We start from the raw sequence: 265,159 nt of genomic DNA, 5'->3' as shown, positions 1-265,159 counted from the left end.
CCAGACCCCCCCCCCTCACACGCACACACACTTTGATCTTCTACCCAGAATTCCCATTTCCTGTGTGAGCAGCTCCAGTCGCGGTGACGTGGAGCGGCTAAGATTTACAGAGTGCGAACAGCGTCGGAATATTTCCTAACGCAGGGGTAGCCGGGCGGCATTGGAGCGGCCTAATTAACTCTCGGGGGAGGTGTAGCGCAAGCAGAAATATATAATCCCTGTGTTGCGGCGCTTTGAGAGCCATTTCAAAACATGGCAACACTTTGGAGTTCCCCTAAGTGCGCGAGATGAGAAGTATTTAATGTGTCGGTAATCGGTCAAACCGTATTTTTAGAGCATCCTTAAAAAATTATAATTTTTTTTTTTTTTTGTTGGCTAAGTTGTTGGCATGAGGCGTTGGGTGCATTCATTATGGATGCCGCCGGTACCAGATGCCTGACCCTCACCCTTCAAAACATGCCAGAGCATTCCAGCACATGCATACGGACGTTCTGCCACAGCCGAACGTGGGGGTTGAGTCATTAGTGATTTTTATTAGCGGTTTACACAGAACCCACCCATCCACCCCCTTCAACACAATAGCACCGAGAACAGGGGCCTCCGACGGCAGCCGTCTGTGGTTTTGATTATTGCCAGATCCCTATTCAGCTCTGATCCAACGCAGAACACAGCAACAGACTTTTGTTTTTTTTTCTGACACGTTTACTGCAGGAAAAATTTTGATTCAGATTTTTGAAAAAATATGTAAATGCATATTTGTGGCAGAATGTTATTTTCTCTTCAGGCAGCATTCAGTCCTAGTTTCAGGCAGAATGGCATCTTCAGTATACGGTTTTTCTGTTTTACTGCCAAACTCTATAAAAAAAGAAATAATCTTTTGAGACCAAGGTTTGAATTTTTACATTTTGCCATGTTCAGATTTGTGCTCTTGGTCATATCCAACATTTGACTAATATGCACTGTGAAATCGACATTTATATGAGAATACGAAACCGTAACAGACAACCCCACATCAGGCCCCATGCGATGACGCATCAACCCATATGCCAGCCCCAATAAAATACGCGGCAGCAGAAAAGCTGTATTTCTTCACTCCAGGGCACATGCAGCCCAGAATGCGCTCATTCAAAAGCATTGTCTGCAGATAAATGTTCCTAAAAATGCCACTGAAATGCTGCCATTGAAACCTACCTTATTAATGAATATGTAATTACAGTGCGATCTTAGTGAATGTGCACAAGTATACACTGACCACTTCAAACACATCTATTCCATTTCCACTCCCCATACCCTGATACTACTATCAAATAGCAAACAGGTTAGACTTTAAAATACATATTTATCAGGAAGAACACTGCTTATGGACATTTACTCTGGTCACGTTTCATTTACAGCTGCCTATTACCCCTATGACTCAAAACACATCAGTGAAATTGTCTGGAAATTGGGCCTAATGTGTTTCCCCCTTTTAATAAAGAGGCCACTTCAGTGTAGGACACTGTCTTAAGTGCACCGTTCGTACACATCCTCAACCAGGCCGATGAAAACATCACAGTTGCAGAAAACCAACCTAATCGGCCAATTATCGATTTCGACTGAGCGTGTGTCCTTTTAGCGTGTAAAAGAAGCAAAACAGATAACGGCTTCATGACTTCCGGCACTCGAGACTCTGCTGTGTGGGACTAGGCTTAAGAACGTGCAATTAAAGGGAATGCAGATGGACATTAGTCCATTAATGACCACAGTAAACATGTGAAACAGGTCTAGTCATCTATCAGGGAAGCTCATCCATGCTACCCAGTTACCTTGACAAACAATATTACCGCTCCATTAGTCTATTAACATGGTGCATTAGTTTTTTTTTTTTTTTTGCACAAGTCACCTTTTAAACACTAAATGTGTCTTTGCTTGCCAGACCAGTGTAGGTGCACATGTGTTCTTTGTCTGTTGTGTTCATGTTAATGTGAAACATGCATTAAAAAAAAGTGAAGGGGGCTGTCTGCAGTACGCATATTTTTTTCTGATTGTACAGCGAAACTAATGATATGTTTTTGCTTTTCACCCAGAATACTGTAAGATGGAAGATTAATTTTGATCGTCTGTTTGTGTAAAGTAAGCCATGTTCATTTACACATGGATTTGTTTCCTTTAATATCTGAGATATTTCATCTATTAGTCTCTGATGGGCGCAGTGGCAGCAGGAAACTGTACCTGTAAACAAATGAGTACGCTGGTCAGAGGTCAGAGAAAAGTCTCAAGATATAGAGTTACCAAAAAATGAGCAAGTCCTTCACACCACAAACTGGCAGAGACACAAGAACGAAGATACTATGTGGACTATTGCAAGCATGTCGTCGCCGCAGAACAATTTTATTAATCACTTACATTAGGAGAAAAAATAAAAGATGAACGCTGGGTTCTAAGACAGAATTTGCACACATATATAGTTAGAAAACAATCAAAGTATTGTTCTTTAGGAGCCTTTCCCTAGTGCTATTTTTGTGGTTAAAACGTCTGTATCGGCAAATGTAAAAGGTGCCACACTTAAGCATAGACAATACTTATAAAAGTACTCTAAATGTGGGGCAGTGGAGGCCGTAATCAGAAGGTTGCAGTGTCCGCACACACTGCTCCCCGGGCGCTTGTCATGGCTGCCCACTGCTCACCAAGGGTGATGGGTTAAAAGCAGAAGGACACATTTCATTGTGTCACCGTGTGCTGTGCTGCAGTGTTTCACAATGACAATCACTTCACTTTCAAAATATTAAAACATGTATAATGCATGCATTTCTGTAATAATTCTATCTAAAAAAATCCAAACAAAAAGTACTTACGCTAACAAACCTGTGTTGAGAGGATTTCAAGAACACACATTTGACAATTTAGGTTGACAGTGTGTGTTACATATATACTTGATTAGGAATTTAAACTAGTCTCGTAGAACTGATGAACCGATGTTGCTCTTTACAAATATTATAAATAATATAAAATCGAATCAATTTTAAGTAAGACCTCCTATCCTGGTCAAGTCTACAGGGTGCTGGAGCCCGTCCCACCAATCAGAAACAACCCCTGGACAGAGCAGCTGTTAACACGCACAAAAACAAACGTCTCGGGTTAACTTTGCAAAAGTGTATAGAAAAGCACCAATCCTGTCAAGTGTTTATTCTGCGTCTGGGATGCGAGCTGCGTCAGCCACTGATTGATGTGACGTCAAATTAGGGCCCATTAACCCCGAACCGTTACTTTTATTTTATTTCCCTCACGGATCATTAAAGAGCACAAACCAAAAATTAACAACTGGTTATGGCGCTGACGAGAGAAAACAAGGCTGCCACACAGCAGCATTCATAAAGCGGTGAAAAATGATGAGAGGTACCAGCCGACTGCTCATTCGTCAAGGCTGAGAGACGAGTGCAGCAGCTTTTCTCATTAGCGCCATTAATCCAGACTGCCTGATCACTTCAGCAACATTTCAGACAGGCCTCACCTGCAGATGTTTACTGGTGCAGAGTCCCGTCTGAGTTGTTCGACTTCGTATCCCTAGTAGCTTCTCAGCAGATCCAGAGAGGATAAATGAAACACCGCTTTGGGTTTTTTCGGTGCATGGATTTCAAACTTCAACCTACCTCATCTGCACAGAATAACAGCCAGATATTTATACTACACAATTCACAAACCAATAGTGACACTATTACTGCCGCTAAGCATTGGCCTTGTTTGCTAGTGTGAGGCGTTTGCATGGTTTACATTAATACAGAAATTGGTAAAATAAGAAAGTAACATGTTCTTTAATGATGTCTGAGCCTGTATTGATGGGCGCTGGTTTCAATTGTCCAGAATGAGAGCTGTCAGTAATTCAGGCTCCTCCCACTTTAAACTCTCTAATCATCTTCTGGGTGACACCAACAGTAAACATAGTTTGGTTCTCTCCTTCAAGATACAGATTACAAGATACAGGTCTATTTACTGACCTTAAATGAGCAAACAACGCTTTTCCCCCATGCTTAGCATGCTGCACTTTGCACCAGTTTGAGAGAAGCACCCTCCAAACGTCAGAGAAAACTATAATCTAACATCATTGTTCATAGTTGCCTTCAGAATAAAACACTCAACACCCCAATCAGCTCAGATCTAAATTAAGCACATTCCGACTGGAATTACACTCAGACATGAAGCCACTATGTTTGATTACTTTCCCAACCAGACTTCCTGCCGTGAATGCAGTGTGAAGCTGGGTTTGGAGATTAATGCTTGAATTGGTCATAACAGGTTCACCTAAATGCTCGGCTTTGGTGATCTCAACACATCTCCGGTGCTTTCTCGCAGTTGTACATTTGGCGTCCTTCGTGGCCAAGTCTGTGCACAAGACAGAGGTAACATCTCACAAAAGATTTCCATAAGGGATCATCTTTAGTGATTTTCTTTGGAGAGAAGATGACTGTCACATTTCATCTCAAAAAACGATTTGATGATGGTTATTAAACTAAAATCACACATGCCGTTAGGGGAAGAAAGAGGATTATGAAGTTATCAATGATGTTGATTGGTTAAGCATTTTTTTGTTGTTGTCTCCTTTTGGCCATAAAGAGGGAAGAGATCTTTGCGTGAGTGTCTGTAATTGGCTACAGAGGGGAGCTGTAAGCTGACATCTGCAGCTGATTTTTGGTGATAATAAATCAGGTTTGTTTCTCAACTGGCGCACTTCCACTGAACACCCCCGCCTCCCCTTCCACACATACACGCATTCACTCCCTTCCTCATCTTCCAGAAAGTCCAGGAGTATGGGTGGAGGTCTGGAGTCCTCTCGCATCCTTTTTGCTTATTGGGTGGCCAGACAATGAGAATGAAAAAAAAAATACTTGACAGATGAACAGATGAATCAACATGGCTCATATCTAGAACCAGTATTCATATTCAAATGTCACTAATACTGATCTTGTCTCGACTTTTGTGGACAGTGAATGAAACAGGAGTGAAAGCTAAACTTCTGTTTATCTTTTCATTTCATGCCAACAAGACAAGATACCTGGTTACCACTTATTAGACAATAATTTAGACTAGTCTTATACTGTAATAATTACATAATCATGCTACTTGGTGGACTTCTACAAGGTATGAGGACACCTTTAAGCATGGGCACTGATGACATGTTTCATTTTGCCTACTGTCCATGATTAGCTACAGAAAAAAACTAATAGAAATCCAATGTTTTGCAAGTAAGTTTTTGTCTTGTTTTCTACATTTATATGGGTAAAAGCAACTCAGGACTCCTCAACTGGCCTCACTAAAAACTAACAAAACAAAAAAAAACACTGCGCCCCCTATTGTTGTGGGGTCACCTGAAATGAACAAAGTAGTGACATTATCTGACATGACTTTGAGTAGGGTGACTAGACATCCTCTTTTCCTCAGACATGGAAATGCATCCGGCCAGGTTTTTAGAATTCTATGGGTTTTCGATTCGTCACATCATGGGCATCCTACACGCCTATTCACTCCCATCCGCGCTAGTGGTTCGGTGACTAGTGGTTCCCGCCGGCTTGTGCAAACCGAATCATCACCAACGCCCCCCACTTCCAAAAGCGCAAGTATGGTCACCCCATCTTAAGCAATGTTTAGTAAGGATAGGCTTTCCCAACAAATTGTTACAATATGCATGCTGCTATGCATTCTATATGTTGCCAAAATGCTTTCAAGCCAACGCACAAAGAATTTCATTAGAAGGCTATATTCCCAATCAAAATGCATGAAGCCTCGCTTTTTTCATAAACAGATTTAGGTCAGGTCACCAGCTCCAGCTCCCCTCAAACTGACAATACTGATTTAAAATGCGATCCAGACTGATCGAGAGTGTGGATGGGAGGAAAATCATGGAAATCAATTTGATTTTCGTCCCCAGGACGCCTTTCCACAGTTCCTTGACTCTGAGCGTTTCCAGCCATCTTTGGCAGAATGATGCCGCAGCAGTCAAATAAGCTTTTAGACAGGCAGCAATCCGGAAAAAAAAAACCCGAGAGTGAGAGCGACCGGGGTGCTCCGAAGTGATAAAATCTGCTGTCTTGCATGACAGCGAGGCGGGCCAAGGTGTCTCTTTTCATAAACGCGGCTGCGTTGTAAAGGCTCACTGAACAACCGCCGCTGCTTTATGGGCTGGGAGAGCTGCGAGCGAGACCTCTGCACTAGAAAAGGGAGCGCTCTTTATTCGCTTTCTTTCCCTCGCTCGTTCCCTGGCCGGGCAGCAAGTTTTGACTCATGTCTGCGGAGGGTTACAGCCGCCGAAAAAATACGAGTGCCGCGACCAGCGGCGTAAATCAGTGCCTTAATAACAATGCTACATGGCGTGGGTACAAAAGCAATGATACAGTAAATGGGGTTTACGGTTTTGATTTATTAGAATTTGCCCGGGTTCGTTTCAACGCGGCACTTCTGGCGCTGTCAACGGGAGCCAGACGTTATTCCGAGCGTTTCTAACGGCACACAGGGATCCCAAGATGCTCGCCCCCCAATTTCATCCTCACGCCACAGTTGTCAGGAGGCCACGTGGCCAAGGCTTCTGCGGGCTGAAGGTTGATGCACTCGCCATCGATTTTATCTCGAAGTGCAACGTCGTCGCCTTTAGTCATTCGTTTTTTTTTTCTTCTTTTTTTTTTTTTTTGGTCTCGGCAGGGAGACAAAACACATGTTGAGCGGATGGCGGTAGTGGGGCGGCTTCCACGCTGCCGCAATTAGAGAGCACGCTCTGTAGAAATGAAAAGCAAGCCAGAGAGCAAAAAGCGCGGCACCAGCGCCAAGAAAAATATGGGGAAGGGAGATGCTGCACCGGGCGAGCGTTGCAGTTTTTCGACATGATGCAGGCCATAAAAAAAAAAAAAAAAAAAATCTGCCTACAGGCCGGAGACACGGTGAGGAAATGAAGAGCCCCCGTCGCACGTGCCAGACCGACCCGCCGGGAGAACCCACGGCGGGTCCAACCGGGTCTGTAATCGAAGCCCCCTTCTCCACTGGTGTCAGACAGCTGAATCCCCCCAATCCGCCTCTGGGGGGGGGCGGGGGGGTGGAGGCACTGGGCCCCTGCTTTCAACATCGCCTTGTTTAGAGAACTGCACTAACCACATCTTCTTTGTTCATCAGGACCTTTTTTTTTTTTTTTGTTGTTGTTGTATTTGGGATCCTATCAAAAACCGATGAGGGGAAACATGTGCACACCAAATCCTTGGACGAACGGGCCCAGAAATCTGCTTTGCTTTAAAGCCGGCATTCAGGCTTAAAGGAGAAGCCGCTCATTATCTTATTCCGGCACTCTCTCCGACAATGGTGCCGAAATGTAAGCGCAGCCGCGGAGCAGATGGTTCATGGTTACTTCAGACAGGAGTAGCTGTCATTACGGATGTGCCGCGGACATAAGTCGGTCTCCTTCTACATGACAAGTGTCGTAAACATCACACATCATGTCCTCACACAGGAGAGGAAAAAGACAAAAAACCCTCGGCGAGATCTCCATTGACCTTGTGTAACAGAAATATGGAACTGGTTGTGGCAGCAGTCAACATTTTTTGGGCAACATTATCTACATGTACTCTGTGTTTCACATTCTGCTTGTCCAAATAAATTCCACGGCGTAGATTTCTTCCTGTTTCTGATTTAAAGGAACCGACAGTGCTGTCCAAGCACTTTTGTTTTACATTTTAATCGAACGTGCACACATGGAAAGCCAGATGATAGAGATGAAGACTGAAGGTACAGCTGCATATCTACTCTATCTATATCTACTGATTGAATTGTTCCGTTCATTTGCATGGAATATGCGAAACGTAAGAGTTTGTTTTTATCCGTGGTGCCATGAGACATGAAGGACCAGAGGGTGGGAAAACTAAAGCTAAAAAAATGAATCTTCATGTGAATCACACATAAGAGAAATGCTTTAAAATATATGGCCTAGTCCAGCGTATCATTAAAGTATATGGAGCATTACCCACACCGCACATATGGCCTGTGCCAATTTTATTACACATTTACTGTGTGCTGGTGGAATAACACTAGTGTCTTGGATTAGGAGGCGGGGGTCAAATCGGTCTGCAGGTGGGGACTCTGTCCCACACGGGCCAGACAGAGAGAATAAACAGCTCCAAAACGGCAGCGTTCTTTCCTCGCCAAGAGGATGGAACTGTTGCATGTTGCACTGCCCTTTTTCAGAAAAAAGCAACCACCTGCTGGATGTTAACTGGTGCCTATATACACGGTTAAAGGAGCATAAAGAATAAAGGTTGCCAGATTCATCGTTCTCGAAGAACGTCTAACACCACCTGTCTGGAACTAAACTTTTTCTTCAACAAAAGTACTTGGAGATCAAACCAGACCCCCCCCCCGCCTTTAATGTCTTGCTCATTTCACTTTGTCATGAATCCAAGATGAGCGTGAAAACAGCTTGATGTGAACTGAAAATGATCACAACATCTCCATGGCGAGGGTTTCAATTGCCGCTAAAGCCACGCTAATCCCCGGTCAGTGCCGTTCCCCGGGTGACCGAGCCCCGCCGCGGCTCCCTGAGAAAAACGACCAGGGCCCGCATGTGTTTTCCCCATTAGCACAGGGTTAGCCTAGCGGTGTAGCGCTCATTTAGCAGTTATAACACTAAACGTCTCGCTCTGATCACACCTTCGAGCATCAGGAAAGACCATAAAGCGCAGGAGCGAGCCAGAAGGCATGCACCAGGCTCACAAAACATGGCAGCTTTGTTCTCTGCGGCTCAGGTTACCCCCGCTACAGTGTCACTGAATCCTGCAACTGTAAATTTTACATAAAGCGTGTGAAATCACAGATGCATGTGCCGTCCTGGTGTCGTAAAGTTAATTTATTCATTATGTTCTTCATCCTAATTCACCTGTGTGAAAGTGTGTATGTATATTAAACTTACTATGTTATGTTCATTAGTAATGATATGAAAATATCAGTTACAAGGCCCAATAGTTTAATGTTTAATGCATTGAAACATAACCCCAAATACTATTTATTAAAACTGAAATAAATTGGTATTTAACAGCTTTTTTGATCAATATACAACTATTTTAATTATAGGCAAGGCAAATATATTTATATACCATGTCTCATACACAATAGTAAAATAATTGACATTGTCACTTTAGTTTGGCTAAAGACGTTTTATTGTCAAAATTAGGTAGAATATTTAAACTCAAGTATGATCAACCTTCCATGTTGCTCTCCTCAGTATTATTTAAATGTTCTACCCTAGGAACTCTATGCTAATATGCACTGTGTTAATTCACTCCGTCATTGCATCAACAATTGTACATTTTAAATGTTGCTAATTATGGTATGGCTAGAAAGCCATTATAACGCGGTTAATCAGGGGTGTAATGAAGCTGGGGTCAACATGGATGCAGTCAAGCCTTTTGAAGAGCACGAGGTGAGCAACTTCTGCTTTTGCTTTACCGCACATTTACAGATCGCTGCCACTGTAAACACTGGCACTGGTAGAACAGTTGCACCGCAAAGGCGGCTTTTGATGTTCCTAACCAAAGAGGCATGTCCGCGTTTATTCACATATACAATACGTCAAATGAAAAACAACAACAAACGGTCAAAACGTATGGCTTGGCGAATGGACGGGCTGAGACGTAACCCAACACCAGCTGGTCATTCTAAACGCCCGCAGTGCTCGCTCTGAAAATGACTAATTCATGCATTTCCTCCTCTGCAGTTCGTTTGGCAACACCGCAATAAATTCTGGCTGCCTGCGAGGAGATCCCCCCCCATGAGCGTCCCTGCGCCCAGAGAGGAGGGAAACATTAGGAATGGTGGCTTGTAAAGTGAGGAAGGAAGTTTAATTGATCTAAAAGAATTTTATGTGGCGTAGTGAATTGAAGCCGACAGCATGGATTTATCTTGCAGCCACCATGAGAACATAATATTGTGGACTATTTTAACACACAGACTATTTTTAATTATGGCCACAAAAGTGATTTACTCAGTGTTGACTTAAATTACAACACTGACTGGGCACTGAGAGATTGGTTTTAACATTTCTTGGAATGGTAAAAAAAATAGATTACTATACTGAAAATTAAGGATAAATTCTTTGGGACTTTTAAATCATTTTTTTACAATATTAAAAATATATAATATTTCATCCAAATGTTTCATTTCAAATGCTTTTACAAAATCAATTAAAAGTTTGTTTAACTATGTAATTCAATAAAACAGTCTGTTTCTGCTAATAAAAAATCCCAGTTGTGCTAATTCCTGTGAAAATCTCGAGGCAGATAATCAAGTCAATAATATCAAAATTCTAAAACAATAAAATAAAAAAAAATGTAAAAAAAAAACAGAAATCAGATTTCTGTAGGGCACATTGTTGTGACAATGGAATAAATTCATATTCAATGCTACAATAGAATCCAACTAGTTATTGCCTAATTACATGCTGTGTATAATTTATGATGTGAATGACAATATTGCATTATGGAAATACTGGCCCAACCCCAGATAACACTGTCTGAATTGCACCTGGGCCTGTTGCCTGAATTTTTTATTTTTTATTTTTTGGCAGTTAAAATCAATATTCACATTTTAGATTTAAGATTAAATTTAAAAAGTCTTCTTGTTTTAAGAATGGAAAGGAAACGTCACATTAAACTCAGTGCTGTGATGGTGGTTCGCTGTTAGACATGAATGACTGATTCCAGGAAATAACCTGGCTACCATTTTGCTTCCTGTGTCACCATGCTGCGTCCCAGACAGGCAGAGGGCAGGACTCTGACACCCGGAGCACGCACTCACAGAGTAAATGTGACGTCCATGACAACCTCAAAGGGAAATATATCTGTCTGAGACCTTTAACGACTCCCCTCTGCAATTCAACGGGGCTCCGGTTCATCCGACGGAGGGTATCTGACATTACGCACATGGGGGGAGGGACAAAATAACATACTGCCACCTTGGAAAGAGACACCTACACAGTTAGACACTACAAAGGACGGGGCTGCCACATGAATTTAGCATGCCCACGTGTATTGGGGCGCTCAAGGCCGTGGTTATGGCCATCCAGACAGGGGCACCCCAGATCCCGAACCTGCCTGGCCAAATGAATCCTCATTCATTATTTTTATGGCTGCTTCGCTGAGAGGGACATTCACTGATGTTTTTTTTTAGGGGGGACCTACACCTGCAAAGGGCCCCCGGTGACCGGATGCTGGTGAAATACTGACGGCATGGTGCACGTTTATTATGGGAGAGTTATTCTTGACTCATTACGAGGTGAGTTATCATAATAATGTGTGTCATTTATCCCAAATGCATTTGGTCTCATGGGTTTCAACCAGGTTCCCACCCAACTTAATAATAAAAAAACAGCTGAGGCTGCTGGTTTTGCCGGTACCAGCATGTTTGTTGTTGGTCTTTGAGGTCACTCTTAGGATCACATGCTTTAGTCCAGTATCTATGGCCCAGAATCCCAAATGTGCTTCTTGTTGTTAACTTTCCCAACAATACCATGGTCACACGATTCCTTTTCCTTTTTATGGTTGTTGGTCATTGTTTTCGAAGTTTAAAATGTTTTGAGAAACAGTCTGATGATTGACAGCTCTCATGCAAGCTACTTCTTTATTCTGGATTATTTAAACATGTCCCATCAATACTTTAGATATGCATTAGAAAGACAATAAAGATTGTGCTTCTTTCTTGATATATCTATTTAAATATGTAAATCCTGACAATGTCTTTGACCTCACCGTAGCAAACAAGCCCCATGCTTAGCTTAAATACTGTCCTTAGAATGTTATTAATCATTACTAATATTATCATATTTTCCAAATCAAGACTCCTTTTTATGGGTGATCATGAAAACATCATCCAAAAGCAGCTCTGTGTCTTCCCAGTTTTCCTTGAGGGACAAGCGTGTGTGACTGTTTTTTGGATTGCATGCTGATCATCTCCCGTAACTTTCACAACTCTGAGAGAGATGAAAATAATCACGAAGCTCAGATTAGAGCATTGTGGATGTGGGGAAATAGGCGGTTGCTACTGGCCCACAGCCCAGTCAAGCAGAAAAACGGCAAGATGTGCAATTAAATTAAGATCTCTCCGTCCTTTCAACAACAAAAAAAGAAGAGGAAACGCGTATTAAGGGGAGGATTGGGAGGGGGGTTGGATGAGTGGATGGATTACGGGAATGCACCAGACACTGGCTTCAAACCAAGCCTCCGAGCGCTTTTGCATTTCTTTCTTTTCTTCTCCATTCCTCTGGTTCTGTTCCCCTTAACTTTCCAGACCCGTGTATGTGAGAGGCAGTGACCCGAGTGAGCAGATTAGGAGAGCCAGTGACATTAAGGGAGTGATAGATAAACTATTCAGCCTACTGGGAAGTCTCTTAAGGCCATTGTCACCAGTAGCGTGGAATGGCCCGGCCTTTGATGTTCGCGCCCTTATTGACTCTAGTTTAAGAAATGCACACGTCTTGATCCACACCAGTAGTCCCGATCACTCATTCCTCAGATAAATACTCAACCGGCACCCCTCCAGTGTGCAGTGGGGGGCAGTGAAAACAAGACAAGAGGACATTTATGCAAATTGAACGGCAAAAGCGGCCATTTGAAGTCCCATCCCCGGCCGAAGGCCCGACCATGGAAATTTAGGGCTTCGGATGGAAAGATGTTTGGCCAGCCCTTCAGGCGGCTGTCACTTGACCGAATCGATGCTATCTGGGCTGCATAGGTGAAGCGTTCCAGTGGTTACCTAACCGGCGTTTCACAACCACCACGTACGTGCGTACAGACAGCCGGTAGAGTCTGGAGTTGAGGGGTCGGGGTGGGGGAGCGCCACGGCCAAACACGTCTCTGTCAGTTCCACCTGAGGCGTACCTTCCCACTCCTAATCACTAACACATGCTGCTCCTCCTAAAAACCCACCCTCCAACAGACACACACACACACACACACACACACACTTTTCAGTAATAATCACCAATTACTCCAGAAAAGGTTCCTTTGTCTTCGGCCTAGAGCACAGGGCGGCAGAGGTGTCTGCTAACCAATAATAATGAGCTGGATGTAACACAAGTGAAGAGCTCCTCGCTCGGCTGCCACAAGCCGCGGCCAAAAAAACAGCTAAAAATGTACACAAGTGGCTGGTGTGTGGACGCGCGTTTTTACAACGCTAGCATGGGAATGGGCCGCACGGAGCGAATGCAACGCGCAGCGCTCCGACCTGTGCACTTTTAAAGACACGCTCGCCAACCCACAACCACACTGCAAACCCTTAAATCTCTGCGAACGCTTCTGAGAGACCTGAACCTACTAATATAAAACTCGGTGAGGCAAAACCCAAGCCACAAAGTCCCATTAAACAACAGAGAAACGCAGTATAACGTGCACGGACCCATTAATCGAGGAGGGTTTACCAAAATAGGTTCATTAACATTGACTTTGTAATAAATAACTATAAATATGGTTATATAAAACATTTCAAACATTAGTCTGGCCTCCAGGAACCCCTTTTCCCGCTAGGAAAACAGTGGGCATAATTAACTCAATCTAAAGACTTTCGATAAGAAGTCTGTCTGAATTTAGACAATGCTTCTTTCACAATTCCGCCTAAGACTTTTACAGTTATAAGGACTCACAGATGGCTTTAATCTTGTGTATAGTGCATTAGAGATATAAATTAGACTATTAAGCACTGGCACCTTGTTTGGTATTACCAATAAAAATCCCATTGCAGAGATCGTGGTAGCATTAGCACCAATACATTGCATTTTAAGTTCTGAATTATACTGTTATATGCCAATTTGTTTGGCAATTTATATGCCAAACAAATATAATAACTTTAGGTGCAATCTTCAGTAGTGAGGGTGAATATTCTAAAATGAAATGTGGACATCAATGAATTAATAATTCTTAAGGTCTTCATAACTGTATATCAAAATATTAATATATAGAACACATTCCTGCTGAGAGGACTAAAGGCATATTTTTACAAATAATAGTACATTTGATATCATTTTAGTCTCATATAAAGGTCCATTGTAATGATGAGTACATTTCAGTAAACTTTCTAATCAAATAATTTTTTTGTCTGTAAGTGAAAAGTAACCTCACAAATTCAGTGCTTCAACCTCCCAACCATTTTCATTGTCCGCACATATTAGGGCCGCAGAAAACCCCATTAGCAATAGCTGTGTTTGTATGGCCTATTAGCCGAAAATAACTGTGGTTAGTGTTGGGGAGGAGAAGTCTTTACTCTAAATGTGTGTTTCCCAGGAACCCACACATGCCCTTGGTCAGCGTTCCTCTGGCATGGCTCTTATTGTGGACTGGCGCCCCCTAGTGATGGATCACTTCTCTACAGACTGGCCATTTACAGGTTGGAGGGCATTGCAACATGCTCAAGTGCACAGGTATTGAAAGAAAAAATGTCTTCGGGATTTCATATTTTGGTTAATGGTTAATTCTTTCTGTCTGCTTTACAGAGTTGTTGAGTGCATCACACTGATGTACAGTCGGTGCCGGTGATTGGACACGCTTTTCTGCTTCCACGCTTTTCCTGCATAAACATTTGTGCCACTGCTGTAGCTGCTCTAGCTGAGCTTACGGCCGTCATAGCCACCTCTCAGCAGATAAATCCACAGCCGTGACCGGCTTTACGAACTGCCACTAGAACGTGTGGAAAGCTTTCGACCTTTATTTGCTTGTTTATGAACAGCTCTGTGAACTCTGGTGCCCCCGATGCCACCCAGTACATTAAAATACAGATGCCTGCATGAGGTCATAATTCTCTCGCTTGCCAAGACACACAGAAACGAATCAGTGCCCGTCGAACCACGGAGCAGAGCTCTCCCCCTGGGCAGCTCTGAATTTTCATGATGCTATGGCCTGGTAATGCTTAACCGGACTAGGACAGAGCGATGACCAGGCTAAAGTCACGAGATTTAGTGTTTGCATTAGTAAAATTAGCATTACCGCATTGAGAAAACTAGAGAGCAAGACATTAGGTTTACCTGATGCACTCTCTCTAAAATACTCTGCACATGCAACATTCCTGGTTTACATGCATGCATGATAAAAGATGCATTTTTTACGCATTAAAAAAAAAAAACAAAAAAACATATCAATCATGCATTGGAAACCGGGTAAAGGGACAGAATGACAAGGAAATCCCTAGTAAGCAAATCTGTCATCTGTTTAGTGAAACATTTATTCAAACTCCGCCCGGGCTTGGGCAGGCAGTGTAGCACTGGTTGCATTGTTGTTGTTTTTTATGCCCTTAAGTCACACACTTCCATGTCTTGTTTTAATATTCACAATATGTATGTGGATGTAAAACATGCACGTCTAATCTATTATTTAGCTCTATTTCCCAAAACTACCTCCTGAACACCCTTTTTATTTTATTCATAACTTTTTTTTTTTTTTTTGCATTTTTGGACATTGAATTTCCATTATTTTCTCTTTAAACATTAACTATGGCTTTTGTTTGGGAAATACGCTCCTCTTCTGCTTAAAGATTTAAGTGACCAGGCGAAGGGGCCTGGGTTCCTGTGCTTTGACCGAGCTCAGACAGGCAAGAGCGAAAATCTGCTGAATTTAATTTTTTTTTTCTAGCTGCCATTAATCCAGGGTGCTGGGGCTGCATTATGGGGCTGGGCGCTGCTGAATGTGAGGCGGTGTGCACACGGCGCTGATAATAGGAGGGGCAAGAACTTCCACTGCCTTCCTCACACAATACACAAAACACACACTCGTGGGCACACATTTGCACGAACACAAAGGCCGCACATTCGATAGCATTCAGTCCTTCCGAGCTCCTTCGGGCTTCCTGACATGAATAATTGTGCGGTGTGTGTGGAAAGGGTGTATAGTCTCAACTTGTCAAAAAAGCAGAACATCTGCTAACAATTAGTATTAATTGTTATTTTTTTTTACAAAGAACAGGTCATTTGAGTCTCACACAATCCAGACCCTTCTGCATCTCAGCGGTTTTAACGAGACATTGCGACTGCTCCAGAGATCTTTAATGAGTGCTAATGACGTTCAGCCTCCGCCCGGACGACCACATCTGCCCGCCGCGCCCGCAGAAGACGGTAATCGTCGGCCAACACTTCCAGTTCCTCTTCGTACGTAAAGCGTTCGCTTTCCTCTGACCCAGATACCAGACACCCCCAAACCCCTTTCAAATGTCTTTATTATGGCTAGTGTAGCATGATTAAGTTAAGCCTCTTTGCCATGGCGAGGTGCATGCCAGGGGCTAAATAAGAAACCACATCAGTGCGAAGCGGGTGTAAAGGAAATATCCACTTTAGAAGAGTCCCTCTGCCGACAGGAACTCTCCAATTGGTTCCATGTACATTAGTGCGTTATTTGCCTGCGTCCCCTACAGAGCTCTCGCACGCAGAAGTCGACCTGCACTGAGATGCACACGCGTCCTGAGCTTCGCATATTTTCCAAGCGCGTCGGAGCTGAAATAGCCGGCGCTGTTGCTCTTTCTTTAAATACATGTGCGGTGTTAGGCACTGATCCCCCTGAGAGACACCGGACACTGCACCCCGACTGCAGTGCATATAATTAATGCTGCGTCTCGATGACAATAATAAAAACAATCTGCATGGCAACACAAAAAAAAAGCTATATTAAGATGTATGGGCCTGCCCTGTGTCATCTGGGTAAGCAATGGAAGCTTAGCTGGGGGGGAGAGGCTTGGCACGTCCAGGCCGAATGAAGTCATTAGTCCGGCCTGCACCGGCAGCCTCCATTACCCCTGCGCTGAAACACACTTTCACCTTTCTGAGTTAAGGCCACATTACCTGGGAAGAAGGCGGGAGGGAGGGGACAGAGCATAAAGTCAAAGATACGGCCAGGGGGAGCGGAGATTATGAAGTTATTGAGGCTGGAGTGTTGGCCTATTGTTTGGTCACAAAGCATTTCCTGAGCCATGTGTCTTCATGTTCGGTTGTGGACAAACAGCGCCATTTTTCTGATTTGTTGCACGGCGATACACACAACCACTCGGTGGCTCACGGCAGGATTACCATGGCCTAATGGAAAAGTAAAAAACGCACACCCTCTCAAGGGGGGGGTCACTGTAATCAATACAACTCAATGTAAAGTCAATGGAGCTCAATGGGGGCCAAAACTGCTTTCATGCCCCATTCATTTCCAAAAGTGTGCTTGCAGCAACGGTTTCTTTATGACAGATGACGAATCTCAGCGACTCGATCACCACACAGTTGGTGTTTGATTCATATAGATGTCCATCTTATGAAAGCTTATATACTTGTCTTGGTTAATACTAGAAAGCACGATGCTGTGATGCTATATACACACTATTCCTTTATTTTTACTTTTACTGTACAGCAATAATAAATACTAGGCATAAAAAAAATCATTATCTGATCTAGGCTATAAGAGCAGATATTTGTACAATATACCATGACAGACCAAAAACAACAAACTGCCAAATGAAATATGCCTTCGCTCAATCTCAATTTCCTCAGTCTCTTACTTTTTTTTGTAAGTCAAGGTGTTGCTAGTTACAGGTCATAGAATTATGCATAGAAATACATAGTATTTAACTGATAATGTGTACCCCCATGTTTTCAATGCTTTTTTTTTTTCATTTTAACAGAACTACACACCTCTGTTAAGGCGATTTAAAAATGAAGAACTTCACCTTATTAGGCAGAGTTTATGCCTTCGTACGTGCTTTGTAAATTCGTCTTCAAGTTCACGTTTTTCTTTTTTTTTTTTTCTTGTTCGTCAGTTGTGTCCTTGCTCTACACCAATCGGCCATCTCGGGGCATTGCTCTCAGGATGGGCTCGGCAGAGATGACAGAGCTGTCCGGTGAGCGGCCTAATTGCCTGCTCCTCCGCAAAGATGGAGGTGAGGGGCCAGTGTGCCCAGAGCGCTCGGAACTGAATTAACTCTCATTAAAGTTATTACCGCGCCCGCCTCATTACGGGCTGAGGGGACAGGGGGGTAATGAATACGCACGCCGGCTTCTGTCCGCCTGACAGGCGGGAGAGGAGAGCGTCTCCTTGAGGTATAGCCGAGAGGAAAGGAGGGATCAGAGCGGCCAGGAGAGGGAAGGAGAGAGGGAGGAGGAGAGGAAAGGAGAGAAAAGAAAATCATCATCATTAGGGTATAATAATGGTGACGAGCAGCACGGCGGAGGGGGGGGAAAAAAATGATCCACCACCGAGAGCGAGAAAAAGCGAGAGGGGGAGAAAAAGAGATATCAATTCTGGAAACAGCGAGAGCGGCGGAATGCGAGATATCGATCAATAACTCTTTTATGAGGGCGAGGGTGAAATGGAGGGATCATTTGCCTGATAAGTACGGCTCTGACAGAGCCAGACAAACGACGGCGAGTCCCTCCCTCAAGAGCCTGATGATATGCCTGCAGTTCGGAGGTCCTGGTGAACTCATACCGCCACTGGCAGGCAAAATAAAAATCAACAACTCGCCACGCTCTGATAGCAACCATCCATTATGGGCAAATTGAACTGTCACCTTCGCTGTCATTTCCTGCAGTGCCGGCTCGGCTGATCACGTGGCGGTAATGTTCTGCAAAATTAATCCCCGGTGGAGAAGGAGACGTCGTGGCCATCAAACAGATAGTGGTGGCGGATAAACGGGTCACGGCGGTGAAAATGCGTGCGCAAGGTGTTGCGACGCCTGTTTACTCGAGTGTTAATGAATCCTCCTCCTGTACACAATCTTTACACAATCCTATAAAGCACTTACAGCGGGGCGCTGTCAGCTCTACATGACGCCGCTTCACAGGCCACTAACTTTTTTTGCTTGACATAGTTATCGAGTTAATGTTAAAATGTTGTGTTATGTGTTCTTTTTCCGGACGATGCACAGACACTGGGCAGATAAGGACAGGAAGGGAAGAAGAAGGGCATGACAACTGAAATTGAAAGCATGAGATATTTCCTTGGTTTGATTTTCTCACAGGTCTAGGTATAACCTTGCAATAGAGAGACTCCTGGCTGATAAAAGTTTTGTTGTTCCATGTGTCAGAGCTATGGCACCCAGGAAGCTGGCTGGTTTCAAAAATAATAAAGAGCCTCTCATTCTTAAATGTAACATGTTAATAAAAAAGGAATAAAATAAAAATGGAGCTTGCCATTGAATTTAATTCCTTATAATAGAATTCTCCCGTATGTCAATGTCCTAGATTAAGTTGGAAGTGAGGAATTCATCCATGATCCTGCTGTTACCACATTTTGAAAACACTGTAACAAGGGTGATTTCTTTATTAAGAAATTATTATTTTCTGGGAATATGTATTATGTAGTTTGTCCCATTCCCTACAATCTTGTTTTAAAGGTGAAAGATCAGAATTAAAAAGAACGCATGGACGATCAATCATAAGATATATAGCCCATAATACACATACAATAAGGTAATACGAAATCAGAAAAAAAAATTATAACACATGTAACATTATCACTTTCATGTTTTTTCGTCCAAGTACATTAATTGTGTAATTTAGCAGCAAAACTGGGATAAAGACACTACATTGCCTTGTTAACACTAACAAAAAAAAGTGTTTGTGTTGTACTACAGTGCAAATTATGATATTAAATCATCTGGCAACAATAACTAATCTTTATGATGTAGTGCCACGCCATCTGTTATAATAATAGGGTGACCAGAGTACACCACTGGCGACTTTTAAACTCTTAAACACACACACCTGCACTAAATAATTTAAAGTCCTGTTTTTATAATGAAGTTTAAATAGAATATAATTATATACAAGTGTTTTTGCCAAAAAGTTCCCATCAACCTCAAGTTGTGACTCAAGGCAATAGTTTCTTGTTATATTTCTAATTACTAATTAGTAATTTTCAAAGCTAATAATGCCTGTGATACAGCCTTACAAATAAAGATTATGAGCTTCCCTGCGGCCCAAAAGTGGAGAAACATGCATACAAAACACACACACACACACACACGCAAACACGCTCAGTGATGGATGGTGCACAGTGTAGCAGAAGAGAGCCATTACAAAAGGCACTAGAATAACTCTGAGGCTGCTGCACAGAGTCTGTGTGTGTGTGTGTGTGTGTGTGTGTGTGTGTATGCACGCCTTGAAAGGAGAGAAAGATATTTTATCACAACACTCACACACATAAACACACCACTCTCTCCACCGGCCTACTTAACTATTTATAAAGATTCCTATTATTGTATTAACTATTTATTGATTTATAATTTAAAAGATTTACTCTGGTCCATTAAAAAAAATTCTGAAACGACTTTCACCTATAAGGGATGTCAGAGGCCATTTATTGTCTGCAAATGTCAAATCTGCCCACCTCAACCAAGGAATTCTGGGAAGGGGAATGAGTTGGCTGGCTTGTTCAATATTCATATTGTTTGGACTGCAGCGCTCGGTGAGGAGGGTCATGGCCTGCACTGGACGACCACAAGGAAAATGCATCGCCTCCGTTACACTTATTGATCCACATTAGAGATAAATTTCTGCCTCTCCTCCACATGAATCGTTTTCCTGATGCTTTCTGTCGCTCTCTCCCTCTTTTCCCCTTCCCTTCACTCCCCTCTGCTGTCGCCAGCACAGTGTGACTTGCGAGAGTGAGAAAGGTGGCCATTTTCTTTATACCTGCCCCCCACCCCTTTTCTTTTCTGGCTCTTCATCATTCGCTATTACCCTCTCAGTGGTCTCCCAAATCGAGAGGCCCTTGGCCTTTAACCTACTGCTGCACTAAATCCATTTTCAGATTACGGGACCAACTTTATTCAAGAGAGAGAGTGACAATGTCACATAATCCATGAAATATGACAATCCTATACCGTGGGTGCAGCAGTTACATCCACTCTAGGATATTGGATGGTCACTTTCCAATGCGAGGTTCCTTCATTGAGCAATGATTGCATCGAAAGAATGCAAACGTGTGTTTTGAAAACCGGGGTCAGCGGTTCAAAAGTATCTTCCAGACTTTAGGCAGTGCGGTGAACAAGAATGGGGCTGTGCATGCCACTTACTGTAGTTAATATGGATGAGGGAAGTGGCTAATTTGTTCTCTGGTTTGAAGCGCGCAGACCGACATCGTGCCAGATCGGGGCTGGATCCATCTTAAGTCCCTAGAGCGGACACAAGAACCAATGAAAGAGAAGGTCCTAATGGGGCAGAGGATGGCGGGGGAGGAGGCTAGTGGTGAGAAGGAAGGGGGGGGGGGGTCAAACAAGCGAGCGTGCGTTGGAGAAAGAGTCGAGGTTGAAAAGAAAACGCGTTTTTTTGTGTGTAACCCGATGAATGACAAGGAAACCATTAACACACGACTTCAATGAGGGGATTAAGTCCACAGCACATGCTTGGCTATTATTCAGCCTAATTAACTTGTTTGGCTTGATTTACCGGGAACAAAGCGAGTGGGAGCGAGGCTGGATTGAACAGAGTTGCCCAGACTGAATTCCAAGGAACCGGAATATTAATATGCATTTTTCTTTGCGTTCGTCATTTACCAATCCCTGATTGTTAACAGGCTTTTTCCTAGTACATCATTAGCTGTGCTATCACAGAGAGGAGATCACGAGATCAAGGATGATATCAGTGTTGTTAATGACAGTTGATGTAATGGTGATAATAGCGATGTCACCTGTAGTGTTGGTGATGACAAGCACAGTAGTAAAAGTGGATATGGTGATGATGATGATGATGACAGTGTTAATGACAATGTCAAAATGACACTGATTGTAATAAAACTTGACATGGTAAAAATTGAATAGTTGGGATAGAATTCCAAAGAAAGCAACAACACTAAAAATAGCTGAACGTGTTAGTTAGCTATGTTATATATTAACCATGAAATATATAAAATAAAATAAAAAGCTTTCTCATGAATTTACCCTGAAGTAACATTAATAATGTCTATTGTTTGTTTAGTAAATCTAATTGACTGGCACTGACATGCTATGTTCATTCAGCAATCCACAACTATTGGCATGACCACAAAATGGCCAGTGGTCTGAAAATGTACTGTACATCTGTGCAATCTCTCTAATATAAACGTGCTTGTTGTCTTTTGACCTTGATGGTGGTAAATGGGTACATATGCTTAACAGGCACTTGCAGAAATAATAGTGATGATTTTTATTTAACGTAATGATATTATTTTAGATAATAATTCATCAGTCACAGGGGTGGCAGTGATATGGCGATGATTCCGGGGAATTGCTGTAACTTGCTGTTTTGCCTGATGTGTGTGTGGCGACGTGGGACTGGTTCCTGAGTTGGACTACTGACGTAAGGTTGCACACTCTTGGCTTGCTGTAGAGTAAACATGCTCAGTAAATGTGTGCTGTCCCACCAACACAACAAATCCCGGAAAATCCCTGCTTTAAAGCCCGCTACTGACAAGTCTTGTTTGTGTCTGTGCAGGAAGAGCCTGACTTTATTGCCCTTGGGAGATAGATCTTGCTACTACACCCTAACCTGTCACATAACACTTTGGATTACACATGACACCAGAAGCGACACATGGCAGATGCAAAGACTCGAAGACGGGCAATGACTGACGACAGGCTGATGGGAAGAGACATGTCTAATGGAGCGCAAAGTAGAAGAGCTCAGGAGACGGCCCGAGTGAGAGAGAGAGAGAGAGAGAGAGAGAGAGAGAGAGAGTTTTGTCTATTCTAGTCCTTCTCCACTGACTCACACCATTCCAACACTGCAACCACATTTCAGACACACACGCAGAATCACAATTTGGCAAAGCATCCCAGCATTGAACCTAGACTGCAAAGAATTATGGACTTAAATGCCCAAAAACCGGCATTTTTTTATAGGTGTAAAACAGGCTTTAGGCAGAAACCAGCATCGCCAGGGCTGGAGATACATTTCTTCATCCCATTATGATTTTTTGATGGAAAGTAATAATTATATAAAATGTATACAAAGTTGTAAGGAATACATTATAAATTATTCATGCAACCCCAAAACATTTGGTTGGCATCCAAGCCTGATCATCAATTTCTGCATTTTGTTTAACCCTTACAGCACAGATCAAAGCAAGTGCAGACATTTAAAAAAAAGTCATTTATTTATTATGCACTTCTAAGCTGTAGTTTATACTGACATATAATAAATTGAAGTCAGACATTGTCCCACAAACAAACTCCAATCCTCCTCTACTCCTCTGTAGATATGAGATCCTACAAAAAGAAAATGGATGCAGGAACGATCCTTTCTTGTGAAAGGTGTTAAGATCATGCCAGGTTCTTTTGAACTTCTGAATCGCTCGTGAAATTTTCTGAAGCATGTAGTCCTACTCACTACATGATCAGATCAGACCCTTCACTGGGATCGAAGTGTAGATAATCCAAATGGGCGCAATCTAGTGTGACCAGTAAAACCTGCACATCTCACCTCAAGAGAGGCCAGGGACGAACCAGGAATGTGGTAAACTACAATTTTAAGGTCCACCCCTCTTGGGCTTCATTTTTCTCTTCTTTCCTTCAGTCCTTCTCTCATTCCTCCCAGGTCTCTGTTTAGGAACCTAATTATGCCAGGCCTTCTGTTTAGGCCTCTCTTACTCCTTGTGATAAAAAACAGTAACTTCCAAAGCAAACGGCTTCTTAATTTTCCCTGACAGGCTCCTTTAAACATGAGGGCCGAATCTGCGGCCTAATTGAAAGCACATTCCTATTCCAAACAAATTAAGCACAATTACAGCCCCTGAGTTATGGGTATCTATCACTATGAGATGTTTTTGTAAAAATCACCACATTTAGATCAAAGTCAGTCCACCCTTTGCTTAATTGCCTCATTAAGAGCCTTTGCAATGGGCTTCATAAATACAGGCCCTGCTAGTTACATTTGGGAATTACTCGAAAAGACGACCCTTAAACTAATCGGTTCCACATTTTCATAAAAGGGTCATCTGTTTTAGGTAGAGGCAAAATGAGACCCCCCCCCCCCTCCTTGTTTTATGGAGCATGATTCGGTAGTCTTTTTATCCTACAGTGTGATTTATCTTTTCATTAAAAGCCAAGCCAGCAGTATTGTAAAGAGGCCATCAAAAGTGTCGCTGCGACACCGCGCTGGCGTTCTCCGGCACTTGACAATAGTTTCCATCCCAGACCGAAATATAGCTAGAACTGAGGCTATGGTCTTTTATAAAAAAAAAATGTAAAAAAAAAAGAGGGAACTTTGGATGCATGACCTCTGGTAACAGGCAAGGTGTCTCGAACTATGATTTGGGAAGGTGGGGTCGGTTTTGCACCACTAAATGGTTGGGCTACGAAGGGAAACGCCAGTCGGGCTTAACTCTCATTTAACTCAAAGATCTAAATGAGGTGCACACTTCCACTCAAACATGCTTTTCCAATTTCGAGGGCGGCTTTATTGGTGGGAGCGGGAGGCAGGACGGGGGGAGGGAGAGGCCCTAAAACAGTGGAGCTGAAAGATAGTGGTCTGGAACATTTGTAACTAATCTTGCGCCATATGGCTCCATTGTCCCAATTTATCGTTTTACGAGTAATGCCTCGTTTTATAACGATGGCACAGAGAGACAATAAACCTGGAAAAAATAAAGGCAAAAAGAAGGCCTGACCGTCTTTAAGTCCCGTCCTGTTACTTCTCGGGAAGCCGTGTATTAAGGTGACCACCACGGCACTGTGGCGGTGTTTGCTTTCCCGGTGACTAATGCCGAGGAAGTGGCTAGAGTCATCGCTGGAAGGAATCTCGGAAGTACTCTCCACTGAGATGTGCGAATAACTGATAGCGGAGGAACAGCCGGACCCCTTGCTGAGTTTATTGCCCCCTAAGTGATCCTAACTGAATGTGTCCCTTATCCGGTGCTGACAGCATTAATAGAATATGCATAGCTCTATTAGCATACAAGGTAATAGCACCCCAGAGGGGTCCTGGTGACATAAAACTTTAAGTAGAAATCAAAACAGGAGAGGCAGAAGAGAATAAAGGACCCTTGTCACACAGAAAAAAACAGAGCCTGAGGCATGGAGACAAAACCGAGCGTGCATGCGCACACACACACACACACACACACACACAGCCACTGCACCAAGCTGGATCCAAGAGAAAATGAAATGGGAAGGCATCCAATGAACGTCCTAACGCCGCCGAAATGATCAGGAGAAATGTTGTAATTTTGGACACGATAGAGAGCCATTTGTCCACATCACAGGCATGCGGGAGATCACAGCGTGTGCTGCTGAACAGCTCCGTGGTTAGTCAGGGGTCAGGGGATGAGAAAATGAAAATGGGCTGGCTGTAAACACGAGCCGCTGGGATTTACGCAGAGCAAACTAATGAAGGCATTACATCATTTGTTAATGAGGAGGGGGGGGGGGGGATTAAAACGGTTCATTTTGTGTGAGGTCTGTGAAGAGTTTTAAAATCTAGACGTTACGTTCCTGGGCTCAAAAAAGGCACCCAGATTTGACCTTAAGATCTCTCAGCAAAACCGAGACCACCTTTGTCTTATAACTTCTGGATATCTATCAGGAAAAAGTTTCATAGATGTTTCTCCTGCCGACCCCTGAAAACAGCTTTCTACTGCGGCACATTTCCAGGCAAACACAAATCAGATAAATAACTCCAGTCAGGTTGGGATGAACGCGCCACATAAGAAAGCAATTTTGCCCAAATGTCTCAGAAATATGTAACGGTAATGAAAGGCTAATTTGGTCACGTCCAGGAACAAGGCGATGTAGATTATGCCAGGTCCGCATCCAGATCTGGAGAAACTGTGTTTCCAGTTATTAACATTTATTATGGATGTCTTAACCTTGGGAAGGAGGCAGAGGAAGTGTGTCAGAGAGGTGAAGAATTAACACCGGCAGCTGTGGTTAAGCGGCCAAAATTGTGCACTGCTCTTTACTCTACAAAAAGCAGGACACAAAATCAACTGGTAGAAAGTACAAAGATTAATATCCGGAATATTAGTTTACTTTTATAAAATTATTGCAGACCAATGAATGCATACCACTTAAACAAAGTGTAGCTGATATCAACCTATCAATGAGATATTTTTCTGTACAACATGCATTATTATTAATACCTTGCTTACCAGAAAATACTTATTGTAATAAGGTTTTCTAAAAAGATATTGATATATTGTTGATTATGTAGTATGAAATTAAATTAGACGCATAACTGTGTCTTTACCTCTTCAATCATTTGGCCTTCTTCAGTTTTGGAATACTGAATATTAATTTGCCAGACAACTTTTAGTGGATATTCCTTGCATGAAGCTGTTTAGGGTTTTTTCATATTTAATTACACCGACTTCTTTCTGTCCGTTTCATGCATTATCAATGCTTGAAAAACCAACACAAACCCCACTGATCCCATGTATGAATGACCCTGATAATCTTTTAGTCGTTCATCAGTGGTCAGTTTCTTATGACAAAACAGCAATGTTCAGGATACCATTAATGTGATTTGGTCGTTTTCTTCCTGATGGTGTACAGTTAAAGGAAACGGATCCATCATTATCCATCTGGTCTCAGTCATAATATAGGTGCCTAAATGTGTCTATGTGGCGTGTTTAACAGAGAACGTTTGCATTGTATATATTAGGGCTGCACGATTTGGGGAAAAAGACATATTGCGATTATTGAGATCAATATTGCGATATGCGATTGCGATATGATAAACATACAAACTACTTATAACCTGAAATGCCCAGTGCTTTCAAAATACAAAATTAAATAAATCACAAAAAACTATTTTACATTACTGTCGAACGACAAACCCTGGTAAGGCTAAACAACTGTTTTGATTATATTTGGCCATTATAAAATCCCATATTATAGTTCTTACATTTAACCAAAACGTTGTTTGGAGGCTGACTTGAACACAGGAATGCATAGCTTCGCTAGCTTAGCTAAGGTTAAGATTTGTAAACAGAGGTGAATTTCTTTAGGAAATTCAAAGTTTGAGAAAAGTTAACTAAACAGCTAAGAACAGTCTAAATAGTTAATGCCTACGTTTAGCCAAAACGCTGTTTGGAGGCTGACTTGAACACAGGAATGCATAGCTTCGCTAGCTTAGCCTATCTTAGCTAAGGTTAAGACTTATAAAATGGGGATTTTATAATGGCCAAATATATTAAAAACAATTGTCCAGCCTTACCTATGAAATGTAATCCCTGGTTTGGAGCGTACAGCGGTTTGTACAGCCCCGAGCAGCACAAGAGTGAGGCATTTTTATGCACTTCTCTCCATAGACATGTATATGCTTCACGCCACAGCAGAGCCTCTCGCAATATGGCGGCGACGTTGACGTACGATGCAGCGCGTCATGCGGCGTCTAACCATATGTCTCCGAATCGAAAGTCATGTGACCAAATACGTCACATCCGACTGAAGTGAGACTCGCAAACTTTGAGAGAATGAGAGAATGGATCGGATATGTTGCCGATCCAATCCATGTACTAATCATTTAAATCGCAGCTTTTTGCGTTCATGTAATCGCACAGACTGACATCGCGATTACGATTGCGATTAGATTAATCGTGTAGTATATATTAATCCAAAGGTCCATACACACACTCTGGACACTTTGCACAAAATCACTTTGCACAAATCTTTGTGCATTTTGTCTCTCTGCTCTTTCTACATTTTTTTTTATTTTTCTTATACATTGTCTTTCACTCATCTGCATACCTTCTCCCTACCTGTTTTTATGTTAAAGCCATAAAAGTGTAATATTTGGCCATATTGGTTTGCAATATTTGCATATTGGTCTCCATTTGTACTTGCAACATTTGCAATACTGTGGTCTGTAGCAGTCGCAAAAAGCATTTCACTGCATATCATACCGTGTATGACTATGTATGTGACAAATAAAATTTGAAAGAAAAAATTGAAAAATACTCAAGAACCCACAGTCAGCACTTCAGCAAAACAGATTATTTACCAACAACAACAACCTAAAGCCCTAAAAGGGCAGTCTGCATTCCATGTGGTTTATCCTGAGCCCCTAAAATTTTTAATCTGAGGCTGGCGCATAATTAAATCTGGCACATATTTTACAGGCCATTTTATACGTATTAGCGGCCCTGTTCTCCAGCTCAAATACACCTATAAAATAATATCAGTGTTGTGGCCAAGATCCTGATGAAAAAAAATTCAGACACCATTACAGCCATCCCCTAATTTAACTGCCTGTTGCTCATTAACCTAGCGGGTAAGGAAACGGACCGATAATCGGAAGGTTGCCGGTGCAAATCCTGAACTGTTCTAGTGCCACTGAGGTGCCACCAAGCAAAGCACCGACCCCACACACTGCTCCCCGGGCGCCTGTCATGGCTGCCCACTGCTCACCAAGGGTGATGGTTAAAAGCAGAGGACACATTTCGTTGTGCCACCGTGTGCTGTGCTGCAGTGTTTCGCAATGACAATCACTTCACTTTCACTTTCATCTAGGTCTGTGTGAAGGGGGACTGTTCCCCTGTTTTTCACAGGGGTGGCTGTCTCTGGTCAACCTGCACCAGCAACGGTGTTAAGTAGCCATGTTCTCGTGCCGCGTTGGCAATCAGCCGCCTATTTAAACAAAAGCAACATCTGACGCTATTCACATCTCATCTGTCCATCAAACGCTGCAAGGCCACACCAGCGCAGGTCGCACATGTAACAGAAGGCGGACAACGTTTAAAGTGGGGAGAAGAGAACAAAGAAGAAAAGAATGAGAGACTGTTGTACATCTGGAGACACTGGTGGGTCCTGAACTTTCAATTGAAAATTACTGACTTCCATATTCACAACATTAGCTTAAGATGGATTCAAGTAGTATAGCAGCCCTGTAAATGGTCGCGGATCCCCGAGGTCCACGCAGATGGTTTGGCAGCCTGACAAAGCAAACTGGGCCACGAACCAGACTCCAACCTCTATTTCATGGTGGCTTAGCACTTTTTCTTTCAGCAGATTACAGTTGCCGTTGCTGTAAGGTCCTGCTGCCTATTCCAGACAAACCGTGTATGCAGAAGTCACCATTCGCCCGAGAAATATTAATAAGAACAGACGGGTGGGAGCAGAAGTAGGAACAGCGTTTGGGGCTCGAGACCGCGGCATTTCAGAGGCCAACGCTTTCATCTGATGTGACTGCAGTTCGTTCGGCGACATGGTGTTAATACTGGGAATGATCTGGTGATTAGAGCCTTAAGAGCTACAAGAGTGTGAGTACGGCTTCTAGTGAAGAGAAGGAAATGTGATATGAGTCACGTGTGTGTCCCAAGACATGCGCACACACACGCACACACACACACACACATATATATGTATATATACATATACAGCACAGGCCAAAAGTTGACACACCTTCTCATTCAATGTGTTTTCTTTATTTTCATGACCATTTACATTGGTAGATTCTCACTGAAGGTATCAAAACTATGAATGAACACAAAAAGGTGAAATAACTGAAAACATGTTTTATATTCTAGTTTCAACAAAATAGCCGCCCTTTGCTCTGATTACTGCTTTACACACTCTTGGCGTTCTCTTGAATGGTCGTCACCCACATTGTTTGATGCCTTCAGTGAGAATCTACCAATGTAACCAATGTGGTCATCAAAATAAAGAAAACACATTGAATGTGAAGGTGTGTCCAAACTTTTGACCTGTACTGTATATGTGTGTATACATATATGTGTTATTCATTTTCAACACACCTCACTAACATACCACTATAACATCACATCAATATAAATATATACAGATATATTGTTATATAATGACGCACACACTATTTTTTTGGAGCAATTACTGCAACTGGAAAGGTTGTGGAGAGGGAAGCTGCAGCTGCCCGTGTTCTTCTGCAGAGAAAGAGAAGCTAAAAGCCAATGTCAATTTTCTGCATCGAATGTTTTCATAATTAAATGAAGCTGGTAGTGGGGGCAGCGCACGTGCACACACTTGCGAGCAAACAAACATGAGCATTAGTGTGTGTGTGTGTGTGTGTGAGAGAGACAGGAAAAGGAGAAGTAGGGGTGTCTTGGGGCCCTTTTCACCTTCCCCTGCACACCGGAGCGCTCAGGTGTCCAAAAGTGTACCCTGCAGAATCGGTGCAGACCCGAAGTCGGCTGTGCTTCAGTTAAGCATGAGATTGGGAGGAGGGGCAGCGCAGAAGGAGTCGCTGTTGATTACTCATTACTTAACCTGTAATGCGTTCCGCCCTTTTTGTCGGCAAGTTGTGCCTTCCCCCCCCCCCTTCGCTCCAGAACTCCTCCTAAATAAATGGAAAAATATTCCCTGCCCCGGGCAGCTGCTGAACTTCTCGCTCACTGCACCCAATTTGGAGCTTGCTGCCCGTGATGCAACCAGAGAATCCGAGTGTGGGGACGGTCCTACAACAAAGTTCGTAACTCTTGGCCCATCAGACCCCCCAAGGTTGCCACTCTTCACCCCGGTATTTAAAACCCAATAACACTTGGCAAAGCCTTTCATTAGTGGTAATTAATGCGGCCCGCCATCGGTGTCCCAAAGAATACGAATGGGGGAGCCTGTGTGTGCGCTGCTCCCCGCCCTGTGGACCACGTCCACCCCACTCATCCAGACCAATTTCTCCTGATTGCCGCAAAGCTGAATATTTAAACATCTGGCGCTTTGATGCACAGATTGTTCGGTGCTGTTTCCTTGGGCCAAGGCCCTTTTTTTCCACGCAGACCTTCTTTATCCGAGGAAAACTGAAACGACGGAGCCTTGCTGGACAACAAGGTGCATTTGCGGTAATGGCAGCCCCTTATCTTCACATTTACGGGGAGGTGTAAGGTTTTTAGTTTTTTTTTTTATAAATGCGTCAGCGCTCCGCAATGGCGTTTCGCATGCGGGGAAATGCGGCAGCTTTCTTTTCAGCCGCGCTGAAAGCCTGCGTCAAGGTCGGCTCGGGTATAAAATGTCAGCGGCATCCGACTGCAGTAGAGTCCCCGGCACACGTCGAAATCTCGAGCGCGACTTGATGTAAAGCCGTCACACACCAGTGCCAGCGTTCGCCTCGAATTGCCACAAGTCGGATAAAATGCAGATTAAGACAGAGCGCAGAATGCGGCCCAGAATGCAACGGCCCAGCTGTATTCCAGCATCGTAATACAAGGCTGAGTCTTTCCCTCGTCTTGGCATACCGGGCACTCATAAAGCAGCCGTGTGTGTAGTGATGATGATGATTGAGCGTGCGCAAATATGAAAAACAGGGCCGCTCTATTCGAGCTGAGGCTTATGGGAAAATAAAGATTCGCATGTTAGCTCCTGACCTTTTAAGTGTGACCCTGCGAAGGCGGGAATGGGCCGCCGGAGCCAGCCATGCCTGGCCAGTGTCACTCCTATTACGACCCGATAAAAACTCTGTTAGTCCTAGCAAGACGCCATCCATCACTGGGCCTCTCTAATCAGCATGTTTGTCACTGTAACTAAACAGTGGGCTGAGCCTCGCCGCCACGCTATTGGCTGTGACAGGCAGAAATAAATCTGCTTCTAGCCAATCGGTGGCAGGCAGCGGACCGTGACTGGGGAGGTGACAGCCGTCCAGGGGTCTCGCTGAACGGGAGATTAGGATTATGGGCTCCGGGCCCCAAAAGCCAAGGGGAAGCGTTCTAACGTTCGCGGTTCTCCTTCGTGCGGGCAGCGGTTCTGGTGGGGGGGATTCTGGACAGACAGCTCTATTTGTTCCTTTACTGGGACTGTGGTCAGAGTTTGTGTAAACCCCTCTACCACGGACAGGTCAAATCACTCGTAGTGGACATGTGTCTCGAGTGTTGCTCAAACGTAGCATGGCACCGAGCCTTTCTTTCCCATGAGGCCTTCTCCCCCCCAACTTCAATAGGTGTTCAAACCAGATAACCACTGGAGGTGAACACGAAAACATATCCTCTTTCAGCACGAAGCAAAACAACACAGTCTTTGGAAAGGAACAGAACAAGGTTGTGCTATTGTGCAGCAAGAAAAGAGTTATCCTGCGCCAGTAAGCTTCACTGGTTTTACGTTTTTCAGACTGGTTCTTATAAAGCTGTGTGTTTCCATTGTTTTCTATGTAACACTAGTTCCCACTACTATTCATCCCACTCGTATGCGACGGGCAAGGTTCTATAGTGTCACATAAAACACTGTTCTGAGAACTGGCTTATTAGTACCAGCATCACTTCTTAGGGTCTGGATTGTAGTCAGGATAGGGTCTAAGCCACTAGAATAAGAATTTCTATTACGGTGTGTCCACAACGAAATGTGTCCTCTGCTTTAACCCATCACCCTTGGTGAGCAGTGGGCAGCCTCAGTGGCACCTTGGCAGATTGGGATTCAAACAGTCAATCTTCTGATTACAGGGACGCTTCCTTAACCGCCAGGCCACCACTGCCCCACAAAGAAATAATTTGAAATTGGCCATCTGTCGCATTTTCATAAATTTAATTAAACGTCATTTTCGTAAAGGTAATTAAACATACGTATTTGTTTCTTCTGCATAATGGGACAAACTTTGTTAATTTACAGTGTTTTAAATTGGATCCATCACTGGCTGGCACTAACACAGGATCAACCCTTTAGTTTGCCGTTGTTTTTTTACCCCGCAAGCCGTTTGATTGCATTACGTCACTTCACAGTACCTACTTGTGGTGTGAATGCAACCAGAACAACGAACCTGGGGGGAAATTACTTCTTGGATGAGCTCCCCGGGTGGCATGGTCCTGTAACTGTGCTCTGAGAGCGTGAACGCAGTGCCTACGGATTGTGAAACCATATACAAAAAGTGACATGAACTGTCATCACAGCTCCCACTAGTTTTCTGCAAAGAAGGTTTCAAGTAGAACTACAGTTAGAAGCCAACATACTGCTGCTTCCAAGTCCTGTTAGTTACTGTTTTCAAGCAAGGGTGGGATAATGCCTACTGACTCCCCCCCCCTCCCCAAGCACATGCATTAAGTGGAGTCCACCACACCCGATTTATCAGCACATTCACTCAGCAGAAATTCTCCTCCACACAGTAAAAAAGACCCCAGTAAAACTTCAGGAAATCACAACTGGCACTGTTATTCTGCAGGTTTGATGGTCTACATCATAACAGCAGCTCCATTCCCCACTTTGGACCATCCTGCAACCAGAGTCCTGGATCCTGACCAAACACCCATCTCCTCTCCTACGGCGTTTTACAGCTGAGAACATGCACGTCGGGCCTTTCACATTCTGTCAAAACCTTATAACTCTGTCCCCTTCTCGAGCTTGCAGGGGAGCGGGCAAAGTCTTAAAGGAGCTCTGTGGACCTGTGGGGGGGCTGCAAGGCAGTGGGGGATAAACTGGCGAGAAGTACAGAGCTGCTACATTTGAGCACAGCTTTAAATGTGAGAAAGTGCAACGACTCAGGGATCACTGGCAATAATGTAGTGGGCCGCTCGACACAGACCTTACCGGCTACGACATTTGGTAGCTTTTCCCCCAGCCGGTTTAAGTGTTGGGGTTCTGCGGTATATCACCACTCAATTGTCGTGGTCTACCGCTGTACGAGAACAAAAAAAAATGCTCATGTAAATAGCCTGTACGTGTGTGCTGCACTTGGCAGCACGTACTTAATGGGCTAGCTCATCCAAATGCACTTAATTAAAAAGATGAACACACTAAGTAAAAGTTAGAGAATGACAAAAAAAATGGTAGCTAATCCTGTACCTGTGTTTTCAGGGGGAAAAAAAAAAGAGAACCAAAAACAGTAAATTTGTCTTAAATGTTAATGTACTTTCAGGGACATCGTGATTCTATCACCATGGGATTTGTATTGAAAAAACTAAATGCTCTATGCAAAATATCAATTTTGCCACCATCTGCTGGAACCATACTGGTACAGAGATTGTTTTTTGGATCAATTTGGCAACAGTAATGGGCCAATAAGCAAATCGCTAGTGTCACTACAAAAATAAGCGACCACTTTACCCTGTGACGACTCATGAGGGGAACGACGTCTTCCCACAAGAGCACAAATTACAACCTTGCATTTATAAAGATTATTCAAATAATTATTCAAATGTAAAGTTTTTAAATCTATGGCTTTAGCTTGCACTGCCACATTAGAACATTTTTTATCCCTTCACCAAAAGCCACCAAAAGAACTGCAGGGTGAAATGAATCTCAACCTACCTCAAGGGATTTTGACGAAACATATTAATATAATTTTTTTAGAAAGAAAGATGGTTGAAATTCAATCTGTTTAAAATATTTTATGCCCCACATGATAACTGAGCATGGTAACAGAAGGCAGCAGTCCCATAACTCGTTTTTTTTTTTTTTTTTTCAAGCTAAGGGTGAGGTGTATATTGGATCTAACTGGCCCCTGCAGACAAGCGCCTGGTATCAGCATGCCTCCGGCTCAGCCTTCAACTTCTACACCAGTAGCTCACATCTCACTTCCTCACATCCAGCACCAGGAGGAGCCGATTATAGGAAGGCCATAGGATGCGGTCTTCCAGACTCTCCTCTACACAGCTTGTGCTGGGAGATAATGGTTTAATAAGAGGTCTGCTTTTTATTTTTAACGCCGCTTGTAAGCCTGGATCGCATTTCCCACTCAGTGACTTTGGAGCTGTGCGCTGGGTAAGGTTTTGGTTTTGGGGAGGGGATTCAGAAAAAAAAAAAGGACATCCACTCATTTCTGCAATGTAAAATGACACTATATCAAATCAAACATTTCCATATGTTAGCTGCTGCTGCTGCTGCTGGGCTGCGCGACAGATGGACGCAGAGCTAAAGGGCATGGCGGCGTGCTCGGGTCCGACGATTGAGTGGGCTTTGGAGCCACCTACTGAGCTCACAATAGACACGACTAGATGCTCATCTGGTACGGGCTTCACTAAAATATTCTGTAAAGCACCTTTGATTTATGCATCATGTGGCACTGGTCAGTAATATGGAAATGCCTTTGGGATGACAAGAAATGTGTGATTTACTGATTTTATGTGGTACTTTTTGCTAACATGCGTAAGAAATTAATATGATATTCCTGTTAAACAAAGACAACTACAGGACCATATATAACTAACAATTCAATTGCAACTACTTGTGGACATTGACATTTAAAAAGAATTGTAGAGCACCTTGATAAATGTATGGCAATGAAAATGATGCCTTCCGTCTGAATAAATGAAATTAAATAAGCTTGTCCATTGCTGTATAGGTCAGTAACTGCAGAAGTGCCCTTCACACAAAGCTCCACTTGCCAAACTTACCTTTGCAAACATAAATTAGGCTGAGACTGCTTACCTAAAATGTCAGGACTAAAGGAAGATTGAGCGATGAAGTAGAACAGGAGAGACACAAGCCCAGGGGAGCCCCAGGAGCATGGACCCCTCTACCTTTTTTTTTTCTCCTGAAACCCTACATTTAAAGGGGAAAAAGCCCCAGTACATCAGCTGGCACGGGCTGGGAGTCAGGAAGTCCAGCAGACGACTCCCGCTTGCCCCGAAATATGTAACTCAAAACCAGTGACACAGCCAATACATGTCATATTCCCCCCGCTTCACGAGAGCAGTTTATTTTTCCTGGAGGAATTTTAACGTAAAACCTGTTCTTCATAATTACCCTGATTTGTTTGAAAATGAAGGTATATATAGTTAAAATCGCCAACAGGAGACCACTGTTTGACTAAAAAAAAAAAAAAAAAGAAATTGGGGAATTCTCTTCAGCACTTGATAAAACAATACACACAAAAATCTGTGCTTGTGAGACGTAAATATCTTTTCAACAGGCTCTTTAAAAACAAGGCGGGAGGAAGAAGCCTACAAATAGGTTAAATGATGGACAGTAATCCTTACTGCAGCCCCATATTCTTTTTCTGAGCCTAAGGGTGCTTGGAGCCACTCCAGGGTGCTTCTTTAGCCTAAATAAGTGCAGTCCCTCTGTCAGCGCGAGGGCCACAGAGACCCCTACAGTTCCCTGCCTCTGGAGGGGTTTTTATATGGGAACCACAGGAATTAGCTCCATTCTTAAAACTGGAGAATTTCCCAGAGCTGTGTTGAAATATATTGTAGGAAACACGTTCAAGCTGGTACAGCTGAAAGGTTTAAATTGTCTATAAAATCTGATTCCTTCTTTTAAGAGGCAAACAAAAATATGTCTTATTCAGCCAAACTGATATAATGTGCATAAAACATATAGCAGTAATGTTTCTATGCATGCATGTATAAACATTTGTCATATGGACGTACTTACAAGATTAAAATCTATAATACAGGTATTGTCATCAAACTGTACCTGAAATGTTCATACCAAAAGCTGTGCTGTGTACATTGCTACAGGCATGTTTCTGATCATCATTTTACCAATTATTAAAGGGTTGCTGTCATTTCAGACTAAAGTACCCAGAATATTACTCCTCAAAGCTCAAAATATCAAATCTAGAATAATGAAAACTAACCAAATCTAAATAAAAAAAAAAAACAGGACAGGAAAAATAATGAAAACAGGACAACTGTGCTTTTAAAGTTTGAGGACACCAACAACTGACAAGTTGACACCAACAACTGACACCAACTTGGTGAGGCTTTAAGGGACAAAAAAAAAAAGGAAGGGGTAAAAAAAAAAAAAAAAACATTTTTCAGTGTTTGTTCTGTTAAAAAAAACCCTGAGGTATTAGGGTGCACTAATCTTTAAAAGGTTAATTTATTCATAGAGATTTTGACAGAGATGTATGGCCCAGCCGTAGACTGAGGCACCTCTTCCCAGAGGGAGACAGCGTGAGTGAAGAACTGGTGGTGGGAAGTGGGGGGGGGAGAGAGAGCGAGAGAGAGAGATGGAGTGGGGAGTCAACATACTATAAACACAAAGACATAATTACCTCATAGGGGCTGCCAATGAGAATGGCCTTTCACCCGTTCCACTTCCAGCCCCCAGCCACCCCCATTTTGGCCAGGGCGAGGTAAGCACCCGACCGGTGCAGGCTCAACAAAATCCTCTGCTGCCAAATGTACCATGTGACATTAGCGTTTACCGGCAGACCAGGGGGGCGGACGAGCCCAGAGACGTTTCAAGGAGAGGAGAGCGGGTCTTAACTCTGTTTATATGTTTGAGGTGTAATTTCACGGGTTTAATAAACCAGCCATGTTGGGGACAAAAGGTAAGATCAACTCATTTAGGCTTTAAATAAATAGACCGTCGCCTCATTAAAGCTTTCATCCATCATAGCAAACGACGGATAGTGTGCACATACGGTCATTGGGGACGCTTTCGGGGGGATAGGAATCGGGGTGCACGTGTACATAAACCACACAGTTTAAAGTAAATGGTGCTGAAAAGAAAACTAGCATGTGCTGGGTGGAGGCACGGGGGCTTGCCTGACTAGCAATGAAGGTCATTTCAGTAATTTTCAGCAAATTTATGAACGTGAAAAGGGGACTTAAGGAAAATAAGCGCAGAAATCTAAACGAAAAAATAAATCTTTTTTTGTTTCAGGGGGGAGGTGGTCCCAATAGCAGCGAGCACAAAGGTGCCCAGGACATTGGCCTAGGCGGAATGAATGGCCACTTTTGTTGAAGCGCTATTCGCTTACATCCATAGGCGGGTTCCAATCGTATCAATCACATCTGTCAGACACCATAACTGTGGATCGGTGACAGGCGGCCGCCGCACCAGACGTGATTTGATTTGTTCCGGTTTTAATGAGCGTGCTTCAGCGGCCGCTGGAACAGCTTTATCGCCATGTTCGTGTTTTCGCCCCAACACCTGTATGTGTCCCGACGCGTTACCATTTCGCGCTGAGGGAGACCATTATGGAGGCCAAAGGTGGCGGCGGCCCAAGGAAAAGTGGCCCGGAGTAAACACCGCTGGACAACAGCCAGCGGGAGCGCTCCGTGGTCGCAGCCTCGGGGCTCTGAACGCATCCGTTCACGTACGAGGCCTAGAGTCGCACCAGGCCGTTCCCAGGTTACCGGGATATCCAGTAACTCCTCGTATTCCTATCCTAATCCTGACTGTCTCGTCTCCGCACAATCAAGCTACCGGTCCCATACCCCGGCTCAGCGCTCACTTCATTCAGGTCGGTCGCATTTAGGGGGTTATTCGCTGTGAAATGGTAATGTAAATAAAACACACGCCCAGTCGTGAGTATGACGTGAGCCGGAGCTGCTCCGGCCCTAATGCAACAAAGAGGCATAACAGAGACATGCCAGCCCGTGTCAAATTTACTCTCGTGTTTACGGGAGAGGCCTGACGAGAATGGCATGCAATGGGGGGAAAAAATAAGAACGTGCCATCGTTCATTACTTCCAGCCTTGGCAGGAACACAGATGGGTTAGGCCACCCCTTTGAAGGCAGCGACGTCCTCATTTCCATCCTCCAGCATCATTCAGCAGCCATTTGTGTTGTACGTTTGTTAGTCGAAAGCTACTTTGGCCTGACAGGGTTGGGGTTTATCGGTCACGGTGTACTCCGGTGCAACCCCGAAACACGTTGGCTTTCATTAACACCACTTAGTCCTGACCCCGGCCAAAGGAGGATGAGGGCCAGTGGAAATGCGCCGTGCCCTCTCTCTTTCTCGCTCTCTCTCTCCCAGTTTCAATCTTTCACCGGGTCGCTCTCACTTGCCCTGGGCGCATCTAATTGAAAGCGATCTCTGGCCCGGACGAGTTCCGTTCCTACTCTAATCCTCCGCTGGGAGAAGCTCACATGGTCCCAATTACTCAGCACACTGGCCCGCCATGCTCACTCGCTCCCTGCCTCTTCTGCCAGGTCCCCAGTCCTTTTTTTTTTTCTGGAGTTTATGTTATTAACCGTGCGCTGCTGAGTTCCTGTCTGTCACGGGGGCCTGGAGATGTTATCACCGCGGCCAACGTATACGGTTACCTTGAAAATATTCCATAAATTAGATTGGGATTGGCAATTCAGTATATGGAAGTGGAGACCTGGCTGAGGGGTTGAGGAGGGTCTCGGTGTAAGCAATAGCACAAGAGGATCTCCTGGTGTTTACATTGGACATGGAGTCACTTGGAGGTATGTCACTGGCAAGCGAACGGGGTATAACTTGAGAGGGAAAGTGCTTAAGGGCTTCAGAGATTTTTTGGGGGGCAAAAAAGGAGAATATTTTTGCAGAAATTCTTATGGTCAAGCACTGTATGTCTGGGTCCAGACAGGACAGCTTTGATTGCGGATTTTTTTTTTTTTTTTTCTTTAAGGCGATGGTACCCGTGCATCCCAAGTAATTAAATAAGGCTGTATTTGGACAAGCAACTCCTCAAATCTGAAACTCTTAAAGCCCCCTCCCCTTTTTCCAGCACAAAGGAGCGTGTCGAAAGGCCCTTTACAGACACATCTAACTCAAGCCTGATGAGTGATCACACACAGGACGGATGGAATAACAGTGAGGAGGCAGCGATGTCAATACTATGATAAAGTTTTACACCGAGTTACTCATATACAGACAAGACCATCAAACTAAATATTTACATTTTCCACACATATATATATATATATATATATATATATATATACATACATATATATATATACATACATATATATATACATATTTAAACATGTCAGAGGATAGCCCCCTAGCCCCCGGCACAATTCCATACACAACTACATGGGCATAAAGTAATCCCAGTAGTGCAATTTTGGCAGATTCCACTGCAAAAACTCTGCCAGGAAACACCAGCAGGTAAGAACACTGCACCTGCTTTCCTCCATTGTATGCATGTTTATGTGTCACTTGTTAATTATTCATCAATTGACACAAACATGTTGATGCCTTACACTGAATCTTTAAAATCGTCAAGTTGCCAGATGTATTATTTGACTAAGTGCATATTCCAAGCATGCGTCACTGTGCGACACATGTCTAAGCAGAGATGCAAGCTCCTGCCGGCCTAACAACATTCTCGTCAACATTTTAATAAATTTTTGAAGCTTGCTCGGACATAGTAAGTAAAATCGACCCCTGTCACTACTCGTCCCTCTCCAGAATGACTTCGCTCACTCTGTTGGCAGGTGGATTTAAGACCATGTTGCACAGGGGAATTTTGCCTTTCAACATATCCTATGTGCAATGATTTATAATGCTCTTTAAAAAATCTTCTCATTAAGAAGTCATACTGCAAAGGGCTAGTAGGGTGTTATCCTAAAACTATATGCATTTGCATTGAGCTTGCCTCCTTATCATGCACTGTATGAAAACACCAAAAATCCTTTGACATTAATGTCAAACATTCATTGCCAATTTGGCTGATTGGTACTAAACCTTTTTTGCAATATTTATTTAAAAAAGGTATGTATAGGTATGTATATGAACCCTGTAGCCCCTTAAAGCATTTAATCTGCAGGTCATCTTTAGCAAAAAGTCCATACAGCACATCTGCAGTGCAGGGTGATTTCTGATTATATCTTGCAGAAGCCACCACCATTCCACTCAATCAGCAGACATCCCTCTCCTGAAGACAAGCAACTTCAAAATTAATTGGTCATCTCTATTCCGGAAAAGGTCAGCTCGCCTTGTTCCCATCAGACTCTCACTGAGTGATCTTAAGACACATCATAAAATGTCTTGGTCCCTCTGTGCACCTCCTCTGGTGCACAACACTTTAGTCTTCTGCTCTTGCAATTAATCCAAATGCTAAAAGGGCTTTTTCTGACACCAATTAAGTTCCTTTATTACCAACAAGATTCCCTTTAAACTGAGGAGTCAGAGTAAGAATCACTTGGTTTCATCAAGTATGTTACACATACAAGTACAAAAACCACCCAGGGTGAATCCCCACCTTGCAACCAGTGTCCCAGGATGGGACCTGATTAGGAATAAGCTGTTATGGGAAGCGAGTAAGTGAGTTAGTTTTGTTCTAACATGAACATAGGTATTTACATTTCTTTTTTCATATTGACTCCTTTCAGTTGCTCCCGTAAGGGAGACGCACCAGATCAACTGGCCTGGCGAAGGTTTTACGTCGAATGCCCCTCCGGATGCAACCTCCTCCTGTTTACTCAGTCTTACTTTAAAGTGATTTTTGCTTTAGATGGGGTAGCTGCTTATTACAAAAAGAACAATGACAATAAATGAAAAATAAAAAGGCTTCTAATTCTGCCTGATCTTCAGGTTTCTACTACTTGTAAAGCAAATTTTATCAAGATATGAGTCTGCCTTTGCTGTATTTTATTATTATGCAAGTCATATGCTCCATAAATAGTAAAAAAACATTCTATATTCATGTCGTACTGCTTGCATCCAATTAAATATCTGTCTAAAGCCAAAATTGCAAAGGCACAAGTGATGGTCCTTCATTTGTTCATTTATTAATTTAGAGTTTAATACACCTATGATACATATCTCTATGATAGACACTTGAGGGTTTAACAAAGTTTCATACTTTTCTATTATTGCCACTCAATGGCCAGGGAAACAACGCACCTGACTTGCAGGTAAAGAGCAGGGTGAGAGGCAGGCATCCAGATGGACAGACGCCTGTACGCAACACTTAATGCTTCAGCAATGCAACATTGCTTCAGGCCAAATAAAGGCCGCGGCTCTTCCCCGGTGCAAGCTTTAAAAAGTCACATATGCAGTCAGTCAAGCAGCGTCTCCCAGGCCTCGTTCACACAGCCTTCCTGTGATTCAGAGCAATAAGCTCTAAATACAGCCGCCGTGACCGAACACTCCCAACGCAGCCCCGCTAAAACCACCATCTCTCACGGACAGCCGCGGTGCCCCAAACTGTGGAACATGTCCACCCTTCTCAAAACCTTTCCCTGCTCCGGGCTCTGTAATGAATGCAGGCACACTCACACTTCATCCGAAAGGAAGTGGGAGGGGGTAGGGGGGCACAAAGGCAAAGAGCGCAAAGAGCAGGATCCCTCGCTTCTCTGCTGAGAAAAGGACGAGTGCTTGAGGTGTTAATCCGCCTCTGCATTCAGCAGAGTAAAAGACACGAGCATTAAAGGGCATTCGACCCACCCCAAGCTTGCTAGGAGATATAAACACAACCAGGGGTCCGGGGGTCAGGGGTTCAGGTACGACCTCAGGCGCGGGGATCCTAAACTCTGTTGCCTGCTTGCCCGTTACGCCACGCGTGGCTAAACGAGCCCGCACTGTCCTCCTGTTAATTAGTTCGACCCCAGAGCCACCCAGTTTTAAGTGGAATTATCCCCCGCGCCCTCCAAAAACTCCAGACGTCTTTGCATCGACACACAGCGCCAGCGAACAAAGGCAGTAAAACCGCCCCGCCCCCCTGGCCAGGCTCGCTCCCTCGCCACCTCCCATCGCCCCAGTCCAATTTTCGTACCGTGGTTTAAATGACTATTAAAGGGGAAAAACACCATTGGCTGAGGTGGCTGGCTGTAAAACAGCTGGTATTAAGTAGGGCTGCGAAGGCAGTCGTCTCCGTGATGCCGCGCTTTCTAATAAAAGCCGAGCGCGGACCGCCACGGCAACTGGCAACTGTTTCCCAATGCAAAAAACACGCATTTAACTTTCGGGCTGAGAGGGGAACAGGTTTGGGGAGTGATAGAGAGAGAGAGAGAGAGAGAGAGGGAGAAAGAGAGAGAGAGAAAGGAAAGATTTGCATTTAATTGCCTGTGACCCTGTTCTGACACAGGAAGCGAAATGTGGCTGAACACCTCAACCTGGAGGGCATGAGCCAAAGCAGGCGACCTTCTCCCCGAGAGAGCTGCCCTGGGGAAACACACTCGTGCAACGACATATTTATTACTTTTACACATTTACCACGAAAGAACAGCGCACCTGATGCACCAGTCGTTCATTAATTGAATTAAGGGTTCCAAATTCGCCCATAAAATAGGAATTCGACATTTCGTGTTGAAGTTATTGCAAGGGGCCGGGTGAGGAGTTGGGAGGACACAAGCAGAGAGGGAACATTCTGGATCAACAATGCAAGGCTTTTAACACCCGTCAAAGCACAATAAGTCTTAAACTTGTCAGAACGTTCGGCAGAAATAGATGCGGCTGATTGTGCTTAAAACGTGCAGGGCTCCCTCCCTTTTCTCCTCTCCTGTTAGTCACAGAATCTGTTCTTCATTTCAGCTTCCTGAATCCTATGAAAATGCACAAACCAATGAGCACTGGTGTGGCACTGCAGCCCAAAATGCTCCAGACCCCAGCAGCAGGGCAACAGCTCCTCGCCGCAGTGTAAAAAAGGTGCGTTGCGCACTCGGGAACATGTGGTTTCGGTTACGGAATGTTTTACTGCTGAACACTGTTACAGGCTTGGAGAGCAGGGCGCCGCATAAAGAGCACTTTGTCCCCAGTGCCCACACACTGCCAGTGCCCTGTGACATCAACAGGGCAAACCTGGGCTCGGCAATGAAATCAGAGCGGCCGTCCTTCTCCCTGAGTCGCCCCTCTGAGTCGCCCCTTTTTTTTTTTAGACCCGTTAAAAGTTTCATCCCTCTGTGTCAGATGAGCCGCCATCTCTCAGCCTGGACTCTGCCAGGACTGAGTGGAATATCACATAAAATAATCTTCAATGAAAAATGGAAATGGAAATTACATCCAGTAAAAAAATAATAAATCGTGTTTTTTATGGGTTATTGTAGCTAAACATTCGACAGTTCATTCACTAAAGAAATGAAAAATGCTTACACACGAGTCCTGTTTCTCACATTAAGTACACCTTTTTGATTTAGGTGCTATATTAATCTGTTATTAAGATTTGGACTAAAGGTCTTTGGACTATTCCTTACTTTCTGCAATGTCTTGCAACAAAAAAAAAAATTGTCATGTATTGTGATGAATATCAATACGCTGGTATCCAATATATATTTTCATAGCAGAAAAGGTAGGGACCCAATAAAATACATTGTACACCTTGATTCACTTTTTCTACCTATCGGTCCATCCATCGATCCACCTGCCTGCTGAACAGGTATAGTTGGCCCTGAGACACCACACACTTTATATCCAGCAAACACTAATTCCCGTCATTTAGCACAGTCTAATTAAGGCTAACACACAATCTGTGCTATAGTTCTTCACAGCAGGATTTGTACCAGCAAACTGCTAGTGCTCCAGGGCACTACATCACCTTGCACCCTTGGGAGTTAAACTGGCACCTTTCTATCAGTAGCCAATTGCCCTAACCAATGAACCTTCACAGCACATATAAGCAGGAAAGAAATAGATAAAGATGCATCAGGGTCGGCTCTTTCAAACCGACTGAAACTATGACTCAACTAGCATATAACAACATTTATAAAGCCAGAAACTTAAAAAAAAGAAAAAAGAAAATCGGCATGGAAACATTAAGGTGCCACAGGAACTTCCCCATAAAACAGTTCCTTACAAGCATATTGAAATTCTCTCTCAACGCTCCGTTTTCAAGGAGGCAAATTATTTCATAACTTTCACATATTCACCCCTGCATACCCAGAAGTCTGTTTAGCATAGTTTGATCATTTGTTGTCAATAAGCAAAATAAATAATAAGAAATGTTTCTTATACTGGAGCGCAATTAATCCACAGACCCGTGCCCCGCCCCTTTCACCAGACCACGCCCACACCCAATTTTCGTATTTAATTGCACTTTTTTTCCCCGACAAGCACGGAAAATAGCAGACCTGACATGAGGTTTATCGAAAAAGTTTTATATTCTTAAAAATACAAAAATAATAACTATACCGTTTGTATCATCTTGGCCTGCATCTGTTTCTTTGAACGTGATTGTTACCTCATTCCACGAGACTTTCAGAATTCGGAACAACGCGAGCTTACGACGTTTATGCGAAATATGAACTTTTGCACGTTTAAAGGAAATGAAGATGTTAATTAGCTCGGTGCTCGTTTTGTAAATTGAATGCTGAAAGGACGAAACCGTGTCACAGTTGAGCAACAGACAAGACCAAAGAGCTTATAATAAAAGGGCGAACGAACTCTTTTCTTTTATAAAACACCACGGCCCCGGTGTTCAGGACAGGCGACCTGGCTGTGATTTATCGGCCTGCGAGGCTTTCCGTTTCGTTTTTTTTTCCAGGCGAGAACAGCACCGGCCATTTTAATTAGGCTGCGATTGCTCGTTCGATCTCCGACGAGCAGCAGCCGAAATGGGATTATCTTTCAATTAAACACCAACTGCTGGGCCAATAAATTCAATTAATGATTTAAATAAAAATCATTACTCACTGTCTCGGGCATGGCGGCTATGCGTCGCCGTCTGGTCGCGACTGGGGAGATATTTCTCATATTCTGGTCATCAACTAGTTTTAACTATTAGCACCTACTTGGCACTAAAATAATAATAAAACATAGATTTAAGTAAAAAACATTGTCTAAAAACGGCCAAATTGTGGTATGTGGGATGTCAGTTTTCGTATAAGAGTACAGTTACACGTTAAGAGTATAAAATAAGTACCCCCATTCCGATTCCAGTGAATTAAAACCCGGTATCGCTGCCGGTGAGGGTGAAATATCTCCGGCGGCGTGAGGAACGCTGTGCTCTGGCGCCCCCTGCTGGCCGCGGAAGCGACGTAACCGGGGGTCATTTCGCGTCAGACTCTGACCGAGGTCAAAGGTGAAAGGTTAAGAGTACGGACGTCCAGAAGCTCCCCCGAATCTGCTGCGGCCGCGGCTCGGGTTAAAGTCAACCTGAGAGGAATTTCGTGGGTGTGGGGAGGGAATGATTTAGTTGCTAATTTAGTCACCAAGGCTTGCTTCCCCCCCCCTCGCCGTTAATGATAATTAGTATGCAAATGAGGTCCGGGACGCGAGGGAGTCGCAGCGGTCCTCTGTTCATTACAGACTTAATTACTGTTTGAATACCACAACATGGCGCTTATAAATGGAAGCGTTTCAAGGAATGGGCAGGGCAATAATTAGGGTTGTGACACGCGGAGAAATTAGCCTTTGTTTTTTTGGCCATCAAGCGGTGTGTTTTATTTATATATATATGTTTACGAAATTGACGCAATGACGACATGTTTTAATATGCAGTTGGATAAATGAGGGCCAAATATGTCAACAACAACTTCCAAACTTTTCTACTGACCTGTGAACTCTCGAGTGATTCAGATGGAGCGTTCTTGATGAAAACGTGTGAGATTTCTAGCCACCAGGGGGCAGCATTTCGCCTGAAACTCGTTCCAGTGCCACAGATCTGGCCGTTTTTCGTTCCAGGCGGGCTTGTCGCGTCGATTTTTATTTTTTTGTTGTTGACGTTCTAGTTTATTTCACGTTCACGCCGCTCATCTTGACCCTCGTGGAGACACATTTCAACGTACCGTAGGCCAAATTAGGCCATACAGGGGCGTTCGGCAAAAAATCGTGAAAGGTGAAACGTGTGAGGCTTTTTTTAAAACAATTTGTCAATTCGTTCACTTTTAACCACTTTTGGAACATATTAGCCTCTGCCGTTTTTGGAACGCCCCATGACATTTAATGCTTTGAACCAGTTTTGATCCTAACACTTAATCCATTTTCCTCAAACTTTTACTGTTCCCTTACTTTACTAATTTACTTAATTAATTAAATGCATTAATATCATTCACTTGTTTTGGCTGACACTTTATTTTTTTTATAATTTTCAACAACGTCCTTTCTTGTTAGATTTGGTTAGACTTACAGTACAGGCAAATGTTTGGACACACCTTCTCATTCAATGTGTTTTCTTTATTTTCATGGCCATTTACGTTGGTAGATTCTCACTGAAGACACCAAAACTATGAATGAACACATGTGGAGTTGTGTACTTAACAAAAAAGGGTGAAATAACTAAAAACATGTTTTATATTCTAGTTTCTTCAAAATGTTTTAACAAAAAGTGGAGACCTGTCCTCCACAGTCACCGGACCTGAACCCAGTCGAGATGGTTTGGGGTGAGCTGGACCGCAGAGTGAAGGTAAAGGGGCCAACAAGTGCTAAACACCTCTGGGAACTCCTTCAAGACTGTTGGAAAACCATTTCAGGTGACGACCTCTTGAAGCTCATCCAGAGAATGGCAAGAGTGTGCAAAGCAGCAACCATAACTCATAAGTACATAACTCCACATGTGTTCAATCATAGTTTTGATGCCTTCAGTCTACCAATGTAAATGGTCATGAAAATAAAGAAAGGTGTGTCCAAAGTTTTGGCCTGTACTGTATATTAATAACAGGGACATTTTCAGCCAATAGTAAGAAATAGACAGTGGAAGTGCATGCATTTTATTACATATGGACGTGTTAAGTGACAGGTGCAGATTGAGGCGGCAACGGTTAAACCCAAGTTGCAACTGTAAATAAATAAAAACCTAGGCGTAATTAAGGACGTAAATAAAGTTTAAAGCCTGGGGCTGGAAGCTGACTCTTAGGTCCTCCTCCTAGTCACGGACATATGGACCCACAGGTGTTCGCCTTGCGGCAGCCGCTGACAAAGCGCGCCCTGCCCTGATGCTGGCCCGGTGCGTGAAAATGTCCTGCAGGTTACATGGCCTTAGTGATCCACTCAGCGGGGCTCTGAACTCCTGGGAGCTGCATTTGCCCACTCAGGCATTCAGGCTGTCTGAGGTGATGTCTGCTCTGCCTTCCCTTCAGCGGAGGTGTAATTATTCATGACAGCTTCTCAAAATTGTGAAGCTTGCATCGAATACAAACTTGTATCGAAGACCCATCCTAATGGGATTCAACTTTTCTCCTTCCTGGAAAGGCTTCTGTGACTGTTTCCAATTAACATAGTTCCTCACAGCATGAAGCCGAGCGAAAACCACAACCTTTTAATTGAAAAGGTAGTTTACTAAAGCCTGTTCTGTTAAGACATAACTGGTCAAGTAAACCATACATCAAACACTATAGACAAGAAAGCCTAGTAATTAAAACATAGAATTGCTAAAGGACTCTAAAAAAATGTCCAAAATATTTTAATTAAAACAAAGGTGCAGAGCATTATTCCATGTCATATTAGCTCCCACTTTAATTAGTTCATGTTAATTAAGCTTCCTCAATGAGTTTCACTGCCTGACAGGAGTCAAGGGTTGGAACTCATTTTCATAAATCACCAGCAAACATTCGACCAATTCTTTGTCAGACATAACTTCCGAACAAATGTCCTATCTGATTTTAATCAAGGCCTTTTAAATCATGTGACATTCAACACATTATTAGTCAAAAAATCTGTGCAACCAAGTGAAGATGGAAAATATCTTTATTATGTTCCTTCTAACATACAGAGATGACTGGACAGCAACTGCATGCACACTCACATTACACAGTCTACATCAAGCATGAATGTGTTTTAAGCAGCAAACATATAAAGTGCACAAACTCCCAGGTTTTTTTGTCAACAGCTTGGCAAAGTAAAGTTGTGAAAAGTGATTATGTGTTGAGACGGTGGTGGGTATATTGTTTTGTTATAATAATTTTGTTTCTGAAAACCCTGTTTTATACCAGTGGCTTGCTGCATGAAATTACATATGGATAGGCATTTGTGAAAACATAAATATAATTTCCATGAGCATCAAGTACTTTTAAAAGTACTTTTAAAAAGAAAGTAACTCCTCAACCCAAAAATATTTGCATATTTTGCTGTGATTTATGGACATTTGACCGGGTTTTAAGTGCACGTTGGAAAAAAATAAAGCCACTGGTTTCCACAGTATCCAGTGTCTTCATCCTCATAAATGTACCACCCTAAGCATGTAACAGGGTGAACTAATATATACTTCTGTCTATCACTTTCTTATTATGCAACAAGATGGCCTCTGCACACTAGCCATTCTGTACACGACTGCAGCGGACAGGGCTTCCTAACAAACAACAAGCTGCTTTTTAGTCAGTCAAAAATCCTACTTTGAGAATGAATATTCTTAGGTTATGACAGTAGAGTATGTCATCCGAGGGCCGACTGGAGGTTAATTAAGGGTATGTACACAAGGCATTAAGAGCACAAGTCTGTTTCAGGACTACGGTAGCATGATGGTAATCCCAGGACATGGTTCCTATGAAAGCCTGATAGACGTTTATTTATTTATTATTGTAAGTGAAGAAAAACATTAACAAGGAAATAAATTACTATACACTCCACATGTTACTGTGGATTCTCTGTAAATTACCAAAAAAAAAAAAAAAAGACAAACAATACCCTTCAGACCACACTGAAGTTTCTTGTTTACACCTATCCCTCTTTTAGAAGGCAGGTTGCGTCAAAAAACAAAATGTACAAAAGCAATGCATCTGGTACCAAATAAACTCGCCTTCTATAAAAGCACAGCTAAAAGGTGTCACTTTTAAATGAATAACAGGAGATTATTAAAAGCCCAGAAGAGGCATGGGTGAGAAGGCCCTCTCTGGTGAAGGTTGGTCTGGAAACAGACACATCAGCTCCTCTCTCTCTCTCGTTCCCTTTTTCCTCTATTGGCCCTGATGTAGGTACTGCTGGGTAAACATGTTCAGCTCGCTGTCCAGCCAGCCTGCTTTGTTCCTGCAGAGAAGTGGAGAAAGGAATATTCTTCTTAAAAAAAAATATCACAACCACCATGATTCCTCAAGGACATTGTCCTCCACAAAATGCATGGAAATGTGCAATATATTTAGCCGCTGGTTGCTTTTCAGTGTAATTACATGGTTATTAAATATTCTTATTTGATAATAAGACATGGCAGCACTGTATATGATAATGGTGTATTACCGCAGCAGTTTGGCTCTACTCTGCAGAGCGTCCAGCTGTTCTATCTTTCTGTTCATGTCCTTAATCTCATCCTCCAGGTTCTGTCTAGTCACGTCCACCTGCTGGCACAGCTGGGCAAAGGTTCCTGACAGCTCCCTGTTTCGCAGATAGACAGACACAGAGAAAGAGAGAGGGAGAAACATAAGTGCTCCTCTCCGCATCAATCGTTCAAAACTGTCTGGATAAAATAAGGCATCGATTTTGTAATATGAAAATTACATGGTCAGTGAGGTAAATTTTTTTAAGAGGATTCTCAACCACATGTGAGGCTCCTGCAGAGTGCTGTATGCAACATCTCAATCCCTCCACTAGATGGAGAAAGTCAGCTCTGTTGAAGACCTGTACTTATTTATACCAGCTCTTTACATAACCTGATGTGACTAAATTCAGTCACAGGGCTGTGAGCAACACAAAGGAACTGTATTAAAGGCAAATATGTAGTCAGAGGTTATCTGAAACATTTCCCCCCCAACCAAAATGAGGAAAATAAAATGGATATGACTAAATAAAACGGAATAATTCAATATTCCCCAGCTTGATGTCCATGACTTACAGTTTGCGTTGCCAGTATGGAAATCTGTTTCAATGTGTTTGTCCAAGACCCAAGTCCCCCTTCCCTATTTCTGATTGGCTAATAGGTTTATTGTTGTTGTGGTTGAGAGTGAAAACTGCGCTCTGGACTGCTACTCTCAGATCAGTGGCCGAAGTGTACACGACGTGTACGTACACACACGTACACACACACACACACACACACACGTTGGTATGCCGGATATTCAGCATGGCACCTGAATGCTATCAACCCTATATGGTTGTATAATATGTATAATATTGTTGGATTAATAGTGTATCCTTCCATGCCTTATGATGTTGATTTCATAATTTTGAAAAAATTCTTTATTGTTCTGCTTCAGCAAAATATATACTTTGTATTATGAATGAGGAATGTTTTGTGTCTTCGCATCAGGAGAAGAGCACATTCTGTTCCCTTGTCCCATCAGGAGAGATAACAGGACATTATACAATGAGAGCAGAGACATGAGACTCTGTCTTTTTGCTGGTTTGCTGGAAGGGCTCCCAAATGCATTTGTGGGTGCAATAAAATTTTCAGTACCGTCCTTTCTTGTCTCACAATTGTTGATCCATGAAAGGACATACCAAACAACGTAACTAACATGTATATCAAAAGAAGGAGTTCCAGATGACTCATTCAGCTGAGATTATGTGTTACTAAGCATTGCTGAGTGTGTGACATGATGCAACACCAGAAGGTGCAGGGTGTGTAGCCTCAGATACTAAGCTTTACACCTCCAGGAAACTACAGGATAGAATAGGTGAGACAGCTACTCACTTTGGTCTTCTAGAAAATCCAAACTATAAACTGCAGTCGCGCACCAATTATATTTCACGCCTGCTGACATCATGAAAATATTAGTGGACTTACTGCTGAACCTGGTGGCTACAGTTGGAACCAGTGTAGCTGACAATGAGCTGGAGCTTCTCGCTGGCGTATTCCACAAACTGCCTCTTGAAGGTGCGCTCCTTGGCCTTGGTGGTCCAAGTGAGGCGCTCGTAAACGTAAAGCAAGCCATAAAGTCCAACGGAGAGTGCGATGAGCCGCCAGCCCACAGCCTTCCAGACCTGGTGGAACAATGTAGTGTGAAAGCTGCTTCTGAAATCCACTCACTCACTTTCAATAACCACTTAGTCCACAGCAGGGTGGCTGGTGCGGGGGGGATCATGTACACCGCAGTGTATACGTTACATTTACGCAAACACTCAAAGTTGCCAATCCACAAAGCATGCATGCCTTTAGGGCAGTGGTGGCCTAGCGGTTAAGGAAGCGGCCCCGTAATCAGAAGGTTGCCGGTTCGAATCCCGATCCGCCAAGCTACCACTGAGGAGCCACTGAGCAAAGCACCGTCCCCACACACTGCTCCCCGGGCGCCGGTCATGGCTGCCCACTGCTCACTCAGGGTGATGGGTTAAATGCAGAGGACAAATTTCACTGTGTGCACCGTGTGCTGTGCTGCTGTGTATCACATGTGACAATCACTTCACTTTTTTTTTTTTTTTTTAGATGGTGGGTGGAAACTGAAGAAAAGAAGGTTTTGTTGTATGCTGTATATGCTATTAAAAGATAATGCAACCACTCACCACATTTGGCTTACAGTCTTATTTCAGTCGTTATGTGTCATGTAATATTAATTCCTCCCCATAATTTAATAAAACATATACTGTAGACACACAGGAGCTGCATATTGACACGTGTTGTTTTCATTTCAGAGGTGATCGTGTTACGTTTGTCTGGGATTAATGCTCTTACCACGCCCCCGACAACAATGATGCCCATGGAAGTGCGAGACGTCAGAGATGCCAGGCCGGTTACCATGGAGACCATGAGTTCTTCCTGGGTCACAGAGCTTTGGGGGAATGGTGGCATACTGGTGCTGACAGGGGTGATGGCCAGTGGTCGTGGAATCTGCAAGGCAAAAGCACACAGTGGTCACTATAGACATTGAAACTGTCTTTGTTTTTTAACAAAATAAAAACAATGTTTTTATGGGAAATACTATTATGTAACAGCAATGCACTTTCACCCTGAATCCTCTCCAAAAAACTACACAATGCATTTGATTTCAAATTTTTTCATTCATTTCTAGAATAATTTACAACAATCATTATCTAGCATATGATTATTATGTATTATTAGGTTTGTTAAAGAAACAATTTAAGAGATCACAAAGAGTTTTAAAATTAAACTTCATTTTTAAAACTGTGTTAGCATTGAATATTGTTCAGTTGCAATATTAGTACTCTACTTTAACTTAGAGTTAAGCAAAGGCATGTATGAGAAAGGCACATTGGGACAGCAAAATAAATCACAGACCTGGTCATTGTACCCCATGAGTGCCCGACGTGTATTCTTTGGCCCCAGGAATCGGTTGACCAGCATGGTCCAGCCCAGGGAGAAGTGGAAACCTACGTCCTCCTGGAAGTCACTGCAGAGCTTGTCACAGTTGAGGTCATAGCAGAGGCTGAAGCACTGTCGCGGCACCATCTTCTCCACCTGCTCACGCACTTGCACAGGTAGCAATGGTTTCAGTCCCTCTGTGGAGGACACAAACACACACAACTTTAAGGACTTGGCTTTTTCACAAGGGCCATTTGTATGAATTATGATTTTATATGGGTTACAGAACTGCTAATTCAAATAAAATTAAACAAACTCATGACACATATCAGATATGTGTTGAAGTGACCAATAGTCTGAGTCCCTACCAATCATCTCTGTCTGTGTGGTCTGCAGGGCAGTGGTGATGGCACTGGAGCATCTCTCCGACATGTTCCTGCCCAGGCCCTCCTCTATGTGCCTGTGAAGCTCCTGTGAACACACAAGCAGAAGTGGATCATGACCTCTCTAAAACAGAACACCCAAAATGTCTGGACTGGAGAAATAATCTCTTGTGACCTTATATGCCTCACAGAATAACTCACTAGAGCATTGCATGTCTTGTAAACCTAAGTGTTAGAATAATCCAGTTAGAGCAAGTAAAAATCCGGGGCTCATTTCTATTCTAACACCACTAAACCTAATAACACTGCTAAGAATCACTGCAATAATATGCAGTAAAAGTAACTTTCTTAGAATGGGTATTGCACATTTTGTCGAAATGGGGTTGAACCCATGTGAAGTATTATGGGGACTTGAAAAGTATTTTTTCACCATTCAAGAGCTCTCTGGTTTGGTGCTGTTATGATTAGTGACAACATCAAGGGGAAGGACGGTAAATGAAAAGTGCATGATTATGACTGAACTATTGACTTATGCGTGCATGATTATGACCATTTACTCTGCTTATCTGCATATATAACCCTCATTTGAACATACTACTTTTTGTTAATATTTAACAAGCTTGTGTTAATCCATGAAGCATTAAAATTAAATAGATTAAACATAAAACAACTGCCCTATGGCACTATGAATTTTTTTTTTTTTTTTTTTTTTTTTAAACTGTTGTAACTTTTCTGGTCAGACCTAAATAGCGAGTCTGAACACAATGAACCCATGGAAAGCTACAAGCCTGGTCTGGAAAAGACAGGGAGTTTCCACAAGTTCCCAAACAAAACCCAAACACAGTTATCTGATGAGATGTCAGGGAGATGTCCCTGGCATGGGCTGTTCAAGTAATCAGAAATGCATGTTTGAATTGTGATAATACATTGTAATAAAACAGTAAAAACAGCTAATCTCACTAAAATTTCACTTTGGCTTTAAATTAACAACACAATGAGACAAGAGAAATAGAACAGGCAACTCACATTCTTGTAGACTTTAAGAACCACAGATGAGGGGTGGAAGTCCATGTGAAATTCGTCCACCAACACATAGAGCCGCCGGATCTCCTCGGCCATTGCGTTGGAGACCTGAGCACAGCAGCACATTTAAATGAACCCTTTGAGGTTAAGTAAACCCACAAAAATATCCTCAGGCGTTTGAGAGGATACATTACCACAAATGCACAATGAAACGCACCCCTTTAAATCAAAGATAGTACAAATCTAGAGTCCCAGTCCCAGCAGAATTTTAAGTGTCAGGAACATCACCTGTTTTTCCACCTCCTCTGTAATTTTCCTGATTTTACTCTTGCAGTCTAGAGTGAGCAAATCCAGCTGCTTATCGATGAACTCCAGCCGATCCTCACGCTCCTCTTTGGTGTCCATGCAGTGTATTCTAATAAAGGGGAAATAAAGCAAATTTAGTGAGTTCTTTCATTGATAATAGGTGTTTTGTGTATTTATTGAGTATAGTTGCTCTAAACACTGCTCTAAACTTATTCAAAGTTCTGACTATTCCCAGATTTCTTTGTCTCTGGGCTCATAGGCTCACCTCTGCTCCTGAGCCGCCACATGAACTGAGTCCATTATCAGGCGCAGCGCCTCTGAGATCTGCTTTGCCCGCACTGTGTGCTGCTCAAACTTGGTCTTTACAGCTGACTGGGAAATACACTCCTACAGAGACACGCACATAGTGATGCACACTCTATAAACTCCAGGGTTTGTTTAGAATTTTTATCTTGTGTTAGGACACCCACCTCAAAACGCCTTTCAAAGTTCTGGAACTCAAACATTCTTGCTTGAAAACCTTCAGCCAGGGCACCTCCTACAGAATTGGAACATACCACTGAGATCATTCAGTGTGTGTAGCAGAAGTTAGTCTCAGTATCATATGTGTATTGCTTGGTACTGTTTGAAAAGAGGCCACCTAGAAAGCAAGGTTGTATGTGTAGGGCCTATTGGGTGTTACATATTGTGTGTGTGTGTGTGTGTGTGCTATTGGGCAATGTGTTGCCTGTCTATGTGCATATGTAGGCAAAGGGTGAAAATTGGCACAGAACACAGGGCAGGGTCTGGGTGTGTACCTGACTCAGGCATGCCCTGTGCTTTCTGGATGCGGGCCTGTAGCACTTCCTTAGCCGAGACAAAGAAGATCCGATCGCTGGCCTGAGCCCTGTCCACCACCTTCAGCTCGTCCACCAGGAAGCTGGTGCAGCGCTCCATGTGCTGCCTCCTCACCTAATTCACAAAACACACACAGACAGCCATTATATTGCATGCAATAACCAGCTTTCAATTTGGAAACATTTCCCGGTTCTCAATACCTGAATATTCTAGTTGTTACAAAGACAAATCTCACTTGAATAGCACATGCTACAGCCAGTTAAACCTCACTAATCTCCACAGCTATTCACAAAACAAATGTAAAATATGACAGAAGTATGAAAATGAAATATGACAGAAGTAATTTCAAAACTTTGATACATTTGTTTATCTTGTTTATTTACAAAACTAAAGTGAGTATTTAGTCTTAGGCTAAACTGGCCACATTTAGAAAAGCAATTCATTAAAAGTAAGTAATTAAAATAAGAATTGGACAAAAAAAAAAACAACAAAAAAAAAAAAACACCACATACTGTTCTATTTCAGATTCACTTATTAATCTGCTTTAGATTCACCAGTGACACCTTTACCAAGGACATGCAGACCTGGCACTGGTCACACAAAGCACAATTACTGGAAGGCTAGTTAACTGGAAATTACAAATCACTTTTCACAGGGTACTTCTCCACTTACACTAAAAACAGTTTCAGATCTGTAATCCAGTTATTAAGTAAAGGCAATTTATTCATAGGAAAACTTTTGGGGAATTCTGCTCCTCTTCCTGATTCTAAACTTCTACCAGTGCACTGACGCACACACACACACTTTCAAATACAAATGCATTAACAGGCAGAGAGAATGAGAGTGCATAAACACCAAGTATAAACAGAGTTCTTACACAAAGACCACATCTAATAAACACTTCCATGGCAGTGCTGGATGGCCACAGCCCTGTATACCCAGATTTTGCATTGAACCACAAGAGAATTCCAGGGATTTCCTGTATAGAGCAACGGTCTACAGCCCTCGTAACCTGCATGAGGATCATTCATGGACAACTGGAGACTACTGATTCCAGCAATAAGCAGCAATGATCTTTATATTGGTAGGATTAAAGTGTAGAGATAATTTCCCTCGGTAGGTCCTTACCTCTTCCATGTATTCTGGCTCTGAGGCTGAGGCATCCCAGCGGTTGTTCAGGATGAAGATGTTTGGACTAGAGAGACGCTCGTTCACCTTATGGAAGAAAGATTTCTCCTGCAGAGGAAAAGCATCTTCATAGCACAAAGATGACTTAGCCCCACAAATCTTCCCATCATTCTGTTCTCACAGCCACAGCTGGTTTCAGGTCACAGTTCACCTACGACACACAGACATCACTCTCCCATGCCCCTCACCGTCTGCATCAGCGTCGACTCGGAGTTGGCGACCAGGACAAAAACATCGGCATCCAGACAGAACTTGTCGATCCAACTGTCCAGCTCTGTAGTGACATCAATGCCAGGACTTCGGACAGAAATCAGAGTGAAGTTTCTTAGCACGCTGAACAACTACTGCTGACAACAAGATCAGCCTGCTATACTGATTTACAATGGATGAGTCTCAAGTCTCAAATGGGGGCATATTACACATTTACTAATAAACACATTCGTCAGATGAATTCAAATGAACGTTTGTTATTGAATACAAATGAACAAGAAATATGAAATGTTCATGCAAATTCTGGAAGGAATTGAGGGGGCTAATACATGAAGAAAGTACCCATCTTCTTGTGGTTCGGACCAGATCTCTCACCTGTCCACAAGCACCAGGTCGTCACGCAGCAAAGCACACTTTGCTTTTGGCCACATTACACACACCAAGCTGCCAGCGTCCAAATCCTCATCCTGATGCAGGGCGTGGGCCAGATGGTTTACTGTCTAACACACACACATTTTACATTTACATTTTACAGCATTTATCAGACGCCCTTATCCAGAGCGACTTACAAGCAGCAGTTACAGGGACAGTCCCCCTGGAGCAACTTAGGGTTATGTGTCTTGCTCAGGGACATAGGCGAGTGTGTTACTAGGCTACTACCACCCTACCACCACACACACGGACACAAAACTTTCAATCACCGGACCATCATAGATCTGAACTTTGTATCACTGCATCTCTGAAGACCCTTGACAGTTGCAAGCTGATATGCATAAATTAACAAATGCAAATTTTGCATTACAGATAAAACCATGAGGAAATAAACATTTGTACTTTAGGAATGACAAATGTCTTCATTCCAAAACAAGAACTAACATTGTGTGACGAGCGACAGGAAATGCCTTGGGTTTCCTATTAATTCACAGCTGGGAGGAAATGGCCTCACCGAGCCCAGTGGGAAAGACATAGGGATGCATCCTGTGAGACACGCATGTCCCACTTGCACATGCACTTTAGTCTCCACATTAAGGCTGTTTCCATTACTGAATAGGACAGCTGCAGTTGTACACTGTGTCCAATTTCAAAAAGCTTAAATGACTTTCAATAAGTTAAAACTATATTACTTACTGTGCGATAGTTGCGTACGGTTTGCTTTTTTCTTGCATTTTTGTTAAATAATTTATTGGGCTTTACTGAATTGATATCAGCAGCCACTTAGTGCCATGATTCAGAGTAAATATCACACAGGTTTTGCAAAAAAACTTAAAACCTTTCCCTCCTCCCCTCTAAATAGTATCACTGAGGCGGGGCTATACAGCTCAAATGAGAGAACGCGTGGCACAGCCACTTGGCAAGACCCACCGCTTGCCTCACGTTTAACTAATAATAGCTCACGGGGTGAACAGACACTACTGGACCACGAGACAAAGCGCACGAGGAGAACTCAGACACCCCCTCAGCCTGCTGAAAGCAGACTTTCGGGATAAATGCCAGAAAACAATGTGTAAATTTATTACAAACCAAAGAGAAACTCTTCAAACTCCAAATAAAACAAAACATAAGACGCTTTTGTGAAAGTGTTGCAGAAAGTTTCTGGGTGAGGAGTGCACCCTTTACTTAGCCCCATAAATACCCCCCCCCCTTCACACCTATAATGAACCTATCCAATTAACAAGTCCTATACTTGGGTGTTTCTTACACAAGACTGCAGAAATCTAATTCAGACTGGGATTAAAGGGCAGATAAAATGCTTATTAGTCTAGTCTTGTTTGACTATTGCTGCAGGATTTCAGAATCCGATTTGCAGCAGCAGTGTTATACTTGCGATGCAAGTATAAAAAGGCAAGCTTTGATTCTCCACCGTCACCGCAACAGCACAGTTTAATGTGCACAAAGCTCATGGGTCATGTTCAGGCACTCACTTTGACACTCTTTCTTTCTTCTGAGCCCTCTGTGAGCAGGAAGGCGTCGTTGCCATCTGTGCCCTCCACCCGCAAGAAACAGTTGGTGGTGTGGCCAATGCCAGAGGGCAGAACCTTATCCCATAGCATGGCATTTATCACAGAGCTTTTCCCATTGCTTGTCCTGTTATAGATATTAAATGACATTATAGTCAAAATAATCATGTAAATCATTTACATTTAATTAACACTTAAAACATTCTACATAAAGTAGGTAAATACACAACATACACACACTGTTCATGTTAACTGAATAAATACTACCATCTAGTCCTGGCTACAAGGGCCTCACCTTCCAAAAAAGGTAACCTTCATGTGCCTCCTGGCCAGAACTTCTCCAATCCCTGCCACCTTGGACAGATAACCACGCACCTCCCCCACCTGCTCCTCAGTAGTGACTGGATCCAGCTCCTCATTACTGTAGGTGTCTGTATAAACAGAGGCGAATCTGGAATCAAACTAAGATTTCAATGGTTCAAGAGAACAATTTTGCAACTCCAGCTTCAGTTTAATGCCAATGCCATGTGAGCCTATACGTTGCTGCTGGTGTATTTGGTGAAACCAAGTGTCACTTTCACTTTGAATGACAATCAGAGTGTCTCAGGTGGCTGGCATAGACAGGTAAAATGAGAGAATGACAGGATGAGAGTGCAGTGGGCAAATACGAGACTAGGGTGGTGTATTTGGGGCGACAACATCTAAAAATGACAGCATAAGGGCCACCTACCTTCCAGAAATGTGGAGCTCTCTTTTATGTAAGCTCCCAACTGCTCAAAAATGCCATTGATTTTCTTCTTAGCGGTGACAAAATGCTTGAGTGGCGATGCATTCACTTCTGCCATGAGTCTCTTGTCCTTCTTGGTGACAGCGTTGGTGTTCGGACGAGTGAAAACCAGAGACATTGCACTGCAATAAACAAGCAAGGAATAGAATAATTGGTCTTAACAAGTCTAACCACTTTTAATCAGTAAAACACTGATTTTAGTCCTTACAAAACCATAAAATGGCATCGATCTACTCACACACACCCTTAATTAAGAATACACACTCCACATACAAAAGGATAAAGATCTTTACAACGTCAAGGTGCATCTGTAGATTAAACGAATGCTACAAAGTCATACAATGACCTGTCCATTGGTGTGTGTCAGCATATATTTACGTGTACATATACTCGAGTGGCAAGCAAAAGTTCGTCGACAGTGCAGTTCTACCCATATTGTAAATCTTCCACAAAGCCCTTTGAAAACTCCTGTGCTGGGACAGTAGGGGGAATGAACACAAGCACGTTTCCAGATTCCTTTTGTTATCCTGCCCTGTCCAGTCCAAACGAATCACGCTTATGCCAGTGAATGCGATCGATTGCCTCCCGGAGGGTTAGACGGAAAAAAGATTTGTTGGAACAATCACCCAGACACGATTGAACTGTGCTGAAGACTTTGAATGGGGATAAAAATGAAAAATATTCAAGTCAGACTGGACCCAGACTATGGGCGCTCTGATTTTGACATGTGCTGCCATGCTTAGTGGCTGCCAAGTATGTGGGAGGGAGAGGGAGACTGACGTTGGGGAGAAAGTCACCTTCACAGATCCGTCCGTGTGCCTCTCTTTACTGCACAAGTCAGGCAACTGGGTGGTGAAAGTGCTCCTAACCAAGCACCGTTCCTTTATGCCTTTACTTATTTCTATGGCACTCTTTAGGCAAAACCCAGGTTCTTTGACATGTCTGTCAAAGCCAACAATGCTGGCTTAAAGGCATCTGCAGCCGGGCCCGCTTCGGCGGTCCAGCCTCTCCCCAAGGCTAAAAAGAAACATCCGCTGTTTGGCTTCCTCTGCAATGAGTCAGAGCCACGGCTTCTGATCTGGAACATTTTAGTGAAATTAGCTTACCCCCCCCCTCCCAAAAAAATGAAAAAACAACAATGCCATACTGCAAATACATATATATATATAGCATTGTACATAGAGCAAAATGCATTGATGATGGAGGCAATATCTTGTAAAATTCTTCATTGGGCAGCAAAAACAATGAAAGAAGTAAAGAACCCGTTGGGAGAAGGAAATCAAGAAAAACAAAGCAAACGCTTACCTTTGTGTTCGAGATAGTTAATTTAATGAGAATAAAAACGCTCTTCCCTCGCCGCGACCGTTCACCTACATTCCCACCCTGCGTCTCGGTTTAAATGTCCCTTAAGCCCCCAAACACGCAGCTCACGTTGATCTCCACGCAGCGCAGCGGGCAGACGGACGACGCCGCCGACGCGACCTTATCGCTGACCGACCCAAACCCCCCCCCCGTCCGGCTCCACTTCGGCCGTTTCGCTCGACACGCCGCGGGGGTGGGGGGGCTCCAGAAAGCGGAACGGCTCTCGTTGCTCGGCGGCGTTGTGCGACACCTGCCAGGGACGCTCCACGAACGCAGGGGTGGGACACCGCGACAGCACGTGAGCGGGCGGATTCACGTGGGTGAGGAGACGTGAACCCCCCCCCCAGCGCCGTGCAAAGTGACAGAGCCGCCCGGGGACACTACCAGGACACGGACGTGACGAGTTAGCCTCGTGCTAGAGGCTACGACACAAGAGGGGAAGGGTGGGGGGCATAAATCACAACCGTGAAGTAAAAACACTTCGACAGCTCCTGACACGCACTAAGACGCCGCTTACCGTGCGAAGTGGACGCGCTAGAAGCCGTGTGGCATGGTGCTCCCTCCGCGGGGGTGTTCTGGAGGAAATTCGGAGACGGCGGGTCAGTGCCTGCGGCCGGAAAACATAACGAAAGTAGTAGACTCCGGGTTTTAAGTCCCGACGCTAGCCAAGGCTAGGCGGCCACTCCACTCCACTCCACGCCTCAGCCCAAGAGTAGCGTGTAGCAGACAGCTCCCGGGGAGGCCTGGTCTGTAATTTACTGTGTAATTGAATATCTGCCGGCGAGAAGAGACGGTAAGTAACGGCGAGGACGACACTTAATTCGGTCTGCGGTCGCTGAAAATGGCCTTGTCACGTTGATCGGGTAACAGCCATTACCTCTCTGACTACAACAGATGTTTGACGTCATATTCAAGCGCCACGGAGCCACGACGTGGTTCCATATAGTTAGGTTTCTTTGCGTAGTTCGCCTACGTTTTGCCGAAAGTATTAAAACAAAGAACAGGCAAATAAAACGAACACATTCAAGTAAATGTTAATGGCGTGAGTGAGAAATTTGAAGCGTCACAACAGAAAGAATAAAAGAATAAAGCACTATACCAACAGTACAGTATAGAATGTACCCTACACAAACAATCTGAGTGTATTAAAAATATAAATGTGTGTGCATATATACACAGTACAGGCCAAAAATTTGGACACCTTCTCATTCAATGTGTTTTCTTTCTTTTCATGACCATTTACAATTGGTAGATTCTCATTGAAGGCATCAAAACTATGAATGAACACATGTGGAGTTATGTACTTAACTTAAAGTTAAGTACTGTACTTAACTATTCAAGCTATTGTCGTGTGATTGTTTTATGGTTTTATGTTCCAAACTGGACTGGAAAGAGATGATACTGGCACACGTGAGAAATTAGAAGACCAGATGACTTTTACATTTAAGAATTATGCCTTTTGGGCTGAGACCTGAAACATTCTGCATACATTTAGTTAAAATAAAAAATGTGCTTCGATTTAATGCACGGTTATGTACTGTTAATGTGGTGCTACTATCATAATAATAGTTGTACTGACTGCATTATCCAAATAATTACTGGAATTAAGATTAACTGCAAAACAGGATTATCCTTCTTGTACTTCAAGACATTGAATATGGACGGTGCGTGCAACATCTGATGCATGGACAATTAACCCAGCAAAATCAATAATAAAATTTATAACAATACATTTACATTACATTTACAGCATTTATTAGACGCCCTTATCCAGAGCCATTTACAATCAGTAGTTGCAGGGGACAGTCCCCTGTCTTGCTCAGGGACACAATGGTAGTAAGTGGGATTTGAACCTGGATCTTCTTCTGGTTCATAGGCGAGTGTGTTACCCACCCTACTACATTAATAACAATTCCTGGGGAATTCTGGTTTGCCACAGTTCTGTTCCTGAAATATCCACTGCCAGAGTTTTCATCTGATCAGATGATCATTAATGATGTATGTGCCAGAATCTTTAAAAATGAAAAAAATTACTGTGGTAAAATTTTGTTGTGGTCATGATTTACTTGGCCACACTGATCAGGTATAAATATAGCTACATGTGCTTTAATGCTCAGTGTAATAAAACAAGTATTCCATGGTAAGTATTTTAAAAACAATATAATAATATTATATATATATATATAATTAATAATTAATGTCTCTTTAATTAAACAACAAAAATTCCATTTATTGAAAGAAACAGGACCATAACTGAGATTTTAAAAAGGTTTATTACCATAATGATCAGTTTCACACTCTGGTTCCGACATTGATTTTTGCTTTAAAAATGTGCATCTTATGCTTGTCAGACATTGCACTTTTCAAATATACAAAACATATCCTTTGGAATAACTTCTCTAAACATAATCATCTGAACACAATAAATAGAGGCATAACAAAAATGCCTACAACATGAGGCACCACATTGCATATTCTGCCACCCCAACCAGTACAGTACACGGTTAGATTCTAAGGCACGCTCCCTCCATAAAACCACCTCATATTTACTGCCAGTACATACTTATTACACAGGCTTCTCTAAATTGCCACAAAGGATTTAAACTAGTAGTGGAGGGGCTCAAGGATCCACAAATGAGACAGAGATGTATCTGACTCCAGAGGTGGTGGGTAGGCCTTCGTGGTAGTGTGTGAGACGTCCAGGGTGCATAAGGGCCCAGCCTTTCCGTTGAGCCTGAATGGAGCAGTTATACCGCAGGAACCTGCAGCCTCCACCCTTATTAGTGGGAAAAATTAAACACGTCAATTTCAGTCAAATTAATGTACATTTTTAATTAAAAATTGCTTTAGTAGAATGTCTAAAATTATACTTGAAAAAAAACACAATTATCAGCTCAAGTGGTTACCAATATTGTGAACACTGATGCACACTCACCTGGTAGTCAATTCCCACTTGATTCAATGCAATATTTATAGTGAACGTTGATGCATCGTGGTGAGGCCGTAAGGACGGCTGTTCATCTGGCTTATACCTAACTACAAATGCCAAATCAAACTGAGCCTGCAGAGGGAGAGAGAGGTCAGCCTGTTATATGCCAAAGAAAAAGAGAATAAGATATTGTCTGAAAACAAGCATTACAGAAGCATTCCCACGCCACTCGCCACCTCTCCATTACAAGGCTTTATCTCGGCCACCTGCTCTCTGGATACAGAGTTGATAGATCGGGTGAGTGTTCAAGGCTTGAGGTATTTTGGCAATTTACACGATGTCTTTAGAGCATGTGTGCATTTGAATGCACTAAAGTCTGCAGTATCTTAGGAGTAAGCACAGTCTTAAGATCACCAGATGAAAAGGAGGCGTCAACTAGTGTGTACTTTACAAGGCACTTGTAAAAATTAGGGGGGCACTACTATTTTAATAACGATTCGAGAAGGCAAACACTGGTTATATTGCTTGTAATACAAAGAGTCAAAGTGTTCAAGATAAATATGATTTCCATTTCCAAAACCCTTCTCCACTCAATAACATTTCAATAAGAAATGCTTTAAAATGTGCCTTTTTTCATTTAGCTTTGTTCAGAAACATATAGTTTACACAATAGCGAGGAAATTCATTTTGAAGGTAACCCTTACCCTTGTGTAATACCCAGGGAACATTTTTTCAGTGACGGGAGCAACATAATCCAGGAGGAACTTCTGCCACTCCTTCTCAAAACTAATCTGGTTCATGTGGATGTCTATGGTGGGGACATTCTCGTACCCTCCTTGAATTCGTGTGTCCTGGAAAAACAGGATATTTATAAGCAACCCAGAAAGGGAAATTGAAATACAAAAGAAGGAACTTCAAAGCAGGATGAAAGTTCTTGCTAAGCTTACCGTGTTACCACCACCAGACCACTGCCCAAAGTTCTCCATCTCTTCAACCAGGTGTGTGCAGGCTGTATCGGTGAAAATGGGGAACCAGTACACATCAGGGCATGGCTGTGTGGAGACACGGAGAGCATGAAAGTGTGTTTCATTAAAACAGTCAACATTCACCACTGAGCGCATCTGCTGTGAGATTTCCCCCTGACATCACCGTATGTAAAAAGTGACATAGTGAACATGAAGTGATTGTCATTGTGATACACAGCACACGGTGACACAACAAAATGTGTCCTCCGCTTTTAACCATCACCCTTGGTGAGCAGTGGGCAGCCATGACAGGCGCCCGGCGAGCAGTGTGTGGGGACGGTGCTTTGCTCAGTGGCACCTTGGTGGATTGGGATTTGAACCTGCTAGGCCACCACTGACACGTGGTGTTTAGGAAATAATTGGGCAATAAACCATATCAATACATTTAATATCCACCAATGAAACATTACACAACGAAAATGGTTGTTTTTATGGTAAATGGTTACCATAAAAAAGTGGTACTCACTGTTTCTATTAGATTTTCTTTGTCTATGCGTGAATAATTCTGATGAATGTATCGCTCTTCCCATTCCTGTGGAGAGAAAATTTCTAATTAACTTGGATTTTAGAGTTTACAGCCATTGCAACCACAACCCTATCCAATGGCAACATTTACATTTCATAATAATTAATCATTAAGCCTGCCCAGGGCTAAATCCTATTGAGTGGGGTTTATTCTTTGGGTCAGCTAAAAGGACATTTTTATTTGTACATATTTTGTTTTAAGTAAATGAGTAAAATCATACTTTGTCAGAATCTATACAACTACTTAAAACTCTTCTCCGGCTGTGTGTTGAGGCTGTGGGTAAAGGTGTCCTTACCACAGGGTTCTCAAAGATCTGCCATAGATCATTGTGCAAGTGATTGGTCTGGTAGTTTTCTGTTGATAGCACTCGGCCGAATGTATGCAAATTTGTTACGTACATGAAAATCCCCTGTAATTTAAGAAATGGACATATATTTCACATACATTTCCATGCTGAAATATTACAACAAGAATTATGCACCAGGACTTGACTGATGTCTGGATATGGCCACTGACCTGGTTTCGGACACTGCGGCAGAACGCCATATCAGGGTCAAGGTTTCCTGAGAAGAACAGGTCAGACGCACTCAGCTTGTCCCTCAGGACACTGGCCTTTATCAGGTATATGTGGGATACATACGGAACATTCCATAATCCCCTGAGTGAACATGAAAAAGTATAATGTGTCAGATTAAGACAACCGTGTTTAATTCTTGTTTTTTGAGCAACACTTACATTCTGCGTCCTTGCACTATGTCCACATAGTCTTCGGACCTGGCATAGTATCCATCTGGACTAAGGGCACCCCAGAAATTGGTCCACAGTTTGCCAGGCTTGGTCATCATTGGGGCTACAAATGGCCTAAATACACGTAATAGACAGAAACTGAATAGGACTCAACACAGAGGCTTTTCAACGCAAATTCAAGAACAACTAGAGAATTTTAATATTCAATGTGAACCCTAGAACGAAAACACACGTACGAAAACACCAAACGTACCTATTGAGCTCAATCAAGATTTTCAGAGTGTCCTCGTTCTTCAGAACCACATCTATGTCTATGCTGAAGAAATACCCGCAGTCACTGTCCTGCCGACACTCATCGCTGAAACAGCATGGATAAAAATTCACTGTTAGGCCCATCTCACCAATTTGTGTGAGGAAATGTGAGAAAGGTCCAGGTTTGACAGAAACTGTGATTCACATACATTAAAACAAAGAATTGCAGTTTCTGCAAGATGATTTGCATTTCTAAATCCAGAAGAGAAAAAAAATAATGCAGAATCAATGTGAACCCACAAGGCCAAATTCCTTGACTCTGTGCCGTGTATCCCATCATCTGGGCCAATTAGTTTCACTGCCTGATACTCTGTCCCATGATCCTTCAGGAAACGATTCACATGACCATCATGGTGTTGCTCCTGCCAAACAGAAGCAACAGATATCCACCCACAGATATTTTAACAATCTTTCAAACTACCCACTCAGATAAAAAAAAACTGAACAGAGCTATATTGAAAATACTGCCTTTCGCAACCGTACCTTGTTGTAGATGAAGAGCTTAAGTCTGTTTTTGGGGTATTTTAAGTTCAGAAGACGCTCAAAGAACACTGAGACGAAGGGAGTGGGCTGCTGTATGAAGATACCAATGTGGACCACTGGATACTTGATCTCCTTAACACACAGAGGGAAGGGTCAGCACATCATGTATTCATTGATTTTTTCATTATTTATTATATATAACAGAACAAAAGTATATGAATTGACAGTATATGAATTGACAGTGAGCATTAGCTTATTTTACAGATGTACAGTACAGGCCAAAAGTTTGGATACACCTTCTCATTCAATGTGTTTTCTTTATATTCATGACCATTTACATTGGTAGATTCTCACTGAAGACATTAAAACTATGAATGAACACATGTGGAGTTATGTAGGGGCAGTGGTGGCCTAGCGGTTAAGGAAGCAGCCCCGTAATCAGAAGGTTGCCGGTTCGAATCCCGAGCCGCCAAGGTGCCACTGAGGTGCCACTGAGCAAAGCACCGTCCCCGCTTGTCATGGCAAAGCACCGCTTGTCATGGCTGCCCACTGCTCACTCCGGGTGATGGGTTAAATGCAGAGGACAAATTTCACTGTGTGCACCGTGTGCTGTGCTGCTGTGTATCACATGTGACAATCACTTCACTTCACACTTTAGTGCAGTAGTTTCTTACTAGTTTCTTACTTAACAAAAAGTGGAGACCTGAACTCCACAGTCACCGGACCTGAACCCAATCGAGATGGTTTGGGGTGAGCTGGAAAGCAGAGTGAAGGCAAAGGGGCCAACAAGTGCTAAACACCTCTGGGAACTCCTTAAAGAATGTTGGAAAACCATTTCAGGTGACGACCTCTTGAAGCTCATCGAGAGATGAGCTTCAAGTAAAGGGCGGATATTTTGAAGAAACTAGAATATAAAACACGTTTCAGTTATTTAAAATAAATAAAGAAAATACACTGAATGAGAATGAGTGTCCAAAGTTTTGGCCAGTATTGTACATACATGCATATATATATATATACACATATTCATGCATGTACAACCATATGTACATATATGTATTTCAGTCTTCAACTCGTCACTGAAACAGAAATACAGTCCATCTATTCCATTTATCATGACCCTGCGTAACGCCACAATTTGGGGAAGAGGAACAAACACGTGACATGGTGAAGTGAAGGATGTTTAGTTAACAAAAATTGATCTTCTGTTAACACAATATTCCCTATCATATTACCAAAATACAGCACTGTAGATGTCAGTGATTTCTGATCTGCTATATAGTTAAACTGCAGTCTACTAATATATGAAGCACAATGGGTGCTTCATTGAAGGGTGCAAGATGGTTCAATTAATAAGTGCTGATTAGGATATACATTACCATTATTTATAGGAATGCAGGAGATACAGAGAATAAAAAAGGACTTACCTTCAGGCCAGAGAGTGGGTGCAGGTCTTCGCTGCAGACAGTGCAGCCCTTCTCAAAGTTCCAGGTGTTTGGGATGTAATTACCCAGGTAGTTTATCTGCAGCTGTAATAAAACAAAAAAGATTAAGCATGTGTACAGTGACACGCTGACATTCTACATTAATTATGCATTGATAATTCATATTTTCCTAGATATTAAATATACAATGTTAGTCACTTTAAAGAAAATCAGAGAATCACACGTAAACAATTAATTAGTTTGATACATTTGCACAGGTGAAAGGTCAAAAGGTCATGGCATGCCTTGGTGGGGCCGTTGCCATGGACAAGAACAGGCAGAGTGTCATATAAGATGTTTCTGGCCCGGACACGTCCATCCTCAAACTTTAAAACCACTTCATCTGTACACACACAAAGAGTGAAAAGGGATAAAATGTCAGCAGAATTTCTTTATCAAATGTTTTTGGCAATATATATAAATAGAGAATCCTGATGAAATAATGGCTGTTACAATGAATTTTATCCCAGGTCCCTTTTTCATTAAATCAATCAATCAGAGAAAAGAATTTGATTCTAGCACTAAAGATTTGTAAAGACCTGAAAAAAAAATTATTAGCATATTAGTATTTGAGTGGCAAAACGGCCTGTTTGCTTTGACGCTTTATTGCTTCCTTTCATGCCTGCAGTGCCGTCCTCCCCCACCATGTGGTAAAAGGGGGGCAGCAGCTCCCTGGCCTACGTGTACATGCTCACATCTCCCGGCAACCTCCAACATTCCAGATCCAGGCGCAAGCAGCGAGGCGGACGCAGGAGGGAACAGTGGCGAACTGTGGCGGCAGAGTCTGCCCCCCTGGCCCCGCCCCCCTGGTGTTTAAAAGAAACCACGTCTCTCGCGCCTTCATCAAAGCTCCCGCATGCAGGATGTTTAGACACGCTGAGATGTTCTGTTTCTCATTTTATTGAAAAAGTAAAAGGCCAACCGGTGTACTTCTGAGCAGAACTTAAAAAAAAAAAAAAGATAGTATGTCAGCAGTCTCAGCTTCCTGTGAGGTTTCATACATCTGCAAAATCATTTAGCCTTCTTGTGGTGAAACTACACAAACTTGTTGCTGTTCAGGCTCAATTATTTTTAAAAAATGATAATGAAAATGTGATCTTACCCAGTGACCCATGAAGGTTTTGGAACATTCTGCATTTGTTGTCCAGAGTTATATTTATGGCTTTCTAAAAAGCAAAAATCTGTAGATGAGTTCCTACAACATTCAACAGAGGTGGTGCATTTTAAAAAAGATTACTGATTACTGGTAACGTACCCTTTTCTCTGGGTTGATGTAAATCTTTGTAAAGAAGAGCTGATCGCTTTCGCCATCTTTCCCTGTCCAGTTGGCCACCAGCTCTTTTAGGTTGGGAGCGTAGCCGATGAAACCTGGAAACATAGTAAACATGGTAAACAATGCCTCTTTGACTAAAAGAGAAGGGGACAGCAGGAACAATTGAAACAGGAGATCCGTCATCAGGTCACGGTCGTTCCGGGTTCTTTCAGTCTGCTTCTTCAAACATGTATCCTATTGCTATCCAAAAAAAATAAAATGGGTTATCTGAATCTTAAGTGACGCCTACAAAGAAACAGCTATAGAGCAATATTTTCTCTCATTAAAGTAATAAAAAATGTACTGCATGAGCCACATAAGTGCCCCAGGTTTAGTGATAATTTGAGCCTTAATCATGGGATGCCAACAATTACAACACACAGTACAGGCCAAAAGTTTGGACACACCTTCTCATTCAATGTGTTTTATTTATTTTCGTGACCATTTACATGGTAGATTCTCACTGAAGGCATCAAAACTATGAGTGAACACATGGAGTTATGTACTTAACCAAAAAAGGAGAAATAACTGAAAACATGTTTTATATTCTAGTTTCTTCAAAATAGCCGCCCTTTACTATGATTACTGCTTTGTACACTCTTGGCATTCTCTCGATGAGCTTCAAGATGTCGTCACCTGAAATGGTTCTCCAACAGTCTTGAAGGAGTTCCCAGAGGTGTTTAGCACTTGTTGACCCCTTTGCCTTCACTCTGCGGTCCAGCTCCCCCCAAACCATCTAGATTGGGTTCAGGTCCGGTGACTGTGGAGGCCAGGTCTCCACTTTTTGTTAAGTACATAACTCCACATGTGTTCATTCATAGTTTTGATGCCTTCAGTGAGAATCTACCAACGTAAATGAAAATAAAGAAAACATATGAGAAGGTGTGTCCAAACTTTACTGTACTGTAAGTCCAACCAAATCTACCAAGACATGACATTGTTGAAAATTGTAAAGTGACACAACGCAGCGCAGGACCAACGTTAATATTTAAAGCATCTCTCAGACGCCCTTATCCAGAGCGACTTACAATCAGTAGTTACAGGGACAGTCCCCCCGGGAGACACTCGAGGTTAAGTGTCTTGCTCAGAGACACAATGGTAGTATGTGGGGTTTGAACCTGCAACTTTGTGCTATTCTGGTTCATAGGCGAGTGCGTTACCCACTAGGCTACTACAGCCCCAAAAGAAAGGAGAGGCTTCACCTCCAGATCCCAGGAAGCGTTTGCCCTCTCTGACGTGAGGATGCTTGTCCTCCAGGTGCCGGTCGGGCCAGATGAGCGTCTCTGCGGAAAAGACCACCTTGTGTCCCGTCTGCTGGAACTTCTTCAGCAGCTCTTTTGGGCCCGAGGCGAAGATCACGTCGTAACTGCAAAAAGAACGCACCCGGGAGGACAGCGTTTTCACTGGTTTGGCTCATTTATTCAGACCGGAAATTAAACTTTCATTCAAGGCTCATGCATCCTAGCCCCTCCCCAGACAATGAGAGACAATGAGAGCTATGTTCTGCTCAATAGTCAGTGCATAATTCTGCAGCATTCACATTCGTAATGCAATGGTAATAACTGTAATACAGATGTGTTATAAAAAAAAACTCTGCAACAGATCATTTTAGATTTTACATTTACAGCATTTATCAGACGCCCTTAAGAGTGTAAGAGTGACTTACAATCAGTAGTTACAGGTACAGTCTCCCCTGAAGCAACTTGGGGTTAAGTGTCTTGCTCAGGGACACAATGGTAGTAAGTGGGATTTGAACCTGGGTCTTCTGGTTCATAGGCGAGTGCGTTACCCACTAGGCTACTACCACCCAGATCATTAATTCAGCCGACCTCTTTACCTGTCAATGAACAATACGACCTTGTTCTTCTCCGTGACTTCCTCCAGGGCCGATTTCAGGAGGCGCACCTTCTGACCCCCTCCTGGAGCAGACATGTAGTCCCCTCCTTTCCATTCCTCGCCTTGGCCAAGAACCTTAGAAAAATACCAACAGATTGCCCACGTTTTACTGCAAATTTGCATCAACCTCCGAAGGCAAAGTCACTTTTCCTATATAATGCACATACAGTGAAAGAGATAACTATTATTATTATTATTATTATGAAGAAATATCAGTATATGGCCTTACCTTGACAGTGTAGTTAAAATGCCGGGCAGATCGCATGAACCTCCTGAAGCCACCCGTCTCCTCTGTGGCCACGGTGAGGACTACGAGCTTCCCTGCCCGAACAGATAGTGGTTTAACACGGGACCTTAATAAAAGTCGCCTTTTATCCAACATGATATACGACGACACGACAGGGACGCGGCGGGACGGCGGACAAGCGCGGACTCGTTTCCCCAGCCGGGGTCTCCTCTGGATTCCTGATCCAGGCGCGTTGCGAATTCCCGCAGCGATTCTTTCTGGAAAGAAGGGGAATCTCGGCCCCGCACTAGATCACGACGGAATCTTTAAAAACAGTATTTACAAAAAAAAAAGATTCGAAGAGCCGAAGCTAAGTACCGACTACGCGAGTCGCTCTGATTCGAATCCCGTCCACGTCAGCGGAGAGGAAAAAAGAAAGAACAAATCCGTGCAACTTTTAGCCCCTTTTTTTTTACCCCACCGGTTGCTCGGTTAAACTACCGTCGCCTGCCGCCGTGCCGCTTGGATTTCGGTAAATGGCGGCGTGTTTTTTCTTTTTTTCCCCGTCAGAAGCAGCGCGGTTACCTGCGGCCACGGAGCCCGTTTTCCCGCACTGCGCCGGGGGCAGCAGCGCCAGCAGCAGCGCGAACGTCCAGGCGCCCATCTTCAGCGTGGCTTGGAAGCTAGTGGACGGGTCGGACGCTGTATGTTGTCCCTGTCCCCACCCCCCACGGGTGGATATCCGAGACTCTCCCTTCACCGCCACAGACTCGCTGGATGTCGGCGACACTTTGAACGAACCGAATCACGTGTCGCACACATGCGCTGCTCCAAAGTTGCGCCGAAGTTCCACAAGAGCTGTGCAAATATTTAATATTACGATACACGGCGAACCCTTAGACAGACAGGCAGGTTCGATGGAATATTTACTCTCAGTGAATGCATGCGATGTTTAGTTGAGACGCCGTTCGTTTGGCGAACATCTGTTTCCCACGCAGACAGATGTGCTGGCTGCAGCTGGGGCCGCGACGTGACCCGACGCACGCGCACGCCTTGCCCGTTATTCTTATTGGTGTTGTTCTATTAGTGGTGTCTTTTTTATATATATATATACACACACACACACAGTACAGGCCAAAAATTTGGACACACCTTCTCATTCAATGTGTTTTCTTTATTTTCATGACCATTTATGTTGGTAGATTCTCACTGAAGGCATCAAAACTATGAATGAACACATGTGGAGTTATGTACTTAACAAAAAGTGGAGACCTGGCCTCCACAGTCACCGGACCTGAACCCAATCGAGATGGTTTGGGGTGAGCTGGACCGCAGCGGGAAAGCAAAGGGGTCAACAAGTACTAAAGACATCTGAGAACTCCTTCAAGACTGTTGGAAAACCATTTCAGGTGACGACCTCTTGAAGCTCATCGAGAGAATGCCATGAGTGTACAAAGCGATAATCAGAGAATATGGCGGCTATTTGAAGAAACTAGAATATAAAAAAACATGTTTTCAGTTATTTCACCTTTTTTTGTTAAGTACATAACTCTACATAAACACATTGAATGAGAAGGTATGTCCAAACTTTTGACCTGTACTGTGTGTGTGTGTGTGTGTGTGTGTGTGTATATATATATATATATATATAAATATATATTATTATTCGTTTATTAATTAAATTTCTCATCACCGAAGCCTTGAGCTGTGTGCCGAGTTTACATTTTTTATAAAGGTTCTCAAAGTTTTGTCTTTAGGTTCCTGCGTAACAGAACCTGAAGTGGGAGACCAATCTCATTCATCCTCAAAAAGTGAAAGTGAAAGTGAAGTGATTGTCACACATAATACACAGCAGCACAGCACACAGGGCACACAGTGAAATTTGTCCTCTGCATTTAACCCATCACACTGAGTGAGCAGTGGGCAGCCATGACAGGCACCCGGGGAGCAGTGTGTGGGGACGGTGCTTTGCTCAGTGGCACCTCAATGGTAACTTGGCAGATCGGGATTCGAACCAGCAACCTTCTGATTACGGGGCCGCTTCCTTAACCACTAGGCCACCACTGCCCCACAAAAAGAACCAGCAGAGGACGTTTGTCCCGATGCAATGGAACAGTGGTGGCCTATGGAAGCGTCCCAGTAATCAGAAGGTTGAACTTTTCGAATCCCGGTCTGCCAAGGTGCCACTGAGCGAAGCACCGTCCCTCCCACTGCTCACCAAGGGTGATGGTTAAAAGCAGAGGATACGTTTCGTTGTGTCACCTTGTGCTGTGCTACTGAGTTTCACAATGACGATCACTTTTTCACTTTCAACAGGGGAATCCAGTTCTACACTGCAGTCACTTCTACGTCTGCCCACTACAGTCTGGGCAAAAAAGATCACCAGTGTCCCCCAGTCCTCCATCCAGGACCTGTCCCTCTCAAGAAGGGAAAACTTTGTGAAATTTTGACCTGCTGATCGCCACTTATGTACACTCGTGGCATAATCTCGGCAATCTTTGTATTTATCTGTACATAAGATTTTGCCTATATAATTGTTGTCTTACACAGCTGTGCCTGAATTTCCCCGCGTTCGCTCGCGTACTTGGCCAACAAACGCGATTCTGTTTCTGCTTTAAAGGAATGCGGCTGTCGTAAAAAATATTACGACGCCCTGCGAGTGTTGTCTAGACTCGCTTTACGGCAGGACCAAACGCGGAAGTGTCAGTTCGCTCGGCGCTGCACGGCGAAACACCCTCCGGAATGGACCGTCTGGCCGCGTTCGTTTAAAGGCGAGACCCGACAAAAGGCTCCAGGCCCCGCGCTCTACTGTCCCGCCATGTCTGTGGACGTGGCGACGTGACGGCTGGCGCCAGAGTGCACGTCGTCGTGAGTGACCCGCGAGATCGGCTAGCTGGCGTCGGCTAACGCGCCAGACTGTTGCGCTGCGGCGACCATGTCCGCGTCTCGCCGCCGCGAGTTGACCGAGACGCAGAGTGCAAAGTTTACACCGTGCAAGCGCGCCGCCCTGGGTGGCGATTAGCCAACTAACTTATCTCGCCAGTGCAGATCTCCACAAAAGTTACCGAACGCTTGAGATAAAGTCCTTTATTTTTTGTAAGATCGCATCGTTTAACGCCTCCTGCAAAAACTTTCAAAGTTAGTAAGCTTGCAGATGTCTGTGCCCATTGTTCGGTTTTTACCACAGCTGAAACTCCCTTAGCGGCCGTTCACCTTTTTTTTTTTTTTTTTTTTTTTCAAGCCACCATTTTGCGTCTAAGGCGGAAGATCAAGACAATGTGGCTCCAGCAGCGACTGAAAGGGCTCCCGAGCCTGCTGTCAAGCAGCTGGGCCCGCAGGGTCCTCATCGGGCTGCTCCTTTTCATGATCTTCTACTGGTACCTGAGCTCGGACGGGATTCTGAGGGCCCTCAGCCTCTCCAGAGAGCTGGGTGGAGTCGCCGGGGCCTGTCTGCAGACTGACATCAACAGGTGGAAGGCCTTCGTGGAGCGGGGGGAGGGAGTCATCATGAGCCCTCAGAATAAAGACGTTGCGCCTTTCGTGGCAGGAAACGGACATTTCCTGGTGGACGTCGAGGCCAACAGGCTGTGGCTGTCTTCGTCGGCCCAGCCCGGCTCCGCCCCTGTGCACCAGACGGACTTTGCTCCCATGGCAACACTGCAAATAGCGGAAAAGCGTCACGAGGCACAAGCCATGATGCTGTGGTTCCGGAAGGGATCAGTTTTGTCTGTGCGCTGCGTCTCCATGACACATTCACAGTCGCCTAGGGACTGCGTCACTGTCCGGGAGGAGTACATCGCGCACCGGAGCAGGCCAAACGTCTACCTTCAGAGGATCCATATTAACAACCCCACAGACAGGACTGTGAGCGTAAACATCTTCACAGACGCCGTGACCTTTCGGGTCGGCCAAGAGGTGGAGAAGAAAGACTTTGTCGTGTCGGTCAGAAAAGTGCACACGGAGAAGAGCAACGTCGTAGTAGTCATGGTAGTGGCTACAAAGAGGGTGAACAGCGTGGTCCAGGTCAATGGCAAATCTGAGTACAAAGAGAACGTGTTGTCTGTAATTCAGAGTTCTGAGCCGGTTGATTCGTCCAAAGTGGAGGAGACTTTGGCCAGGCTTAAAGAAGCCGTCAGGAAGGAGATGCAGGAGGTGCTGAGACTCAGTGTTGATGAACTGGAGCAGGATCACCAGCAGGCATGGATGGATTTGTTCATATCTGGTAAGTCTTAGGGAGCGGTTAGCCAGTTATGATGTGAAGCGATTGGCCACAAGAATTCATCAATATACCTGTGTAATTCTAGTAAAAAAAAAAAATCTAGCCTATCTATTAGGGGTGTTAGAAAAATATTGATACAGCAACACATGTTTTACGTGCTGATATTGAATCAATACAGTGACATTAAACATCAATATTTTTTAATGCAAATTTAATTAATGGTGCCGTCGAGCATTTTTTTTTTATGAGGTCAGCAGAGATGAATGTCAGCGTGCGACATATGACGAGAACCGTATGTCTCTTGTAGTTCTGCGGGGCAGTGGTGGCCTAGCGGTTAAGGAAGCAGCCCCGTAATCAGAAGGTTGTCGGTTCGCTCTGCCAAGGTGCCACTGAGGTGCCACTGAGCAAAGCGCCGTCCCCACACACTGCTCCCCGGGCGCCTGTCATGGCCGCCCACTGCTCACTCAGGGTGATGGGTTAAATGCAGAGGACAAATTTCACTGTGTGCACCGTGCTGTGCTGCTGTGTATCACATGTGACAATCACTTCACTTTAAGACTACAACCTCCACTCCTGTAGATGGCGCTGTAGAGCTGGCTTACGTTGAGTTACTGCTTGGCATTTCAGGCAGCATGAAATCGCGAAGCATGACATACAGAACACCGCGTCTTGTATTTAAGCTCTGTTTTTACATTTTCAGTGAACTGTAGAATATTGCGATATGTATAGTATCAGAATATATTGTGAAAATCGTGGGCTCTGTGTTTAAGTTGTTTTGGCTGTGTTCTACCCCTTAATCATTGGTCTCTTTCTTAATTCACGATGGACATTGTCTCATTGGTTGACCGCTCTCTACATCAGTGACACCGATATTTTAAAATTTCATCTACAAACACCCACCAACATTCCAGATGAATAACTGAAAGTTATGGTGGTAGTAGCCTAGTGGGTAACACACTCGCCTATGAACCAGGAAGACCCAGGTTCAAATCCCACTTACTACCATTGTGTCCCTGAGCAAGACACTTGACCCTGAGTGTCTGCCAGGGGGGGGGACTGTCCCTGTAACTACTGATTGTTGCTCTGGATAAGGGCGTCTGATAAATGCTGTAAATGTAAACTGTAAGTGAAGTGATTGTCGTTGTGATACGCTGCAGCACGTGTGCTGTGCTGCAGAGTATCACTTGACACAACTAAACCTCCCACTCGATTTAATCTAGTTCAAAAATACTAAAAAACGTGTTAAGGATAATGATACAGAAGTGAAAAAATGTCATTCTAAATGGAGACAAGACAACATTTCCCACTACCACGTGAGCATCACTGCTATAGTAATGTAAGGTCTTAGGCGTCTGTACAGGACCTGTCCATCGAAGTACAGTAGTGGGTTCTAAGCATAATGCATACAGTAGCAAATGGGCACCAGCCAGTAAGTAAAGTTTATAGGATTTATAAGGTAGACCGAGGTTCACACTTCTATCCCATGTTTTCCCACAGGAGTGGAAATGAGGAAGATCACAGACTCCCACACCCCATCCAGCCACACGGTCAACACCACACTCTACTATGTCCTCTCTGCCTCTACGGCGCCCCTGCTGGACCAGAGGGTGACCACGGATGAGCACGACCGGCTGGTGTCCAGCCTCAATTACGCTGACCACTGCTTCAGTGGCCATGCCACCATGCACGCAGAGAACTTGTGGCCTGAGCGGGTGACCAGCGTGGCCCAGATCCTCCAGCTGGTCAACCTCTGGACGCTGACGTTGCAGAAGCGAGGCTGCAAGGTGCTGGTGGCCGCCGGGGCCCACGGCATGATGCAGGGCATGGTGCTGAGCTTTGGCGGCCTGCAGTTCACCGAGAACCACCTGCAGTTCCAGGCCGACCCGGGCGTGCTTCACAACAGCTACTCGCTGCGCGGCATCCACTACAACAAGGACCTGATGAATCTGGCCGTGCTGCTGGACGCCGAGGGCAAGCCTTTCCTCCACGTCTCGGTCAAGCCTCAGGAGAAGCCGGTGAAGCTGTACGCCTGCGAAGCCGGCTGCATGAACGAGCCCGTGGAGCTGACCTCCGAGGTCAAGGGCCACACCTTCCCAGTGATGGTGACACAGCCCATCACCGCCCTGCTTTACATCTCCACCGACCTGACGCACCTGCAGGACCTGAGGCACACCCTCCACGTGAAGGCCATCCTGGCCCACGAGGACCACATGGCCAAGCAGTACCCGGGCCTGCCCTTCCTCTTCTGGTTCAGCGTGGCCTCCCTCATCACGCTGTTCCACCTCTTCCTGTTCAAACTCATCTACAACGAGTACTGCGGCCCCGGCGCCAAGCCGCTCTTCAGGAGCAAGGTATAGCGAGAACCTCCATGGCCGGCCGGCCGACAGCCAGCCATCTCCTGGGCGCTTTCTTTTTTTCCCTCCTCGTGGTGGTGAACATTTCTCTACTCTCTGACCTAATTGTGCGCTTTAAACCACGCTTCCTGCGACACTCTTCCTCACGGGAACTCCTCTCTTTACGATAATTACAGACAAAGGCACAATCCTCGTTTTATGCAAAATCCTCAGTAATGAATGGTGTTCTGGGTGTTTTTTTTTGTTTTTTTTTTCCCCCCCTTCTGATGTTTTAATGTAAATTGAAAGCACCAGTGCAGTTGTAGCTCTAAACAGTCACCTTCCATTCTTCAACGTGCTTATTTAGTGTGTTTCTTTTTTCTTTCTTTTCTCCTCACTTTTGATGTTCTGCTAAAATATGCAAAAATGTCAGCAAAAGTTATTTCCTTCTTCATTTTTTCACTACACATTCACACGAATGTAAGGGTTTCAGCTGTAGGTATAAAGATCTCTCTGCTATTGCAGAGTTTCGTGTCGTCCGCCCCACTGGTGCCTTCAAGCTGTTTTTCCAGTTTGGTTCAGCAAATCCCTTCAAACCTTTTTTATTTTACTCTTTACTTTTTTTTCCCCCCTCTAGTTCTTACCAAATGCAAGTGACACCTTTCTGTCTCGTTTGATTTTGTCTGTTGCTGTTCTGTGCATTTCCTGCAGTGAACATGTCTGCACCACCTCACCTCAACGCGATTCCCGGAGCACTTTGGGAATGATGATAGGATTCTCGCAATCTGGGTATAAACAAGGAATCAGCAGACGGCGGTGCAGACATGCGCAACGCGCCGAAGCTTTTCAAATCCTCCTCTGTTTCTCTGTAATGTGAAGAAATTGCAGCACTGATCGCTGTGCGTGTGTGTGTGTGTGTGTGTGTGTGAGAGAGAGAGAGAGAGAATGTGTATTCTGTTGTCTGTCCTCGTCCTTTTAAGGCATCGCTTAGAACTTAGAATTTCTGAGCACAATCACATATCTGACAGCAGTGCTAAAGATCTGGAGTGTTTGGTTTCATTGTGTTTTATAATGACTCTGATTAAATTAACAAAGAATTTGAAGCAGTTGGCACTTGTCTCTGTTGATTGTGACCCGCTCGCTGCTGCCCAGAAGAAGAGCTCAGTCCACGTGCTGAAGGAACCTCGGCTTCTCCACACAGCCTCTCGTGACTGTCATTTGAGGAGGACTTGTATCATATTCATATGGAAGTAATTAAATGCAGTAATTAGCTCATTAGTACCTAATTACTAAATGAGTAATTAAGCTGATTTAAACAGTAAGTGGGTTGGCGATTTTAAACACTTAACAGCCTGTCATCTTGCGGATGACTTTGGGGGAATTTGATGTCCTCATTACAACTCATGGGAAGTACAGCACGTGGCAGCGTTTAAAAATGCAGAACCTGAACGGGGCAGTGGTGGCCTAGCGGTTAAAGAAGCGGCCCCATAATCAGGAGGTTGCCGGTTCGAATCCCGATCTGCCCAGGTGCCACTGAGGTGCCCCTGAGCAAAGCGCCATCCCCACACACTGCTCCCCGCGCGCCTGTCATGGCTGCCCACTGCTCACCAAGGGTGATGGGATAAATGCAGAGGACAAATTTCACCGTGTGCACCATGTGCTGTGCTGCTGTGTATCAGATGTGACAATCACTTCACTTTCAATATTTCACTTTTACATGTAAACTAAACGAGGTGAGCATTGAAACCTGTGTTAACTCTCGCCTCTGACTCCACCAGGTGATGGGTGACGATGGCGGCCTTTGAGCAGCAGCCAGCGAGGCTCGGGGTCTCCACGGTGGACCCAGGTCGTGATTTGAAGGGTAGCTGCTCGCTCTTAGTCTCCCTCCCTCTCCGAACGGTGCCTGAATTTCTTCTGTCGGCAGGGGTCGCCATTTCGCCGTTTTCGTGGTTTCTTCACCTGGTTTGCCGTGGAAATAAAACATCCGACATTTAATTCACCACGAAGGCTCTGGACAGAATATGATTAATATGATCAGTCACGTTTAATGTTTGCTCAAATAATTTTTTTTCCCATAACCTGGTAAAACTATCCACTAGAATTACCTGTACTTGATTTCACAATTGCTTAGTGTGAAACTGATTTTATTACTGATTTCGAGGCGGAAAGGTGCGATGACATCCTCTCCTGAAACCAAATGAAGCCGCAGTGCCTGATCTTCTCTGATTTAATAGTTTTTGTTTTGCACACATTGTTTGCACACTTTTTATGACAGAATTCTATGAAGTAGATTTTTAATTATTTTATTGCGCACGTTACGTTTACTTTGCCACGAAGGAAAAATGTACATTATTTAAACACATATTTAAGGTTTTAGATTATACTCGTTATTTAAGAATCAGAGGGATTGTGTCTTAATTGTCTTCTTCATTAATTAATGGAATGGTATGGTTAGCTAATTAGATTATTTTTTTTAGCCTTTTTTCTTTTTTTAATGTGAATTTGTTTTATGTGAAAATCAAAATAAACTGTGAATTTAGGCTCCGTGCCTTATGGTCACGGTTGCGAAACGATTATGTGTGTACAAATACGAAAATGCCGTGAAATTCGATGACTTTAGCCACGTTTTGTATGTAAAATAAATGAAACAATAAATTAGTCTGATTCAGTTGAGCCATTTAGAAGTGTTTACAAACTGATTATGATTTTTTTTTTCGTTTGGAATTATTATTTAAATTCACAAATTACTTAATTAAGAAGCGTCTGTGTTATTGCAGGTCAACTGCGGAGGAATAATCTTAGATTACAGATGCCATTAACATCCTATAATCCGATGACTGGAAGTGTCTTACACGGGCACAGAAGGCGGAGCTATTATTATTTATTATAATCGGTGCAGATTTATGTCATGAAAATATTAATCGGCACTGTTGTGCATGACTTTTATCGGGTCTATATTATTATCGCTTAAATGTTATCGTTTTTTGTGATAATATGTCTGGTCGACATGACATGAAATATCGTGGGTTTTTAAGTGTAAAGGCCGCGCCACGGCTCGTCCTGATTATTAATCCGACGTCACGGAGACGCGTCTGGAGTGAAGGGAGGTGGGACGACGTCCTGCTCCGAATTCTGACCGAGCCAAGGAAACCGGATCCAGGAGAGTCCCATGTCATCCCTGCAGGACGTGAAGAAAGACTGCCTCGCGTCCTCCGCCATCAGCAGGATTAAAAGCAGGGGGTCCACGCGTGGAGAGCTGGAAGGCGACTGCGACGTCTGCAGGTACTTGGCGAGCTTCTTATGGCCGATAATAGCGCGCGGACGGTGACTGGCGTTGATAAAAGCGTCTGGGTTCACGGGCATGTTCGTCGTCGTCTAGGCTCTCGCTGTGGCCCGGTTCCGGAGGCCGTGGCCGCACGGTGCGCCGCGTCCTCGCCGCCTGCCTGCTCTCCCTCGCCGCGCTGCTCGGCGCCGTGGCCGCGGACTTCGGCGCGAACGCGGCGGCGTGGCGCGCCGCGGAGGCGGCGCTGGGCGAGCTGACGTCCTGCAGGACCAACGCCACCCTGGGACTCGTGCTGGAGGTCCAGGCCGCGAGGAGCGCGTGTCGCGCCGGGGACGGGGACGGGGGCGCGCAGGCGGAGTGCGCGTCCCCGCTGGAGCGCGTCAGGCGGCTGTGCTCGGAGGCCGACGGTGCGAGCTGCCGCGCAGAGCTTCGTCGGTGTTGTGCAGAACTCGAAGCTTTGCCCGCTTCGGACTTTCGCTTGGATGCTAATGGAACGTCAAAATTCTCCCTGGTGATTTTGAAGATTTTGGACATGTGGGGCAACCCAGACATGGACACCAGGCTCCTGAAACTGTACCCAAGCTGGGCAGATGTTCTGTCCCTCAGACTCCTGGTGACCTTCCATGAGCTGAATCTCCAGTTGGTGGCAGGAGAATGGGAAGGAAACGTGACATGTTTCACACCCCGCTGGTGGGCCACGGTTAGCGGCCTGGCTGTGGCCAAGGTCATGTCTGAGAGTCTGGAGAAGTGCTGGGAGGAGAACATGGACATGGAACCGAACTCCCTTCTCTTGGCAGATGTCTCCACGTTTCTCTACGGTCCTGGGTCGGGGGGTCCAGCCGGAGCGATCGAAGATCTGCACTTCACGCAGGAGTGCCTGCTGGCCACGGCCAGTGGCTCGCTGAGGCTCAAATCCAGAGACCTCCTGTCCAGCATGAGCCTGAAGATCTGCTTGCTGAGCCTCGCTTGCCTCATCTATCCCATAGTGCTGTTCTCCTTTAAGCAGATGACGGAGTGGATCCAGAACTACGCCCTGAGCCTGAGGGAGCGGACCGAGGACCTGAAGAGGGAGAGGCGGCTGGCAGAAGACCTCCTCCATCAAATGCTGCCCAAGTCCGTGGCCAAGCAGCTACGTCAGCAGAAGCACGTCGAGGCTGAGAGCTATGACAAGGTAGAGCTTTTCCACCCACCATGTATCTCAAAGGAATTCCGATCAAGTGCCACCTGGCACCAGCGTTTGACTGGTTTGTAAACATTTCCTAAAATATGACACAAGAATATGACATGCTTAGTACTGAGAAATCACATTATTAATTCATATTTCATATTAAAGTGATTCAACAATTTTTGGAAATAATAATTTTTTTTTTACATTTGTGTTATAATGCCTATTAAAGACTTTTGGTTTGGTGCAAGAAATAAACGGGGGAAAAAATACAGGGGAAGAAGAAGCAGGTTTTTAAAAAGCAGCACACACTGGCAAGAGCCCAGCGTGCCGAGTGCACGTCGCCTGCTTTTGGTTTGTTTGTTCTTATTGTTGGGTGTAATTACCTGTAATTATGGTATTAAATATTCATCAGAAGATAAAAAAAAATGGGGTTATGGAGGGAAAATTGAGCGCATCTCATCTGAGCAGCTTTCGGCAGCCAGGCCCCTCACCCCGGTTCAACCGCAATTCACTGCAGACGATTCCTCGTATATCTGTTATCATAATCTGTATCTGTAACAAATCTCCCGGTATTTCTCAGTTATGTTTTACGGCATAATCACCATGACAAAAGTATTGTGGCACCAGTTTGTCGGAAATTGTCAGAGATGACAGGATTGGAAGTGCAAGAAAGTAAAAAAAAAGCAAACACACATATATACATACATACATACATATATTTCTACACACACACATACATATATATATATATATATATATATATATATACACACACACACACACACACACACACACACACACATATATATATATATATATATATATAATTCAAACAATCACGTGTGGAGTTTTTCTGATCACAGCTGCATAACTGGTATCCCTTCAGGTCACCATATTTTTCTCTGACATTGTGGGTTTCACCGTGATCTCCGCTTCCTGTACTCCACTGCAAGTTGTGGAGATGCTGAACAACCTGTACATGTGCTTTGATACCCGCATCGACTCCTACGACGTCTACAAGGTGAGCATGCATGTTATCCAGAAGAAGTTACCTCGTCTTGGTGGAGTAGTGATGATGATGATGATGTACTGTGCTGTATATGAATGAGAAAGAAATTTGAACTAAACGGCCACAGCTCAAATGCTATGAATACAGAATAAAAATTCTGCAACAAAAAAACATTAGAAGTTGACATTGTTATTGCAGTAATATGATTTCTACTTCTGCTCGCTTTAGGTGGAGACAATAGGAGATGCTTATATGGTTGTGAGCGGCCTTCCTGAGAGGAATGGAGAAAAGCATGCAGATGAGATCGCCAAAATGTCCCTGGACCTGGTCGCTGCTGTCCGACAGGTGCCCATACCACATATGCCAAATAAACGGCTTCAGCTCCGAGCAGGGATACACACAGGTCCGGATTTTTTTTGCATTTGAGCAGTCTGACTAGCATGAGTTGGTAATGTGCCATATTGGACCATATCATACTAAGTATAATTGTACTTCTTGGGCTCAGGTCCTTGTGTGGCAGGAATCGTAGGCTATAAAATGCCCAGGTACTGTCTGTTCGGAGACACAGTCAACACAGCTTCGAGGATGGAGTCCACAAGCCTGCGTATGTACAAACACCAAGAAACACATCACCACATACATCCCCAGTGGCTGGGATTTACTTCGAACCCTTGTAATTTGCTTTAAATGTGGTCCTGAAACACTGATATTGTGGATAAAAGGTAGCCAAATGAGTCCTAGACGGTCTTGGCATATATTATGAGTGATCAGTTGTCAGTCTGTCTCTATGGTCTAATCTCTAAAGACATATTTTAAAAAACCAGATCAATCAGATCAATATCATGATGAATTGAGCATTTTACTGTGATTATTGAACGATCACAAGGCTTGTAATATATTTATTCCAAACTTTTATTTGGATATTATTTTCTAATGAAAGTGCATAACTTTGTGGTTTCAAAATGATTGAAACAAACACAAATGAACAGATTTCATACTTTGAACACCAAATGTTGAAGAACACATTGCTTAAAATGAAAATTAAAAAACATTTCTAGCAAATGCTGGGATGGAGTTACGGTTACAGTGAGGAAAATAGTCAGATTAAAGGGAAAAAAAGACTGACACAGACAAGGTTGGGTTAGAGGATGTTGGCTTTTATTTATTCTGTGCTAGAATTGCTCTAACTGTCTGAATATATAACCCTCGAATGGGCACAGAACTTTTTCCCTACATTCTCATGTCTCAGCTCAGAAGATCCACACAAGCTCAGATGCGTACCTGGCCCTCATGAAGGACAACGCTTACGAGCTGCAACTGAGAGGGGAGATCGAGGTTAAGGTAAGCCTCCAAGCTCCTGGCTTTGTGTGTGTGTGTGTGTTTGTGTGTGTGAGTTTGCATCCTCTCCCCATACTGCAGTGGGCTTCCTCCAAGTTCTTTGAGTTCATCCCACCACTTTGATGGGGTGATGCCTCGCCCACAGTGAGTCCCTCCACTATTGATTGAGTGGTTATGTATATTATAGTCAGTGAGTCAATTTGTGAAAACATGATATACTGAAATGTCTGAATAAATACTGATTTGAATTTTGGAATGTTATGAAGATAAAGTCATAAATTTGTGAGATTGTGGTTTTGCATATTCTTGTAAGGTTATGACTTTAATCCTGTAATTTGACAGGATTAACTTTATTATGTAATAACGTTATTAACTGTTACTTAATTATGTAATAACTTGAATGGCTTGAATTTAGATTTTAACATTTTAACATAGCTTAATTCATGTGTCGATGGAGACGGTTAAACCACTGCTGTGAAATAGTTGGTTGAATGGCGGTACATGTGAAGTGCCCATGATTTTGTGTTTAATTGATGAATGCTGAAAAATGAGCTGCTTTGGAACGCTCGAGTATCAAGAGTCTGTAAATCTCATTAGGAAAAAATAATCCTACTGAATACTGATCTGCGTAGAATTACTCCACGTGAGGGTTTCCACATGGAACCAGACATTCAGGGTATCACCTCGTGGTCCACCTAAATTTTAGTGCAGTTGTGTCCTGATTTCAGGGCAAAGGAAAGATGAACACCTACTGGCTGATTGGCCACAAGAACTACAGTGTCCAGAATGACAGTCTGGTGTGTCACTGGAACCCCAGCCTGAGCAGGAAGAAGAAAACCCCAGTTGGGAGCAGCGTGTCCGTGGCCAATGTGAGTTATGAACGAAGCTGAGGTGTCTCAGCCATCTCTGTAATGTCGTCGGTGTGTTCCTGATGAGGTGAATGATTGGCGATCGTGAAGATTGTATGGTGACTGCTAAATGCCGTAAAAGGAATGTAAACGTTTTCCACGTGAGCGGATGGGTTGTGTGGCAAATGCTGCCACTGTTTTTTACCACTGTTTTATTAATAATATGAATATGCTTGTAGGAAGCCCATGACGAATATTTGATCGCCTCAAAACCCAGACAAGTCTAAGAACTTGGCCGGAAATGTTTGAGGAAAAGCGGAGATCTGGTCACCCTAACGTAGTGGCGATATGCTAACACAACTTTCTTATCAACTTAAAGTCAAATCATTTAACACTAAATATTGCAAACAACTGTTTACTTAACCCAAGAGACTTTAGATTTTTTAAGATTTGTTTAATTGAACAAACTGATTAACAGCTCTGGTGGGGGGTGCAGCCATTTGCTAAAATAATTTAAGTAAATTTTTCCCTCATTAATGTACACACAGCACCCGATATTGACGGAAAAATACAGAAATGTTGACATTTTTGCAGATTTCTTAACAAAGAAAAACTGAAATATCACATGGTCCTAAGTATTCAGACCCTTTGCTGTGACACTCATATATTTAACTCTGGTTCTGTCCATTTCTTCTGATCATTCTTGAGATGGTTCTAAACCTTCATTTGAGTCCAGCTGTGTTTGATTATACTGGTTGGACTGGATTAGGAAGCCACACCCCTGTCTATATAAGACCTTATAGCTCACAATGCATGTCAGAGCAAATGAGATTCATGAAGTCAAAGGAACTGCCTGACGAGCTCAGAGACAGAATTGTGGTGAGGCACAGATCTGGCCAAGGTTACAAAAAATTACTTAAGTTCCTAAGCGCACAGTGGCCTCCATAATCCTTAAATGGATGATGTTTGAGAGCAGGCCGTCCGCCCAATCTGAGTTTGAGTGAAGAGCCTTTGTGAGAGAGGTAAAGAAAGGACCACAGACTGGACCGAAGGTTCACCTTCCAACAAGACAATGACCCTAAGCACACAGCTAAATTAATGAAGGAGTGGCTTTACAAAAACTCTGTCACTGTTCTTGAATGGCCCAGCCAGAGCCCTGACTTAAACCCAATTGAGCATCTCAACTGGGGAGAGGATCCCCAAATCCAGGTGTGAAAAACTTGTTGCTCCTTTCCCAAAAAGACGACTCGATGTATTCAATCAAAATGGTGCTTCTACTAAATAGTAAGCAAAGGGTCTGAAATAAATCTGCCAAAATGTCAACAATTCTGTGTTTTTCTGTCAATATGGTGTATTGTGTGTACATTAATGAGGGAAGAAATTTAACTTAAATGATTTTAGCAAATGGCTGCAATATAACAAAGAGTGGAACATTTAAGGGGGTCTGAATACTTACTGTACCCACTTTACTTCCTAAAATATATTCTCTTATATATTTTTCATGACTTATGCATGTGTTAATAATTTTGTGTAATAATTAACAGTGTGAAATGTCTAGTATTTTGTTGTTGGTGGCAGTACACCACAATGGGACATGGGGACATTGTGTGGGGTCGTCTAGAGTCTAGACTTACTGGGATGTTTCTCTCCTTCTCGCAGTCCTGCATCACCATGCAGAGTGTGAGTGAAAACATCACGCCCATCTCCCAGCTGGACACCACCTCAGAGGCGGGGCAGAAGGGATCTGAGGCCAAGTTGTGTGTGTCTGCGCAGGTGCAGAATGCAGCAGGCAGTTGTGGGACCCTGGGCTCCATGGTTGGGTGTCTGCAGGGGGCAGACAATCGGGAAAACAGCCCCGGCTTGGCTAGGGGGAAAAGCGACCTGCTACCTGGGTCTGTACAGCATTAACTCTGCATCTGATGTGGTGCGGCGGGAAAGATCAAGAGATGAATATGCCGCTCGTCCATGAAAGGAATAGTTCAGACAATTATGCCTGATTTGTACCTGCTTAAATGTCTTTCTTGAATAACTTACTCTATGTTTAGATTCACTTTGAGTTGTAATGTAGCTGGCAGAAAAATTCACAGGAAATTCTGAAAAAGTGTTACATTTAGTTAATTATTGATTTACAAGAATAATGGTCATATGACTACATACAGCTATATTGTAATTATGAGTGGACGTTTTTGAATTTGAATGATGAAACAGTATAGAGGGGCAACACACCTTCAAGGTTGTGAGTCCCAGCTTGGACCTTGTGTGTGCAGAGTTTGCATGCTCTTCCCGTGTGGGCGCAAGGTCTCCTCCGGGCTCTCCAGTTTCCTCCCGCCATCAAAGAGTATGCACACAGAGAGACACACTAGGTGAATAGGCAACTCTGAATTGTGTATGGTGTGAGTGTGTGAGTGAATGGTGTGTGTGTGTGTGCCACAGTAAGTAAGCGAGTAAGTAAGTGAGCGAGTGAGAAATGAGCACAGAAATTGGTCAAAATGTAATGAAATTCTTTGTAAATAAACACACAACATGTGTAACATCAGTAATCTGCTGTGCTTATTAAACAGGCCTGCTTTAATTACTGACATTGTATGAATAGCAAAATACCAGTTTGCCAGCATATTGAATTTTTCAACTCAAACCATACATGGAGTATAACTAAATTGGTACATTCTGGATTTCTGTCAAAAATAGTATTTATTATTGGGTTTATATTATTGTAGGATTAGCTTCAAATAATTTCCCCTATGTCTACTGAAGTTTGAGATAAAATGTGAAAATACTGTTGTTTATTTGATCCTTCCAGCATATGCAAGGCCAAACTTCAAAATTGACCTCAAAACTCCCTAGATCTCAACTGGATCCTGCTTCACTGAGATGTGGTGGAAAACACAAGCCTTATAAATGCATTTTTGTTCTTCCCTGAATGTTGCTTCGCCAGCAACTTGCTCAGTTGTGCTCTTTGAAAAAGCACAAAGCAGAAGTGAGCTTCATTATATTAAGTGGCATTAATGACCACAAGACTCCCTGGGATTCTAATGAGGATCATTACAGGGTGAGAGCCAGTGATCTGGGAGGGAGCGAAAGGATCTGTGAGGTCTCCATTGTCTGCTAGCTAAATGGAGACTGGGATAATTGCATAGGCTGAAGCACATGCCACTTAGTGTGAAATGCAGATGCGCATAAAACACAACCATCTGCCGCAACGCCTTGAACACAGATGTGAGCCCTTTTTGAAGGTAAACAGGCGATTAATTTGTGTCAAGGCAACACTGTCTTTTCACTGTATCACAAGCCTTGTGTTGGCAAAACAAGGTAATTGTCTTTGCAAGGCTTATGTATGATTAATGTTTGCGCAGAGTTGTTTACAGTAATATCTAAAGAGGTACTGTATATTATTATTACACTGTATGCAGAAATCTTAACTGAAGAGAATTACATGTTTTTATGTACTGTAGAAGAAATTTCTGTCTGATTAAAGACAGTTGAGATTTGTACCACTAGATGGCAGCATCTGCTGTGTACTTGTTTTTCCACAGTGTCCAGGTCTGCTTATTCCAGTCAGCTTTGCAATTCATACAGAGGCCTACAAATGTCCAGAAGGCTACAGTTTGTGTTTTTTTTATGAAAGTAAGTCAAGAAAAAAAGAACCATTTATGGAAATGGTATGTAAGACTGACTGTAATTACCTTTTTGTTTCAGAGTCTGTGAAAGTGAAGTGATTGTCATTGTGATACACGGTGACACAACAAAATGTGTCCTCTGCATTTAACCCATCACCCTTAGTGAGCAGTGGGCAGCCATGACAGGTGCCCGGGGAGCAGTGTGTGGGGACAGTGCTTTGCTCAGTGGCACCTCGGCGGACTGGGATTGGAACCTTCTGATTAACAGCTAGGCCACCACTGCCCATGAGTCTGGTTATGTTCATATACAATCCAGAATAAGCTTTGATCTAATGAATCTCCCTTTACATGACTGCATTTCTGGTAATTGCCTACACTATTGTGTTATATGGAATCATATGATAAATGCCAAAGGAACTGGGTACATCACCGTAAACAGTTTGGTTTTGTAAAAATGAAATTTTGTTCTCAGTTTTGCTTGCAAAAGGGAGGTATATTTGTTATTTTGAGAACCACCTCACTTCAAGCCCCACGCCACACGGATTTGCATGACAATTGACTACCATGCTCACATTCTTTTAAAGAAAGAAGGGATTATGTCACAGGCGGTCTATGCCAACAGACCATGTGCATTGTAGGAAAGTGGCCCTGTCACCGACTCGGTGTAGAGCATGTGTTTCCTGTCACTTACGGGATTGGTGATCTCATGAATCCCAAACCTTGCACCGCTGTGGCGTCATATGACAGACAGCGCTGTGGCCTGTAAACACTTCATCCTTTCAGCAGCCACGATGCATGTGTGAGAGACAGTGGGCAGACAACATGTGCGCATACACACACAACCGCTGGAGATGACAGACTACATACGTTTTTCCTGTCCATTATCTTGGATTCCTCAGATAGGAGTTTTTCTGCCGTGTCGTCAAACAGATTGCTTTTGGCCACAAACATGAGGTCATACGCTAAAGGAGTCAATACATAACTATGCAAGCAGGAAGATTTCCAAACACTCTTGGTAAAAGCACTGGATACAAAATTCGCTTGAAAGACGACGATCACTGACTGGCACTGGCTGGCACTGACTGGTAAAAAGGCAGACATTTCATCCAAAGCTGACCATTGATTGGCAGACCATTGATTGTGCAAAGTTTGTCTATGGTGGATGTACCTAAAAAGGTGGACAAGCACTCTTTTGGTGATATAATATTAGAAGATGGATGGTAGTAGCCTAGTGGGTAACACACTCGCCTATTAACCAGAACACCCAGGTTCATATCCCTCTTACTACCATTGTGTCCCTGAGCAAGACACTCAAACGTAAGTTGCTTCAGGGGGGGAATGTCCCTGTAACTACTGATTGTAAGTCACTTTGGATAAGGGCGTCCGATAAATGCTGTAAACGTAAATGTAAAAGATCTCCAGAATGTATTGGCCACCGGTAGTACCTGTTTCAAAAGGTAGATGGCAGTGTTGAATAAAAACAACCTCATCCCCTGGCGTCCATCATTCTTCTCCATCAGTTCTTCTATTTTGCGTGTCTTTAAATAGCAAAACCAAAATGGATCCACGTTTATTCACACGTGTTTCCAAAAAGATTATGGTGGAGCACATTCTCAATTTTTTTCGCTGTTTTGACTGAAGGAGCATCATTAATTTTGCGACTCTTAGTCAACTGCTGTGATGTGACCTGAGCTCTTTAACGCCTGTTCATCTCGATTACGGAAGCCAGAACCTGGGATCTTGACCCGACACCTTGTGGAAATTGAGAATTGAATGAGCAATTGAGTGCATAATGGCTCCATCAGGGCGGGAGAATTCTAAACTACAACAAATAAAGGAGGACATTTCGAGTGAAACATTGCATTTTATTGGCGCCAGGCTCAACAATCGCACCTTGAAAGATTGTCACCTTGCTGTCTTCTTTTCTTTCTCCTTCTTTTAAAGTCTCACTCTGTGCCTAACTTTCTGTCTCCCTCTGGTTGGCGTGGTGAGTCTCATGTCAGCCACACTCTCTTATCCTGAGGTGTGGAAGCCGGCAGAATCATTAGTGGAAATGACTGTCGGCACATTCCGCTGGATGATAAAACTGTCACGGGGGCTGCAGCACGACGCCTGCCTTCCCTTCCCATCAGTCCTTCCGCAGATCATGAGCTAATGCAGGGATCCTCACCACCCCCTACCACCTCCTCATATAGTACACCAGACCCTCAGACACTCACCGCTGCCGAAAGGGCTCCATGGAGACGCGCCGTGCGGCATGAATCACCCATTATGTCACGTCTCCTTAGCACGAGATGCTCATTGGGTAATTTCATTAACACTGCACCCAGGGATTTGATCATTTTTGGTTCCTCTTAGTTACTCTAACTGTCAGCACCAAGAATCTCACCTCCAATCATTCTCACTGGTTATACCTCTTACTTGAGGCATCTCAGGTCGGTCTGATCTTCCATCATCTTTTATTTTGCATGGATATGGTTCACTTGTTTTTTTCAAGGGGACAATTCTTTGGGTCATTAAACGTCTTGTCCCTCTATAGCGTATCTTGGGGCCAGGTCTTCTACAGCGGAGCTCTGGAAGCTGCGCTCCAAAACGTCTTCCCCCCAAACGAGGCAACGCGTCAAGCCACAAAGCAAAGCCTCTCTCCTGGATTCTGTATCGTCGCTGCATCTATCCTGTTCATGTCCAGACTCTAAATTCAAGCTTGACCGTTGAGACCTTTTGTGTCTAGCTGCGAATGCCGAGGCCAAAAAAAAAAGAAGAAGTAATTATATTTAATTGAAATTAAGTTTCAATGCGGGCAGCTTACGACTGGCTAAGGCCGATAGTCTAAATGAGTCCCACCGAAGAAAACTGAGTTGGTGGTAAGCCGCTAAAACCCAGTTTCCTTTGTTGACGCTGGCTTAAAAAGCAAAGCATGAGGGGCAGCTGGTTAAATCCCAACGCCCAGGAGAAAGACGGAACAGAGGTCCCAGCGGTCCCAGCGGTCTGAATGCGCGAATGTGCGCCTCGGTGCGAGGAGCTCGTGATTTTAATAATTCAGCTCATTGTTCCTTGAACATTAGTCCCTGCAGGAGGGTTTTTCTGCCTCGAGGTAAAGTCATAGATATCTGTCAGGGCTGTGGGCATGGTACCGGGTGGGTGAGCTAAAGACATTTTAATGACACCAAAGCAGCTCCTGAGGACAACAGATTTGGTGTGTTAAGAACCAGTAACTCCAGTGACTGCAGTCCTCTTGCATCTTATTGGCAAAACTGCTGTATACTATGATCACAGGATTTACGTATTTTAAAATCATTGGGAATCATTGGGAAATAAAAGCAACACTAATACATTATTCAAATATTGCCAGCATTACATTCATCTGAAGCTTTTTTTTTTTTTTATTTCAATGTTTTTTTTATTCTGGTTTATGCCATCTGTACCATGCCAAGGACAACTAAACTGTGTTTTTTTAAACCCCAAAACAAAAGGTTATGGAGCAGTGTGCATGAATACACATGAGGGTATGTTAGGAAACCTTTGAAGGCTTGACTATGACTTGCACAGAGTGAAATCAACAGAATATCTAATGCAGGGGTGGGCTTTCATGGAAACTGATATTTATGCTAAATAATATAATACATGAATAGTAAAACATTTAATTTACAACAAATTATTTAATGTCTGTTATACAACCTAATCTTTGAAAGATGATGTGATGTTGCTGGTGTGGTGTCAACAGGATTAGGACATGGCAGAATGCATGCAAAGGTGATGCACTTTAATACAATAATCAAAAGTATATAATATATATCTTTCACATGTTTCTGGTCCGTTCACCAACTTGCTGCGCTACAAAAGGAAAGTAAGGAAATAACAATAAAGCACAGCTGTTTTACAGATGCATGTCAAAAAAGTATTTTACATGCATTCCAGAAACCTTCTGATTTATTTAATTACAGAATACATGAACACATGTACACACACATACATTACAGAATACATGTGTGGCAATGTATTCGGAATTATCCCATCATAACAAAATATTTGAGTCCGATCCTGGACTGGTCAGTATTGCTGTGTAAACATTTTTAATGAAACTCCAGGTCCTGTGTGAAGAAAACCCTCCACATGCATGTATATTTAGGGGTATGACAAGTTTCTCAAACTATTTTCAGTGTTGTTCCATGCTTTATGCCATACAGTTATATACAAAATGTTTTTGTGTGGATGTTATGTTGATGCTGCGATCATGCATGGTACTTTTTGATGCTTTCCTTGCCAGCTGTAACTTGCTGTTGACCAAAAACTTGTTTAATGAAATTGCTAAAGTCTCTGTAACCCACGCCAATTCACAATTTATTGCTTTATTTGACATAATTGTTCCACCTGATATTGCATTGTGCTGGGTTGACAAGCATTGTCTCTAAATGTCATTCTGCCTTACTTACCTTGCTTTACAATCTTTATATGACAAACTCATTGCCAACTGAATGGTGTTGCCTAGCAACAATATAAACCGCTTGATAAGATGGTTAGAAATTTTTTGGTGATAACTTTCACAGCAGCTTTTCAGTTGTTTTAACTCCTGAACTAATGACTAATCAGATATACACCCAAATAACGTACAGTGTCTTGAAAGCATTCCATGACATTCCTCAGCTATAACCATGTCTCATGTCTGGCCATTAGAAAGATGTTAAAAGCACATAAAAAACAATAGTAAAAACATTTGTCTCCAGTTCAATGCCGTATTTCCCTGCATACACAAAACCATTTAATGGTAACACATGGATGCTTTTCACATAAAGGAACTGCATCGATTTGGAATAATGACAAACACCAGTATATGCAAAACAGAAACAACTTTTTGGACATGGTCACCATGGCAGTTCTGAACATGCATTTATATAGTTTGACATAAATAATGAGATGAGTTTAGACTTCTGCTGTAAAGGTGCTTCAATTTAGTCATCTCAACTAGAGGAAACTTCTCTTGGCAGCAGAAGAAAGGGTTTTGCATTCTTACACCAAGCAGAAATGACAGCAGGACTGGGTCATGAGGATAGAAGAGGCAGAGAGACGCAGACACTGGCAGGAGACAGCAGAAGGAAAATGAGAACATGTGAAATGAACCAAGCCTCGTATAATGATGTATATTCATCATTCATCATCTCCCAAATCTGTAAAAATGTTGATGAAATACATTCTTCATATGTTAAATAACCAATCCAAAATGAATTCTGTTAGACTGGACAAAGTCTTTTGGAGAATTGCTATTGTTCCATCAAATTTGATATAAAACATGCGATAAAACCAACAACAAATCTAAAATGCAAAATTATAAAAAAATAATTTCTAACAAAATCCCTTTGCAGTCTATAATCTATCACTGGTCATTTCCACAGTCCTATGCAAGGTTACTCTGTCCTCATTAGGCTTTAGGTAGCAATTAGTTTTCAGTGGCACAATGACAAAAAGTCACTGACACAGTCGAATGTGTAATCTAGTGCTAAGTCCCAAAACAAGACCGCATGACAATGTCTTGACAACAATGTCATGTTCTCTCCTTGTCTGCCGTCGGTGACCAAGAGTTAATAATAGCAGCAGCTGCGGCTAAATATACTGAGCACGATGCCGCAAAATGAACCTTATCTCTAAAAACGGAGGCGGGTCCATCGGAGAACCCTTCAGGAACCTACGGCGGGCTTGGCTCTCCGCTGACCCACTGGCCGTGAAATACCTTCAATGCCTGCATGTGTCTAGAGCAACTGTGAGATGTCAGCAACAACTACGGGTGTAGGCTGGAATGAACCTACTCACATTAACCAACTAGACGACTAGTAATCTTCATATTGGGTCAGATTTGACACTATTAATGCCATATGGCTTTAAGAAACCTCATGCACAAAGTCAGCACTACTTAAGGCCATATTTTTTCACCTCTTGCAAGTGCTTCACATTCAATATTAGAGGTGAGAAGTCAGTCTGTTTAATTTTGCTCCTCAATCATCGAACCCCCCCAAGGCGGCCTAGTTCAGAAGCACACCACTGTACACAAAAGCCCAGGGCACCATCTGCCCAGCCTGCCTTCTCCCCACGTACTGCTATATGACCTTTATAGTTTCTCCACACAGCGTCCAGAGGTCAGTGCTGCACTTATAATCATTTTTATTCAATATATGAGTGTCATAAAGCACAATGTTTGTTTAAATTCAAGAGCCAAAGAGAAGAAAAAAAAATTGAATTGGCGTTTGAGCTCCAAAAATATCCAACTGTCACTGATGGTTAAAAGTCAACCACCTGACAGAGTTTGCTGAATGCATGTTCAAACTGGTATTTTTAGCATCTTTAATGATTGTCAAAAAGAGCTCATGGGCATCCAGTATTAATCCAGAAGGCCCTTTTTTAAAAATAATAATCCCTTCCAACTAGGACTTCTGCTGCAAATACAACAACGTCATCATGACAGCGTTGCGAGTGCCACCAAGCAACGGCAGTGACATCTCAGGATCGGGGAAGGGTGACTAACGGCCGACCTGTTCCATCATCAGGTCTTGGATTCCATTGGACGAACACATGCACGCCCAATGCAGAGGCCTTACCCAAATCATAAGGTTGGCATCTCTATTGGGGTTAATCAGTTGGTTGTTTAGCCAATCGGAAGAGAGCATTCACCAGGACAGGGCATAATAAGATACATTACCCTGCAAGCGGTGCTGTCTGACCGGACTGCCCTTCAGTTAGCTGTATGACTTTCTGAGCAATTATCAACCAAAAGCTTACCGGCTATTAAGCACTGGCACAGTTACAGTCCACCCGAAAAACAAAAATGCCACTGGCGGCGGCTTAACAAAGGGTTGTGACAAGCCCACAGACCATCTTCATTTGGTATGGGGGAGCTGGCGCTGCGGATCGCACGAATGAGTGGGGCTTTTTGAGTTGAAGAAGCATAACTTGCCCCTCACCAGAAAAACCTCGTGGGGGCATTTCACTCAGCAAGAGGCAGGGAGAGAGAGAGAGAGAGAGAGAGAGAGAGAAAACGATTACAAATCTGGTACAGGGACCGGCGGCCATGTGGGATCAACTGATTAATTGTCGTTTAAGTGCTCTTTCTGACATCCAAAGTCAAGCAATTATCAGAGTTTGTCTGAGAACATCTGAACATTTTTTTTTACTCTTCATATCAATATTATTCATATGATTTGTATTCATATTCTATGAACGTTTGATGAATAACATTGAACAAGGCCCATCGAAACGGCCATCACTATTTGGGTGATGACGTTTTGCATACCCCCTACTCAGATTCGGACCTTCTGAGACGTCACACAAGGGCAATATTATGGTGTCACACGAATAAATTATGTTTGTTCTCAGCCCCAGTGGACCCTCTCATTAAAAATCTCAATTAGCAATTAGCCTCCAAATCACTGTGAACTCTGCTCCATGGAGGCAACTGCTGCTCATTGAGTTATGGAGGCTGGAAAATCAGCACGTGACAGTGTGTTGGCCATGGCGATAAAAAACATTGCTTTCAGAGCCACATTCACGTACTCTGAACGTGTATTCTGAAACTATACGTGTTATGAATGGGCTGTGGAACATTCTAGACGACTGTTCACTGCAGCGGCAGACCAGGCATACTAGACTCATTTAGCTGGGGTCATTGAACTAAATTCAGAAAATGAAACTAAACAAATCCACCAAAATTGCCTAATGCTGTACAACACAGAATTGCTGGACTTGTTTGCATAGATGGTTAAAGTCCTTAACCGAACTTGATATTCCAAAATAATTAAGACCTCTGTGAAAACCGCAGTCGAGCTCATTTTTTTATATTGCGCGTGGCTTTTGCGGATCACACTCATTTCAGGACAGCCCGAGGACTCAACAGCCATCACTGGGCGCGAAGCACAATCCCCTCTCACATGATCAGGTTTCCACATCACAGGAAGCAGATGCATGCAGAGCTGGTCACACCTTCTCGTTCAATGTGTTTTCTTTATTTTCATGACCATTTACGTTGGTAGATTCTCACTGAAGGCATCAAAACTATGAATGAACACATGTGGAGTTATGTACTTAACAAAAAAAGGTGAAAGAACTGAAAACATGTTTTATATTCTAGTTTCTTTGCTCTGATTACTGCTTTGCACTCTTGGCATTCTCTTGATGAGCTTCAAGAGGTCGTCACCTGAAATGCTTTTCCAACAGTCTTGAAGGAGTTCCCAGAGGTGTTTAGCACTTGTTGACCCCTTTGCGCTGCGGTCCAGCTCACCCCAAACCATCTGGATTGGGTTCAGGTCCGGTGACTGTGGAGGCCAGGTCTCCACTTTTTGTTAAGTACATAACTCCACATGTGTTCATTCATAGTTTTGATGCCTTCAGTGAGAATCTACCAACGTAAATGGTCATGAAAATAAAGACAACACGTTGAATGAGAAGGTGTGTCCAAACTTTTGGCCTGTACTGTATATCCTGCATGTTTTGTGTTTTCCCTGGTAATTTATTCCATTTTATTCTATGTTCACTCGCTGTTTTACACCGCATATTGTTCTGTGTTGTATAGCTTTAGAGACTCCCATGTCTGGAACTGAACTGCTCAGAACAATGTGCCAAAGTGCCCAGAACAATTTCAGTGCCAGTTCAGGCGGATGTTCAAGTCAGTGCTTGATGTAAAGCCCTCCGGAGTCACGAATCATTAGGTCTGAAGTAGGCAGCAGCCAGATCCCTCCGGGTCGCCGGTTTAATACCTGGGCCATCGAGGCAGAGCCCTCGGCCAAACGAAGACGAATCTTCCTGATTCGCTCTCCGCGTCGTGAGTCAGGGTCGCCGGCGCGTATAAAGGGCGCACCTGGCGACGGCCACCCGTCACACGGCTCGTCACCATGGTCGCAAGCATCTCCCTCCTGTGCGTCTCCTCGCTCCTGCTGCTGAACGTCGCCGCGGCCAAACCCGTCACCAACCTCCAGGTAACGTCCGCCGGCCGGCCGGCCGGGCGGGGACGCGCGACGGTCCCCTCCTGAGCTCGTGTCGTGTCGCCCCTTGTGTCCCGACAGAGCCTGGAGCGGCTGCTGCTGGAGGACATGACCGGGGAGCGGAGCCCGGAGGCGGCCGAGTCCCGGGAGGACGGCGGCTTCGCGCGGCTCCTCGGCGACATCCTGACGACGTCCAAGCGCTCCTGGAGCCGCTTCAAGAAAGGCGGGTTGCGGAGCTGCTTCGGCGTCCGGCTGGAAAGAATCGGTTCTTTTAGCGGCCTGGGATGCTGAGCAGGTACGTTCGAGGACGTTCCGTCTTAAAAATTCGACTTTTTTGGTTTTCTTGCAGTAATAAAGTGCGCGGGAAACGATCGCTTTTCTTGCAGGTTTGAACCGGGGTTCTGCGCGCACCCCTTTACTTGAAGTCTCCGGGCAGGATGCAGGACGGATCCACGCTCCCTGGAAGTTTACAGTGGCAATTTAGCTTCTTAGAGCCCCTTTTCCTTTTTGGAAACGACTGGGCTTAGACATTTAAATATATCTATATTTTTTACGTTCAGATTAAGTTGCTTTTTTTTTTTTTTTTTTACAGTTGTACTGTTATTTATTTTGTTGTTGAGACTTGTGGAAATGGCGACTAATGACTGCATCGAAATAAATATTTTGCATAATAAACGTACGTTGTGGAGCTCGTTCCTTCGAAGCCCAGTTCCAAACGAATGAGAGTGGTTTCATTCTTAGATGCGGTGCATCCCAGATGTTCTCCTGCTTGCAGTAAAAGACCTCCTAGTCAGAACCTGGCCAGCTGGTCCTGCTAGATGCGACGTTTTATCAAAGTCATCATCATGAAGCCCATTTCACTGCATGTCTGGGAAACATCTCTTCACGTTGGAGAGTTTGGAGGTGAAGAACAGCACACAGCACTCAAAGTCACTAAACCACCAATCAGAATTCCACATTTTCTAATCATTTATGAGGAGCCACGGTTCAAAAACTAAGTCAAAAGGGCAGCGAACAGGCAGTAAATGTGGATCCATCGCATAATGAAGGGGTTTCAGAAATGCACCTAAACCATCTGTATAATAATTCAGGTCCACATTGGATCCTTTCATATGTCATATAATGATCTGTGTTATGAATCACATAAAAAACAAGGCCGTTGCATTTCAAAAGAAGGCTCAGAAAGTTTTTTTGAAATGAGTAACATGTAAAGCAACGTTGGCTTTGACTATCTGAGAGCCCCATGAGTGGAGATAGAGGAGAAACGCAACAACGGAATATGTGTGAAGCTTTATAAGGCATTTGATTGGCAGTCAGTGTCGTGAGGCGAGTGTCACCGAGATTCTGGAATGAATTGTAAGGTCGGTCACAGCATGACGCAACGCCATCATGTGTCTAAAGATTCTCAGACAGTGACGAACCGTGGCCATATTCATAGCTGTCAAGAACGCACTTGGTTTGGGTCCTGGTGGTAGAACAATGCTGCTGGAACCACCACCTTCATCTTCTCTGTGATTGAACAACTCAGACTGAAGTAGAGCGAATTGCATTTCTAATACAGAAAGGAGAACAGCCTAGTGGCAAAGACACTTGCCTATGAACCAGAAGACACCCAGAAGACTACCATTGTGTCCCTGAGCAAGACACTTAACCCTGAGTGTCTCCCAGGGGACTGTCCCTGTCCCTATGATTCCAAGTCGCTCTGGGTAAGGGCGTCTGATGACTGCTGTAAATGTAAAAGAAGAATGAACGAATGAATGTGGAACACAGGGCACTATTCAGTTCATTATTATTCACACGGACCGTCCATCCGTCCATAAATCCATCAATCTATGGACAGGAGACAGTGGACACTCTGTCACTTCCTGTCAATTAGCCTAAAAGCAGCATCTCCAAAGGAACCACACACGCCTACAGTGAATTCGTGAAATATGGTCACTAATTCAGTGACTTGGTTTGCCCTATTATGGGAATCTGCGGTGCACAGGGGACACGTGGCGACGGAGTTTGTCTTTCTGCAAACACACACGAACACACACACACACACACACACGCCAGAAGTGAAGAGTCCACGCCCCCTTCCAGTAAACTTCACCCTTTTTACAGTAAGGCCCCGACAGAGAGATGGCGCTGCGTGGGGGTGGGACGGGGGTGTCACGGGTCTCCGATGGGCCTTATCTCCCGAAACCGACCTTTATAAGGACGCATTTCCGACCGGCCGGTTTATCGCGGCGAGGTGCGAGAATGCAAAGGCGAATTCCGCGCACAACTCCCGCGAGTATAAAAGGCGCCGGTCTCACGAATCCGAGTTATGGACCCGAGAAAACCCCCAGTGCACTCCTTCCTCGCAAAAAGAAGAGGAAAAATGCTGCTTCTCAACATTCCCCTCGCTTGCCTGCTGTCCTTCTTCATCCTGCGCCCGTCCGGCGCGCACCCCCTCCAAAGCCAGGACTTGACCCCTGAAGACATGGACGTCTTAAAGGTCATTTTTAGGGACTATAAGGTTTTTTTTGTGTGTGTGTGTGTGTGTGTGTGTGTGTGTGTGCGTGTGTGCGTGTGGGTTAAACTGCTGCCTCCCTCCCTCCCTCCATCCATCCACAGCTTCTCCTCCAGCGCCTGGAAGAATCCGCGTCCCCCGCAGACAGGGCCGACGCAGGCCGGCCGGAGGACCCGGACCTGGCTGTCCTGTCCGCCCGGGACCTGAAGACGGCGCGGGGCAACTCGGCTCCGAAGAGAAGCGGCTCCGGCTGTTTCGGGAGACGGATCGACCGGATCGGGTCCACGACTTCTCTGGGGTGCAACACGGTCAGCCGGTCCAGTAAGTGCGGCGTGAACCAGCCCTCACGGTCTCGAAAGAAATGCCAGATGTCTGAGAATCTCACCGTTTCTTTTCTCATATATTCCAGGTTGAGAAGAAAACGAAGTCTTATGGAATCTACGCCGTTAGGAATTTTAATTAATTCGAAAAATGTACCCTTATTTATGCATATTTATTTCGATATTTATTGAAGTTTGTCCAGTAATTGTTCTACATTCTAACATATAGAAATAGATGTAATTGTCGCTGTAATGATTATGACAAGGCATTGAATAAAAGTTTACAATTCATTTCATAAAAGATTCTGTTCTTCATCCAGTGACGCTGTGCACTTCAATAAAATAAAAAAAAAAAACATGACGCACGTCTGTTACCATATTGCTCTCTCTCTCTCTCTCTCTCTCTCTCTCACACACACACACACACACACACACATATATATCACATACATACACATATCTTACATCACACACATGCACACATATACATCACATATATAAACCTACTTTCCATATGAAGCATTTCAGCACCATGGACAGCAGCCAATCAGATGGGAGGGAATTGCAGGGCACTGATCCCTGCTGGGCCTACAGAGGAAGCCCGTCTCTGCCCACTTCAAAAATTCCTAAACCTTTCGACATATCCGCAAGGAAACTTGTTTTCTGTCTCATCTGTTGGCGAGAATTCATAATTACTTATGAATTTACAACATACACTGCATGCCTTTGCAGTGTTTTATGTCATTATTTAATATGGTTTAAGATTCAAGAAACCATATGAGAGACCACAAATGTTCAAGAGGATGTTCAAATAGTCCATAAAATATCAAATGGTGACGAGTGTGACTATATATTCCCCATCACAGCCATAGCTGTTAATAATGAATGACTGGACGCTGCAGTCCACTCCAAAAGGAAAATTCAAACAGATAATGGAATAAGAGACACGAATCACATATATTCTAACCCTGTCCTTTTTACAATCACCTGTTAATACTGTCTGTCTAGTCTATAATAGTTCATCTGAAACGGACAGTGGTGTCAAATTACTTCTTATAAGCCTCATATAACCAGTGAAAACCAACGGGAACACTGGTATTGCTTTAAAATAACATGGCCCTTTTATACATTAAACTTACTTATGCAGATGTGTTAAAAGGGTTTTATGTGTAAAAATATAAAAAAAAACACAACCCACACAATTTCTGATCATTTTGATAATGTTTTATTGTTATTATATTTTTTCTTCAAAAGGCACGTTGTAAACTTATATGCTATACACATGAAGTGGATGTGTTCTTCTTATATGTACTTATTACAGATGTAAGAAAAAAGCTGTCATTACATATCAATTCACTTCTATGAACTGATCAAACTTATGACAATGTACACAACCGATGAAGAAAGCCTTTCTCAGTTTTGTGAACTATAAATACACTCACATGATTGTAAGCTACTGTGGTATATTTAGTTTAGGAAGATAGCAGTTTAGCTCTTCGCAGGTCCAAGGCCGGCAAGTATGCGGGGCATCCATGCCAACGGATGGGTGGATCACAGGGCCCTCCTCAAGACCACTCCTGAGGTCACCTGGCCACTGTTTGTGTACGGGTCACCACGGCACAGCATCGCGTGCCTCACCGCGGGCCACTTAAAAAGGAAATCTTCCAGTGGGCTTATCAGGGAGAGGCGTTGGAATGCACTTCAGACAATTACTCGGGTGATGAGCCCAGGACAGGCGACTGTCCCTGGTGCAACTATAAAAGTGACGGACTGCCAGAGGTCCTGCCCAGAGGGCTGAGGCGCTAAAGAAACCAAGCCGGACGCTCACCGAGCCACAGAGAACTTCAAAATGGTCCAAGCGGTCGTTTTATCAGGACTACTAATGCTGCTCTGCCAACAGGTGCTGGTGATGGCCCATTTTCTCAACAGACCGTATTCTGCCAACAGCCTGACCAAGCTAAAGGTAGGTGAAATCTGACTTTTTTTTTTTTTTTTTTAAAAGAACATTTCTGGGTTTTAGGTTCAGGCCAGGAACACCACTGAGAAAAAAAAAAGTGGAAAAGTGCGGAGGGGAAACCCTTCTTCTATTGTAAACCCTTCTTCAAATATTAGACTTCAGCTTGTTACTGGGTTCTTACATCCCACAATGAAATTCTGAGTAGTGCTTCTGTGTATATAAAAATTTTATATTTTATAAAATTATGTCTATAAAAGATTACTCAGATTGACTAAACACAATGAGAATATTCTTATATTTGTTAACAATATATTAGTTTAGCTTTAGACAATATATATTTAGCCTATTTCACCCACCCAACTAAAGTAGAATATAAATTGTGTTTGTTTAATTATTTAATATTTTAACCATTTATATTTGTCAAGAATCAGTTGTAATAAATGTACACACGTGTCTACTGCGGAGATCAGGTTTTACTTCAGCAGCTGGAGGAGAACCTGGCAGCGTCAGATTATGAGGAGGCAAACCCAGATGCAGACGCCAGCCCGGCGGGTGCGGCCTGGGACAGGGACATCCAGAGGACCCAGACAGAGGACGTTAACCCCCAGGAGGCCCTCCAAGCCCAGAAGAACCGGCTGCTGGACCTCCTCATGACCACCAGGAGCAAAGGTTTCTCCTCTTGTTTTGGGGGGAGACTAGACAGAATCGGCTCTTCCAGCAACTTGGGCTGCAACACCAATAAAGGTGCATCTAAAATGAATTAGAACTACACCGCACTAGCATTACGCCAGCAATTATTGTTTTAAATTGTTTTATATATAGTTATATATTAAATAGTGAGAGGTACTGGCATTAATAATTTTTCCCCCTTCTATTCAGGTTAAGAAGTCTACTGGAATCCCGATGGAACTGTGTTTTGTAAATTCCGCTCTACTGGATTATTATATATTTTTTCCTCCATAACAAAAGTTCTACTTTTACAACCATAGGATTATGTAATATGTAGACACAATATATGTCAGACTGTGTATGAGTCTTAAATTAGAGGTCACTGTAACCACCCAGTCTACCTGTATGTAAAGCAAATACAAATTTGTCACCTCTGGATGTGAACTTTTGCAGGACTCAACTTAACTAACACAGATGGGCTGTGCTCCCGTGGCTCATTAACACTGCTGTTAGCCCTGCTATTGTCAACACCTGCACTGGATGAAGCTCCATTAAAGGCCTCTAGACTCATTAAAGCCTCGAATCCCATTACTCTGCAAAGAGCCCCGTCATGGCGGCCGAACCCGTCTCATTACCAAAACACCTGATGCTCCTCAGGTATAGTTACCTCATCAAATTCTAGCGCGCTGTCACACACGTCACAGAGGGCTCCCTGGGCTGTGAACAGGCCAGCAACACCGTGAGAAGCCTACAATTACTCTGGGCAGACGACCCCAGACGTTCCAAATGAATGCTGCAGAGAACGGAGGAGACCTGCCATCTGCTCCCACTTCACACTTACCTGCTCCAACGCTCTCCTGACTGCAGCAAGGCACCAGGATCCTGGTGCAGTCATCTTTCAACACATCTCCCATAATGCCGGTTCAAGGGCCATTCCGGGATGTCAAATAATAATTGTCTGATGGCTGATACTATAGTCTTTTTTTTATTCGTTTATTTTCTAATTGTTGCGGTTGTAGACAAAAAAATGGTCTCCATAATAGCAGCTGTCCATTCCAGACTGCAACTGACCAACACATTTAGCCGTCACTAAATCAAAGCTAAATAGTTTTACAAAGGCTTTGCCAAATTATGTTAATAAAGTGCTTTAGGAACAATAATAATACTGGTTATATTGCCAATGAAAGTAGCTCTAACACGCTAAAGACACCTGGATGTGACAGGAGGCTGATGCATTCACAGGGAATTCATATTATAAATGTTTTAAATAGGTATCACTTTTCTTAACACAGATTGAGGTTAACTGGCTACCCAGCAAATCACTGTAGGGTTCATAAAAAAAAAAAAAAAAAAAAAAAGTCCAACAAGGGTTCTATTCATCCACTTTTTACCCCAACAAGCAAATTTCCAGGTTATTGAGTAGATGACCAGAAGTAATCAGGACCTCGTGTTGCCTTCAAATTCTTGTCACAATACATAGCTTCCAAATCAGAACCTGTGACACGTTGGTACATTTTAAATTAAAGGGTGCATTCAATCCCCCGCCTAAAATGGCTCCACCGAAAACACCTTTAGTTAATACCAAAGGCACCTTCGGAGCCTGGGGAAAAATACACAGTGGCTCTGGTCTCAGTGGATGAAGCGCAAAGCTGAACGGATCGCGTTCTGCGGAAAGTCACGGCTGCTTCCCGCCATCCCGTTCCGGTGCCACACACGCGTCTGCTCACGCTTCTCCTCTTCAATTACGGCCCGACAGTTCTCCACGACAGCTACCTGCGCGGAGGCGGCACGCCACGTCCACGCTCGTTACCGGAAAACCGGCCACGCGACTCCAAGGGGCTTTGACGGCTGTCGCATTATGAACCGTGGCGGTGCGACGATGGGCCTGGGAGGTGACCGTCAAAAATCTATACCACGCACAGGTGGTGGCGCCCATGGAGATAAAGGAGAGGAGGGAGGAAAGCCGAAGAAAAGCCCAGAGCAAACTTTAATTACACGTGGCCTTAATCCGATGGACACAATTCATGACAAATATTGCCACTGAGACAGAGGAAATCCACAAAGGATTAATAGAAAATGATTGCAAGTGTACCAGTTATGACAGAGAGGATGAGGCTCTTGACAAATTCAATCAAACACAATCAAATTATTGGAAGGGGTGGTTCTCAGATAAAGGCAACGCTGCATGGGTTGGAGTTGTAACCCCGTAGTTAATCACACACTTAAACTAGTTAAAACAGGGAAGTTAGTGGAGAAGTTTCCACAGGAAGTCCCTCTGCTCTGTGGAAAGTGCACATTACTGGCATGTTTCTCACAGCAGTGGAAAGATTGTGCTGTGCTCCCTATCAGTCACATCACAATGCATGAGCAGTCAGCACCATGCAGACCCACAGCAGAAATCACACACAGGGAAATAAACACACACACACACACTGTAACACACTGAAATAAAAAGGAAAAAAATGTTAAGTGAGCAAATCATCAGGGTTTTAAGTCAGCATGCAAACACATGAAAACTTAGTCGTCCTACTTTAAGATCACTGCATCTTTTCGAGGCTCAAATAACCTGGCTGGTCCTGTTATGGCCCCCAACTCCCACATTGGACCTGTTGAAAGTGCTTTTCCAACAGGTCTCTCCATAAAGAAGCTCCACATAAAGGAGCTGAAGAAAGCAGGGTTGACTTCAGCAATGACCCCAATTCATCCATTCATCTGAAGAACAACATGCAGCGTTTTGGACTAGATGGACACGGGAGGAGCTTTATTGGGTGAGTACATGTGAAGGCACAGGCCAGTAGTCCAAGAGACCACTCTTAATGCATCCAGGGGGCGGGGTCTCTCGCCAGTACAAGTTCACAGAAGAGTCCAACCTGTATTGTTGCAAATTACAGTTCCAAAAAACAAAAACACACAATTGAATCTCATCTAAGGACACTCTCTCACACACAGGCATACATAAAGGCAAATCACATTGTCATTTGGAAAAGTGGTTCCTTCCCTAAATCTACATCACCCCCCGTCACCATTCATAAACCCATTCAGCATTGTCATAGTCATTCTTAAATAGTCACTGATGGCACACTGTTCGGTATTCGTGTGTGCTATACTTCTGAGGGACTGTTCATTCATATGGCCTGCATATTACCTAATAATTACACAAGATAAGGAATTCAGCCAGTCCATTCTGCTGCCGAAATACCATCAAGATTCAACTGGGAAAATGAAATAATTGTATCAAAAGAGTGGGGACAAAAAATGAGATGCTTTAAAAAAGTAAGGTCACATACACACATAAATACATACAACATTATAAAGAGTTTAACATATTTTTTCCCAAATTATAATACAAAATATCTGCAGCATTTAAATTACAAAGCATGTTATTTGCCACAAAATCAAACAATATCTTTAACACAAAATAGCTTAAATAAGAAATGAACTTAAAAAAAATAAAGGAATGTCTATTGTATAAATATGTGCCATCATCATCGACAATGCATTACAATGTCTACACTTACATCTACATCAGTCCCTTTCAGTACAAGGTCCATCACACCGGTGTCATAATTATGTCTCTACTACAGTGTGCATCATCAACTTGGTCCTACCAATCCGATTTAAATCAGGATTGGAGCTGCATAATTATGAGATCTGGTTATCCGGAGATATTTATGATTTTTGCTGCATTTGGAATTCATTTTAGTAAATATCTATGCTTTATACTGTGCAGCATGAAGAATTCTAACATAATGTGCTTTTGCAGCATACAGAATTTTAGGGTTTCATTTTAACTCAATGAGTTGGCAAGACAATTTCCGTTGCAATAAATGCAGCCTTTGGCATTAAACATACCGTGAGAGACAATAATGCACTTTTCGATTTAACACAAGCTTAAATGTGCAGCCTTGTGTAAGGCTTGTGGGGCTCATTCACCCTGAGTCAGAACACAAAAACTCCATTTCAAATCTCAAATCTGAGCCTAATCGATAATCTAATACTGTAAAAGCTGGCCAGTCCATTTATACTAATCTGGAGGCGAAGCCGTAATTAAGAAGATTCTTATGTTGTTCTGGGTCAGTCGGGGCATTTGAATACTGGTTCTGCTGTGACGGGCATAATTATCATACAAAACAAGGAACAAGGTGGCATAAGGTAAGGGGACTGGGTCCTCTTACTGTTCAACTGCTGTCACCTGTGCAGTCTCTTGGGGGGAGGAGCTAATACTCAGGTAATTCATTTAATGCCATTTTGTGCCTCATTGCTGATTAAATGCGCAGGGCAAATGTACCTCAACTAAATGAATGTTCACACTGCACAATATGAATCTTAAATTCTTGAAAAGGACTGAATGAAAAGGTTTTCTAAAAAATAAACCGAGTTTCATAGTGCAAATATACTTACACAACTGCTAAAATTAAAAATCTTACATCAAATTAAAAAGTGCCAGAGTGATATCGGTAAAGCACAGAGAGTCGGGGAGATATAAATACGGGCGTCTCCGCTGGAGACAAGATAAATGGCGATGGCTCTGCGAGATGCTCCCTCTCTCCTGAGGCTTGTGGGGGGGTTGCGGATGTGTTTGTGTGTGTGGGAGGTTTAACTGTGTTTTGTGAGCTGTAGTGTTGTCACAATGGTTAAAGAAAGAATCAGTACTGCGCCCGTGTGTGTGTGTGTGTGTGTGTGTGTGTGTATGCAGACTGGTACCACACAGTGGAGGTACAGCCATCATTAGACTGGAGCAGTAAACCCACAGGACAACGGCTGCTTGCGGTCACAGGGACAGTGGGTGAGGGTTGGGTGGGGCTGAAGCGGGTTCAGATGGTGATGTAATGCTGCCTGAGTTTAGACACCAGAAACTCATGGGTCAGGTTGTGTCTGGTGATGATTCCAACAATCTGCAGCAGAGAGCAAACAGTGTTTAGTGTCTGACAGGTTATATGTGCATTCAAAATAATAACACTATAAAACTATATCTTCCTATAATGATGAACGATTAGGATGAATGATTGTTACTAATGTTACTGTGAATAATAATCGTAAAATAAGTTGCATATGGATGTTTACCCAATTTCATAGCGCATAAATAAGACATATATTACAACAGCACACAAAAAAACCTATTTTTAAAAATAATTTTGCAACATATGGCTTTGCTAACATCTGATTATCCTCTGTTTCGATCCGTACAGCAGTGCTGCTTTTACACCACAGCTACGGAACAAAATGAATTCCCAGCCACATCATTCTTGATCTTCTGCCTAATCAATGGCGTGAAATGAACTGAGTGCCGAGAGGATTTAGTCTTGCTGCAGACGGAAAACAACATGCCAGAATCCACTTCACTCAGTCCTAAAACAAAGAGGCATGGGAGGAAAATATACTCAGAGCAACTGAACTGGGACTATGCCCTAATGGCTTACATGTCTGATAAATTTTAAAAACCCATAGAGAAATAAAAAAAATAAATAAAAATTTCCCATCACCAACTCCCTTGGAAAGGATGCTGGTTCTAGGCCTACGGTTCATTACCTCTCCTACTGCGTTCACCACAGGTAAATGTCGGAGGCCCATGGTCCGGAATAGATTAAAGACCTGTGACACACGAGTGTTTGGAGAAACGGTGTATGGACAGGGGTTCATATATGGTGTGACATCCTGGGTAGAGATAAAAACAAAAAAGCAAGCACTTGTTTAAAACATAGTATCACACCACAAAAGAGATCCATTCCCAACTGGACTAAGAAAATCTGGGCACCAGCTCACCACAATCATGCGAGGGTTGAGCAGCGCTAGGTCTAGGTCATGAATGTCAGGGTAGCGGGGGTAGTCCTCGGTCATCTCTGCATATGACAATCGCGGCTGTGATGCACTCTGCGGGATGAAAGACAGCAGAATGTCGAGAATACATTGCCAACTTTTAGCCTCTCTTGTCTCTGAGCCCTAGAGCAGGGGTGGCCTAGTGGTAAGGAAGCGGCCGAACTGCCAAGGTGCCACTGAGCAAAGCACAGTCCCCACACACTGCTCCCCGAGCACCTTTCACGGCTGCCCACTGCTCCCAAAGGTGATTGGTTAAAAAGCAGAGAACGCGCTGCAGTGTTTCACAATGACAGACGTATGCAGAACACTACACACACTCACAGATTGATTCTCAGAATAACACACTCCCCGGATTAGCAGTGTCACAAGGTGAGAGCGTAAGATTAGGCCATGGAAGGTCAGAGGTCGGAAACGCTCCTCCATTGTCCAGTCTTCGCTGGGAGACTGGTCTGGGTACAGGTTTGGGTAGGGTGTGTGCCTGCAGCATTCAAGTTAGACACACACACTTCCATTTAAACTTGTATCCACTGATAAATCATTTCTTTGAAAATGTATGTTATTGTTTGCAAAAGTGAATAAATATTACAAAACTGCTTGTGTGTGTGTTACCTCCTCTCAAGCATCTGCTGCAACAAGTCTTGCCCTTCCTCAGCTGGTACCACACCCACCTGCTCATCACACACATTGCGGAGCTCACTGGAGGGGTACGATTTCATTGACTGGCACCGCCGACGCTGTTCACCTGCACGTGTCAAAACACTAGTTTTCTGTGAAAACACACACACACACACACACACACACAGAAAACAAATATTTTATATAAAAGATAACTTTACATATATAAATTAAGAAAAATGATCAGCACCACGGTAATCCATCAACTCCTAGGGAATTGTGGTTTGTGGTGGAGATCGCTGACTCCCCCTGGTGGTCAGAAGTGGAAATTCTGTAGAGTTTACAACAATGGTTCAGCCCATTTTTTAAACTGAGCGGTTTTAGCTGCATGCTGTTCAAAATAGTACACTAAGATTTAGTGTAAAACATGCATGCTGATCTTTTACCTTAAACCGGATGTTGTTGCTGATGAGAATGTTGCCTTTCATAAATTCCCTCTCGTTGTCTCTGTTCTCCGTGACCACAGGGAAGGCGTGGTAGACTGTGGTCCGCAGGATGCTCACCAGGGACTGTATGCGAGTGTGAGGATACACGTATGTCAGGTTTGGCTCCATGATGTCACTGGCCGTCAGTCTAGGGAGGAAAATAATTTATTCAAAATTCACACTGATTATTATTCAGATGTTTCAAATTTACAGAGGTCCTATTGCCTTCTATTCAGCCGATACCATATGAACATTGAACAAATAAATCTTGTATAAAAAAAAAAAAAAACTCTGTTCTGATTGTAATGAATGGATGTGATTTTGCATTTATTTTTCTCTGTGAATGTTTTCTCACTTGTCCATCTCCACCTCTGTTTCCCACTCCAGCAGTGGCACACCTTTCAGCATGATGTGGATATCATAGATGCCTTTATTAAACAGGTCTCCTGTCCATTTTGCCACCTGCACAAGACACAAAAAACAAACAATGTAATGGTGAGGTATGAGAGAAAAACTAAATTGCTTTACTTTTCTAAATCATGACTTATGGGTCTAAAAAAAGATTTAACGAAAGGAAATATGTTTGTCATGCAAAACATTCATATGGAATTCAAAGCTACTGGAACACAAAGCTAATCAAGTGACACTTACCATTAGTGTTATCATAATTGGCAGACCATATGTGATCTCATTGGTCGATTCAATGAGAATGACAGTCAGGCTGATTGTCATGCGGACCACGCCCCCAAGGAAGGCCGCTGCTCCAATCAGAGCAAAGGTCCCAGAATATATATCCATGCCAATGTTTCTGTCAGAGAAGGTAATCAGAGCAGCTTTTAACCAGTGTATGGTATAAACAACTTTCATATGAAATCTCCTAAACTAACATCAGTATTTATAAATTCTTATAAAGAAAGCAGCCAGTGATTTTAATTGTGCCCTCAAGGCAATGTAAAAATCCTGCTCTTGGTAATGAACTTTGATCTAGATTTTGACCAAAAGCAATTAGGGGCCTTGTTAATGCAAGAAGCAGAAAAGTCCAATAGAAACAGCGCACACAGAATCAAGAGGTCTATTAGGCCCCTGGTTCTAAGGGTCAAGCATATATTGTACATAAAGGGAACTGCATAGACACGTTATTCTCACATGAGCAGCTCTGAAAAAAGGCCAATAGCTTTAACAAAACAGAGCCGAGGCCAGAGCAGGGGTCGCTCTGGACAAAAATGTGGTCAGCAAAACATTCACAAATTCTGCCTTAACTAAAACATGAAGAAACCTACTGCACATAGAACATTAAATCATTAAAACCAAAAACCATCAGCAACTACAGAGTTGTTGTTTCCTGGGGCTCACATTTTCAACACGTTGGCCACCAGCCGACCCATTGAGGCACCACAGAGCAGGGAGGGGACGAAGAGACCACTAGGCACCGACACACCATATGTCCAACAAGCCAGGAAGAAGTATAGCACGAAGAAAATGGACAGAGTCACCGGACTGAAGGAGGCTTGTGGGGGAAAAGAGAGACAGTTCACATTAACTTCTAACATTTTACAAATTTTTCATTTTAGTTAACAAGAAAATGATTATTTGATGCTGGACTGCAATTATTTTATCCAGATGGCCTGAAGGAGGAGGTCTTTTTTTTCCACAATTCTGTCCAGTAGCATGATAATGGAAACACATTCTTCATAGAGAACAAATCGCATTCTCACCATCTTGGTGAAATAGTTGGTAGATGGCTGCCTCCTGAGGATTGAAGAACAGGGTGGCCATGTCATTGTAGGTCTTGTTCTCGCAGAAGAACTGCCTAATGGTGGAATTCACTTCATCGCTCGCAGACATCTGTTACAACAAAAGCAACAACATCGCAAACATACTGTCATTTTCATCATGTTAACACAGCTTGAGGAGTATAAAAAGAAAAAGTGAAAATAAGAAGTGCAAAACTAGTGCATGGTAATAAATAAGCATGACATTCTCATGTGAAGCCTTTGTTGGCCACAACGGTCACACGTGCCACCAGAATTAATGAAGTATTTATGTGAATTTAAATAATGTTGGAAAATTAGGAAATTCGAAAGCAATCCGCTTTTTGGGAAACATGTATATCAAAAGCATGATTTTGAGAAAAATGTAAAGACAGATGTTCTCCACAATCACATGTGGAGGCTGCTCCTTGCTCACTTATTAACACTGGACCAAGACGGTGAGAAGAAAAGCACAGATCGATTACCAACCAGAGACAAGGTGGTGTTGGAAGTGGGCGTCGACAAGTCTCGACATTTTCCCAGCGTCATTGAGGCCACGAATATCACTACGGTCGTCACCATGGAGACAAATAGGCTCTCCAGCACCCTGTCGACCAATAAGTGTTAAAGTTAATGACCCATGCAGTTCACTGAGCTAGAAGTATATGTCCGACATAGTTGTACTTTGAGATGCTTAACTCTGGTACAGACATGTCAGAAACCAACCATTCATGAACCAGGGAGTGTATATTGACATAACGCCAATATTTTACCTGTCTACATCAGTGTGCTTTGTGAGTGAAGAAGATCTCTAATGGCACCTGATGCCCTTGGCTTTGGGGTGGATATTCCTCATGCGGCACTTGGCCAGCCGCTTGTTGATGCAGTTGAAGAGCGCCCCAAGGAGACCTCCCGCAATGCCCATCAGCACAAAGAACGCCAGGTCCACCGCGGTCCAGAGGTGGCAGTTTTTATCTCCATCTGTGCACTGCAGGATATGGAACATCACCCACAGGGAACAAAACCGCAACCATAAATGTCCTGTGCTGTTTTTCACCTTAAATTCTCCAAAGTTCAGGAGCCCCGGGAGTTGAAAAGAGCCCCACTTGTTGTAGTTGATTCCAGACCGGAAAAAGTTAAGGGTGAATGTTGCTGACATGGAGCAGAATAACTAAAAAGAAAGAGACAGGGATTAATCTATGATTGCTACTAATCATGGCAAATCAAAACCAACCTAAACTAACCAAAACTCACTCACACTGAAACATAATACACAGCCATTAATTTCTAATACAGTATCTTAAAGGTCCCCTGACATGAAAATGTTACTTTGTGAGATTATTTATTATTAATACGAGTAGGGCTGCAAATAACAATTATTTTAATAATCGATTATTTGGTTATTTTTTTACTAATCGTAATAAAATAAAAAATCATTTCAAACCCTTCTAACTAAAATCTTTAGAAAGTGCACAAACACTTTGCTCCTTGAGCTGTTATAATAATAATAATAATAATAATAATAATCAATAAAAACAAACAAAAAAAAAAAAAAAAACACACGCATGTATGCTTTACCTCTGCCAAATATAAAGAAAGACTCACCACTTTCCATGTGAGAGCCTGGTTCCAGAAAGAGGAGCCCTCCTCCAGGCTGAAGAGTGTACCCCCGATTGGAGCCCCAAAAGCGGCCGCCACACCTGCAGCTGCCCCCGCAGACACAAAGTCCCGCTTGTCTCTGAGAATGAGGTGGACAAACAAGAATCAAGCAACTAGGGGCTACAACTGAAAACAAATTAATTTTTTCTTCCTGCTCACCGATCGCTGCGGAAATATGGGAAGTGGAAGCGGATCTTCTTGAAGGTGATGCTTTGAAACTAGAGGGATAAATTCCTCAAAGTTCATAGGTGGCAAAAATGAATAGACAGGCACTGAGTGATGTCAGATAAAGTGACAACAATGATGTTTAAAAAAAATGATTAAGCATATCGTTTCCCCTTTAAATATGCTATTAAAACTATCTGCTATTCAAGATTAATGAAACATTGGGTGACTTCATGAAACCCACCTACAGTCTCTCACAAATGTGAGTAATCCGCTCACATTTTTGTAAATATGTTATTATATCTTTCCTTGGGACAACACTGAAGATATGACACTTTGTACAGCTTGTATAACAGTGTAAATTTGCTGTGCCCTCAAAATAACTAAAACAGTGGTCACTGCAGTTGCCACCTTATAGCAAAGAAAAACAGAATTCTTGCTCCATATGAAGATGGCCAAGGCTATAAGATTGCCACACCCTGAAATTTAGCTGCAGCACAGTGGCCATGCAGCAGTTTAACAGGACATGCTCCACTCAGAACAGGCCTCACCATCATTGACCAAAGAGGTTGAGAGCATGTGCTCACCATCATATTCAGAGGTAGTTGTATGACTGCTGCCATCAAATCTAATTTTTGTATACAATTTTAGTCCACTGGGTGGTGCTGTCGAGTGTTTTCTAGAGTGAGTTCAAAAGAGAATCAGTGCAGGACTATGTTTACAGCATACATCAGATGCCCTTTTCCAGAGCGACTTACAACCTCCGCTCCTGTAGATGGCGCTGTACAGCTGTGTACTTTGAGTTCCAGCTTGGCATTTCAGGCAGAGTGAAATTGCATAACATGACAAACAGATCACAGCATGTTGTATTTCAGCTCTGTTTTTACATTTTCAGTGAACTATCACAGTATGTACAGTATCACAATATATCTTTGTGGGTGGTAGTAGCCTAGTGGTTAACACACTCGCATATGAACCAGATGACCCATTGTGTCCCTGAGCACGATACTTAACCCTAAAACTGCTCTAGGGAGACTGTCCCTGTAACTACTGATTGTCGTTTTGGATAAGAACGTCTGATAAATGTAAATGTCTTTGCCAATACACACCTCTAGTTCAGACCATACACCACACACTGCATCAAAATAGTCTAAATGGCTGACATCTAAAGATGGTGCACAAGAAAGCATGCAAACAGTTTCCTGAAGACATGCAGACTAAGGACATGGATTACTGGAACCATGTTCTGTAGTCTGATGAGACAAGGATAAACTTATTTTGTTCAGACATTTTACATTTGCAGCATTTATCAGAGACCCTGATCCAGAGCGACTTACAATCAGTAGTTAGAGGGACAGTCCCCCCCTGGAGCAATTTAGGGTTATGTGTCTTGCTCAGGGACACAATGGAAGTAAGTGGGGTTTGTACCTGGATTTTCTGGTTCATAGGCGAGTGTGTTACCCACTAGGCTACTACCACATTTTCAAGCGTGTGTGGCAGCAGCCAAGTAAGGCGAACAGTGGAGACAAGTGTGTCTTGTGGCAGTGTGTGGCAGGTTTGGGGCTGCATTCATGCTGATCATGGATGCAAACATGTATTGTGACCTACTAAATCACAGCATGACTCTCTCTCCCTCTGGAAACTGGGCCACAGGGCAGTATTCCAACATGAAAATGCACCTTCAAGATTATCCACTTTCTTGATAAAGGACCAAAACTCTAGGGATCTGTGAGACATCTTCAAACAAAAAGTGGAGGAGCGCAAGGTCCCCATAATCCACCAGCTCCATGATGTCACTGGGCACCACATGGACATTTTGACTTAGGGCTGTTGCCAGTGGTTTAGACATTAATGGCTGTATGTTTAGTTAATTTGAGGGGCAGCATATTTACAGTGTTATACAAACTGTACAAAGTATTACTTTACATTTGCACAAGTGCCGCAGCTGTTAAGGAAGCGGCCCCGTAATCAGAAGGTTGCCGGTTCGAATCCCGAACCGACAAGGTGCCACTTAGGTGCCACTGAGCAAAGCACCATCCCCACACACTGCTTCCTGGCACCTGTCATGGCCTCTAAATGCAGAGGACAAATTTCACTGTGTGCACCGTGTGCTGTGCTGCTGTGTATCACAAGTGACAATCACTTCACTTCACTTTATTTACATCATTAGTCAACAGAATTACACTCTTGCAACTAAAGGGAGCCCAAGAACCACGTGGTTTTACTTAGCACAGTATTGTTACGTGTTCGCAGTAAATAAAATTACACTGTATAATACCTGAGGAAGTCCAGCACCCACTATGGCTCCACTGTGGATCATCGGCCCTTCCTTTCCCACAAACAGACCTGAAATCCCACGATGCAATGCAATGAACCAAACTTTGCATACACTTTTAACATCTACAATTGAACGTTAAGTAAGGAAGCATGTATTTACATAGTTTCCTAATTGATAAGACATTGTTAACATTATGAGTGTCTCCTTTACCTCCAGCCACTGCAAACAGCACTCCTATAACCTTGCATACAAATGTTCGCAGTCTGACAATCCCAGGGATCTTCACCCCGTTGAGATAACTTTTGATTTCAGGAATTCCAGAGCCAGCCGCAACAGGCTACAACAAAGGAGACACGCATTAGTTTAAAAGCACAGGAGTTGTATAATCTTCAATAGCAAATAAACCAGCGAGTGTCATGTGATTCCATCTGCAATCTGCAGCTGTTTGACATTTTATTACCAAACCTTTGAGATTGACGTTTTCTTCAAAACAAACCCAAAAAGAATGTGATGTGAATTTTTTACATTAAGAATTAGTCGTGAATAGAAAGTATAATTTCAGATTTATATTTACACTGAGCCTTCCATCCAACCTTACCTCAATGAGCACCAGGACACTGGCTATGAACACGAAAGTCATATTGAACGCCAAAAGCTGCAGCAGCGACACGGCCAGGCACACGTTATCGTCACATTCTTCCACAGCTAGTTGAACAACGTTAAAGAAACTGGTTGAGTGAAGAGACCATGTGTCTGGCGTTTATGACACGGCCCTATGAGGCATCTTGTAAATAAAGTATGGCAAGGATACATTTTCCCACCAAGCTGAACTTGAGCTGAGAGAACAGTCGAACGAAAAAGTCCACAAGAAGGCCAACCTGAGGGGGAAAGAGGAGCAGATGGAGAGCAAGTGCCCATTACAAATGATGCACGCAACTCTTCAGTTAAAGGATGTAACCTCATGGCACTTACCAGGCCAGTCGAAATCCCAATGGCAAACACCAGGAGCCATTTCACAGCTTCGTATTTTTTGGCTTTCTATTGATTTAATGTGAATTTGATTTAATTAATATATTATAAATCATAATTAAGCAATATAATCCAATTTTCAAACCTTATTATCCATTCCCTCCAAAACTTCCACATACGGCTCGTTGATGCAGCAGTCATAATCCAAGCTCTGTAAACAAAGGGACAAAGAAACATCTTGAGGATTTCCTGTCATTTCACTTGGAAATTTGGAGTTTGGTGAAGATCATCCCGAGCGCCCTTCCTTCCCCCTTTTCCTGTGTTGACTCTGATGCCCACTGATGCTCTGGATCTCACCTCGTAGTCCTTCCTCGGCAGAATCTCGTCATCTTCATCCCGCGTTTCGCCCAAAATCGTCTGGCGAACAGAAACATTTGCACTGCACATTGGATTGTTTTAGAATACAACTTTTTTTTTTTTTTTGCAGCAGCAGCAGCAAGCTGACTCAGACAACGTCGCGGGGAAAGTTGTTACACGTTAACCAGGAGTCATATGCTGACAAAACGTTGACTAGAGCCAATACGAACAGGCATAGTTCTACTAGAACCCAAACTTAGAACACAATTTCACACAACACATACAAAAATATCACCTTAGAATGCCTGCACTTTACTACAACACGGTTTTATTTATATTTTGCTCCAGTTACGGTGACGCCCAAACGAATGCATTTCAGCAGCCGTGCAGCCTGAAGAGGAACGACAACACTTGCTAGCGTGGGAGCCGGGAGGGTGCGGCTTTTAACGCAGCAAACAATTCGTCCGTCTCGGCCGTGAGCTTGGCTAAGGGGGTCGGAGCGCCGTACCAGCTCCTCCGGCGTCCGGGTCTCGCCCTCCCTGCAGCAGCACCGACAACACAGACAGCTGCAGCACGCCATCTTCGCCGCCGCCGCCTCAGCACCGCCGCGTCACGTGACAAACAAGAGCCCCCACAAAGGCGCGGTCGAGGGCGTCAACGCTGCGCGCTGCGTGCGCAGCCCGCCGTGACGTCACCGGCGGCCGGTGTGGTTCTCGTGTTTCATTAGAGGCCGTTTGCTGAAGTGAACAACACGTTATCGGACGTGGGTTTTCTTCCCGTGGGAAAGAAAAGGGGAGAAATGTGAGAGAAATACTCGCACCTGACCGGAATTTGCATTCAAACTGCAATTTGTGAATGTGTAAAATGTGATTTATGCTTTTTAAATCGATCGCTGTGTAAACCTATCGAAACGTGCTTTGCGGATTTAGAGGAAACCCCCGTTTAAAAGAAAGGAAAAAGAAAACCTACGCTGATAAAAATCTGGCGCGGTAAAAGAATGCGCATTCTGGCCGCAGACGTGACGCCCTCTTCGGCGGGGAGAACGCGGCGCCCCTCTCGGATATGGACGCCAGTGCGGCGCGCAGTTGACCGGAGTGGGTGTCGGACCTCCGAGGCAGTAGGGTCCGCCGGCTCGAGGGGAAACCGCGAAGGCTGTTCCGAATAAGGTAGCCGGCTGGCCCGCGAATGTCGCGCTCCGGTGCCATGCGCGTCGTTTCGGTCGCGACGTTGCGTGGTAACGTGGGGTTTTTAGGTCCTGTGTGTAGCCCCCCCTCCCCGGGCAGGTTGCTTTCTGCATCTGCTAGATACCCGGGTTAAATCGGGTTATTTTTTTTAAATGCATGGGATCGACCTTTGGCTCGACCGTTCGTGACCCGTTTTCTTCACGTTGCACCAGGGAAAATGGTGAACCAGGTGCAGAAAGTGGACGGCAGCTGGCAGTCGTGCAAAAGCGACTCCAGCGGGGCGAGCAACAGCGGCGAGAGCTCCAGGGAGAGTTCGCGCTGCTCCACGCCCGGCCCGGACGCCGACCGCGCCGACCGGCTGCGCGAGAAGATGCGGCGCAGGATCGAGTCCGGAGACCCCTGGTTCTCCCTCGAGTTCTTCCCCCCTCGGACGTCCAGCGGGGCGGTCAACCTCATCTCCAGGTCGGCGACATCGCTTTATCTCGTGTAGGACAGTGTGGGAGAAGGACCGGTGGTGATGTCTTGTGTGGAAAAAAAAAAAATGCATTTGGCCTCCAAGGTTCGATCGCATGGGATTCGGTGGTCCTCTCTTCATTGACATCACGTGGCATCCGGCAGGAGATCCTGGGTCCGACAAAGAGACGTCCTCCATGATGATCGCCAGCACCGCGGTCAACTACTGTGGCCTTGAAAGCATCCTGCACCTGACCTGCTGCAACCAGACTAAAGAGAACATCACGGCTCACCTCAGCAAGGCCAAGCGGCTGGGCTTGAAGAACATCATGGCCCTCAGGGGGGGTAAGACTTCACCAACGCGCACATTGAGAGAGGGTTCTGCAAAGGAAATCCAGAATTGCTCATGCCGTGCCGCTCTTTAGATCCTCTAGGTGACAGCTGGGAGGAGGAGGAGGGTGGATTCAGCTACGCCACTGACCTGGTCAAGCACATACGCTGCGAGTTTGATGATTACTTTGATATCTGTGTTGCTGGTAAGCATCAAAGCAGTACAACGTGAAAGGAAAAAAAATGACCTTGTATCGGCGTTATCACCATTCTTGCGGTTAAATATGAAATGATTTCTTTTTGCCCCCACCAGGCTACCCTACAGGACATCCAGAAGCTGACGGTTACCACGCAGACCTCAAACATCTGAAGGAAAAGGTGGACGCTGGTGCGGACTTTGTCATCACGCAGCTCTTCTTCCGCGCCGAGACCTTCCTCTCTTTTGTAAAAGACTGCCGGGCCATTGGGATCACCTGCCCTATCCTGCCCGGAGTCTTCCCCATCCAGGTTTGTACCTGACTCCCCGGTGTTCGAGGTGCTAATTTCTAGAACTAACGTCCAGATAATTTCTGGTAGTTTTCCCTGCGGTTATCTAATCACGACTGGACTTTGCTTTGCTTTGAATTTCCAGGATTCTCAAAGAATAAATCTTTACTTATTTGAATACGCAGGGTTACCAGTCTCTGCGGCAACTTGTAAAGCTCTCCAAGCTTGAAGTACCCAAGGAGATCATGGAGGTCATAGAGCCCATAAAGGACAACGATGCTGCCATCCGTAACTACGGCATTCAGCAGGCGGTGGAAATGTGTAAAGTCCTCCTGGACAGCGGGGTCGTCCCTGGCCTCCACTTTTTTACGCTCAACAGAGAGGTGGCCACCATTCAGGTGCTCAGGCAGCTCGGCCTGTGGATCGAAGACCCCAGGTTTGTCTCAGATCTCCCATGAACATGGCGATTACATCAGCAAAGGATAGTTTATGGTTCATTCTTAGTTTCCAAATAATTCCATCACTTAAATTTTCTTGTAGACGACCACTGCCATGGGCTATCAGCGCCCATCCCAAAAGAAAGGTAGAAGATGTGAGGCCCATCTTCTGGGCTTCTAGACCCAAAAGCTACATCTACAGAACACAGGACTGGGACGAATTCCCTAATGGCAGATGGTGCGTAACACGCTTGTTTAGTGGTGGTTTTTAGAAGATTTTTGTTTTCCAAGTACATAAATTTGTAAAAGATTCATTTTGTTTGTCCTCAGGGGAAACTCGTCCTCACCAGCGTTTGGTGAGCTGAACGACTACTACTTGTTCTACTTGAAGAGCAAATGCTCGAAAGACGCGCTGCTGCAGATGTGGGGCGAAGAGCTGACCAGTGAGGAGAGCGTGTTTGAGGTTTTCACCAACTACATCACAGCCCAGGCCAACCTCAGTGGACACAAGGTATCCAAAGAGATCACACAGCACGCTTTACTCTTTACGCCTTATAAAATCTTGCATGGCTTTGTGCCTTCAACGTTTTTCTGAGAATCAGCGCGCTGTCACGTTGTGTGTCGATCAGGTCATGTGTTTGCCCTGGAACGATGACCCCCTAGCTCCTGAGACCAACCTCTTGAAGGATGAGCTGGAGAAGGTGAACCGAAGGGGCATTCTGACCATCAACTCTCAGCCTAATATCAACGGCAAGCCTTCCTCTGACCCCATTGTAGGCTGGGGCCCTCCAGGCGGCTACGTCTTCCAGAAGGTAGGCACTAACTTGTAATATGTACAGCAGGTAAAAAAAGTGTGTTTTGTCCTTAATAGACATTTATTAACTGCTTAATGGCCCTCTCTGTAAACTGTGGGATTCTTAGAAAGGCTCTGGGAAGATCATTGATCTGTATAGATAGAAAGCAATGGTTTCGAAAACCCTAACGTAACCAACTCGATTGGAATAGTTTTTAAAAGTCATAAATATATCAAACATCTTTCACCAGGCATATTTGGAGTTTTTTACGTCGAGTGAGAATGTGACGGCGCTTCTGAAGGTCCTCAGAAAGTATGAGCCTCGCGTGAACTATCACATCGTCAATGTGCAGGTGAGCCATTTGCACCCTGCTCTCTCTCCATCACGGATTTGCTGTGCTAAATTTTTGAAGCCGTTTGTTTGTTTTTGACTCAGGGTAAGAACCTCACTAACGCCCACGACATGCAGCCCAACGCTGTGACCTGGGGCATATTCCCTGGCAGGGAGATTATCCAGCCCACCGTGGTGGATCCAGTCAGTTTCATGTACTGGAAGGTAATATCTACCCGCCTTTATTTGACCTGACCGATCAGTAGGTTTTCCCCCAAATCCCAATGATACACGTTTTGATCAGAATAACACTATGGCAATATGAACATTTATTTAAAAACAAATGTATTTCTCATTATTTGATTTTAATTGGCATAGCTTCATGATGTCAAGTCTTTAGCTTCCTAGCTGCTTGTTTAAAGCTGCCTTGCTCATGATATTTAAAGTAGGTTAATGAGTTTAAAATCAGAGGAGACTGGGTTACAGTAGTAAAATACACTTTATGGATATGCTGTCAAACAAGTGAAGATAAGGGTATGTGTAAATATACACTTTATATACACAGATATGTGTAGAGAGAGCGAGTCTTGCTGAGTGTGTGTGTATGTGTAACCTCAGGATGAGGCCTTTGCCCTGTGGATCGAACAGTGGGCCAAACTGTATGAGGAAGAGTCTCCATCGCGGATGATCATCCAGTACATCCACGATAACTACTACTTGGTTAACCTGGTGGACAACGACTTCCCATTGGACAACTGCTTGTGGCAGGTGATCGATGACATGTTTGATCTGCTGGATGCTCCTCCTGAGCCCCTCCAGTGACATGGGCTGCCTCCATTCTGAATGCTAACCCTCATCTCTGCTGCTATTCTGGACACAACCACAGTTTCTTTTATTTTTTTTAAAACTTGTGCCTAATTTCCCATGATAAGATGGTATGATACAGACCAGCAAAACTGATTTTCTGGGATAATAGACTAGAAGTGGATACTGTTTACTGAGTGTGTCCAGTTATTCATATCTCAGCTACAATAGTATACAGGACACACCTGTATTTTTTTAAATTTTTTTTTAGTATGTCTGTGGAAGAAAAAAAATACAAACTACCACTACAATGAATTCTTTCTACTTGGGGAGTTGGGACTGCAGCTTTCAGACAATTATGTGATGTCTGTAGGTAGCTGCTCAGCATTTGGCAGGGTTTATACAGCGTTCTCAAATACAGGACAACCTTTTCTATATCTTTTGAACTGTTTTTAGTCACCGTTTTGCATTGGATAGTGCTGAACAAAGCACTCTTTGTTTATCTGTTTTTTTTATTGCAGTATTATACAGTAAACTGCTACTGTAATGGATGATTGAACTTGTTTTCTGATCTACTTGGCAGACTATAACACAAATTCCTATTTAATGATCATATCACTGTAAATTCTATATATTCTTAAAATATTTATTTGTTTTTTGTATTGTGTATCAGTAATAAAAAATCTTCACAGGCTGATATTTGTTCTTCATCTGTTGACCTTGGTTTATGGCAGGCCACAGGGGCCACAACGTGTCAGAGTCCATTGCGTGACTGACCATGTTTTGTACACAGATTTACTAACAGCCCCCCCACCCAGAAGCTGAAGTCTAGGCAGCCGGTGGCCTGAGGAAAAGGAGAGGCCTGAGATTGAAAAAGAGCCCCGTCAGACCATATTACGTACCACGTGAGCCTCCGTTCTGGAAGACGTCCCTCCCATTTGCACATGTCAGAATCCACAGGCGCCTGCTCTTTGGAACCTTGAAGAAAATTCTAGGTGAATGTGACACCTACTTGGCCAGGTTCCAAGTATTACAGCAGTGGCAAGATTCCACGTGTAGTGTTGTACCGCAGGCAGAATTTCCAGGTGTTTTGATGGCAACTTGAACCTTTGTGCAAATATTTAGATGAGATATGCCGCACGTACCAATCAATAATGACATTTTCACAAATAAGGAAAAAACAAGCATAGTTTTCATTAAGTTTGCTCTGTGATGTTGAAACTGCAACCTGGTGGTCCGATTCCAGTAACTTCTTCCACCTGGAGCTGTATTCAAGTTGCCAACTTCAGCATCCAGGTCCTCAGACACCATATTTAATGCATTATAATGACATCATGATTCATAGCATCAGTGGCAAGAAAAAGTATGTAAACCCTTTGAATTTCGTGAAACCCTTTACATTTTCAACACAAATGAGCTCTTCTGTCTTATTTAGAACAACCATAAATATGTAAAGATAGTGGGAAATGTAGTTAATTACCTCAAAAAAGCTAATTGGAATAAAGTCTTAGCACACTTGGAGGATTGTTAAGGAAATTAGTTAGAAGGTGTGGACCAGAGCTACTCTTAAGATAGCTGGAAAGAGTTACAAAGTAATTTCAAAGAAATTTAGAAATTCACCAAATGGAGATGATGTACAAGCAGGCGTTCATTCAAAATGGCCCTCAGCGTACAATGAAGACTCACCAGTGAGGTAAAGAAACAACCAAGCGTGACATCTAAAGATATAAAGGCATCACTGTTACTGGCTAACATCTGTGTTGGACAAATGGACAACAATACAAATTTTATTTTACATAAATTTTAAAATATTATTGCATATAGTAACAACTGCTCTGATAACTGTTCAGACACAATATTAATTAGCTGGGCCAGTAAAACTTGTGCATACCCCACGTGGCTGGTTACAAAAAGTGTCACTGTCATACAGGAACAAGAGCAGAGTTCACATATATAAAATGCAGCCTACAAACCCAATGAACTCTACAACCTCGCACATGTATGCAGTGACTTGCCCTGTGCGGATAATGTTACAGTACGCACACGTGCTGTGCATGCTAGCACATAATGCACACCGTAACGCAGAACATGCAAGAGGACACAATAACTGGACACGCAGCTACAGTATTTAACCCATAGTCCCATGATTATTAGCTGGATGGTTCTTTTGTGGCACTAAATTCACCTCACTCGCTTATTTATCAGTTTGACTTCACTTACCCTTCACTTCAAACTAATAGCTACATTGATCTTTTTTTTTTTTTTTACTGTATTTTACCGTTGAAAAACTAAAGTTTGCCTAGTGGTCACTGCAGACATATTCAACTCTAAAAGTTTACACTTTTCATTCAAGACAAGGCGAGCCTAAACACGTGTGGGCCCCATGTGGAAGTGTGCCAAAAAACACAGAGAATGCCATTAATCTTCAACGTCAGTGAAACAGGAACAGATTCTGGATGGGAGGGGTCTCTTTAACAAGACCCCCTTGATTCTCATGGAAATCTCACAGCTGCCACGTGGGCGATATTCATAGTAACGCTGTGCAATGCTGGAGGAATATGGGCCAAAGGTCATTGCAGTCCTAGAAAGACTTGCCAAATGTGCAGCGTTGAGCATGTATCAGATAATGACTTCAGACTGAGTCAGTTTCAGAGGCTATCATTTATTAAAACTAGTGATGAGCATTTTAAAAATACAGACAGGTTTGAAAATGGCATTTAACAAAATGTAAGTATTTTACAAAAATAAACATTAGCTTATGTTTATTTTTGTTTAGAAACAGAGAGAAAGTTAACTATTCACATACTACAGTTTGCAAGCTTCACTTCCTGATAAGGGCTGTGCAGTTAGAGAGTGGGAGGGGTTGGTGTCCACATCAATGTATTTTTTTCTCCCATCGTTCCCATTCAAAATGTCTGGACTTTGGAAAACATGTATAACAGTTCATTTGCACATGTTCCTCTAACAGACTCATCCTGCCTGGCGACTGAGTTCATTCCAGGCATAAAATTCCTCACATGTTTGAAAGCAAGACTTGTGCAATGGCTGTAGCCTTTTTCTTTGTCTCCGTGCCAGCGGTGTTGTGAGTGTGCCAGCTCATATGGACCATGGTCTGACCTGATGTTGTACTTACACTTTGCACCAACACCCCCATGTCGGTAGCTATTACACACCCATGATCTAAAATTGTTGCCATATATAATATGTTGATTTACACCCATTTTTTACATTAACTTCAAGCAAAGAAATCTGTGGCCTTACTTGTGACCACTGCTTTTCCTTTGTGGTACTGCAACCAACACACACAAATGAGATAATATAATATAATATGTACCTTCAAATGAGTAGCATGGATGGGCATCATTTATGAGCTAAAATCAGAATGTGGCTTTTTCTTTTTTGAATGTGAAAAAGGGTCTGATTGGTAGGTCAGGTTATCCAGCATGACTGAGTATTTGCATTTTGGGCCCAGGTGGGTACGTGAGGTGAGTGTTTAGTAGTGAGGGTCACTACTAACCCAACAGCGGAGGTGTGACCGAGTCAGCAGCTCCACTTTCCATCTGCTGGCTCTGTCACACATTGCAGCAGATGCACTGAAGAGAGTGAGCTTCGTTTTCTCCACACGGAAAATACCTACAACAGCAAAATAACATAAAATTACAACAACAACTAGACAATGACCTAGTCTACATGCATGAATGACTGGAAGAGGTCAAATTCACATCTAGTCAATAAACACTGACCTGCACAAGCACCCAAACAAACTGGGCCTTTATTTGACTCGGTCATTTGACTTACTATCATTCTACTGTACGAATATCATTCCACAACAACACGCCACAACACAACTGCACCATGGCCTGATTTACTAAATGTAATATTTTCTGTTGCTATTTTCAGAGCTCACTGTTGCGATTATCAGAAAAATAGGGATCTGTGCAGTCATTGCAGCACTTCTAATAATGGTCATTATCACGGTTGACAGTGTGAATATGACACTTCCCCTCTTCCCATCCCTTCTATCCATGAATACATGTTTGTTTTAACTGATTGATGGACATTTTGTGTTTTTTTTGGGCAGACTTTCAGCAACACCTCCTCTATTGCCTGCACACTGTGCTATAGATCCTGCAGGCCTCCCTGGATGTTACCTCTGCTAGGAGATCTCTTTTGACATTTGCAGCACAGGTCTCAGCCACTTGACACCTAATGTACCGTTTCCTCCAGATGATCCATGCTTTCTGCAGGACAGAGTGGTTGTGCTGAAGAGAGAAGACAATTAGCACATCACTGGGCCAGATCTTAATGTATAGACAAAGACTATTGTGCTATTGTACATCTCTAAGTATGTACACAAAGAATTTACACTTTAGATCACAGGTTTCAACTCGCGGCCCACATCCCGCGAGATCACCGCATACGGATCCACGATTATGGTCCGGCGACACGAAATGCCAACAACATACAAACTACATAAAAGAAAAAAGTGAAGTGATTGTCACATGTGATACACAGCAGCAGAGCACACGGTGCACACAGTGAAATTTGTCCTCTGCATTTAACCCATCACTCTGAGTGAACAGTGGGCGGCCATGACAGGCGCCCGGGGAGCAGTGTGTGGGGACGGTGCTTTGCTCAGTGGCACCTCAGTGGCACCTTCCCATAATGCAACACTTCAGTTGCCTTGCCAAATGCGATCTGTGAACCGAAGCAGTAGTTCCCACATCGATGGCAAATGGGTTGTGAAGCAAAAAAAAATCTTCAAAGTCACCAAAGTCACGTGCAAACTGAGTGCGCACTGCATTATGGGATCCACAGCCCGTGTGCCACAAGCACGTCACATTGCCAGGCCCAAACAACAGAGCTATACAAAGTGATCTCAAGAGACGTGACCAGTCTTAAATAAACACAGTATGTATTAAAGCTGGCAAATTGTCATCAGGTCAGCACGTAGTACCTACATCATACCTAAAGGTATGTTCTCATGAACCTGCTTGATTATAGCTTGACTATATGAATACAACAAAGTTCCATATGTTCTGGGGACATTCTATCAGTTCTGTGAGCTCTGTTTAATACCATGGTGGACAAGATGAGGGAGGCTGCGGCGCGGTTCTTCCACCTCTCCCAGTACTGCTGGGTCAGCCTCCGGCCTGAGCCTCTCTCCTGGGCTGTCTCGTGCCAAATCTTCAGATACCTCCATCTGAGAAGCACAAATCAGTACATGCAAATAAACAAACGTGGCCTTAAAAACTGACCTTCATCTGGCACCTGAGCAAGTGATGTATATGACTTTTTTAATGGGTTAATGAAACCATATTTGTAGTTCTAAAAGAGGGCGTGGCTAAAGAAACATATCCTGGCACGCTCTGAATAAAAAGAACCCAACAAAAACAGGTAGAACACCAATTCTCACACATTTTAAACACTTGGAACACTTGAGCTGCTTGGCTGAATTGAGGTTTTCTCACCCGAGTATGAACTCTCTGTCACCCTCTCTCTCCAGCCGTCTCCTCTGCACCTCCTGCAGCCAACGCTGGAAGAACTTCCTACAGAGGTGCTCAGATTGTCTCTGACAGGAACAGAGCTGATAAGGACAGACAAGAGAGAGACTAAAATTACCTCTTGAAGCCATAAGAACCCAGACCCCAATCTAATTAAAGGGGTACAACCAAATTAACCAATCCACTCATTACGTTTTATCTTACTGTGACAAAGAAGTCATATTGAATTTTCTGTCACTATGTTAAGGTTACAGGCTCAGTGTGACCCTTTAAAAAAATCTTTAGTTCAAAACAGATTAATTGTAGTAAAACAGATGCTAAGTTGATACAATTGTTAAATGTGTGAAATCTTGTCTTTCATACCAGTAAACAAACACTTTAAAAATCATTTTTTTCTTGCTTTGCAGAACATTTAAAGAGTCACTAGGGTTAAACAGGACATCAACATCTCACTGTGCTCTCACTTGTTGCACTGTACAATGATCCATTTTTAATGTCTGCCCATTGTTACCCTCCACAGTGTACATGTATCTTAGCCCATGAGAACAGTAACTGCTGCTATCATACTGCACTGATAGGATATCAGCTTTTTGTCACTAATAACGTCGGCCAAGTTTTTCTGTTTTTCTTCCTTACAGATTTGTAAGGTATGTGAACTTGTGAACTCTGACTTTTGTGTGAAACACGTTTTGTGTGTATGTGTGTGTGCTAGAAGTCAGTGGGTGTGTTTGTTAACTCACTGACCTTCTCCCTCCACGCCTTGAACGCAGCAGCCAACAGACGTTGCCTCTCTGCCACCTTCACCTTCACCACAAACATGTGCAGGGCATGCTGGGAAATAGCTGCCCTCCGCCATTTGCTGAAAGCCGCGCGAGTGTGCAGAATACACATCCGAGTTTGCACATTCTGGCAGAGGCGTTTATTCTCCATTACAACTGTTCGCCATGCCTGAAAGGCTCTGGTGAAGCAAGGGGACATGTTTTAACCATCCAAAAATCAAACGCAGCTACAACACCAAGGTTTACCTAAACAGCAAGTGAGCTTCGCCATGTCGGGTTGCCTCAACGTGGAGCTTCTGTGCTCTGTGCCACTGGTGGAAGGCCCTGGAGGCTCTCCTGCCCTCCATCCAAAAATGCATGGCCTCGCCCATAAGCCTCTGAGCCCGGTGCTCTAAGACAAAGATTTTTCATAACTGAAGTGCATAACTTGTGCATTAAACCTGGTAAACATCACTGATGATGCATTTCCGAACACCCATGGTATGTTTTTTTTACCTACTATAAACATTTATGGTATTTAGCATATGCCCTTATCCAGAGTGACTTACAATCTGTAGTTACAGGAACACAATGGAAGTAATTTATTTTGAACCTGTGACTTTGAAGTAAAGTGTTCTGGTCCATAGGCAAGTGTTTTACCCACAAGGCCAGACAACCACTCTTGCATACCACCGACATGTTTGATATACTATATAGCATGTACTAATATTACCAACATATAAGATGGAATTTTGTGATGTGGGCCTGTTTTGTCATGGTACCTTTAGCCCACAGCATCCAGGAACTGAGGACAGCTTGTGCCCATCTTCTCTCTTGGTTTGTCCTCGATTCTTCAGCCCTCTCTCTCCACACTTTAAAACACTACAGTTCAAGCGCACACACACACACACACACACACACACACACAGATACCATAGCCTTTTCATCCAAATGTTCTTTCTTTAGAGTGCACTTCTTAAGAATGTTAAGTTTTGTTCTTATGTTTGGAACAAAGGAAGTGGGTGTCATTCTGCTGATAATAAAAAACAGCTCCCTGATTGTGCTTCTAATGTGCTCGAACATTTTTGTTCAAAGCATTTAAATCATTTGCAATAATACTACAAATATTCGCACAATAACATTTAATTGCTAATACATTTTTATATTTATAATGCCCCCTGTCCCCCATCCAGGACCTGTCCATCTCTAGACCCAGGAAAAGGGAAAACCATCACAGATTCTTCACACCCCGGACTCAGGTTTTATGTCCTATTGCTCACTCCTATTGCAGATGATATAAAAGCCTGCAGAATAGGACCAGCTGACACTGCACGTTATGTAAAATTTTCTGTGTTGTACTTGAGAAACACCATTGACAGGAATCTAATTTGTTGTATGTTTTCACTCACATACTTCACATTCCAAAATGTACAGTGTTCTTGTACTGTATGTTCTACGACCTGCTACACAGAAATAAGCCCGATATGCTTAAGAATTCATTGGGTAATAATTCATTATGTTTTCTTCAGACCTTTAGTAGCAGTCCCTTGTTGAGTCTTTTCAGCAAAGCCTGCCCCCTGCTGGCAACTCTCCACCACTGCATGGAACAAGCCTTCAGATGGACGTTGTGCTGAAAGAGGTGCAGGTCAAGGGCGCTCTGTCGGAGGACAGCCTGCAGCAGTCTGCTGTGCCAGAGAGCAAAGCACGCATCCGTCAACCTCTGCTCCCTGATGCACTGGAACCATGCCTCCTTGTACTGGTTTCTGTGTGAGGCTTCTGTGAATTTGTTCCAACCCAGAAGAACCCTGTATGTTAAGGACAATGGGAAATGCAATCTAAGAATTACATGAATTGCTCCAAAATCAGTACGAAGCAGCATCTCAATTAGTATCAAATATGTTTCAATTAACAATGCTAACACACAAAATGAATTGTAAATTATTCAAGGCAATTCTCAAATTCAATTCAAAAGTTGTTAAATGAATAACTTTTAATATGTGAAATAAAATCTAAATAAATCTTATAGCATTCTCACTTGATCACTGATATGGACAAATACATGAATGTATTTGAATGAATATGGCTGTATTTTTATTGAATGATTGTCACTGTTGCCACAGCTATGAACATATACCTGATTTTGATTGAGTGACTTAAAATTCATGTCTTAATACACATCAGATAAGACACATCTAATGTAGGGTTGGGGTACTCCAGTACCAAAGTGTGAAAATGTGGTGGGTAGCTGTTTAAATTGAATCCATAAGTGCAATTCAGACAGCCAGTTCTCCCCTGCCTACCTTCTACACAGCATCATATCATGAAAACAAAGGCTGTTGAGGCTGTTTTGGTGCGCATCTCTCCAGCAGAGGAACCACAGTCTTTTTAAACTGCTCTGGTGAAAACCTTCTGCCCTCTCCTGTAGACCTCTGATGTGCAGCGCTCTCTGCCTCCAGACTCCGGCAGCAGTCAGGGTGCTTTGCCTGCGACGCCTCAACCCAACCAGGACGCTCTTCCACCGCATCAGAGTGGCCAGCTGCACCCTGGATGTGTGGAGCCGCTCCGCCCGTCTCTCCAGCACCACCTGCCTCCAGCGGCCCACAGCTGCTCTCAGGTTCGTCGCCTGTGTGCGAAGACGTCGCCGCCATGTGCACAATGAAGTCTGTAGGCTTTTGATGGCTCTTGATCTTTGGATAGCCTCCATAAGAGCAGTTTTCTGGCTCTGGGACAGCCACTGCTGCACACATCTACAAAAAAACACACAAAAGGGTTACACACATCATATACACCAACCTACAAAACTATTTGCTCAAAAATATTGCAGTAATGATATCAATCTGTTTTCATGCATTACATTTGAACAATTTCATAACTAAGCTTTATCAAGTCAGTATCTACATGGAACAAGATAGATGCAGTTAGATGGTTAATGTTAATATATCTTAATACACTAAATACAGGTTCAGCCTGCTGCATTGCGCTAATATTTTTTGCAATTATGACTTATGACTTGCACTTTACATGCATTAAATATGAGTACAACTTCTGATTACTTCTGCAATGTATGCCTGATATGAAGGCACAATACTGCCAAAAATGAATACTTGGAATTTAGTTGGTTGTTTGTGTATATATTTATATTTGCATAAATCAGCGAACCTCTTCAGGAGAGAGAGACGGTGTGCGTGCTGAGCTCTCTGGCTGTTCTCAAAAGCCTCAAACCAGATCAGCAGAACCCCAATCTTCATCCTCCTCTTCCTCACCTCCACCAGCTCATGGAGTACGAGTCTCACACTCAATGCATCTGAGACACACACATCCAACTTGTCACAGTAGTGCAGTGTGTAAAATGTAGTATTGTGCAGTGTGTAAAATAGTATTATACTATTAATCTGTGTCATCTGTATATTAAATGTGCGTGTTCAACTCAATTTGTGTATCATTGTAATATTGATGTGTATAATGTGAACATGTGTATGTGTGTTACAGATTTTTCTCATTTCATTTGGTTTGGCTCATTTCTTGAAACAGAAATGACATTCTCAAAATGACATGGACAAATATCCAAACCACCTTGCAACTGATCACAACAGAATGGCATTTCTCATTGATTTCATCAAATTGCAAATGTCTTAGTACGTCTCAAGTGTCTCAGTTCATCTTTGCAAATGACTATGTAGGCTACAGTTAGCACAATGAGCCCACATTTAGCACATTTTCCAAATAAATAGATCTTGCTGATCTAAACTGATTAGTTAATTTGAGAGTTAGTTCTCTCAAAAACATGCCAGCATGGTTTCATTGTGTAAGTCATCATCCAATTTCTTGGACCATTTGATAAATTCATGACAATTCATAAATTCATGATAAATTCAAAACTTTGGAGGCTGCTTGAAAATGATTAGTTGTCATATTTTATGGGCAGTGGGCAGCTAAGAAAGGCACCCGGGGAGCAGTCTGTGGGGACAGTGCTTTCCTCAATATCAACCTTCTGATTACGGGTCCTCTTCCTAAGCTGCCTGGCCACCATGGCCCTTCTTACTTTTTTCAGTTTTATACATAATTGTATTTTGTTTGACTTCTTCCACAGTGACAAAACATCTAGCCATTTTGACTAGCAGTGCTCGCACAATGCCAAAGGGACGCTGCATTTTGGGGGCACTGACTATTTACATGAAACAGGAATTTAGTTTTGAGATAACTGTTTTGAGAGAGATATGAGGTTTTGCAGGTGATCCATGGTGTTGTGCTGGACCATCCAGGTTATTTTGGCAAAAGCACTAAGTGAATGCAAATGAGCCAAAGCAATTGAGAAAGATTCAATTGAGAAAGGAATCTAGTTTTTAAACTTGTGTTTTGGGAGAGAAATGAACTTTTTCTAGTGAACTCTAATGTTGAGAGAACTGTAAGATTGTTTGACCAAATTATCTTATAGTTTTAATAATGTAATTTCTGTTTCAAGAAATGAGCCAAACCAACGGAGAAAACCTGTAAAACAATGGAGAAAACCTGTAAAATAAGTGCCGTAAACTCACTCTGCGTGTATGCGCTCCAGTGCCGCAGGCAGAGTGTTGCGTGTGTCCGCCGTGTGTGTGTTCTCCAGTGATTGGCCAGCTGGTGCTGCGCTGTACTGGTTTTCCACCAGCTGAAAACTGTACCATACACTCTTTTTCGAAGCTGAGCCTGGGCTGACAACCGTGATTGCACACACACCTCCCATGCCACAAACACCCTTCAATAACACACACACAAACAGAAACATATATTTACACCCAAACATATATTTACATATTATGTTAAACATTTTTCTTATTGTCTTAATTTTATTATATTAATATTTTTTATTTACCCACCAATAGACAGCAATAAAGCAACTAATGTATTCTATTATAGTACTATTCATAAAACAAACAAATAAAAAAATTGTAATAACAACATAGTAATGATAAACTAAACTTAACACATGTATTATTACTGTATTGTCACGACTAAGGACTTACGAGGGAAGGAAGCGCAGAGGTTTGACATTCTGGGAAGGGGTTTTATTAATACAAACAATAAAGAAATACAAATAAACAATGGCGCGGTGGCCGAAAACAGTTTAACGTAAATAAAGAACTTAAACAAACCCGTAGGCGTGTGGCGATTGCCAGAACTGAAATTACGAAAACCTACGCGGTTACAATATCAAGTTCACGAAAATGCCAGCGACCCCGAACGGGCGAAAACTTCCGGCATTTATGGGGCGTCAGGATTGCATTCCGGTGTGGAGCCCAGCTGCAGGCAATCCTGACAGAGCCCCCCCTCCAAGGGCTACGTCCTCGGAGCCCCAACAGTACCATCAGTGGAGGCGGCGGGGCGGACGGCGGCAACCACAGGGCTCCTGCCCTGCTGTATCCTCCCCTTGGAGGACCCGGTCCTTCGGGCTGGCTCCCCGGCGTGGTCAGGCGTGGCGGCCCCGGTCCCTCGGGCTGGCTCCCCGGCGTGGTCAGGCGTGGCGGCCCCGGTCCCTCGGGCTGGCTCCCCGGCGTGGTCAGGCGTGGGCGGCCCCGGTCCCTCGGGCTGGCTCCCCGGCGTGGTCAGGCGTGGCGGCCCCGGACTCCCTCGGGCTGGCTCCCCGGCGTGGTCAGGCGTGCGGCCCCGTCCATCGGGCTGGCTCCCCGGCGTGGGTCAGGCCGTGGCGGCCCCGGTCCCTCGGGCTTGCTCCCCGGCGTGGTCAGGGGGGGGGCGTGGCGGCCCGGGCCCTCGGGCTGCTCCACGGCGTGGTCACGGCGTTGCGGCCCCGGGAACCATCTGGCCTGCTCCCCGGCGTGGTCCAGGCGTGGCGGGGCCCCGGACCCTCGGGCCCTGGCTCCCGGCGGTGGTCAGGCTTGGCGGGCCCCCGACCCCTCGGCCTGGCTCCCCGGCGTGGTCCCGCTTGGCGGCCCCGGACCCTCGGCCTGGCTCCCCGGCGTGGTCCCGCTTGGCGGCCCCGGACCCTCGGCCTGGCTCCCCGGCGTGGTCCCGCTTGGCGGCCCCGGACCCTCGCCTGGCTCCCCGGCGTGGTCCCGCTTGGCGGCCCCGGACCCTCGGCCTGGCTCCCGGCGTGGTCCCGCTTGGCGGCCCCGGACCCTCGGCCTGGCTCCCCGGCGTGGTCCCGCATGGCGGCCCCGGACCCTCGGCCTGGCTCCCCGGCGTGGTCCCGCATGGCGGCCCCCGGACCCTCGGCCTGGCTCCCCGGCGTGGTCCCGCATGGCGGCCCCGGACTCCCGTACCTGCACACAATAATCAGGGCCGATCCATCTGGGTACGTGTGGGCCCTGTCTCCACATGTCCCCTCTGACACGTCTTGTGTCACCCCCTGCACCGCGCAGGGAGATTGTCCCAGAGCCTCCGGCGACTGTTCCAGGCACCCCAGGCTGGTGCCTTCTGGGACTATGCAGCCCCTCTCGCTGCACGGCCCTGGTGCCAAGGGGGGGGCATTGCCAGACCATCCGGCTAGCCCCTTCTGCGTCCGTTGGGACAAGCAGGCCCTCTTCCTGCCTGTCCCAGCTGGGTCCTCATGCCTACCCGGGGGCTCTATGGCGCTCCACCCCTCTGGAGGCAGACGCAGGCCCATGCCTGGCCCGCCCTCCTCACTGGCTACCGGAGGACCCAGCTCCATCGCTTCCCCACCTCCCCTCCCCTCAGGAGGAGTCCCCAACCCGAACTGCACCCCCCCAAAAAATTCTTTGGGGGAGCACCCCCCCCGGCTGGACTTAGGGGTACCTTGGGGCTTGTCCACCTCGCCTTGGACCAGCACATTCGGGTCAGGAACCTCCTCCCTGGGGTTCGGCTCCGCGGCTGGGTCGCCATCTGGTGGACACAAAGAGGGGAAGTGGGGGCGACATACGGACACATATGCCACACAGACACACACAGACAGAGACAGACAGAAGAGAGGGTCGTCTGGCTCCCTCTCTGGGCTCTCCGGGACCTCCTCAGGGGGCACAGCCAGGATCTCGGGAGAAGCGACCTTCTCGTCGCCCACCAGTGCTGGGTCTTCTTGCCCCGGATCCTGACTGGCACTGGATGTGGTGGAGGGGCAGAGTTCGATCCCTGGCTCAGGCCGATCAAACTCCGCCCTCAGTCTCTGTTGGAAGTCCCGAAAACTCCTGTCTGTCTCTCCCTGCTGCCAGAGGGTTGTGCTCCAGCCCCATGCTGATCCAGTCAGACACTTGAGGATGGTAGTGATCTCGTCTGTGTCTGCTGCCCCACTGAAGGGTCCCGGGACAATTGGGCTGTCCCACACGGGGCTGGGCACGTCGCTGGAGATGGTGGTAGGTGTGTGGTGTGGAGGGGGGTGGACGTCTTCTCCAGCAGGTGTGGACGCTGGTGCTGCGCTGCCATTTTGCTGGGGAACGTCCGGGCAGAGGGAAGGCGGGTCGGCGACTGGAGCAGGAATGGAGGATTCCCTGCGAGGCAGTCCCGGCAGCGCAGTTGCTGGCTGGCGACCTCCCGTCGCCCTCTTCCACCAGCTTTCCTCACACTGCTGGGAGGGACGTGGGTCTCCACGGACCTCGTGACGATCCTGGATGGGCGCGATGGGCGGAGCCATCCCGGCACCGACTGCCCAAACGGCGTCATCCTGGTCGTCGTCCGTGTCAACCTCGTACCCCCGGAAGTCACATGGGTCATCACGGACGCCGCGATGATCTCGGACGCGCACGCTGGGCGGAGCCATCCCGGCACCGACCGCCCACCGAAAATCCACGTCATCATCGCTTTCGTCATCCGTGTCCTCCCACCGGTGACTCCAAGGGTCGTCCACCCTGCGGACATCCTGGACCCATGGCGCGATAAGCTCCCATGGGCAGTACTCTGGCCATTCGGGCTGGAGGCTGCCCACCTCCTCGCTGGAGGAACGCCGCCGTTGTTGTTGCCGCTTCTCACCCCCCTGGAAGTGACGTGGGTCCCCACGGACCTTGCGACGATCGCAGACTGGCGCGATGGGCGGAGCCCAACTCTCGTCTCCCGTGCTCTCGTCGTCGTCCGTGTCGTCCCAGTCCACAGGGAGCCTTGCCAGCAGAGCGCAGAGTTCTTGGCTCGACATGCTGAAGATCGTGGGGGTCGCATCTTCTGCGCTCGCTGCCCACATCACTTCCTCGCTGCTGCCGACGCCAACGTCCTCGCTCCGCCCACTCACCCGCCGACGTTGTCGCTTCCGGGTTTCGCGGAGTTTCCCGGGGGTGACGTCATCACGTGGCGCCGCGTACCACGGCTTCTCGGGGAGAAAACGCTCCACCAGAACGGGCGGCGCGTCTCTCCCCTGCCGTCCGCGTTCGCCTGGCATTCTGTCACGTCTACGGACTTACGGGGGAAGGAAGCGCAGAGGTCTGACATACTGGGAAGGGTTTTATTTATAAACAAACAATAAACTCAAAGAAACAATGGCGCGGTGGCCGAAAACAGTTTAACATAAATCACGAACTGAAACAAACCCGTAGGCGTGTGGCGATTGCCAGAACTCAAAACACATAAAACGAAACTAGGTCAAGTTCGTGCAGCGAGTTCACGAAAATGCCAGCGACCCCGAACGGGCGGAAACTTCCGGCATTTATGGGGCGTCAGGATTGGGTTCCGGTGTGGAGCCCAGCTGCAGGCAATCCTGACATGTATAAAGTTATTAAGTATAGTCTGATGGCAGAGACAATTCATTTGGACACTCAGCCAACCAAATCAAAGGCTTAAGTGAAATTAACTGGAGCAGATTCAATATCAAATATGTCTGTTTCTCTAACACTCTCTGACAAAACACACACACACACACACATACACAGACACTCACCTGCTGATGAGAGTTTTTATGTAGAAGTCATGTACAGCCTGGATCTGTTGGACCCTGGCCTTCCACAATCTATAGCTTGACTGGACCCTCAGACTGTCCCCTGACCTCTGAAACCATGCCCCTTTAAGCATCAGCTGATTTTCCTTCTCCCCGTCACATTTCAGAGATAACTGTTATATCAAAAATGACATCTTATTAACCATTCATCCATGACATTGTTCTGGAAAGGTTTCTAAACTGAAGTTTGACCTGGTACTAAGAACAGTGCAGGGCTTGTTCCCTGGTGTAAGGTCAACACAACCATACACTAGTGAACAAAACCCCATCCATAATGCATGGTGCCAGTATGAAAACCGTGTCTAGTAGGTTATCAGCATACAGGGAGAACAGAAGATGGTAATAAAAGGGTGTGTGTCAAAGTGTGCTGCAATGCTGCACCTTGCTGTGCCAGGCTGTGAAGGAACATGTGAGCAGAGAGGTTCTGTGAAAAAGCTCAAAGCTCTGCTGCAAATAGGTCCTCCTCTTCATTTCACAAACATGTCTCCTCCACGCATGCACAGAGGACAAGAGCAACACTATCGCCTGCCAGGGATTTAAAAAACACATGTACAAGTGGTGTGAAAAAGTATTTTTATGTTTCAGATCATCAAATTATTTGAGGTGGTAGTGGCCTATGAACCAGAAGACGTAGGTTCAAACCCCACCTACTACCATTGTTTTCCTGGGCAAGACACTTAACCCTGAGTGTCCCTAGGGGAACTGACCCCGTAACTACTTATTGTAAGTGGTTGTGATAAATATGTAATATTAAAATTAAATATTAGTCAAAGACATATGTAAACACAAAATGCAGTTAAGTGAAGGATTTTTTTATTAAGGGAGAAAAAAATAGAATCCTATATGGATTCCAAACCTATATGGCCCTGTGTGACAAAATGATTGCCCCATAAACCTAATAGCTGGTTGGGCCACCTTTATTAGCAACAACCGAAGTCAAGCATTTGCGATAACTTGCAATGAGTCTGTTACAGTGTTGTGGATGAGTTTTGGCCCCCTCATCTTTGCAGAATTGTTCAGCCACATTGTAGGGTTTTCAGGCATGAACTGCCTTTGTAAGGTCATGCCACGGCATTTAATCAGAATTCAGGATAGGACTTTGACTCCAATGTCTTCCAAAGTTCAATATCACTCCAATGTCTTCATTCTGTTTTTCTTCAGCCAATCAGACGTGGACTAGCTGGTGTGTTTTGGATCTTTATCAGAACTTCAGCTTGTGGTCAAAAACAGAGGGCGGACATTCTCCTTGAATTCTATTTCATTTTTTTGTTAGACAGCAGAATTCATGGTTCCATTTATCACAGCAAGCCTTTCAGGTCCTGAAGCAGCAAACCATCACACTACAACCATCATATTTTACTGTTGGTATGATGTTCTTTTTCTGAAAAAAACTCTGATTTGCAACTGATCAACTTTTGTCTGGCACCTTGGCGGATCAGGATTCGAACCAACAACCTTCTGATTACGGGGCCGCTTCCTTTCCCTGTTGGCCACCACTATATTTCCTCACAAGTCTTGAAAACATCATCAAGATGTTTTCTGGCAAAACTGAGATGAGCCTTAATGTTCTTTTTTGCTCATCAGTGGTTTTTGTCTTGGAACTCAGAAGGCTGTGTTTGGAGTCATGAACACTTAGCTTAACTGAGGCAAGTGAGCTTTGAAGCTCTTTGAATGTTGTTGTGGGGTCTTTAGTGACTCTTGGATGAGTTGTCGCTGCCGTCTTGGGGTGATTTTGGTCGGCAAGCCACTCCTGGGAAGGCTCCATTAATGGATAATGTCTCTCACTGTGGTTCGCTGGAGCTTTACAAATGGTATTTCTAACTTTTGGTTTAATTATGAGATCTAAAATATACATCTCATTTGTTCCTGAATTTTTCTGGATATCAGGATAAAATCTTTAACTACATTTGGTGTTTACTTGTGTTGTCTTTGACTAATATTTAATATTTACATCTTTTTTCTAGAACTTACTTTTCTACACTTTGTTAAGATAATGTTTCTGTCAGAAATGGCACACAAGAACAATCAATGAATACACCAATGAATATTTTGGCTACTTAAGCACACGGTGCAGTAGAGGTCATGTAAGGAAAAGCCTTCATGCTCAACTCGTTACACTTTAACAACACTTAGTTATGAAATTAATATTATTAATTTCCTGAAACAGCTGAGTCGCTGAGTCTTTTCAAATACCTTCCTCTTTAGAGAATACTTAGACTAACTTATAACTTTCTTGTAGTCTGACCAATGCAAGAAAAAACTAGAGTGAAAAAAATTAAATGACTGTATTCATGGTTTGACTCCTAGTGAACCAGAACTGATTTCTTCATTGATGGTAACATGAAAGCACGATGTAAGTTGTTCTGGATAAGGGCGTCTGCCAAATGCCATAAATGTAAATGTAGTTGTGTGTATGTGGGTGTGAAAGTGTGTTGATGTACCCTGTGTCTGGTGGCTCGTCTGTATTTCAGCATCTCTCTGCGCCACACCAAGAAGACAACTCTGAGACGTGTGCGTGTCCGGACATCCCTGTGAATCTCGGCCTGACAGTTCATCTCTCTGCACTCATTCACTAACCTCCTCCACCTGGAGAAGGTTGTACTGAGGGTCGGCCTCATCATCCTCGCCAGGGCTCTGACTGCCACGGCCTAGGAGAGGAGGGAACAGAAACCTTATTCCCCCCTGGAGCAACACAGGTTCAACAATTGTTCTTGATTAGGCTAAAACCTCCACACGTTTTGACTCTGAATTAATTAGAATTTCAATGTTTAGGAATCAATATCATTAATTTGATGCTGGATTTCAATATTCGACCCTAAAGGACAGTAATACCGCATCCAAAAAAAGTACAATACTGTGGAAAAAAGTTTTTTGTAATTATTTTAAAAAGGAAAACGTTGTTGATTTTCATGAGCTTCATCAGACATAAATCAAACTCATGGCAGTGGGGCAGTACAAGAAGAATGGACAAATTTGCACCACTCCTACTGGACAGAGGATTAACTTTACATCATACAAGACAAAGGTAAAAAAGACACAAAGAGGCTGTATTTCTACACAGAATGCCAAGTGCACACAATCAGGAAATCAGAACAACAACATAGACACCATGAAACGGCACACAGAGCCGGAGTAGATACGAGATTAGGAGAAGAGATTAGACATTATTAAACAACAATGTTAATTTTTTTAAAAGGTGTCATATGATTCCGATAACATAAATAGAATAATAAATGTGGCACAGTAAAACTTTTCAGAATTTTTGCAAGTTAATATGAAGTCCTGAAGTCCTCTTTTGGAAGACCACAAAAAAAAATTTGTTTCTGAGTTCTGCAGGCTTTTCATACACACTTGTTTTCCTCCATCTGTGCACATTCTTATAGAGTGTCTCACACCTGAAGCACAGCCAACGATGACATTGCCCCTGGGACGCACTTGTGTCACATCTGCAATGGGAGCTGCCAAAAGCTTCACTCCAGACCCAGCCCCTCATCTGGCAATAACATTTCCACTGAAGCATTTATCCCTCCAACTTACAAAAACTCATTTAGCAATGACTTCAAATGAAGCAAACGGAGCCAAGGAGGACACACTCATCGTGTTTTCACAGCCCGCAGCAATTCTCCATTTCAACACTTTCCAGAATCAGCCTTTCCTTTTTGGATTGATAATAAGAGGGGCTTGGTCTGGTGGGTCTGAGAAGCTACTGCAATCCTTACAATAAGATAATCTGATGCACTACCTTTAGTCTCGGAGAATCAGCATGTTCAGAGTTGTGTCGCACACATAGGACTCCAGTGGCTTCATTGGCAACACAGACACTGCTCAAACACAAATATATATTAACTCAATCACACACACAATAACATCTAGTAGAAGAAAATTTACTTTAGATTTCCGTGGAAAAAATGAACTTCACATTTCCATTTCATTATAAAGGAAAAATATATTCTGATAACTGTAGTCAGTCCAAAGTAACAATGCTAACTGTTAATATTATTTTAGAAATTCTAATTTAATGTCAAACAGGTAACCCAATAAAGAACACACTGATATTCATTAGTGGTGGCTTACTTGGCTAAAGGATGGTTAAGGGGTGAGGAGACCAGAAGGGGGCAATCTTGCACTCTCCGATGGGAGCCGTCGGACCAGGACTTGAAATGTGAAATGAAAGGAGAAGGAACAAAACTGTGAGTGACATCATCATCTTTCCTCATTCAGCTCAAATTTTCACCTGCCATAGTGTACCGATTTCTTCAAAGGTTCAGACATCATAGAGAAGTGGTGAAAAATATGAGCCTGTGAGGTTCAGGAAGGCCGAACGCTCTTAGTGGAATGCTGTTGAGCATGAGACATTTACTGTTTGAGAGCTGTTTGTGTGAGAAAGGCACAGCGAGCCAGGTTGTAAACTCACCTGCTGGGTGGCTCCAACTGTTTTCTCCTGAGACACAGCGAGGGATGATGAGCAGTGCAAAGCAGAGGAAGAGGAGGAGGAAGACAGCTGTGCTAGTCTGCACCTGAACCTGAGAATCCTATCAGTCTGAGCAGCATGTGCCAGTGTGTGCCAGCACACCAGCGCAGCCCGCAGTCTCTCCTGCTCATGTGCTACAGAACAGAGTCTAAAACCCATAAGAACATAAGGAAAAAACATATAAAATAAGAAAAAAAAATTAGCTCTTATTGTGCCAACCTGGCCTTGCGTATGTTCAGTGTCTGTTTTCTCCAGGTGTGCAACGCTTTCTGCAGAAGAATCACGTCGCACAGCTCATCCAGTGAAGCCTGAGCCCTGAACCTGGCAGAGAGCAAATCTCCTCTCCATCCCTGCACTGAACACACAAGTCTTACATTTTCACACTAGTTCACAAAATCACACAAAACGTACAAATTATAAACCCTGTAACAGAGGTTCCCCAGAATATAGAATAATTTCAGACTCCATTAGTTTCTTCAGTCACACTTTATTTTAAACAACCTTATACACATTAACTTTGACAAATACTGTGCATTGAATGACTGCCACTGAAATATATAGGTAATTTTTAAAAAATGTTTTCTTTTTTCTGGAATTTGATCTATAATTGCTAAATAAAGCAACATTTAAATACCTCTTATTTACATCTCACAGACTTGTGTACTTAAAGCTATGCTTAAAGTGAGTGTGAATAAAATAATAAACGGTATTACAATTTGTATTAGACAGTATTTTACACTATAGTTAATGGTACATCCAACATGTCATCATGTCACTGTAGTATAAGTGTATAAACTTAAACCTTTTACTGTGTTAATGTAGATTTGCAGATAAGGCATCCAGTGCCTAGCTAAAGATAAGGCAAAAAGAGAATATTGTATTGAAATAATCGAATGATAATTACACTTGCGAATACTGAATCGTGTCTATAGTGATCTGTAATGTGTTTATTACTGAACTGAGGCTAACCGTTTCCGCCATGCAGGAGAGCAGGCCGTCTGGACCGCAGGAAGAACCGCAGGGAGCGTTTATGTTGGGAGCGGAGCACTAAGGCTTTTCTCCAGATCTGCAGGGTGGCCCTCGCTGTAGTGCCCTCCCTTCTGCGGCACCAGTGCAGCAAGGCAGCCCTTCTCTCCACCACGCACCTCCATCCCCTCACACAGCTGAAGAGAAACAAGCACTGTTACAAAAGACACTCTTTTACTGAGCAGTTATTGAGCATTTCAGTCTGTCAGGATTATTTGACATTTTAACTGAGAGCTGACTAATGGAGTTCAAAAGGTGCAGTTGTGTTGCTTGTTAAAAAACATAGGTAAAGAAAACATTCGGGTTTATATTAATAAATTAATAAATAAATATATCAGAGTGGTCTCAGCAAACCTAATGGGTTTAATTGCATTGCTTATGTCCCACCAATTAGACCAGAGGTTTCATGGTCTGTTGAAGCAAAGGAAATCCTTTACTGGTATGTCTATGCAGTCAAATGTGGTTGGTGAGTCAGTACTGTGGTTTGTGGCTTGTTAGCCAGTTCATTAAATGTGATCTGATCTGTTTTACAGTAATGTATTACACATCAGCTTAAATTGCACCATTTGCGTTGGTGTAGTTGTTAAGGGGAAATACAATTTTTATGGGAAATTTGAAAGTAAAAACCAACGTATTAAACACATCATCATTTGTGTTGTCTTTGAGAACTGAGGGATAAATGGCACAGACAGCTCCTGTCTATTATACTGTGCATTTTATTATATAAATAAATGTAATTATAAGAAACAAATATATGAATTAAGGGTGTAAGGGCTAAATGGTTCTGTTAGAATGAGCAAAAACAAATGACTGAATCTGACTGAGAGAGCTTGGAGAGGCAGATCTTCTCCCTGAGACAAACTGCTCCGCGCTTGACCCGAAGGACTCGGCGCCACAGCCCAAATGCGGCCCACAACATCTTCCCCTTCCGCAGGAGGCACACATCCTCCACTAGTCTCCGTTCAACCTGGGCCCGTGTCCTCAGCTCACACCACCTCCCAAACGTCGCTGGGCAGCCGAACACAAAAGCATTTAACTGAAAGGGTGTCTAACCAGTATGAAGGCTCTAGAACTTCATTATCATATTGGTGTGTTTTGCTATGCATGGGCTGATGGTCACCTCCACTCACCCAACAGCCTCCTCCTTCTGAACACCTGCTCAATGCTGGAGCCTAAGCGCTCCACAACTCGTAGATGGGAGAAATGATGCCAGCGATTCATAGCCTTTCTGCAAGATTATCAGGGAAGAAAGCTTTAAATATAATTCAGAACTCTTTCAGCATATGCAATGAGGAAAATGCAGAAATTAAGCATTTTGCCACATAAACCACATCATTTTAGGAAGAACACAACAATAATACATGTGAGAATGTTTTACTAAAATTGAGAGGCATCTTGGGGGACAGCTGACCTTTTCTTTAGGGAAAGAATTGCGTTTCAGTTTCAGTCTCTCACTCCTCACAGGTATTTCAGTGCATAGTTGAAGACTAATACTGTGCGAATTATGTAATATTTTATTGTATACTGTATATTATGTACATATAAATTTGGCCATCATCAACACAGGACATTTCTTCTGAGTATTTCCAAAATGTTAATTGGGGGCTTCATACAAGTCTGGAATATACAGATATACACTGGAGAAAATCTTTTGATGCTTAAATTGAAACTTAATTTGATCTTCATCGTATGTGCACCTCAACTGTTAGACACAGATTTTAAAATAATTATTATGCCTTTTATTGCACAGAATAAGTATTTGTATAAGTATTAGCATAACCGTCTTTAACAAGTTCTCCTATCCTCCACTCATTACCTGTATAAATGAAACCTGACCACACACTCTATCAATCAGACTCCAATCTTTCCACCATGAGCAGGACAAGAAAGCTGTTTAAGAAAACCAGAGACGAAACTGACCTACTAAGGAGGACCTGGTCAATGACCTGTAGAAAGCAGTCTCAAAGGTTACCATTAGCAACACACTAGTCCATCATGGACTAAAGTCCTGCAGTGCGCTCAAGGTCCCCCTGCTCAAGCCAGCATGTCCAGGCCCTCTTAAAATTTTGCAATCCCGAGATCACCATCCCAACTGTGAAGCATGGAGGTGGAAATTATATTTTTCTATGCAATAAAAAGCTAAATATTTATTTAAAAACCACACAATGTGAATTTATGGACTGTTGTTTTAGATTGTTGTCTCTTATTGTTGGGGTGTACCTACAATGAAATTTAAAGATCTCTTCATTCAAGTCGGAAGACTTGAAAAATCAGCAGTGTATGAAATAATTATTTGTCTGGTCAACATATTTACAAATATAGATACTGATAAACCTCTGCACTAAGGACTATGATAGAGTGTGAACACTAATTGCCTTGATTATCATTTGTAATATTTTTACGTAAAAGTACATAAAATCCAAGAATTGCGTCTGAATGCATCATATACCCATTATATTCATTACTTTAAATTGAAAATCGAATGCACACCAATATTATGGTATAACTGGTAAATGTTATGTGCCCCAGACATATGTCAACCTGACAATGTTCCTCTGTTGGTCTCCCTCCACCTGCCGCCTGTCCACGCTTTCTCTCCACAGCAGGGGGTGGTGGAGCAGCGTTCCCCTCCCATAGAGGTCAGCGCTCTCCTGTGCCTCCTTCAGACGCCCCCACCTCCTGCGCTCCACATGCGCATCCCACTCATGCCATGCACCCTCCAGCATGCTCATCCTGTGGAGATGGACCCACATGCACATATCCAGCACACGTAGAACCACTGGAATTAACCCACAACATACACACAGACATAAATAGTTTATAACACTTGATATCTGTGGGGTTTCCACTTATTCATGCAGTATTTATGTAGCAGAAGTTACAGCTACATGAACTCCTTTGTTTATCTGCTGTAACACACACTGTTTGAACACAGCTGAAGTATAAAAAATATTTTTCACTAATATTTAAGGACTTGGAATTTGATATCCCCCCTTAGGACAATGCTGGGCTCATCCAGGGCAAACCCAATGTACAAATCACCCCCGAAAACTAATTAACACAGGATATCATCGTTCACTTCTACTATTTACTGGAGAGAGCAGACCCTCAGAGGAAGTGAGTACGTGAGGAGACAGCCTCTTAAAAATTTTTATGTTTTACATAGAAGGCCATATGGCTCCCTGTGGATAGGCACAGGAACTCAATGTTTTTTTAAGGGGACCCTAAACTGCTTTGCTCATCTGGAAAGGAAATGAGAAAATAGGGTTGGAGTGGAGGATGATTTAAATGTAAATGCATACCAGAGTGGGCCTGACACTGTATATTATTGATGAACGTTGGGGTGTTTAGATGTTTACTTGTCTGCAGCATGCAGCATTTGCAGCCTGTTGTTTATTCGTCTACATGCTTATGTTTTTACTTTTTGACCACAGCTAGAACATTTACATTTACATTACATTTACAGCATTTATCAGACGCCCTTATCCAGAGCGACTTACAATCAGTAGTTACAGGGACAGTCCCCCCTGGAGCAGCTTAGGGTTAAGTGTCTTGCTCAGGGACACAATGGTAGTAAGTGGGATTTGAACCTGGGTCTTCTGGTTCACAGGCGAGTGTGTTACCCACTAGGCTACTACCACCCCAAACATAATTACCTATATTTGTGCTTTTGTGAGGCTTGGTGCTGTCTTCTGCATGCTGGTCTCCAGTCAGTCAGGTCCCACAGTTGTAGCAGTCTCTCACGGTGCTGTGTAGATTGCAGCTCCACCCTCTGCCACTGCTGCTGCCTCACACATGCCCTCCTCCACTGCAGCCAGTGCTTACAGAGCAGGTTCATGCTGTATGAGATACACAGACACACAAATGTACACACATAAGTAAACACAGATCACACACAGCACAGAAAGGTAGGTACAAATTATACCACAATAAACACAGGAAGAAATAACAATTTGATAGAATAAAAGGTCACATCCAAAAGCACACTGGACTAGAAGAAACATTTTACTATCATACACAGTATACAACATCAGGCAAAAGTCACCTTGAGGACACTACACCAAACCAAAAGAGTCTTGGCTATAGAGTCTTGACAGGACAGCCTTGAAGACATTAATGGATACATTTGCATAAAATAAACTAAACCAGTATTTCAAAAACAAGACTTGTATGAGACATTGTAATATGTGCATATGCGACTGGTTTTGTGCAATGATAGAAGGGAGTAATAGATTTACTTTAATTATTGGGCAGGATAATTTTGGCAAAAATATATAATAAAATATTGAAAATATATAAATATTTTAGTGTGACAGTATGTGTCTTTCTGGGGTGGCAGTATTAATATGATGAACATTTATTTCTTACAAGCAATCAATGGGCCAACTGTTGACCCTTTCTGTAAAAAAAAGTAAAAAAAAGTCAAAAAGAGACCATAACCTTGATGGCCCAAGTTGTGCAACTGTGTAAATGTCCTGCAGAGATGGAAGTGGTGACCTGCAGCAGTGTTCCACTGCATGGATCACCCTCTGTAGGGCTTTGCGATCCTGGACACAGCTGTTACCAAACCATTAAGTGAGATTCTGTGTCAGGGTGCTCTCCACAGTGCCTGTGTAGAAAGTCTTTAGGATGTTTGGAGACACCCTGAACTTTCTCAGCTCTCTCAGGTGGTACAGGCGCTGTTTTGCCCTTTTGGTCTGAACCTGGATGTGCTCAGATCATGACAGGTCCTCTAAGATGTGAACACCCAGGCACTTGAAGCTGAACATTCTATCTAATGGAGTCCCACTGATGATGAAGGGTTTATAGCCGCATTTCTGTGTCCTGGTTGTAGTTTGGCATTTAAGTACATAGGTCCTTAGGCCATTGCCAGCTTTGCTTACTCAGTTGTGATGGCCCTGCGTGTACACATCCAGAGATAGAAAAAAAGACACTGACATACATAGACATACAATTACACACACGTGCAGTGAAAGTGTGAGCCGTGTCCATTCAGGCAAATAAATGATTTACTTCTGAACCAGTGGAGAAACCAGAAAGCGCTGATAAGATGTGTGTAAGAGATGATGAGACTTGGCCTGTAGGAGAACTCAGTTGATGACCCCGGTGGTCGATGGCCACACGAATGCAGTCATGCTGTGAGCGTACTGGTCTTTCTGCTTCGTTGCGATCCCATCGGGGGTCAAAGTCAAAGACAAAGGTGCAGAAAAACTCGAACGTTTTTAAGTGATTCATCACTTCAGTAGAACAGTGATTATTTTTTTTTGTTTAAACTGGTAATGAAAGTGCAACTTAAAGCACAAGAATGATCTTGTCCAATGGCGCACCTACATTTGTACCATACTTGTTTGCTTTGACATGGATTGAGGACGAAAAAAAACTAGCATGATGTGTTCAGGGTTTTAAAATTTCCATGGAACTAATCCAGCGTGACAGTAGAAGGAGCAGGTATGAGGTAAGGCCTTATCACCTCATGACTCTTCCAGGTATGGTGAAAAGCACCCCCAACTGCTGCTGTGATTAAGCTCTTCCGAAGGTATGAAAGAAAGAAACAAGACTAAACACCTGACGAGATCCCAAACCTTAATACAAAAACAACCTACATGCAAATGGAACAATATAACTAACTTACATCTTAGGATGGAGTCCAGTATGTACTTTTAACCATCCAGTATGTACCTTTTTGTAAATCTTTGGTTTTAGAGAAACATACAATGCAGATATAGACAATTAAATTTAAAACATTGCAAATAGATTTACCAAAGTTACTGAAATAAAAGGCAAATGCCAAGTAAATGTTGTGTCATCCCCACACTCTCCTGTCATACTGGTGAACTGGTGTACAGGACCACCTATACATATTAGTATCATAAATGAAGAGGCAGCATCAAATGTTTCGATTGGGCAAACCTATAAACCAGGTTAAAATCTTACTGGCAGTGTATAAGAGCCACCCGGCAGAGCTGTTTTCCCTGGGCGTGTCTCCTCCAGGCACAGTAGGCCGTCCTCACAACCACAGTGTGACCCCGTGGGGTCAGTCTCCATCTCAGTGCCTCCACATTCTCGTCTCTGCAACGATCAGCGATGGTGCACAGGTCTTGCCTGCTCTTAACACGGACTTTCCACTAAAAGAGGCAGAAGTTCACAAAATCGGAGTGAAAAATACTGTCATTCAACCTGCAGTATAACTGCAGAACCGTTTCCTTTCCTCTAATTCTCAACTATCAGTGCTGAAATCCAAAATACCGAGAGTGGAGAAAAACAGCAATCCCAGGCAGACCTGAAACAAGAGGACACCCCCATTTTGTGCCTGCCAACATTTCAGCACCATCAGCCAATTCTGAGGTCGTTTAGCTGAAAGAGGTCCTGGATTTATGGGACACGGGTATTACAACATGTAGCTTTACCTAAATGGTGTTGGTTAAAAAAATATCAGAAGTGCTAACAAATACTTCCTTGACTGCTACTCGCCCATTTATGCCTCCAGGCAGAAATTGTTAGGGCTGTAAACCCTGTTCCTAATTGACAGAGGAAACCCCAAACAAGCCCTGGACCTGTCCACATCAGGCAGTTAATCACGCAGTTCATAAAAGTCATGGGCCATGCATAAAAGCTCCTCTTAATTACGGCCATTATGATCAGTCATGAGTTAGTACTTTATGAAGATGTTGCATACTTAGGGAGTTGCATACTTAGGCATGTTCGGCATGATTCTGCATATATTGTGTTACAATAAACGGGTACAAAACCAACTTTTTTTTTTCCCGCAGAGAGATACATTTGATGAGTGAAAGCCTGGTTATTCTACCTCACAGAATGGAAGTTGTCCAAACAAAACAAAGCACGCAGTTTCCACGGGGAACAAAATATGGTCAACATGAGTTGCGACTTGCTAAGAATTTACACACCACGTGCATTCCCCAAATACTGAACATTTTATATCAGGTAAAACCATAATTGTGCTGGGGCCCCCTTTCACAACGACAAGTAGGTTTGCTTTTGTGAAACAGGGACTCGTGGGATTTTAACAGCCTAAGGGCAACACACACACACACACTTGTTTGTTTTCACTTTCTAAGGAACAAAGGTGGAAAAAAGCGAAATCTAAATTATTAAAGCTTGTCGTTTTTCCTAAGTCCACCCCTCGTGTTTCATTTAGAATTTTTAATGAACAGCCCCACACACATTTTCTTTTCTCTCTCTCTCTCTTTTTTTTTTTGTCTTTATGTTGTGTTTGTTGCTGGTTGTAGGTTAAGCCCATATTAAGACTGTACCATATTATCATGTCATATCATTGCATTTGTAATATGGTTATAAACAAAGTGTTTTATAAAAAATAATTATGAAATAATTATTTGTCCCAGCAACTTTCAGATCTCTCTATTGAGAACCGTGGAAACGCAAGTGAGCCAGAGAACACTACCCTGTTATTTACCTCCTTACTACTCACATGATGGAAAGATCGAGCAAGCAGCAGTGTAGCTTGTTTGTGACACCCCACAGCTGCCCACCGCATGGCAAATAGCACCCTGCTCAGCACCCTCCTCCTGTGCCAGAGACGAGTGGCTCTCAGGCGTCTGTGCTGCTGCACCCAGGTTCTGAGGCATCGCATCAGCAAATGGAACCTGTACAGTGCCATAAACCTACACAGGACAATCAAGTCATATTACTTATGTACAGCGCCCACTTTCACAAAGCACAGGCTCCACTTTCTGCGTCTTGGGAAATGTAATTAGCAATATATATGGATATATATGATGTTTGGGACTCATAAAGGGCACAGGGCTTTAATACATACAGCAGAGAGGAAGCATCTCCTGCTCCCTTTGTCAAGTTTTTATTCCTGAGACGCGTTCAGCAATTCACCTCCTGATTTATTGCATGTACTTGACCTGAATGGGTCCTTGTGCACTTTTTACCTCTCCTCTGTTTCCACAGCAGGGCAGGGGCTGTAAATCTCATGGCCTTTGGGACGCTGCGCACAAAAAAAGAGCGGCGTTAACAGCGCTCGACAGCGTCAACTCAGGTTGCACCGTTACTTTAGGCTGAAAGTCCTGTCTGTCCTACAGCCAAAAGTGCTTCTATTGACAGCACTGTGGTGAAACGTTTCTGAAAATTCCATGTAATAATCAAAAGCCTTCTCAAGTCTCAGCCCAACCATTTCATATACAGTACAGGCCATACGTTTCTCATTCAATGTGTTTTCTTTATTTTCATGACCATTTACATTGGTAGAGTCTCACCGAAGGCATCAAAACCATCAAAGTTATGTACTTAACAAAATAGGTGAAATAACTGAAAACATGTTTTATATTCTAGTTTCTTCAAAATCGCCGCCCTTTGCTCTGATTACTGCTTTGCACACTCATTCTCTCGATGAGCTTCTCTGTGGTCCAGCTCACCCCAAACCATCTCGATTGGGTTCTGGTCTGGTGACTGTGGAGGCCAGGTCTCCACTTTTTGTTAAGTACATAACTCCACATGTGTTCATTCATAGTTTTGATGCCTTCAGTGAGAATCTACCAATGTAAATGGTCATGAAAATAAAGACAACACATTGAATGAGAAGGTGTGTCCAAACTGTTGGCCTGTACTGTACGTAGTACGCTACATAGACAGCAAAACATTTACCCAAATTGATTATTTGGGCTGTTGGGCCCAAAAGAATATTCTGAGTCCTAGCAACAGGCCCTAGTCCCTTTCTACACTGCTAGCCTGCCCCGGTGTCCAATTAAGTCCAATGAAATTGTCACATTGATGTTAAGAGTCAGGAAAAGTGGCAGCTATAGAACAATTAAAATGTTCCAATGAATTGCTAGCTAGCTTGCATTAGCACTTAGCTAATTAACAACATGGCCAAGTGCCAATTTGACATGACATGATATGAAGTGATTGTCATTGTGAAATGTGTCCTCTACTTTTAACCATCACCCGCCTGTCATGACTGCTCACTAAGGGTGGTGGGTTAAATGCAGAGGACACATTTCGTTGTGTGCAGTGCTGCGTATCACAATGACAATCACTTTTGGTGATTTGGTGAGCAGTGTGCTTTGCTCAGTGGCACCTTGGCGTTTCCAGATTCAAAGGGGCAACCTTCTGATTACGTGTCCGTTTCCTGCCCCTATCTGATAGAAGTGATTCGTCCTACGAGTTTGAAGTGGTTGGGATACGTCAATGTAGGTGCAGAAATGGCCTCGAACAACACGTTGCTTCCTTTAAAATGGTTAAAAACTCCCACCGTTTTGCGTCCGATGAAGCCGCAGATTGGAGGCATCGGCCTACCTTTTCCTTCTCAACATCTGCAAGACCGTCCTCCTGAGATGGATCTCCATTTCCCGCGTCAAAACGACGTTCTGCGTTCTTTCCTTCTTCTGGAGAGCGGCGACGATGAGCTGCAGCTTCTGACTGGTTTGCACATGAAAAGCATCCCTGTGCAAGGCCCGACCTAAAGGCCCCAGAAACCCGCTCTTCAGCTTCCTGAGCCAAGCTCTCCATCCTTCCACGCAGCATGTGTGAGGTCCCATGTGCGCCGAATCCACCGCCGTGGGACCAAACGCAGAGTTCTGGTGGCCCTGCGCTTTGAGGAGCTTCTCTCTCAGGCTCGACCTGACCTGCGCATCTCCACTTGGGTTCTACATTCGAGCCGAGTTGTAACCGCAGCGGAGGATTCGTGTAGAATTCCCCCTGAGGTAAGTGGTGTGTAAATGGCAACTTTAGTTGGGAGTTCTCGGTCCTGCTCGGTTCTGTATAAAACCGAGACGAAAGGCCAATCCTGGTTTCAAATATCGATCGGTGTAACTTCGCGGACGTCCACGAAGATGCGAGCAGCGCCTGAAAGGTCGCGGAGGTCGCCCGACAGCCCGGCCGCTCGCCCGCGGTTCCAGACGCGACTCGGTCCCCGTGAGTCCAGCCGTGATGTCCTCCGCCGGGCTCTGAAGAAGGCGGGGTGTTCGCACCAGCGAGCCGTCCGTCGGCCATGGCGTTTCTACCGGAGCTCGAAGCAACCGCGTCGGCACAGCCCATTCAAAGCCGACGCGCACATGGCGCCGCGTTTAAGCGGATCACAGGCAGATTAGTGTCCCCCCGGCAGCCGCCCTGCGCCATCAGGCTCGTAACACAGCATGCGGGGAACCACAACAGCCCAGCGCCTCGCCAGACAAATCCTGCACGCTTTTATTACCATTATCACGCAGCGGATGATTCTGGTGCATGCGCCTCGAACAGGCTTGGGGCATGTTCGCTAAAATCGAGTCATTTAGGTCTTGATGATATATTTGTGTGTGTGTGTGAAAACATACAAATCATTTCAGGCAAACAACAGTTGTACTGCTTGCAAATGTGTCCTTTATTGCCATTTTATGTCACATATAATACATTCACAGATTGATGCAATCCTATTTTAAGCATTCAGATTACTGAAATAGAACTAACTCTACAATTAACACAATTGCATAATGACAGTCTGAATAGAAAAAATCTGAAATGCTTAACAAAAGCATTTACTGAGCAATTACTGAGAAATACCGTCAAAGAAACAGATTCTTATTGTCTTTTCGTAATTCAGTGAACTTAAACACGCGAGATTTTCAAAGTTCAGGGTCCTCATTATTTGTAGCCTCTCAGATAGACCAGTCGATGTGGCTGGAACTTCTCCCGACACAAAGGACATTCAGCCTGTAGTGAGGAGAACAACATATTATTCTACTTCTGCATGCAGGTCATAATACATTTATGTATTTATACTAACTGGTTTTAATGAGCGTCATCATTGACGATGCTGCAGAAATTGTAGATTGCACGTCCATAGCCATTAAAAAGAACAAAAGCATGCTCTCACTCCTAAACTAAAGTCAGCATAAAGTCATTTCTTATATTCTTTATGATGAATAATGTACAACCTTCTCTTAGTCAGTACTTTTTTTTAATAAAAACAAAAAAGTACAACTGCCGAAGACTGATTGCACGATGCCCCATCACTTCCAATTCATAAACAATGGAAGTTCTACATCTTTCAAAGAGAACAATTAAAATGATTAGGCATAAACAGGAATTACTGTACTGAATGAAATAATCCTGATTTGTTCCCATGATTTCAATACAAAGTCATTTTTCAGGATCCTGAGGAATCACCTTGTTGCTACACCACTCCGTAATACACTCCCAGCAGAACAGGTGCCCACAGGGTGTAGTGGTGGAGTGCCTCCTCTCCTCCAGGCACAGAATGCAGCGAGATGCTCGTGACACCGAGGCCTGGACAGGTTCAGACCTAAGGGATGCAACATTATTGAAAGTACAAATGAGCAAAAATCTCATCATGCCCTGCACTTAAAAAATGTATTGAAAGCTAATTAATCGTCAGTTGCTTAAACCAGTTAGTGGGCTGGGTGATCTGCATTAAACTGGTCCATAACACATATGGTTCATATGGTCCACAAACACCGGTTAAATCAGCTATGTTACACATATTCGAGAAAAAAAACTCAAAAACCAAATATCCTGTTTTGTACAGTGAACCCAACTCTTTAATAATGAAAAATTGTGCAGACAACTGGAGAAATAAAGCATATGCTGTGACATTCACTCACCTGGAGGGCAGGTTCCTGTGTTGTTTCCACTCCTGCCTGGCTCTCTGCCTCTGTCGGAGGCTGTTGAACTGAAGGGCGAGAGTAATTGCCAGCTGCAGGAGGGACACTCCTCCCAGCAGTCTGTAGCTGTTGCGGATGGCTCGGTCGTCTCCTCCTGCATTATGAATGCGCAGCTGGGGAAGATTTTAGCACATATTATTCACAATTTATGGTTTGAAGCTATTTGAAATGCCACTCATTGCTCCAGCAGAGACAATCCGAACCGGAAGTGCTGGTACAACCAATTGATAATACATACATAACCAATCCCTGCTGATCTCTTGGCTATGTGGTAATAAGCACCACTCAGGTAGAAAAGCGCCACATGGACCCGGTGCAGGATGGTGACTCCCTGCTGGACTGCATATAAAACCAGCACTAGAGTCTTTCTCTGGGACTCCGTCAGCTTAGAGACTCCTCTCTGTATCCACGGCTTCACATAAGACATGGGGCTCCAGGGCGCAGGAGCCTCTCTGTGGTCGGGAGATGTGTCCTCTGTGCTCAGCTCATGCTCCACACAGACCAAAATCTTGTCCAAAAGGTATGGCACAAAGGTGTGAAAGAGAATAAAGACACCCCTCCGGCCACTGGAAGGGACCCTCCTTCTGGTGGGGTCTACTTGGATGATGTTGACGTACTCTTCCCCTAATGTCTGGTAACCTAAGTGAAGAAATGTCCAGTACAAAAGTTTGGACACACCTTTTAGTTCAATATGTTTTCTTTATTTTCATGACCATTTACACTGATAGATTCTCAGTGAAGGCATCAAAACTATGAATGAACACATGTGGAGTTATGTACTTAATAAAAAGTGGAGACCTGACCTCCACAGTCACCGGACCTGAACCCAATCGAGATGGTTTGGGGTGATCTGGACAGCAGAGTGAAGGCAAGTGCAGGCAGAGTGGACAAGTGCTAAACACCTCTGAGAACTCCTTCAAGACTGTTGGAAAAGCATTTCAGGTGACGACCTCTTGAAGCTCATCGAGAGAATGCCAAGAGTGTGCAAAGGAGTAATCAGAGCAAAATAGGCAGGGTGCCTATTTTGAAGAAACTAGAATATAAAACATGTTTTCAGTTATTTCACCTTTTTTTGTTAAGTACACAACTCCACATGTGTTCATTCATAGTTTTGATGCCTTCAGCGAGAATCTACAAATGTAAATGGTCATGAAAATAAAGAAAACACATCGAATAAGAAGGTCTGTCAAAACGTTTGGCCTGTACTGTAGGTAAAAACATTTCCTAAAGATGTGCGAATGTAGAACAGCGGCAACATACTCACCTGATAACGTCGTCAAACAATAATACGTCAAATCCGATAGCAGCTCAATCTCCTTTCTCCATCTCAGCCATTGCTTGGAGCCTTTCAATTAAAAAGTGAATTAAACAAAACTCTCAAATTCACCGTGGGCACAGAATGCGAAGCTGAAAACCTACCAGCAAACGTCTGGAAAACTTCATTTGCATTGTTTTTTAAATTGCTCTGATAAAAATCATCCTTTTGACTTGAACGAATGAGCTGGGGCTGATTCGCGGGGATCAGCGGCATTGCAGAACTTCTGATGGGGGGAAAAAGGTCACTTGGTATTAATACCGAGTGGAAACAGTTCCGTTTACAGGAGTAAAACACAATAAGACGCCAAACACACACACACACACACACACGAAAACGTAAACAGCGTCTGACAGAAAATCCCGGAAGTTCTCGCTGAGGCTCCGAATCGGTCAAGAGTGGAGTCGGACGGTCGAGGCTGTGGCTCGGAACCCGCTGGCGCCATCTACGGTCCGGAGGACAACTGCAAGTCTGCCCGCTCGTAAAACGTCAGGGAACAGCGATGAATCGACTGAACGTAATCGCCTAAAAAACATACGAACACGTTTTTAGGTGATGTTAATTACAGCAACATTCATTTCGACATGAAAAGCAACACGCATACAAGTTTAACAGCAAATCAACATAAAAACATGCAATGACTCGTTAATAAAATGGTAAGAACAAGTGTCTTGATACGCTAAATATATTCTGTAACCTCAATACATATTTGTATGAATCGCACTTTGAAGCTCGTTTTTATTATACCTGTAGCATTTTTGGTTTGGCTAGCATAAATAATATATAAACTACCACATAGGCGAAAATGTGATGCTTTTTTTGTTTCTCGGTTAATGTCTTGTGTCCATTTGGCCGAAGAGAACGTCGTGGTTGCCGTAAATGATTCCGAGTTCTGCTCCCGTACGGCTTGCAGAACCAGTTCCCTCGGTTCTCTCCCCCTGTGATTTTTGGCTCCGGGGCGCCGAATAAAAGTCTCCTCGCGTCCAGTCGTCGGGACCGACAGCCGACTGAAAAACTCGTTTAGTCGTCGGTTTAGCGGGACCGGTGTTTACAGGGCGCCTCGGTGGGTCTCCCTTTTTGCGAGGCACTTGCGAATTGTCGCGGATAAACGAGACGGCGCTTGACCGGGTGAGGCCAAGCGAGGACAGAAAGTTTTCAGAAGGTAAGAAAGATGTTGCATTCCCCCTTTTTTCATTTCTGTTTGTTATTTAAGGGTGTAACGGTGTGTTCTTCTTCTTCTTTTTGTTTTGTTACAGGTTAAAGGTCTTTGCCTTCCGTGACAATCGAGTCATTAAACTGTTTGTGGAGAGGATATCCACAGTGGCCCTAAAAAAAAAAAAAAACCCACAATTAAAAAGGAAGCGCAGGCACCTGCGAAAGCGTTCAGTTTGGTTCTGGAGAGCTCGTCCAGGCATCAGGCGCCTCACTCGGAGCCTGTGGGGTGACTGGAGAAGATTGTGGGGCTCAGCTGCGGTAACCCCAACCCTAACCCTCATCTGATCGGCCATCGGTGTCTGGCTTTGTACGTTTATTCCCCCCCCCAGCCTGCAATGTGCCGCCTGTTTACAGTTAGGTGGAGTGCAGACAGGCATCCCAACTTACAAGGCATGTGTTGTGCCTCCAAATGTCCATTTTTGGGACACAGTCACCAATGTTTTGGTTGCATAATTAATAATAAATGTTAATTTGTGAATTTTAGGGCTGTAGGTTTTAACTTACATGGTCACCAAATGTCAATATATTGTAATTAATAATTCATAATGTATTAAATCTAACTGTAACTCTGAAACACAGTTATTTTGGTCTGATCTTTTGATGTGATCTGGACATGTCCTCTCTCTCTCCCTCGCTTTTTTTTTTTTAGAAGACTTTGTAAGCCAGGCTGTCCAGCACGTGTTGGATCCATGTCCCCACCCCGCCCCCTCCTCGCCCCCAGGGCTCCTTTGCCTTTACTTGTCCAGTGTTGACGCAGAGGACTGTTTCGCAGGGAAGGAACACCCACCTCGGACGAGGCTCTTTCAGATGACATGCCTGAACGTCCCCTCGCTGGATCCCAGAGCCACGGCCGCGTCTCCCTCCACTGTGCGCGCGCGCGTGTGTGTGTGTGTGGATCTTCCCCGACTGTCTGGAAATGCCAAAAGGGTCAGTGAGTTGACCACATCAGAGGGGGGTCAATCCTACCCGGGCTGAACCATCGCTTCCCTTCTCCAGGGCAGGTAATACGATCTTCTCGGCCCAGCAGCGCGGAGTAGGTGTGCACAGGTGAGGTCCAGGTGAGTCAGAGACAGTCATCGGTCTGCAGGAAGCACACGTTAAGTGCCACCGCGGTAAAAGACACTGTAGTACCAGCATTGTGATGCATATGGCAACGTTTTCCCGTTAAAATCGGAAATTCCGAAACTTCTGCAAGCGGGCCGTTTTCCCAGGCAAGCAGCAGCCAGGAGATCCTTTGTGAAGCTTCGTGCTCTTCTTTCGTTGCGGTGTTCGTTTTCACTTTTTTGAGGATTGAGCGTCTGAGCGTCGGAAACTCAACACCTCACCTGAGATTGCCGTGAGTGGCTTAAATAGGGGGGAACAGAGGGCACGATTGTTTTAATAATTCATTTCTTTTGTGCCTGCCGACAGAGCGAGGATTAACAGCCGACAATAGTTGACCGTTGGTTACTGGGAGTCTACGTCTCTGTGCATGAGCCGGCGAGGACACGGTGCTTAAACAGCACGCAGGGTTTCGCTTTGTGGTCGGGAACGTTATCGGTAAAACCTGTCTTGCTTTGGGCTGAAGGTGTATTGCCCGGCCATAAATCTCAAGCAAATGTGTGTACTTAGGCAGCTAACACCCATCGATCTGTGCCATTCCCAAAGTTTGGCTTACGTGTTAACAAGACGTGCTCATTCATTGCGCTGACTGTATACTCACCTATCTGCCAAAAAAAAAAAAAAAAGGTGACACGCATGTGCTAATGCACTTTAGGATCCAACTGCAACCTGATCCGTCTCTGCCTTCATATTTGAGAGCGTGTGTGACTTTTCCAGGCTAAATGAACCCCCCCCCCCCTCACCATTAACGTCCTTAGCTTGGCAAACTGTGTACTGTGCTATGTATTGTACAGTGTAACCTGACCCGGTAATAGTTGGGTGAGTGAAAGAAAGGGGCCTTTGTGTTGAAATGTGGGGCTCAAGCAGACTACCTTGGCTCGCGGCTGGGAATCCCAAAAGCTTGTCAACAGATACAGTATGTGCAATATTACCTTTGATGATACGGATCTTTCGTACTGCCCATCCCATGGAAGAAGGCTGTAATTTAAGCCGCAAGTGGATGAAACCTCCCAAACACTCCATAATGCGTCCGTTTCAGGCAGTTGAAATAGTCTGTAATTTCTATTATTTGGGGTTAGGTCTGATTTGGCAGGATTTTACCGTGAGATAAATAGTAAGGTGCAACCTTACGTGTATTGGACCCCAATTTTATAAGTAAGACACTTAAGTTGTCCCTGTAACTACTGATTGCGGCTCTGGATAAATGTAAAATTTTAATTTTAGCCTTTGAGGAATACTAATTTCATTGCATTTTGCAATTGTCTAAAGAATGGAGCACGGAGTGGCGCAGTGGGTATTGGCACGTCCCCACACTTCCAAGTCTGTGGGTTCGAATTTGTGTGTGCGTGGAGTTTGCATGCCGTGATATATGGATTAAGCAGTCATGGGCAGTGAGTGAGTATTACGCAGTGTCGTATTGCTGTCTATAAGATGCAGCTGGGACTTGTGTGGTAGCCAATTAAACATTTCTCCACCCGTACAATGCCCTGTCCATATATCCACCTGACCTTAACACGCCAAAATATTCCATGTGCTTTACCTGAATTATTTTTTAGCACCACATTAATGTGAACAGAAGCACATAAATCAGCCATTAAATGTCACCTCCTGCATCCAGAAATCTAATTTACGTTTGAACGTAAAAAAAAGTGTGTGGTGACTCAGGCTATTTGAAACATGCAAATGTGTGAAATGCTTTCTCATTTCCATTTAACTTTCTAATTTCCCAACTGTAGCCAAGGTAGGATCATTAGATGATTAGACTCCAACCTGAGGGGCTTTTTAATTGCCCCCTTATCTTAGTCCTCAGTCAGGGTGGGGTGATTAACCTCCACTTCTTTTGTATGCTACCTCCTACATGCTCTCCGGCCTCCAGGTGCAATGTTATCGGGCGTGCCCGGGCCTGCACACAGCCACTGTTACGTCTGGGTCTGGGTGCCGTACCTTGGTAAAGGCAAGCATGTCACAACCTAACCTCATGCCCCATTCAACCCAGAACCATTGTTCGCAAGGGAGCCGAGGCTGACATTTTGACACAGACTCAACGGCTTGTACCTTAATTTACTACTTTTTTTTTTTGTGTGCTGAAGCAAGATGAAACGGCAACTTTGCGCTACATGAGCTGCCTGTGTGTGTTGAAGCTGTGGTTACTGAACAAACGCTCAGGTAATTTTTCAAACCTATTATTAAGTTTTGATTTTTATACGCTCTAGGAAGGTGTGTCATTTCCTTGGTCCAAACGGGAGAAACTCTTTTGTGGTTACACTTGTGATCATTAGGATTCTAATTCTAATTCTTTAGCAGTTTAATTCTTAATCTTAATTATTTAACGCTTCTAGAACGTTTTCTTTATTTTTTTCCTTTTTGTTGCAATAATTAGTTTTTTCTAATGTTGCAATAATTAGTTTTAAACATACTGGATATTTTCAGTTGTTATGAGTATGCCCGGTTTTATAAGGTGAATGGCCATCACAGGCTGATCAAATACAGTCAACTCTAATGCCTGTAAGAAACAATATGGGCCTATGTTAGTGTTGTAATTTGTTCGTTCTCATATAGTGTGTTCCTGCTTAGTAGGGTTTCGGCCCATGTTATAATTAGGTTGCAGGAACACTTTATAGCAACAGCTGTTTTCATGTTTTTTTTGTGGTGAGGGGAAGGGGGAGTCCTTTGATTCTGTTAGAGTTTTTTTTATCACAGCTTTGTCTCCCTTGTTGTGTTTCAGGAGACAGTGGGTGGTTGCACTTGCAGCGATAACAGCGTCTGATTTTTTTCCCTCTATAAATAGAGATTTGTGAGCTCCGAACATCATGCTTCTTTTGAAGCTGGGAGTCATTTCTAACGCTGACTGAAAATTCTGTAAATTACTGTGATTTAAGGGTGTTTCCATATATGTACTTAAAAACACTACATATGCTTCAGTACACTATTTTACACATTTTAAAACTATTTTCTGTATCTTTAAAGAACACTCTTCTTTGAACTACACATGAAGGTCTTTTCTGTGTAAATATGTACGTATGATTTGTACCAGTCCAGCAGTGAAAAACAAACATACTACAGCTCTAAATCTTATCTTTTATGTATCACATGATTTGAGTTGGCCATCTTAATGACTGAGGCATAATGTGGTACAGTGTTCACCTTTCAGACCTGTCCAGGAATAGATAAGGTAATTCTCAGGGAATATTAAGATGCAGTTTGTAGGACCAGCCCTTCTCGGAGTGTCTTTAATTTCTGATTCATATCACTTTCTGAAGAAAGAGCTAAAATGAATAAAAAACTTTCTTATTCCTTTTATGGCCTTGGTCTGAAAATATACTAAATTGACATAAAAACAGGTGATAACCGTTTTCTTCACTACCATTGCCATAGATGCCGTAATATCAAACTAGCTAACCATGCAAATCTGCATTTACTAACATTTGTGAAAGAATGTCTCATTCTGGCACATTAGAAATATGTTCCGTGAAATTACAAATCACACCTTCATTGGGTGGACCAACTTATCTGTAGATGTAGAAAGGAATGCCAAAACCAGCAAGTTTTTGCTGGTATTATTGCCAGGTGTCCCAATGGTTTTCTCCAGTTGTTTGTTGTATCTTATTCATGATATGTATCAGACAAAGTCACAACTCTCACAAATGCTCCTTCGAACATGAGCTGGCCTATCAAACATGTTGTGTCTTTCTGTTCCCAGGTGCTCCCATTCCCCTCTTTCCCCTGTTGTCGACCCTGCCTCTACAAAGCTGAATACTGTACAGACACTTTCATCCGGTGGCACATGTGGATCTGAATGAACATTGTCCGGTGGCCTTCTCTGCTTTTTGACTTCTGTATCCTGGAGTGTAATGATGTCAACCCTTCACATCGACATTTCTGTTCCTACTCTGTTTCACACCTGAGGAGGGTTTTTTTTTTTTCGGATAAGAGAGCATTAAAGCATTTTGTTATAACTCCTCAGGATTATTACTCAGTCAGTCATTTGCTGCCTATCACCATGATCCAAACTGAGACCTGTAGACTGGCAACAGACTCGCCGAACCCCTCGCTCCGCTCTGGCACATCCCGGCATTCTGGAAGTCATCTGACTGACAGCGAGTCCTACCAGAGCACCGTCAGCCTGCACTGCTGCCACTTCCTCTCCCATGGCTGCGTCCAAGTGGGTGAGTTATCCTGCTTTATTAAAGACCTACTATCAGTTCGTTATTGTACCACATGTAGCCACATGGTGAAAGTCCATGTTTATTCAATTTGCTCAGACTTTCTTTCATTGGCTTCACCTTCACACATTTACTATGTAAAAAACAGCACATGTATTTACAATGTAAGTATAAGAATTTGTTTAAAAAGTTGCACATGAACCTCAATGAAATGGATGTCCCAATACAGAAAATGTGTATGTAAACATATTTACACAGTGCACTGTGATCACTACACAATTATTGATACAGACTACATGATGCAATATGCCTGTAATTCCACAGTGGGGTGAAGGAGAAGTGCACATGCTCGACATCGTGGTGAAACAAGGTGATTTTAATAAATGAAATAGAAAAGGAGCAATGACCAAAACAGTCATGAAAAGACAGCATATAGATTAAAACCCTCACATCTCTAACTCAGTACAACCAAGGTGTGCACCGTGTGCTGTGCTGCTGTGTATCACAAGTGACAATCACTTCACTTTATCTTTATTGGTACTCTTATGAAGTGATCTGTGAGTGATAAGGACCCAACAGTGACACCAGGGCATCACAATGCAACTAAAATACAATATGCAAAAATCAAGACTGTATAAGAGAACTATAATAAATGCAACATACAATTTAGTCACCTGGACGGTAAAATATGTGGCTCATTTATCCAGTTCAGTTCATATTTCATAATCCACAAAACAAGTATTTTTCCATTTTTTAGCATCAGTTTTGATGTCAGTAATGCATTGAAAGTCAACAATGGACAGAAAGCAAATACTTATACAAAAAACTATAAACAAGATAATAATGACGTTACAAAAATGATTGATTGACTGATTTTAGTCATTGCATTCGAGTGTACTATGTGAACTAATGCGGTGTGAAATGTTTGGCTCTGACCTCACCTTCTCGCAGGAACTCTGGGAAGGATTATGCGAGTGTATGAGCAGGAATGATATTGGTGAATGGGCCGGCGTTTTTGTGTGTGAGGAGAATTATTTTTCCTCAGTGGGAGTTCTGGTTTGATTATGCCTAAGCATCATCAGTCATCACAAAGCCGTTGATTGTTACGGCACATCAACAACCCCCAGGGCAAAGGTGTTCTGGAGACATGTCAGGTTTCCTTCAGAGACTAGGCCTTTGTTCGGAAGAGGCACATCCTTCCCTAATGCTGAGTCTGAATATTTCCCTTGGCAGCCGTTCGCTTGTGTTTTGTTGTTTAACACTAAACACGGTGTCCCTCCGTCTGTTTGTATATTCGTCATGTATTCCCATTGCTTTTAGAAGAACAAGTTAGTTATTCCAGGTGTTAGCCAGGCATTTCAGATGAGATATTAAAAAAATGTTCTGCTGGGCAAAAGAACAGACAAAGACTAAACACAAAGGTCTGATTTCTCCATAACTCTGGAACCACATAAACATAATTATTTACAAAACTGTCATAAACTTGGCCGTAAATCTTTGATCCTAAGAAACTTTTCAAATTTACTGAAAAACTTTAAAAGTAACAATACAAGAATGTTTTCAAACTCAGATTAATAGACATATGATTACCTGAATATCCCGAATATAACTCTATATAAACAGAGGGGCATGATAACAAATGTCCATTTATAGCGTCTCCTGCCAGCTACGTTAATGAATGCAGAGCTGAGTGTGGCTATTATATAATCGCAGCATTACTGTTGGGTAGAACAACGGCTGCCAATTATCACATACAGCAGAGTTAGCGGAGCCTGGGTGTAAAATGTCTTGAGCAGTCTGCCGCTCTGCTCGCAAGAGAAGGACGTTTGTTTGGGAGACAGTAGGAATTCCTCTGGTGTCTACTGTATACATGTAGTTTTAAAAATCTGATGGATTTTAAAGAGATGTGATCACTGCATAGTATGCAAATCATGCATTTCTTTCCTTTTTTTGCATTTCTTTCTAAACCTTTTTCTGCAAAGCAGAAATGGGCATTAGCTGGTAGAACGGCTGTAATTAGATGTCTGGTCTCCCTCCATCAGTAAGACAACTGTGCTGACAAACACCTCTCAGAAAGGTTCGGCCGAAACTCGAGTTGGAAGTGCAGTTTATTTCCGAGACAAAAGGAAATTGATGTGTCGGTATCAGATGATGATTCTTTCCCGAAGGTCTCTCGTACCTGCAAGCTTTTTTGGAGCCTTAGATAGTAAACAGATATTACCATGAAGTGTCTCACCAGTCTGAAACAAACAGAGAACCTGCTTCATTTGAAATAGGTGTGAGCATGTAATGAGTAGTTTGCAGCGACCTGAAGAAGTATCATTACTTCTCATATCTCTACTGACTGACCCAGCAGTTCGTACTCACAAAGCACATACAACTACTTTGAAATGTTACAAATTATTTTTGATCCCACCAAAGAAATCACATAAAAAATTAAAAAAGGTTAAACTGTGTTTCTATAGAGAAGAATCAGAACAACAGAGGGTAAAATCCTTGCTTAAAAACATGAAATCATATTTAATACATTAAATACGTTAACCAGGCACAGCCTTAAATGCCTGAAAACCACACATTTGTTTCAAGCCATAATCCCTTGTAACTGAGAGTTTGGGTTCATACGTACATATATATCTACCCCTGTGCTGTTAGTTGTGGGTCATTAATGAACAACAGATTCCATTTCTCTTGAAACTACCCTTTTGTCAGATGTTAATGTACATCTCAGTGGTACAGTCTGTATTTTCATCAATTATGTCTTATAGTTATGTCTCAGAAACAAACCCAGAGGCTCAGAAGCGAATGGCCTGCTTATACGTTTGTGTAGCACAACATATGTTCAGGACAGAGCAAATTTGAGAGAAGGCGACAGAGCAGTTAGAGAGGATTATGTTTTGGGGCTTAAGGGCCAAAAGTGGTTTGCTTGAGACGGAGGAAGGGGTGGAGGTCTCTAACAAGCAGCTGTAAAAGAGTGACAAATCGCATGTTTGCCCGAGGCGAGTCTTGACCAGAAAGCCTCAAACAGAAGGAAAATCTGTGTTGTGTCTGCATGGAGTCTGATTCAGCTTTTACACAGCGCGTCGTTGGTACTGGTACCGCACGTAAGAATGACTCAGAAGCTTTTAAAGAGACTCTACAGTCTGAAGCTGGATTGCAGAAAAGTGTATTCCGGAACTATCCACATCCCACCCCGCAATCCGGAGAGCTTGGAGAGCACTTAGATCTCCACGCTAGAATTCCCAAACAAGTCCTGACAAGCAAAAAAGAAGTTTTGCGTGAACTGTGTGAAAAAAAAAACAACAAGAACAACAGTAAGCGCTGTCTGCCGGGAATGGACCCCCACCTATCCCCTCAGCAAAGAGAAGGGGCTGGAGAGGCAATTACAGCCCGGCCGTCTGTTGCCGACTTTGCTCTGGCTCTCTGTGGAGGCTATCAGCCTCAAATGTTCCCGTCATTACCCACCAGCTCTGTAATTGGAGTTGCTGGCATTTTTTTTTTTTAATCGCGTCCTTCATCCCGTAAAAAGAAGTGTTCAGTATCTGTGTTACTTTGAAGGTAATGAGCTGAGAGCCCTTTCGTTCAGCGACACATGACCTGTTGTGAATTGCAGTTTCTGGTTAGACATTAGTGATTTTAAGGGGATTTTCAGTTGTTTGGCTTATTACAGCGTGCAGAAGGGGGCAGGGTTGATTTCTATCTTTATCCCAATTACTCAGTTACTCAGATGGGTTATAGATTATTAGGGGACAAAAAGTATGTTTTACTGTATATCAGTAGAGCAATATAATGACGGGTTGACTGTACAATACAGTGATGCCAAAGATCCTAAGCAGGGCGTGCTGAGTTCCATCTTGGAACCAGATGGTGAGAGGAAAATAAAGTTCTTTGCAATACAAAGTTAAATAAATTTAGATTGATTTCTGGTCAGGTATTTAGGCTGTACAATTTTATTTCAAGTCCTTTTTGATTCATATAGACTGCTAGCCTCCCTAGTGCTTTAATAGGGTTTGTGATTCAACGTGTCGTTCTGTTTTTGACCCTTTGTCATGGCCCGTACTGCACCTGGCACTCTGGGCCAGGATTTCCTGATGTACCTTACTTGTTACCACCTGTAGTTTGTTATAAATGTTCCTGAGTGTTTCTAGTCTGCGTGCCAGCATTGTCTTCGTCACCTGGTATGAGTTCCTGCTCTTTTTCCGTGTCTTTTAATGACCCTTTTCTCCCATCCCACCGGCCGTGACACCTTTTTGGGACAGTATCACACTTCAGTTAGAGTATCTTAAATTGCTGTTGCCATCAATTTGAAATGATGCATACACAGTAAAAAAAATGCCTGGGAAGAAGGTACAGAGAGAGAGCATGAATGATCACTGCATAGGAGCAGCTGTGGCTCAGTGCATTTCCAGTTCACAGCCCCCTTATTCTCTCTCTCTCTCTCTCTTAGTGGGTGTGTTTTTTTTTTCCTAGAGAGTTTGCTGCTGTGGGCCACAGTTCAAATTCGATCAGCTGTACCGGACATTTCAAACACAGCCTGCTCACACAGCAACAGGAAACTCTTTTAATGGGGAATTAGGCTGCTGGTTGTGGAGATTCATTTTCTCGATTCCTTTGGGTTCATGAGAGATTGCTAAGATTTTAGCATGAAAATTGGCGGAATACGTATTTCCATAAATTGTAGAAATGTGATGTAGCTTGAAGCTTATACATTAATGCAATTTTAAATGCGTTTAATAGTTTTTACAACAGCCTTTCTATGTTCTGAGCAGTTTTATGGGATGCACATAATTTTGTGGTCTTTTGGCTTCACCAGTAAACCTAATTTATCTTCCCCATAAGGAAGTAAATAAATAAGCAAGGAAGCAGGAAATTCTGATTGGCAGTGAATCTGTACTGATGCTCAGCCAACAGTGAGAGAGGTACAAGTGAAGGGGAGAATAAAACCGAAAAAGAAAGCCGGGATTGATTTAGGCTTTTATTGATGTCGTGGGATGCTGGAATCAGAAAGATTATGTATAAAAAGAAGAGAAGAGAGTCTCCAGCTCTATCCTCAGTTTGCTCACCATGAATAAAACACAACAGTCACAAGACACATGCATAATCCATGATGCGGGTGAGATAATATGTGTGCTGAAGTGTGTGAAGGGTAAAAGTGTGCATCGACTTATTGAGATAAGAGTAAGCCTGTTATGTAATTATTATTATTATGCATTTTGTTATATCATGCTATTCAAAACATGTAATGTATGTTTGTTATATTATACTTTTGTTCCCTCTCACTCACTATTGAAAGTAAGTGAGTTGCCTTAAATTTGTTTTGGCGTGGATATTTTCCTCATATATAGACAGAACGAAAGAATTGTGACCTCTGGATTTCTTGAAACTGATGAATGCTTTTTCATAAACATAAGCAATTTGCATATGACTGTGGGGGCTAGGCAATAATCACATTGCCATCATTCATATTTTATTCCTGCGTTAACATCTGTTTATTTCTACAACAGATCGTCTTTGTTTGCATTCCCTTCACTGCGAAGAGAATACATTAATAATCCCTGCCTATTTGGATAGAATTAGAGACAACCTTATTATATCGATTTGCTCCCTGGAGTCATTTTCATTTAAGGCTGTGGCATTTGCCCCCATCTCTGTCATCACCAGCATAGTGATAGTGCTGAGTGAGACTGTGTATTTCTGTGTGTAGTTCGTTTGTACACAGCAAGATATATCTGTAGGCCAAATTCAACTCGCTCCATGCTTAACTTCTGAAGGGTGATGGCAGGGATCTGAGAAGAACCGATTGCATTCAAATATTTTATGTTTTGTATGGACTTGTTTAAACTAGATTGTTTTGGATCTACGAGGTCACAGTATTGCTATGGTGCTAGTGCTACTGTATTTTTTACATCTATTATTATTCTTGGATGCAGTCATGAATTTGTATCTTGCCTGGACCATGAATGTTAGATTACATCATGTTTCCAGGCATATTTAATGGAAAAAGAATAAATGCAATACAACAATGATAATAAATACTTTGGGCCAATAAGGCATTTATTACATGATAGCTGGTTAATACAATGTTCCTTAGTCGAAACAAACTGTTTAAAGCATCTTCTACCAACTTGACTGCTCACTAAATGGTGTTGCTTAGCAACAACAGATGACCATAGATTCATGAGCAAAACTGTGCATTAGTGGTTACAATAATCTTATGGTGGTGTAAGATTAGGTGATACTGGCACTGCTGTGCCCATTATATCCATTATCCTTATCATTATCTCATTTTGTTTGAATTGCTATGATGAAAACCTTTGTAAAAACAAACTAAATCCATAAAATCCACTTTTCATTGGTATTTACAGACAACATGTTTGCTCATTTCTCTGTTCTAATTGTATTTTAAATATCTGCAGAGATAAGTATTTACAATTAAACATCACCATCCCCCTAAATTCCCCAAACAAAGGCTGTGTTGTCGGCCAACACGGGTGGGTGTTGCACTGTTTTGATGATGCTCTAACAAGACTGTGACAAAGAATGTTCAGATGGTGGTACCTCTGTTATCGGCCCAAAACAGATGGTCTGGTATGTATGTTACCTGTGAAATGTTTTTTTTTTTTTTAAACAGAATTCCAGTAGTAGCCGTATCTTAAGTGCAGGATTTCCTCCAAAGTCTTTTGCTATCTACCCATCAGACCCATCAGCACTACAGGCACTTCTGGGCAAACCTGCCTGTATTGTTCCACGTCCTCCCCCAGACCTGTTGTGTTGCCAGTGCGTAGGCCTCCTTCTGCTATCTAAAAAGTACAAAGCCAGGTTCCAAAGAAAATGCAATTTGAGCCTTTTAATCTTGATTTGTCTCTAACGATTACATTAGCCATGTGCAGGGCCAAATGTTGACCATAGTTTTGGTAAGATTTTGGTAAAATTCAGCTCTGGTCGGCTGAATTCTTAAATGTGTACATTTACAGAATTTATCAGACGCCATTATCCAGAGTGACTTGCAATCTGTAGTTACAGGGACAGTCCCCCCTGGAGCAACTTAGGGTTAAGTGTCTTGCTCAGGGACACAATGGTAGTAAGTGGGATTTGAACCTGGGTCTTCTGGTTTATAGGCGAGTGTGTTACCCACTAGGCTACTACCACACCTGGGCTAGGGTTAGATGGGAAGGGGGAGGCAGGGAAAGATTGGGTTAAAGTTTTTCACTCCGTTTGCCAATAGGTCAGCAGTAGGCCTGTGAGGCTCATGCAGAAACTGAGATGAAAAAAAGGATTCTCCCGAGAGCTTCGGAGCTCTCGGGAGAATCGGTGTATCTAATGGTCTCGACATGCTTCGGCCCGGAGACTCCTGACACAGCACACCACTCACTTAATGCTGTTCTGTGGGAAATTGTGCGTTTGGCGGAAGAGCTTCTCCTCCCCCATGCCATTTTCTCTCAATACACTCGGTGGAGTTTTAGATTTTTTTTGTTAAAAAAGTGATGTGGAACAACTCTTTGAAGGCATGACTGCAGGGTCCCAGAAGCGGATGCTTGCTGTCACCCACCAAACCTGTCTTTTGTGCTCAGACAGGCGGTAGTTTTGGAAATCACCTTCTGCTGTCTCCCACTACTTTAGAATTTTAGCTACATGAAGCACCTGGATCTGCAGCCCACTTTGTGGAGGAGAACCGTCTGTAAGAACAGATATTAGGGACAACAGCTACATGTCACTTTTTGTCACAGTTTAAAGAAAGATGTCGTACGCAAGCACATTCGCTGTGAAATTGACTTAAAAACTTATCCTCAGCAGTACATTAGTAGTAGTGCAATACAACCAAAACTCAATTTTGTGTGTTTTTTGTTTTTAATTATCTGCTAATAAGAAATAACCATTGGGTCACAGGAGGGGTGGTATGTGAGGTATCCCAAGTCTCCCAGAAGCTCTACTGATAGTGGCTTCCTGATGCCCATAAAAGTATATGAATAAAAGTATCATCATGATGGAATGAGTGAAAGTGACATACTGCAGCACAGCACACACACAAAATGTGTCCTCTGCTTTTAACCCATCATGACATGCGCCCAGGGAGCAGTCTGTGGGGATGGTGCTTTTGCTCAGTGGCACCTTGGTGGACCGGGATTCGAACCAGCAACCTTCTGATTACGTGGCCCCTTCCTCAACCGCTAGGTCACCACTGCTCCTAGTGGTGAATTGAATAAAAGTGCATAATGTGCAAAAGCCCAAACATGATGGAATGAGAGAGAGAGAGAAATCATTTTGTACATAAAGCATTTCACCTCAGGCTACATAAATGTCCTTGTTTAGCTATGTTATTGACAATGTTGCTGGCTGTATTGTTTGCAACAGTGATTTCAGCATTGCTCATGGCTCATGGCTGGTTTAAATGACTATAAATGATTATAGAATGAGTCTTTGCAGGTTGGGATGTCTGGCTGTGTTGATCAGTACTGACTTGGGATGGGTGTCATTACGTGTCTCACGTGAACTGGAACTGAAGGCAAATGGTGGACAGAAAACAGAAAAATTGAAACAAATGGAAATGTCTGGAAGCATTGACTTAGTACTTTTCATTTCAGTCCTTAGTGTGTGTGTGTGTGTGTGTGTGTGAGTGTGTGTATGCTAGTTTTACAACATCCACAGCTGAAAGTAACTGTCATTCAATAAGGAACATTTTACACCGGAAATTGCTACAATGACAATAAAGAGGAAGAAAGAACAAATTTTTAATTTATTAACAATGTGCATAACAATGTGTTTAATCACAGACAATCGTGCGGTTAATCGTGATTTAAATTTTAGTCTTTATCACTTATAGAAATTAATAACAGAAATGAATATGTTCTCATTTGTATTTTTTAAATCATATTCTCTCTTGCATGGTAGAAAAAAAATGGAATTTGCCATTCGAAGCTGAGGCATATGCTGGAAACCTGCAGAGGTTGTGGGGACTCTCCACAAACGGACAGTACAATAGTTTATTCCTCTATGCCACTAATTGTTGTGTGTGAGGGATCCCCCGGAGGATTGTTTTAGCCAGTTCGTTCGAGCTCCTTACATGTCCGCACCAGTGTAGTTTCAGTTCTTCATAATACATGAATGCTGACTGAAGATTCTAGGGATTTATTTATTTGTGACGCTGTCTGTGGACAAGATATCTTGCTCTTTCTCTGCAGTTTCCATGTCCATGTTATGACCATGGAAATGTGAATCTTGTGTAATGTCTTTCTTTAAATCTGGCCATTGGTCCTGTAGAGGGCAGCAGTGCTTTCTGCAGAAGAGAAAAAGCAACTGAAGCATATCTCTTCATCAGGGTGTGAATAAAAAATAAAAAAATGCACATACGTATGTAAGATTGTTGCTTTTGACGAGTTATCACAAATCCCTTCACCCTAAACATGTTTACTGCCTAGTGCCTGATGTTGCTTGAAGGGCAATTAGACAGACCCCTCTCAGCAGTTGAAAGGGAGGGAGAGAGAGAGAGAGAGAGAGAGAGAGAGAGAGGGGAAAAAAGAGAGCCTATCAGATGTGGATGTGGAGTCTGTGTGGATGATAAGGAGTAACATAAATCAATGTTATCAAAGAGATTTTTGTCAGACTAATCCAACCAAAGATCACAATAGGCACGAAGAGCCAACGTGCAACAAAGGCTCCCCCCACCCCCCCTCCATTCACCGTTCCTCAGTTGGCAATGAATCGCTGCTTCATTAGGGAATGATCTCACCTGAATAGACGCGCCTGCTCTCCCCGATCCTCTAAAGCCACCGCGTCAGATGCGAGTGAATGAGGATTCATTACGAATGAGCCTGCAGCGCTGGCTTAACACACCACTCCTCCTTTTGGTTTCAGGGAGAGGGAAAGAGGAGAGTATACCTATTGCTCCTTCATAAAACACCATTGCATGATCTGTTCATATATAACGGGTCCCATTCGCTGGGTGGCCGACAACATGACACATTTTCTACTATAATAAGCAAGTGTATGTTGCCACTGAGAGGAAGAGTGGTGAAGATGGATGGAAGGCCAACGCACAAAGATGTCCCTCCTGCAGGATACTCTTGAAGAAGAAATATGAGCTAAATAAGCTGTGTCCAAGCTCTGGATCAGGGGATTTCACAAGATCACAGACTCACACATCTCTGTAGTGCCTGCTATGTAGGTCACGTTCAGCATTGTTCCAGAAACCTCAGGCACAACAGACAGTCCTTGGTCCAAACAGAACACTGCATTTGTCAATTTAACTTAAACACACCCAACCCCAGACAATTAACACATTAAATAAAAATAAATGAGTGTAGAATCTCATTTGGGCCCAATTTTGACCAGACATGCCATTAGATCATTTATATACAGTACCAGTAAAAAGATTGGATGCACCTACTCTGTGGCAGAGACTAAGATGGAGGCCATTCTGAAGAGTCCAATCTAAAAAAAGCATGTTTAGTATTTTTATAGCAGGAGAAAGCAAAGAATGTTCTCTAAGTTCTCACCTCTTTTTACCTTCATGACTGCTTTGTTCACCTGAGTGAATGATAAGAATGTGTTCAGCATAAGCCTTCAGGACTGTTGGAAAACCCTCCCTGTTATTAAACTTAAGGTGGTTGACAGAAGTCAAGCGTGTGAAATGCTGCCGTACAGCAAAAGCTCCCTGCGATGGAGAGACTTGTTTGCTATTTTTTGGGTTTATTACATAACCTTATGTGTTATTACATAGTTTTGTGGCTTGTTCTGTATTGTAAAAAATGCGAGTTCCACAAATGCGCCAGTATGTACGTTCAAACTTTTGACTGGTAGTGCATTTGGCCGTTGGCCTGTCGCCATTTCCCATGGTCAGTGTACAATGACCATGGGAACTGTAGCCTGCTGGACCACTAGGTGCCCACATTGCTGCTTGCAGCTCCGTCTATGAAAGGACCGAATAATCATTTGCATATCTTTGAACAGTTCAAAGGCTATGTAAGAAACACTTAATATTTATTAGGCCGCTGCTAATGCACTTGCCGGGGCAGCTTGCCGTATGTGTTAATTGCCTTGACTGATAATGAGTGTGCGATAATACGATCTCGTTTTACCAGGGGCGGAAACATGCACGCTCCAACTGTCTTGAATGCCAGCAACTCACACATCAGGTAGCACATTATTATGGACTGAAATTAGCTGGAAGCAGCATTTCTCCAATGACGCGTATGCACTTTGTGTCTGTACAATGGAGCCCGTCTGCTTTTTGTGGCTGTCGAGGTCACCTTTTGTAAACAACAACAAAAAAACATATAACGATTCACAATAAGACATTTTTCAGGGTTCTAATTCAATTTCTATGTAGACGCGACAAGTTGCAACAGAGAGAATGTCTGAAAAATAAAAAAAGGGACAGTGGACCCGGTCACGATAATTTTTGTGGGTGGGGCATCAACCCGCCCATCCATGTTCTGTCACTAACTAGCTAAAACTGGACCCGCCCAATTATATATACACTTAAAACTAAAGGTGTACACATCCTGCAAAGTTCTGGCAATGGCAATCACATCGACAGGGACGATGCAGAAGTGGTGGATTTGCCATACCGCTGCGTCCAGTGAGTATTGTCTTGCATATTGCAGTGGGTACATGTGCTGAATGTTGGGAGCGCCATGCTTGGCAAGGTACCGGTGCTCACAGCAGCAACCCTTTTGTCACAGTCTGTTGCATCGTGGTGGGCATATGCATTCTTCTCATGCAAAAAAAATCATTATTCTCCTCACTTGAGGCAGAAATGAGTTCTAAATCTGTTGCACAGGATGGAAGTCTTTTTTTTTTTTTTTGTGTAGTCTATGACAATGGAATGAAAAAGCGGAGCTGTCATGCTGTTGCATTTTCCATTTCCCTAATGAGTTTGAGAAGTTTTGATGAGTTCTAAAGCATGGATGCTAATGCAATCATTAGTATTTTGGAGCAGATGGGATCTTTGCATTTTTTTTTATCATGGTTTGCTCTGTATAATCTAAAAGGTCACAGTCCTTGTTTGCTGGAAAATGAAAAGCCAATATAACCCCTGCTGGAACATAGTTTCACCCAGCTTTTTTTTTGCAACTGTATAATGTAGAATAAGCCTTTCTAATGAATATGCAGAGATCAAGGCTCTGTTTCATGAATGCATGAGGAAACACATGCTACTAAAGCTGGGAATCCAGATGATATTCATAGACTGTGCCTATATTTTTCATTTTCTCCAAAATTTCCGTGTTCATATACAGTTTAAATTCTATAAAAATGTTCTCAGATATCGAAGGAAAATGCCCATAGAAATTGAGCTGAGTCTCTTCAAATCTGGAAGGATCCAGAAATGAGCGTTACTAGCCCCATCATTGCAGCAACCTCATAATCATCTTCTCTCTCTCTGTGTTTATGGATATTTGGGTTTATGGATATTTGTATTATTAGCACTACCTCTAACACCAATTATTGTCATTTTTTGACTGGTGGGAGGTACATTAGTTGAGGTCTTAAAATTCAAATTCTCTCTCTCTCCGTCTTGCCCCGCCCTCTCTAATTCATTAGTGCTCAGCACTGTTTACGCATGTTCCCTCGTACACACGCGCACAGTGCTGTGGTGCCGGAGGTGCTCAGGGGAGCAGATCTCGTTCAGACGGAGCGCAGAATGAGGCTACGTGCATCACACAGGAGCACACGGCGCTGCACACACTTCTCTCTCTCTCTCTCTCTCTCTCGCTCTCTCTCTCCCCCTCTCTTTCTCTAAACTCAGAAACTCACATGCGAGCGCACTTCCAGCACTCAAGTTGCAAGCATGGAGCGGGCAGACCTTCCTCAGAGACACAGTATGTTTCAGCAGCATGCTTTTCTCTTCATGCTATGTGTATTCATGATGTGCTGTAGTATAGTCTTCAATCGATATGCATCTTCTTTGAAATTATTGAAAGATGGTTATGACACATTTGTCTTGTCTGCTCTGAGCTGGTTGTACATGTAGTGAAGTTGTGGTGACTGTAGAATTGATTAAATGCCAATTGGCGCTCTGAGCTGTTGGTGTTCCAGCACCATGACGTGTACTATCGGCCAGCAGTCCCACTGTGACATCTGTCCCCTAATGAGTGTTTGAGTTGTGTGATTGCAGTGTGAAATCAGCGGCGCTGGTGTTCTGGCTCTTAATCTGCTGCTCTTATCAGGGGCTTTAGTAAATCTCGGTGCTCCGGGTAATTTGTTGCGGAGCAGCGACCCTCATCCTAGCCGAGGTCTCATCGCAACTCCAGCACAGATAACAGCGGCAGTGTGTCAGGGGGATGAGGTGGCAAACTTCAGGTAGAGGGAAACTCGTCTGATGCCCGGCATCTAATGGGACAAATCTGAGTGACAGAATAGGAGAGAGTATGGCAGAGGGGGAATATATGAAGATGGAAATCCTCTGCTGCTGTGATTACATTAGCTTGCTCATACGATGGTATGCTCTCAGGAGGATGGCATTGTCATATAAGCGGAGGGAACAGATGGAGCAGAGTCTGTAATGAGACAGAACCTCTCCAACATGCTTTTATAAAGATTACATTTTTTAATAAAATGTGATTTTTAAAAGGCACATGTTGGACCTTTCACTCAAAACACTTCCTCTAGGTGGTCTGGGGTACATTTGACATATATGATATTAGCTATTTTAAATCCTTTTTTTAAATGACGAAAGAAAAAGGTAATCTGAATTGGTTAGGATGAGAAACTTGATTGACAGGGGTAATGAGACTTCGGAGATGCTTAAGATTTACAAAAATGTATCCTCCCCTGAGAGCTACTGTGATGTTGCAAAGGTGTTCAAACAGCTTGTTCTTGATATTTTTTATGTGATCTCCTGCTGGCTATCATTGCTGAACCATTATATAGTCCCACTGCTTTCTCACGGGAGGCTGTGGGCTGATGCCCGGTGCCTGATGCTTCTTGGTCTGAGTGCATCATATCTGCGGTGTGATTATAGTGCATTACATGTTGTATCTCTGCGAAACAATCGTTTTGGCTTTTCCCTGCTGTCTAATAGCGGAGATGGATTTTCTAATCCTATTGTGGAAGGAGGGTGAGGGAGAAGGAAAAGTGAATGGGAGCTGATGGACTTTTTAGGTGGATGCACTTCTTCTGATACAAGTTCATGTTTATATTTTGTTCACTGGACTTGTTTTAGTTCGTATTTATATTCAATTTTTTTATGTTGCTAGGTTTAGTCACAAATGCATTGATTTTGTTGTCAGGAGAGCTTAAATTGTTGTTATTTAAAGCCTTTTCAGTTCATAAAATAGATAACGTATCCATGCAGTTGGTTTGGGAAAATGTTATATTTGTATAATTATGCAGATGTCCAATCAGATTTACATGCTCAAGGTCAAAATGAAATGCAGCCCTGTATTCACAGCTTTGAAATGCACTTTTTTAGAGTTGGCCAGTTTGTATTTAGTTTGAACATATTTTATCTACTTTTAAAGCCTATGGCGGCACAGACAGCAAGCAGCCAAACATTTTTTCGGACCAGCACAAAAGCTGCACCTGAGTGATGCAAGCCCGAGAAGCTGTGCTCAGTTCTGGAGGTATTTAATTTAACCCTGTTCAATACATGAATCAGCACCACAGACAGCAACCACTCTGGATTTTTCAACATTAAGTTGTATGGACAGGTCCTCCAGATATGTAGCTTAGTTCTTCCAAACTGAATGTACAATTTTTTTAGAAGCAAATGCCACTTTTTTATTCTGGTTTGCCCCACAAGGCTGCCTGTTTCCATCTTTGAAATATCTCTGTCTGTTGGCTAGATAAAAGAACCTTCTTCACAGGTGTGCCTCTACTCTCACCCACAGTGGTCCTGTCTGGAGACAGTTGGCCGGGTCCTGTTGCATACAGGTACACTCTGCAAACCCATCCAGACCTCCAACTTACAGCAGTTGACTTGTGGTTGGATGGATGGGTGTTCATTTAACTAGCAGCATTTTCCGGATGTTTTTTTTTTTATTTTTATGGCCAGTCTCCATTTTGCAGCAGGCTGGTGCTAGACAGGTGGTAGAACCATCATGGCTTACTGGAATGTCAGAATTAATTGGTTGCTCCTTTTTTAAAGAGATGCTGACAGAGGTGTATTGGTGCAAGTTAAATGTGCGCATCAGCTCTGTATGTGAGGTAGAAGTCACCTGTCATCATTTAATTATTGTTTTGCATGGTGTGTATTCTTTTGCATATTTGTACTGTACGTGGTTTTTAGAAAATCACATTAAAAAGCCCAGCAACATAAAAGAAAAATATTTTTTTCTGCACTTCGAGGCTTGTGTTTACTACATTAATTGGCTTCCCTTCTGCAAGCAAAGCATCTTGGATGTGCTACCATCCAGTGATCAGTGTGGTGTTGTCTGTATCATATCTTCTCCAAATAGAGCTAATTGACTGGCCTTGACTTTGGATACCTTAAAGTAAGATCACATTGAATATTGAGCAGGGACCAATTAAATTTGGAAGCCTTTTTCATCTTTGTAACCATACTTCAGTGATTTTGTCAACAGCAGAAATTCCTGTCCCAGACTTAATGAATGCTTTTGGGCTGCTGGTCAGGACATTTTTGCATTAAGCTGTGTGTCAGTGTACAGTGAAACCGGATATGTCTTTGGTTAGTCTTTGTTTCAGTTCTGTTTTTTTTATGTACCACATATCTAGAATACTTGACATTGTTCTTTAAGAGCTACATAGAAAATGTCCATAAATTATATGTGTACATTATAAACTATGGTCCTTTTTGCATGTTTTTTTTCTCTTGCAATTATGTTTGTGACAAAAATGCTGGTGTGTTGGAGTTGGCTGACCAGCAAGTATGCAGACATTAATTAACTGTAGTCTGCTTTTAACTCCCATTAGTTGCATTTATGTGGAATAAGTGATGGAAAAAAGCAGCTATTAATCAAGCTTTCATCTTTTTTTCATTATTATATGTTAAATTGAAGGAGATTTTTAAGAATAAAGGTACACTGCTGCCTCATGCCTCACGATGGAACTAATAATTCATGGAGAAGGAACACGGTGACCTTGCAATTGAGGACTCTGAGGTCACCCCATCTGGTTTGCTTGGGCCAGCCAGGCTCTTGGGAGGCGAGAAAAGCAGTCGCGTCCTTCTGTTGTCTGTTTCTGGTCTTAGACACCGAGGTCACAGGCTGTTTCATTGCCCAGGGGTCACCAGCTGCTTTGACCGATTAAACGTGTCCTTGTACCGGTTTGAAATATCAATGCTTTATGTCAGCAAGCAGAATCTTCCATGGGGACTCGTAAAGCCTTACTCCAGTTTCAGTGCAAACTATATAAGTGTATGATGTGTTCTGCGCTGTTTTATTTTGCCGTTTGCCAGCATTTTTAGTGTTGGCTGCGGACATGAAATGTCAAAATGTAGCTTTTTTTCAGCTGGATATTTAGTTGACAAAGCCTCATTCCACACAAAACAATTTGGCAGATGGCTGTGGTCCCACAGCAAGCATCAGATTTGTAACACTTCAGCAGGAGCCATTTCCCAAATTTCACAGCCCCATGTCTCCAGTTGGGGGTAGGTCTGACACTTCAGAGCATATTACTGAGGTCCCATCTCATTCAAAACTGCTGCAAAACTTGCCCACCTGCCCAGAGTGACCCTCACTTTAAATACAGCGTAAGATGTACACAGCTCTAAAGAAACATTTTCATCTTTTTCTCTATGATTTACCCTGATTCAGTGGACGGATATTCTGCTCGTGGCTCCGGAGACAGAGAAGTGAGTGTTGGCGGGTGGCGGATTTTCCACAGGGCTCAGGATATAATCACCCATGTCGAAACCACTCGCAGAGGAACAGAGCTCTTCTGGCCTCATCCAGCGGTTTAATCCAGCGTAGGAGCCTGGTGATCGGAATCAATGATCCGCTCCGAAGCTACGGCTGTGTGTTTCATGCAGCTTCTTCCGTCTGTGCCGCTTTGTACCTTCCTCAGCCTCAGACATTGCTCTCTGTCCCCTCTTGAGTCCTGTTTTTATTTTGCCATTCGTTCCCTGTCTGTAGCCTTAACTGAGCAGACATCATTGACCTCTTAATGGTGCAGTGTGATTCAGAGACGCATCGATACATGACACTTTTAATTTAATCTTGATGTGTTTGGACAATTTTACACTTTGGCAGTGCACTGCTTGTTTTGCTTTGCTCCCTGTCCACCCATTGGGCAAGTTGTGGTTTATCAGTCACGCTTCCCGGCCTGTTTATGACCACATTCTTTCATTGCCTGTACTTAGCTCCTGTGGTGTGTGCTGTGAAGCTGTGGACAGGATGGCTATTGGGCTAGACAGCAGGTTCCTTTTGAGCTGTGGAGGGACCAGACTAATAAAGGCCTCCTGCTGCTTGGGTTTCAGAGCCACTGCGGCTTCCCAACACACAGAGCCTGCTCTTTTCGGCTTTTTGCTCTGAGGGGACTGGTGGTAATAACTCTCAAGTGTGTTTTTGCTTTTTCCCTCGTTTCCAGCTCACTTCAGATTATGATTATATTAGTAGGATTATTCCATATTATACTGTAATATGGAATCTACCATATTAAACATGAGACATTAACACACACACACGTTTTTGTCAGGGCCTGACATAGCACATGAGGACGGGACACTGGGCAACGAGGGAAGGCTTAGTTGGGGTAAACACAAAGATGGCAGACTTAATCAGAGTCTGGAAGAAATGGTCACGGTGTGTGGGGTGTGGCAGAGGCTGAGGTGTTCAGAACGTCGGGGCGGGAAGAATGGTCGGTAGCATTGATTCGTTGATCAAAATAAGGCCTTCAAGGATCGTGTTTGAGAAACAGGCCAAGGTCATTATGAGGCCAAATCAGAACTTGGTCTAAAAGGTTAGCATCGATGCGGAAACCCAAAACAGACCAGGCTAACACCCAAAATGGTTGATATACTGGGCGTTGACCCCAGGTTCGACTGTCTGATCTCTATCTCTCTCGCTTGCCTACCATATTTTCCTTCTCTTCTCACCATTTCCTCCATGTCTCCTTTTTCTTATTCTCAAACCTGGTCCATCTGCTCTCTAAAGTCCTCTCTCCATATTCCTGACCTTCTCTCTCTGTCTGTGTCCAAACAAGTTTCCCTTCTGGTGTGCCTTTATTCCTGCCTTAACCTGTCTTTTCTGATGAAAGGTCAAGCTGTATTTGTGCTGAAAGGTCACCGCGGGCTTTGATAGTGCTGCATGAGTGTTGAATGAGGCTAAAGCCCCGCAAAAACACTGAACCCTCTGTGCCAAACTGAGTTAAGCTTAGTGCAAAGATCCAGCCTCTTTAAACTCTGTCCGAACTCTGTTCAGACAAACAGACTCACGGGAAACAGTGACCAGTCTGCCATTTAAGAACATTGCTGCGACCGTGGGCACAGGCTGCAAGTGCCCTTACCATAGTAGGCACGGACAGAGGATGAAAAGAAGGCATGCTAATGAATTCTGATGCTTTGTAATGATATTCCTCAGAGTCAGAATTATTGCAGTCTGTTTGGCCTTTTGAAAAAACAGGCCTTTAAAGCTGACCTTAATGATGCTCAAGCATGGAAAGAGTTTTTGCATCACAAAGTCTGAAGCAGCTCAGTTTTTGACATTTAATAGTACGGGTAGAGTAGTCTAAAGGCTCTAAAGGCCAGCTTTAACAGTCATATAAAGTCTGTTTGATTTTATTTGAGATTAGATATAATTCTGTCACTTAGGCCACATAGTATGTCTTGCCATGCACAAAATGTATCACCCTATACTTACTGCCATAATAACATGTAGTTACAGAATAACAATGTGGAGGGGTTTTAAGGGATAACCCTAAGTTGCTCCAGGGTGACTGTCCCTGTTACTACTGATTGTAAGTCGCTCTGGATAAGGGTCTGGTAAATGCTCTAAAAATGTAAAAAAAAAAAAAAGAAAGTAAAATGCTGTCTTCCTGCTTAATGTTTTACTCATTGTGTGTATTCAAGTTGTGCACTATAATATACACTCTAATGTTCGTATTTCTCCATCAGACTGAAAGGATTACATTTTATCTTCCGATTTGTCTCCTTTTTTCTGTAGTGAATGGATGTTGGATTAAGTGCTTATGGGGTATGCTAACCAGGATGTCAATATTTTATCACACCTTATTGATTTCTGTGTCCCTTAGCAGAGCTCCCTGGTTAAATTTGACAGCATCAACTATGAGTGAAAGCTCTTACACAGAAGAACAGGAGTTTATTAGACTCAAATGGTGATGATAAATGATAAATGATATCTAAATCAGGAAGTCATCTTACACATGGTAAAAAAGAGTCTATACATAAAATGTCCTCTGAGATCTGGTAAAACAGATGAGGTCTGAGCAAACATGCACCTCTGTGTGCACTTTTATATTTGAGTTTGACATTTGTGGATGCTGTTAAGTAAGATGGCAAAGCCCCAGACTGAGTTATTAAATGCCTAGAGGGGAAGAAAGAGAAGAAATAGAAGGCAGTAAACAACAAAGGAAGTAAGAAAAAAAGAACGCTAGAACAAGACAAAAAATACATGGAGAATTCTATATTCTGTACATGATGATAGTAATACTGTTATCACCTACCTCAAGACATTTTATAATGTTCCTTAAAACCAACACTATACTGATGATACATCATCATAAGCACTGCCGTCTTTAAGTGGAGAAACTGAGAATTGGTATGTTGTAGGTACACACACTACAAAGCGTGATGAGCATATATATAGCCTCCATGATTTGGTTTTTACTTTTAGAACCTCCTATGCAGGCTGAAGTCATATTTTTTGGGGACATGCTTTTAAAGTGTATTGCAGTTACAAACAAATATAGTAGTAAAGTATTTTTCCCTAATTAGGGGAATTCTGTTATTTTTGCTCCCAATTCTAGAGTCGCACTGCCTCTTACTATGGGCTGCCATAAGTGTCTCCTTTCTCCTCTTATATCTCAACTCATGTGTCTGTACTGCATCGCTGACCCCCCCCCCCTTCTGTGCTAATGTGTTTTTTTGTGCATTCTTCATTCCCACTGCACCTCTCTTTGCCTTAGCCAATTCCTTTCCTCACATCTGTGCTAATATTTGACTCCTTCAACATAATTGCACATCAGTGTGTGTGCCTGTATGTGCATTTGTGCATCCGGGACATCATTTTCATAGTTCATAGAGCTATCCTCTCTGCTTTTGGGAACTCTGTTTGCAGATTTTCATGGTGTTTGTTTGCATTTGTGAATGTGTGTGCATGTCTTTGATTATACCTCTGCTCCTCTGTTTGTTCCTGTGAGTAGTCGAGGGCTATGGAAGCCTTTCTGTGTAAGCACACTGAGGGAGGGTCAAAAAGGCAGTTGCGCTTTCTGTTTAACTGTGAAATCCTTTCACCTTTTGTTTCCATCTATGAGTTCAAAGGTGGGGGTGTGTTTTGCATGAATGCTGGAGATTCAATTCATGTGTCTAGAATTATTAACTCACTTGAATGAAACCAAGCTTGAGGTGGGTTGGTATTTGTAGACGATATGTTATGAATATTACATTCTGATGATTTTTTGGGTAAAAATGAGAAGGATGGGATGGGAATTGAAGGAGGTGAGGGCTCAGAACAAAAGAGAAAAGGAGAGAATGGTGTAATGAGACAGCAGAAAACCCAACCAAAAGTTAAAATAAGACAGAACACAGCACACGCTTAAGTTCTGTATATCATTCTTCCCAGGTAACTGCTTGCTTCCTGCCACTCCCTGCCGGCTTTGTCCAGGCGTGAGTGACTGTCGCAGCGAGTGCTGCGCGCTGTGTGGTCGAGGTTGAAGTGCATGAATAATAGAATCCGTGGAGATATGCAGGCGCCTGCCGACAGGCGAGCGTTTGTCTGTCACAGTCGCTTATGCAGAACTGTTGAGAAGATTCCTATCGCTAACCTACAGGCAACCCTCGGAGCAGGACAGCCTGAGCGAGGGAGTGACAGAGAGATGATGGATCATCCTCTGCACAAACACCGAATTAATTCTGTTTTTGGGGACCGATGGGAGCTCATTATGCATTCAGATTTTGCCACAGGTTGAGAATCGTTAATGGTGCAATGCACAATGGGACTAATTTGGAGGCCATAACCTTGTGATACAAAGCTCAAAGCTCATTTCAATGGGCGTGTCCATTTAGTTGTTGTTTGGTGCATTCTGTGTAGCAGCAAGGGGGTGTTGCATTATAAATGTGATTATTATTGTCAGTGTGATACACAACTAAATATTTCCTCTGCATTTAACCCATCACCCTTATTGAGCAGTGGGCAGCCATGAATGGTGTGGAGACAGTAAATTCCTCAGGGGTATGATAAACTGAGGGGCAGTGGTGGCCTAGCGGTCACTCAGGGTGATGTGTTAAATGCAGAGGACAAATTTCACTGTGTGCACCGTGTGCTGCGCTGCTGTGCATCACATGTGACAATCACTTCACTTCAGGGTTCTTCAGAGGTTCCTTAATGGTTTGGGATTTGAACCCACAACCTTTCAGTTACGAGTCTGCTTCCTCACTCGCCAGGCCACCACTGCTCCTTTCCTCATATATAAAATTGTCCTTTTCCTTTCCTAAAACATCGTTGTAATTCATATGTCAGCAAAGTTGGGAACGACGCAGCTGCAAGTGAACAAACTACATTTTATGATAAACTGAAATAACATGATGCCTCAAAAACAGAATGCCAGACAGTATGCGAGTACACAAAAATAAATGTGTATATCATACCAACAGAGTAAGGAAGGTGAAGCTCAGGCACATTGAGGTACGGTTAAAAACAAAATGTGACACAGGTGACAATCATAGAACACAATCTGACATTTTACTGAGAAACTGTAGATTTAAAAACAATTCTGTCCATGATCCAGTTGTTCTGAAGTAACCTAATTCAGCCTGCAGCTTGTCACATGATATTTAAAGAGAATGCCATGATCCTGAAAAATTCAACACTTGCATTACTGAATCTGAATGCACGTAGTTCAAATTAATGTTGGAGAGTGGAAGTGTCTGTAAATTAATATTTACATTATGTGAAAACCCAAAGACAGCTTGGTTGTGTGTGTACGTGTGTTCGTGTGCACCCACAAAGCAAAATAAAATTGTTGTGTCCTCTTCTGTTAAGAAAGTCCTTCACTGATCCCAAAATAAACCCTGTACTTTGACTGCGGCTACAGCCAGACATTGGTACACTCAGCCCTTCTTCAGGATGATGGGATGCATGACTTACCGCCTTCTTGGTCTCTGATAACACGGACAAATGGCTGACAGATAGCAGATGCTGCCTTTTTTTTACCACAATAAACAGAACTCAACCCCTCTGGGATGTTTATTCTCTACACCCTCTGCACAACTGCACACACACACACACACACACACACACACACACACACACACACACACACACACAGGCAGTCACCTCTAGTTATTGCTCTGGGACGTATTCTTTCTGAATAAGACAGACTCATGTAGAGTTTAAGCAGAGTGTAATCTGATAACAGCAGTGCAGCAAGTGACTTTTTCCAATTCCCATCATTCTCAATCATCTTAAGCTAGATATGTGGATGTAAGTTAATTCAGAAATGGCCTTCAATCATAAGACGCCACAAACGACCATTAAGATGCCATTAAGATGCCAGGGCAGTGGTGGCCTAGCGGTTAAGGAAGCGGCCCAGTAATCAGAAGGTTGCCGGTTCGAATCCCGATCCGCCAAGGTGCCACTGAGGTGCCACTGAGCAAAGCACCGTCCCCACACACTGCTCCCCGGGCGCCGGTCATGGCTGCCCACTGCTCACTCAGGTGATGGGTTAAATGCAGAGGACAAATTTCACTGTGTGCACTGTGTGCTGTGCTGCTGTGTATCACATGTGACAATCACTTCACTTTATTATTATTATTTATTATTATTATGTCTTCCCTTTGTGGGTCTCTGTTCCTCATTACATTACTGATTTGGAGGTCTAAAAACTGTCCTGTGTTTCACTCTGGCCAGGACTCCTGCCTCATTGTCTAGCTTTGAAAATCATCTAATTAAATTATGTTAAACTTTCTTGAAGTTTGACCTAAATTTAATATCAGATTTAAACACATTGGCGAAGAACAAGTGATTGAATTTGGAGGTTTTGATCCATGTGTAATGGTGTATTGCTGAATTTGTGCTTATTGTACTATAATACTGTTAATAAGTGGATAAATCAGATGTACCTAATTGTTTACAGCACTTAAATGAACCAATTTGTAGCATTTAATTAAACATGCAGTCGGTGATTAAACTTCAACCCTGCTGATTTGCTTCAACAATATGTTGAAATAACAATTAGAAATTGTATTTCAGTCATTAACATCTTCCGACAGTTTTTACCAGTAAATTGAAAATGCTGGATCACTTTGTAAACTCAGACCAAGCCAATCAGGATTGTTTTTTGATGTCTCTGCCTTATTCAAACAGATGTAGGAAGACGGTGGTCATCTTCCCCTGACAAGGACTTTCTTGTCATGACACCTTAAGCCATTTGCTGGCTTTTGACACCTCTTGCTTGTGGGAGGCCACAACTTGATAAAGATTCAAGCGGGGAGCAAAAGCACAAAATGCCATGGACCTGGAATTTACCATCTTACAACTTCCTTAATGAGCATTTTGAGACCCCACTGCTGCTCATTTTTTTAAACTTTCTGTTTCCTCTGTTCTTGTTCATTCCTCTGAAGGCCGTGATAGTGCTGTGCCTGAGTGTGTTTGTGTGGGTGAGGGTACTGACACTGATCCTTCCTGAGCTCCCCCAAGCTGCTGGGCTGAGGGGATTTGTGTGTTAGATCCAGGTTGATTCCTGTGTGACAGATAAGAAGTGTGTGTATGTCTGTAGTTTTGCATTTATATGCAACATGTGTCTGTGGGAATTGGACACTGTCTCGGTGTATTTATCAATAGTGTGAACTGAGAAAAGCTTACAGGGGGGTGGGGGGGCAAGAAGGAAAGAGAGGAGGGGGCGAAGAAGGAAAGAGAGTATATTTTACAAAATGTCTTCTCTTTCATAAGGCACGCAGATGTACCCCCTCACAACTTTCCTTCTTTCATGTGGAAATGAACGAATCATGGAATGTGAAATCTTTCCACTTTATAAAGCTAGTTAAAACCAAGAATTCTATTGACATTACTAATGATAAATCATGTCATTGATGGTTACAACTGAGGGCTCATCAGTTACGTTTCTCTTAAGACAATGAAAGGAAAGATAAACCAGAGAGTAATAGTGTCCATGTTTCATATTCAAGTGTAATTCTTGCTAATACTCTTGATTTTTTATTGATGTCTTGCCACAAGCAAAAAACGGAATTCTGAATTGTCGCCACTGATGAGATGGGAGCATGCTCTGACACAACTACTGTTAAGCACCAGTATTGATTGGAGCCACAATGGAAGAAAATCTAAATGCTTTTGAAAAAGTGAAATGTAGATGGGTTTGAGTGGTGACTTGTAGTGCAAACTACCCAACGCTAGGCAGCTCTTACCGTTTGTCCAAATACCAGCAGAAATGTCGGTACATCCTTGATGCCTCTCCCGGGAAATGCTTCCACCTCCAAGTAGACAGTTGGAAATGTCTTTTAATTTCACTGCCTAATGAAGGGGAAATGCTTCTTAGCTGGTCTTAGCTGAGAAAGACAGGGATTACATTAAACCAGGGATGTCTCTGGAGAGTCCAGGCATCTCCTTTGGTGAGGAAACCTGTCAGGAGAGAATCTGCGGATGTTTCTGGTACACCACTTTTTAAATCAGAAACAGGGGAAACTGGAGCCTACCCCACATACACACACACACACACACACACCCACAACAGTCCATTTTAGCACTGTCAGTTCAGCTTACTTGAATGACTTTGGACTGTTGGAGGAAACTCTAAGGAAACCCATTTAAGCACAAGTGTATTTCTGGAAAGCAAATATACGATCTGTGAAGTGATTGTCATTGTGAAACACTGCAGCACAGCACACGGTGACACAACGAAATGTGTCCTCCGCTTTTAACCATCAACCTTGGTAAGCAGTGGGCAGCAATGACAGGCGCCCGGGGAGCAGTTTGTGGGGACGGTGCTTTGGTCAGTGGCACCTCAGTGGCACCTTGGTGGTTCAGGGATTCTGATTATGGGTCTGTTTCCTTACACGCTAGGCCCCCACTCCCCCTATTGATGGTCTCAATATCAGTTCTGTTAATGGCAAAGAGTTGTCTTATGAACCCTGCTATATCACAGGCGAGAGTCAGTGGGGTATAACGGTAGGCTAACAAGCCTGAGCCCTGAACACCCATTCAATTTGCAGATGGGCATGGTTTATTGCCAGGGCTGCTGGGAGAAGATAACATTACTGAAAAGGTACTGTCAGAAAAAGACTTTTCAAAATTGTAAGCACATTTTACTCAATACCTTTGTTGTCTCCGCACTTTTCTGAAAGTGACTTTTTAAAAATATTTTTCATCATGTCATTACTTAAATAAACTACTTTTTAATGTAATGTACTCATATGCATTTCTCATGTATAATGACAGTTTTCCCGTAATGAAAAAAAACCCTCCTGCTTTCCAGTAAGTGATATTGGTGCTGCTTATGTCAGCTCTTATGTCACCAATAAATTCATATGTTAAAAGTGCATTAGAGGTCATGGTGTCTGTAGTGTGCAGCATACTTAATGGATATTTAATTGGCCATGGCCAAATTGGTTGCTAAGTGTCTGATCTTTTCACTCATTTTGCAAGGGTGAAATTTATCTAATCTCTCTAATCACATGGATTCCCAGAGGAAAGGTTGTGTGTGTGTGTGTGTGTGTGTGTGTGTGTGTGTGTTTTATGTGGACAGTCTGTTGATTGGACCAAGGCGTTCATCTGGTTCAACACATCAAGGTGTCTGTCAAGATTAATTAGAAATAAGTGCAGGTATTTATTTAGGTTAATGAGAGCAAAGACCACCCTTGATGTATTGGTGAATAAATGAATTCTAATGAATAGTTTCTCTTGTTTAAAAAAGTAAACTCAGTGGGGCCTTTTCTGAAATGATTAGCGTTGTGTTATAATTTAATTCTAATAGGTTGCTTGTTCATTCTGTCATTTGTAGAATTAAGCTTGCCATTTTACTGAGCCAAGGACATAATATTTTCTTAGCAGGAAACCCTAATTCAGTTCCCGAAATGCTTATGTCTGTTGTGAGCTTGAAGCAAATGACTGGAACAGCAATTAGAAAAAAAATACACTTTGGTTTTGCAATGCTGTGATGTACTGTAAGTCACGACACAAAAACAAAGCCAAGAGTTGTTTTTTTTTTTCCAGTTGGGCATTACATAAAATATCAGCTGACGCTTTGTTGGAAATTCATCCATAAAAGAATATCATAAAAGATCTAGCAGTTGTTTGATGTGTACATCTGACACAGTTCTGTCGGTATCCGCTCGACTTTGTTTATGCTGAAAATATGCGTAAATAATTTATCATCCTTTTCAACATGCTGGATTCATTAAAGGGGCACCAACTCTGTATCAACTATCATTACTATTTTCTGTTACTTTTTATGGGCTTTTGTGTTTTAACATATGGAAAATATGATCAAGATATAAGCAGCACTCTTCAGATTTCCTGACTGCTCTGTTTTTAATTTTTTTCATTTTTTAATGCACACAGTGCATTTCGCTGACTACTGACTCACTGATGCGTTTCCCCCTTTAACTTCTCCCTTAGCCACGTTGAGCTGAGGTGCTCTGTTCTTAATTCTGTTGGCCTCCAGGTCTCTGAGGGTGAATTATCCCTGCTGATTCATGGGGAACGCTGAAGATCTCCTACAGCCTCGTATTACAGAGGTTAGGTGCCCGTAGAGGTGCTGAGAGCTGGCCAGATCTCTGTCATCACAGAGGAGATGACAGATGCTTATTTGCTAGAGTATACTTATTTACTTTCTATTGTCCTACCTGTCATTAGCAAACAAGTCCAATGCTATACTGCAGTCAAATGTGATTTGTGCACAAATCAGGTAAAAGCAAGTACAGTCTGTAACTGATATACCCGGCCAGTGGGTGTGTTTAAGTTTTTCTAGAAACGGTTTTGTTGTTTGTGTGGAGGGCTGTGTGCTTTATTTTTCTCTTGTGAGTACTGCAGCAGTGGCTTTGTGGGTAATTGTGGCTGTGTCATGTTGGTTTCACTTGCGGCGTCAACCTGAGGACCTTGGCTGTGGCGTGTGTAAGGTTATGGATGTCGTTTGTCCCGCTGAACAGGCAGTGCATGTGCATGGGGACAGCAAAAAATGTGATTTATTCCCCCATACAGCCATTCATCTTCACACTGAATTGACCTGGCACTTAGCTTTTTGTCTTCTTTGAAAGGGGGAGCGATTCCATCATTTTTATCCGCTTTCAGATTTGAGCAAATCCGTGTACTTGAAAAAGGAGCATATCCTGACACACACCAAGCTCTTTTTCAACACGTCAAGCTTTTTTTTCATTCTCAGCCCATTGTGGAGATTTTAATTATTCTGCTTTCAAGTTCTTGCTATTTTTTTCAGTTGAAATAAGTTAGGAGTGGGTTAATTATTTTAGAGTGTTCTCTGTAATTTAAGACAACACAGAAATAATCTGAATCTCACCAGTATATAATCTTAATACCAGTAAATAATCTTAATCTCACCAGTATAATGAAGCAAGATGTTATATTACACACATTTATAAACAACATATATAATTAATGTGATCACAGTTAAATAATTAGTGAACTTGATATTTTTTTCCACATTTTTAATTTCCATTGTATGATTCTTTTACATGTTTACATTGGAAACTTCACAAAGCTTCATAATTTTCCATCATTTGTTAAATTGAATCAGATGAAAAAAACTAATTGAGCATATAAAGAGCGCATTGGTATGATCTCGACAGACTGTGATCAGGTCTTGGCCCATTGTTTTGGTAGCCACTGTTCCGTGGCATTTTTCAATTATGTGGTGGCTCAGTAGTGCTTCATGCCAATCGCCACCGCCTACGTAGTGAACCACAAGCCATCACAGTGCTTATTGTGCTGACAGCCTCTTTTAGAAACGCCTATTATAAATTAGGCTATTCTTTTCCACCGAGAGCTGCCAATTACAATGAGCAACCTCCTCATAGCACCAATTCAGCAGAATCCAGACTGTGAGATATTGCAAAACCATAAAATCCAACTGATAAAATGTCACATTAATAGATTAAAGGCATTATTGAAAGAAATGTTGTTATATAATGCTATAATGTTTTATATATATATCTTTCCATTACAATCCTATAGCATTCTACCTCATACAGTGTTTTCATGAACATTTACCATTACATACAGTATATATATATATATATATATATAAATGTTCATGAAAACACTGTATGAGGTAGAATGCTATAGGATTGTAATGGAAAGATTCGGAATCTCATGGTCATCAAAGGGTTCCAACTCTCCGTTTTGCAACAGCCAAAAGATTTGTTTTATTATCTGCTGAGAAACTTTAAAGATTTTTTTTCTTTCTTCATTTTCTCTGTGCCCTGAAATAAAAACAATCAAAAGCGCATCATGACCGGCGGATTGCTGCGAAATTCATTTGGAGCGCAAGGCAGCCTGCGCAGCAGTGCCGCTGCTCCCCGCTTCCTTTCCATGATAAATGGGTCATGGATGGCATCCAGCTTCAGGAATAAATTAAGAGCAACGCCTAAAATTCTGTATGCTTCAGGCTAGCGGCAGGTCACAATCACAAGGTGGCGATTGCACTTAGAGTCAAGTTGACTGATGAGGGTTGTTACTTTTGGCAGCAGATTGTGAGAAATGCTTATGATGGTATATATACTGTTGATGTGTATAGCATGAACAAGCATGATGCAACAACGTTATGTTCTTGTTTCCTCATGCATTTCCATGACTGGCTCTAAATTGGGATGTGTGTATGTTGACCTAACTTATAATAACTGACACTGTTAGATCTTAAACATATTCTGTGTAATTATCACCCACACATCAGCGTTTCCCAGCCCTGGTCCTGGAGGAATGTCTGCCAAAGAGTCTTCACTCCAGCCCGACCTTAATTAGGCTCAGGTGTTACTTAATGGCCTAATAATGAGTGGGGCAGATTGTGAAGATATGTGGGTTGGAACAAAACCTTCCTGGCAGATGTTCCTCCAGGACCAGGGTTGGGAACGCTGCTTTAAGCCATGGCATTTGCACGTACTGCATATAGTTAATTTGGCATACAAATTTCTAATTATTGTAGGTTTCTTGTAGCCAACTGTGGAATATATGTAGACTGATTTTAATGATATGTACAGTGTGTTTCCTGACAAAACCTTGGTGGGGTGAATTGCAACCTGAAGAACTTCTTTCCGCAAGGGTCTGATTACACGGCTCTATATTTAAGCCCACTTAGAATCCAGGACATAACACCCAATACAGCCGGCCGGAGGAGCCCAAATAGAAATGATGAAAATTACCCTGAGCTCTGATGAAAGGGACAGTGGGACAAAAGGGGCGCCGAGATGATGGCGATACAGCTTTTGCATTTTTAAAAGCCCTGCTGTGAGAAAGAACCTGGTAGAAGTCCGGGTGTGAAACCTGTGGGTGAATTTATAGCAGGTTTTCTGGCTGTATGACTTTTAGAATCATTGAAATGATTATTTACAATATAATTATAATTGTTTATAATAAAATAAAGAATTGTTTTGTAACAATTCTGTGGGGAAAGTTTCTGGGGAAACTGCTCTTTTGTGATGAAGGGTAACCTGGCCGCTCTTGAACCATTTATTCCACTGAGTCCCTTTAAAGGGTGTGTGTGCATGTGTGAAAGTGAGGTCTAATTTTATACCTGTATGTTCCCCTGTGTACCAATTAAATTGAGTATCTGTCGGAAACACGAGACCTATTGCTGGTGTGAGTGTGTGTACTGGGACGCGTCCCGCTAATGTGCAGTTTTTGACGATGAGGGTGTTTACGGGGAAATCCCCATATTTGGACATCTTCGGCTTGCTGTTACATGCACATTCTGTAATGACGCAAAACTGTGAAAGGCCTGAAAGGAGGCGTGGTCCCCAGGGTTACATTAACACATGTCCTCAGTGTGGCCCTTATGTGTGGGACATACAGTATGTATGTGTACATTGGCTATATGGACATCTCCAGGGATGCCTTGCTGTAGTGTGGTGAATGCACTCAGTTAATCCACTCAGTCTGGAAGGATTCAGTACCGACTTTTATTGCATCAGCATCCCTCTCCCCACCCCTTTGTCTCTCTTTCTCTGTCTGTCTATCAATCAATCTATTCCTGTATCCCCATCGCCCTTTATTTCCTGTCCTGCTCTTTGTGCTTCTGTTTGTCCTTCACTTCCTCTGTCCTGCTCTTGGGCCCTCAGTCCAATTCACTCTCTCTTTCTTTCACTAACAGTCCCTCTCTTATGCAACTTTCTGTTTTCTCTTTCTTTCTCTCTGTTTTTCTCTGTTGGTCCAGCATCAGGTGATAGATGATAAGATAATGCAGGTAAGGTAGTGGCGGAGGGAGAGGAGGACTGCAGATCTCCGATCCAGTACTATGCTACCGCACTACAGGAGGAGAGAGGGACCTATAAACCAGAAGATTTCAGATTGCTTCAGGCCTTTTCTGAGTAGAATATTTAAATCTTCAAAATTTAAATATACTTTAATATTACATTAAAGTATATAACATACTTTACCATAATAGTACATTGAAATATTTATGCAATCGCTGTGGTTTATTTATAAATATTAATCATGGCTGAGTTTAGTTTACTAGGCACTTTAGTTACTGGGAGGGTCTGACCTCTGACATGGAGAGGCAATCCCTACATAAAGATGGAGATGCATGCACATCATCTCTAAACACGCGACTGCCAAGGGAGCACCAACGCGGGAGCAACGATGCGCCTGCGCCTGGACATGAGAATGTGCACTGCCGCGACATGCTGAGAATCATTTGATGCACGCAGTACCACATGACATGTTGAATTCACTGCAAACCTGCAATTACTTATTACTAACTTACAACCCTTATTACTAAAGTAAAAGCCAAGGATGCCAGGTGCTCTAGCACCTGCTTCCATTCCACAGTTGAAAGACATGCAGATTAGATGAATACCGAACTGACGCGTATGTTTGCACAGCAATGGATTGTAGGTAAGCAAGGTAAGCATTTGTAAAGTGTCATAAATCTATAATCAGTCTTGAACCGTCAAGTGAACTGCAGTGAGGTGCATTTGTCGTTTTGACAAATTATTGACTCAGTAGCCGTTTATGCATCTCTGTCATCACAGCTGGATGAGTTATAAAGAGGTTTCAATGCACCGAAGGTGGAGCGTGGAATCAACGCGCAGTTCAGACAGAGCCTGATGTCTCCAGCGAGGATGAGCGGGCAGCATATTCACTTGCATAGCCATGCTTATTTGTCTCGTTCCTCTACAAACAGCCAAGAATGGTGGAATGACCTTTATATTTTTTCTTGCCGTTTTGAGGAAGACAGAAAGAAGCAGCATTGTTAATCAGTGTTTCTCAGGAGAGAATTTTGCTGTTCTTCAGAGGCTCCTGAAAGGTCCTGTTGTCTTGACTTCTGCCAAAGGTTTCTCTTTCTCTTGCTGTCTTTCGCTAATGCCTTTTGCTTTGTTACAAACTGCCTCCTCACCACCTTTCACCGTTACCCTTCACCTCTGCTGCATGCCTGGGTGAGGACTGTATAAAGTCTGCTTTCTTTTCATCTGGCTGAATTGCCAAACACTCGTATCAATTCAGATCTCACTATTCCTATCAGGATGAGAATGAAATAATCAGCTAAATGGAAAAGCGAATGGCGTGTCGACTCTTCTTGCATCTACGGGGCTAAATATGTACATACCAAAGAGCCACACAGGCTCAAAAAGGAATTTAATGGAGATGCATGTCCATGCAAACCAATGGCTGTATCAGAAAGCAGTAGGCTACTTCTCTCCTTGCAAACGGATCGATCGGAATCTTAAACGAATTCCGTTGGATTGGAATAAATCTCTGCTGTCTAACCACAGCCTTGGTCTCTCAGTTCTTTTTCCTTTTTCCTCTTGTGGCATGCTCATTAGAGACAGAGCCGCGAGCAGATGGTCCGGGATGGGATGAGAAATGGAGAATTACCTTAGTACCTATTGTGTCTGTGTGTGTTACATAAGCTCATCCCTGGAGAGGCCTTTTTTTTTAGATTCAAGATTATATACGCCAGAATTAAACATGCAGATGGGCTCGTTGAAATGCGGTGTGCAGTGAGTGGTGTGAATTAAATTTGCGCCTCTTGTCACATTAAATAACGTAACGTAAGTTTCCAGATCGCAGAGGAGAGTGGGCGCCGTGGTTTTACACGTGGGTCATTGCGGAGCAGTGTTCCCTCCCCCTTTTTTTTCATCCTGCTGTGTTAATTACATATTAGGTCAGTGAAAACAGAACGGCTCATTCTCCTGGGTAGAGCCTGAGCTTAATTAATCCACTACAGGTCAGAGGGGGGTGGTGGAGATATGGAAAATGAGAGGGAAGAGAGGCTGATTGTGAGAGGTGTATGGGGGTGATAGGGGAAGGACTGTCTGCCTTGAAGGGCATAAAGTAATGTCTTTAAAGATTCACTCTCCCCCCATGTATCGCTCATCCTGTCTTTACCCTGGCACACATTTAGATGATCTGAGCTTCATAGTGGAGAAAAGGAGCAGAGTAATTAATACCCAAGAGAATTACCCCAGCCGACCGTCTGTCAAAACTCTTGTGTTGGATCAATGTACCTCGCACCTCACAATGACGGCCAGCCCATGAAACATGTACCTGATGAGCAGATGCTGTCTTTTTTACCCTCGATGATTGAAATATGATTGAATTCAGCCGTGAATTAAGAGGGTAATAAATCAGGAGGTTTGCTCACTAGAGGGCGCTGTATGTTAATGAAGAAGGATGCGGCACGCACACAGATGTATATTTGTTCAGATGGGCGTTGTGATGTTATGTAAGCCTGCATGATGAAGGCGCTCACACCACCTCCTCTTCTAGGACTCCAGCTCCCTCTCCCTCCTCCTACCAGCTTGGTTTCACACGTTCCGCTACGGCTCTGCATTCAGAGATTGATCAGAGGAGCTTCTAGATGCCGGGATTCTTTCTCTCTTTCTCAGTCTCACTCAAACTCTTGCAATGCAAATGGAAAAAAAAAGTTCTCAGAACAACTTGATAAGCAATTCTGCTACATTACAACTACGTCATAAGAATTATAACATAACTGCTGCAAATCAAACACAAGAAATGATGATTTAGCGTGATGCTAGATGTAGTGCATACATCTCGTATTAAGTGCTTATCTGTGTTGTATTTTTGTCTGGATTTATGTTTTTCTGCCTTGTGTGTTTTTAAGCCCCTGAACTTTGTCTCCTGCCTGCGGGATAAAACAGAACAATTCCCATAAGATTTTGGATGCTCTCTGCACTTTTGTCATGCAAACATAACAATAACACTACCAGAAACCTTGAATTATACTATTATTTTATTAAGACACAAAGGAAGTAATTTTAGTGCCCTCTGAGAAGAATAAATCAGAAGAATAAAAGAATAAATGAATTTCAGTCTCTGACTCACAAAGCAGCTGTTGATGGCCTGCCGATTAGCAAACAGGTCTGTTAGCATTTTAACAGACTTATAATAATATGATTGGATAAAGGTCGTGATCAGCTTGGTAAAAGTAAGAAAAAGACCACTTTTACTCCCACACGTGCCAAATATAATCATATATATAGCACATTTAGAACAGTGTTCCTTAGATAGGTGACACAAAATGATAGAAATTAAAGGTGCCTGTAGGGTGTTAAAGAGCCAGATCTGCATGTTACCATGCAAAGATCTCTCAGGTGTGCACATACATACAGCGTACAGCCAAATAGTCAACCAAATCATTAGTTGATTGATTATCTCTCCATTTCAGCAGTTCGAATTTATGATCAGGGTTTTCCTTTCAGCCTGTTATTGACAAGGGCCGGCAGAGAGAAAAAGGCATGACCTACTCTTATTTATTTATTTACCACGCTCTTCACTCTCTGCCTGACTGCCGGGGTGAATTCTGCCGGCTGAATTCAATTGGCCAGATTTTATTATGAGAGGTCAATAATTGCTGCAGACCCCTTGGTTCAGCCAGCCCTGGTGTGAAATGGGAAAACTGTCTTTTCAATTTGTCTGGAAGCCAGGAGACTGTGAGGGGGGTGATTTGTGGGGATGACTGGAGCGGGTGGGGAGGCGGGTGGTGGTTGGTGCAGGGGTTATCTGACTTTTTTTTTTATTTTTTATTGTAAGCAAGGTGTTCTCTGCACTGCCAGTCATCGGAACCCAGCGGGAAAAATAGATGTGGAGGGAAGGCTGTGTCGTATTTTAGGTGGGGGGTCAGTTTAGAAGGGGGCTCCAACCTGGATCTGACCTAGACCTATTTCATCATTGATCTTTTATCTGTTTGCCATTTATTATAAATCTCTTTTTTGTCTATCACCTCTTGTTTTGTTCCACTCTCTTCACAATTTCTCCTGTAACATGCTCCTCCCTCCTCCTCTCTTTCTCTAGTTCTTGCCGTCTCTTTCTTCTCAACTCTTATCTTTTGACAACTACACAAGCAGTAGGACTTTCTGGTTTCTGCTGCCATCATGCTGCTCATTTGTTTTTGTTGACTTCCCTTTTCTTATCTCCGACAGTGTCGTTCTGCCTTAGATCACTTTAGGATAACTTTTCAAATCGATTACCAAACAAGCAAACGAACAAAGACACAAAGGAACCCTTTTCCTTAGTGGGAAGCAGCAAATAACACATGGGCGGCCGTGGCTGTGTGTCAGGGTGTGTCCAGTCATTGGTGCTGCACTCTGTAACCCATCACTGCACCCATGAATGATTTAACTTACAGTGACCTCAAATGAGACGCTGGTCCCCTTGATCTCAGATGAAATGCTCGATTGAGCCGTGCCGTATCGCCTCATGGCAGAACTGTGTCACATAACATGGTCTGTTGGCACCTGACAACTGTGAACAGCATCTGTTGCGTGGAGTCTGTCAGATCGGGGATGTTCTTGGTCAGGTGGGCTCGTGGATGTTCTGACTGCACATTCTGTCATCTGTATCTTTGAAACTGAGTGTCTATATTTGTCTATTAGCCCCCTGGTTCTTCTATGGTCCGATTGCTATGTTGATCAATGTTGTTCAAACCGTCATGTTTACTTTGTTGCATTGACGATGGAAAGAAAATTGTTTTCTTATATTGTGAGGTTACCACATTGTAATGTTCAGTAAAGATGGTTAGAAAAGTCCTCCAGTCCAGCATGTGTATACATTTATGTTATATACATAAAACATGTAAAATTAAGGGTGCCAAATTGGCCTCACACTCACAAGGTCAGGGGGTTAAATCCAGGTTCTGACTTTGGGTGTGTGGATTTTGATTGCTGATCTTCTTGTTTGCATAGGCCTCCTCCAAATCCTCTTGTGTCCCCTACCATCCCAAGGCATATTGGGGTGGTAGTAGCCTTGTGGATAACACACTCGCCTGTGAACCATATGACCCAAGTTCACACCCCACTTACTACCATTGTGTCCCTGAGGAAGACATTTAACCCTAAGTGTCTCCACTACTGATTGTAAAAAGATGCTCTGGGAAGGCCGTCTGATAAATGCCATAAATGTAAGGCATGCTAGGCAGATTGGTGACTCCAAATTGGCCGTAGGTATAAGTAAATATTGTGTGTGCGTGTGTCCTACACACAATGGACTCACGCTGTGGGCTCTGGCATCCCTGACCAAAAATATGAATTAAGAAAAAGCCTTTTGTAATTTACCATGATTGATTATTTTTAGTTCCCTAAATTCTGAACCTGAAGATCTCCACTTCTCTAAACCAGAATCTTACTATTTGCATTTGCCTTGAATGCAATTATCTCAAAAGAACATGGGTTCAAGTTTTTAACTTAAGTTCAAATTGAACTACAAATTGAGGTTAACACATGCAGATACAGGTTGTGTTGAGTTTGATCTGACACCATAAATCATTCGACTTTGTAAAGTTAAATGGTTAAACATTTCAGTTTTTCCCCATCGTGCCTTAAGTAAACAGGCAGACCATCTTCCCAGCCTGAGTAGTCAGCTCTTTCCAGCGGCAATCTCCCCCGACCTACTTTCAGAGAAGCAGGAGTTTATTCCCAGAGGCCCACGCTGGAGCTGTCAGGACCACGGACAGCTCCCATTCAGCCAGGGCCTTTGTGCGGTTGTGGGGGTGAATGCTCATCTGAACTGGTGCTTCAGGCCTTGCATCACTCACTGTATCCAACCAGCACACAGTCAGACGTAGCCTAGGGTTACAGGGTCAGCTCTGCTAATTTGTTAATTAAGGGGACTGATTCACTCCTGGATTAAAGAGTTTAATCAACGGGGGGGACTTAGAGCTTTTAAAAAATACAAAGCATACACACTGGCCCTTTAGGAATACGATTGGACAGCCATGTGGTGCAGGATCACCCGAACACCGTCTTGCATAACAATGAAACAAACACTCCACTATCAGGTGTAGGTAGAGATAAGGGCGCATATCTGTATCAGATGTTCAGTCAAAACATAGGCCTCAGATTGGCTTGACCACCCATAAATGATGAACCTCTTTGGATTCTGAGCTAAGACCCATGTTAAAATGCATTGGCGTTAAGACCTTCTTATGAGGCTAAGGGCTTGTAAATGTTAATGTCTGACCAGATTATATCAGATGTCTGTAGCTTTACTCGTGATGAACTCTAAATCTAGGGCAGATATGACATGATTGTCGTTGATTGCTCATGAGGCACTTACGGCTATTGCTACATTTTTTTATTGCAGATTCAGCTTTTCTCCTTTCCATATTGATGGATGTTTGAAGACAATGGCTAATTGCTGTGCTCCATGAGTGTGCAACTCCCCTCTTTTTTTTTCACCAGAAGATATGGTGAAGTTGGAATTAAACATCAAACTTGCTGACATTTGATGTCAAGCTCAATTCTGTTACATGCCAGTAAATTAGAAAGGATTCATATTGATTTCATTCCTCTTTTCAAGCTATTTGTCCAAACACAGCACTACAGTACAGGATTTTTTTTCCTGAACCAGTGAACTGAGAAATGATTTCCAATTTTATCATTTATAGTTTATCATCAATACTGGTATGGGCACTGTCACAATAACACAGAATTATAGCAGGACCTTATGCTATATCCACACATAATGACCCATAGAGCAGAAAGTGATCTTCGGGGGAAAACCTCTCCTCTCCTCTCCTCTCCTCTCCTCTCCTCTCCTCTCCTCTCCTCTCCTCTCCTCTCCTCTCCTCTCCTCTCCTCTCCTCTCCTCTCCTCAGCAGCATTATCCTGAATAATGCATGCACACCAGACCTGGTTCCACCACTGCAAATCACAGTCACCTCATGATGCTCTATATGCTCTGTCCCCTCCTTTACCCATGTATTGTAACCGCACACACATTGTCTCACTCTGTTCCTTCCCATTCTCACATTTTTCTCCCTTCCTTCTTCTAATAGCTTGTTCTCCCAGGTGATCCCAGCCCTCCGATCACACAAGCGACTGTGAGTGGCTGCCGGCTTCATCGGCACACGCTCCCCTGGCTCAGAGCAGGAGCGCGTCAGAGAGAGAAAGAGAGAGAGAGAGAGAGAGAGTTATTGTAAAGAGGGAGGGTAGAAACACAAGCAGGCAATGAAGAAGGGAGGGAGGGCTGAACCGGAGGATGTGAGAGAAAAAGAAGAAGAGAGGAGGAGAGGCTTGAGGAGACTCTAAGATAACACCCGATAAGAAGACAGGAGGGAGAGGCAGAGAGAGAACTACTACTTTCCCTCAGCCATTCACACCTCTGATATGACTGTTAGGGGGCAGAGGGTGTTTCTCCTCTCCTCCTCACCCCTGAGCTCAGATCTCATGAGAACCAGGCGGGAAAGCGAGGCTCTTTAGCGAGGTTCCCGTAGCCCCATGAAGGGGCTGCTCGGTGGGAGATGGATGATTTCAGTGCCATTAGAAGCCTGAGTCCTGAGAAAGGTGAGTCTGCTCCTGGTGTCACACTCTTTACCTCTGTAGCGCAGGTGTAGAGACCTTCCTGACACGTCAAATTAGCAGAGGAGTATAAGAAGAAGACGGGGAGAGTTTGAGATGTGGACAGAAACCAAAAGCTGGAATAGATCACCCAGGCCTATTGTTTAAGCAAGAGAGGGACACTTATTTCCATAATGACTTCAAGATGATTTTTTTTTCTTCCCTGGTGTAAATTTGAGCACGGCGGAGCGAGCAGAGCGGGCGTTGATTGGCTAGGGGCTTAATCTCTCCCGCACAGGCTGCTGTAGCGTGGCCGCTGTAGGTGGGCTGCAGCGTTTCACATCTGATTTGAAAACAATGTGCCGCCCTTCTGCCGTGAATCAACGCCTGCGCTGCGAGCTCAGATGCCCCCACTGTTCACAGTTCAGCCTTGTCCTATTGATCAGCGCGCAGAGCAAAGCATTCATTGCCCAGGCGACTTCACCTGTGAATATTACAGCAATTATTAGCTTCGTTTCAATCAAGATTCCACCTTCCGGTGTCCTGGCAATAATGAAAAGAATCTAAACTGAAAGAGGCCGCAGGAGAGAGAGAGTGAGGTCGGGAGAAGAAAAGAAGAGAAAGAGAGTGTGAAAATTTTTTATTTATTTTTTTGACCGCATTAGATCCTCTTCCTACAATCCCATCAGGCCCGGTAACCATGACTAATTATAATATGCTCACCCTGGCGAGCGCTTGACTAGGCATTGTGACAGTGACCGGCAGTTTGGATGGTTAGCAGCCTGGCAAAAGCTGATCCTGACTTTAAAGCTCCTTCCTCTTGGCCAAGCGCTCCTCTTGTTGCCCCTGTGGTTCACTAAGGCCTGTCTGCTCTTTGGATAGTCTTGGCTTCTGGATTCTGTCTCTCATTAACAACAGATGGGTTCAGTGCTCAGGGTTGCACTGAATATTTCATGCTGAAATTTTAAGGTTCTCTTGCTGCAGGGGAAAAGGCATTTAATAATGAATCGGACGCTTTTGAGCTCTTTTTACTGTATCTTTTAAGCCAGATGAAAAGTCCCATGTGAAACATAGACTGGCTAATGGGAACTTTTTGGTGAGTGAATATTTTGCAAGCTTTTGTGTGGGGATCTAAATTGTAACCTCTTTAAACTGTGAAGATGAAGGCAAACAGTAACGTGTCCTTTTATATATTATATTTGAGCAAACAAACGGTTAATTATGAACAATTCTGGATTTTAATTTGAAATGACCATATGCTTTATGTGTTCATAATTTTTTGCATTTATTTCACTATGCATCCTCTCATGTCATCACCATTCAGACTGACTGAAGGGCAGCAGTAAGAGTGTCAAATCAGCAGAAGATTGATAACTATCAGTGATATAAATGAACTATTAAGCAGTATACTTTTAATATCATAATTAAAATCACACCATTTTACATGCTGTATCTACATCTTTAAATAACTAATATACAATAATAACATCTGTTTTAGGGTGGTAGTAGCCTAGTGGGTAACACACTCGCCTATGAACCAGAAGACCCAGGTTCAAATACCACTTACTACCATTGTGTCCCTGAGCAAGACACTTAACCCTAAGTTGACTGTCCCTTGTAACTACTAATTGTAAGTCGCTCTGGATAAGGGCGTCTGATAAATGCCGTAAATGTAAAATGTAAATGTACTTGATGTGAATTAACTACTTAACTTGTTTCTTGTCTTTTAATTTAAATAGGAATGAATGCAATTCCCTTAAGTGCCCAATACAGCAAAAATGACACAGCTCTTTAAAGAAACAAATGGTGGGATGGCATTTTTTGTACAAATCAAACAATTTATTATGTTTTATTTTTTATTTTAATTCATATTGGCAATGTGGCTGCATTTAGTGCAGTGGAATCTCTGGTCATCTGAAAGCCTGATTCTTTAATGCTGCATTCACACTGCAGGGCGAATGTGGCCCCAGTCAGATTTTCTTCTCATAATCTGACTCAGATCAGATTTTTTATGCGAACAGTACAAATCACGTAGAATAAGATTTTTGGGTGATGGGTTAAAAGCAAAAACATTTTGTTGTGTGCTGCGTGTGCTGTGCTGCAGTGCTTCACAATGGCAATCACTTTCATTTCTTTCGGTCAGTTTTTCGTTATCACAGTTATTGAGAGTTATCTAGTTAACCTACATTAACCTACAGTACAGTGCGCTACATGCGTCAACCTCTACCAAGCTGCCAATCCCGCCATGCACTGCAAACGACCTTAACCCACATAAGCAGGTTTCCCACCAGCTTGTGTGAAACCTTTAAAAGGAGGTTGTAAGCCACCGAAGAAATTTGCTCCCTTCATATTAGCTTCAACATGGTCACTGGCTCCCACTGGTGTTGAGAATTTAAATTCTCTGGGGTCATTATAATGTCATTGTAATCTGTATTAAATAGAGCTTCATTATACTAGACCTCAAAAACTTGAGGCCTCATAATGAGGATTAGATGGGGGCAATTGACATGCTGCTAAAAGGTCAGCACTTTTGCTGAAGTAATGGGCGATATCTTTACATATACTTCCCTTGTGCTGCGTTATCAGTGACACTGGGGGGGGTATTACTGAACACTCTTCAATTTATTGCACTCTGCCGCTTATCCAACACATGCTGGATTGAGGTCAAATATCTATTTCCTCAGAAATATAGAGGGTCAGAGAGGCTGAGTACCAATGGTAACACAATTGGCATTTTTTCTTGAGATTTTTTGGGGGATAAACCCATTAACGATGGTAATTTATGGTGTGTTTATGTGTGATTCCAGTACAGTCATACGTAGTTCCATTAGAATACACTTAATGTGCATTTTTACAATGATTGAGGACAATAAATATTTTTGATGGGGAGATGGAGGGAATGGCAGAAATGACGTGGATAAGAAGGAACACGATGAGTGTGCATGTGTAGAAGGGGTGGGTTACTTGAAGCCGTGCATGCCCATATGCACTCCTTGAGATGAGTGCATGAGTGCCGGAGAGAAAAGCTCTTATCACAGGTCACTTCTCTCCGAGCATCTGCCTTGCACAGCATCCAAATTACTGAAGGGAACACAATGTCAACCTTTAGCCATGCGGTCATGAAATATGAATATTAAGCTGCGGCTGCTGTACACACTTTAGTCCACTGCGCTAATGGCATCACTTACAGCATAAAGAGAAGGGCATATTGCAGAGCATATAGTACTGTGATATTATGCTATAATTTCCATTTTAAACCACAGACAGGTGACAAATTGTAAGAAAAGGGGGATATTTTGCTGAATATTTTGAGTGTCGTATGATGTGTCATCATGGAGCTTATGAACCTATTAATCCTAAGGGTTTCAAATGTCATCATAGAGTTTGATCATCAAAATGTCTATTTACGGACATGAAAGTCCACATGTGCTGCATGTCAGCGTCTTCCTTAAAGAAAGAATGCAAATTCTGTAAGTCAAACACAATGCTTTGTTAGGGCAAATGTAAGCCTCTGCAGCAAATTCAAAATGTAAGTTTGTCTTGCCAACATAGCACGTTGTCTTAAAAACCATTCCAAAGGTCTTGCATAATGCAATTTGGGGTGAGAATGTCAGATGAAAGCAGCGTGCAGATCTGTGCTGATTAGGCATCTTCACAATTCCCCCTAAGCCCCATAATGCTCCATAATTCCCTTAGCATCCTACAGACTGGTGGTTACATCAACTGTTGGTTATTTAATGGCTCTTTTCTAAAACCTGCTTCTGTTACATATACTCTTTAACTGTCCACTCAGCTGTCCAATACAGGTTTTTGAAGCTTTTATTACGTCCATTATTATGATCTATATTTTCACACTGTCCACAGTTACATTTCACTACGTTGGTGTATGGCAAATATGTATGTCACTGTGTCAAATAAAACAAATAAACCTCTTGAAAGTGTTCAGCTCAGAGTAGAAAATGCTAATGCAGCATTTTCAACAGTGATGAAATAACACATGAAAATAGGACTTCAGTCATACGTGACCTGCTCCATCTCATAAAGGGTGAAGAATGACCCATGACATAGCTTCACCTGTATGCAGATTACCTACTTCTTGATCGTTGAAGGCAACGAGTTGGCTCATTTCGCTCAGAAATCGCAAGATTTTGTGCAAAAAGACTCTCAGGTTGCCATGAAGATGTGAAGGCAAAGAGAGGCCTCGGTTTCATTAGCGGGCATGTGACGGGAATTCCTCGGCAGAATACAAGATGGTTTAACGAGCCACAATCCTGAGGACCCTGTCAGAGGAATACCAAGGGAGGGCAGGAGGACAAAAACAAATTAGCACTGACTTATTAGCTACTTCTCTGTACTTAGTCTCTAAACCTGGGTGTTGTTCGCTTGCGTGTGGTTGTTTGTTTGGCCCAATTGAACTGACTCGTGCAGATAACCGACTAAGATGTATGGTGGGGCTGGAGGCTGTTATCGAACGACAATGTTCAGAACGCAGAATGAGCCAGTCCTGCTTCAGTGCTACTTAACACAGAATGTCCATTCTCAGAGATGGGCACTATTTTTCCTAAGGATATTCCATCATTTGATGACTAAGAAATCACGTTAGAAACTCAGATAGAGCTGGTGAATGTGTTCTACATAATTTTCATTCCTATCAAATATTAATTGGCCCTCTTGTCCTGTGGATGGATGAAAGTGCTGGTCTTTAGCATTGTACATTTGTGAATCTAGTTTTGTGACTCTGTCCCCTCAGAGCGTGGTCTGCTTTTTTTTATTATATCGCTCTCCTAGTGTCAGATCCTGCCATTCAGACATAATTTATTTCTCAACACTTCTGTAAGCAGCCATTTCTAGCAGAACATTCAAACTCCACTGTCCCCTGCTGACAGCCTGATAAAAACAGCCATGTGGCTGCGAAAGCAAAAATGTCTCCACAACAAGTTAACCTGTTGACTATCCTCCTGTGTATGGGGTGGGCACCCTATCTTTTGTGTTAAAATAGAAAAGATAAACTGTCAGGAATTGTCCAGAAAATGACTTATTCTTGGCCACCAAAAACAGGTAAAAATATTGGACAAATCCTGACAATTGGCAGTTAAAGGTGTGGCCAACGTTGTGGCCAATCTGACCTCAACAGATTCAGACTTTCAGCACAGAAACTCCTGTTTGCATTTTAGCTGTAAAACTGCTGTGTTATTGGGGATGTAGTTGCCGTGCCGTAATGGGTGGTGATGCTGATCCAGGGGATGTGGCTGATGAAGATAATGAATACTTGCACAGCAGTGTGGTCTCTAATAATGGATGCAGTTGACGTTGCCTACGCTCCTTCAATCATTCACCACTTTGTGTGGGGTAAATTTTTGGTGTGCATTTTTCAACACAGTGTTTAACACCTCTAGCCGCATTTTCAATTGAGACCATAATAGTAAAACCACATAATATAGATCCACCATAAAATATTTTCTTATTGCAATTTAGTGCATGATAGCAAAAGAGTCTTTTGCTGCCTTAAGTACATGAAATGTCATTGCTGTGCTGATAGTTCATTGGACAGGTACACAGGTACCTGTGGCTTGGATAAAAACATTTCCAGTGTTGTATTGCATCTGGTCAGTTTTTGTACAGAAACATACAGTTTAATCAAAGGATTGACTTTCATTACATTTGTACATTTTACATGTGCCCGGCAGAGACACTTCAGCATATCGACCGTTACCAGATCTGGAAATGCCACCATCGTGTATTTCATTTCCCTTGCAGGTCTGCGGCAGTGAGTGTATGAGCATTCTCGATTGGAATTTATCATCCTTCATTCAGCAAATTCCATCTTGACAGCTGCAAAACAATGAAATGTTCCTCAGGAAAAGGCCGACGTCTTCAGGCTGCCTGACTATGAGAAACTGATGAATCTGTCTGACTACGTTGAAAGTCGTATTCAATATGGCTCTGCCACACGGCCCACATGACCATATTTAAACAGCCCTTCAGATCTAAATGGATTTGCTTTCCAAATGAATATTCATGCTATTGTTTTTCTGCCTGGGAGTGGAAGTGCAGATCAGTAAAAAATCTTTTGACAGGATTTGGGTGAAGATTTATCGTGTGTCGGGTGATTAATGTGCTTCCTGTGATATTGACATGGCAGACGCTGATTGCTTTATTTCTCCCCAAAGTGCTGTGCCTGTTATTGCATTGTGTCGGGTTGAGTGACACAAGCCATTTATCAGGGAGTTTCTCCCATTTTGACGCTGCCAGTTATTACTCTCCCAACGAACTCCTGACGAAGCTGAAAGGATTTGGCTTAAAATGAAGTGGTGATGGCTAGACTGACTGTAGGGTTGGTGGGGTTTGGGGGCTGAGGACATGTGTCTCAAAAGGAGGATAGGGCAGAATTTTGACCAAAATTGAAAAATCAATTGAACATGTATTTTAACAGTTTAAACTTTTCTTTAACTTAATAACTGAATATGTAGAAAAATAGAAAATTGTTAAATTAAATAAATAATACATAGTCTGTTACCATAAATAAATTATATTGAAAGAAGACATAACTAAAACACATGATGCTTTCCACCTTCCACCAAGTTTGCTACAGGACTGATAATAAAAGGAGAGCATCTTTGCAGTACAGAACATAGCTAAATAAGTTTTATCTTGGTTGTTATTTTCCGTAAGTCTTAGAAGCAAAACTTTTAATAAATCTTGATGAATTGCCCATCCCTAATGAACACACATGCATATACCACTCACACATACACACATAAACCGGAAATTTAATGCAAATTTAATGAGTATTGAATGTTGTACAGTCTGCAATTACAGAGTATAAATGCACTTAACATCGATTATATAATATACAGCTTTACAGTAGTCTGTCCTGCTCAACATCTCACTGCAGGGCTCCATGCCCTCAGGCTGAGGGGGGAAAAGACAGAGGCTGATCTAGTGTTTATTTAACATGCTGTGGTGACTGTGTGACTGATACTCCACAGCATCCGACTGTCAGACTCAATTTAATCTGTTTACTTTATCTCCTTATTCATGGATTTATTCTTATTTATTTATCTCTCTGAAAGCATTGAATTAGCGGCACACAGTTCAACACGCCTCTTCACACACAACAGGCAGTATGCAACTACTGTCTGAGAGACAAAAAAATCTGGTCGTATTTATATCCCTGTTAGCAGCAGTGACTGGAATACATTTATCAATGCAAACCGTTGCCTCAGTGTGTCATTGGGCCATTCTGCAATCACAGTCATATTACAATAAATTTACAATAATGATGTTGACTGTCTGTGTATGTGTGTATGTGTCTATCCATTCATCATGCATTGTGTGGAATAGATAGGGAATAGATTATTCTGTCTGAAAACAAGCACTATCGCTCTGTCTTTGGGTGCATCTGTCATTATGATGATCGTTGTTAGACTAGCTGCTGTCACACACGTCTCAGCCACAGCCACAGCCTGGCTCAGGCCAGGAGATTAGCAGAGCTCTCACTGTGGTGTCTGCCAGCCACCTGAAATATATAAGCCACCAATGCCAGTGCTAATTAGGTGCATCGCAGCAAGTGTATGAATATATTCACAAATAATTCTAAGAATAACCTAAACCTGGATTGAAGGCTGGGAAAGGCTGCATGGGTGAAATTAGCCCTGGAGGCATGTATATATTCCCAATATTCCAAGAATGGACTGGCCAAGGGGTTGCTGTTGCCAGACACTGATTGCTGGGATAGCCTACAGCTTGACTGTGACCTGACCTGGTATAACAGGGCTAATAGAACACTTAGCAACCTTATCCTTGTCTCTGCATGTCACCCTGTTCTGATGCACAAGCAGATGCTTCAGGATTGTTTTTATGTACATGTTGCTAAGCAACCATGACCTGTAAATGAAGTAAACGTTACACTGTACCACAATGTATCACAATAAGTGGAAGAAAATGCTGTTTTCTTTGGGGCACAAGCGTGCGTGAAAATGCAGTTGAGTGAAGGAAACGCTTTTCTCTCCTTGATCACATAAATATGTGTCAGAAATCTTTTGTACAGTACAAAAATCCCAGCTTTGTTGAAAGTGAAAGTAAAACATGCACACAAAGGTTTCATTACCTTGAAACCCACGCCCCTTTGAATGACTACAACTTCTTGCACTTTGTGCTCAGACACAAAGGGGGGGTCGGGTTATGCGGAGAAAGAAGTTTATGGAACACGCAACTGTGATTTCTCAGCATGTCATCTGTTAGAAAATTATTTAGTCTCAAATAAACTAGTACCCTTGTACTAGTTGTTCATGTCTTGGCCCTATACTTGCCTACAGTTTATTCAGCATGTGTGTGTATGTTTGTGTGTCATTGCGTTTAATAATATCATGTGCCGTGAGTGTGTGTGTGTGTGTGTGTGTTGTACTGGGAGAAATCATCTAAAACACATACATGCTCTGTGTGTCAGCCTGTGTCTTTCTGAACAGCCAATATCCTCTCTCTCACCCAAACCAATACAAAGTGCTGGATTTTTCTTCCAGCACTGGGTCAACTTCAGTCTTCTCACTTTCTCTTTCTATGGTACTCATATTCATTCCATTAATTTTTCTTCTCCTAACGAGTCTCTCTCTTTATCTTGCTCTTGCTGACCCAGACATCTGTTTAACACGTGCACAGCAGCTCACACCCTGCTGATAGATTAGCACCATTTCTAAGTGCAGTTTTAGCGTTAATGAAAAACACATTACCGGAGGCTCGTTCTCTAAAAAAGAAAACCAGGCTTTGTTAATCACGCTGTATTTGCTAATTGAAAATTGACAGGAACTGAAACATAACAAGTGTGAATGCAGTGTGATTGAGCAGTATTCTGTGTTTTAACCTTTAACTGTGTTATTGATGTTTCCAATCATTTTTTGAATAATTTGAGCATGGATAATAGTAGGTTTGGAAGTCAGCATTATCACTGCCTCAGTCCTGTCTTTTTTTTCTTGCCGCTATATATATAAGCTGCAACATTTGCTAATGTCACATCCATGTCAGAACTTTTGAATAAATGTGTTATGTCCTGAGATGTCTACAGCATCTCAGATGACTGCCCTTTTACAAGGGATATTAGTATTGAGAACGAAGAAAATCAAGCTGGTTGACAAATTGAGAGGGGTGGGCTGAATGCTGTCTCTCAACTTGTGAGCTCCTCCTCTTATTACAACTTGCTTATAAAGACATTATTACATTTCATGCTCTGAGTTTCATAAACAATTTCAAACCAACCAAAAAAGGCTAGGTGGGTAGATATTTCCTCCTCGTTTGTGATAAATTTCTTTCATTAATTTAGAGGACTTGATTAAAAAGTGCAGAATATAGTTTAAACTTTACAATTTAAACTAATTTTTTTCAGGATGTTGTTTGGACAATTAAGATAAGATAAACCTTTATTAGTCCCACAAGTGGGAAATTGCATTGTCTCGGCAGAAAGTGGATAGAACAAAGGTAAGAGCAGCAAAAAATAAATACGTATATGTCTTTATCTACACAACAAATATGTATATGTATTTATCTACACATGTATCTAAACCATTTGAGTAAAATGATACTGGAAAGTCCAAAAAGCCAGGGATCTTAAGAGCTAATTTGGACTTGCTTTGGTTATATCTTCTGGATCGGATGTGTGCCTTGAGAAGTGCCTGTATTCCCACTCAGTGATGAGTGTGAGCGTTCATTCGTCTTTGTGTGAATGAGCGTATTACCGTCCTCATGGGCTGGGGATTACAGGCTTTGCTCTTTGCTTTGCCTCACCATCCCTCCCCACACCCAGACACCCAGGAAAGTTGAGCAGCAGGGCATCACATCCTATCTTCAACCATGCCATCTGCTTGGCCAAAACTCTCCCTCCGTTGCTGTGGTGATGCAACAGAGGGCATCCCTGTAGTGTAGTGCCACCTGAAAGGGACCATCGGCCACGTCCTTCACATTTGGCACAGGCTTAATGTAACAAAGTTAACCTAAAACACACAAATCACAGGAGTGGGAAACAGCAGCACAGATTTCTGTGTTTGTGTGAAAGATTTCTGGTCCAGTTTCACTCCAGTGGCTAATGGAAATGCTTGCAGGAAGTTGGAAATCATCCCAGACGCAAGGATGGCACCCTGGAGATGGACATCCCAGGCCAGTACCCACACTGCTGAATATTTCACCAAACGGTGAATGTATCATGCATGTGCACACAAACAGATTATAGAGAGGTTTGCTGAGATTAAAAAAGCAGAGTCCATTGCTCCTTGCACAGCCCCTTCATCCTTCATTTCTTCCACATGCACGGTTATCTGTCTTTCCTGTCTGTCCTCTGTGGGAGGTGGGAACTCGTGAGATGAAGCACATCACTCTCCAATGTGTCCAAGAGGCATGTTCTCTTGAACGTGTGTGTGTCATGCGACCAAAGGATCATAACGAGAGTTGAAGTGTCCACTGAGGCATCTAAAATTATCGCATGCTTTTGTCCAGTCCATTCTTTTAATTCCATGCTATGCTGGCGCAGCAGGGGGTGAGTAGATCAGGTTTTTTGCATCATGTATGACAAATTGTTATATTTCCATTCTCTTATTGTTTGTACCTTCCACAAAGCCGTGCAAAAATACATGAAACCTTTCAATAGTTTCAAAAGTGTTTTCTCACAAGCAGCAGACTTTGACAGAGTGACTGACTGTCTAAACATACATGCACATTTTTGCACATGTACACCCTATAGACCTAAATGCCGAAGATCAGCACCATAAAAAGCACCTCCTTACACTGCAGTGAACTACAAGGAATGAAAAAGTGGACTGCAAATACAATGATGGGTCACTGATGGGATATTAATTGGGAGATAAAAAATATGCTTTTTCTGACATGTTGGGTAAATGTTTGTGTGGTCCACTACGCAGTGCTCCAGTGAAAGAAGGCATTAATAATTTCCTGCCAGTCCATTCCTTCAGCTCACACACACACAAACAATCCAATATGACGGATGTGTATACGCTGGGGTCCAAAAATCTGACAGGTGAAATAGAATGAAGAATTGCTAGATTTCTTGCTCACTGAACATATTTAACCAAATCTGTGGGACTTAAATCATTTCTTAAGTGTACTATTCATATAAACACACTGATTAGTTTATCCTTGTAGATTTACTCATTGCTACTGATTCATGAATAAAAGTTGTAGAAGATACTGTGCAAATGCATTTGTGAATTTGTGAAGTGTTCTCTGCATCCCTTCCCCCTCCTGGGTGTCTCTCTATGCTATGTGTCTCATGGATCTGTGCCCAGGCTTCTGCAAGGCAAGACGTTGTTTGTTTTCTGGGACCTGCGTCACCATTGATCGTACCCCCTACAGGACTTCTGGGCCAGATTCCTGCAGTGAGCTGGTGTGAGCTTTTGTCAGTGACATTTCTATTAGACTGCAACGGCTTGGTGCATCGCCGTAGTGGTCCGTCTGGTGTCGGCCTCTGCGCTGTTATAACCAGGTTTCAGACATGCTGTGTCTGCACCCATAGGCTCTTTAGGCACCTTTAAGAGAATGCATGCATGGGCTGTAGAAGGGCTGTATATTGGCTTGTTTACACTCCCTTTAAATATTCCATTAATCAGCAAAGATTTCTGACTGGATATTGCTTACATGGATCTCAATGCAGCTTCTAGACTCTCATGGTGCTGGCTGTGCTACTATGCTATAATTGTCAGGTATACTGGTGGATTAAGGGCTGGCAACATCTTACTGAACTCCTGTTTCAAGAAAGGAGTCTTCACTGAAGGACTGAAACAGAGGTGTCTAATCTGCTCAATATGTTTGACAATGTGTGGGGGGGAAAAGTGTAAATAAAGCCATCACACCAGTGTTATAAAATTATTCTGACTGCCTGCATTTCATTCCATGAAATTCATTGAATGTAATCAAATGTGTCTGTGTGTGTGTGTGTGTCTGTGCATCTATCCCTCCATCACAAAGACAGATATGAAGATGTTTGGTGTCTAAACCCAGTTAGTAAGTTCCTGCTGTGAAAGCCATTATGGTAGGAAAGGAGAAACAGGAAAATATAAGGGGTGTGTGGGAGAGCGGGATGGAAAGATCGATGGGCAGAGGAGGCAAGACACACAGATAGAGATACAGATCTGAAAGAAAAAACATTCCGTGTTAAGTGGCCTGTGCACATTCCCTGCAGTCTCAAATGCAATTTCCCACGGTAGCGCTTCAGCGGGTGGTGGCAGCAGGTCTGCGTAGCGTTGCGGGAGTGTCAGTTTTAATGACGAACACGGCCGACTCTGCTCACCGCAAATTGAAGAGGGGGTTCATGAGAAGTGAAAAAAAATTTCAGAAAATCCCCCATTAACGAGCCCATTGGATCTGCTCAACAGTAGCAAGGAACGCTCACACCAAGACGCAATTTAGCCCCACAAAATGCTCAACCCCACACAATAGATTAATATGGACCTGTATTTAGATGAGTAAAACTGGGACAATACCGCCTGCCAGCGCAATTAAGGGAGAGGCTGCTGTCCTCCAGCAATATGGTTATTACTCACCTCGTGAACTCGTTCATCTGTAATTCTCATCCAAATGTGATCCCCACATGAGGCCACTGAGGTAAAAAGGAGGTCAGTTGTGTCACTGGCTCTTAGTGTCACAACTCTATGTTACAGAAATTCCTCTGCCGTCAGTATAGATGTCTTAAAATCTGAAATTGCCTTGCGGCTAGAGCAATTAATTCAGTTTCTAAGATGAGAGCAGGGTCAGGTGGGTGGAACTATGCAAGTCTTAAATTATAAGGTCTCTCACACATTTGAACACTTTTGTACTTTCACATTTGTACTTTCAGTTTCATTACCGGTTCAGCCGAATATGTATCTGATAAGTACTTCTTACACCTTATTGTAAAACCTGAAGCCATTATTTGCCGACAAAGTTCTGAATGGCATTTCTATATGCTTTTCAGACATTTTATGTTCAATTGAGTTTGATGCATTAATTTTCTTTGATGCATTAATTTTCTGAACATGGTTCAGCTTTGAGTGAAAAGTTTTTTTTTGGCTATGAGGGTAGCTGTCAATTGATTAAAATGAGATGTCAGTTGTTTTTGGACTAATGATTTTATGGACTGATTTCATGGTTGGCTGTAAAAATTGGCTATTTTTGGGGATTCAGAGCACATTTATTTTAAATATAGTTGCAATGGAAGCCATACTAGCTTAGTTTTAATGGTCCAGCCCACGTAGTTGGTGCTAATTTTTATGGTTGTGGATGAGTCACATATGTCACAGATATACCTACATGCGTATGATGTCACCACCACTTGTTGAGTCCCTTGTTTTCATCTGGACGAGAAGTCTGGTGTCTCCACTTAGCAAGTGTTGGCTCAGGGCTTGGATGACAAATGTCTCACTTGTTTTGTTTTAGATCACAGAGGTCAGAACATTTCTTAGTGTAAAAACTGGGGAGAATAGAGTAAAAACTCCCCTTCCCCACATGTGAACAGATCTTTATACACCTGGCCTACAGGAAGGTGTCACAGACCATTCAGAAGCTGTTGTTTCTGACGTCACGCCCCCGGTACCTCCCGTCTGTTGAAGACAAAGAGAGTAGGCGCTCCCGACGGCCGGCGCCTCACACGTTTGGCTCGGTGGAGGGCCAGCAAATGTTGCAATGCCGTTTGACAAAGGCATGCAAAAACGGAGGTGTTGAATCTTTATGCACAACAAAGGCACAGAAATGTCATGGCTCCGCGACATCCCATCTTACTATAGTGATCTTGTGCAGCATCATATTGAACAAGCCATGCAGACTGCCTTTTTTTTGTTCGGCTGTTTACGATAATGAGTGTGATATTTGTGCAGTTAGTGACTGAGGCGATATGAATAGTGTTGTCTTAATGGCCCTTATTATACCAGTTGTTGTATAACTGTGGGTCTGTGCTTGACAGAGCGCAGGTAGAGCGTTCTTTCCTGGGATTTGGCATCGGTCCGACATTCGCTGTTTGCAGGCTGTTTGAACAGCACTCCAACTTATTGAAGCACACAGGGGCTGTGAAGCACACAGTGCTCTGCACCCAAAAATGGCTGGAAATAGCCTCCGCCGTTAAACCTAAACCTCCCGTGCTGGCAGTGCATTATCGCCATCACACAATTGCGGAAGAACGAAAGAGCTTTCACTCCTCCTGCGTGGAATATTTCTGTCTTTTCAACCTCCCTGTTTCTGTGACCTACGTTACTTTGCTTTGGTTCTGCTCTGAAATAAAGAAAAAGCGGACGTCTCAAAATGACATTTGTCTCTTGTTATCCATGGATCCTGTGCAGCAGATGCAAGTGAAGAATGGTACTTTGATGTTTCCGGCAATCCTGTTTTTGGAGACAGACTTTGAGCTGGAGAACATTATGCAACTGCAATCCTTCCGTGGATTCTCTCTTATTTTGTAAGTTTTTTTTTTCATCCTACGTTTTTTTCCCTTCGGTGCATTCCCTCCACACCCATACCTCTACCACCGCCCTCCCCCTTTCCCTTGTGCACAGTACGTAAATCCTCCAGACGTGGATTACAGTTTGGAGGGATTTAAACTCCTTTTGTGACACATGTTGCACAGTTCAGGTGGTTGCTCCTCGCGGCACCTCACATCTCTCTGTCTGAAGCCTATGTAGACCGTGGTCATCTTTTCTTCAGCGTTTCGACATTTTTGACCAGCTAATTTTGAGGACATAGTGGAAATGTGAAGTCTTTCCTTGCAATTTGTCGTACACGATGCAAAAAATCTACTGAAGCCGTTACTTGTTTTTTCAAGACTTTGAGCTCTTTTGAGCAGCCGTCTGGAAGATCTCAGCAATGAGCATCAGCCAGTTAACTGGGCCTGTGCCCTCCATGGCAACTAACGCCGTGAGACCACTGGCCGCAATGGATGAACCGGCCCCTTCTCCTGCCTGGACGAACGCCCCTGTGACTGCTAAGAGGTCTTTATCTATTAAGACCCAACGTAAGATTACTCTGTCTCGACTGGTGGAGGAGTTTTTCTGGATCGGTGGAAGCATTGTTGCTACCTCCAAGTGGAAACTGGGAATGATTGGTAAGCAAGATGTTTACCATTGCTAACATTGGTTTCTAAAGTATCATTGGAACTTGTAAGCAAGCCTCTAACGCCATGTAAATGTTCCGCTCGGATTGTTCCCAGCCTCTCCTCTACTGTAATCAGCGCTTGATGGTTCATGCCGGAATGTGGACGTACTGGGGCGTTACGATTTAGAGATGGCGTCGTGACAGTGATGAAGGAGGCTGGGCTGCGGCTGCTAATGCTGACTCTGAACATCTGCTTCCATGCTGTTTTCTTGTTGCCTCTGATGGACGTGTTCATCGCGGTTTCTCGGTGTCTTTCATCTGCCAGCACCGTGATTTGTGCATAAATGTAGCGCTCACTGATAAAAATGAATGCTGGGAATCACTAGGAGATCCTTTGGAGAGTCTCAATTAAAGTTGCTAGTGTTTGACATTGACTGTCTACCACACTTCACCCAAGAAGCTTGTGGTTTAAAGGATTTTAAACTAAAAAGGCTTTTATGTCTAGCTGGGGGTCATATCCACACAGGGATCACTGTTTTCCTGACTGAATGTCAGGTCCTGGGTGGTTTTAAGGATTTCATACCCTTAAATCTTCAGAAAACAGCAACATATTGTTGTTTTTTTATTAAAGCTGTATCTACTATAAAAACATGTAATGGGTGTATGAACATAGTTTATTATACCCTGAAATACAATAAATAGTTTTTTGTGCCATGATTTAGTTTTGAGAGACTGTGCCAAATAAAATGTATTCAAAAATAAATATGGTTTTAAGGATTTCATACCCTTAAATCTTCAGAAAACAGCAACATATTGTTGTTTTTTTTATTAAAGCTGTAACTACTATAAAAACATGTAATGGGTGTATGAACATAGTTTATTATACCCCAAAATACAATAAATAGTTTGTTGTGCCATGATTTAGTTTTGAGAGACCGTGCAAAATAAAATGTATTCAAAAATATATATGGTATACGATCTGTGATGGTTTTTAGAAATTGATTATTTGCTATTATTTACTAATTATTTTCTAATGAATACAATGGTAGTTGTTGGATTAGTAAGATTTGCGTTCATACCGTTCTTACTGAACATTTCAGCTCTAACCTTTATAGTTATAAATGTGAACCAAATTGGACACATGTTGTTGACTTTAACATTTGACCTTTTACGCTTGGACATATGGCTGGGAGGCAATCCTAAGAGTTTAGCTGTGGTGTGTAGGCATCTTTACCTTGCCGTACCCATGGCCTAGATTTACTGTAAGGGGGAGGTGCAACAGCCACCTGGTGCCATTTGCTGGTTATCAGGTCACCGTTTACTGTTTCAAAGAGAGACACCCTGGTACAAAGGACCATGACCACCGATTCACACATTTTACAATATATTTGTAATGTGCTACTGAAAGTTTCCTATTTGTGCATACTGACATGTTCACATATGAGTTATGAACAACATATGAACAATTGATTTTCAATTGAACCTAATCTTGCCAACCCTTCAGAGGGACATATAAGAAGACACATATGCTATCGTATAGCACATGCCCATGGAGACACTGAAAAATCTGGTTCTCTCATCTTTTGACAGCTCCCTTACATCCCTGACCTGGTTTCCATGACAACCAGTCTGAACTGGTGAAAGATCCGGACTTGATTCTTGAATCTGCACATGACTCTTGACAGTTAAAAAAAAAAGGGCAGCCTTTTAGCGATATCAGATGCATGCGGCCATCTGCAGAAGAATTGATAACCTCAGTAGCACTTGAAAACTTATTTTTGTACCTAAGAAGGTCAAGGTGTTTTATTCTAGGCACATGCTGTAAGCAGAGATGAATGGTTACAGAATTTTTTTGTGGTAGGCTGCACACCTTAGCAGACTGCAGTATGTGTTTGTGTGTGTGTGTCAGAATAATATATTCTGCAAGTTTGCTGTTAATATAATAGCTAAAATTAGGAGTGTATTTGTTTTCCTTTTCTCATTTGAATCATCTTGCCTTGAATTATTCTTGTTTGCTTCTTGCAGCTGAGTGAATAAAATATGGGCACACATGCTCCCATAGAGATTCTGTGTTATTACATAGATGTTTTCTCTTCTAATCATTTTCCAATATTGCACTTCCTCCCTGGGGCTGAGTGAAGAGGGTTAAGGGGGCAAATAGGCGCTCTGAGTAATTAAAGGGAAGTGGAGTGCATATAAGCCCGGACCTTCTTTCACAAATGTGAACCTATGAGAACGGTACTGCATGCTCCCGCTCTGTCGTTCTGTCTAACAAACTCATCACAGTGTAATGATCCCATGCCCCCTCATCTCCCCCCTTTTCACAGCCGGTACTAGGAGTGTACCACTGCTGTCACCAGCCTAAAGTCCCTCACACCTCGCCTGCTCCCGCTTGGATGGGAGATCATCACGCAGGCAGATGCCCTCGGACGCACTTGCCACTCTAATCTGTCAGGCTGATCACACCATGCTTGGAATTTCTCAGTAGTTTCCCAACTGATGAAGTTGTTACCATGTAAAATCCCTCACTGCTTTTCAGGGACAGAAGGATATGACTGAGGTGGTCTGCAACTCATTTTTTATCCTGTACAGGAAGTACAGAATTACAGTACAGGTTTTACAGTACACATTACAGTACCAGAAGTACAGGTTGCCGGTTCGAATCCCGATCCGCCAAGGTGCCACTGAGGTGCCACTGAGCAAAGCACCGTCCCCACACACTGCTCCCCGGGTGCCTGTCATGGCTGCCCACTGCTCACTCAGGGTGATGGGTTAAATACAGAGGACAAATTTCACTGTGTGCACCGTGTGCTGTGCTGCTGTGTATCACATGTGACAATCACTTCACTTTACTTTATAACATTATTCAGACTCGATTGCTATTTTGAATGGAGTAGATGTGTATTCAGTTTGATAGAACTGTCCCAGAATTCAGCTCCCTCTCCCCCATCTAGCTCTAGATGAGCAGCATCTTAAATTAAATATAGGAACATTTTAATCAAAAGGTAGCATACTGGTCATAGTGAACACAATGAATAGCCTGCTCTCTTATCATCCTCTTTTGAACAAGTAAGAACACAAACATACAATAAAAGACCCGGCGAAGACTCGAGACAATAGGCTCACTTAAATACAGACAACAACATTTAGGAAAGAGCAGACAACATCGACACCTGAAAACTCTGGTCTAACCCAAAGTCACCAACTTGACATTTTTCTTTACGCTGTTAAAAGTCTGTAGCTGACTTTGTGTGTGGTGGTCATGGGTACGGCTGAGTAAAATATGGTTAAAAATGTCATACAGGTGGAAATTTAATTGTGCATTTTTACACTTATCACTGACTGAAGAAATACGTTCACTATTACAAACTATACATGTTGTCACTCAGCATGGTTTGTATTCAGATTGGTTTGTATTGATAATTGTCACATGGGATATTATGGGATTGTTTTCAGACCACTTCAAGCTATCAGTGCATGTATTTCCTGTATTTTCATACTCAAACACACATGCAGCTCTTATTAAAACCGCATGGCCCTGGGCCATCATGGTGAGTGTTGCTGCCAGAGAAGCGGGAGAGCAGGGTGTGTATGTGTGCATCATGCCTACAGCTGTTCTGTGGCTTTTGCTGAAAGTGTTGCTTTTGTGGTTTTGTGCTTTTGTGAGGCAAATTACGTTGTACAAAGCACAGCAGAGAAAATGTGTTTTATTTACTGATTATTTTAAATTGTGTCAGTTTTAATATTATGGTGCTCATGCTTGCACCTGCACATGATTATATCAACAATTTCATGCATTCAGATTTTATATTAACCATTGAAATCGCATGCATACCCATGTTTTGTGGCCTTCAATAAAACAAGATGTGGCGGGTGAGGATGGTCTGGGGTCTGTGGCAAAATCAATGGCCCCGCCCAGTGCAGGACTGAGAAGGAGAATCCCACACACATACCCAAGTGCAATAGCTTCAGTGTTGTGACCATTGTGCTGTTTGCGCTGTGATTTAAATTTTTATGGTTGTGTGTTATCTGCAGTCACCAGGCGTGGTGAAATGTGGACACAATTCAGAAGGACCTGACTGTCATTACTGAACATACCTTTGTACCCTACACTGCCAGTGTTTAGCTTAATCGCCATGAAACTACAACGTGACTCCTCCAGGATTTTGGGCGATTCCTGTATGTTCTAATGTTTTGAATGTGTGGATTTGAATGTGTGTGTAATGTGCAGAGCTTGCTCACCACTCCTCTCTCACCCACAGTGGAAAAATGCATGAGCTCCATGCAGAGCGGGACCCAGATGGTGAAGCTGAGAGGTGGCTCCAAGGGTCTGGTGCGCTTCTTCTTCCTGGACGAGCACAAGTCCTGTATCCGGTGGCGGCCTTCACGCAAGAATGAGAAAGCCAAGAGTGAGTAGCCCTCTGCCTGCTGGGTCCCCTAAATCCAAACCATCTTTCCTGGCAGTGGTGCATACTGAATCCAGTGCACCCGTCAGAAACACAATCAAGTTGGACTTCATTGCATGAAATGTCAAAAAATAATTTGCTTTTGCAAATTTAGGACAGAACTTAATTATACAGCTGCTATATTGATATTAGCATGCTAATGTTAACAGAGGGACTGGAGCAAGCTAATGGAGAGAAGCTCTTCTTGCAGCACTTGTAGAGCTGTTATTTTTGAGGTTGATGAAAAATTTGTAATGTATCACTGGAATGTGAGGTACAATTTTGCACACATCTGTAGTCTTAGGTACAGTGCAACACACCATATAATAAAATATAGTAGTTTGCATATTCCCACTCATTTATGTACAAAAAAGTATGTGTTATTACAGGACATTTGTATACAGCTATACAGTCAATGTGGGGGATGGAGGGGATATGTTAGATTGTCGACTAAGCCCTCTGGTCTTCATTACAATATGTGACACTTGTGAAAATAAGAAGCAAACGTCAGTCACTTTCCCCTTGTGCTCACTGTTTTACTTTTGCGGTCACCACGTGTCAGCTGCCTTCCACTCTCTGTCAGCTGCCAGCCTAAATAATTTAGACTTTCACACCTGCCTTGGTAAAAGCAAAAAGGAACATATTTGGCTGTAGGCCTGTGTTTTAATGGAACTACTCATGCAGCTTAAACAGTTCATCTTCTGGGAAATTAATATAAGCAAACTGGAAAACTTCCCAGTTAACTTTAGATGGAAACACAAATAAAAAAATAAAACTTTATTTATATGGAAAAGCAAATAAAAAAATAAAACTTTATTTATTTATAATGCTGCAGTGTTAAAAAAAAAACTATTATACATCATTATTAATCAATATCAAAAGAAAAGAGCATTGTTTGGGGGCACTTTTAATATAAATTGATTCCTGAATTCTGTGAATTGTTACACCACACGAATTTGGTCGCAGTGCCTTTGATGATCCTTTTTCTCTCTATCAACATCCTAGATTGATCACAAATTTTGTCTCTTTCAGAAAGTGTCCCCTTTCCATCCTCACCCTGAATCAAAACTCTGACCTTTTCCTCATGCACACTTTATATCAGCAACAAGTAATTTGCATATAATTACACTCAAGCTGTTTTGGTAAAATGCGGCCAACCTCCGAGTCGTCTCGCCCCTGAAGTTTTTTAATGTGTGTTATGGGGGAAGAACACACATTTTCCATCTGCGCCCTCACCTCCCCCAGTATCCGAGCTTCACACGCCATCCAGGGATTTATGCAGCTTCCCTCAATTATTCATACACCTCTAGAATCAGAGAGGTTTATGCACTCATTTTTTTCTGATCCATAGAAGCTGGAGGAGAAATTCAAAGAGCCTTATTTTCTGAATTAAAATCATAATTTCATGTAACACCTTTGACCTGCACATTTGAGTGTGAAATTGAGACGTGTTTTAGCTGAAATTGTTTTGTTTGTATGTGCTCAGCATTTCCCCTTTTTCAATACCTATTATTTTCAGGTCTTTGTCCCCTCAGACTAAGGGAAAGAGAGAGAGAAACCACATTCAAAAAATGTCCAAATTTTAAATTGGAGCAGTCACCTTTTGCTTATTTCTTCAGCTGAAGGTGTTCCTAAATGGCTACAGAAAGGAAACATGGTAGGAAATGTAATAAAATAGATGTGTTCGCAAGCAAGCCAACTAGTAATCCACCTATTATATTTGAATGCAATTTGTTCTTGAGGAACTTGAAATGTCTTAGGTCAAGTCATTCATATAAATAAATTTCACTGAGGATGCAGAGACAAATCTCTTGTGTATATCTTGTGTATTTTATGTATGTAGGTTCCCTTGGTTTACCAAGTGTTGGAGATATTTGCCCTTGAATATTAAGGGACTTAATAGTAATTGCTTGACCAGATTCCTCTAGTATCTGTGCACTGACCGATTTTCTATTATGTACAATATCAAACAGCTTTTGTATCATTCTTTATTGCATTACACAGTGTTGCCATATCTTTTGTAATCAAGTGCATGTTCATTAGGCATCTTCTTGCTGACACTCACGGTTTAGTGTGACTCTTTGAAGGTGTGTTAGCTGCACAGTTCTTTGACAGGTTGGCCTGGCTGGAAGTCGTGGGGAAAATCTTCTCGGGAATCTTTCGGGAGCTTGTGTGTAGCCTTAGATGAGTGAGGTTTTTCGTCTGGGGCTTCAGAGCTGGATTGAGCTGGATTGGAGAAGCTTTAGCCCAGCAGGGTGCGATCTCCGATTACTGAGGTCACTGGGCCTTCTGCTCAGTGATGGACAGCCAGACATGCAGTCATACCTTCTGCTGGGTCTGCCAGTTGATGCTGAGCCACGCATGCCCACATGCCCAAACACATACAAAACAATGTAATGATGGAAAGAATCAGAAAGTTTCATTCTTGAAAACCAAACCGGATGTTCACTCTCCTACCTACACAATGCAGCATGAATTTTCTACTGAACCCTGCCCCTTAACCCTGCCCCTGCTCAGTAACATATTTTGCCATATTTGTACTGGGAGCTGTAGCAGTGCTGCTGCTTTGTTTTCTGTATTTTTCTTGTTATATTCTTGTCATTTGGTGTGTAAAACACCAGCAATGTGGCACCTCCTTGGAGGCCATCTTCACACACATCCCCTGACAGAGTCGGCTAACCGCCACCTGAGAGCCTCCACAGGTGTCTGCACATCTGTGCTTGCTGGGATGTGTGTGTGTGTGTGTGTGTGTGTGTGTGTGTGCACAGCAGGTGATGTTAACACACTGGCTGACTCATTCTGTAAAGCTGCTCCCAAACACACTAGATCGGAGATCACTGACCTTTTGTTTTAATCTTGAATTATTAGAAAAGTAAACCCAGCAAACACACTCACATGCACACACACACACACACACACACACACAGATGGAAGAAGAGCAACTAAAGTACTTTGTTCTCTATACTCTGTACTCAGCACTGTCATTTCCAGAAAGGGAAATGAAATGTTAATTAACACCTGAAGACAAGAGAAATGGGAACGGCACTCAGCCTTTGTTAAGTGCCTCATCCTGGGGCTGAGTTCAACTCATGTGGGATGTTTCTGTGAGATATTAAGGAGCTCCACTCAGTGCTGATGCATCAGTTGTCACACTCTGAGAAAGTCAATCACGCTGTTACCTTAGATAAATGTTTCTAATAACAAATACCTCTGATGACTTTTCCTATCTCCAGACACACAAAACCCCAAATTGGATCAGCACCAATCCAGACTATTCCAATTGCAATTCCAGTAAGAAAGGATCAGGTTGAACCTGAAATAATCTGTTAAACGTAAGAATATCAACATCTATTATTCATGTAGCCTCATTTCTTAGTCAGATCTATTAAAGGGACTATATGCGGAATCTGTTGAAAAGGTTTCAAGCTTTGCACAGAATATTTTGATCAGCATACATTTTCATGTGCACAGTCTGCTGTTTGTGCATTCAAGCAGGTGAATTTGAGAAGATACATATCTTTTATCTACGCTAAAAGTCAAATTTTCTCTGTGTTTCTGTCTTGACCCACAGTCTCCATCGACTCCATCCGTGAGGTGTGTGAGGGAAAGCAGTCGGAGATCTTTCAGCGCTATGCAGACGGCAGCTTCGATCCCAACTGCTGCTTTAGCATTTACTATGGTGAACACATGGAGTCCCTGGACCTGGTCTCCAGCAATGGGGAGGAGGCTCGCACCTGGATTACCGGCCTTAAATACCTCATGGCGGGCATCAGCGACGAAGACAGTCTGGCCAAGAGGCAGCGCACACGCGACCAATATCCTTCCTACTGCCGGCACGTGACTGGCTGTGGTGTGCTGCCCCTTTCAACTAACATAATGTGATTAATAGAAGCTAAGTGAGGTCTTTGACCTTAATTAGGCTGTTTAAACTGGTTCTTGAGACCAGAAAGTTTATTTAAAAGATTTTTTGGACAATACTATTAATCAGATATTTTGAACCATGACTATCCATAACACCCCATAAGTAATGGGGTGTTAGTGACCTTATTCCTGAGCCAAAGCTTCAGTTCTTGGGCTGTGCCTGAGCCTGCGTTTGAAAAGAAAAAATGTAGTGTGAGAAAGAAATTGAGAAAGTGAAGATATTGTCATTGTGATACACTGCAGCACAGCACACGGTGCACACAGCGAAATGTGTCCTCAGCCTCACTTCAACCCATCACCCTTTGTGAGTAGTGGGCAGCCATGACAGGCGTCCAGGGAGCAGTGTGTGGGGGGACGGTGCTTTGCTCAGTGGCACCTCAGTGGCACCTTGGCAACCATTTCCCCCAATTTTTTTTCAGTTTTTGTTTCATTGTCATTGTTGCAATACAACATTCAAGATTCCCTAATTGCAAAAGTAACCAAGTTGTATATGTTTATTTTTAACTTTAACCTGCTTATGTGGAAACCTTGTTGTTTTTGAAGTATTGATTTGGCTATAAATTTGGCCCAAATCGCACAACATCCGCCATCAACAGCTCATCACTTGAAGACAGATATGCAGTAATGTAGAGAAAAAGTGTTCATTATTCTGATCCTTCATATTGTGGAGTGGTGCAGTGGTGCCCTTTGGAAATGTCATGTTCTGTGCAGTGATATTCTGGAGATCTGTCTGCATTGTGTTCCACTCAATTGGGTCCAAATGTATAGCAGGAAAGCTGCTTTAGTCAAAAGATCCAGAGTCTCTGTCCCCGAAAAGAGAGAACATCTTCAGAGACTTCGGGCACAAGACAAATTTCTATAGGCATCTGGTGCATCTGCTCTCCATTTTTTGCTTTTCTTGACAATTTTACTAGGAAATAAGACAATGAAATAATAGAATAGTAGAGCAAAGTTTGCCAAAAAGACTTATTGACCAGCCACCAGATTATGTCTAAGTAGGACAATGAAAAATTGCTGAAGAGAATATCAGCTCAGTATTGGAGTAGAGATGTATTTTTTTTATGACAGGAGATGGTTTGGGATGGATTTATTTGCAAGTTGCCAGGGAGCATCTGTTTATACAACAATTAGGTTAAAATGTGGTATCTTTAACAAGCACACAATCTATTACTATACAGCAGGTGCCAAACAGCCGTGGGTGAGCACCTGAAAGATGCATTTAATAAAGAACACCCTTGTCGACCCACGCTCACCGAGAGACATGGTTGCAGTGAAAATAAACTGTCTTGACAGTCACACACAACCCCTGATCATCCTTAAACAGCTTATGTGAATTCAGTAACACACACAGGCATGATGTGTGGGGTGTAGTGTAGGACAGAGGTAGGAGAAGGTAGAAGACAGTGTGATGTTTGGAGGGCATTCCAGGTGAGAAGGAAAATGAGAGGAAGGTGAGAGAAATGCATGAAAGGGTAGGTGGGGGGGAGGCGGTTCAGGATGTGCCGAAGTATCAGACATGTCAGAGCTGGTGATAAGAAGATGAAAGGGAAAGAGAGGGGGAAAAAAAAAGAAGAAAAACAGGGCTCCCTGAACGCAGTCCCTCACACACTCGCACTCCCTGCATCCCCTCTCTAAATTTAGTCCGCTCTTCTCGCGGCTTCCTTCCGCGGCTCTTTGTATTATCGCACAGCGGACTGCAGCACGAGCAGGAAGCGACTGTGTAAATGATTCATCAGTGTTCCAGAGTGTAAGGCGGCTGCAGTCGGTGCGCCATTCACCACAAATCCTGTTCTGCTGACCTCTTTATGAGTTGAGGTATTTCCTTTCAGCACTTACTTACTTCTTTATTGAAGAAATACCCCATGCTAAAATATCAAGTGCCTAATTACACACTAATGAGACACGTGGAGCCAAATCGTGTCAGCAAAAGGCCCCCAGAGTCGAGCTTCTCTGCACATGTAGTCCCCATTCCTTATTTAAAAAGAAGTAAGGTCTGTTTTTTCTAATACAGCAAATTGTGAGCATGTGTTATTACTCCTGGATGAACAAAATTACCATGGGTGCTGTTTTAAAGGGGTTAGAAGCAGCTGAAAAGCACTTGACTCTTAATGTGGTTGTGGTCTGGTGCATTCATTTATCTAATTGGTTGTATTGCTGGCCTCAGAAAGCTGCATGCAAGTGCTTATGATACAGCAAAGCAATTACAATGGCTTAAATTAGTTTAGATGCTAAGGCAGCACTAGCACAGACTGGTATTCTAACTCACTGGCACGTCTGCATTCATGCAATGTTTCCAATCTGGCAACTTTCACAAAGCTTGGTGCCTCATGCCATGGGCATTATTGTGTGCTTGTGAATTTCTCAGCACCACTGAAATGCTTCATTAGAGTTGACATTTTTGTGCTTTTCTTCCAACCTGGAGCAAATCTGTGTGTGAACTGCAAATGCACTGGAATGCTTGTCAGTTTGGATGTATTTGATGCACATATTACAGACCTATAGAAAACATGCAATGTGACATTCCAAGCAGGAATGCTACATTCTAAGGTAAAAGAACATTTGTGTTTGTTGTTCCTTAACCACAAAGTCTACGTGGCTGAAACAGACATTTACAGAAGCTGACAAGAATGGAGATGGGAGCTTGAGCATCAGCGAGGTCCTTCAGCTTCTTCACAAACTCAATGTCAACTTGCCACGTCAGAAAGTCAAGCAGATGTTCAAGGTACCCAGCACATCACAAATTCTATACATATGTACAGGATCTAGGTAGACCTCAACCTCTAAATCAGGGTTCTTCACAAGGTATTTAACTTTAGAGTACTGCTGTTTGTCTAGCCACTTTTCTCTTATTATTTAGAAATCCAGAAAAGCGCTTACGCGTAGTTAGATACTCCTCTCCCAAACAAAGCTAACTAATCTTAAGACATCATTAACGTGTTTATTTTTTATTCAAGAAGATGTCATTGGAAATTCCTATAATTTAAATAAAAACAGCCCTGTCTCTTCCTTATTTCAGTCATTGGACGTTCCTGTAGCCTTGTGAACTGGCAATGCTGGAAATGTTTAAAGTGGTGAGGTTTTTTGTGAACTGGCTGTATGAATCTTGAAAAACAGAGACTTGAAGGTCATTTTTCACGAGGGTATTTTGTCTGGTGTTAAGAGTGCACGCTGCAAAGTGGGATGACGAAAAAAAAAGTGAGGATGTGACAATAACCCTTTCATTGAGAAGGTTCCATTCCTGCAGTTGGATGGAAATTGGATGCAGATGGAATATCTTTCACTGTATTTATCTCTCTGCTGTGGTAAATATGGAGGATGGGGGGAGCTTGTACATGCAATAACAGCTGACGACTGGATTGAGATGCAAGGCCATCTGAAGGGTCTGTAAAAAATTGATGGAAGAGAAATATATTCAGAGAATGTTATGTGCAAGTCCTTTTGCCATAAAAACAAGTGTGTTTTTATTGAACCTCTATTCACTGTGAGACCTTGGAAAGGCACTCACTAGGTTTCTCTTGTGAACAAAAGAGGCCAGTGGAAAAAAGCTGTGCTTACAGCAGGCTGACCACTCTGTTCCATGTCTCTGGTTGCAAAGTCTTGGGTCTGGAAAGATTCAAAGATACCGTATCACCCCTGAGGCGGCGGCACCCTGACATTCCTTTATAAGATATGTTTACTGCGCTCGTGCAGGGTAGGACGAGGTTGTTAAAGCACTCAGCAGCAGAGAGTTGCAGTATTTGAGCAGTGGCTTTAGGTACCCGTAGGGACACAGGAGCAGTGCTTTGAAAATTGATAATTTAATTGTTGCTTCCATGGAATGAGGACAGTTTAGAGTAATTTTATCATTGTTGTCTGAGCCACCTGCTACTGTAAGGTTGTCAGAAGAAAGATGTTTGATAGAGAACCCTGCCGGTAGTGTGGGAGAAATGATAATTCCTTGTGTAGTTGTTTAGTTTATGAACTGGCACTATATAAAGAAATGCTTGTGCATGTGACTTTGGAGTAAACCCTAAAATATTAGTTAGGGTTAAAGGGTAGTTAGATTCTCCTCATCAATATTCACATAACTACCAAGTAGTTCTTTCTGGTTTTATCTATTTTTGTATATCCTGAGGACAACTTCAGTACCAGATAGTGCTGAGGACTATGTAAATGCTGAGTAAATGTGCTAGTTCAAATATTGTGCCCTTAGACCTTTATGAGACAAAACTGAAAACTGATAAACTCTCTCAACCTAGTTAAGTGAGACTATGGGAATAGTTTTCCAACAGTCCTGAAAGAATTCCTGTGTTGAGTATTCATAAAGCTCATGAAGCTGATGAAGATGAGATTAGTATGCAAAGGTAAACCACAGCTCCTGCGAACAAGCTGATTTATCAAACCTGCTTTGCTTTGTTCTATTAAAAAATTTGAACAAGCTTCTCATATTAGGCTCTTCAAAATAGCTTCAAGATGTTAGTTACACTTATAAAGAAGCCAAGTATAGTGGGCACCAGGCAGCCAATCACCTCTTCAACTCTGAAAAGCATTATTCTAATCTAACCTCATGGAATCATGTTTTAATTGACTTAATTGAAGTAGAGTTTTGCCTCTTTAAGGAACTGAGTCTCAGTTACATAGCGTGTGTCATTCTGGGTTGAAGAGCATGTGTGAGCGTGTGAGCCAGCTTGTGTGACTGCATCCATGCCGTCCTGTTTGCAGGTTGCTAAGCTTCGCACTCAATCAGGAATGACCCATATGGTGTAAACGTGCACAGATGGCCTTTGTTGTAAGACACCGTAAGCACAGGGGAGCAATCTGGTGGCCTGTTCTAACCCGTACTCCCTATGTATGTATGAGTGTGTGTGTTTTTCCTTCAGTCTTAATGTGCGTGTGTGACCTAACCTATGTCTCAGTATTTCCAGTCTCTACCATACACATTTAATTTGCATTCTAACATCATATTTTCCTTCCTGTGCAGCTTTTCCTGCCATGTCTATCAGCTGTAGACCTTCGCTTCCCAAAATAATGATAAACCTTTGCTTCCCAAATATCGGTGCTGCCCGCTCAGGTGTGTCTGTAGCTTCAGATGGCTGGAAGTACTGCTGGGATTTGAAGCATTAGCTTAATATGTCAGAACTACTTCATAAATGGCTGGTTTACTCCTGCACTGTTTGACAGACAGTCAGAGTTGATACATTTGCTCATTTGGTGATGCCGTTGGTGGCTAATGTCCTTACCCTCTCATCTCTTGATTCTTGACCAATGAGGGGCCCTTCTTTGTTCCCTTTTTACAAAAAACTCACATATGCACAGTGCATTATAAGTAACCTGTTCCATTTCCTTTTAAACTGAATCCGATTAAAGGCCTGGCTGCAGTTTACCAAGATGACCACTTTCTACTTTGTTAATAGTGCAAGCTTGTCTGGTGGAGAACTGCCTAACACCTGTCAATGTGTATATAGCTCACTGCACCGAGGAAGCTATAAAGTATGCAAAATCTATATCTATTATCTATAATGTTGATTTAAATGAACATGAAATAGATCATATCAAGGCTTTGAATACTGAATATAGTCAGGGGGGAGGCCAGGGGGCACATTCGCAGACATGCTGGTAGATGCTGGATGCTGGAGAGCTTGGTGAGGAGGGGTGTGAAGGCTTTGACTGGAATAGTCAGGCAAAGGGAAGTTGGCATGAGGCAGTATTCAATTCAGAGAAAAAGTCAAGCAGTAACAAAGGGTAGATGATGATGATGATGATATATAGCATCATCTAATGTAACACATTAGTTATATAAAGTGTATTATGTTAATGTCATTTGGATTCAAAGCATCTTTATAGTACTAAGCCTTTTTATGTTCTTACTCACTGTAATGTTGCTGCCATTAAAAACTTAGCAGATAATGTGAAACAATTTGTCTGATGAGGAATTATAGCTTTGTCACTGGTCTCCACTAGTAAAAAAAAGAAATGTTGTGCAATCATTCATCTGTATCTGTCAGGCGGAGGGAGATGGGATTTTTGAATGCGGATTAAATGGGGTTACAGACTGAATGAAGATATACTGGTCCACTGAACTGACCTGCCAAATAGTGATCCGGTGAGCTTATATGTTTGCACAGTGCCAGCAGCCTGGCCAGTAAACTGAGGTGATGGTGATTTGACAAATCGTGGTGGACGGTCAGGCAGCCTGGTGTAGCTGGGTCCTGCTGATGCCCTAATGTCAGGTACTGTCCATGCCAGTGCGGATTGCCAGTCCTGGGTGGCATGCGGAGCATTTGCGTCAGCCGTGGTGGATCTGGAGGGTTGGCAGGGTTCTCTGTGGGGGGCTACAAGCAGAGAGCCTGAGAGCAGCTTCCTGTGTGTGAGCCAATCCCCCACCAGGAGTGAGTCAGTCTGTTCCAAAGTACAGGAAGTAAATGGCTTTGTTAGCAGAGTTCATGGGCTGGAGAACAAGCTTTCTTTCACATGCTAACTCTAGAATTTAAAAATGTTTAGTCATATATTTAAAGTAATATAAAAAAAAAAAACACCAAATACATCAATTGTATATTTAGCTGCAAACATTTTAAGGTAAAAGTATAGTATCCCCACTCATTGTTACTATACTGAATGGTTTCGCTACTGCAGATATTCCCTTGTTTTATGTATTGATAATATTACATACACTGATCATTGCAGTGGCACCTGGCACTGCAAGTGAATTTTCTTGCATACTTGAAATCGGAAGTTGGAAGCAGAACAAAATGGGCACATGTAAGGATTTTAGCAACTTAGACAAGGTCCAAATTGTCAGGGCTAGACAGCTGGGCCATCGCATTTCCAAAACTACGGCTCTTATGAGATTTCCCAGATCTGTGTTGTGCGATCCAATAGAAGAGCTACTGCAGCTCAGATTGCTGAGGAAATTGTATTCCAGTTCCAATAGAATGGTGTCAGAACACACAGTGCATCGCAATTTGTTGGTATGTTGCCACAGACCAGATAAGGTGTCCAGGTTGATCCACGTCCAACTGCAAATTGCCACAGTTGGACCACAGAGCAATGGAAATTATGCAAATTATGTAATTTTCAAATGAGTCAATTCTCTGTTCATTGATGTAATCTTGGAACACAAAACTCCTGTAAAGACAGAAATGTTCCATCACTGGATAAAGGTGTTGCACACAATCACCTATACTCAATTGATCTCAAGTGACCCTCATGAATTACATTTACATTTTTAGCATTTATCAGACGCCCTAATCCAGAGCAATTTACAATCAGTAGTTACAGGGACAGTCCCCCCATGGAGCAACTTAGGGTTAAGTGTCTTGCTAGGGGACACAATGGCAGAAAGTGGGATTTGAACCTGGGTCTTCAGGTTCTACAATCATCATTGTTCCTTTCTTTCTCTCCCTTTTGTCTTTCACTCCCTACAGGAAGCAGACACAGATGACAACCAGGGAACACTGGGCTTTGACGAATTCTGCTCCTTTTATAAGATGATGTCCACGCGGCGGGACCTGTACTTGCTTATGCTCACCTACAGTAACCACAAAGACCACCTGGATAGCGATGACCTGGTCCGCTTCTTAGAGGTGGAGCAGAAGGTACAGAGAGCCTACTGCAAAACTGCCTCTATACAGCTGTGTGTTCGTGTAAGAAATAAAAGAAATCTAATCTGAAATAAATCTAAGAAATAATGAGAAATAAGTTTAGGGTAACACTTGCTCTGAAACCAAAGTTACTTTGTTACAAAAAAGGGTTGCTTATTTTAATGAATAGAAAATTGTTATATATTTTTAGTTTAAGCCAATCAGTGTTCAAAGATGTCAACATCTACATTATACTGTGTGCAATGCTGTTTGTAAAAGTGCTAGAAAGAGTTTTTCAGATCTGATGCATTCATTATATTCATTTAAATTTTGAAAGGGAACATTGCAGGTACATCTGGACAAAATGCAGATCCTTCTTTCATTATCCTTCCTGTTTTTGTGGGCAAACAATTTTCATTAACAATCTATTCTTCCTTAGAGCCAGGAGAAGTAAAAAAAGCATTTTATCCTCACTATGAAAGTGTTTACTGCTGTGATCTGGAAGGAAAAAACAATGACTGCAGATGCAATGTAAACCACTGCTTAAACAACACCGGGTCAGCACAATTACAGAGGAAGATTGCCTGGCTGCTGCTAATCTACTGATGAACTGATTTACTGAATTTGTGTTGAGCTGCAAAAGTTTGGTTTCACTACAATCGCTTCTATCTTGAGTCATTTCATTGGTTCTGTTTTTAAGCTTAATTAAATCTGTTCACCTGCCTGTCTGTAGTGGGCTTCACACAGTGAATACTGTAGGCCACAGGGATACATTGGCCAAGCAATCCGTAAGGATCCCTCAGAATTATTAGATTTCAATGATTTCATGTAATTTTAGATCAAAAAAAAAAAAGAAAAATATATGTTAATCAAAATTAAACAGGTAACAGTGTGCAAAAAATATGTATAAAATGAATGAAAGGGAAAGTTCACAACTGAGCGTGTTGGAGTATGAAAGCACAGAGGTATCCTAGGCTTTATTGGGCTTACCAACTGAAGACTGAATGAATCTGTTCTTGAGGCTTTAGTTTCTGAACATTCAGTTATTTACTCTGTATATGTGGGCCAGTGCTGTATTACATGTGTCCTTTTGGCTTAACACTAGGCGTGGCACATGTCTGGCCTAGTATGCCTCTTTGATTGATTTTTTTGCTCAGCTGTTCAGTTTATTTAAAAAACAGTTATGTTTTGGCTGGGAATAAAACAGTTAATAAAAAGGATACAGGAATCTGCATTATTAGGACTTAATGCATCTGCTGAAATGATTTAATGCATGGTGTGAGGGAAACATGGCTTCCTGCTGCGTGAAATTGCTTGTCTGAAATTGCTTGACTGAAGTGCTGAGTGCTGCTTTGAGTAGATTCAAATGTAAAAGTGATAAAGTGGACAAGGCGTCTTTTGTAACATTATGGCTTTCATGAAAAATATATTTCCAGGAATCTCATTAAAGGTCAGCATTGTAAATATTAATTAGAACATAAAGGCTTTTGCTATTCAGTGTATATTCGAATTTTAGGCCACACAGCATTTGAAAAATAGCTGTAAAGCACATTGGATGAAAGTGCAGCTCCTTGTGCTTGACACAAACAACAAGGGGATCTGACACTCGGTGGTAATGAAGTCCCTATTTGGAGTTGTTCTCTGGAGGTTAAACTATGCCTTGCAGATTTGCTGTTTTAGCCAGGAGGAAGGAGACTCAGTTAAGTGCAGCTAGATATTCTCCCTTGATTGTTTCAATGAATGTTTCCACTTCAACTGAACATTAAAGGGAGCTTTGGAGTGAAATACAGCTGCAATTTAACATGCATTACAAAAAAAAGAGAAGCTGTTTATAATGTCCATTAGTGGCGGCCAGGTTTTATTCTACTGAACCGTTAAAGAAGGAAATGCATTTTGCTCACAAAATGTCTTTTGAGGTGTAATTTTTTATAACAATTTTGTGGTCTGTGATTGCAAAATGAACTTATTTGTTTTAATCACACGGGAAGCTGCATTTTTAATGTGTGAGCGGTTTGCGCAATGTGCTCATTTGGATCCACAAGGCTATTTTGCTCGGTGATTTAATTCTGGGCTGCAGCTGCGGTGTCACAGGCTTTACTAAGCACACATCGATGTGCCTTCATTTAGCAGTTTGTTTACAGCCCGTTAATCTGGCAGTTTGCAGCACTGTGAAAGTGTCCGAAACTCGTTGGCCTTATATCATGTCCTAAATGCCCTCTTCCTTGGGAAATCAGGCCCTAATGTGTGCTAAATCTGCTTCTGAAAGTGGCTCCTCTTTCTGGTTAAGATCCCGGGGATGTGCAATCCATCACCCCCTCTTCAGGAAAGGGGAGAAAGTGTCAGAAGGCAATAACGTAGGTCTTGTCCGGAGCCTCTAGATCACAGTACAAGAGTCTCAGCCCTTTAATTCACTGTTAGACAAAGCTCTCCTGGTTGTGTAAACATATTGACAAGCCATGAAGTGCGGCTCCATATTGGTCTGTTTGCGAACACGAGTCCCACATCCGCTTGTGCCCATTGGAGCTGTGACATTGACGCTGGCCTGATGATGATTGACATGGATGGGAATCTCATTGAGCGATCAGTCCTTTTAAAGCGCAGCTGTCAGCCTGGACAATCGGATTCCAGGTCTGGAGCAGGGATGGCTGCACGTGAGGATGCCACTAATTAGATTAGCATTGCTGTGCTTTGATAAATGCTCAAGGAATTCCTATCACGTTACATACTTTAATTTTATGTGCGTGTGTTTGTTTTTTCTCTATGCAGATGACCAAAGTAGCTAAAGAGCACTGCTTGGAGATTGTGGCCAAGTTTGAGCCATGCCCAGAAAACCAGAAAAATGAAGTTCTGGGAATTGACGGTAATGCATCCAGCTTTTTTAGTGCATTGTTTCAGTCTGCTACATCCATCATTACGATTGAAAAACAGCACCAAAGCTTAAATAAGCAGAAGGATTGAGCACCACTCTACTAAAAACATGGCTGAAAACCGGGATGATGCCACTGTGTTATTAAATTTTATGCTCACTAATTTTCTAGGCAGTATGGTTATGTGACAATTGATTTCACCATTAGTTTTGCCTTCCGCCTGCTTGCCCACCCATGAAAATCCATTTCAAACAATTTGTATCTGCCAGGTTATAAAGACATGCTTGAACTGCTCTCGCAATACTTTTGGACCTGTTACAGGCTTCACCAATTACATGCGCAGTCCTGCGGGGGACATCTTCAACCCCGAACAATACAAAGTGATCCAGGACATGACCGCGCCTCTGTGTCATTACTTCATCGCCTCATCGCACAACACCTATCTGATGGGTGATCAGCTCATGTCGCAGTCCAGGGTGGACATGTATGCTTGGGTGCTGCAGGCTGGCTGCCGCTGCGTGGAGGGTAAGTTCTAGTCCATGTGTGTGGTGTTGATACCAATTGGGGGTATATGAAAGGAATGGATAAGGTCTTAATCTTTGCTTCATGCCATCCTTGATTAACCTATTCTTAAGTGAAAGTGAAGTGATTGAAGGTGAAGAGATTCAAACTGCGGGACCATTCTCAGTACAGTTGTAGGATTATTAGATAAATTTGATAAATTTATGTATGTATTATCATTACCATCTCAAGTTGTGTTGAGCATGTAATCATGTCTAAATACTCTTATTAGGCATTTTTAATATGAAACATCTTTTTAAAGTTTTCTCAACATCATGCCCATGCCCCAACTGCATTGAGTGTATTTAGTGAAACCGTGAATGTTTTTGTTTCCTTTCAGTGGACTGCTGGGATGGTCAGGATGGAGAGCCCATTGTCCACCATGGCTACACGCTAACATCCAAAATCCTCTTCAAAGACGTTGTTGAGACCATTAACAAATACGCTTTCGTTAAGAACCAGTAAGCTCATGGGAATTTGATTACTCTCCTTTTCACCAATGCATTTGTGTGCCTTGTTCTGCTCAGAAAATGAGGAAAGGGGCGTCTTGAACATCACAGTGTCCTGTGCTGCCGTGCAGGCAGAAGGAACAAAGCACAGGTTCAGTAGACAAGACCATTCGGCCTGACCCTCTGGCCCCCTGTTTTTCTGTGGCCGCACTCCACCACACATTTTCCACACGAGTGCTCGTTGTACTGAGATTTCATTAGTAGGCCAGTCACTATAGGTGCTAATCCCATCTTCCTGGAACTGACTGGCTGCAGAGTTAAATGAATAATTAAAATGAAAAACACTATTTATAGGCAAAGTCAGCAAACCAACAAAGAACGTTTTTTCCAGTGAAGTGAGAAAATAGTTTTATTACGTGAATGAATCTTTCAATGTGCATTTTACAGCTTTATATAATGCGTTATCATGCATTAATAACAATGCTACTGATATAGTATTTTCAAAAACAACAGATATTGGAGGCTACATTCATGGTGAAGTTGACCGTGTTGTTTATATAGTTGTTCAAACAGTTAAATTCCTTTAATGGGGAAAAGTTGGGTCAACAATCAAAAATGACTTAAGTAGTTGTCTTTTTAGATCCAATCAGTCTGGTTATTTAATGATGGAATTTGCAATTACTTTATTCTGATTAAGGGGACTGAACTTCCTGCTTTGATTTAAACTGAGTATGGAGTCATTATATTAAAACAAAGCGAAATGTGTCCTGGAAAATGAAAGAAAAGCTTTTCAAATGAAAATGGTCTCATAGAGATTTTAACAACGGATTATTCAAAATGTGACTCTTTGACCCAGACCGAAAGCCAGGTTGGTAAATTATTTCTGTTTTCAAACCCAGGCTCTGTTTGGAATTGAATTTAACTTGTTAACTATGTGAAAAGTACATTTCTATCATTACTTGAAGATGTTTTATGAAAATTATAGCTTATCTTAATTATATCCATACGCTACGCTCATGTTTTTTACATAAATGTACTAATTACTCCTCAGGTACCCCGTGATCCTGTCCATAGAGAACCACTGCAGTGTCCCTCAGCAGAAGAAAATGGCCCAGTACCTGATCGATATTCTGGGTGAAAAGCTGGACCTTTCCTCCATCCAGCCTGATGAATCTGGACGCCTGCCCTCCCCAGAAACCCTGAAAGGGAAGATACTCGTTAAGGTAACGAGGCCTGGCTCTCATCTCCAGCCGTCCTAATTCGTTAGGGAGCGCGAAATTCATGGAAATGAGGACGAGGGTCGCCTGGCGCTTGTGACTGGGGGAGACTGCCAGGCGCTGCCTGGCCGTAATTGGATATGTGGTTGTGTTTCCACCAGGGAGCAGGGTGCCGTGTTTCAAACTGGGCCAGCGGGTAGTTTTGACAAATTGCTCAGTGCACACCATGGGTCAGTGAGCATCTCTGTAGCTGCTGCCCGCTCGCCGCGTGGGGTGAAGCCTCCGGTGCACACACGCGAGCAGAGACTGTCCACCTGTCCCTCACAAGCACTTTCACTCAAAATCCGCCCTTTACTCTGTTCTTGCACTCTGCATCACTCTTTTTATCTCCTTTTAAAAGTATTACAAATTACGCCCATACCTGGTGGTGGCCCAGTTTACTCTGAAATTGGAGGTCACGCTTTTAAAATTTAGTTTAACAATATATTGGTAAATATGACATTTTGAGATTTCTTTTTTTTTCACATTTGCACAGACATTTCTGTGAACATGTGGCCATGACAGTTTGCCTTAGAGTAATTTAAAAATCAGAGAAATTCATTTGTAAAAATGTATAAGAACCCTGTCTAATGCAGCGCGTGGTGAATATTCCCTGCGTATTTCCTTCTTTATCTCTTACACCAACAATTCTGAATATCCTCACTGGCATAACTGGCATTGCTGTCTTTTGTTAAGTAAAACATTACTGACGCTATTCGCAGCGGCAGACATGACGAGGACGAGGCAGGTTTCACATTTAGAAACTATTTTGTTCCAACAACTTTCTTAATGAGTGTTTTTCTTTAATGGATGAATTTTCGTAATCTCATCTTTATAGGCGCATTTTCTTGTCAGGCTTGAGAGAATAAGTAATGAAACGGGAATCCACAGTGTCTCAAAATGAGCACCTTAATGATTTTTGTGGAATGGATATTTTCTCAATTCACCACTTTTGGTTCCAACACAGGTCACGGATCTTTTACGTACCTGACTGAACATCAGTAATAGGAACAGCTAATTTATTTAGGTATATTAAGAGTTAAACTGTTATTAATCAGCAGCAGAAAAAAACTACAAATGCAACACTTTTTATTGCGCTAAACACTTGGCATAGTCCAATGCCAGTGGTTGTCAGCTTGTTGTAGATATGAAACAGCTTGTTATACAGGCTATAGTTGGATTTAAATTTGTTCATCAGTTTGCCAGGGTCTTGACCCTATCTAGATGATTGAGCTTTGCATTTGTTGGTACTCACTGCCATTTCTATTTATTACCCAGTGGATAAATCAAATCAGCGTTTTGGAAAATACTGATGATTTTATTATAAATGTTTTTTTCCTATTAAATATTAAATAAAAAATACAAGACCATCTTCATTCTGTTTGTCTATTCACTTTACGCTGGAGGTGTAAATTTAGCCAGTGAGGAGTACAACCGTAATCAGCAGGCTTTTGTGCTTGGGTGAAAGATTTTTGCCACGCTGCCCCTCTTCACCCAGTGGAAGCGTCATCCAGCCTGTCCATCACTCCGGCACTCGTCACTGCAGGAGAATTGCTCGTTTTTTAATCAGCTGAAGTGTTGCGTGGTTTTTCTGCTGTTTTGATTACCCCAATAATGCCATCTCTGGCTGCACCTCTCCCTTACGGGACTATCTCCTGCGTGTCAGCAGTCTTTAGTATTCATGCTGTCTGTCTGTTCACTGAAAGAGTTCCTTTTGAAAAACTGATTTCCCATTCAGAAGCAGTCGGACCATGGCCGCCAGAACGATTTTTGTCTCATGGCTTTCTGATGGAATATGATTGCTCTAAATGAGGTGAAATCCCACCAACTTCTTCTCGGCAGCTGGGAATTCACTGCATGCCACCCCCTCAGTACGGGCATCGATTGCTAAGCAAGACGCTGCGTGTTGCTGTCTCAGAGGACCGCACTGGCCTTTAGCACCAGTTCATCTAACATGTTACTGACCTGGGTTGAAAGCTGTCAGTTCCAGTGACGGTGGCGTAGGTGAGCATCGAACAGACCCTCTGTGTTTAATTAATCAGACCAGGAGCCCTGTTGCCCTGAGAGCTCGTACTTTTTAGCAACTTGGCTACTTACCTGGTTACTAAGACGGACCCGTTTCATTGGCAGGATCATTGTTCTGGTTTTATTGATATCATCTGACTCTCGTTCTTAGAATAGGCCTCGGATTGTCCTCTTAAGCAGATCACATTTTCCTGTGTGAATGCTGATGGCAGAAGAATCTCCTTTAGCCGTATGGCGAAAATGTTAACCATATGTAGAAGATTTTCTTTACATTAGTGTAATGGCGGCTCAGTTGGAAACAGGCACTGAACTTGTCTCTCTTCTCCTCTCCCAGGGGAAGAAACTGCCAGCAAACATCGACGAGAACGCAGAAGAAGGGGATGTTTCAGATGAGGACAGTGCTGATGAGATGGAGGACGACTGTAAGCTGTTGAATGGAGATGTAAGTCTAAGACTAATAGGGACTTTTTGCTGTTTGTCGGCTATGTTCATCTGCTATATCTACTAACATCTAACATGCAGAAGAAACCGGAAACATAATTCACTGTTCGAATTCTGAACCACCAAGGTGCCTTCCTCACACACTGCTCCCTGGACACCTTTGCCCACTGCTCACTAAGGTTAAATGCAGAGGGCACATTTCATTGCGTCTACCTTGTGCTGTCCTGCAGTGTTTCACTTCACTTTTTTTTTTGTGAATTTGAGTTTGATCAGTGACATTTAATGTTCCACCTGCAACAAGAGTACTTTTCCAGTGGCTGTCCGCAGACTTACATTTAATCTTCTTTTCACCTTCTTTAAAATGAACTGCTGATTAAATGATCCGTTCGACCAAAACAACAGTTTTAACCCGACACACATTCTACATTTTTCTACATTTCTTTATTGGTGTCTCTTCCATTCTTGTGGAAGCTCCTTCCAAGCTGTCCATCACAGTTTGCTTATCAGAAGTGTTGATATGCTATGCTTCTGTGCACAGTGTGTGTATTTGTATGTCTAGATTTCATGGGAGTGAATGGATGTAGATATGATTAGTAAAAACCAAAATTTGATATCTATGTATATGTCATATATTTAAAACCTCTCAAAAAGATTTCCGTAACCCTTCCGGCATTTTGTTAGTCCACGTTAGGAAAAAGACTTATTTAAGGTAAACATGATTGTGAGTTTCATGTGCTCTTATTATCCACAGTTCTCTCCATCTCTCTTACAGTATGCACTTGTCTCCCTTGTTCTTCAGTCTCCCTTGTTCGTCCCTCCCTTTTTCTGTCTTCTCCATCCTCCCTGTCCTCTGTTCACCGTCTCTTGACTCTACAGAAGAAGGTACCATGCAACATTAATATTTCAGTTCTGCCGGTCAGGGCATCAAGCAGTGAGCAGTGCGTTCAGCCCGCAAGGCTCTTCAAAGCCCCACTCTGATAACAGCAGAATAAAAAACGGGGGAGAGCCTCCATGGAGCCTCACAGCCCCCGGCCACTGAAACGGGGTGGGACTTCTATTGGCCTTGAACTTCATAGGTTTTATCCTGAAAAACGATTGTTAATAGAGTGTTACAAAGGTTGAAATTAAAAGTGTTAAAAGACAATATATTTCCATTTAAAAGTAGGTTGAGCTTTGACATATAATGTCACCAAATGAATGTCCCTGAACCTGATTGAGGTCTCAGGAAGTCCAAATACATGCATTGGCAGGGTAAATCACTACATCAGATAGGTTTTAATATGTTATTTCTCCAGGACATATTAACCCTACCACCTCATGGAAACCATTAATAAGGACACTGCAGTCCTAAAGACACCACGGTGCTAATGGAGATTAATGACAACAGCATTTTGTGAGGAAGCACTGCCATCCAGTGGTGAGGGGTTATCATTTATTTAATCTGTTATCTGCTCTGATTCACAAGACAGACCACTTATTACTAATATAGCCATATATAAATCAATAAAAACGTAAATGACAATGTCTAAATTTGACAGATTTCGCTGTTTGCTCCACCCCTGGCCAGCAATCCCACCAAATCATCATTTACCCTAATTTACCTTTTAATATGTAGTGTAAATGCATGACATTTGAAACTAGAACAGGCGCACATCAGTGGCATAAATAACATGAAACTGTGCTTTTCTTTAGTGAATTATATCTGTGGTAATAACCACTGCATTCTGATCAAGAACGTTAAATCCATGTCCTCCTCACTTGTTCTCCAGCTGTCCACCCCCCCACCACCACTGGCTTCCTCTGCTGGCTGCTTCTGTTGATTTCACAGAAGACTTTCTTTACGACGTGAAGTTCCATTCAGGGAAAAAGATCACATCCTCTTGTTTATTTGTGCTTAGTGTCTTTTTCCCCTTTTTTGTTCTGCAGACATCAGCAAACCGAAAACAGGTGGAGAATCTAGCCAAAAAGAAACTGGACAGCCTGATGAAGGAGTCGAAGATCCGTGATCGGGAAGATCCGGACAGCTTCACCATTGTGGCCCTACCCCCCAACGGCAAACAGGACAGCAATTCTCCTGTTAAGGTGCTTATACTAATATGTATCCCTCACACACACACACACACACACACACATGCACACAGACAAAACTAAATTGCAGAAAGAGATATCTGTTAATTCTGTTTCAATGTTAATGATGCATGATAAACACTGTGGTCAAGGATCCTCACAGTATCTGCTACTGAATATGAAAGATTTTAGACTGGAGCTTATTCTGTAGGTCTCTCACACACAAGCACACACCATCACACAAGCTACAATTCATGATGGCATTTTAATTGGATGACCCTGGCCCTTTGTAGGTCACTAATGATCTGTTCCCCATGAAATGTTAATTATCATGGCAACCTTAATTCCTCTTAATATGAACATTGGTATTACTTTAATTTATAGTGCTGAGTGCTTGATTATGATGTCAAGGCATTGCTAATGAACTACGAAGAGGAAATATAACCTTTTCTTCTCTGTGTAATTTATTACATGTTGCTGAAATATGTGCATTTGTTTCTACATATCTCAAAAAACATTTGAACATTTGAAAGAAGACACTCTTGATGTATTAATAATATTATAACAAATTAATTGGTATGTGCATTAAAATAATTATTCACAGGTTTGTTTATGCTGTGGTTTGCAAATTCAGATTGGAACAATAGTGTGGGCAAATAGATTATAATGATTATAATAGATTATAATGAGGTTCTCGGAGGATGATACATGAAAATAAAACTTGAGCAGGAAACAATTTATCTTGTCTCATCGATCTGCAGTATGAATTGTTGTTGTCATATTGTTAAAGAGGCATTTGTTGTTTCCTTGAGGTTACTTGTTTAAATGTTCTCTGGACTGGATTATCTTTTAAAAATGTCCTGTAAATGTGATTTACTGGAATGTGTGTTTTACTAGTCTTCTTAATTTAATGAAACCATAATACAAAGAATTTAAAGATCAAATTGTAGCCCAGACAACATTTGTTTGTCTTTATCAATGTTTATTAGGTCAGAATAGAGAATCCTTGTGCCTTTAATTATTGCTGTTTTGCTCAGGACACTGGCAAAACTACAAGTTGAGTGATGAATGTATTAATTATGTTGCTCAAGGACAGAATGGTCCCTTTATGAATTGGTGTCAACTGAATTTTGACCACCAGCCATACTGTTTAAAATGAACAAACTCTCTCATGCACAAAACCTTCAGCCGTATGTGTGTGTATGTGTGAAAATAGTGCTTGCCAAGCCACTACTAACCTGCAACATAGGCAAATTAAAAATTTACTTCACTGAATGCACTTACCAGTAGTCGCATGTGAGCATGGCCTGAATACTTTACAAAACTGATGATAACTGGATAGTGTGAAAGCTAGAGAGTATGAAGAAGCGTTGAAACAGGGTGGAAGGCTTGCAGATGTAGAATCTGCCGTGGTCTTCCCCTCCTCTCTCTCCTCTTCCCCACTCTTCCTCCACTTTTTAATGACCTGTAATGATTTGGTAATAGTGATAAATATTTTGCTTGGCCTGGCTAGACGTCTGTATGGGCAGCAATTGGCTTAGGCGGCCACTTTCAAAATCACTGTAGTGTTCATATCAATATTCCAGCAGGCTAATGAGCCTTTTCAATTCATCATGCCTACCGTGATTGTGACTGTCAATGGCCTAATTGGTAACTTCTGCTGAGGCCCATTGTTCTATTTCCAATTAAGTAAGGATTTCCTAACGGAAATAGGCATGTAATATTTTAATATTTTGTCATCCAGGAACCAAAGCATCCAAAGCCAGGCTGCAGAACAGCTTTCCTGCTGTTACTCACAATGACTTATCTCTTGACAGTCAGTCATTAAAAGAGGCATTTATCTTTGTTAGTAAAGTTTAATGATAGTTAGCAGTTTCCCCACATGATGATTTATTGGTGTTGAGCATGTCAGTGGTTAATGAACATCCTGTAGCATGCACTCACAGTTTGCCAAGGCAGATATATAGAGTCCATTTATACATAATGATATCAATTACACATGGGAGCATCCCCATCAGTTCCTATGCATGTTGGTTGTTTCTGTCTGATGCACACTACAGGTAAAATAGAGGCATATTTATTCAGCATTGTAATACCACAAAATGTAAAAAATGCCATAAAGGTTTAAACTATTGGCTGTTGAAGAAGACATATTAGGTGTGTGTTTAGTGCATTGGTCACTTTTCATGTTTGAAAAGGTGTCGGGAGGGTTTGACACACAAGTTATTTCCAAAAATTGATGGAGATGATGCAGTGAATCTGTGCTGCTGTGACGGGTGGCTATTTAATTAATCTTATTCCATCCAATAAATTGCTCTTTCACATATTAAATTACACTAACATTGTATGTGTGAGCAGGTCGTACAGAACTGACACAGAAGAATGATTGTCATGAGATCGGTGAAGTGTGGAGGTGAATCTCGACTGTTGAATTGATAAATAGAACACCCACTCATGTTCGCTTTCAAGTTGGTGCTTAGTGAGGTCTTGTGGGATTATAAAGGTTTATTTTATTAGGTGAATGGAAACACCTACTTCTGCTTCACTGTCTCATGACCGGTCACTTGACAAAATGTGAGATACAGTGCTGACAGGAAGAACACACCCATAAACATTGCTGAGAATATTTAGGAAAACGTACTTGTTTCTGTAATGCAGGGCAAAACTGAAGATACGGACACGGCAGATGAAAGCAACCCCAGCACCAACAAACGCCTGGGCAGATCCTTCATGGGCAGTTTCTCCAAACGCAAGGTCTCCACCTCCCCTGTGCACAGATGTTATAAAAATAATTCACCTCCAATGAGACTCCAAAGTCTCATATGGACAAACGACATGAACAATTGTGTATTTTTTTGTGTGCTGCAGAAAAAGTCAGGGAAACTGAAGAAGGCATCTAGTTTTGAGGATACAGATACTGACCAGGAGAGCTCCAGCAGCGCTTCCCGTGCCCCAGTACATCACAGCAGGTGCATAAACTTTTATCTTCTTCTCTCCACCTTTCTACTCCTATGCAAGCATTAGTATATTGATTGGAATTTTATGTATATATATATATATATATATATATATATGTGTGTGTGTGTGTGTGTGTGTGTGTGTGTGTGTGTGTGTGTGTGTGTGTGTGTATATATACGCGCATGCATAAAAATTGAAACAGCTTTTCACCATCTTTTCAGGAAGAAGAAGACCATGAAGCTCTCCAGAGCTCTGTCGGACCTGGTGAAATACACCAAATCTGTTGGCCTTCAGGACGTTGAGGCACAAGGTGGGTTTAGTCCTGTGCACTGTCATGTGGAAGGTATTGTGTCATTTCATAAAAAAATTGAGAAAAAGTTTGGGAACTGCTGTTCAAGCACTGTCAGTTCAGATGGTACAGATCAATAAACTTAAATAGCACCAATATTTTTGCTCTAGCTCCAAAATATGTGATGTTACAGTTATGTGATATTAACTTATTTTTATATTCTTAAGCTTAAACATGCTTGATGTCTGTGTGTTGTCTATAGCAGCTTCCGCCACTTGGCAGGTGTCATCCCTGAGTGAGACCAAAGCCCACCAGATCATGCAGCAGAAGCCAGGCCAGTTTGTCCACTTCAACCAGAGGCAGCTATCGCGCATCTACCCCTCCTCCTACCGCGTTGACTCCAGCAACTTCAATCCACAGCCCTTCTGGAATGCTGGCTGCCAACTGGGTAGGGGACATCAAAATTATTCTCACTTTTCACATTTTTAAATGAAGAGCTATTACATCTGCTCTCTGTTGCATTTGAAATGTGAGGTTGATCAACAATAACTGTAATTTTGGCAAGTCGCTCTTCATTCACTAAAATGTCAGAAGATTATTGCCTGGTCCAGCCCACCATTAGAGACACCCGTTAACTCAGATTGTCATCATTAACACAAGACCTGCATTTCCTGCAGTGTTTGTCCCATTCATTACTAGGCAAAGATTGTTCAGGGGAGCAGAAACTCATTAAAAAGTCAGCTATTTTCTCAAAATATGTCAGCAGCATATACAGACTTTCAGGTTTATACCAACTTTATGGACGTTAAAAAAACATATTTGCCATTCCAGACCAGTACACTATTTTGCAAATTCCAAAATATTTTACCTAAAACATAAAAAAATGCATATTAATCTTTTATGTGTTTTTGTCAGTGGCTCTAAACTACCAGTCTGAGGGCCGAGTTCTCCAACTGAACCGAGCAAAGTTCTACAGCAACGGGAACTGCGGCTACATCCTGAAACCTGCCTGCATGTGTGAAGGTCTGTGTCAGAAACTTGAGAATTGTGGGTAATATAGCAACTGTTTTATTTACAGTATATTTAATTGTAGTATGAAAATATATTCCGATTGTTGAAAATAACATTTCATGGCAATGAATATGGTCAGGTATTCAGACAATGCCAAATTCAGCAGTGTGCTAAATACAACTAAATCCTCCCTTTAAAACCTCTCCATCAGGTGCCTTCAACCCCATGACCGAGGACCCTCTGCCTGGCCAGATGAAGAAACAGCTGGTGGTGAAAATCATCAGTGGCCAGCAGCTGCCAAAGCCCAAAGACTCAATGCTTGGCGACAGGGGAGAGGCAAGCAGACAGCGCTGTGCTGATGATCATGAACTGTTTAACTGATACTAAGTGTGATATAATAGGTTTTTTACCTATCCAGTAAGCATGCAATCTTTTAAAATAAATTTAGAATTGAAGTAATAAAAATGCAACTGCTGAATGCAATAGCTAAATGGTGAAAGCAATGACCTGTAGATGCTCAAAAGCCCGCTCCCTGTCTGTCCACAGATCATTGATCCCTTTGTTGAAGTGGAGATTATCGGGCTGCCTGTCGACTGCTGTAAGGAGCAGACACGAGTGGTGGATGATAATGGTGAGATACTACAGGGACTCCCAATACTGTTTCTGGATGAAAGAATGTTTTCATTCCAAATATTGCTTATTTAGTATTGGGTGATCAATACTGGGTGATTAAAGGGAGTGGGTTGGTGTACCCCGTGATTTAACCCATAAACTGTGAAATCCAGTTTGGGGTCATGTGTTAAATGATTCTGTAAATGTGAATAACAAGTATAGGAATAAGGATAGAAAGACTGGACAGGTCAGGGAGGGATGGATTTACACAGAATCACTGGAAAGAAAGGTGATCAAGGAATAACAAAACATGGAACTGGAGTTGAGCAGGGACAGGTGGCTGGGGACAATACATGAATATTTATGTACGGCTGTTGCTTCAATAAAAAAAAACCCTTAGTATGACAGTTTAGATTTAAACTTCTATCGTTATTCGTTTTTTTGGTACTGAGGGATCACCTTTTTAACACTAAAGAATGATATTCAGATATCTGTCCAAATATCTCTAGATATCAGGCTGGGGCTAACAGTGGTAGAACATAGTGCTGTAATTCAGCTGTAAAGTGGGTGTGTCACTCAGTTTAACAAGGCGTCTAATTGGACTCTTGTCTTTAGTGGGAAGATTGTTGTGTAACTGGAACTGGTGTAATGGTGTAGTCTAAAAAAACTGTAACTTTGAGTGTGTGTGTGTGTGTGTGTGTGTGTGTGTGTGTGTGTGTAAGCGATGTATTATGTATGAGGCTGGTGTTGGTGCAGACTTGAGAGAGACACCACACTGTCTCTGCTGGTATCCAAACCTCTGAATTATTCATGATTGCTGAAGTGGCTTTTTCTCACTCTCTTCCTCTCACCCTCTCCCTTATTCCTCTTATCCTTCATTCCAACCTCTGCCGGTCTCGCCTGTCCTCTGACTCCTTTTCTGTCTTTAATCATTTTCTGTCACTCTTATACTTTCACGTGTTTCTTTTCCTTCCCTTTCCCTTTATTCTCTCATATTTTTTCCTCTCTTTTATTATCCTGCCCCACTTATCAACACATTGTTACCTCTCCCTCCACATTTATTGTTACATCCTCTCTGTCCTTTTAATTTTCTCTTTTGTATTCTATTACTTCTTGCCAATTTTTTACTCCTTTTTATTCCCCTCCTCATGCTCTCTCTCTCTCGCTCTCTCAGGCTTTAACCCTATGTGGGAAGAGACACTTGTCTTCACAGTCCACATGCCAGAGATTGCCCTTGTCCGCTTCCTGGTGTGGGATCATGATCCCATTGGCCAGGACTTCATTGGCCAGAGAACAATTGCCTTTAACAGCATGATGCCAGGTACAGTAACATCACCTCGACTGCTGGACACGCAGGAGTCCCAGTGGCGCTCAGTGAGAGGAGCAGACAGTCGACTGAGTATCATTATGGTGCATGTCAGGGATAAAGGAAGATCATCTGAAGAAAATGTTTCTTTCATCTTTTTTGTTCCTGTGAAACTGAAACTGTGTCTTGACCAATTTACATTTTGAAGGCTATCGCCATGTGTATCTGGAAGGTATGGAGGAGGCTTCCATCTTTGTTCATGTAGCTGTGAATGACATCGCTGGTAAGGTAGGTAGTTGCTGCAGAAGTTACCATGGTACCAAATTTTGCCTTGCATCAATCTGATATGTCGGATATTCTGTTACATGTTCTCTTAGAATTGTTATATTGTTTTAGATTGCAATTAAACCATTTATATGATTCTTATATTACAAGAAGCATTGTATTTATAATTTGAACTAGTTGATAAAAGGATATAAGTATCTAAATGCATAGCAGTCTTGTAAATAATGAGATAAAGGATTGCTAATTATTTTTGAGGTAAAATATTATTTTATATGAAACATGTTATTATTATTACTGTTGTTGTGGCAGTAATGCTATAATTTTAGTAACATTAATATACATATTAATGAATTGGATACCATGTGTAATACATGTAAGTTAGTGATTTCACTGTGAATGAATGGTTAAATGAAATAAAACAACACCAGTACACTAGAGTAAAATATGCTCAGCAAACTAAAATATGTTACTTTATCTCAGCTGTAATTTTAAGTTTATTATAAAGTTAATAGCAGTCTTCTATATGCAAAATCAAGATTGAAGCAGAATGATTGTGCTGTACTGAGACACTGAAAATGGGGTGAAATGTGTATTTTCCAATGTTGTCTGCAATGTTTTCTCTCCCTTTTGAACTCATAACTCATCTGCCGGGACTGACATTGACATTCCTCTTCCATTTTTGTGAACGCAGCTGTGTCTCTCTCACTTTTTCCTTCCTCTTCTCCCCTCTTCCCCTTTCTTCTTTATTCTCTATCCACTCATCTATGTCTCTGCCTTACACACACATACTCTTTGTCTGATCCCTCTCCTCTCTCTTTCTTTGTTCCAGTGGACCTCTTTTTATCCTAAAGCTGCATTTAAGGGCAGGAAGTTGTTAGGAGGCCAGAAGCCCCTCAGAGTGCCAGGTGTAGTGAGACCCAATCAGCACTGTGCATGCCTAACATGCCCCTCCCCCTCTCCTCCTCAGTGGCAGAACCTGGTTACTATTTTAGTTCGATTATTTTATTTTATTTATTTATTTATTTGACCATCTTGAAGCCAACTCATGCAGCCCATGAGTTGAGTCATAACCTCTGCAGCCCAACCTCGCCAGCATTTTCATCGACCAAAGTAGATCCAGTGTCAGGGATTAAGGGAAGAGCCAGGGAAGCAGTGTCAACCTCTGAATGCTCCAATTACTCCTAACTCAGGAGAACGTTCTCTGCAAGGCACAGCATTTAAGTCCCAGTGCTGTTTAAGCAATATTTTTAAAATTCGTCCTGAGTGAAGGTCACCAAGGACTTTGATTTGTTTTGTTTGTTTATTATTTTTGATACAGAATCATATACCAGACCAAATGCATGCATCTAACATAGTCAGTCATCTTTAGTCTCCATGTGATATATGTTGTCTAATGAGAGTACTTTGCATTATCATGTTTGGTCTGCCATCACATTTATGTTCACAAACAATCAGAATTGGAAGGAATTACTTGTAGTCTGCAGAGTTCCAGGCCTGTGTCCCTGCTCGTTTAATTTTATATGTGATAACAGTTCAGTTGTGAGTTATTAATTTTCACCTAATTAGCTGTTTTGGGTGCAAATTGAAACTGTATCCACTTGATCTACTTCTGTAGCACATCCAGACACTGTACATCAAGATAATCTTTTCTGTTCTTGCATGTTTTGTGTAGCAGTCTGTCAGAACAGCTACAGTAAAAGAACATCTGAAACAGTGCACTCAGTCATTTGAACCATGGCCATTTCATTTTGTTGTATTGTGAGTGGAAATTCTGTTTCATTTCAACATTAACTGGCATCATGAATGTCATGCTCACCTGGCTGTATCATTCAATGTGGTAAACACACACACAGTTTATCTGAGCAAGTAGTGCTGCACCAAATCACTTATTTTATGTGCATGACAAGGATGCACAATTGTTGGTTAGATGTGGATTCCTATTCTTTCCTATTCTTTCCATATCCTTCTTTATGTAGACTCATTTATCACCTTTTTGCTCACGTGGCACAATGTGAGTTCACAGACTTTGGTGGTCGGGTGAAACAGGGCAAGACATTGATTTTTATACAATGAATTCTGCAGTCTTAATTAGGGACAACTAAGTTTCCTGCTTATTCCTGCTCATAAATGAGCTGTATTGAAGAACATAGCCTTAAGGTTTACAGGACCCATGAAAATAAAGTGCTAAATATTAACTTTCATTATTTCTTTACTAATTACTGATCATTTTTAACATACATATTGTTCCAAAATTTTTAACAATTGCAAAGAAAGCAGTATTAAGCAAAACATTACAGAGAGGCAGATGTTTATTGATTGGCTTTTGCTAAACTGTATTCATCTAACTATATGAAATAGCACAATCGCCTGCAATAAAATTTAGCCAGTTTGTTTTTTGTTTTGCTATCTCAGGACTATGCTTAATAGTCTAAAGGATTAACATTTTTTCTTATAAATGCGTGATGGTGGAGTGCAACATACATTTTTGTCTCAACTTTATAGGTGCGAGCAGCCAGCGGCATAAAAGGCCTGTTTCACAGAAACCCAAAGCAAGCTTCACTCGACAGCCATGCTGCTGCGCTGCTCAGCCGTAAGTCAGCATTCGGGGCTCACCTGCTGCGCCGCACAGCCAGTGCACCCACCAAGGGTCAGCCCAAGGTTAAGAAGGGCTTCCCAGAGATCTCCATTGACACCAAAGACTACAGTTCGGAGGGTGCCAGTGAGGAACGTGAATCAGAGAACGGCCATCAGCCCAGGCCGGAGCGCAACGGGGAGAATTCTGGAGCATCAGCATCGGCTGTGGCTGGGGCACAGCCTTGGGGAGGGACCAATGGGGAGCTGCACTCAGACAATGGCAAAGGTAAGAGCCCACCCTTCCTATGTGAGGCAAGGGCCAGAGCAGGTAGGCATAGGGGTGCCTGGAGCGAGCCGTTAAAACGCACCAAGCGGATTCGTCCAAACGAGCTCTTGGAAGAAAGGCCTGGAGTCTTTGCGCGAGTCGCTGTCAACGGTTCTGGCAGTGTAGGCGTGGCCTCCAACTGCATCAAGTGTGTGATTGGCTCCAAGGAGAGCCCTGAGACAGAGAGGAGGTCTCAGGACAGGCTGACTCCTGTCCAATCTGACAAGCCTGTTCCTGTCAAACCTGAGCGAGTCTGCCGCTCATCTGCAACCTCAAGGCAGGTGCAGCTGTACCCGGGACTAAACTCACAGTTCCAGTCTGACCTCCAGCCCCCAGTCAAAACCCAACTGGAGACCCAGACCCAGCTGAGACCGATACCACTGCCCAGAACACGGGCCCGAGCCAGGCAGACACTAAATGCTCACAGCACTCGTCAACAGTCGGAGGATCCATCTGCCAGAAATGCCCGCTCTTGCAGTGTTCCACGCCGACGTTTTCCACCTCCAGTCGCAGCTACACCTGAGGCCCCACCCAACGTCTACTCCAACTTGCAATGGCAATGCCCACCACCACCCAACTATGGTAGCAGCTGTGAACTTAGTCGGCCCATCTCTAATTTCAACAGCCTGTTGGACAGTGACTCCAGCAGCTGTTGCAGTCTGGGTAGCCTGGAGCTGCCCCCTGAGATCCCCCCCAGGGTCATGGATAACCGCCGGCGTGCAGCAGGCACCCTTCAGCGGGAGATGAATGCCCTTTTCGCACAGAAGATGGAGGAGATTCGGAGTAAATCCCCCATGTTTTTTGCTGGTAAAGTCTGACTTCAGACCCATAGATATCAGATCCTTCGTCCATAATCATCCCCCTCCTCTGTCGTATGGGTCATATTAGCAAATAGCTTTGTGCGAGTCCTTATTTTAGCAGTTGTTTTAGTGCTTCCATTTGTAGCTTGAATCTATTCCCTTTCCCAAAAGAACAAAAGCTAAAGTTTACTTTCAGCTCTATTACTGAATTATGCTGATTCATTAATTCACCTTATTTGCTTGTCTCAGCCTTGGTCAGACAAGTTTTAGTGCATGAACAGTGTGTGAAAATTTGCACCATGCTTGCAAATTTAACTAGTGACTGATGTTAAGACATGCACTTTTACTAGGGATTGTCAGGAAAAGGCATAAACACAGAAAAGAGGTTTAAAAGAGTTTTTTTTTCTAATACACACTTAGTCCATTCACTGAAAAGGGGGAGTCTGAATGAATCAGTCCAAGGTTGAGAGCCAGTAGTTTCAGTAATCCAGAGTTTAAAGCCAATATCTAAAGCAAAGGTTTGTACCCAAGAATAGTCCAGGGAACAAAATGAACATCGAATCCAATGTAGGCACTTAGTCACTGGGGAGTAGAGGGACTGGGAAAGAAAATCCTCTGAATTGAATATCATGGAGGCGGCTCCTCTAAGGCTATAAGCTATGTTGGAGCAGCAACCCTTTTTCTCATCTGGACAGGAAGTTGGGCTTCCTTGCTGGCATAGTCAACCAGCAGTGGTCACAGGCACCCTCTGGTGACATTGTAGTCAACTTTCTAATCGTTACTTTATTGTAATGCTCAGCACAATGTCCCTTCTGTGATCACACCCATCTGAATCTTTGTAGGAAAATCCCGATGCAAATTACCATGAGAAAATGTGTGGAGGTGTGTGCATTAAAAATCTAAATCATCCATTACATAGAATTTATTAACCACCCATATCCCAGAAATCCTAGATAGCAAGTCTTGGGTTATCCCCAAATGTCTTGCTTTCTTGAACCCTCCTGTGCATGGGGTAAAAGTTAGGGCAAATCATTATCAGTTGCTGACCATCTGTCTGTCTTGCAAAAAAAAAATGTTCATGCAAAATGATCCTGTAGAGTTGTATAGTGGCAGAAGAACTTCTCTCTCAATTGTGTGTTGTCCTGCTGTCCTCTACGTCTCTGTGCTCTCCTGGTGTGCTAAAAGCCCTTTGTTCTGTCCCTTCTTGCACGCTTTCTGCTCCTAGTGCAAAACTGATTGGATGTCCAAAGCCAGGTAAAGACCCTCAGAGCACCTGCTCCTTTCTCCTCTCTACATTGTCTACCTGAGTCTGTTGAGTTGGAAGATTTTTGCATGTGTGTGTGTGTGTTTGTGTGTGTGTGTGAACTGTTTACGTGTACCTTTATAATGGTTTTCTTTCGAAAAACTTGCTTTTGCCCATTGTTAATCTGCAGAGGTTTCATCTTTGTTTTAGCTGTTCTGTATTGTGCCACTTTGTTTACTGCAATGTCACCCTGTTTGCTCTTTCCTCCAAAGAACTAGTTTGCTTTTTCTGTCACCATGGCTTGGAAAGGGAACATCTGCAAAGTCTTAGATCTGTTAGGGCTGCTAATACAAAATGACTGTGCTATGCCAACAAAAGAAGAAGGCAAGAAGGCACATTAAACGAAAAGAAATGAAAATCTGATGATAGGAGCCTTGACTGGCCTCTGGCTGCTTATTGCTTATTTGGACTGAGTGAATGTGATGTTTTTTGTATTGCTTTTTTTAAATGCAGTTTCTATCATACCTCCATAAGCATGTTTTGGCTATGAAGACTAATGTTGTGATAAATGCTTTGTCTTGTGGTGCAAGAGTGTTTTGTCTAACATCTGTGTCTGTCTTTTTTCCGTCAGACCGTTCTTCAGTGCAGCGATCCCCCTTTTCTTGGCCTGCCCTGGAGTCTATTGCTGAGGAGCTCGGGGACAGAACTCTCGCAAACTCCCCCTCTGAGACCTCACCGACTAAACCGCCTCCACACCTTCGGCCCCCCTCTTTTCCAACATTGTTCCAAGCTCCCCAAACAGCTTCCCCCTCCACCCATAGCCTGGCAACAGAGAGTGATGAGCCCAGAAGCCAAGCAAAGCTTCAGAAGGTGCAGCCCCTACCCACCCCACATTCACACACCCTTTCCGAGGAGCCGTGTGTCAATGGTGGTGTGGAAACGTTGAACTTTCAGGACAGCCAATGTTCCATGGTCACCGATTCCCACGCGAGTAGCGATCCCACTCAAATGGAGTCTGTTCGAGAGAGTTCTGTCTCTGAAACCACCACAATAAGCCCCTCACAGAAAGTCCATGCACTGCGAGCATTCTTTGACAGGGATTCCTCACTGGCCTCTCAGTCTGGGCCGCGCACCCCCGTCCGACGCACTAAGAGCGAGGGGCATGTTCGCGCGGCATGTGCCCAGTCGCCAGTGCCAGAGGTGTCCATCGATGCCACACTGAACGACCGGCTCTGGAGCAAGCTAGAGGCTGGCAACCACCGTGACAGCGTCTCATCATCGTCCTCCATCTCCTCCAATGACACTGTGATCGACCTGTCCCTGCCCAACCTGACCCGGAAGAGCCGGACCTGCCTCAGCAGCGAGGCAGAAATCTGCAGCAGCACTGGTGACAACAGCAAAACCCCTAGGAGGCAGTTGGTGACACGTTTCGATACGCCACGCCCTGTTAGCAAGAGCAAGTCCAACCCCAACCTTCGCCAGAATGGCTCCCATGAACAAGAGGAAGATGAGCTCCAGCCCAGGCCCCTGGTGAAGGAACATTGTGACCCAGGTCACCTGATGCAGCGGCGACACACCTGGAGCCGGCTGTACATGGAGAGTTTGAAGCAGGCCTCAGCAACCTTGCAGAAACCCCAAAACAACGTAGCTTCTATCACTGCATCCAAGGAGCTTGGCAACAACTCAAAGTCCAAGAGCCTCGGGGACCTCACCTCGGAAGACATCGCCTGCAACTTTGACAGCAAGTACCGGAGCATCAGCCGCAGCTTTGTCTGTCGCCCCAGTAGGGACCAGCGCCGGCTGGCCTCCAAACCTGCAGACAACCTCACTGAGCAGCTCAAGCGACTGACGGACGTGGAGCCGTTGACGTCCAGCGACTTCTCCCCACCTCCACAAGCGCTCGGGGGCAGACAGGCAGCAGAGGATGGGGGGGAGGAGTGGGAGCAGCCGGCGCCTATGCGTCGCATGAGCTCCAGGAGCCAGAGCCGCGTTCGTTACATCGCCAACCGAGCCAAGCAGGCCCAGGAGAGGCAGAGACTGCAGGGGCTGAGCAGACAGAGCAGCAGCCCAATCGAGGAGAGGGGCAACCCGGAGGGGGCGTGCTCGGTCGCCCGCAGCCCCTGTTCCAGCCTGGACCTCCTGAGTCAGCTACCCCCCACGCCCCCTACCCAAAACCACCTCAGCCCCGACACTGGACTCTTCTTCATGCTTAAGCTCTGACTGGGATGAAAAGAACCGAAACAGAATGAGGAGCTCGAGCCAGTAAGCACGTATCTGACGTCCTCCAAAATTCCAAGCAATGGCAACTTTTTTTTTGCTCTGTTTGAAACATTTTGTTTGTAATTTGTTCTGATTGATCTGTATATCTTATTGTGTGTGTTCAAAGCACTGAAAACCATACTTCTATACTTAGTCTAAGCAGTGTGTTCAAACAAGCCATGCAGTCTGCACCATATTAATAATTATCAAAACGTTGTCTGTCTTTACCAGATTACTTAGTAACATTGTGCAGGAATATCTTTATTTTAAATGAATAATTTCTTGTATCTGATTCAATATCGATTTATGAAATTATCTTTTTTGTCTTTTTATTTTCTTCATGGTTAAATCTGCAAAAGGCAATTTCAGGTCAATATAAAAATGAGGCTTTATATTGAAAGAATGACAGAAAGAATGAACAAAAATGTCTTTATGAAGGGCAGAATTAAGGGATCAGAAGTCACACTTCACAACTTAAGTTGCATGGCACTTTTCGTACAAGAAATGTAGCTTTAAATGTTTTGCAGTACAAATGAATTAAGTAATTCATTTAAAATATTTATGTAATAAGAAATGGCACTACCATTATTTTCACCATTAATACTATTCAAAGCTTTTAATTACTTTTAAATAAAGTATTCATATTTCATTCCTATCAAATCAATATTGAATCAGACTGAACACAATACTGAAGCTCAGCTGCTCCTGTTGCCATAAATTCTAAAACAAATAAAAATCACAAAAGCACAATTCTAGTCCCCTGTATGATGGTGTAAAGTATCCTGTACAAAATATCCCTGAAAACCTCCTAGTCCTAAAGCGTCTCTTTAGAGCTTTCACTTTCCTCAAATGCAGCTACTGCCATTGCAGCATATGAAGAAAATTTTAATGTGACGCAATGTATTTCTGTTCCCATCAGAGCGACCTCAGTGATTGAACACAGCACCCATGTTCGTGCTGCTATAAAAGGACTCGAGCATGTTAGCATCCATTTCGTGTTCATCGGGACCCAAAGCACCCGACTGTGTTAACCATCCTTGTATTTCATCATTTTTAAAAATACGTATGTAGTAACAGATATTATGTTCAGCAGTAGTTGTCACATGGTAGCAATATTTTTAAAATCAATTACTAAAGCATTTTAATGGTATTGAGGAATATATAGATGTGATTTTTTAACATTTAATGAAATGGAATGTCTTTGCTACAAACATGTTCATGAAATCATGGTCTTTTTAAATTGAAATTTTATATATTCTCTGCATACGACAATAAACTTGAGTGAGCTGCAAATTATGCTAGAACTACGAAGAGGCATGTGCTCCAGCAGTACATGGGGCTATGTGCTGATTTTTCATCTTTAAACACCATGCTGGAACCTGTCTGTAATAGCCCTGTTTAATTTAAATGCATGTTTTAAAAAATGCACAATTCTGTGAATTCAGTTTTGGTTTTATTAATACAAATGAGTCACTTTTGGTTGGCATTTGCTCTGTTTTTACTGTTGTTAAGATGGTACTCAACTGGAAAAAAGACTGAATGTTTTGGAAGCACGTTTCTCAGTCAGTACTGTAGCGTTTGCACTGCCCCTTCAACCGTCTGAGCAAAAACATTGAGGACATTATTTTAAGTAAATACATATGTCATTTCAAAGAGTTTTTTTTTCTCTCCTGTGTTTTTGTGTACACTGCCTCAAGAGTTAGACCGGAGAATAAATAAAGACGGGTGACACATGAAAGGAAAGCCAGCACAATGTGTCTCAGTAAGAGCACCACAAACCGCCGCTACGCTTCTTGGCACAGATTATCCAGCCACTGTTTACATGTCCATATTCACAAACCCATCAATGAAGTTCGGGTTGCTCCCTGTCACTTTTTACAGATTGCCAGGAGACCACTGGACCCTAAGCATCCAGGTGTTTGAGTGCAAAATAATTATAGCAAATAAGTGGGAAGTTGCTGGTATTTAACAGAAATAATTAACTAATTTAACTGGCTGTGTGTGTGTGTGTTTTTTTTTATATCCTCCGTCCTCCATTCTACCTCCCTGGTGCAGGCCGACAGGACTCCTATTGGGAAGAAATGTAGCTGAACAAAGACGTGCTCTGCGGTAGACATCCAATTATGTCCTTAAAAAAATAATTAAACTTCTTCAAAGCAGTCATCCTTTTCTTTGCCTGATTTTAATTTTTTTTTTTTTTTTGGAGAATTCCCAATGCAGCATTATTTTTACATGTCGTAAGGCTATAGATGCAGCTTTTATGTTTATCCTCATCTATAAACTACTACAAAAATAAGGCCTTGACTCCTTCATTTTAACTAATGACTGGCATGACCAACAAAAACCCTGGCTACGCTTCACTTGCTGGTTTCCAGGACGACGGTCAATGGAGTGATGCGAGTTGCCAGGTCCTTCCGCAGTCTCAGACTCTCCTGGTTTCTACATGCTCTTTGAGTGACAGAGATTGTAGGCCCTTGCCACTCAAACAAAGGATCAGTGCATTAGCATTCTGCTGGCTATGTCTCTCACTTTAAGATCGTATTTATCGGGCCGATTTAGCATGGTTCCATCTTCAATGCACAACTTGAAGCCAATTGAGTCCTTTTATCTGAGGGAATGTTGTTGTCACAGAGGTTGAAAACCCCCCGTGGGGTCTGGCTGAAGATTTCTGTTTGGCGACGTTGTGCAGAATTTAATGGAATAAGTAAATAAAGCTCAATTAAAGGCAAATGCACATTGCCAATGAAGGCTTTTATCTATCCATATTAGCACACATACATATTTTACATTTATACACTTATAATATATAAACTAATCAATATATAATAAATTCTGAATGCAGTCTGGGTAGTTTAAATGTGTGTGTGCTTTGTGCCACTGTATATTGCACTACATCTCAAACTTACATTTTCCTTTTGTAACCCCCTTTGTCTCAACTTCTTTCCCAGCCCAAGTTCTCATCACAATTTTGTTTCATGACGTCCAAACGTCTTACCTCCTCTTCCCCACACCACGCTCTTCGTAATTCCCTCAGGGCTTCTTTTCCTTTCCCAAAGCTTCCAGAATGTCCCATCTCCTCTCATTGGCTGCCCTCAAGCGCTGGGGTTTCCTCCCCTTTACTCATTTAAAACTGTGAGGCCCCTTTTCTCCCCATTTCTGAACAGCTCTCAAACTCTAAGGTAAGAGACCTGCGCTGTTGTCTTTGAGGATTTGCACGTATTGCATTGGATTGGCACTGCTAACACTTGACCGCTAGACATTAACAGCATCTCACACACATACATTCCATATTTATAGGATTGTTCGGTTACTGTTGTCCTTAATCGTTCAGGGGAGTCAATGTTCTTGCACATTTGCTCCTGTTAGATTGTTTTATTTCAAAACGACTGCCAGGATCAGTCTGTATTAATGCCACACGGAACCAGGAACTGATGAAATGTGGTCTATTGTATACCGACTGAAAGATTATGAAAATGATTTTTATTTGAAGAAAATGTTCCCAAGTCACAAATGTCCCGTATGATCAAAGGTTCAAAGAGGACAACATGAAGGCGTGTCGGGAAGTCCTGGTGTGTTTTGTGGCCTTTCTGTTTGGGCTCTGTACTGCAGGTAAGCATCCCACACAACCTACAATTAGTGACTTAATATTACTTAAATATACTTGAATACACTGTGAAAAAAAAAAGTTTTCTGTTTAACTGGCCATTTTTAAAAATTACGTCAATAGCAAATATTTAAAACAGCTCTCATTTCTCAAAGCCCGACTGTCTATAATTCAAAGCATTTCTGGACGAGATGAATATCATTTAGTCCAACCGTGCAGCTCAAATGAGCTCGACTCTACTAAGCAAGCACATCGTGGATGCTGGACGTGCGGAGGGCCAGCGGACGGCTGACGTCTTGTGCTCCACAGTGAGACCAGGCGGGATGAGTCGACTCCTGGAGCTGCATCAAAGGGTCCGCCTGCATCTTATTTGGCATCAACTCGGCCTCCTTTAAAAGCGTGCAGACTGGCCATTGCCAGCAACAACAATGGGCATAATAAATCGATTCAGCTGGCCCGGGGAAAGTAACCCGCTTGGTTAACGGAGGGCAGGGCGTGAAATGACCGGGGGACTTCTGACAGATTGTGATTTTCGTTAGGGTTGATGGGTGTCAGTGACACTTTGCAGTCATCGTGCCCCTTCCAGTGGACATCACTTTGAATGCCAGTGTCCCAACGCCACCACCCCCAGCCCTGACGCTTGCACCCTGCGGCTTGTTGGCAGGAGCAGTGGAAGATGGATGCATTAATTGCCATTGGTCACGCTTCATGGCAATGTGTCCAGTGTCCAGTGTCACCAAGAAAACATCCAGACGGTACATGACAAGGCCAATCTTTTCATCAGCCGCTCGGGGCAACAGACCTCTTTAACCCCAAGCCGCCTCTACAGCTTCACCACAGGAGCATGGAAGGACCCCCTGCTTTAATTAACAGACCTCCCGTTTATTCTCCCGGGCCTCCTTTTCAAGGCCGATTACAGGGAAGCGCTACTTGAAGAGAAGGAAAGAAAAAATATGTGTGGAAGCGTACAAGAAGGCTTTGTTCCCCCTGGGGGTGATTTAGGATTAGTCTTTTTACGAGAAAGTCCAACAAAGTAACACACAGTATGAAGACGTGGGTCATTAGCCTCAGAGAATACCTTCCCCAAGTGGGACCTCAGGACGGTTATGGTCATTATCGCTTTGTTTTCCTTTGTGCTGGCCGTGGTTTTTTGCTTCTTGTACATGAGCCAAAATACTTCTTAACATATGAGCAGTTCGGATGCTTTCCATCACAAAGACTAGCAACATCTTTACCATGGTCACTCTGATGAAAAAATAATTAAATGGCACCACATTCTTTAATAAGTATAACGGCAAAAAAATGAAATGAGACTGAAAATTCCCTCTTCACGGGGTCTCCGATCCCAATCAACTCTGTTCTCCTTTGTTGTCCCTGGCTGGTGGAACAACTTGCCCTGCTCCATTCGAGTAGCCGAGACTACCACCACCTTTAAGAAGCAGTTGAAAACTCACTTGTTTAAAAAGTATTTCAGACTAGTCTAACACTTACACACACTGCACAAAATAAAAAATAAAATTAAAATTTGTCTAGTACTTAACAAATCCCGAGCTTGTTCTTTTCCCGACAAGTTAGGCCTTATCAGGGCTGATAGTTTTGTAACTCATAATCTATAGAAACCGAATGAGAATTGCTGATGTCTCCCTCTTGTAAGTCGCTTTGGATAAAAAGTAAAGTAAAGTAAAATAAAACACTCATACACCTTCTGCAGTTAAATTAGACAAAATGACAAATAATGTATACACTTGATGTTATATATCAATGGTTTATATATGTTGCACATCAACAGTACTTTCCAGACCAAAATTCTGTATTTAGAATTTAGAAACACTAATTTATGGGCTATTACCCAGTGTATGTTGTGCTTATTGTTATTGTATATGCTGAATATAGTATTTGATACATTTCATGAAATATAGATAATTTTATAACAATTTCTGTGTAAACTGAGTGAACTTTAAGGAAGCAGTGCCAGGTTAAGGGTACTCTATTTTTAAGATTCTATTTTATTCTATTTTGCATGTTGGAATGAAACTGTCTTACGTTCTCATGCCTTGTTCTGTTTCCAACGATGTAGGATCCCAGCCGCTGAAAATCACGACTATTGTGGTGAGTATATTGCTGAGTAAATAAATAATTGGAGGGGGAACAAACAGCATTGTGGAGTGGGGTTAGTTATTCTCATGCACTGTGACCTCTGTGGCAGTCAGTGGGAACGTCCTCCTTTGAAAATGTGAGCGATGGGTGGAGTGCAGGTGCTACTTTTCAGAAAGCCCAAAGTGCAAACATGAATATAGAACATCTACAAAAAAATTTAAGCTAAAAAAACAACAACAGGAAATTGGAGAAGGAGCACAGCGGAGAACACTCCCACGAAGGGCAAGCCAGAGCCAAACCGCCTCACTCCCAGAGGAAGTCTTTTCACGATCACATGAGCACCTCTAACAAGAAACAGCAGGCAAATCTTACATGAATTTAACGTACTCTCTGGAAAGTCATCAGATTCCCTTTTACAGATGATTTACATTGTGCTATACATTAATAATGAAACGGCCCTAAATGGAGATAGTTTCATCTCCTGCAGCAAGAGCCCTACGCCATGACCCAGGACAACCAGCTGGAGGGTTACTGTATGGACCTGCTGGCTGAGCTCTCCAAGAAGGTGGGCTTCAAGTACAGCACTCACGTGGTGAAGGACGGCCGCTACGGCATGGTGGATGACAGCGGCAACTGGATCGGCATGATCGGCGAGGTCATCAGAGGGGTGGGTAAAACTGCACCTGTGATAGAACCCACAGCTGGATTGCAGATCGAGCTACGTTTGCCTTCTCCGTGCTTCATTTGTTCCCTGGTCTGTCCCGTAATCCCAGGAGGCAGATTTGGCCGTTGCTCCCCTCACTCTCACAGCGAACCGGGAAAAGGTTGTGGACATGTCCAAGCCCTTCATGCAGACAGGCCTGAGCTTCATCCTTAGGAAGGATGCCGTCTCGGATGAGCCCGGCTTCTTAAGCCTCCTTAGCCCCTTTTCCTCGGAGATGTGGGTGGGCGTTCTTGTCTCCTATCTGCTCACTACAGTCTGCATGTACCTGGTGGCCAGGTGAGCCTTGAAATCCTGTACTGGGATTTGTGGGATGGACAAAATGAGCTGCTAAACATTTTATGTGTTCCTGTTCTGTGTGTACTGTAATTTGTTCCAGGATCAGTCCGTGCGAATGGGAAGGACCACAGGCCGGTGAAAACCATTTTAACCTCCAGCACAGCTTCTGGTACGCGGCTGGAGCCCTGACTCTGCAAGGTGACATGCACATTGAGCTCCATTTTTTTTTTTTTTTGCTTTTAGATGCAGAACGTAACACAGGTTGATTTTTGGTCCTCTCCCAGGCGCCGGCCCACACCCCAAAGCCCTCTCTGGACGTGTCGTCAGCGCCATCTGGTGGTTATTCTCATTAGCACTGTTGGCGTGCTACTTCGCCCGGCTGAATGCGTGGCTGCAGTCTGACGTCGACCATCTGACCATACAGACCTTCGAGGACCTCTCCAAACAGGATGTGATTCAGTATGGGACCCTCAAAGGAAGCTCTTCCCTTGCTTTCTTCAAGGTAACAAATCAGCAGTCTGTCCCGCGTTCAACACCATTAGGATCAAGTTTGGGAAACCTCTGGGACCCCCACTGGCCTAGAGTCCCAAGCTGTTGCCCACCTTGCTTAGTGGTTTAGATGATGTAATTACGTGTTTTTTCATTTTTATTTTTTGCATGTAAGACTTCGAACAACCCCATCTACAGCAGGATGTATGCCCAAATGGAAAAGCACAAGAGCTATGTCGCCAACATGGAAGAGGGCATTCGCAGGGCACAGGAGGGCAACTATGCCTTCATCGGGGAGTCGGTCTCACTGGACCTGACTGTGGGCCGCAACTGCGACTTGATGCGCTCCTCCGAGAGCATTGGCATGAGGGGGTACAGCATTGCAGCACCCCTAGGTGAGAACCATTAACCTGTGTTTCACCCACTTGATAAAGCCAGTTCATTAGAAACAGTTTTTTTTTAGTAGCTATCACAGTTTATAACCCACAATGCCTTTCGGTTTATGACCAAAGAACTGCTGCTGATCAGATATTATTTAGGGTTGTATGTAGGTTTTCCTTTCAGAACCCTGTGTGAGTGGCATTGCAGCATGCACAGCAACTAGAGTATCGCAGACGCTTTTATTGGTCAATGAGGGTGACGAGTGCCATCCAGGATTGAAACTCAATCATTCTTGCGCCTCTGCTAGGCTTTCCTATGATGAAGAACCTGAGTGTGGCCATTCTGCAGCTGAGTGAGTCTGGAGAACTGGACTTCCTGCGAAGAAAATGGTGGCCCAACAGCTGTGTGGCCACAGACGGGAAGGGCTCTCCTCTGACACCAAGCACCCTGAAAGGCATCTTCCTGCTCCTGGCCCTTGGCCTGGGCTTGGGCCTGATGCTGGCTTTACTGGAGCTCTCATCCAAGTCCCGTTCTCAAGCTAAAAATGATGAGGTATGCCTGCAAAACAGGCCAAACGATCTTCAAAGATCAAGAATTTAAAATTAGTGACTATGAAAGACATAACAGGTATAATGATATCTTATAATAATACATTATACCAATGCTGGGTATGGAAGCAGACTCGTAACCAAAGGGTTGTGGGTTCATATCCCGAACTGCCATGTTGCCACTGAGGTCCCCTTGTCAAAATGGCAATAACTTACACATCACTATTACACATAGGCAATAACAAAATATGATAATAATACGAAGACTGCCATCCCGATACCTGAAAACATCAAAGGAAATACATTCTTTGAATGAGTAGACTCTCATTTTGATGAACAGAATGTCCGTCAGCTTTATTGCATCTGGTTTGTGGTCACAGCTCTGCAAGTCAAACCAGCGAAACCAGTGAAAGGCTTGTTTTGTCCTGACAAAAGCTTTTAGATCGATTGATAACATCTTGTGCTGTAATTAAGCATTCCTTCTCGTTTCCCTTTGTTTGTGTGTGTTTTTTTTCATGCTCAGAAATCCTGCTGCTCTGTGCTGTCCGCTGAGCTGAGCCAGCGCTTCGGAGGAAATGCCAAGAGAACACCGGAGGAAATCTCGGAAAAATGCAAAGCTTAGATTTTGTGAAAAGGATTTTAAACTTTACAGTCCTGCAGGATCAACCAATGATCCCATGTCGTGCTCAGAACAGAGACGAGCATTAACTGCCCCTTCATAGTGCTCCTTTTTTCTACCGTTTATCCTTAGCTACTTATATATTAAGATTAACACTCTCCTTTTTCTATAAACTAAGAAAAATATTTGTCAAGCGTCATACTCTTAATGCCGGTGTCACATACTGGATATGATATGAAGAGAAACTGACCTGCCAATCATTGTGGTCTTTGTCACATACTGTCACCTTGTCTGGCTTTCGAGGCAAAGCCTGTTCATTAGCTCTTTATATCGTTTGCTTATATAAAACCAATCCTGGGGCCGCTTCATAAAATTAACAACTGACATCTCCATTCATAAAATGGCCATTCATGAGATCTGGGAGATCTGAGCTTTAGTAGCTTTGCTGCCTTCTGTTAAACCAAATTAGACAAAGTTATTAGTCTGTAACTTTTTTTTTTACTTTGAATTAAATGGTGTTTGATTAAACCAGTTTTTGAAAAGAATATGGCAAGCAGTGGTTATTTCCAGTCCAAAAGGTACTGTTTCAGCATTAAAACTAACACAACTTTAATATGATGCTTTAAAGCAATTAGCTAATTTTTCATTTGTTGTCATTTTGCAGTCATCTGTATTGAGAGGTTCTTTTTTGATAAATTTAATCATCTTGTGAGACAATAAAATTATTAATGAGCAATTTTTGCCTAGTTTTGGTCTTAACATTTTACTGCTCAGTTTTCTACTCTTTAAGCATTTATTAATGCTCACTTTTATAGATATGTATACAACCTGTATGAGCTTTCCAAGTGGGTGCATGCAAAAGGGTAGTTAGCAACTACATTATTTAATGAATTCCATAAATACAGCATTAAACATGATTACACTATGTTGTATTTGGACATTTGGGGCTCTTGTCTTTTCCATCTTTTGTCCTATATGTGTGTCAATACCACTGCTCATGCGTTGTCACTGGGTATAGCTGTAGCTGTCTCTGTAACTGACACACTCATGTCCATGGACTGGTTTTCAAAGAAAAGCCCAGCACACAACCCTCAAATTAGACTCAAGCCCCGCTCCATTCGACTAGCCGAGACTACTACCACCTTTAAGAAGCAGTTGAAAACCCACTTGTTCAAAAAGTATTTCAGATTAGTCTAACACTAACACACGCACATGCACACACACTGCACAAAATAAAAATTATTATTGTTTTTTAGTTTTTTTTTGTTTAGCACTTAACAATTTCCGAGCATGTTCTTTTTCTGACAAGTTAGGCCTCTTGTCCATCAGGGCTCTTACTTCTGTA

The 265,159-nt window shown here is 43.0% G+C and overlaps 13 protein-coding genes across 27 annotated transcripts; 8 read left to right on the top strand and 5 right to left on the bottom strand.

Moving 5' to 3' along the window:
• Positions 1 to 48,070: 48,070 nt before the first annotated feature.
• mfn2 (mitofusin 2) lies at positions 48,071 to 61,475 on the bottom strand. Of its 2 annotated transcripts, none has more exons than XM_028993126.1 (18): positions 61,095 to 61,475; positions 59,159 to 59,337; positions 58,724 to 58,859; positions 58,393 to 58,555; positions 56,846 to 56,970; positions 56,449 to 56,557; positions 56,201 to 56,308; positions 55,033 to 55,186; positions 54,706 to 54,773; positions 54,501 to 54,622; positions 54,218 to 54,344; positions 53,933 to 54,037; positions 52,892 to 52,994; positions 52,500 to 52,720; positions 51,936 to 52,091; positions 51,054 to 51,250; positions 49,571 to 49,705; positions 48,071 to 49,363 (listed from the first exon to the last, which is right to left on the bottom strand). In XM_028993126.1, exons 2-18 carry the CDS (start codon positions 59,331 to 59,333, stop codon positions 49,294 to 49,296), a joined length of 2,274 nt encoding a protein of 757 aa, XP_028848959.1. In that variant the 5' UTR covers positions 59,334 to 59,337; positions 61,095 to 61,475; the 3' UTR covers positions 48,071 to 49,293. The 2 variants fall into 2 exon arrangements, with proteins under 2 accessions (XP_028848959.1, XP_028848960.1); XM_028993127.1 differs by lacking the exon at positions 61,095 to 61,475 and adding an exon at positions 60,521 to 60,876.
• A 1,356-nt stretch (positions 61,476 to 62,831) lies between these two features.
• plod1a (procollagen-lysine, 2-oxoglutarate 5-dioxygenase 1a) lies at positions 62,832 to 72,482 on the bottom strand. Its single transcript, XM_028993128.1, has 19 exons — positions 72,103 to 72,482; positions 71,521 to 71,612; positions 71,233 to 71,366; positions 70,598 to 70,761; positions 69,339 to 69,451; positions 69,186 to 69,249; positions 68,329 to 68,426; positions 68,027 to 68,128; positions 66,600 to 66,731; positions 66,357 to 66,478; positions 66,058 to 66,162; positions 65,793 to 65,918; positions 65,574 to 65,715; positions 65,353 to 65,466; positions 64,998 to 65,063; positions 64,454 to 64,558; positions 64,211 to 64,357; positions 63,513 to 63,638; positions 62,832 to 63,353 (listed from the first exon to the last, which is right to left on the bottom strand). Exons 1-19 carry the CDS (start codon positions 72,179 to 72,181, stop codon positions 63,198 to 63,200), a joined length of 2,187 nt encoding a protein of 728 aa, XP_028848961.1. The 5' UTR covers positions 72,182 to 72,482; the 3' UTR covers positions 62,832 to 63,197.
• A 2,266-nt stretch (positions 72,483 to 74,748) lies between these two features.
• kiaa2013 (KIAA2013 ortholog) lies at positions 74,749 to 80,742 on the top strand. Its single transcript, XM_028993758.1, has 3 exons — positions 74,749 to 75,739; positions 77,234 to 78,087; positions 79,848 to 80,742. The coding sequence occupies exons 1-3, from the start codon at positions 74,794 to 74,796 to the stop codon at positions 79,872 to 79,874; spliced, it is 1,827 nt and encodes a 608-aa protein (XP_028849591.1). The 5' UTR covers positions 74,749 to 74,793; the 3' UTR covers positions 79,875 to 80,742.
• A 46-nt stretch (positions 80,743 to 80,788) lies between these two features.
• LOC114798233 (uncharacterized) lies at positions 80,789 to 88,255 on the top strand. Of its 2 annotated transcripts, XM_028993757.1 has the most exons (9): positions 80,789 to 81,351; positions 81,449 to 82,523; positions 83,407 to 83,541; positions 83,758 to 83,932; positions 84,035 to 84,133; positions 84,779 to 84,870; positions 85,596 to 85,736; positions 87,375 to 87,395; positions 87,489 to 88,255. In XM_028993757.1, exons 1-9 carry the CDS (start codon positions 81,239 to 81,241, stop codon positions 87,621 to 87,623), a joined length of 1,986 nt encoding a protein of 661 aa, XP_028849590.1. In that variant the 5' UTR covers positions 80,789 to 81,238; the 3' UTR covers positions 87,624 to 88,255. The 2 variants fall into 2 exon arrangements, with proteins under 2 accessions (XP_028849590.1, XP_028849589.1); XM_028993756.1 differs by having other exon boundaries at positions 80,794 to 81,351; positions 87,375 to 88,255.
• A 9,890-nt stretch (positions 88,256 to 98,145) lies between these two features.
• nppal (natriuretic peptide A-like) lies at positions 98,146 to 98,794 on the top strand. The gene is made up of 3 exons (XM_028994652.1): positions 98,146 to 98,289; positions 98,377 to 98,590; positions 98,682 to 98,794. Exons 1-2 carry the CDS (start codon positions 98,206 to 98,208, stop codon positions 98,584 to 98,586), a joined length of 294 nt encoding a protein of 97 aa, XP_028850485.1. The 5' UTR covers positions 98,146 to 98,205; the 3' UTR covers positions 98,587 to 98,590; positions 98,682 to 98,794.
• Positions 98,795 to 100,543: 1,749 nt separating this feature from the next.
• Positions 100,544 to 101,206, top strand: nppb (natriuretic peptide B). The gene is made up of 3 exons (XM_028993390.1): positions 100,544 to 100,777; positions 100,897 to 101,113; positions 101,202 to 101,206. Exons 1-3 carry the CDS (start codon positions 100,607 to 100,609, stop codon positions 101,204 to 101,206), a joined length of 393 nt encoding a protein of 130 aa, XP_028849223.1. The 5' UTR covers positions 100,544 to 100,606.
• A 1,711-nt stretch (positions 101,207 to 102,917) lies between these two features.
• nppa (natriuretic peptide A) lies at positions 102,918 to 103,833 on the top strand. The gene is made up of 2 exons (XM_028993382.1): positions 102,918 to 103,075; positions 103,540 to 103,833. Exons 1-2 carry the CDS (start codon positions 102,962 to 102,964, stop codon positions 103,831 to 103,833), a joined length of 408 nt encoding a protein of 135 aa, XP_028849215.1. The 5' UTR covers positions 102,918 to 102,961.
• Positions 103,834 to 106,478: 2,645 nt separating this feature from the next.
• clcn6 (chloride channel 6) lies at positions 106,479 to 118,463 on the bottom strand. 2 transcript variants are annotated; one of them, XM_028993285.1, is made up of 23 exons: positions 118,343 to 118,463; positions 117,835 to 117,894; positions 117,623 to 117,688; positions 117,481 to 117,546; positions 117,320 to 117,386; positions 117,107 to 117,213; positions 116,719 to 116,845; positions 116,509 to 116,576; positions 114,225 to 114,283; positions 114,012 to 114,144; positions 113,464 to 113,577; positions 113,228 to 113,394; positions 112,896 to 113,013; positions 112,371 to 112,500; positions 112,009 to 112,162; positions 111,307 to 111,463; positions 111,011 to 111,117; positions 110,617 to 110,803; positions 110,165 to 110,322; positions 109,877 to 110,033; positions 109,502 to 109,609; positions 109,268 to 109,393; positions 106,479 to 108,633 (listed from the first exon to the last, which is right to left on the bottom strand). In XM_028993285.1, the coding sequence occupies exons 1-23, from the start codon at positions 118,412 to 118,414 to the stop codon at positions 108,553 to 108,555; spliced, it is 2,589 nt and encodes an 862-aa protein (XP_028849118.1). In that variant the 5' UTR covers positions 118,415 to 118,463; the 3' UTR covers positions 106,479 to 108,552. The 2 variants fall into 2 exon arrangements, with proteins under 2 accessions (XP_028849118.1, XP_028849119.1); XM_028993286.1 differs by lacking the exon at positions 118,343 to 118,463 and adding an exon at positions 118,130 to 118,325.
• Positions 118,464 to 118,858: 395 nt separating this feature from the next.
• Positions 118,859 to 123,347, top strand: mthfr (methylenetetrahydrofolate reductase (NAD(P)H)). The gene is made up of 12 exons (XM_028993955.1): positions 118,859 to 119,000; positions 119,231 to 119,480; positions 119,578 to 119,816; positions 119,897 to 120,007; positions 120,115 to 120,308; positions 120,473 to 120,723; positions 120,828 to 120,962; positions 121,055 to 121,235; positions 121,354 to 121,536; positions 121,769 to 121,870; positions 121,954 to 122,073; positions 122,467 to 123,347. Exons 2-12 carry the CDS (start codon positions 119,236 to 119,238, stop codon positions 122,668 to 122,670), a joined length of 1,965 nt encoding a protein of 654 aa, XP_028849788.1. The 5' UTR covers positions 118,859 to 119,000; positions 119,231 to 119,235; the 3' UTR covers positions 122,671 to 123,347.
• A 1,947-nt stretch (positions 123,348 to 125,294) lies between these two features.
• On the bottom strand, positions 125,295 to 153,456 carry LOC114798327 (protein SFI1 homolog). Of its 5 annotated transcripts, none has more exons than XM_028993949.1 (27): positions 152,557 to 153,456; positions 151,194 to 151,249; positions 150,710 to 150,917; positions 149,209 to 149,399; positions 146,931 to 147,113; positions 145,816 to 146,007; positions 144,405 to 144,502; positions 144,096 to 144,282; positions 143,218 to 143,411; positions 142,468 to 142,603; positions 142,192 to 142,396; positions 141,852 to 141,931; positions 141,520 to 141,598; positions 140,219 to 140,425; positions 138,159 to 138,302; positions 137,721 to 137,890; positions 133,450 to 133,646; positions 132,074 to 132,218; positions 131,215 to 131,661; positions 130,446 to 130,719; positions 129,697 to 129,796; positions 129,182 to 129,326; positions 128,901 to 129,114; positions 128,124 to 128,239; positions 127,732 to 127,855; positions 126,804 to 126,914; positions 125,295 to 126,285 (listed from the first exon to the last, which is right to left on the bottom strand). In XM_028993949.1, the coding sequence occupies exons 1-27, from the start codon at positions 153,295 to 153,297 to the stop codon at positions 126,193 to 126,195; spliced, it is 5,037 nt and encodes a 1,678-aa protein (XP_028849782.1). In that variant the 5' UTR covers positions 153,298 to 153,456; the 3' UTR covers positions 125,295 to 126,192. The 5 variants fall into 5 exon arrangements, with proteins under 5 accessions (XP_028849782.1, XP_028849783.1, XP_028849785.1 ...); XM_028993950.1 differs by having other exon boundaries at positions 150,725 to 150,917; XM_028993952.1 differs by lacking the exons at positions 149,209 to 149,399; positions 150,710 to 150,917.
• Positions 153,457 to 153,598: 142 nt separating this feature from the next.
• On the bottom strand, positions 153,599 to 158,754 carry pex10 (peroxisomal biogenesis factor 10). The gene is made up of 7 exons (XM_028992525.1): positions 158,416 to 158,754; positions 156,339 to 156,759; positions 156,184 to 156,264; positions 155,158 to 155,558; positions 154,860 to 155,032; positions 154,405 to 154,540; positions 153,599 to 153,948 (listed from the first exon to the last, which is right to left on the bottom strand). The coding sequence occupies exons 2-7, from the start codon at positions 156,448 to 156,450 to the stop codon at positions 153,880 to 153,882; spliced, it is 972 nt and encodes a 323-aa protein (XP_028848358.1). The 5' UTR covers positions 156,451 to 156,759; positions 158,416 to 158,754; the 3' UTR covers positions 153,599 to 153,879.
• plch2a (phospholipase C, eta 2a) lies at positions 158,102 to 257,067 on the top strand. 8 transcript variants are annotated; one of them, XM_028992515.1, is made up of 24 exons: positions 158,102 to 158,376; positions 158,446 to 158,507; positions 162,251 to 162,716; positions 220,086 to 220,232; positions 223,840 to 224,083; positions 226,782 to 226,911; positions 231,593 to 231,763; positions 234,515 to 234,608; positions 234,937 to 235,140; positions 235,517 to 235,637; positions 236,677 to 236,848; positions 239,241 to 239,348; positions 241,274 to 241,429; positions 244,073 to 244,168; positions 244,283 to 244,383; positions 244,594 to 244,682; positions 244,924 to 245,109; positions 245,577 to 245,684; positions 245,884 to 246,008; positions 246,219 to 246,303; positions 247,459 to 247,605; positions 247,799 to 247,878; positions 250,378 to 250,735; positions 253,449 to 257,067. In XM_028992515.1, exons 3-24 carry the CDS (start codon positions 162,347 to 162,349, stop codon positions 255,035 to 255,037), a joined length of 4,881 nt encoding a protein of 1,626 aa, XP_028848348.1. In that variant the 5' UTR covers positions 158,102 to 158,376; positions 158,446 to 158,507; positions 162,251 to 162,346; the 3' UTR covers positions 255,038 to 257,067. The 8 variants fall into 8 exon arrangements, with proteins under 8 accessions (XP_028848348.1, XP_028848349.1, XP_028848356.1 ...); XM_028992523.1 differs by lacking the exon at positions 158,102 to 158,376 and adding an exon at positions 252,800 to 252,828 and having other exon boundaries at positions 158,464 to 158,507; positions 253,449 to 253,584; XM_028992519.1 differs by lacking the exon at positions 158,102 to 158,376 and having other exon boundaries at positions 158,473 to 158,507; positions 162,251 to 162,398; positions 162,515 to 162,716.
• Positions 257,068 to 258,206: 1,139 nt separating this feature from the next.
• Positions 258,207 to 264,359, top strand: LOC114797625 (probable glutamate receptor). The gene is made up of 10 exons (XM_028992524.1): positions 258,207 to 258,255; positions 258,606 to 258,685; positions 260,758 to 260,789; positions 261,265 to 261,444; positions 261,551 to 261,777; positions 261,878 to 261,975; positions 262,062 to 262,279; positions 262,442 to 262,661; positions 262,955 to 263,199; positions 263,719 to 264,359. Exons 2-10 carry the CDS (start codon positions 258,622 to 258,624, stop codon positions 263,815 to 263,817), a joined length of 1,383 nt encoding a protein of 460 aa, XP_028848357.1. The 5' UTR covers positions 258,207 to 258,255; positions 258,606 to 258,621; the 3' UTR covers positions 263,818 to 264,359.
• Positions 264,360 to 265,159: the final 800 nt, after the last annotated feature.

This window comes from Denticeps clupeoides, chromosome 10, assembly GCF_900700375.1.
Source record: "Denticeps clupeoides chromosome 10, fDenClu1.1, whole genome shotgun sequence".
In the NCBI taxonomy this organism is placed as follows: domain Eukaryota; kingdom Metazoa; phylum Chordata; class Actinopteri; order Clupeiformes; family Denticipitidae; genus Denticeps; species Denticeps clupeoides.
This window is presented reverse-complemented; position numbering and strand designations above follow the sequence as displayed.

Bases quoted from the DNA above. Each gene is read 5' to 3' on its own strand.
- mfn2 (XM_028993126.1), bottom strand. From the start codon at position 59,333: ATGTCTCTGGTTTTCACTCGTCCGAACACCAACGCTGTCACCAAGAAG. The intron at 56,971-58,392 runs GTGAGTGCCTGA...TGTGTGTGTTAG, and splicing joins AAGAAAGAAAGAGTGTCAAA to ACAGTAAACCATCTGGCCCA. The intron at 51,251-51,935 runs GTAAGAGCATTA...TTGTTCCACCAG, and splicing joins TCATTGTTGTCGGGGGCGTG to GTCTGGAAGGCTGTGGGCTG.
- plod1a (XM_028993128.1), bottom strand. From the start codon at position 72,181: ATGGGCGCCTGGACGTTCGCGCTGCTGCTGGCGCTGCTGCCCCCGGCG. The intron at 70,762-71,232 runs GTAAAGAGGTCG...TTCTTTTTGCAG, and splicing joins GTCGTATTGTTCATTGACAG to TTACGACGTGATCTTCGCCT. The intron at 65,919-66,057 runs GTACGTTTGGTG...ACGTGTATTTAG, and splicing joins ATCTTGATTGAGCTCAATAG to GCCATTTGTAGCCCCAATGA.
- kiaa2013 (XM_028993758.1), top strand. From the start codon at position 74,794: ATGTGGCTCCAGCAGCGACTGAAAGGGCTCCCGAGCCTGCTGTCAAGC. The intron at 75,740-77,233 runs GTAAGTCTTAGG...GTTTTCCCACAG, and splicing joins GATGGATTTGTTCATATCTG to GAGTGGAAATGAGGAAGATC. The intron at 78,088-79,847 runs GTATAGCGAGAA...TGACTCCACCAG, and splicing joins AGCCGCTCTTCAGGAGCAAG to GTGATGGGTGACGATGGCGG.
- LOC114798233 (XM_028993756.1), top strand. From the start codon at position 81,239: ATGTCATCCCTGCAGGACGTGAAGAAAGACTGCCTCGCGTCCTCCGCC. The intron at 83,933-84,034 runs GTCCGGATTTTT...TCTTGGGCTCAG, and splicing joins CCGAGCAGGGATACACACAG to GTCCTTGTGTGGCAGGAATC. The intron at 85,737-87,374 runs GTGAGTTATGAA...TCCTTCTCGCAG, and splicing joins GCAGCGTGTCCGTGGCCAAT to TCCTGCATCACCATGCAGAG.
- nppal (XM_028994652.1), top strand. From the start codon at position 98,206: ATGGTCGCAAGCATCTCCCTCCTGTGCGTCTCCTCGCTCCTGCTGCTG. The intron at 98,290-98,376 runs GTAACGTCCGCC...GTGTCCCGACAG, and splicing joins AACCCGTCACCAACCTCCAG to AGCCTGGAGCGGCTGCTGCT.
- nppb (XM_028993390.1), top strand. From the start codon at position 100,607: ATGGACCCGAGAAAACCCCCAGTGCACTCCTTCCTCGCAAAAAGAAGA. The intron at 100,778-100,896 runs GTCATTTTTAGG...ATCCATCCACAG, and splicing joins AAGACATGGACGTCTTAAAG to CTTCTCCTCCAGCGCCTGGA.
- nppa (XM_028993382.1), top strand. From the start codon at position 102,962: ATGGTCCAAGCGGTCGTTTTATCAGGACTACTAATGCTGCTCTGCCAA. The intron at 103,076-103,539 runs GTAGGTGAAATC...TGCGGAGATCAG, and splicing joins ACAGCCTGACCAAGCTAAAG to GTTTTACTTCAGCAGCTGGA.
- clcn6 (XM_028993285.1), bottom strand. From the start codon at position 118,414: ATGGCGTGCTGCAGCTGTCTGTGTTGTCGGTGCTGCTGCAGGGAGGGC. The intron at 114,284-116,508 runs GTATTATACAGT...TTATCCCTCTAG, and splicing joins TGGGTGCTGGACTTCCTCAG to TTTCAAAGCATCACCTTCAA. The intron at 110,804-111,010 runs GTGAGAAAACAT...TTTCCTCCCTAG, and splicing joins ACAGAGGTGGAGATGGACAA to ACTGACGGCCAGTGACATCA.
- mthfr (XM_028993955.1), top strand. From the start codon at position 119,236: ATGGTGAACCAGGTGCAGAAAGTGGACGGCAGCTGGCAGTCGTGCAAA. The intron at 120,008-120,114 runs GTAAGCATCAAA...TGCCCCCACCAG, and splicing joins CTTTGATATCTGTGTTGCTG to GCTACCCTACAGGACATCCA. The intron at 120,309-120,472 runs GTTTGTACCTGA...TTGAATACGCAG, and splicing joins CCGGAGTCTTCCCCATCCAG to GGTTACCAGTCTCTGCGGCA.
- LOC114798327 (XM_028993949.1), bottom strand. From the start codon at position 153,297: ATGGGCTGTGCCGACGCGGTTGCTTCGAGCTCCGGTAGAAACGCCATG. The intron at 128,240-128,900 runs GTCAGTGAGTTA...TGTCCTTATCAG, and splicing joins TCAAGGCGTGGAGGGAGAAG to CTCTGTTCCTGTCAGAGACA. The intron at 126,915-127,731 runs GTATTAAACAGA...TTCTCTCTTCAG, and splicing joins CCCTCATCTTGTCCACCATG to CACAACCACTCTGTCCTGCA.
- pex10 (XM_028992525.1), bottom strand. From the start codon at position 156,450: ATGCCGCTGATCCCCGCGAATCAGCCCCAGCTCATTCGTTCAAGTCAA. The intron at 155,559-156,183 runs GTGAGTATGTTG...TTCTTCACTTAG, and splicing joins TTGTTTGACGACGTTATCAG to GTTACCAGACATTAGGGGAA. The intron at 155,033-155,157 runs GTATGTATTATC...AATCTTCCCCAG, and splicing joins GATCAGCAGGGATTGGTTAT to CTGCGCATTCATAATGCAGG.
- plch2a (XM_028992515.1), top strand. From the start codon at position 162,347: ATGAACATTGTCCGGTGGCCTTCTCTGCTTTTTGACTTCTGTATCCTG. The intron at 235,141-235,516 runs GTAAGTTCTAGT...GTTTCCTTTCAG, and splicing joins TGGCTGCCGCTGCGTGGAGG to TGGACTGCTGGGATGGTCAG. The intron at 244,169-244,282 runs GTCTCCACCTCC...TGTGTGCTGCAG, and splicing joins GCAGTTTCTCCAAACGCAAG to AAAAAGTCAGGGAAACTGAA.
- LOC114797625 (XM_028992524.1), top strand. From the start codon at position 258,622: ATGAAGGCGTGTCGGGAAGTCCTGGTGTGTTTTGTGGCCTTTCTGTTT. The intron at 261,445-261,550 runs GTGGGTAAAACT...CCGTAATCCCAG, and splicing joins TCGGCGAGGTCATCAGAGGG to GAGGCAGATTTGGCCGTTGC. The intron at 261,778-261,877 runs GTGAGCCTTGAA...AATTTGTTCCAG, and splicing joins TGCATGTACCTGGTGGCCAG to GATCAGTCCGTGCGAATGGG.